This window comes from Capricornis sumatraensis, chromosome 21 (assembly GCF_032405125.1).
Source record: "Capricornis sumatraensis isolate serow.1 chromosome 21, serow.2, whole genome shotgun sequence".
NCBI lineage: Eukaryota > Metazoa > Chordata > Mammalia > Artiodactyla > Bovidae > Capricornis > Capricornis sumatraensis.
Window position 1 is genome coordinate 28,260,880 of NC_091089.1, and position 256,486 is coordinate 28,517,365.

Below are 256,486 nucleotides of genomic sequence, written 5' to 3' on the forward strand. Positions count from 1 at the left end.
GACAGCCAACTAATACAGTACACTGTTATACTAGTTTTGAGCTTTAGCCCTTCAGCTTTTTGTGTGGAAGAAGTCACAGCTTCCGTAGCGTTTTTAAGGATAAGAAGAAAGGACTTAAATAGCTTTTCTTCCTACCAGGATTACCTTTTTTTCCCCCTTGCTTGCAATCTCATCAGATTTTGCTAAATCACAACCGTATTATTTATGCATATTGCATGAGTCTTACTGAGAAAATCTTAAAAGTTGTGATGTGACATGATATAAAGGACCTCTTTGTTAAACGTCTCTCATGTACCTCTGGTGTGTGTGTCAGGGATTTTGTGCCTCAAAAAATGTTCCCAAGGTTGCGTGTGGTTGTGCACTGTATTTTTTTAATTCACAGTGAATAGCACTTTTATTATTTCCAGTTCAGAAGAGCCAAAAAAAATTTTCATTTAAGAAAAAAGCAAAACAATTTTTTAAAAGATTGAGTTATGGAAAACCCAGTAGTACTTAAAACATACAAATGAATTATACTATTAGATAAAACATTAAATGTTCTATTTTTATGAAGATAAATGCTTAGTAGATAAAAGCAGATTTTAAGTTTAATTATCAGACTCATCAAACTTCAAGTTTGGAAGGGACCCTTTTTAATGTTGGCTGGTTTCATTCAAACTGCGTGTATTTTTTTCACTTTTAAGTTATTACATCTCTGGTGTTAAAATTTCCTCACTAAAACATAAATTAATAGAATTATATTAAAATACATTACCAATTATTTAAATGCATTGGCTTTATTAAGACACTTCTCTAAAAACAGGTCTCTCTACCTGACATCAAGTGTATTACTTATTCTTGAATTTGGATGGCATTTTCATAACAAAACCAAACAGCATCCTACTTTGAAAATTATCAATTATGATTGACCAAAGATTCTTTAAAATGTCTTAAGATATTTTCACAAACTTAAAACAAAAAATTATGTATCTATAAAATGAACCTTCAATATCGAGGAACAAAATGGGTCACTCACCTGACACAGATATAGTTAGTTATGTCTCAGGTTGTAAGTTTAATTTTAAAATTTTCATTTTCTGTGGCAGATATTGATAACACAAATGACTGCAAACAAAACCATAAAATAATTGAAATTCTTACACTTTGAGAAAAACTGATAGCTCTCTGTTATGACAAACAAAATTTTCTACATTTATTTCTTAGAAATATTTCCAAAATATTTGTTTTTCGCTTTTTGATGAAAAGTCAAACCTTCTGGAAAGCAAGATATTTGTTCTTAAATTGTGTATCTGTCTCTCAAAGCCAATGTAGTTTTTTAATTTGATGAAATGAAATAAAGTAGATTGAAAAAGTTAACATTTGTTGATGACTAACAAGATAGTAGGGGCATAGGAGCATAATTAACCCAATAATACTTAAATATTTTAGTCATGGGGGAATTTGGGGCTGTTTCTGAGTCTTATTAGGAAAACATATTTTTCTCTTTAATATGGAGCTGCCCACATTTTGGAATCTTCTAATTTTTGTACACATTTTTATAGTTTCAAGAGAATTCCCTTCAACTAGGTTTGCCTTATTTTCTTGGATTAAGTCTATTAGTCATTTTGGTTTAAGTGAGGGCCATAACTATTTTGCTTTTTTCAGTTTTGGATACAGTGTGGCATCCTGTGAAAGCCATCTCATTAGTTTGCTTTTTGTCCTTTGTTTTGCTTTTTAAGTGCAGACCTCAAATTGATTTTTGCATATAAATAGTAACTTTTATGTTTGCATATATGTGATAGAGCTTTGCCAATTACCTGTATGAAAAGAACTCTATCCCATGGTGGTGGTGGTGGTTTAGTACTTAAGTTGTGTCCGACTCTTTGCAACCCCATGGACTGTAGCCCTCCAGGCTCCTCTGTCCATGGGATTTCCAGGCAGGAATACTGGAATAGGTTGCCATTTTCTTCCCCAGGGGATCTTCCCAGCCCAGGGACTGAACCCTGGTCTCTTGGGTCTCCTGCTTTGCAGACGGTGTCTTTACCGACCGAGCCACCAGTTACAGCCACCAGTCTGTAACTCTGTCCCATAAAAATTAACAAATACATTACAAATGCAGACTATCTTTATAGTTCAGTGGATTTATTAGCGTGCATGTATTGATTACCTGCTCGATTAGGTGCAGTGCTAGGTATGTCTACAGGAAACATCTTATTTCAGTTCTAAACAAATCAAGTCAAGGAAGTGAAAACCTTTCTAAAATTATTTAAACGTCTTCTGTTAACTTATGCATTGTATTTTTTAGTCTCAAAGGCAAGAAATGTATATAGACAGACATAATTCTGAGCTCCCTATAGCACTGCTGGGAAAGTTATACAGTGCCTTTCAACTAGAGAAAGTAGTAATGATTAATGGGCCTGTTTGTAGAAAAGAAAAGGAAAAAGTGTACACATTCGCTTAACATGTCTCATTCACAGTGGAGATTGTCATTTAAGTCTTTGCCAAAACTGGGGTTTAATGAATATTTTTTTAGTCTAAATATAAATTTCTGTTTGTAGTTTGTGAAAAGGTGTTCCATAAAAATAAACCCTTATTTGCCATATTATATAAATACAAAATTATGTGTTAAAACTTGCTTATTCTCCTTTCCTAGCCAACGTATTGATAATCCATTTTAAAATGGAAAAATATCCGGTTCAATATTCTCCTTCATTTTGGAGGTTCTGTACAAGTCAAAGCAGATTGTGTGTCATTTTATTTGGCCTTGTTTGTCTCTGTTATATTTCTTTGTGTACTTTTCAGACAAATGCTGGTACTCTAGATGTATTATCTTGTATTTGCAAATATGCCAGTGAGAGAACTGAAATGGTCATAGTGTTTATCAGAAAAAGGAAGTGTACTTAAGATTATTTTATTTATTAAGATCTAAAAGGCTTCTATATAAATGCACTGAAATAAATGCTAGTAATTTCTTGTACTCTCATTTTTTTTTTTTTTTGCTTCTCATGGAAATGTTTGTACTTTTTTATCATTGTCTTTTATGAAATATAATGTTCTAAAGACCTTGTGTGATGATGTAATTATTTTCTCAGGACCTGTTTTTGGGGTTGTCTGGGGTTTTGTTGTGTTTGTGTCCCTGATTTTCAGGTGGATTATTGCTGAATACTGTGGTTGTACTATGATTTACACTGTAAGCATGAGGTAATCACATTTACCTTTGCAGCAGTGTCAGTTAAATACATTTAGATATGACCTCATAGCTTGGACCTCAGAGGACACACAGTGACGTTTAAATACTGTTCATCAATACAATTAGTAATTTACTGTATCAAAATGAATAGTTAAGAAGTCATTTTTGGCATAACTTTCTTCTCCCTGCACAACTTCAGTAAGCTGGTGTGTTGTAGGCAGGAATCTGAAGATCTTTCAGTTCAGTTCAGTCGCTCAGTCGTGTCCGACTCTTAGCAACCCCATGAATTGCACCACGCCAGGCCTCCCTGTTCATCACCATCTCCCGGAGTTCACTCAGACTCACATCCATCCAGTCAGTGATGCCATCCAGCCATCTCATCCTCTGTTGTCCCCTTCTTCTCCTGCCCCCAATCCCTCCCAGCATCAGAGTCTTTTCCAATGAGTCAGCTCTTCTCATGAGGTGGCCAAAGTACTGGAGTTTCAGCTTTAGCATCATTCCTTCCAAAGAAATCCCAGGGTTGATCTCCTTCAGAATGGACTGGTTGGATCTCCTTGCAGTCCAAGGGACTCTCAAGAGTCTTCTCCAACACCACAGTTCAAAAGCATCAAGGAAGTCAAATCTCAGAAATACCTTGAGACTGGATTTGCATTTGGGACCAGAACATGAGATCATGACTTCTGTCAATTTGAATTATTTGTGTAATGAATTCTCAGTGTTATTAATTTTTATGGATAGTGTGACTTACTGGGATATTGTCATTATACATCACAAATAAAGCCAGTTATTAAATCTTAATCATTTAGGTATTCAAATCCTGCTAAGCCAGAAAATGGAGTTTTCTTAGTCTGCCCCAGGTTCCTAGCTATAGTATTAGTGTGTCCTCTGATGAATAATCCAGCATCATGTAATGGTTTTATATTTTTTGTTGTCTTTATTATTTTTTCCAATTTTATTGAGATATAATTGACATATAGCACTGTCTGAATAATGGTGTACAGCATAATGAAATAATGACCACAGTAAGTTTAGTTGAACACCCATCATCTCATATAGATGCAAAAGAAGGCTTTTCCTTGTATGGATTTAAGGTTGTGGAGATATTCTGGACCAAAGTTATTTTTTTAGAAAAGGTGCTTCTTAAGGTGCACTTGATTTAAGTGACTTCAGAAAAGATAGTCCTGTATCACCCACAAATTAATACAAGAAAAATATATGGGTTGAAAAGTAAAATTTGTGTCTTTCTCAACGCATTCCTAAGATACATTTTGGTGGACCTGAATTCCATAGCTAATTTAATCTTCTCAACCCCGTCAGCTGAAGTCTGTGCTCTGGAAGATCTCCAAGAAGCATCAGACATTAACTACTTTCAGGGAGTTTACTGTCCTCTGTGTAAAACTGACAGAATGGGACACTTGAAAACCCATGTATCACTGAGTCATGTCTGACTCTTTGCAACCCCATGGACTGTAGCCCGCCAGACTCCTCTGTCCATGGGATTCTCCAGGCAAGAATACTGGAGTGGGTTGCCATGCCCTTCTCCAGGGGATCTTCCTGTCAAGTGAGGTGCTCGATTGTGCCTTCTGCAGACATCAGTTGTATAGTTCACTCATGCATTATTAGAGAGCCAAGGGAGTGTCTTGAAGGAGCAACTTTTTTCCAGGTGCAGAATATTTCTCAGCCAATAAATAACCAACACAGACTTAATATAGAGCACAGGGAACTCTGCTCAGTGTTATGTGGCAGCCTGCTTTGGGGTTTGGGGGAGAATGGATACATGTTATACATGTGGCTGAGGCTCTCTACCTTGCACCTGAAACTGTCACAACGTTTTCAAAAAAGCCAGAAATAGACTTATTTCTCTGCTGGAAACACTACATGTCAGAAGGATAGTTGAAATAATTGCTTTTCTGCAACTGTGGGCCTTGATTTGTGGTTACCTCTTAGTAGAACTTTGTTGAAAGGTGGTAGTGATAAGTGAAGACTCTGGAATCAGACTGAATTGAGTTTGAATTCACAGATTCACTTATTAGCTGTGTGCTCAGTCGCTAAGTCGTGTCTTGACTCTTGTGACCCCATGGACTGTACCCCGCCAGGCACCTCTGTCCATGGGATTTCCCAGGCAAGAATACTGGAGGGGGTTGTCATTTCCTCCTCCAGGGGATCTTTCCAGCTCAGGGATCCAACTCCTGTCTCCCATGTGTCCTGCATTAGCAGTCAGACTCTTTACCACTGAGGCACCTGGGATATTTTAGCAAAATTTTAAACTACTGTGGCCCTCCATTTCTTGGTCTCTCTATGGAGGATGAGAGAACTACCCAAGGGTCACTCAAATGATTAAAGTAACTAATTCTCATAGAGCACTTTGCACAGTGCTGGACTCTGAGCACAAACTTGGCTTATATTAAGTCAATATCCAGTTTAAGAGTGAAATTCTGTTCATACAAATTGTCTTGGATCATATTTTAAGAATGGTACTACGCTCCTTAATTCTGCTAGGAAATGAAGTCAGTGATTACCCTATGCATGAGAATGTATGTAAACAATTAGTAAACTGATGAAAGTACACAATTATAACTTGGCGATAATAGTCATGAGAAGAAATGTATGGCAAATGAAAATCTGGCTTTGTTGTTGATCTTAAGCAGATGATGTGGCAAGCACCTGTTATAATACTGAACTCATGGAAAGGATTCCGTAGTTTTCTCTTAGAGCTGAACTCCTTCAGCGTCCACCTGGGCCTGAACTCCTATTTCTCTCCTACCTTTTGGGTGTGGCTTCTTCACTTATTCTCTTCTCAGTTTCTTGGAAGATCCTTCTTTTTCTGCCTTCCTTTCTTCCTCCCCTCTCTTTGCTCTGAGCAGTAATTCACCCTCTAGGACACTTTCCAGCACTGCCCAGTAGAATATCCTCTGATGATGTACGTGTTCTGTGATATTACTGTATGAGAGTCACTAGCCACGCATGGTGGTTCAGCACTTGAGACGTGGCAGGAATGAGTAAGGAACTGGATTTTTAATTTTGTTCAGTTGTAAATAAATAGCCACATACACCAGATGATCTCTTGTATTTGCAAAACTGAGCACATGGTCCGCCAGGTGTGTGCGGAGACTTCCAGGTATGTGTCAGTTCATCTCTGTGCTCAGTGAATGAATGCTTCTCTCAGGGGAGACTGTTTACCATCTAACAGAGCAGAACCCACCGCAGCGGTACCAGTGACTGCTTCATTAATGCACACCCGTCATACCCTCTTACTGAACTGTGTTAAGTAGGATCGGTGCCTTATTATTAAAGGTCATTGTCAGAATGTGTTATGTTCCACCTACAGATTTACCAAGTTTTAAAAAATTAAACTGGATTAGTTTATAAAACTAAAAAACCAGAATAACAAAGAATTCACCGCTGAGATAATTTTTGCTTGCTAAATTAAAAAATCTAACAAGGAACGTGACATCCCTACTGTAAAATAAAAGCAGAAATACGGTGATGAAAGAGTTTGAGGGCAGATGCTGAAAACACCTGCTTGATTTATCAAAGAGGTGTTAACATGTCTGGAATGTTATTTCCAGTTTACTTAGTTCATTTCCAAGGATTTGCTTCATTAACAGTCTTCCCTCCCCTTCTTCCCTTCCTTTACCTGCTCTTCTCTCTCCTTCCACCATCACCATCGTTAGAATCAGGAAACATCGTGGCGGATGGCGGCTGTTAGTTTCCCTGAAGTCTTAATGAAATCCCCGGAGTACTTTTGTTCAGGCAGAACAGGGTTGCTGTGGTAACCAGACCTCCCCTTTATTCCTGTATCCCTTGTCCTTGTATAAATGTCATTTGGCATGGGGTAACTGCAGTCTTTCTGTCTGTGTAGCAGCTTCTGGCAGCCTAGTCTCAAGTCTCTGATTCCAATATTTTAGGCCATTTATTAAGCACCTGCTCTGTCCCAGGCACTGGGCTGTGCTGGTGGCGTGAGAGTGAATAAGACCAGGTTCCTTCCCCCGAGGGGACTACAGCCAAGTAAGGGAGATGCTTGCCAAGGGCTTCTCATAGGGGCCAACCCTTTATCCCTTCATTTTTTATATAATTTTATTTATTTCTGGCTGTGCTGGGTCTTTGTCGCTGTGCGGGCTTTTCCTCTAGTTGCGGCGAGTGGAGGCTGCTCTCTCGTGCATGGGCTTCTCATTGCGATGGCTTCTGTTTCTGCAGAGCATGGGTTCTAGGGTGCGTGGACTTCAGTAGCTTCCATGCAAGGGCGTTCGTCGTGGCTCCGAGGCTCTGGAGCACAGGCTCAATAGTTGTGGGCACACAGGCATAGTTGTTCTTCACATGTGGCATCTTCCTTGGACCAGGGATTGAACCCATGTCTCCTGCACTGGCAGGCAGATTCCTTACCACTGAGCCACCAGGGAAGCCCTGTGTATTTTATAACCTACCTGGAAACCCAGTAGAAAAGGGGGCAGAAGTTTGAGGCTGCATACAGGAGGGGAGTCCCCAGAGTTCCTTCGCACAGGCTCCTCACCACCGAGGGCATGGGGGTGGGTGCTGGTGGGGAACAGGTTTGGCCACCACTGCTCCCCAGTGGGGGCGGGGAGTGCCCTGGCTGTTCTTGGGGTGCTCTTCTGAAGAACAGACAGTATGGCTGAATGGGGCCTGCTGCTCTGCACCCTTCTAGGTTCTCAGGCTGAGGACAGCAGGCTTTTCTTGTGGGGCTTTTTCTACTTGGGTCAGTTATGTTGCTGACCTTTTTAGCACCCAGCCTGGGATATCTAATGAAGAGGCAAGTGAACTCCAGGATTCATGGCTGAGTTGTTACTTGAGTCTCTGGGTCTCCAGGGAGTTGGTCTTCCTTACCCCACCTTTCAGAATCTCCCGATAGGCTTTCATGGTTGTCGTTTGGTTATTGGTGGGAGAAGTGAATGGGATGCATTTACCCCAATTTGTCCAACTCACAAAAAAAAGGCTCGTAAAAAGGAAGATTGGGAACTCTGCTGGACTTGATGGTGTGAATGTCAGTTTGGTGGCTGTGACATTGCGCTCTAATTTTGCACCATGTGAGCACAGGGAGGAGAGCTGGGTAATGGGTCCAGGGATCTCTCTGTATTATTTCTTACAACTTCATGAGAGTCTACAGTGACTTCAGAATTTTAAAATTATCATGTTTTTTGGCAGAAACCAACAAAATATTGTAAAGCAATTATCCTTCAATTAAAAATTTAATTTTTTTTTAATGGCAACCCACTCCAGTATTCTTGCCTGGAGAATTCCATGGACAGAGGAGCCTGGCGGGCTACAGTCCATGGTGTCGCATAGAGCTGAACATGACTGAGCAACTAACACTACCTATATGAAAGATAATCAACTCCACTCGCAATAAGAGAGATGCAGATTCAGGTCACATCAAAGTATCAATTCCAACCTGTCAGATTGGCAAAAATCCAGAAGTTTCACCAACACTATCAGTGAGACTGTAGAGAATCAAGGACTCATACATAATATACAAAATGTCACAACCTCTGGAGGGGAATTCAGCCATAACCAGCAAAATGATGAATTTGCCCTTTGTTCCAGAAATACTTCTTTAGGCATCTTCGCTAAAGACACACCTCTCCAGGTACGAAACAACAGACGTACACGCTTATTCATGGAGGCATAAGAGTAGCAGAGGTTTGGGAGCACCCGAATGTCTTCAGGGGACAGCTGGTTGAATGGCACCGGTCACCTACTCCGTGGGCCCGTCTCCAGCCACATGAGAGAGGAGGCGCAAATTCTTCATTCTGATATGTACTGATTTCCAGACTAGTAGTGTCCTCTGGGAAAAAATAAAGCTCACACACTATCTAAAATGCTACTTTTTGTGTCTAAAAGAAGGGGAAATAAAAATATATGCATTCTTGTTTGTGGTGTTTTTTTCCCTACAAAACCTAGCAGAAAAAACCAGAAACTAATAAAAATGGCCTGTGGGGAGAGAGTGGCAGGGGGTGGAGGGCACAGGACTGGCAGTGAGACTGAGCCTTTAATACATTTTTAAATAGTTAGGAACTGGAACTGTGTCAGTGTTGTTTATATGATCAAAAAATCCAATTTAAAAAGCAAACCCTAAAATAGATCTTAAACAGAAACAAATTTTAAAAATTATTAGAACAAAGCAGAACAAATGTTTAATGAGTTTGTCTTTCGTTAGCTGGTGATCAGCCTTAACAAGTAGAAAGATGATGATTCCTATTCGATCACTGTTCTTGCTGCATTATATAAATGTCCCTAATGCATTTTGCAGGGTCTTATTTTCTTCCTACTTTTTACTGAGCATTTTTCTTTTTTTGTACAATTTACTTTGCATTGTTAAGGTCGTATAAAAACCTTTCTAGAAATGAATGCCTGACTCCAGACTTTAACTTCAAAGTCTAATAATTTATTAAAGTTAAAAGCTGAACAGCAAGCATTGCTTGTTCTAAGTCTGCAGTCTGAGGAGTTTTGCTGCTTCTAGGTTACAAAAAAATATGGCATTGGTTTTATAGTCTGCTTTTGTAAGGGAAAACACTAGGCTTATTAGTATATGTTGGAGGAAATAGGAGTAATAAAAATTTTAGTGGCTATTTATCTAAATACTTCTTTTATGAGTCATTTACTGTAAGTAAGTGTTAGTTGCTCAGTCACGTCCGAGTCTTTGTGATCCCATGGACTCTAGCCCGCCTGGCTCCTCTGCCCATGAAATTCTCCAGGCAAGAATACTGGAGTAGGTTGCCATTTCCTTCTCCGGGACCCCTGTAGGGGAAATTAGAATTTAATCATTTACTGGGAGTACAGAAAATACGATTTTTTATTCTAGGCCTAGTAGCTAAAGTATAATTCCCAATCCCATTGGGAGAACAAATGGAGTCATGAAACCACAGAACTTTAGATCAGGAAGGTAACTTTGAAATCAACTAGTTTATTTCTTTCATTTCCATTTCTTTTACTACATATCAATTTAAAATATGTATAAATGGAATTTAGTACCCTCCCCTGGACAGTTGTGACAGCCTTCAGGCATCCCTCAGTCAGTCCACCCTAGACTCAAGACTGGGATCTCGAAAACCTGGGTCAAATCAGCTCATTTTTTTACCTTCACTAACTTCCCCATTTCCCACAGGACTCCTGATGAGAGTGAAAGAGGAAAGTGAAAAAGTTAGCTTGAAGTTCAACATTCAGAAAACAAAGATCATGGCATCTGGTCCCAACACTTCATGGGAAATAGATGGGGAAACAGTGGAAACAGTGTCAGACTTTATTTTGGGGGGCTCCAAAATCACTGCAGATGGTGATTGCAGCCATGAAATTAAAAGATGCTTACTCCTTGGAAGGAAAGTTATGACCAACCTAGATAGCATATTCAAAAGCGGAGACATTGCCAACAAAGGTCCATCTAGTCAAGGCTATGGTTTTTCCAGTGGTCATGTATGGATGTGAGAGTTGGACTGTGTGAAGAAAGCTGAGCACCGAAGAATTGATGCTTTTGAACTGTGGTGTTGGAGAAGACTCTACAGAGCCCCTTGGACTGCAAGGAGATCCAACCAGTCCATCCTAAAGGAGATCAGTCCTGGGTGCTCACTGGAAGGACTGATGCTAAAGCTGAAACTCCAGTATTTTGGCCACCTCATGTGAAGAGTTGACCCATTGGAAAAGACTCTGATGCTGAGAAGGGGATGACAGAGAATGAGATGTTTGGATGGCATCACCGACTCAATGGGCATGAGTTTGAATGAACTCCAGGAGTTGGTGATGGGCAGGGAGGCTTGGCATGCTGCAGTTCATGGGGTCACAAAGAGTCGGACACGACTGAGCGACTGAACTGAATTGAACTGAACTTCCCTGTTTCCCACAGGACTTCAACCTGGTAGGACAGCCCTTCAGTCTTCTTGCTACTTCTGTCTGTAATCTCCTAGCCTCTAACTAACTAAACCAAATTGCTTGCCTTTCTGTGCATATTTAATGTACTCTCAAATCTTTGTACCTCTGCAATTCAGTCTCCTCTCCAGAAGTGGTTTTTTCCTACTTACGTGCCTGCCTCCTGCTTAGCTTGGGAGGACAAGTTTAGCTGTCCTTTCCTCTGTTGAGGCCTCCAGGATCCCAGGAATGAAAACAAGTGTTTCTGTTCTGTTACTGTAGCATTTTACTCTTTTTGTGGCAATACTGACTTCCATTCCTCATTTCCTTTCCTGCCTTTTCTCTTCCCTCCCTCCCTCTCTCTTTCCCTTTCATGTCTGTCTCCATTGCTTAAGAACAGACATGAATTCCTTGCAGGTAAACCCTCTGTCTTAATGCATCCTTACAGCTCTAGCCCCGGGTCTCAATCAGTGTGTGTTGGATAAATCAATACCTGTACGATGTCATAGATGGAATAATGGCCACCTGCATGCTAATTCCCAGAACCTGTGCCAGGAACTTTGCAGGTGCGATGCTTTATTTATTTATTTGGCTGCACAGGTCGTAGTTGCAACATGCAGGATCGTCCATCTTCATTGTGGCATGCAGGATCTTTAGTTAGAGCATGTGGGATCTAGTTCCCCCCACCAGGGATTGAACCTGGGCTCTCTGCATTGGGAGCTCGGAGTCTTAGCCACTGGACCACCAGGGAAGTCCCTTGCAGGTGTGATTAAATTAGGCTCTTGAGGTGGATAAATTTTCCTGGATTATTTGAGAGATCCAATGTAATTGCAAGTGTCCTTATAAGGAGGGGTGATGAGTCAAGGAGGCAAGTGGCCTCCGGAAATTTAAAAAGGCCAGGAGAACTACTTTGTGAGGCCAAGTATCCAGAGGGAACACACCTCTGCCAACACCTTGATTTTGGACTTCTGGCCTCTAGAAGTGTAAGAGAATAAGTTGGGGTTGTTTTAACCCACTGAATTTGTGGTATTTGTTGCATCATCAAGAGGAAACTGATGTACATGCCCTGTGAATTAATAAGTCACAAACATTTTAGACTGTTAGACATACTTGAAAAACATTTTAGTAAAGGGAATAAACAATACAGGAAACATAAATACAGGAGAAATGTTTAGTAATCAAGTAAAAAGTGAAGCAATTGTGAGATATAATGATGTATCTATTAAAGTGGCAAAAAAACTTTAATAAGAACTTGTAAGTCTTCAGTGTCATAGAATTTATGACAGTAATGTGCTCATATTCCAATATTATTCCAAATAATTATACTTGTAGTTACAGGCCCTGATAATGTATATGGTGCATGTTTTGGGCTTTCCAGGTGGTGCTAGTGGTAAAGAACCTGCCTACCAACGCAGAAGATGTAAAGAGACTCGGGTTTGATCCCTGGGTCAGGAAGATCCCCTGGAGGAGGGCACGGCAACCCACTCCAGTATTCTTGCCTGGAGAATCCCATGGACAGAGGAACCTGGCGGGCTACAGTCCATGGGGTCTCAAAGAGTCGGACGATTGAATCGACTTGGCACACACATCCATTGCTTTAAACCCCTTTATGTGTCTTATGACAATTGGTCTTAAATAACTCTTGAGGTGGTACTATGATTATTCATTTTACAAATGAAACCAAGGCAAAGTAAGTTTATGTAATCTGTCCAAAATCAAAGAGCTTGTAATGGTGGAGACAAGACTTATTTCCAGGCAGCTTGATGTCCAAGGCATCAGCCTGAGTTATAAACTTCTAGAAATGTTAGGTCATTCACTTAATTCAACAGAAACAAAAATCTGTATGCTTCCTAAAAATGTTCATTACAGCACTCGCTGCAAGTGCAAAAAGTTGAGACTAAGTATATCACATTATGAGCAGGGTGTAATTAAACTGTAATATATAAGATAAATTTTTCAAGAAAGTTGTAAAGATCACAGAAATATTAGAAATTGTTCATGGGAAATTACAGCATGAAAATTTACATTATGGTTTCAACTTTCAATATGTTTATCATATTCTATTAATCTATGGTGCTACATTTTATGGTGGTCTATTCTATTAATATTCTATGGTGGTATAACTAGGGTTTACTATAATTTTAGTTTATTGACATTATTATAGTATCTTTGGGAAAACTGCCAATTTTATTCTTAACAGAATAAATTCTTTCAATTTAATAATATACATGCAAAAGCCTATTTTCAAACCCTTCCTGATTTTTTTGTACTTTTTAAAATCAAGGTGAACATCAACTGAGATGTTTTGGTCACAAGTGACAAAATAACTAAATTAGTAAATGCACAGCTGTTCTAAATTACCTTAAAAACTTTTAAAAGCATAAAACATTTTAAAAAGTCATGGTTTTGAATAAATAAAAAGTCATGGTTTTGAAAAGTTGATTTACAGAAACTGAATCAAATGCTCTTGAAAAATAAGGATATTATTGGTTAATGCCACTGAAAATTTGAGAAATATTCAATGCTTCAGCTGCTCTGCCTTGTCATCAAGACTGACTTGCCACCTTTTTGGAACTGGCTCTCTCCTGAGGATTGCTCACTTTGTGGTCATAAGATGGCTGCCAGTACCTCCCAGAGCTGTGTTCTTCCAGGAAACATCTCGTTTGATCTCATCAGGAAAGAGAAGCCCTGAGTTTCCTTCTGATGGGGCCGTTTCAGACCTCAAGTTGCCCCTAAGCTAAACACCAGGGCAAAGATGGTGAGATTTCACTGGTTGACTTAGATGGAGAAGCTTCCATTCCCCTTCTCTGGGAGCTAAGAGCATTTTCATTGTTACTCAGTGGAAAAGAGATGGATGGAACGGATGCTGGTGATAGAGCTGTAATGTTCATTGTAGAATTGATGCTTTCAAACTGTGGTGCTGGAGAAGACTCTTCAGAGTCCCTTGAACTACAAGGAGATCAAACCAGTCAATTCTAAAGGAAATCAACCCTGAATATTCGTTGGAAGGACTTAACATTGAAGCTGAAGCTCCAATACTTTGGCCACCTGATGGAAAGAGCCGACTTATTAGAAAAGACCCTGTTGCTGGGAAAGATTGAAGGCAGGAAGCGAAGGGGACGACAGGATGAGATGGTTGGATGGCATCATCAACTCAATGGACATAAGTTTGAGCAAACTCCAGGAAATGGTGAAGAACAAGGAAGCCTGGCATGCTGCAGTCCATGGGATTGCAAAGAGTCAGACATGACAGAGCGACTGAACAACAACAAATTCATTATAGAGCGTTTGCGAAATTTGCTGGGTATTTGCCTCTACACAGAGGATACCCAGACAAGCAGGGTCTTGCCTCTGGCCAAGCCTCATCTTCCCTGCAGGGCTCAGACCCTCTGCAGTGCCCCAGGCAGGCCCCCCATCCCATCCTGCTTCTCTATGGGGAGACCGGGAATGGCAAAGGGTCTCTGCCTTTCAAGACAATGAGGCAAAACCAACCCAGTGGGCTTTAGTTGTGGTTTTGAATGAAGGTCCTTTTTCTCTTGGTCCTGGGCCTAGGCAGTGGAACATTTTAAGAGTCTCACGCTCTATTGACTGAGCTAGCCAGGCACCCAATGGGACATTTTAAGTCAACTGATTTTACAGTAGACATTCTCAGTGACTTACGTTCTTGAAGTCATTCCAAGGATGCGGAACTTGGCTCTGAATATTTGAGATTACTCCCAGGAGCTGATAGCCTTTTAGTGTTTCCCAACAAACTGGTCCATTTCATGGCGCCGTTTCTCACATGTCTATGTGAGAGGGGAACATGCCCTGGTAAAACCCAAGGGACTTGTAAAGGCTCAGAGGAGAACTAGTTGCCTACCTGGAGCCAAATTTCTGTTCACTCCTTCAGCAAATAATTACGGAGCCCTGATTATATACTAGGGACTGTCTTCCGTGTGCTTGGAAATACATTACCGTGTATTTTCCAAATACACTTTCCTGAGGAAGGCATTTGAGTCCTGTGCTTTCAGCTCAGTGCAAGTCTTCATCTGGGCAGCTGCCAGGACTTACACAACAGTCCCAGTGCCCTCTCCCAAGCCCACCACTGCATTCCCACCTTATACCCAGTCTCCCAACCTTCAACCTCCCCAGGAGCAACATTAGTGGCAGCAGCAGAAAGTGGGTGACTGCCGAGCCCCGGAAGAAGCTCCACATCTCAGGGCTTATTTAAGCAGCTACATGTAACCCCGCTCTCCCTGCTGATGACAGTGGTTCCGGAACAGACCTCAGCGTTTGCCTTGATTGCCAGAGATGAATTACCATCTGCCTCGGCTTTAAATTAACTGGGGCAGTTCTAACCCACAGAGAATGGGGCACAAGGAAAATGGAATTGATTCTGAGCTCATTTCCATTTTGAAAGGCAGGAAGTAGTCATGGGGTTAAGGGGGGTGGGGTGCTCTGTGAACTGGAGACGTAAAAGAAAGGAATGGTTATAATACTGAGGGTTTGGGTGAGAAATAAAAGTTCTTAGAAGGGTCACCTTTGTGAACAAAATACAGGTTATAAAGCATATGTATCCTAAATTTCCTTTCAGGAGGTATTTTAATATTAGTTTTGTTTTCTGGCTGTGTGTGGATACCCAGTGCTGATTTCCAAGGTGTGAGATTGAAAACTGGCTTGATCACTTCAAGCTTGGTGTGACTAAAATTGAGCTCGCTGTTGCTGACTACAAATCTGCCCTTTGCGCATGTTCCCAAGCTCACTTCCTGGCTGGTCCATTCAATCCACTGGCCAGCACTGATGCCTAAGCTTTCATGTGTGCATGCAGGCTCAGTCACTTGGGTCGTGACCAACTCTTTACAGCCTCATTGACTGTAGGCCACCAGGCTCCTCTATCCAGGGGATTCTCCAGGCAAGAAACTAGAGCGGGTTGCCATGCCCTCCTCTAGGGGATCTTCCCAACCCAGGGGTCGAACCCGCGTTTCTTAGGCCTTCTGCATTGGCAGGTGGGTTCTTTACCACTAGCACCAAGACTTCGTGGATTTCTCTACTTCTCTCCCCCTTTCACAACAAAGCTATCTCAGCTATTTGCTGATATTTTGCAGATCAGCAGCTCTATAGACATTGAGGAAGAAGGTGGGGAGGCAGCTCCTGACCTCTGGGAACTGGCCTCAAGGTTATTACAAGCTGGTTGGGGTCACTGTTGCTCTGTTGGGTGTGACAGTCTCATGGAACATCAAACAGTGTCGGTCTAAGACCATGATAAAGCCAAAAAAAAAATCACTGTGGAACTCACAAGATCGCAAACCTCCCTTCTCACTAAAAGGAGTAACTATGTCTGCTTTTCCAAGTACAGCTTTGTGTCTGCACTGGTCTGTCTGCCCTGCAGATAAACAGAGACTGTCATGGAATTGCCCCCACTTTCTAATGACATCCAATCTAGAGTGAAGTTCCACTTTCTTAGACTCCCCCAAGTCACCCGGCCAAAGCATAAAATCCTTCTGTAGGATCTAATACTTAGTGAGAGTATTGTATGTTCTGTCTTGCTGAGATGAGTAGTAAGTCCAGCGGGTTCAACCACACAGATCTGTTCCTCTTTGTGGATTTAGGCTGGAAAGAATTGACACACTGTCTTCTCTCCATTTGTTGAATCTTGTTATCATCCTGCATGTGTGCTAAGTCGCTTGAGTTGTGTCCAACTCTTTGCGACGCTGTGGACTATAGCCTGCCAAACTCCTCTGTCCATGGGATTCTCCAGGCAAGAATACTGGAGTAGGGCTGCCATTTCCTTCTCCATGGCAATCTTTCCGACCCAAGGATTGAACACACATTTGGTCCACTGGCAGGTGGATTCTTTACCACTGAGCCATCGGGGAAGCCTGCCTTGGATCATACCATAGCCCTTGTCAAATCATGTTGACACAGTTATCTTCTTAAAAGGCTGTGAGCTCTTCATTTGCAGGCACTCTATCTATCCTTAGGTTCACAGCATCTAAAGTAATGCTTGGCATACAGCAGTCTCTCAGTACCTGAAGTTTGGGTTAGTCTAGGTGAATTAGGGGTGCGAGGGTCCACTGATTACATCTCCTAGTCTGAGTCGGATCACAGGGCTTGAGTCACTCTAAGCCTGTCCCAGTGGAGCTGGGCTACTCTTGAGATCAGTAAAGCACTTTAAGGAAATGCACAGAATAAAGAAGAGGACTTTAGGATTTGCCTTTCGCCATTCACCGAAGGTGAGAGGCAAAGATAGCTTTCTCATTTTCAGAATGTGTGTTTTTAATAGCCGCCGACCAGAACAAATATGTGCTTAGCTTGGAAAACATTGGAAATTTGGAGTTCCCCAGAATGCATCCAGAGATATTTCTTTTAGTTCCTCTGCATCTCTGTCAAATTTAGATTCTTTTTTTTTTTTTTTTTGAGAAAGGATGACAAGGGAATCAAAAAAAGCAAGGACAAATGAAATGGGAAGTGCTTTAATAGGCATGTTTTATTGTTTCTGCCTGTTTTCTAACATAGCTTATAAAGTGAAAACACTGCTTTAATAAAAATGGAATACTCTTGATTACACAAAATCCTGTCCTTCATCCTTTGAGTCCACCGAGGCAGGCGCCCTCACTCCTTGGGACTGCTGACAAGGGCGGTGGTAGAGTACGAGTAGGGGCTGAGCAGGGCGGCGATGGTGTAGCGGCGGAGGCCAGAGTCGTTGGCTGTGAACACCACCTGCAGGGAACACAGACAGGATCGCTTTCCAACCGTGAATCAGAGCCCCCAACCATGAATCATTCAGAGACCGTGGGAAGTCCAGTGCCAAAGAAATTATTTTCATTTTCTTGTTTTCTGAAACAGTGGGTGCAAAAGGCAAAATTCCAAATACACTGGCCAACTAAGCTGTCGGAACCTTGCACAGCCCTTTCAATAAGATTCTTCACTCCCCACCCCCACCCATATAATTAGATCTCTCTTTGGGGGGGCAAACTTGCACTGATAATCAAGGTGGCTCTAACCTGACCGAGGGAAATCACAGATCTCCTTAGTGCTTGTGTCTCGTGTTCTCGGTTTTAGAAAAAGGAAGAGAGAATGTAGAAACTGCCATTAGTGACCCAAAAGCCTAAGAATGATGGTTGCAAGCCTACTGCAGACTTAGAGACCCTAGAATTTTGAAGCCGGAAGGGAGCATTCTTCCCATTTCACAGATGAGTGAACCAGACCTCTGAATTAGGGTGTTTGGCCCACGTTCATGAAACGGCAGAGCCAGGCTAGGAATTAAGCCACCTGTCTCCAAACTTGAGACATTTTTTTCCCCCTACTATTCCTTTGTATCTCCTAACATGCAGAAGAATAAGTGTATTTTGTGTATATAACATGCAATGAAATATGGAGTCAAAGCATCGGAGGGTTCTATTTACAGTGCAAGCAGAGTATGGAAGATCATGTTGGAATTCTGCAATGCACACATGTTGGGGCTCTTTTAAGCTTTGGAACTGGGCAAATTGTCTATGAGAGCATGGTTCCCATTAGTTATATACTTCAGGCAAATTTCGTAGAGGTGAGACTCCAAGTGCTGGGATAGTCTAGGTGCCCAGAGTGAGGCAAGTTGAGATAACAGTTCAGAAGGGAGATGGAGGGCGGCAAGCAGGTATTTAGTTTTACTTATTTTATACAGAGGTCCTGGATTGAACTTTGAATACACACTATATAAGCACCTTTTATTTTAAATAGGGACAAAGGAAACCTTGATGACTTGGGGATGGGAGAAAAAAAGATCCAATTAAACTGTACTTAAAAATATCATCAGAACAGGAAGAGGTGAGAATTGCTTAAGAGTCTCTACAAGAAGAAGAAATATCGTATGACATCCCTTAAATGTGGAATCTAAAAAGAAACGATACAAGTGAACTAAGGTACAAAACAGACCCACAGAATTAGAAAACAAACTTGGGGGGAGGGATAGTCAGGGAGTTTGGGAAGGTCATGTACACACTGTTGTATTGAAAATGGGCAACCAACAAGGACCTACTGTATAGCACATGGAACTCTATTCAATGTCATGTGCCAGCCTGGGTGGAAAGGGGTTGGGGGAGAGTGGATACAAGTATATGTGTGGCTGAGTCCCTTCGCTGTTACCCGAAACTATCATGACATTGTTAATTGGCTATACCCCAATACAAAATAGAAAGTTTAAAGTCTGAAACCAAACAAAGAATCTCTCTGCAGGAGAAAGGGCATTCCTTAAAGGCCAAGTTTCTGGAAGCAGGTCAGGAGAATTTCTGATCTCTTGTAATGACACTGGCCCTGCAGACTCATTTGATTCTTCCTAAAAATTGTAAATGGCATGATCTGCATTCAGAAATCCATGAGGTCGAGAGGACTGATAGTTCCAAAGGGAATTTCTTATCTTGTTTAGTCTAATATGGCCCCCTGGGTCGTTGGCCAAGGCAGAGGTGACTAATGCTGAAGGATGGCAGTGTTTTGGAAGAAGCTGACAGAAAAGGAACTTATAGTTGAACCCACCACAAACCCACCAGTCACCAAGTGAGGCACTGGGACTTAGGTATGACTCCTCACGCTCTCTCCTCCCCTGTATCCATTCAGGCTCCAAGTTGGGCTCATGGTCCTGCCTGCAGTGTCTTACATCAGTCACTTTCCCTCCATCCCAAGGGCAGGGATATGTTTTCACTTCTGAATCTCTAGCTTCTAGCAGCCTTCTCAGCAATAGCAGGTTTTCATTTTTCAAATGTTTGTTTAATGAATACTGAAAGAGTGAGGAGCAGGCTAGGAAGCTAACATCTGATGGGCAAGAATAGCAGATCATGGGCAGGACAGTGCTGAGTCTCAGATGGTCTCAGGCTGAGACCAGGCGGGATAAGGATTACAGGGGGTTGGTCTGGTGCTCCAGGGTGGGGCCTAAGACTCTAGGGGCAAAAGTCTTGTGCTGGGCAACATCTAAAGCCTGAAACCACCCAAGACAGGAGCTCCGCATCTTGTTGCCTGGCCGAGAAGTAGCCAGAGACATGCGTCTGGGTAGATAGGGCTCCCTTGGTGACCTGTGGGCCCCAGAACTCAAACAGGCCTAAGGTTTCCCTGGCAACGCTGTCTACTAAAAGAACCGTTTTATGTCAATGAAAAGTCTCATCCATGACTAAGCCAGAGAGAATGGTTCCCTTTCATGCTGAGCTATTTTTGATGCAATTAGTTGATCTTTAACTCTGACCAGCATGTCTGGATTCTATTTCCGTGGCAGCTCATCTGTTTTACATGACTTGAGGAATTACAGGCAAGGAAGACATAAGGATAACTTTGAGGTTCCTACTGCCTCATCAGCAGAGGAACAGAGTGTGAACCAGGGGTTACGACTGTGTCTTTATTATTATTATTAGCTCTTCTTACAGGAAGAAAGCTGAAGCACACCTGAGGCTAAACCCAGCCTTGGCCCTGGTGGCAAATACTACTGTTCCTCCTGTTACTGGCCCCATTACCTCGACAAGTTACTTCACTTCCCTGTGCCTCACTTTCTTCACCTGTAAAATGGGGATAATAATAGGAATGACTGCAGGCATTGTTTACAAAGATCAAATAGGTTAAATATAGAAAACGGTAGTAGTTTATGCTTGATAAGTTTCACCTGTTGTGTGGCTATTATTATTTTGAATTTACTGTTTCTGTATGTACTGTCTGAATTCAATTATCCAAACCTCTGGAAGCAAGATGAGTTCTAGAATAAAAAAGTTGTCAGATTTTAGAGAAGTAAAATGATGCATCTAATTTTTGTTGTGGAACACCCTAAGTTGGGGTGTGGAGCATTGCCTAATAATCCAGTCTATTAGTATTTTTTCAGCAGACAAATAGTCACATTCAGGGGAAGGAATGAAATCTCTCAGGAGCATCTCTTAAGTTCAGGTCCTGTTGCTGAATCAATTATCATCAGAGAAAAAGCTTGCTTTTCAGAGTTTTGTGGATTTCTGATTGGAGAAATGAGAAAGGCGCTGTACTAGTCTGACATTTTCTTTGACTTTTCTGTGGTGTGCAAAGTGCAAGTGGCGCATTTCCTGGGATTGCAAACAAACAGATAAAAAATAAAACACAATGCTCGCATCCTTACACTCACCTCTGCATATTCATGGAACGGGGAAATGCCAAGTGACTTCCAGTAGGATTTGGTGTCTAATTCTACTTTGTATAGTCCTTCTACAAATTTGTCCTCTGTGGTGAGCCCGTGGAGCTCTCCAGAGTCACTGGTTTTCCTAAAAGGTGCAAAAGCCCAGGTTAAGTTAGGCATTGAGGGAATAAATGCCATGGCAAGGTGACACCACACACAGACACACAAACACAGACAAACATGCACACACATGGGAGTGTGTGTGTTAGTCACTTAGTCGTGTCTGAGTCTTTGTGACCCCATGGATTGTAGCCCACTAGGCTCCTCTGTTCATGGAATTCTCCAGCCCAGAATGCTGGAGTGTGTAACCATTTCCTTCTCCAGGGGATCTTCCTGATCCAGGGATTGATCCTGAGTCTCCTGCATTGCAGGCAGATTCTTGACCACCTGCGCCACCAGGGAAGCCCAAGAATACTGCAGAGGGTAACCATTCCCTTCTCCAGGGGATCTTACCAACCCATGTGAAGATATATATATATATATATATATTTTTTTTTTTTTCCTCAATTAGGTCAGGATAGGGAAAATTCTAGTGACTGTCTAAAATTAACTAACAGAAAACTTGTCAGGAATGTTTCCAAAAGCTCATTGTAGATTTTTTTTCTCATGAGGTTTCACTTCAAAAGAGACTTTGCAGCTAACCGTTGGTGTCTGGGTGAAGTTTCATAACTACCCTGGAAGTGGCCATGAGCTGCTCTGACTGTGGTTCCTTCGACCCCAGGGCCTCGCTCCTCTCCCCTGTGGTGTGAGTGTCTTCCAGAGGTGGTATCATCTGTGCACATGGTGGGGACCCCAGAGTGCAAGGAGAAACCTGTATCTGACTCTTCCATTGTTTACATAATTAAGTTCCTTGGCAGCTCTGTGCCATCAACAAATACTAGGCAATTCATTTTTCTTTTTAAACTAAGCAACTTCTATTTCCATGTAAGAACCCATTTGGTAGGCTTCCCAGGTGGCTCAGTGGTGAAGAATCCACCTGCCAATGCAGGAGGCATGGGTTCTACCGCTGGGTTGGAAAGATCCCCTGGAGAAGAAAATACTCCAGTATTCTTGCCTCGGAAATCCCATGGACAGAAGAGCCTGGTGGGCTACAGAGTCCAGGGGGTTGCAAAGAGTCAGACCTGACTTAGCAACTAAAATGACAATCTGTCTGATGGCTGGTGTTATAAATCATTCTCAATTAGACAGCAAAAACTCAGACAGACTAAAACAGAATGGCTCTGTTCATTACTCTCCCACCTTTCTTCTTTGCTAGGAAGAACACATTGATTTTTCCTTTTTTTGTCATCAGAAAAAAAAATTCCCACAAACATCTGAATGCTTATAGCATCCATTTTATCTCATGCTTAGAATATTCTCTTAACTACTTTCCATGGTGTGCTTGGCATTTTATAGAAACATAAATGAATTAACAAATAGAAACTCAGTTGAAACCACACCAAAGAAAATGGTCTTTCCAGTGATGGATGAAGAGTCATCATGTGATGACTTGGGGTTCAATTAAAACCCACAGAAAATCTCTTTCTGGGAAACATAAACACTTAGAAGTATTGCTTGGTACTGAGGATTTCTTGGTTGTTCATTCTTTTAGTTAGTTTGTGGAAAAGAATCAGCCTGCCAATACAGAAAACATAAGAGACATGGGTTCGATCGCAGGGTTGGGAAGGCCCCCTGGAGGAGGGCATGGCAACCCACTCCAGTATTCTTGCCTGGAGAATCCCATGGACTGAGAAGCCTGGTGGGCTATGGTCCACAGGGTCATGAAGAGTCAGACATGACTGAAGTGACTTAGCATGCAATGATGGATGAAGCGTCATTGCGTGATTCTTGGGATTCAGTTAGAACCCACAGATACTCTCTTGCTGGGAGATATAAACACTTAGCAGTATTGCTTGGTACTGAGGGTTTCTTAATTGTTCATTCTTTTAGTGAGTTAGTTTAGATTTACTAATATGTATTTTCTTTGAAACGGTTACTAGTAGAGGTGGAGAAACTCAATGAAAGTTCTAAAGCAGCCAGTGAAGGGGAGAAATCATTTGGGCTCCTGGTGCAGGGGAATGCAAGGCTGGTCTGGGTCTGTGCTTGATGTCACGTATCTTTCTCTTCTGTGTCCTTTCTTATGGAGCTTGACAATCCCAGCCTCACAGAGCAGATGCTCCACTAGGCTTTGCTGGACAACAGCCCTGGACTTGGGATGATCCAGATAAACTATGGACAGCTGCCTAGTCCGTGCTATCCCTCAATTCCTTTTCCTTCATTAATATATTAACATAAATTCTACATCTTTCCTAATAGCACAAATCAAGGACTCTCAGCTAGAGTGATATGTGAAGCCATCTAGGAACCTGGAGCTCCTGAAATTAAATACACATTTTTGTAGGCGCGTGTATATGTGCATTTTTCTTGGCATGGAATTCACAGTTTTCATCACCTTTTTTGAGTGGTTTGTGACCTCAGAAGGTGGTGAACTGGAGTGGGGTGATGGGAAGCTGTTCGAGGTTCTGGTCACTCCCAGCTGGGCCAGGCAAGAGGGCGTCCTTCTCAGGGCCCGCGTTCCCTCTGCCCACATTTTCAGTCTACTTGCTGGTTCCCTTAGTGAATGATGTTATGAGGGACACTTTGGCTGAACCCACCTGCATTGGCCAGGGCACAACAATAACTTCTTGCCTGAGCCATCTCACAGTAGGAGGTCCTGAGAAGTAACCTGGTGTTGCTGCCAAAAACTAACCAGGAGAATTCAGGAGGGGTCAAACGGAGGGAGGAGATGCCAGACCATGTGTCCTGCCAACCTCCCAGAAACCCTTGGGCTGGAATCCATCTTGGCTGAGAGGTGTGCTTGCCACCAGCTGGGACCTTGAGTCAGACCAAATATGGACACAAGCAAAATGATTGGCCAGAGACAACCGAGAAAGCCAAACCCACCTCCATAAACCCTGAGACTGAGAGCCGGGAGTAAGAGCGGACCTCCTGCCGCTCTCCACTTGGGTGTCCCTTCCCAATAAAGTCTTTTGCTTTGTCAGCACATGTGTCTCCTCTGACAATTCATTTCCAAGTGTTAGACAAGAGCCCACTCTCGGGCCCTAGACGGGGTCCCCCTTTAGGTAACAGTGTGATCCAGATAAACTACGGCTATCTGCCTAGTCCATGCTGTCCCTCAATTCCTTTCCTTCCATTAATACATTAACACAAACTCTACATGTTTCCTAACATCACAAGACAAGGTTTCTCAGCTTGAGTGGTTATATGAAGCCATAACAATGAGTGATGGGGGAACGGAAAGATATAACCAAGCCCCACGTCTGGGAGCCCCAGGCAGCTCACCCCGAGGCAAATGGCTCCCAGGTCTCGTCAGCAGCCTTCTTGAACACCTTCACACCCACATTCGCAGCAGGACTACCCCGGACGGCGTCCAGGACCTTGACCATCAGAGGACACTTGGATTCACCAGCGCCCTGGGTGGAGAGAAGACAAGTGACAAGTCAACAAAGTTGATCAGAGCCACAGGCTGCATCCTTTGTGGTGTGAGACCAGGAACAAGGCAGCAAAGATGCGAGAATCCCATTTTCAGTGACAGACGGGTTGACGGTTAATGAACTTCCTTACTCAGTGTACACAGACACAATTGTCTCCAAAGAAAGAATAGTTTCTGCCTCCGGACATGCTGTGCTCTCCTGGGGTTGTGTATTATGAACTTGAAGGGAGATAATGGTCCCTCTGAAAAGAGTGGCTTTGTTAAGCCTCCTCATCTGAGTGGAGTTACTGCAAAGATATAATATGCCACAGGACCAAATACGGGCTTCCCTGGTAGCTCAACTGGTAAAGAAGCCACCTGCAGCGCAGGAGACCTGGGTTCGATCCCTGAGTCGGGAAGATCCCCTGGAGGAGGGCATGGCAACCCACTCCAATATTCTTATCAGGAGAATCCCAGGGACAGAGGAGTCTGGTGGGCTATGGTCCATGGGGTCCCAAAGAGTCAGACACAGCTGAGTGACCAGATAGCTTAGGACCAGATAGCTTTTCCTGAGAACGTTTTACTCAGCTGCTGCTGTAGCAGTCCCTTCTTACTAGTTGCTGTAAAATAAAGTCAGATGATTTCATGACCCTTTTCATAGTTTTATTCTTCTAAGCCAAGCATCCCCAACTTCCGGGATCTAATGCCTGAGGATCTGAGGTCGAGCTGATGTCATAATGATAGAAGAAAAGTGCATGATAAATATAATACTCTTAAATCATCCCCCAACCATCCCCCAACCCCCACCTTCCAGTCTGTGGAAAAATTGTCTTCCATGAAACCAGTTCCTGATGCCAAAAAGGTTGGGGTCCGCTGTCCTAGGGGATTCAAGAATTAGATATTGGACTAGAAGGCTGTGCACCAAGCCTTTGAAGAATTAATCGGTACATACTTTTTGATTAGCTAAAGGGAAATCAGCTTTATCGAAGGTCAAGCTTCTGAAACTTCAGTAGTCACAGCTTCCAGAATATCGGATCTTTATTTCTACCATTCACCTGAGGGAAACGAGGCACCACTGCAAAGTCATAGAGGAGGGTGCCCAGGATCCGAGCCCCAGTTTAGTAAGCTCTGGAGAACTTCATTCTTTCTGAAGTTTGGATCAATGACATTTAAAAATAGATGCCGGCTGCCCTGGCCCCAGTAACAAAAGCTGGTTGGCAAAGCAGGAAGAAGTCACTTGTGCTTCATCCGCAGGAGACAGATGAAAGAGAGTCAGACACTCACCGCAGGGCTGGCCTCAGACACAAACACCAGTCCAGCGAGGCAAAGGAGGAGCAGACGGAAGGAAGCCATCCTGCCAAGAACTGCTGGGTCCCTGAGCAGACTGCCTCCAGCTCCAGGCTTTTATACTCACTTCACCCCAGCCAAGCTGCTGATCCCTGCCAACCGGACTCCAAACCTGCTGATTCTGATTATTGACTTAGTCAACAAAGGGAGAATAAGTAACCCACACAAATATGAACCTTGCCTAGAGAGATTAGAGCATCAAAACATTAGCTCTATGAAATATTCCTTTTTAAAAAAAAAAAAAAAGCCTTTATGGACATATTCTTAACAGGTCATTTGACCAGCTAAATCACCAAAACAAAACCATCAAAACAAAACAAAAATATTCTTCTCTGTGCTCGGCTGGATACAGTAATATTCTTGGAATGTTTTTTTCTCCCATAATATTTCTATGCATGGTTTTCCACTTTCTACACATTTTATCATTTATTTTAAATGATCGATGCAAGTTGTGATAATTTCTTTCACATGGAATGACATTTGGCTGTGCTCAGTCGTGTCTGACTTCTTGCGACCCCATGGACTGTAGCCCACCAGCCTCCTCTGTCCATGGAATTTTCCAGGCAAGAATACTGGAGGAGGTTGCCATTTCCTCCTCCAGGGGATCTTCCCCATCTAGGGATCGAACCCGGACCTCCTGCACTGGCGGGTGGATTCTTAACCACTGAGCCACCTGGGAAGCCCAATGACATTTGGCTGCACAGACTTAAATACAGTGCACCGGAAAACATCGCTACACTTGATCTATGTCTATGAGTCAACAAGGAAAAACCTTTGGCAGTGTTTACAGTTTAAAAACCCACGTTTCAGCCAAACTGAAAGTCATTTGGAAGTTTGGCTTAGTCAGCAATTTCTCCACAATTTTTGTATTCTTTTGAGAAAAGATTCTCGACCCAAGGAATAATGACACATTTAAAACTGTCATCCATGAGCCTGAAATATAGAGAGCCAGAGTTTTTTTTATGGCCTCTCCTGCACTGTATGTGCAGAAACAAGTTTCCCCAGCTGACTTTTGTCAGAATCCAAATTTCTGGATGGAAATAGAAATGACCGTGAGAGCTAGAAGCCTTCGTTGACAACAGATTCTCTTTGTCTTGACCGACTTCCATTTCTAGCTATGCTCTCAACTGGATTTGCTTGTTGGTGGTTTCCTGAGGTCAACCAACTCCCCTGCACATTCCCATATTCCTAGAATGCCTTCCTGTCCCTGTAATATAAGTCCAGGATTTATATTCATTTGATGGTTCATTGATTAAGTACCAGCTCTCGTGTGCATGTGTGTGCACCTGTATGGATGTGGTTTTGTTCATGGATTAAGACAGGTTTTGTCCTGATAGAGACATACATGGAGAATATGCAGAGAAGATGGACAGTCATTTTGGACAACCACATGTCAAGGGCTAGTTCAGTTTCAAGCTTGAGAGCTGGGGGAGGATTCCCCTAGTTGACAGCTTGGAAGACACTACACAAAAGATCATGAAGAGCTTTTTAGAAAGTGGTAGAAGGGACAGGAAGGCATTCTAGGAATATGGAAATGTGCAGGAGTTGGTTGACCTCAGGAAACCACCAACAAGCAAATCCAGTTGAGAGCATAGCTAGAAATGGAATCTCACAGGCTTAGAGTCTGACTCTGAAGTAGCAAAGGAAAGAGTTTTGAATTTGAAGTTCGATGACCTGAGTCCCAAACCTCGGTCCAGTTCCCAGGATTACCTTCTTTGAATTATTTAATATCTCAGATACTAAACTTACACATTTGTAAAACAGAAATACCTACTTTTTTTTTTTTGGCCGCTCCTCACAGCTTGTGGAATCTTAGTTCCCTGACCAGGGACTGAACCCAGGTCTTGGCAGTGAAAGTGCTAAGCCCTAACCACTGGGAAGCCAGGGAATTCCTTGGAATACCCACTTTTCTACTTCAAAGAACTATTCTAGTAACTTTTTACATGTGATAATACAAAAACTCCTAGTAAACTGTTGCCCTCATTCTGTTATAAAGTATAGTTATTGTTTACAGAAAAGAGTTCAACATCTCTGCTAAGGAGAAAATCCTTTCTCTTATATCTTTCACATATTGTCAACTAATATTCTCTGGACTATTTCTCAATGCTCATAACTTGGATGGGGAGTCTGTTTTTTGACTATGGATCTTAAACATTTGAATAGGCTCTCATACCCCAAGTCAATCTTCCTTCAAAGCATCTTAGTGCTGCTTCTGTTAAAGCCTAGAAATGTCTCCTAGAAATGTCTAAGTTAAAACCTAGACATTGTGAACTGGCGACCCTGGGCTGCCTCCAGCCCATTGACACAGTATGTTTGGCCTGAGGAATGTGCCTTTAAAAATTTTTTGAAACAGTTGTTAAAATTAAAATTGAGACATTGCATAAAAATGTGGATTTCTGGCTTCTCTTGGGAAATCAGAAAAGAATGTAGCATTAGGCCTGTTTGCACACATGATGATAATCACCAGGCTCTCATTCTATAATGCCCAGGCCTCTCCCTCCACCCCAAGCCTAGGTAACATCGCTAGTGGCACTCTCACGCTTGAGCATTTTTCTCTCCTTACACATGTTCTGTTTCTCTCATCTATGTTCCCGCCCAGCCTCTTGAAAATTTGAGTTTGAAACTGCTGGTCTTCTAACAGCCACTTGAGAGGTGAGTGACAGCTTGTTTTCTATTTGCCAAATAGTCCCGCTTCTCTGAACAATTCCTTTTCAGACATACTTCCCAGAATCCTCACCACCCAGAACTTCCTCCTCTGATACATCCCAATTGGTGGCCAGGGCTTCTTTTCAAATGGGACTCTCTGAACTGGACACATGCTTCAGCTGAAATCAGGCCACTGTGCAGAACTTTGAGACTGTAACCTTCTTTTGGTCAGAGCTATGGTTTTTCCAGTAGTCATGTACAGATGTGAGAGTTGGACCATAAAGAAGGCTGAGCACCAAAGAATTGATGCTTTTGAATTATGGTACTGAAGAAGACTCCTGAGAGTCCCTTGGACTGCAAGGAGATCAAATCAGTCAACCCTAAAGAAAATCAACTCTGAATATTCATTGGAAGGGCTGATGCTGAAGCTGAAGCTCCAATACTTTGGACACCTGATGCAAAGAGCCAACTCATTGGAAAAGACCCTGATGCTGGGAAAGATTAAAGGCAGGAGGAGAAGTGGGTAACAGAGGATGAGATGGTTAGATGGCATCACTGACTCAATGGACATGAGTTTGAGCAAACTCCAGGAGATACTGAGGGACAAGGAAGCCTGGTATGCTGCAGTCCATGGGGCTGCAAAGAGTCAGATACGACTTCCACAATGACAGTTCAGTTCAGTCGCTCAGTTGTGTCCGACTCTTTGCGATCCCATGAATCGCAGCACGCCAGGCCTCCCTGTCCATCACCATCTCCCGGAGTTCACTCAGACTCACGTCCATCGAGTCCATGATGCCATCCAGCCATCTCATCCTCGGTCATCCCCTTCTTCTCCTGCCCTCAATCCCTCCCAGTATCAAAGTCTTTTCCAATAAGTCAACTCTTCGCATGAGGTGGCCAAAGTACTGGAGCTTCAGCTCTAGCATCACTCCTTCCAAAGAAATCTCAGGGTTGATCTCCTTCAGAATGGACTGGTTGGATCTCCTTGCAGTCCAAGGGACCCTCAAGAGTCTTCTCCAACACCACATCAATTCTTAGGCACTCAGCCTTCTTCACAGTCCAACTCTCACATCCATACACGACCACAGGAAAAACCATAGCCTCGACTAGACGGAGCACATCCTTAACTCTAGTAGCTGTGACCACATCTCCCCATGCTAACACTACCCATTTTGACTGCTTGGTCACAATGGTCTAAAATCACCATGTATCATCCATCATCTGTGCTTTTGTCATTTATGAATCTTATTTGGTTTTTACCTTTATTGAGGTGTAATGGACAAATGAAGTTGTAAGATATTTCAAGTGTATATTGTGGTGGTTTAGTATATGTATACCTTGTGAAAGGATTCCCACCATCTAATTAATGAACATCCATCTCCTTGTGTATTTGTGTATTTTTTCTTTTTAGTGAGCGCATTTATGTTCTACTCTCTTAGCAAATTTTAATTATATAATACAATGTTACCAACTTGGCCCTGTGTGCTGGTACTCAGTCCTGTCTGACTTTGTGACCCCATGGACTGTAGCCAGCCAGGCTCCTCTGCCTATGGAATTTTCCAGGCAAGAATCCTGGAGCGGTTTGCCATTTCCTACTCCAGGGGATCTTCCCAGCCCAGGGATCGCACCCAGGTCTGCTGCATCTCTTGAACTGGTGGGCAGATTCTTTACCACTAGTGCCACCTGGGAAGCTCATTATAAACTTTAGTCACCATGTTTTACATTAGGTCTTCAGACTTTATTTATCTTATAGCTGGAAGCTTGTACCCTTTCACCAAACCCTTTCTATTTCTTCCAGCTCCTGGCAACCACTTTTCTACTCTCTGTTTCTGAGTTCAACTTTTTTATACTCTACACATGGGTGAGATCATACCACGTTTGTATTTCTCTGGCTTATCTTACTTAACATAATGTCCTCAAGGTTTATCCATGTTGTTGTAAATGGCATTTTTTCCCCTTCTTTCTCATGGCTGGATTATATTTCATTGTATGTATACATAGCACACCTTATTTATCCATTCATTCGTAGACAGATATTGAGTTGTTTCCATATCTCGGCTGTTGTGAATAATGCCGCAGTGAACACGGAAGTATACATATCTCTTCAAGATCCTTTTTTCATGTTCTTTGGATATATACCAAGAAGTGAGGTTGCTGGATTTTATGCTAGTTCTATTTTTAATTGTTTGGGGAACCTCCATACTGTTTTCAATAGTTGCTGTACCAATTTACATTCCATCAGCAGCACACAAATTTTTCCTTTTCTTTACATCCTGGCCAGCACTAATAATCTCTTGTCTTCTTTATGGGCCTTCTCGGGTGGCTCAGTGGTAAAGAATCCTCCTGCCAATGCAAGAGACGCAGGAGACATGGGTTTGATCCCTGGGAAGATCCCCTGGAGGAGGAAATGATGACACAGTCCAGTATTCTCACCTAAAAATTCCATGGACAGAAGAGCCTGACAGGCTACAGTCCATGGGGTCTCAAAGAGTCAAACATCATTGAATGAGCATGCACCCACATCTTCTTTATGATAGCCATTTTATCAGGTATGAGGCAATATCTTACTGTGGTTACCATCTATGAATTTTAACCTAAACACAGGAACCTATATTCATGTCTGATCTATCTCCTGGTGTTAGTTCCACCCCCAACGCCACCCATTTACATCACCTACTAGTTGACTCTAGCGTTTGTTGTAGCAGCGCACCCTCCAAGTCTCACGCTCTTGGCTGCTTTGATTTGCTTGCCTTCTAAACTACCACTGACCTGGAAATCATTAATAAATTTTGAGTCTGAACAACACAAGGAGGTCGAGGGAAACTGAAACTACAGGGAGCATCTTGAATCTTATTGTGGAATCACCCATAAACTTACAGAGATGGAGATGATTTTTAACATAAAAAGAGGAGAAAATTCTGGCAGAGACCTAAAAGAGCAAATGTAAATAATGTGAATTAAAAGTAAGAGAGTCCCAGGAGAAGATGCTAACAGCATTTTTGGTGAGAGAAGAGCAAGGCCGAGTATAAAGGAGGAAATGAAGCTAGTGGAAGTGCATTCTTCCTTGAGTTTGTACGGAGCAAATGGCAATGCCAAATAAAAGAGAACTCCAGTGTTTCTTGCCTAAGAGGCAATTTGTGATGAAAGAGTGTTATAAGGATAAACAGAAACTCCCAAAGATAAGAGGGCCTGCCTTTCCATAGAAAGGTGGTTACATGGGGTCCATCAGGAGAGAAGAATTAAGGTCAAGGGTCACCATGTTCCTGGAGTCTTAAGTGGTTGCTGTAGCAACTGTGCTTTCTAGAGGGAATATTAGCAGCCGAAGAAGCCAGTGCCAGAAAACAAAGCCGTATTAGTGAAACATTTCCACCATAAATGTATGTCTTGTCTTAGCCATGTACTGTTTTTCTTCACATTCTGAGCATGGGGCTGAGGCCTAGATGTTTGCTGTTCACTCACTAAATCATGTCCGATCCTTCACGACCCCATGGACTGCAGCACACCAGGCTTCCTTGTCCTTCCCTATCTCCTGGAGTTTGCTCAAACTCATGTCCATTGAGTCAGTGTTGCCATCCAACCATCTCATCTTCTGTCGCTTCCTTCTCCTCTTGTCCCCAACTTTCCCAGCATCAGGCTCTTTTCCAATGAGTCAGCTCTCCACCTAGATGTTTAGTTGAGGTAGAAAAGACCAATTTGATGACCCAATTCCTCCTTTTACTACAGACATATGTGATAGTTAATGAACAACTCGGGACTGCTCAATATTTACGATTCTTCTACATTCGCCCTTTTAATGGACAAGCTTATTTATTAATTTTTAAAAAATCACAAATTCTTTCTTTTTCGTTTGTTTTCCGAGGGTGCCTGGCAACTGCATTTCAGGGACCTGTTGACCTGAAATGCCCACTAATGTTCTTGTGAGTAATCCGATTAGCTAGAGTAGTGAGTTGGTTGGCCAGGTATTTGGACTGAATCTCATGGGGGAAGGGAGCTGGAAGGGAATGACACGGGGCCCTGGATCGCTGCAGGCTAAAGAATGCAATTTTGTCAGCTCCCCTTGAGGTGACTAAACCCTGAGGATTTCCTTAATGGTAAGAAAATCATAAAAGACTCATTTTAAAACCATAATACCAATTTAATTAATAGTCAGATGGTTACTGAGTAAACAAGGAATTAGAGCAAAGGGACTTGACTAATTTTTTTGAGCCTGTTTCATCCAGCCAGTGGGAGAGCCTAGAACATTTCCTTACTTCATTTAGGACAGAGCACACTTTTCTTGTGCTCGGAATGCTTCTGTCTTGTCTACTGTGTCTTTCCTCTGGAAATTTCTGAATAAACACAGAAAAAGTCTTGGCCTTTGCCTTTCCTTTTTTTCATTGCCCATAAAGGCAACCATATAAATGGGATCATACAGAATGTAGCCTTTTGATTCTGGCTTATTTCTATTAGTAAAATTCTTTGGATATTCACCCATGTTGTTGCATGTTTCATTAATTTTCCTATTAATTTATAAGTAGTAGTCATTTGAATGGATATACCACAATGTGTTTGTCCACTCAGCACTTGTTGGATGCTTCAGTTTCCAGTTTTTGATGATGATCTTGTGCTTTTTACATGTAAAAAGCAATGTTCTTAAACAGATGGGGAACATATCTGAGAACTGTGGGTAGTATGTATAGACTGAAATGAATCACCTGAAAAACTCAGAACTTATGATATGAGAAATGCATTATAAAATCAGCTTGTAATGGAAGAAAGCAGAGCCATTCCAAGTCATCTTAATAGAGATTCTTAAGCTGGGGTCTGCAAACTGTTAGTGTCTGTGGGTAAAATTCAGAAGACTTGTAATGTGTCCGTGCAATGTCACTTCAGTCCTGTCCAACTCTTTGCAATGCTATGGACTGTAGCCTGCTAGGCTCCTCTGTCCATGGAGCAAAAATACTGGAGTGGGTTGCCATTTCCTTCTCCAGGGAATCTTCCCAACCCAGGGATTGAACCCAGGTTTCTTGCATCACAGGCGGATTCTTTACCATCTGAGCCACTTTATAAATGTAGACAACAAAACAAAATAGTTATTAGCAGTATCTGTGACTTTGCCACAAATAGAAACCACAGATATTTTCATAATCATCTAGTTGGTGGATATATTTTGAAATGGTTTTTATGCTCATTACTTTGCCAACAAAGGTCCATCTAGTCAAGGCTATGGTTTTTCCAGTAGTCATGTATGGTTGTGAGAGTTGGACCATAAAGAAAGCTGAGTGCTGAAGAACTGATGCTTTTGAACTGTGGTGTTGGAGAAGACTCTTGAGAGTCCCTTGGACTGCGAGGAGATCCAACCAGTCCATACTAAAAGAAATCAGTCTGGAATATTCATTGGAAGGACTGACATTACAGCTGAAACTCCAATACTTTGGCCACTTGATGCGAAGAACTGACTCATTTGAAAAGAGCCTGATCCTGGGAAAGATTGAACGCGGGAGGAGAAGGGGACAACAGAGGATGAGATGGTGGGATGGCATCACCAACTCAATGGACATGAGTTTGGGTAAACTCTGGGAGATGGTGATGGACAGGGAGGCCTGGTGTGCTGCAGTTCATGGGGTCGCAAAGAGTCAGACACGACTGAGTGACAGAACTGACTGATGCTCATCACTGCTTTGAAGTTATGGTAGTTATTAGATCTAATGCTAGATTTTGTAGTTAATAACAATACACATATATCACAATTTGAAAAATATTTTAAAGTGTCATTTCAATGTCATTGATTTCCTTTGTAATCCTCCATATTTAATTTTATGAACAATGAGATTAAAAATCTGGGGAAAGAGAGAGGATGGACCCGAGGCCAGCGTGGCATGGCTGTACTCTAGTGGAATCTACTAGCATATGTCAAGTAAGAAAATGGGAGTTATCCTTAAGATTGGTTAGCAGTGGAAGGAAATAAAGAGGAAATTGGACGTTGGTCGTTGGACTGAAGATTTACAGTTTTATGAACAGGATTTCCCCTGGATTAGGAAAGGATGTCATAAAGAATTCCCTGAAATGTAGAGAAATTATCTGTCGTTCTGGCCTGCGGGGTGCTAAGTTTTTCATGGGATGTCACTACATCAAATTCTTATTGATACTTCAGTATTTGTGAGCTTGGTTGTAAGAGTCCATCTCTGAGATTTCAGATGAGACAGTGGTTCTGAGACTGCACAGTTGACTTTGAACGTTGATCAGCCATGTGATTTGGCAAATTCACCCAGCAAATGGCCACTAGGGAAAGGCCAGCTGGGCTCCATCAGGAGACACTCACTGACCTCAGCAAAAGCCCTTCTTACAAGGTCAATAACAGTAGGTGAGCTGGTGCGGTTTCACTGGTTTTGAAGGAAGGAGCGGATGCAACAGGAGTGACAGATGATTCTCCACTATTTAGAACCCGAGCAGAGGAAAGAGGGGCTCTCTAACAGAAAGACAGAAGGCAGTGAATCAGAACAACAGCCAAGTAAGCTGACGTTCTCATTTATGGAAAGGGCAGTCATCTTAAAGGCAGAGGCCAGGGAGACCACGCAAGTTTAATGTCCCCCAAACAACCATGCTTTCCCAAAACATGGTCCTTAGACTTTCTTGGAGATCCAGTGGTTAAGACTCCACCCTTCCACTGCAGGGGGCACGGGGTCAATCTCTGGTCCAGGAACTAAGATCTTGCATGCATTGGGGGGCTGTGGCCAAAAAAACTCCACCAAACACAAGGTTCTTAGTGTCCTAGAGGAGAACATTCTGGACCACTGGACCAAGAGAATGTAACAGGGTAGGGATTCTTAGGTCGGTCTACATCATCACTTAAAGATGCAAAAGTATGATTGATTTTTCCAGTTGACATGACCTTGAGACCTGCTGGGGGAAAAAAATGGGAGGGGGGGTTAACACACAAACCAGCTTGCTCTTGTCTGTCCCCATGGGCGCAGACTCGCTCTTCTCTCCCTTTTCAGCTTTTCTGTTCACTTGTGCTCTGTTCACTGCCCCTTGCATCACTCCCCTGCCCATTCCTTCCACTGAGTTCCGGAAGACTTCGGTCCTCCTGTGCCCAGATGGCCCATTTCCTTAGCTGGTGTCCCCAGCGCTCTACCTCTTCATTGTAACTGAAATCTGGTTTATCCCCCAAACAGCATTTCTTTTGAGCTTTCTTTCATGGTACCAACTTCCCCATCTGACCAAAACCCCTAGAGTCCTCATTACTCCTATTAGGGATTTGCCTGCCTGTGTCCCACAGTCAGACTTCAGTTTTTCTCACCAGGCACCTTTTATACCTCTCATCCTCAATCTTCTGCCATTTCCCCATCCAGGTGTCCCCCCACCATCTGACTGGAGGAAGATGGCAATGTGCTAAGCTTGCTTAAGGAAAAGTGACAGAATTACCTTGATCATGCCCTCAAAAAATTCATTTTATTCTTGTGTAACCCTCATTTCAGCTTGCCTATTCTTACATCCATACCCATGCCTCATTGATTCCTTGTTGCCCTTCCTATATATTCTTAGATTTGGGTTAAACACTTAACCTTCATTTCTTTTGTGAACTATTCTGTGACCCTTCTGCTTCCACTCCCCCATTCAGAAGACAGACCATTATTCTTTTTTTAATTACCCTCCTAGTTTTCACCTTTCTAGACTGATGTTCCCACTTCGACCTTGATCTTGATTTGTCTTCTTTTAAGATCATCCATGACCTACTTTTCATTGTATTTCACCCATTCTCCCCACCTCTTTCCTTCTTTTGTGCCTGAAAACTAACTCATGTCAGCCAAGGTGACACCTCCCTCCCATCCTTCCATTCCCACCACCACTAAAAGAGTAGTCACTTTTCCCTTCTTATCATGCACGGTGGTGGTGACAGCTTCCCTGCCACTTCGCTCTTCCAAGAGCGCCTTTTACTGCAAGGGTTCTTGTCATCACAAAACCCAGCGGTACCCTATCAGCTGTGTCTGTCTTGATCCTTTACTCCACAGCTGCTCTATCACCTCTGTAGAAACATCCAACTTGGTTCTTTCTGGCCTGACTCATTGGTCCTGTAATTGCTCTTCTATCTGAGTATCCCAATCATGTCTCCAACAACATGCCTAAATGTGAACTTTGCAATCCCCATTGCCTCCCACCTTCTTCCTGCCCCCATCACTCTTTCTCCAAGTGACATTACTATGCTCTCTGTTGGTCAGGATTAAACCTCTGGAGTTACATTTGAATTCTCCCCCTCTTTAGCACCAAAATTTAAAAGTAAAAGCACTTCTGTGTCCAAAATATTTCCTCCACTTCTCACTTTCTGTTTCCACAGCTGCCAACTGAATTTCAACCTTCATTGCTAATCACATAGCCTTTTCTAAGTATGTCTAATTGGTCTCCTTCCTCCTAATCTATTTTCCATATAATCTTTTCTATAAGCTACTGCCAAGTTAATCTTCTTAATGCATACCTCTGATTACATCACATCTCTCTTCAAAAGCTTGCTCTCACTCCCCATGGTCAGCTAAGTAAAGTCAAATGTCCTTTGCCTGACATTCAAGAATGGCCAAGATTTGGTTCTATTCCATTGACTCCATTGACTGTGATGGTCCTCCAGCACTAGCTGGACCTTGAACAGATCCCATGACATGCTGCCCCTGGGTCCTCACCCCTTCTTTATCCTGCTGCCTGCCCAAAGGAGCAAACAGAGCTGACCAGAGGCTCCTAGCGTTTGAAAGGCAACCCATTAGGGAGGGGTGAGACTTGAGGCTGAGGTTTCAGAGAGAAAGTGGTTTCAGAAACCCAGAGAAGTGATGATGAAGGCAACGATAACAGAGAGAAAAGTCCAGGTGAGATGCGGTGTGTGTGTTACTGTGTGTGTGTGTGTGTGTGTGTATGTGTGCGCGCACACATGAGCTCAGTCATGTCCTCCTCTTTGCAACCCCATGGACTGTAGCCTGCCCAGCTCCTCTGTCCATGGAATTTTCCAGAAGTGGGTTGCCATTTCCTTCCCCAGGACATCTTCCTGACCCACAGATCTAACCCCTGTCTCCTGCTTGTCAGACCAATTCTTTACCACTCTGCCACCTGCGAAGCCTTGAGACACAATGGTGGAGGTAGAAATAAGAGATCCTGGTGACTTCAGGAACAGAAAATGAGTGAGAGGGAAGAACCAAGTTCCACTTGAGTATTTTAGCTTGGAAGGTTGTTTAGATGATAAAATCATTGGCTTATACAACTAGAAATGTGAAAGAAAGTGAACCTAGCTTCGGACATGAAGTGTTGATATCCAGGCACCCAAGCTCAGATAACAGTTGGAAATGATAGCCTGGGAGATGCAGCCTGGGGGAAATCATGCTGGAGGTGGAGATTCAGGGTCATGAGCCTGTAGGATGGACCCAGCATTTGGAAGTCACCAATAGACATGAGCAGTAAGAAGTGTGAAGACAGAACCCTGGGGTAAAGTAACATTTAGTCAATGATAAGACCAAGGGAAGCCTGAAACCTAGGTTTTTCCTAGGCAGAAGTTACCTCTTTCCTTTAATATGGCTTATACATCCCTTAAGGGCTTCACAGATGGTGTTAGTGGTAAAGAACCCACCTGCCAATGTAGAAAACATAAAAGACATGGATTCTATCCCTGGGTTGGGAAGATCCCCTGGAGGAGGGCATGGCAACCCACTCCAGTATTCTTGCCTGGAGAATCCCCATGGATAGAGACGCCTGGCAGACTATAGTCCATGGGATCACAAAGAGTCTGACACTACTTGAAGCAACTTAACCTATAGCCATACATCCCTTAAACATTTATGCTGTTCATCAGAGCTGTGTGTACTCACAGTTTCTTTTTCCTTGAGTGTTCATGCCTTAAGAACAGAGGCAACGCCTTCTGATGTTTTGAGTCCTAGTCTCTAGTTAGTGTAGGGCCTGGCACACAGGAAACACCCCCAAAATGCTGACCAAATAATTTAATAAATGAAAGAAGAGTCGCCTCCAGTTGCAGCTAGGTTCTGCTTACTCTCTCAATGAACCAACACTTGCATTGCCCTCCACACCTAACTTTTGGCATTTCTGATGGCAGATCAACAATCTAACTGCCATTTTCCTATGTTCTCATTTTAAAAAGTGTTTGTATTGAAATACACTTGCTTTACAATATAGGTATATAGTATAGTGGTTCACAACTCTTAAAGGCTAGACTATGTTTATAGTTGTTGTGAAATACTGGCTCTATCCCCCATATTGTATAATATATCCTTATAGCTTATTTTATACCTGATAGTTTGTACCTCTTAACCCCATTCCCCTGTATTGCCCCTCCCCCTTCCCTCTCCCCACTGGTAACCACTAGTCTGTTCTCTACATCTGTGAGTCTGCTTCTTTTTTGTTATATCCTCTAGTTTGTTGTTTTTTTTTTAATCCAAATATAAGTGATAGAAAGAAAGAAAAGAAAGTGAAGTCATTCAGTTGTGTCCGACTCTTTGCGACCCCTTGGACGGTGGAGCCCGCCAGGCTCCTCCGTCCATGGAATTTTCCAGGCAAGAGTATTGGAGTGGGTTGCCATTTCTTTCTCCAGGGGATCTTCCCGACCTAGGGATTGAACCCGGGTTACCCACATTGCAGGCAGACCCTTTACCATCTGAGCCACCAGGGAACATGACAGCATACAGTAATTGTCTTTCTCTGTCGGACTTATTTTACTTTTTAGCATAATATCCTCCAAGTCCACCCATGTTGCTACAGAGAGTAAAGTGTCATGCTTTTCTAAGGCTGAGTAGTACTCCACTGTATATGTCTATCACATCTTCTTTATCTGTTCATCTGTGGATGGATGCTTAGATTGCTCCCATATCTTTGCAACTGTAAACAATGCTGCTGTGAACATTGGGGAGCATGTTTCGTGTTGAGTGTTATTTTTTTGATAAGTACCTAGGAGGGTAATTGCAGAAATTGGTGATGGACAGGGAAGCCTGGCATGCTGTGGTTCATGGGGTCGCAAAGAGTCGGACACAACTGAGTGACTGAACTGAACTGAATGCTAGTTCTTTTTTCAATTTTTTGAGAAACCTCCATACTGTTTTCCACAGTGGCTGAGTCAACATTGTTCTATGTTCTTGACTGCACATGCCAGACAGAGCCAGACAGAGCCACACCGAGCGTGAGCGCCAAAGTTCCTCGTTTCAGCCCTCGACCAGTACCTTTGTTTTCCTGCTACTCACCTGCTCCTCACCTGCTATCTTCACCCTGGTTAATCTTCTATGCGCCTCTATCTGTCTTCTGCATTTGTCTGAGGTTTGGTTTCTTCATTCATTGATTTCAGACTCAGTTTCAAAACTCCTTTTCTGTGATTCAGCAGAAGGGTAGAAGACTTTTCCTCTGACACTTCATTGCCTCCAAAATGTGCCTTCTAGATGACAATTTCACCTAACTTACTTAGCCCAGAACAGATTTAGAAACTGGAGCAAACTTCTTTATTCTGAGCTTGGGGATAAATCTATTGCATTTTTGGATCCAAGGAGCAATTTCTCCTTCCTTATCGTACATCTTAGAACAGTGGTTCTTCAAGTGTTGGCTCCTGATGAACAGTATCAGCATTCCCCGGGAACTTACTAAGAAGTGTAAATTCTAGGGTCCCACTCTGGAAATGTGGAATCTGAAACTCTGGGAGTGGGGCCCCACAGTCTGCACTTTAACAAGGCCTCCAGGGGATTCTAATATGCTGCTGCTGGTGCTGCTGCTAAGTCGTTTCAGTCGTTTCCGACTGCGTGACCCCACAGATGGCAGTCCACCAGGCTTTCCTCTCCAGGGATTCTCCAGGCAAGAACACTGGAGTAGGTTGCCATTTCCTATGCTAGAAAGTCTGAAAACTGTTGTCTTAGATGCAACACACATTCAGGAGTGAGGTTGGGCAGTGGAGTCCAGAGTCAGGTTTCTTTAACAGATCTCCCACCTCCGAGCTAGGTTACCTTAGACAAGTTACTTACTTACCTTGTTACTTATCAAGCTTCTTACCAAGTTACTTATCTTACCTCTGGATCTTAGTTTTCTTTTTAATAAGATTCACATTTCTGAGTCAGCGATTACAAATTTGAGTCATAGAATTCTTGGGCTCTGTGAACACCTATGAAGACAATATAAATCTCCATGGGTTCAAGTAATCAGAGCTTCAGGGCTGGCCAGACACATTAAAAGGGCTAGGCTGGTTGTGGCCAGGTATATGGCTGTCTTTAGAGGCCCTCAGTCTTACTCAGGAACAAATCCATTTGGCCAGGTGTCTATGAGGCAAATTAGAACCTCCTGACCTCTGTGTCAAAGTCCTGTTTTGAGAGCAGCTAAGTAGATGATCTATGTCAAGTGGTTGTTATTGAATCAGTGTCTTTAACCTGTAAAGAAAGAACTATTTGCAGATATTAGTAGCTTAGGAGGGCTGATGCATGAACAATGATCAACCCCAGATTTCAACAGGCAAAGAGTTGCCTATTGAAAAGCCCAGAAATTGGCTTAGGATTGCTGGGTGTGTGTTACTTATGAATTCAGTGGAAGAGCTTGTTCATTGTATTCTCCACTTCAAGAGTTTAAACTACAAGGTCACTCTGAAAATGAGCACTGATTCTTCTCGAGAAGTAAACCATGTCATTAGCTGCCTGTAGAGTCAATACAACTCTCTTGGAACACACTCAGCTTCTGTTCTTTTAATGCGTATTCATGCCAACACGGTAATTCTTCAGTTGGGACAAATGTTCGCATAAAAGACAAAATCAATTTATCCATAGATTTATTTGAGTCATGTTTAACCCCACTTGGCCTTCTCCCCACTGCTTAGTTCTGAGAACTGCTCCACAGTCATCATGAAGACAAGGGCTATTGCTGACTGATTTGGACAGAGCCATGTTCCTAGCGGCATAGTGGCAGTCAGCTCACAGTATTCACAATCTCTTATCTCCATTCTTGAGGGTGCTAGGGGGTTCAAGACAGCTCCTGAAGCAGGTAAGCTGCCCCATCTTGCACCATGCCCATCCTCTGGGTCCTCAGACTTGGTCTCCATCTAGAGACCTCTAGGGCTATTGAAATGATACTCACACTTAGAACCCAAATCGGTGACTCAGTGTCCATTTTTAAAAGAAGGTCACAAATATGAATAAGTGGGACATGTCTGCTCATATTTGGTTGTTGTTGTTCAGTTGCTAAGTGTGTCCAACTCTTGGCAACCCCATGGACTGCAGCATGCCAGGCTTCCCTGTCCTTCACTATCTCCCGGAGTTTGCTCATGTTTGGTTATTTATTTATTTATTTGGCTGCATCAGGTCTTAGCTGTGGCACATGGGATCTTTTGTTGTGACACACAGACTCTCCAGTGGTGGTGCCTGGGCTCAGTAGTTGCAGTACTTGGGCTTAGTTGCTCGATGACATGTGGGATCTTAGTTCCCTGACCAGGGATTGAACCCATGTACCCAGCATTGGAAGGTGGATTCTTAACCACTGGACCACTAGGGAAGTCGCTCATATATGGTTTTTGAAATCTCTGTTAGCAGGGCTAGTTCCTGGGCATATTGATTAAAAACCTCGGCTGGGGCTTATGTGTGAAGGAGGCAGTTTGAATTTTTGATGCCATCATTTTTAAGAAGCCTTCCAAGCATCTCCCCGCTTTATTATACTGAGACCATCTCCAAATCTGTCCATGTTCACCCTTGCTGTGAGAACTGATTGGCAAAGAAATACTATTTTCTTTGACAGGCGATGTAGTACAGTAGAAAATGCATGCACTTTGGAGTCAGAAAGTGTTGGTTTGAGTTTTACTTTCTTGCATCCTAGGTACTTTATCTGGGTTTTCTTATACAACCCATGAGGATTAATGTACTTGACTAAACAGGGTTAAGAATAGCATCCTCTACCTGTTGGGGAGGCTTGAACACAATAATGAATAAGAAGCATGGCAGGGTGATTGGGCACATAGTAATTCATAAATGGGCTTCCCAGGTGGCTCAGTGGTAAAGAATCCATTCGCCAATGCAGGAGACACGGGTTCAATTCCTGGGTCAGGAAGATCCCCTGGAGGAGCAAATGGCAACCCACTCCAGCATTCTTGCCTGGAAACTCCCACGGAAGAGGAGCTGGGAGGGCTGCCTTCGTGGGGTAGCAAGGAGTTGGACACAACTGAGTGACTGAACATACAGGTGGGGGGGGGGATGGGGGTTGGCTGGCCCTCCTGGACTTTTTAAAGCTATTTATTTATTTATTTTTAATTTTTATTGGAATATAATTGCTTTACAGTTTTATGTTAGTGTCTACAAACACTAACAAACTGAAATCAGTGGAGGTAGAGCAAATTGAAATCAGTGATTTGTACACACGTATCCCCTCTCTTTTGAATTTCCTTCCCATTTAAGTCACCACGGAGAACTGAGTTGTTTAAGCAATTTAAACTTTGGCTCGGTTTGTTGTGGACACCCTATAGAGAAACTTGCAAGCCTCTGTCTGCTCAATTCTAGGTCCCAGCTTTTGGGATAGGAATCACTATCTCATATCTCAGTCGAAGACTCATTGCATTTTTGCCCAAATGCAAAGGTTGATATCATAAACTATGGGAGCCCTGTCAGAATTAGGGTGTCTGTTGGTTAACTTGGCAGTTGCCCCTTGGATTATGAAGCATGTAGAAATGAAGTGGAAGTAATAATCATAGCATTCGAGTGATGTCTGTTTATTTCAGTGAAATTCACTGTATCCAGGGGTCCCCAACCTCCGGGATCTAATGCCTGATAATCAGAGGTGGAGCTGAGGTAAAGCTGATGTTATAATAATATTAGAAATAAAGTGCACAATAAATGTGATGTCCTTGAATCATCCCCAAACCACCCCCTCCACGCCCCTGGTCCGTCAAAAATTGTCAGCCATGAAACCAGTCCCTGCTGCCTAAAAGGCTGGGGACCGCTGCTCTATTTGGTATGACTATCACACCAGTTTGTGAAAATAAGGGTAGTACATTAGGTCAAGGAGCGGGAGGAACTCTGCTGTCTCCATCACTGCTGGGAAATACGATGAAGTGTTGCGGTCTCTTCCTCCTGGCCATTCAAGGATGAGACTCTGAATAATCTGCCCTGGGTAGGGGGAAAGGTTGCAACTGGACCTTGTTGATTGTCGGCTGAAGTAGAACTGCTCCAATCATACTTATAGATTGGGTCTGACTGCAGAGGTCAAGGGTGACGATTGCATCAGTAGTATTTACACTTTGCCCTGGGCTTTGAGCTTCTGCGCATTCAGAAGGGCATCTTTGGCAGGTTCCAAAAAAAATATTCACTCAGAGGCACTAACTCTGCAGCAGGTTGAGGTCATAAATGGGGACTCAAGGCCCTGTGCTCCGATGAGCAGCATGTTGCCTGCTTTCGGTATGTGGCTCAGGCATTCCAACCTCTTCTAATATGATGTAGAAATTCTTTTTCCAAGGTGAAAAAATGTCTTGGACCCAAACTTCTAATATCTACCTGAAAACACCCTATGACAAAAAATTAATAGGAGGTCATCAGTGCCTTGAAATGACTCTGTGTTTTATTAATCGAGTGTACGCGTGTGTTTGAAGAACAGTCATCGATTTCTGGATGAAATACCGACTTCAATCACCTTCCGTGGTTGGGCTGGCAGGCCCCATCTTATTGCCTTCATCTACGAGGCCCCTGAACCTGCAGTTGGTCCTGTAGGGGGAGCTCTCGAGTGTTCTTCTGCCAATGCCTGGCGAAAGGAAGTGCAATTAGAGAGTCAACACATGCGTTGCGCTGAAGGTCTTAACTGCTGTACTAGGCCTTAGCTGCTGTACTAGGTCTTAGCTGCAAGGGACGTTTCAAGCATAATCTTGTCCTCAATAACTGAGACCTCTTGCTAGACGACGGACCAGGTTCATACACTTGAAACCAGAGGCATGTCATCAAGCACTTGACTGGCAGTTCAGACTGAAATTGTGCAACAAGCTTGGGGGAAAGAGAGGTTACCAGAGTCAGGTGACAGTGAAGAAGACTCAATGGAGGGGAGTTTTGAAGAGGGGGGCAGGGCTAGAGCAAAATATGATTCAAAGATCCAGAAAAGAAGGGGGAGAGGGAAGGGAGGTGGGTTTTGCATCCTGACATGTCCACGACTCTGCCAATCTAGACCCCATCTTCATTTCCCCAACTGTCCTGCCTCCCACCCTCCTCACAGTCCCCTAGTCTCTCCTACCCTCCTTTTACCCATCCTGCTAGCGTGGTGTCTTTGTTTTGTGGCCGGCTAGCACCTCTAGCAGCTTCCCTTGTGGCTTAGCTGGTAAAGAATCCGCCTGTAATGCGGGAGACCTGGGTTCAATCCCTGGGTTGGAAAGATCCCCTTTAGAAGGAAAAGGCTACCCACTCCAGTATTCTGGTTTATGGGCTTCCCTGATAGCTCAGTTGGTAAAGAATCTGCCTGCAGTGCAGGAGACCCCAGTTTGATTCCTGGGCGAGGTAGATCCGCTGGAGAAGGGATAGGCTACCCACTTGAGTATTCTTGGGCTTCCCTTGTGGCTCAGCTGGTAAAGAATCCGCCTGCAATTCAGGAGACCTGGGTTTGATTCCTGGGTTGGGAAGATCCCCTGGAGAAGGGAGTTGCAACCCACTCGAGTATTCTTGCCTGTCTTGCCTGTATAGTCCATGGGGTCACAAAGAGTCAGACACAACTGAGCAACTTTCATTCATCATAGCACCTCTAGAGGAGAGTCAGGAGAAGCACAAGGCAGGTAACTCTCCCACGGAAGGCTGTACTGATCAGTGGTGAGGTACCTTCGGCTTTACCTGGGCAACCAGGTAAAGATAGCATCCTGGGGAGAGGGCGGCAGTGGACCATCCTGGGACCAAGGTCCCCAGGCTGTCTGCTCAGTGTTAAGGACCCTTGGGCACAATTGCTCTGGAAACCACTCTGGCTGTTTCTTGTTATTTCCTGGTTTTGCCCACTGGAGGCTTTTAGAGCCAAATCAGAGTTTAAGATCCCAATCTCAGAGGCAGCCAGCCTGTGCTCCGACCTGGGCTGATGGCAATGGGCTGCTCTGCACCTGCTTCCTCCAGCCTAGAAGTGGCCTCCTTGCTTCTTCTGAGGCTGTAAGTGCAGGTCCGGGACTTTCTGAGAGGAATGCGCTTGAGAGTTGGAAGCTTCTTGGGGCCCTGATGCCATGTTTGGTTGGAGTCTTGGATTAGACTTGACATTCAAAGCCATCAACCCTTCTTTGCTTGTTCTTTCCATTTAGAGCTTGGGCTTTCTGGGAAAGCAGTATTTAAAAAAAAAAAACCCAGCACAAATGAGGTTGGGGGATTATCTGGGGATTTCAACAATGGTTGATTCCCTTTAAGAAGGATAATCTGGACTTGAATGTGTAAGGGCTGCAATTTCAAGTCTCACACAGCCTGCAGGGGGCCAAACTGGGTGAATGAAAGTCAGTGAATAAGAGGGAAATGATGTCTCCACAAAGGACACATGTCTCACCATTAGAACACAGGAAGCTTGGTCATCTCATCACTGTTTCCTCTTTGCTCTAGGGCTGGAGCCGCTGGATCAGCAGGAAATCAGGGCTGAGAGGCACTCAGAAAACACTCCTGTTCTTAAAAAAGACAGGACAGACTCTCATTCAGTGCCGTCTTGCTGGGGTATCACTGTGACTGTGAATCTTCTGAGATATTCATCTCTCTGTTTCTCCCTGGGGTTTCTCTCATTTGTTAGCAGGATTCAGTATGTTCTGTTCTTGCAGAGAAAAATCTCCCTAGGCCATTGCATTGCATTGCTTTTAAAGTTAGTATATTTTTTGTTTATTTTTGGTTGCCCTGGGTCTTCGCTGCTGCACGTGGCTTTTCTCTAGCTGTGGTACATGGGCTTCTCATCCCAGTGGCTTCTCGTGTGTGGAACACAGGCTTCAGAGCTCGGGCTCAGTAGTTGTTTTATTTTATTTATTTATTTATTTTTGGCTGCGCCTTGCAGCAGGTGGGATCTTAGTTCGCTGACCAGGGATTGAACCCACGCCCCCTGGCAGTAGAGGGCTGGAGTCTTAACCACTGGACCACCAGAGAAAACCTTACTTTAAAAAAAAATCTACACTTTTTAAAGGCAAATACATCATGACCAATTGGGATTTATCTTTTAAAAAATACTTTCATTTATTTTTGACTGGGCTGGGTCTTCGTTGCTGCATGGGCTTTCCTCTAGTGGTGAGGGGGGGGCTACTGTCTAGTTGCCGTGTGCGGGCTTCTTCATTGCGCTGGCTTTTCTTATGGAACACAGGCTCTAGGGCTCCAGGGCTTCAGTAGGTGAGGCTCCCGGGCTCTAGAGCAATAGCTGTGGTACTTGGGCTTAGTTGCTCCACAGCATGTGGGGTCTGTCTGGATCAGGGATCGAACCTGTGTCTCCTGCGCCGGCAGGCAGATTATCTATGTTTGAGCCACTAGGGAAGCCCTAAACCTACATTTTATAGATGAGAAATTGAGAAATATTTGGGCAAGGTTGACCCGTACCAGACCACTCAAGGCCATACACCTCTTCAGTGAGGAAACTAGAGCTGATACTAAAATAGATTCCACCTTTTTCCTGCATGAGAATACCTTTCCAAGGCCCTGAATGGGACATTCTGCCTCAAAGTTACTATGTGTTCTTTGAAGTAAAGAAAGGTCTTTAACAACATCTAAGAGAGCTTACTCCTTGGAAGAAAGGTTATGACCAACCTAGATAGTATATTCAAAAGCAGAGACATTACTTTGCTGACTAAGGTCCATCTAGTCAAGGCTATGGTTTTTCCAGTGGTCATGTGTGGATGGAGAGTTGGACTGTGAAGAAGGCTGAGTGCCGAAGAATTGATGCTTTTGAACTGTGGTGTTGGAGAAGACTCTTGAGAGTCCCTTGGACTGCAAGGAGATCCAACCAGTCCATTCTGAAGGAGATCAGCCCTGGGATTTCTTTGGAGGGAATGATGCTGAAGCTGAAACTCCAGTACTTTGGCCCACCTCATGTGAAGAGTTGACTCACTGGAAAAGACTTTGTTGCTGGGAAGGATTGGGGGCAGGAGAAGAAGGGGACGACAGAGGATGAGATGGCTGGATGGCATCACTGACTCGATGGATGCGAGTCTGAGTGAACTCCGGGAGTTGGTGATGAACAGGGAGGCCTGGCGTGCTGCGATTCATGGGGTCGCAAAGAGTCAGACACGACTGAGCGACTGAACTGAACTGAACTGAACTGAAGAGAGCATTATATAAAGGGAAACACCTAGAAATGTTTTTTTAAATATAGAGTATTCTTAGAGCAGTTTTAGGTTTACCAAAAATGAGTACAGAGTACAGAGGGTCCCACACACCCCCTCAAACACCCCCCCACCCCACTACAATTTCACTTATTAGCAACATCTTGCATTAACCTGGCATATTTGTTGCAATTGATGGGGAAAATTCAATACATTATTATTAACTGAACTTGGTAGTTTGATTAGGACTGACTCTTTGTGTTATACATTCTATGGTTTTAACAAATGCAGTGACATGTATTCACCACTGTCCTATTACACAGACTAGTTACATTGCCCTAAAAATCCTCTCTGCTTCTCCTGTTCATCCCTTTTCCCCTTGTCTTGCATAACCACGGATCCTTTTACTCTCCATAGTGTTTGTTTTTTCTGTAATGGCATCTAGTGGGAGCCACACAATATATCACTTCCCTGGTGGCTCAGATGGTAAAGAATCTGCCTGCCTCTGCAGGAGACCCTGGTTCGATCCCTGGGTCAGGAAGATCCGCTGGAGAAGGAAATGGTAACGCCCTCAGTATCATGCCTGGAGAATCCCATGGGCAGAGGAGCCTGGCAGGCTCCAGTCTATGGGGTCACAAAGAGTCAGACGCAACCGAGCAACTAAGCGTACATACAATAGATAGCCTTCCTAATTGGCTTCTTTCACTTAGTAACATGTGTTTAACGTTTCTCCATGTCTTATCATGGCTTCATAGTTTATTTTACTTTGTGGCTGAATGACGTTTCATTGTGTGGATGTACCACTGTTTCTTTATCCATTCACCACCTGGGGGACATCTTGGTTGCGTTCACATTTTGACAGTTATGGGCAAAGCCACTATACACGTCTGTATGCAGGCTGTTGTATAGTAGAAATGGTTTTTGATTGGCAGCTAGAATGACTGGCCGAGCTTTAAGAATAGTCTCAACTCTCCACCCTTATTTTAGTCTCGTTTAGTTCATCTAATATACACGGGTATTCCTTGGTTCCCCAAGCCCATGCTCTCTTCTTTAAAGAGGAACAGTCTATACCATGTAACAGAACTCTGAAGCTTTGGAAACTCTCAGACTCTAAGTTCACAAAATGTCCCCTTGGCCCCCAGATTTAATTAGATTTAAGGGAACTTATCATTCTCAGAAATAATCAACAACCGAGGAGTCTTGCTTAACCCAGGCCAATTTCACATAAAGGATTCTAGAACATTGCAGGCAGTTTTTGACACCTTGGTCACAGGCAAGATTCTTCATGAATTTCAATCTCATTGTTCCTTCTTCTAAAGTTCCCTCAGGAAAGAATGATTTCTCAACAGCTAATGTTCTCCAGAGCACCACTCAGGTTTAGCAGAGCTGATGGGACAGCCATTAGACCACACGTAGCCCAAGGGGGAAAGACCGGATTTTAATATTGTCCTGTTACTATTTAGGCAAAGCGGTTGTCTCCACAATCACACATTTCCCAATCACCCTGCTGACTCAGCCCCGTGCTTCCTTTTGCTGGTGGGCTGAGACTTGCAAAATTCTCGTGTTCTGTTTGCTTCTATTAACATTTTTACACACACATTTCTTTTCCTCTCGCCTTTATTTGCCTCCAAAGAACCCTGCTAGAGAGAACTCCTCTAGTGGTAATGGTGTCATGTTTTATTTCAAACCATTAGGATTTTCATTTGATTATTACTTCCTGTTCTTTTTGGTAACCTTGGTCAAAACTTGAAATGAAAATAAAAATATGTTCTTGCGGTCATTTGGGAATGATTTGTTGGGGTGATGGAATTTAAACATCCCCTTTTTAGTTGCTAATGTTGAAAAAAGGAAGAAACTGAGGTGAGAGAAGGCAAAAATAAAATGAGACAGACACCCTTTTTTTTCATGTCAGAGATGTCTTTATATTTTTCAAAAATTTTTGTTGGAGTATAGTTGAACTACAGTGTTGGGATAGTTTCAGATGTACTGCAAAGTGAATCAGTTATATAAATATCTGATTACATATATATAATACATATTCTTTTTCAGGTTCTTTTTGCACATAGAATATTGAGTTCCCTCTGCTATACAGTAGGTCCTTATTATAATAGTTATCTATTTTATATGCAGTAGTGTGCATATGTTAATCCTAATCTCCTAATTTGTCACTCCCCCCCCCCCCCCGCCACGTTTTGCCTTTGGTAGCCATAAGTTTGATTTTGAGATCTGTGAGTCTGTTTCTTTTTTTGCAAATAAATTCATTTGTATCATTTTTTTAAGATTCCACATAGAAGTGATATCATATGATATTTGTCTTTGTCTGGCTTAATTCGCTTAGTTTGATAATCTCTAGGTCCATCCATGTTGCTGCAAATGGCATTATTTTGTTCTTTTTATGGCTGAGTAATATTCCATTGTATATATGTACCACAGCTCCTTTATCCATGCCTCTGCTGATGGACATTTAGGTTGCTTCCATGTCTTGGCTATTGTAAACAGTACAGAGCTGACTCGTTCTAGTGTTATTAATGAAAGAGCCCTGGGGACACATATTCCAATAAGCCACTTGTGAAAGCGCACTCATTACATTTATAAACCAGGTGTCCAGGTGGTTTGACACTTAGAAAAAAATACACAAAGGACCCCAATTGATGGTGGAGTAGAGGGAAGGGATAGAGTTGCGGGGGGGTGGCAGGTGGGCCTGGGCAAACAGGCAACACTTCGAACAGTTTGATATCGATTCGTGGGGCCAAGAGGCAGCATTTAACCTGTGGTAGACCTAGCTGCTGAAGTTGCTGTGCTATATCAGGAACAGGCTCAGCACATGCGATGGGAAAATGTTTGATGGCCTGGCCCTGTTCTCTGTCTAGATAAGGATGTCAGAATAATGTGTGTCCAAATGTATTTAATGTCAGAGATGAGCCAAAGCTGAAGTCTTCGACCAAGAAGGGTGATTAACAAAATTCATGCCCAAGATCCTGCTTACTTTTTATGATGACGTATATGTGCTTTTATTATGAAGTAAGTCACTTCAGTGTGTCTGACTGTTTGCGACCCCATGGACTGTAGCCCACCAGGCTCCTCTCTCCATGGGATTCTCCAGGCAAGAATACTGGAGTGGGTTGCCATGCCCTCCTCCAGGGGATCTTCTTGGTGCTGGGATCAAAGCCGGGACTCCTGCATCTCCTTCATTGGCAGGAGAGTTCTTTACCACTAGTGCCACCTGGGAAGCCCATTATGAAGTATGCACAAACTCAAGGCCGATTGGATGCCTTAATTATAACATAAATAATTATTGAAATTAGTGTTTAACTCTGAAATAATGGCAGTACAATTCTCAACCTGTGCCTACAGTGAAAATTTGATTACATTCTTTATGTTAATAAAGACAGCCTCTTCCATGAAGTATGATAAGAATTGTTTGTTGAATGAATTATCCATCAACAGTACCAGTATTGCTGCCATTATTATTGCAGAAGACTGCCAAGCAAAGAAATACTTGATTAGGGTTGATACACAAGAATGTCTTAAGTCTCTGGTGAATTTGATATTATTCCTCCTCTAGGCATTGAGTTCTTCTTGGAATTATATCTGATTTTCACAGTTCCTTCTTTTGTGGTGGACATACATTCAACTCTAGGAATCACATAAAGGAGCATATATTGTAAATCTAGAAAAATCCCATGAGGCTTTCCTGCAGTCTTCTGGGCCAGACGTCATGGTCTCCATTTATCCTTCTGGGGCCTGTAGGGGGAGCAGTGGGACAGGTCCGGTGGGTGTGGGGTGGTCCTGGCTGACAGTATCAGGTTGGAGCATGAGGTTACCAGGGATACAAAGATGCTCTGGGCAAGAACTGGAAGTCATATTCAGAAGGAGAGCAAAGGTCAACGTGTGTTAATACCTCCAAAGCTTACAATGAATGAAAAAGACTACTTGGCTCGCAAATCTTTGACAAGAAAAAGTAGCAAAGCCAAGAGTCAGCAGAATCTGACCAGGAGAATGAAAGGAAAGCCTGGAGGTCCAGGGCAGACCGCTGGGCACTTCAGTGGACTGAATGTCCTAGGGCAGTGGATTCCTTGCAAAATTGGAAATACTGAGCTCGGAGGTGAGTCTGTGTGGAGCAGAACACTGGAGGAAGAGTGCCTGGAACACGTGCGTCTCTGCTCAGCTGTGAGTGGCCGAGACATAGATGGGTCGGGAATCTCAGCTTACAGTGTCACTGCTCTGGGCCCAGCTTCTCTGTGACTCGCTTGACTCTCCCGAGGGCTGTTGCCCACCCGCCATGGTTGCCCCATGTCTTCATTATTATTTTTTTCCCCCGCACCACATGTTATGTGGGATATTAGTTCCCTGACGAGGGATGGAACCACGTTCCCTGAGGTGGAAGCACTGAGTCCTAACCACTGGACCACCAGGGATGTCCCCCGCATTGTGTCTTCAAACAACAGAAAAAGGGCATTTCTGTTTATTAGAAAGAAAAGCCTTCCCACGTCTTTCCCTCTGAGTCTGTTAGCCAGGATGAGGCCAGAAACCCAGGACCTGGCACCAGGGTAAGCTGTAAAGCTGGTGTCTGGCATTTTCAACTTGAATCAGCCAGAAAAGAAGCCAGTCCAAGGAATGGCAATTGTGACTCTGCAGACAGTGCCGGCTGCAGGTGTCCATACTTTGGGGATCTTTTAAGTCTTGTTCAGAAAATATAAAGTTCAACCACATTACTCTTTCACAACTCAGCCAGCTCATTTGACTGTGCTCCATTGTGGTTGAAAGAAGGGTTATAGACGTGCCAAGTGTTCTTCAGAAGCTAAGTCTGAGCCAAACAGGAAGTGGTATTTCCTACCCTCTTGTTTCATGTATCCTGCTGTTGTTTGTGGAGTCACTGGAGATGGCAGGACCTGGTCAAGAGCTCTCTGCTGAGGGAGAGTGGGCGTTTGGGCGGAAGTGCAAGTACCAGGGATGGAACATGTGCGGGTCATGCCGGTTGCTCATCAGAGAATCTGTCCCATGCCAACTACCACGAGACAGATACTTCATCTGTAACAAGAATTTTAGATCTGCTCTCAGAGTCAGCTTTTGTCCTGGCTTTCTCTGAATTTAGCCGACTCTGACACTGCCCTGTGTCCATGTGTCTAATAAGCTTCGAGCTGTTCTCAGCAGGGTGGAAATGTAGACATTACGTGCTGTGTTGGTTTTTGTTTTTAATTTTTGGCTGTGCTGGGTTTTCATTGCGGTGCGGGCTTCCTCTATTTGTGGCGAGTAGGCGCTCCTCTCTAGCTGTGGCCGAGGGCTTCTCATTGTGGCGGCTTCTTTCGCCATGAAGCACAGGCTCTAGGCCCACGGGCTCAGCAGTTGCGATGCATGGACTTAGTTGCCCCATGGCACGTGGGATCTTCCCGGACCAGGGATCGAGCCCCATGCCCCCTGCATTGGCAGACAGATTTTTAACCACTGGACCACCAGGGAAGTCCCTGGATTGTTCTGTAGCCACTTTTAAGGAACAGAAGGGTCAATGATCCAGGAATTCAGGAAACCAGGAGGGTCCACGCTGGGGACATGGAGATGCTGAGAGGACAGGTGAGCCTGGGGAGACCTGGGGTCAGGAGATGAGGGCAGAGAGGATGGTCCCCTCAGCAGCCCAAGCAAACGTCAAGGCCTTTCGGGGATTTCCTTAGTGGTCTAGTGGTCGACTCCACGCTTCCAACGCAGGGGACACAGGTTCGATCCCTGGTTGGGGAGCTAGGATCCCACATGCCACGCAGCACAGCCAAAATAAAAAAAGTGAGATCTTGGTTCTATTGTGTTGCAGGGTCCCCTTCCCTCTGTGTCTGAGTGAGAGTTGGCTATCAGAGACACCTGCATGAGATCTCAGAGGCAGAAGGGAAGTAGCGACCTGTAGGCTTAAATCTCTTTGCAGGCTGGTAGGTGGCAGCTGAAAGGGGGCGTCCAGTGGCTACAGCCTATCCTCGCTGCATCCCTCTGGTGTCCGGCTCTTTTTCCTGGTCGTTGGCCCATCTGAACAACAATCTAGCACCAGCCCTGTGGCTGTGGGTCTCTAGTGCACCCCCCGCCCCCCTCCACCCCATACAAGCAATTACTGTTCTCCTAGTGACTAGCCAGGGCTTGGCCAGCTCTGAGCAGCCCACCCAGCCACCACTTCAGGGGGTCTGGACAGGGAGTTTTCTCTGATTGTCTCACTTCTCTCTCCGGATTTTTGCTTCCCGAGCTCCTCCGAGTGGGGCCAGGTCCACTTCCTAGACTAAATCTTACCCCATAACATACAGGGCAGCTTCCCTTTCCTGAGCTGGCTGAGGAGAGCATGGAGCCTGCCTGAGACGCACGCTACTCCAATGTGCATACAGCTAGCCTCCACTCATGTTCTCTACACCATGTTTGCAGCCCCCATCTCTGCTAAGGGTGGGGGGTGTGGGGTGCTACTTAAACTTGCCAAATTAAGGAAATTCTGTCTCTTAGAGTTTAAAACACTGATTTCTGGGTTAACTTAAACTGCTTTGCATCCGCCTCCATCATCTGTTCGCTGGGTGCCCTGTCCCTGGGCGATAGGAGAAACACCCATATTCCTGGCGGGACAGCCCTCTCTCGGCATGTGTATCTCCGCTTGGTCCAGTCAAGCCAGCCCCTGGAGGCCCTGGACTGCTCTCCCTTGAGACGGAGCTAATTCCATATGGTCTTCCGGTCAAGGTGCTGGACACTTCTACTGCATTCCAAGATCTCTGACTTTTTAAAAATTATTATTATTTTGGCTGTGCTGCGTGGCATGTGGGATCCTAGTTCCCCAACCAGGGATCGAACCTGTGTCCCCTGCATTGGAAGCGTGGAGTCGACCACTAGACCACCAGGGAAGTCCCCCAGAGGCCTTGACGTTTGCTTGGGCTGCTGAGGGGACCGCCCTCTCTGCCCTCATCTCCTGACCCCAGGTCTCCCCAGGCTCACCTGTCCTCTCAGCATCTCCATGTCCCCAGTGTGGACCCTCCTGGTTTCCTGAATTCCTGGATGCCCAGGCTGGGTGGGAACCAGGGTATGGTCAGAACCATTTAGGGAATGTCTAGAACCCATGAGGAGGGGAGAGGGTTTCCAGAAGTCTCCAGAAGATTGAAGAGTAGGTGCAGTGGGAATGGAGACCTGCCTGAGAAAGCGGGACTTGAGATTGAGGTGTCTGAAGTGGAGGAGTTTCCTGGAGCTGACAGACCCAAGGATATTCCTCAGAAGTGGGGATGGAGTGAAATGGACCAGAAATGGAGCACATGGCAGGGTTACCTTCCTGAGTGGAAACTCACCTGTGAACGTGCTGGGGAGAGGCTTCAAGGAGAGCAGCAGAAAGCCTAAGAAGGAAGCTTAGGAGACTGGAATGATGGTGGACTTTGTAAGCCAACTTCCTGAGTTTAAATCCTGGGTCTAAGGTTGAGGTAAATCCTTTTGTAACCAAAGGTGGGATCCAGCTGCTCAAAAGCCAATAAAGAGGCCAGGTTGGTGGAAATCAAAGTTTGCTTTAATTTGGATGCTGGCGAGGGGGAGGGGAGAGAGGGTGGGCTCCTGTCCAAAAGTCAACTCCCCCGACCCCGATAAGCAGTGGGCAAGAGCTTTTATAGACAGAGGGAGGGGGCTACATCCAGAAACAGCACAGTTGCTCATCTTGAAAGAGCTCAGATGCTCATCTTGAAACTGGTCGGCGGCGGCCTGACTAACGTCATCTTGATGGTTTTAAGCACAGTTAATCTTCAGTTCTGGGGCTGGTTTGTTCCCATTTTCTAGAGGCCAGTTCTCAGAATTGTGGCAGCTTATGTCGTGGCTACAGTCTTCATGTCTTGGCTACAGTCATCGTGTAGTTACCTTCTTCCATCCAGTGGGCATTTCAGTATCTGTAAGACAGCTCACAAGGTATGGTTTAGAGTATTATCTATAGATTTTGAGAAGGAACCGAAGGTCCTTGACTTTGCCTACTCACTAAACTAGTCTTGTTTTGTCCTGTTTGACTGCTTTTATTTGCTTCTGCATTTTCTCATTTCTCTGATTAAACTTATTCTTTGGCTGAAGTTTTTCCACAAGCAGAAGGCAGGCAGAGAACATGACGGGGAAGGCCCCTAGGGTCCTCCTCTGTTTCGCTATCTTTGAGCCTCGCTTTGCCCAGTGTTAAACAGGGGTGGTGATGTTCCTTCTGCAGGATGACCGAAATAGTCGGAGGGTACTTGTCGCTCTGCAATCTATCATTAGTTGCATTTATCACTCATCATTAGCCAGCAACAGCCAGAAAAGGAAATAATAAAAATGCACCACCATATTTCCATGGACTGGCCCCTTGCACTTCCCTTGGATTTCTAGAATCCAGAGGGCATGGGCGTTTGTTGTACTCACTCCCACTTCCGTTCTCTTAGTAAAGCTGTGGGCCCATCTCATAATTATGGACAAGTCCAGGAAAGATATGAATTTACTGCCACTCCGTGTAGTACCTGGGGACAGGACACGATTTGATGTTCATCTCATTTCGCAACTAGAGGGCGTCAATCAGTTCAGTCGCTCAGTCGATCCTCTGCGGCCCCGTGGACTGCAGCACACCAGGCCTCCCTGTCCATCACCAACTCCAGAGCTTGCTCAAACTCATGTCCACTGAATCGGTGATGCCATCCAGCCATCTTATCCTCTGTCATCCCCTTCTCCTCCTGCCTTCAGTCTTTGCCAGCATCAGCGTCCTTTCCAAGCAGTCAGTTCTGTGCATCAGTTGAGGGCGTGCCCACCTGCTCTTTCTGCCCCAACTCTTCCTGGCTCTGAGCCTCTCTCTCCCAGAGGAAATTAAGAAATGATTGGGGTTTAGTGTAAAGACAGAGTTGAAACTTCAAAATGGAAAAATTAAAGTAGTCTTGATTGGTAGCTCCAACACAATGCAAAATTTCAAAAAAGAGCACTCCTGGGACTTCCCTGGTGGTCTACCAGTTAAAACCCCGTATTTCCACTTCCAGGGGGTGCAGGTTCAGTCCCTGGTCTGGAAACTGGAGTCCCACATGCCACATGGCGAGGCCAAAAGGATTAAAAAATTTTTTAAAAAAAGAAAGAAAAGAGCACTCCTGAAACTCACACAGCTCATCTGCTCCCATTATTTCATTAAATATCTGTGTCACCACAGGAGACCACAAGCTCCTTGCCAGCAAGGACCATGTCTTAAGAATTTTTGTATGTCCAGGACTTAGCCTAGAGCCAGGCCTAGTAAATGTCTCTCTAATGAGTGATTGAAAATTTGAACCTGGAGAAGAGAAAGATCCATGTGAATTCATGATGCCTGTCACCTTAATAAGAGACTAAGGAAAATCTTAAGAAAAATAGATTTCTCTGTTACGAATAATAAAGGAAGAGATTGGCTTAAAATAGCAGCATGAGGGATTCCAGTGAGACCTAGGGAAGAACTTCCTGACATAGAAGCTGTGAATGGGAGTGGATAACAAAGAACAATGGTGCCCACCCACACCCCACTTTCCTTTCATTGGTCAGGAGGTGCCTCTGAAAGGGAGGCTGCTTCCTGCTATCTTCCAAGCTCCTTTTTAGCTCTGAGACTCTATGTTTTCTTCGCTTACTGCAAATCGTTGCTGCTTTCTCCACTGCCTTGACAAATTTTTTGGCTGCTTCAGAGCATTTGACTGCTTAACTGTCATGGGCTGGAGTGGATTTCTGTGGATGTAGAAAGTTTGAGAAGCTTCAGAGGCTGAGTAATGAGTTTAAAGCCCACCTGGGTGGGGGAAGAAAGACTGAGTGAGCTGGAGACCCTCCCCACAGCCCAGAATCTGGTCTCTTTATAGGCCCAACAAGTGATGAAGGCTTGTTTTGCACTGAAGGAAAAAAAAAAAAACGAAAAACAAACCAAACTGAAAACAACTTTGCCTGACCTTTTAAAACCCCTGTAAGCCTCAGGGCTGTTGGCTGTATTTTGCAATAACTCTGATCTTTTGACTAAAAAAGAATGCTGATCAGTCCGGGGACGCCAACTTCCATTTGTTACCCGGTTGCTAAGTGATAGCTAAAGAGGATTAGCCATCATAGATCACAGGTGCATGGAAATTTCTGCCCCCTGCTTTTGTTTGTAGTGATGAAAAATAGTTTAGAGCATTTGAGGAAAAAAATCGTTTCCTGTGTCTTTGGCACTTGAATTGTTTTTAAAGAGCCGCTCTCTGCCCCAACAAATCCAAAGATGAGAAGATGGAATTCAGATTTCTGCAGTCCTGCAGTGCCTCTTAAACTTAGTTTTTTCTTTTTCCATCATCATTTCTTTAGCTCGGGCTAAATGTCTGATGATGCAGAGGGTATGAGACAGATCCTCTAGATTTACATATTGTTTAATTGCACTAACCCTCAGCTTACTCATCCATAAAATGGGGGGAAATGATAGGAGGTATTTCTAGGATTGTTGAGAGGATAAAAATAGATTAGTATGAGAAATTTTAATTAGCATTGTATCTGCCCATAGAAAGTATCCAGTAAATACTGAATGCTGTTATTAGTATCATTGCTATTGTCATGAATAAGTATTTCTCTGGCCTTAGAGTATTATTATTTCAAAGTGAAATGTGCATTTATTTTCCTGTCTTAAAGACTGACTGCAGTGACAACAAGTTTTGACCAGGGTGAGGACCACCCAGGGACAAGGGTCACCGAGTGCAACAGCTTTGCCCAGCAGCGTGTACACGGGGCCACATACTTTGGTTTGCTCATCTGAAAAGTGAGTTTTTAAGCCCACTGTAACTGACACACGCTGTCATGAAGGTCGGATGGAGCAGTAGGAATATGGATTCCATGTCCCCTTTTATCCTTGGAGTTGTATGTGTGTGTGTGTGCTAAGTCACTTCAGTTGTGTCCAACTCTTTGCAACCCTATGGACTATAGCCTGCCAGGCTCTTCTGTCCATGGGATTCTCCAGGCAAGAGTACTGGAGTGAGCTGCCTTTTCCTTCTCCAGGGGATCTTCCCAACCCAGGGATGGAACCGAAGGCTCTTATGTCTCCTACATTGGCAGGAGGGTTCTTTACCACTGACCCACCTCAGAAGCCCCATCCTTGGAGTTTCTGAAAGTAATTTAAGAAATATCACTAGCATACTTGGGGATTCCCTGCTGGCTCACACAGTAAAGCAGGAGCCCCTGGCTCAATCCCTGGGTTGGGGAGATCCCCTGGAGAAGGAAATGGCAACCCGCTCCAGTATTCTTGCCTGGAGAATCCCATGGACAGAGGAGCCTTGTGGGCTACAGTCCACGGTGTTGCAAAGAGTCAGACACTACTGAATGACTAACGCTAGCTAACTAACTAGCAGTATCACAGGAAGCCCCCCACCTGGTAGCAGAGGTTCCTCAGTTTTGTCGTTAGAGCTGTGTCAGAGCTGGGGGCAGGGGGTAGTGGGGGAGACCTGGAGAATTTCTTTCTCTCTGCATTCCTTCTCCTTCTTTGCATGTTTCTCTGCTCGTTTTTTCAAACCTCCTGATTTGTACTTATGACGAAATATCTGGAGACAGACAGACAGAAAGACAGAAAGGAGAGAGAGAAAATATTCCTCTTGATTGTTGCCTTTATTTCTATTTCAACCAAGCGGTTGTTTGTGGATATAGGTCCCTAAACCAATGTTTTTCCTAATTTTTAAGAATTGAAATCTTGCATGAACAACAATAAGGTAGATTATACCACCATTTCTGAGAATGCTCAGAAATCCAGGGAAGCTCCTGGATGAAAAAGCTCATTCCTTAGAAAAGCAAGAATCCCTATTTGTCTCTTTAACTACCAGCTTTAGCTGTTCTCAAAGAAATCAGAAGAGTGATTAGTTTCTTTTTTCTTCTGTGTCCACTTTTAACTAAATGCTTCCTTCCAGTGTCTCCATTTCAAATCCTCAGAGAAAGGAATTAACTGGGCCAGTTACTCACCATCAGTGCGCCGTGAGCAGATCTTTGAATCAGTCTATCTTTTTGGCTTCTAGACATCCTGCGGATGACCACTCTTGGGTTAAACATTCCTCTCTCATCTAATCAGCTTTCAGTTCAGTGTGTGTGTGTGTGTGTGTGTGTGTGTGTGTGTATTGCCACTCTGAGCTGCTATAATTGACTGGGAAGCTAATAAACAAATTATAAGAACAAATTAACTTCTCACAGTTCTGGAGGCTCAGAAATCCAAGAACAAGAACATACTCAGTGTCTGGTGAGAATCCACTTCCTGGTTCACAGACCAGGAGGTGTCTTCCCAGGGTGGAAGGGGTGAAGGAGTTAGTTCTCTGGGGTCTCAAGGGCACTAATCCCATTCATGAGGGCTTCATCCTCACAACCTAATCACCTCCCAAAGGCCCCACCTCCTAATGCCATCACATTGGGAGTTAGTTTGAATTGCGGGGGACACAAGTATTTGGTCTATAGTGGGTGTGTATCACTCGGAGTGGGAAGATTCTTCTGAAGTTCTGGAGTTCTGAGTGAGGTGTATAGCATTCAGTGGACCTGTGTGGATGCTCACACTCCAGGTTTCTCTTAGATTGTCAAGCCAAGGGAGATAAAGTAGATTGAGAATTACCAAACATTTTATAAAAAGGAACTCCTGAAAATATCTAACCATTTACACTGGGCCCAGCAATCGCAGTCCTAGTTATTTGCCCAGGAGAAATGAAAATATATGGCTGCAAATGCCTGAACAAGAATGTTCATAGTATCTTTATTCTTGATAACACAAAATTGGAAAAACCCCCAGGTGTCCATCAAAATGAGAATGGGTAATTAACTTTGACACAATTAAAAATAGAATACTGCTGCTAACAAAAAGAAATATATTACTGATACACACAACACAAGGGAATCTCAAAAAACATTATTCTGAATGAAAAAAAGACTTATACCCAAACACACATGCTATATGACTCCATTATGAAGTCATAAAGAGGCAAAACTAAAACATTTTTAAATGATTAAAAAAGGTGATAAAATGAAAAAAGTGATTTTAAAAAATGTCTCTGGGTTTTTGGGAGTGGGGCTTTGGCAGGAAGAGACATTAGTATTTTCTGTTGTGATGATAATTTCTACATCTTGAAAGGGGTTTGAGTTGCACAGGTATAAGCATTTGTCAAAACTTAGCAAATGTACACTTAAAATTGATACATTATCTGTAATTTTACATCTGAGGGGAAAAAAATATAAGCAAATCTTGAACTCTAGTTAAAGATATGCACACTGACATATATACCCGGAAATTTACTTATGGCTATATTGTAATTTGAAATTGACTAAAAATAAGATGGACTGATGGATGGAAAGAGAAATGGGTGGGTAGACCTATGTGATAAAGAAAGAATAATGAAATATTAGTGGTGGAGTTTGGTGATGGGATTTTGGGTATTCTCTGAAAATGCTTTCAAATTCACTGCATGTATGAAATTTCTCAATAAAATACTAGGGAAATATCTGACAAGTAATGCCTTTCAAATAATTTAATTAGTCCTCAGTTTAAGATGAATTTAATAACAACAAAGAATAATTGAGCACCTGTCATCTATAAAGCAGTGTTATGTATTATACTAAGAATATAAGAATAAAGAAAAAGCACTTGGCTCAGAAAGCTTGCAATTTCATTTTTGTTGTTGTTCAGTTGCTAAGTCATGCCCAACTCTTTTTGACCCCATGGATGCCACCAGGCTTCCCTATCCCTCACCGTCTCCTGGAGTTGGTTCAAACTCATGTCCATTGATTCAGGGATGCCATCCAACCATCTCATCCTCCGTCTCCCTCTTCTCCTCCTGCCCTCGGTCTTTCCCAGCATCAGGGTCTTTTTCATTGAGTCAGTTTTTCCCTTCAGGTGGCCAAAGTATTGGAGCTTCAGCTTCAGCATCAGTCCTTCCAGCAAAATTTCATAAGGCAGACCAAACCCAACCAAAACTGTCATGGGGACAAACATAGGTCAGTGACGTTCTGGAATAGTCTAATTGCAAGTATTTTCATTATTTTTTTTAAATATAAGGGATTCATTAATAAATAACTCAGTGTTCTTTTGATTGCTTAACTTTGGAAGACTTTGTATATAAACAAATTCAGAAGTCAGGAAAAAATCTTTTGTCACGTGCTGTCTGCTGATTTTGTTTAGGAAAAAGGTTTTTGCTATAATTGTATCTGGCCTCTCTGTTGGTTCAGACACATTGTTGACATGACATTTAAAATTTACTTTACACCAAGGAAACAGGCACCAGAATACATGGAAAAATCAATGAACGTCAGAGAAAAATGAGGTTACTATTTAAGGTTCACTCGGGTTGTAGTTATTTTCAACTTTCCCCCACTCTCTTGCTTTAGGATTTCCCACCTGCAGCCCAGCCCCAACAACAACCTAGGGCTCATTCTAAACCCTGATCATAAGATTGTCCTGCTCAGAAATTTCTTGTGGCTTTCAATTACATAGAGTCTGGTCCCATGGGCTTCTCCTGTGCTCTATGTGGATCCCTTCATTCATACCTTCTGCCGAGCTCTGCATGTTGTTTAGTTGCTGAGTTGTGTTCAACTCTTTGTGACTCCATGGACTGTAGCCCCCCAGGCTCCTCTGTCCACGGGATTCTACAGACAAGAATACTGGAGTGGGCTGCCATTTCCTCCTGCAGGGTATCTTCCCGACCCAGGGATTGAACCTGCATCTCCTGCATTGGCAAGTGAATTCTTTAACACTGAGCCACCAGGGAAGCCCAGTGCATTCTCTGTTACGGCATTTCCCAAACACTAACCACCTACAGCTCTGTGAGATGAGCCTCTGGTCCAGCTGATCCCTCTTACTCAATCCTTACTTTTCATGAAAAGCCCTCCTCTCTCAGAAGGCTCTTTAAATGTTCCCACCCCCAACCTCACAGAAGAATTAATCTTGCCCAGCAGCTTTGGGGCTTTCTATCTTTGAAGTCTTGTTTGTTACAGACCATCTTGGTTTTCAGAATAAGGTGTTAGTAACCAGCACCTCCACTACTGTGTGGGCCCTTGAAGGGCAAAGTCTGGGTCTCACTCACCTTTCAATAAACTTTAAGTCACTAAACAATGTTGTGCACATCATGAGAAGATGACAAATGTTGGTTTAATTGAATCTTGTTTTGCAGAAAAAGTCAACATCTCTTCTTCAAATCAGCCCGCCAGGCTGAGTGTATTATTTGTAAATCCATTGGCCAATATGTCCTCCAAAGTGCAGCATTTTTAAAAGAACCAAAATCCCATGACTGACCTTCCAAAAGGAATTTTGTATTTTGACACCAAAGGAGCCTACAAGTTTTGTCAGACTTCCATAAGCTGGGCTTCATTTCCCAGGCATTTCTTTTTTTTTTTTTTAACTTTACAATATTGTATTGGTTTTGCCATACATCAACATGAATCTGCCATGGGTGTACATGTGTTCCCAATCCTGAACCCCGCCTCCCACCTCCCTCCCCAACCATCTCTCTGGGTCATCCCAGTGCGCCAGTCCCAAGCATCCTGTATCCTGCATTGAACCTAGACTGGTGATTTGTTTCTTATATGATAGTATACATGTTTCAATGCCATTCTCCCAAATCATCCCACCCTCTCCCTCTCCCACGGAGTCCAAAAGACTGTTCTATACATCTGTGTCTCTTTTGCTGTCTCGCATACAGAGTTATCGTTACCATCTTTCTAAATTCCATATATATGTGTTAGTATACTGTATTGGTGTTTTTCTTTCTGGCTTACTTCACTCTGTATAATAGGCTCCAGTTTCATCCACCTCATTAGAACCCAGGCACTTCTGAAGGAGATCACACTTTACCTGGGAGGAGCACAGTTAGCAAGCAAAGGCAGGTATGGGCATTTGTGAGTTTGCATTGCTAATGAACTTATTCAGTTCAGTTCAGTTGCTCAGTCATGTCCAACTCTTTGTGACCCCATGGACTGCAGCATGCCAGGCTTCCCTGTCCATCACCAACTCCTGGAGCCTACTCAAACCCATGTCCATCAAGTCGGTGATGTCATCCAGCAGTCTCATCCTCTGTCGTCTCCTTCTTCTCCCACCTTCAACCTTTCCCAGCATCAGAGTCTTTTCAAATGAGTCAGTTCTTCCCATCAAGTGGCCAAAGTATTGGAGATTCAGCTTCAGCATCAGTCCTTCCAATGAATATTCAGGACTAATTTCCTTTAGGATGGACTGGTTTGATCTCCTTGCAGTCCAAGTGACTCTCAAGAGTCTTCTCCAACACCACAGTCCAAAAGCATCAATTCTTTGGCACTCAGCTTTCTTTATAGTCTAACTCTCACATCCATACATGAGTACTGGAAAAACCATAGCTTTGACTAGATGGACCTTTGTTGGCAAAGTAATGTCTCTGCTTTTGAATACGCTGTCTAGGTTGGTCATAGCTTTTCTTCCAAGGAGCAAGTGTCTTTTAATTTTGTGGCTGCAGACACCATCTGCAAGTGATTTTGAAGCCTAAAAAATAAAGTCTGTCACTGTTTCCATTGTTTCCTCATCTATTTGCCAAGAAGCAATGGGACCAGATGCCGTGCCCTTCATTTTCTGAATGCTGAGTTTTAAGCCAACTTTTTCACTCTCCTCTTTCATTTTCATCAAGAGGCTCTTTAGTTCTTCTCTTTCTGCCATAAGGGTGGTGTCATCTGCATATCTGAGGTTACTGGCAATCTTGATTCCAGCTTGTGCTTCATCCAGCCCAGCATTTAGCATGATGTACCCTGAATATCTTTGGAAGGAATGATGCTAAAGCTGAAACTCCAGTACTTTGGCCACCTCATGTGAAGAGTTGACTCGTTGGAAAAGACTCTGATGCTGGGAGGGATTGGGGGCAGGAGGAGAAGGGGATGACAGAGGATGAGATGGCTGGATGGCATCACTGACTCAATGGACATGAGTTTGAGTGAACTCCAGGAGTTGGTGATGGACAGGCGTGCTGCAATTCATGGGGTCACAAAGAGTCGGACATGACTGAGTGACTGAACTGAACTGAACTGAACTGAACCCTGACTATAAGTTAAATAAGCAGGGTGATAATATACAGCCTTGACATACTCCTTTCCAGATTTGGAACCAGTCTGTTCCATGTCCAGTTCTAACTGTTGCTTCTTGACCTGCATACGGATTTCTCAGGAGGCAAGCCAGGTGGTCTGGTATTCCCATCTCTTTAAGAATTTTCCGTAGTTTGTTGTGATCCACACAGTCAAAGGCTTTGGCATAGTCAAGAAAGCAGAAATAGATATTTTTCTTGAACTCTCTTGCTTTTTCTATGATCCAAAGGGTGTTGGCAATTTGATCTCTGGTTTCTCTGCCTTTTCTAAATCCAGCTTGAATATCTGGAAGTTCACGGTTCACATACTGTTGAAGCCTGGCTTGGAGAATTTTGAGCATTACTTTGCTAGCATGTGAGATGAGTGCAATTGTGCAGTAGTTTGAACATTCTTTAGCATTGCCTTTCTTTGGGATTGGAATGAAAAGTGACCTTTTCCAGTCCTGTGGGCACTGCTGAGTTTTCCAAATGTGCTGGCATATTGAGTGCAGCACTTTCACAGCATTATCTTTTAGGATTTGAAATAACTTAACTAGAATTCCATCACCTCCACTAGCTTTGTTCATAGTGATGCCTCCTAAGGCCCTCTTGATTTCAAATTCCAGAATGTCTGGCTCTAGGTGAGTGATCACACCATCATGGTTATCTGGGTCATGAAGATCTTTTTTTGTATAGTTCTTCTGTGTATTCTTGCCACTTCTTCTTAATGTCTTCTGTTAGGACTGTACCATTTCTGTCCTTAATTGTGTCCATCTTTGCATGACATGTTCCCTTGGTGTCTCTGATTTTCTTGAAGAGATCTCTAGTCTTCCCCATTCTATTGTTTCTCTCTATTTCTTTGCATTGATCATTGAAGAAGGCTTTCTTATCCCTTCTTGCTATTCTTTGGAACTCTGTATTCAAGTGAGTATATCTTTCCTTTTTTCCTTTGCTTTTTGCGTCTTTTCTCAGCTATTTGTAAGGCCCCCTCAGATAACCATTTTGCCTCTTTGCATTTCTTTTTCTTGGGGATGGTCTTGATCACTGCCTTTTATACAATGTCATGAACTTCCATCCATAGTTCTTCAGGCACTCTTTCTATTGTATCTATTCCCTTAAATCTATTTCTCACTTCCATTGTATAATCGAAAGGGATTTGATTTAGGTCATACCTGAATGCAGTTTTCCCTACTTTCTTCAATTTCAAGCTTAATTTGGCAACAAGGAGTTCATGATCTGAGCCACAGTCGGCTCCCAGTCTTGTTTTTGTTGACTGTATAGAGGTTCTCCAATTTTGGCTGCAAAGAATGTAACCAATCTGATTTCGGTATTGACCATCTGGTGATGTCCATATGTAGAGTATTCTCTTGTGTTGTTGGAAGAGGGTGTTTGCTATGACCAGTGCGTTCTCTTGGCAAAACTCTGTTAGCCTTTGACCTGCTTCGTTTTGTATTCCAAGGCCAAATTTACCTGTTATTCCAGGTATCTTTTGACTTCTTACTTTTGCATTCCAGTCCCCTGTAATAGAAAGGATATCTTTTTTCGGTGTTAGTTCTAGAAGGTATTGTAAGTCTTCATAGAACCATTCAACTTCAGCTTCTTCAGCATTACTAGTTGGGGCATAGACTTGGATTACTGTAATATTGAATGGTTTGCCTTGGAAACGAACAGAGATCTTTCTGTCGTTTTTGACATTGCATCCATACATTGCTTAATTTTTTCCCCAGCCTGATTTTGGGACTGATTGACTTTGCCTCCGTTGCTGCATGCATAGTGCCATCCTGTGGCCAAGATGCATATAACACCAGTATTTATTTATTCCAATAAATACTGTGGTAAGCTGACTCATTTGAAAAGACCCTGATGTTGGGAAAGATTGAAGGCAGGAGGAAAAGGGGATGACAGAGGATGAGATGGTTAGATGGCATCATCGACTCAATGAACATGAGTTTGGGTAAACTCTGGGAGTTGGTGATGGACAGGGAGGCCTGGTGGCTGCGATTCATGGGGTCGCAAAGAGTCGGACATAATTGAGCGACTGAACTGAACTGAACTGAACTGAACTGAACTGAATGGTTTTTGAGCATTAGGTCATTTTGCTTCTGCTATTCCATCTCTTTCTGTGGTCCAGAGGATCTCCAAACGGAGAAACATGTGATCTACCACTAGGTGAATGTACACATAATTGGGTGCTAAGCCAACTCAGCTTGGGCTTCATCTATTAAGAGTAATTTAAGCAGGGTTTATGGTGTTGGTCCTTTGTGTGTTTTTTCGCCTTCTCATAGCAGTACTCCAAGGCATGTTTTTCGCTTCTCACCCCAGTAGTTTTCCTCTGAGAAAGAGTCCTGTAAAACTGGGGCGATGGTAGGTGTGGTCCTTGGAGAGGTTGGGAATAACAAAACGGGAGAGTACTCTAACTGGGTCCAACTCAAAGCGTTGTGAAACCACTTCCTGCTAGAAGAAGCTGAACGCAGTAGATGAAGGGAAGCAGGACATCTGGGTTCCATCCCAGTGTCAGCCGTGGGTAAAAGGACAGAATAATGAAACGGGTCTTTAATACAGTGAGTAAAATGTCTTGACCATCTAAGTAACCAGATTATAGAAAGAAACTCTGAAATAAACAGACTTGCTGAGTCATTGCAAACAGTTTCCACTCTGCACTAAAGCCTTCATAGTGTCTTTAAAAAGATTTTTTGATATGGACCGTTTTAAAAGTCTTTATTCATTGTAATATTGCTTCTGTTTTATGTTTTGGTTTTTTGGCCCCAAGGTGTGTGAGATCGTAGCTCCCCGACCAGCACCAGCATTTCTACTCTCTGCCCTAACCTAGACCTGCCCCTGCTGCATTGGAAGGCAAAGTCTTAACTACTGAACCTCCAGAGAAGTCCCCATAGTTCTCTTTATATCAGAACCCCCTGGTCCCTTCTCAGAATTTACTGATAAGACTCTACGGTGAGAACAAACTTGGGTTTGGGATGCAGCAAGTTAGAGGTTGCAAGTCAAATGAAGGACGGACAGATGAGACAGTGACATCATAGAACACAAAGGTTTAGGAAATCCACTTTCAAAATTTTGTTGGATTTTCAAAATTCACAGTTGTTTGAGTGTATCATGAGAAGACACATCCAAAAGGCCCATTCCTGCCTTCAGTGATCTCAATTCCTAGGGCGGATAGGGATAAGAAACAAGATTAATATAAACAAAATAGTTTGTCTTTTGCTTCTTTAATCTGTATTTTGCCTTTTATTCCCCAACAGAGTACATATAGTACAATAAAAACATTTTGGTAAAATAATACTTTAAAAGTGAGAAAATTGGAGTGATAGAGAAAAGAGATTGAACCTAGGCAGTAGTACATCTGCAAAGAAAAATAACTGGATTAAATGAAAATTCTGTTTAGCAAATGACAACTTTTTAAGATTTTAAATATTGATATTTCTGCTAGTTGGAGGTAATTAGGGGGCCATACCAAGGGTTTATTACAAAGCAAGTAAATATTAAACCAAGTCGACAAAATGTACAAATATTTATTAGCAGACATGCACAGAAAGTCAAACAACCTGATTTTGTAACTCAGGGCATTTCTACTCTTTGCCCTAACCCTTCTGACTAGCAGTTGATTAAAGGTGGACGGAATTGTGTTCAGATGACGGGACGAGCCAGCATTGTGTTTGGCCAGATGGTGGGAATCTCCCAGAAGGAGAAGGACACATGGCTGGTGAAACTCCAGTGCTTCAGTGGACCCATCAGAGTCTTGGAGCCTCCGTATTCTCATGCTTCCTTTATGGATCTGCATGCTGGGGGGTGATGTACCCAATGTCTCAGCAATCGCCAGTCTCAAAACCACTTGTTGTGATTGTTCAAACGCCCAGTGACATCCAACTCTGCAACCCCATGGACTGCAGCAGGCCGGGCCTCCCTGTCCCTCACCGTCTCCTGGAGTTTCCCCAAGTTCATGTTCATTGCATCGGTGATGCCATCTAGCCATCTCATCCTCTGATGCCCTCTTCTCCTCCTGCTTTCAATCTTTCCCAGCATCAGGGACTTTTCCAATGAATCATCTGTTCACAGTCAGATAACCAAAATACTGGAGCTTCAGCTTCAGCATCAGTCCTTCCAGTGAATATTCAGGGTTGATCTCTCTTAAGATTGACTTACTACTTACTTCACCAATTAACAAACTTCTATCCCTTGTGCTAATTAGCTAATCTTCCAATGTGGATTTTTTTAAAATATATTTTTAATTGAAATATAATTGGTTTACAAGGTGTTGGTTACTGCTGTGCAGCGAAGTGATTCTGTTACACATACACACACATATATACACACATTCTTTTTAGATATTCTTTTCCATTATGATTTATCACAGCATAGTGACTATAGTGGGATTCCCGGTTGGCGCAGTGGTGTAGAATCCATATACCAAGCAGGAGACCCGGGGTTTGATCCCTGGGTTGGGAAGGTCCCCTGGAGAAGGAAATGGTAACCCACTCCAGTATTCTTGCCTGGAGAATCCCATGGGCAGAGGAGACTGTTGGGCTACAGTCCAGGGGGCTGCAAAGAGTTGGACATGATTGAGTGACTGAATGCCCATCATTTTGTAAAACTAGAAGGCAAGATAGAGGGAGAGTATTTGTACTGATCTAAATTTAGATTACAAGAGAAAAAGGCCCCATGAGCTATGTATGGGCCTTAGAAGCAAGTGAAAAAAAAAATTAATCCTTAGAATGGGTTCCCTGGGAGAGGATCATTGTGCTTCCCCTCGATTAGCTGAAGAGTCATTTGTGGTGCTGCGAAAACCTCTGAGGAGGCAGAAATTTTCTACATAAAGCCTGTGTTTGATGCCACTGGACTGGGGTGTCCACAATCATAGGTCTTGGACTCTGGAACCTGTACATATTACAAGCGTACTTTTGCTTTGATTGACTTTGAAGTTTTCTCTAAAGATTCAATAGATACTCTGTAGTCTCTTCATTCAGGCTACTTTCAAGCCAGCTTTAAATTTTATTACTGTTTCAAGCAATCTGTGTTAATTATTAACTAAATAGTTGGATGAAGAAACTCCTGGATTACATGGGGAAAAAAAACAGTGCAGCTTTTCAGGCTAAGTCTGTTTACTGCTTCCCCGATGGCTCAGCAAATAAAGATTCTGCCTCCAACTCAGCAGTCACAGGAGACATGGGCTTGATCCCTGGGTCGGTAAGATCCCCTGGAGGAGGACGTGGCAACCCACTTCAGTATTCCTGCCTGGAAAATCCCATGGATGGAGAAGTCTGGCGGGCTCCAGTCCATGGGGTCACAAAGACCCAGACATGACTGAAGGGACAGAGCATGCATGCATGCTGTTTGTTTACTGGATGTTACCAGCGGAGTTCTGTTCCCGCAAAGTTCATCTGTTGAAATCCTAGTTCTTAGAACCACGGAATGTGACTGCATGTGGAGCTAAGTTAAAATAGGGTAGTTAAGTTACAATGAAGTCATCAGGATGGGCCTAATTCAGTATAACCAGGGTCCTTATAAGAAAAATTTGGACATCGACACATACTGAGTAAAGATATAGGGGAAGACAGCTGTCTACAAGCTAAGAAAAGAGGCCTCAGAAGTAACCAACCCTGCTGACATCTTGATATTAGACTTCTGGCCTCTAGATGTGTGAGATGGTAAATGTCTATGGTTTAAGCCCCCCAGTCTGAGGTGCTTTGTATTGGCAGTGCAAGACGACTGATATAATAGTATTAAAACAAGAATTCTTATGATCTTTTGTTAATTAGTTTGGCTACACTGGGTCTTTGTGTCTTGTGGGATCTCCCCATTTTGGCACACGCAGATTCTCCAGTTTTGGCCACAGGCTCAATAGCTCTGCGGCAAGTAGGATCTTAGCTCCCTGCCCAGGTCAAACCCAAGAGTCCTCTGCATCGCAAGGCTGATTCTTAACCACTGGACCACCAGGGAAGTCCCTCTTATGACTTTACAAATGAATCATCATTTAGTTGCTGAATCCTGAGTCAGTGAGTGTCCCCTTGGGGGGCAGACAGACGTGAGGGGGGTTTAGTGCATCAAATACTAAAGGTGGGGCAGGTGGGGGAATCCTCATGGGATGGTCCAGTACTTCAAGTCTGGTGACATTTGAGGAGGAGACAGTCACACCAGCAGACCTCCAGATGCAGAAGGCAAGTCAGACAGGGAGTTGCTGTGGTAGAGAGACGCCTGGCTGGTGCAGGAAGTAGGAGATGGGGAAGAAATGCCCGGATCCTATTTTTCTTCCTCTCCAATCTCCAGCCAATGTCTTGCACTGGCGGAACCCATCTACAAGCCAGGGGGCAAGGATGCCTGGTGAAGCATCTGTTGTTAAAACAGGCGAGGAAGGGCAGAGAACAACACGAAGGGACATCTGGAGAATCGACAACTCCAGGTGTGTGTGGATTTATAAGGGGTATATTCCTCATTTTCTCCACTTGATTCCTGGGTGTGTGGTGCTTCTGTAATCTGTGAACTTTTGAGTCCATTTCCACTCATAAATGGGCTTGATGGAGTTTCAGAATCTTCACACCAATAATGCATAACAGTCACTGAGGTGTATAAAGGAAGGGGTGGGGGATGAAAGAGACCACGTTTGAGGGTCTCTGAATGACAGTATGGGTGTGAAGCTCAGAGACTAGTGACTTTCAAAATCCACGAAGTGAAAGTTCAAAGCTTATGTACATCGTGAAGTAGAATATTTGAAGGCAGACGACAGTAAAGATGCAGACTGTAATTCTAGAGCTATGGTGCCAGAAACCTTTCCACAATGATAAAAATGGTCTGTACTTGCGTTGTTGTTAGTCATTTGCCACTTACAGTGCAGCCCTAGAATTTAAGAGCAAGCAATCTTAAAAATGAAAAAATGGAATTTTCCTGATGCAAAAAGGAAATATACCTTCCCTGAATCCTCTTTAGAAAACTTATCGTCGTTAATTCTTTCTCTGCCCCATTCGGATAGTATATTGATCTTTTAAAAACTAAGTGAGCCTCTTGCCAGCTTTGCAGGGCTATCTTTCTCAAGGACTTGGGAACATCAAGGAAGTAAGGACCCTTTTCTCTCCTCCTCTATGGGTGTGTGCTTTCACTTCAGTTGTGTCCAACTCTTTGCGGCCCCATAGACTGCAGCCCTCCAGGCTTCTCTGTCAGTGGGATTCTCCAGGCAAGAATACTGGAGTGGTTGCCATGCCCCCCTCCAGGGCATCTTCTGGACCCAAGGATCAAACCCTTGTCTCCGCCATCTACCTGTACTCACAGACGGGTTCTTTTTATCATTAGTGCCACCTGATGCCTGGCTCCAAATCGTCAACTAATATTAGAAGTTTTCTTTCTTTGGATAAAGGTCATCAACACACACAATGGCCACTTCAGTTATCAGTTGAATGTAAGATGAGCTGTGTATGAAAACGGTGCCGGAGCCTTGCTTGAGGACAACCTACCATTTATTTTGTGAACAAGTATGTAATCAGTTGTGTCTGCCTGGTGGAGAGATTTCTTTCTGGCTTTGCAGTTTCCTTATGTGTTGCCTGTGACGCTCATCGCATTCTGACTTGGTGCTTATTCCGTAATAAAACTGTTTTCTATTTTTGTGACAGTTTTTCTAGGTTGGCAGGAGATTTTGGTTTTAGTTAGATTTCCACAAGAGCAACGAGTTATTAAATAAACGCAAAGAAGTGTAGTTGAAAGGTGAGTAGAAGAACCATGAGTGGAATTCTAGAACACACAGCACACAAAAGGCGGCAGAAAAGGGGCAAAGAAATGTTAAGGACAGACGGGACCAAGAGAAAACAAAGAGTCATCAATGTGAATAACTGCTGTTAAGTAGATTAACATTTTCCATAAGCAAGCAAGATCTACCTGTATGATGTTTACAAGAATCACACATAGAAATATGAAGTAGAAGGGTCAAAAAAATGTACCATGCTAACAGTAGGCTTCAGGAAGCTGGTGTGGTGACATTAATGTTAGGAAAAGTAGATTCAAGACAAAAAATATAACCAGAGAAAAGACCTTCTGAGTTAATTCTTCAGAGACAATAATTCTAAATGTATTTGTATCTAATAACACAGGTGTAACAAGTTTCAAAGTATTGTTAAGAAATAAACAGAAAGAAATAAAGAGGAAACAGGGAAAACCACAATCAACTGGTGAGTGTAACCTTCCTCTCTCAACAATTAATGGAAAAAGTAGACAAAAAATCAATAAGCATACAGAGGATTTTAGATACACCAATATAGTGAAACCGAGAAATTTGTGTTAAGGAATATTTAACTGATAGTTGTTCTGTGAAAACCCCTCATTTCTAGATGACACTTGATAAGCAGTGTTTACTGTATAAATTTTGATGTCATGGTGAATGGCATATGTCTGTAGAGTTTCATGAAATCAATGAAGAATTGCTCCCATGTGCCACTCGGAATAGGAGTCCAGGGGTTACAGCAGAGCAGGCTTCACACTTTAGGATGTGTTGACACACCTGTGTTATGAAATACTTACTGATATGACACTTCAGTATAGGCAGAAACTCATCTTTTCTCTTGTAAGCTATAAGCAATTAAAACAGCCTGTCTACATCGGTTGAATGATTTCATCTCTTGGGGTCAACTGTTACTTTCTGGGCAGAGAGTAAACCTCAGCCCCTTAGAACAAGGTTCCCACACTTGGCAAATAGAAATACAGAGCTCCCTGTTAAATTTGAATTTCAGAAAAAAGGTAATTTTTTACCTATGGGACATAATTTACACTAAAAATACTATTCATTATTGATCTGAGACTCAAGTTTCAGACAGGCCTTCTGTGTTCTACCCTACTTAGGAAGGGAAATATATTCTTCCAGGGAGTCTGGCTGAGCAGGATGTAAGCAGTTCTGTTAATAATTAAAATACCAAGGTCCACAAACACCTGCCTCCTCCCTAACGACGGGCTGTATTTCTTATAAATTATGATGGGGCCAATAAAAAGATACAGGCAGAGGGTTGCACAAAGATCATCTTTTTATTTAAATATTTTGTTGATATACATACAAATATAATGTTTCTTCTGTAGGACAAATGTAAAAACTAATACAAATTATCACCCTTTCAGAAACAAAGAAAATCATCTAGAAAATATGATGACTTTACAGGAAGCTTAAGACCAGGTTTTGCTTGGTATATGCAGGTCACATTCACAAGTTCACACAGTAGTGATGGTCTTGTGGCAGACTTGGCACACAATAATTACTAAGTCTATAACACAAAGACAAAAGCAACAATAATTACAAGTAGAGAGTACAAAATTTAGAGTATCAAAGAGAGACCTTCATTTTGGCCACAGGTTTAAGGTGTATAAAAATATTTGCTTTTTCTTTGTACATATTAGTGGGAGTAGAAAAGTATAAATCTTTTGCATAACACAGGTCATCAATATTTTTTTTAATGTGCTACAAAATGAGTTTTTCAAGATTTCACTTTCCTAGTAAAATATACTCAAAATTCATGAAATTATAGTCTTTAAATTTTATGGAAATTATTTTGTTGTGGAGAATATTTATATAATTGATGACTGATAGGCACTTACACTTTGAAACTTGAAATAGATCATTTCTTCAAGGAGGAATAAAAATACAATCTATTTATTTGGCCAAAACATCCAGATCACTTTTCAGAAAGAAAGGTAAGATGCTGTAGAAATTCAGGTCAGCTCTACAATATTCAATAGTCCACGTAGTCAGCCATGGCCAATTAGCCAATGACTTTGAGACATGGAATAAATCATAATTTCAAACTCAAAATTACAGCAATTATAAGGACTTCCAATATTTTTTTGCAATCGTAGATAAAAAGAGAGTGGATTCTAAAAGCTGCCTAATTGTATACATGTTGACTTGGCACCCACGGTTGGCACTTGAGGATATACAGCAGTGCAAAGGGCTCTTACCACAGTGCACATGGATTATTGTGTTTTACTAAATTAGAAGATAATGTATCCTGAGTTTTTTTAATAGTCTATTATTGCTATAAAAATAAAGTGATTTTATATTTATGAATTTCACCCTGGATTATTCTACTGAACTTGAAGTATTTAATATTTTCATGATTACTGAGAGACAAAGAAACGGAATGATGCTATTTTTTAGGTCATATAACACACACACACACACACACACACACACACACACATTTACATGCACAGAACACACAATGTTTTACCATATCATGTTCCAAAATTCAATTAACCTTACATGGATGGAAGGGCACCTAGTTTTAAAGAATCCAAACAAGCAAAACAGGTCATTCCGACTATACAAGTATCTTTGGATAAAAAAGCTGTTGGTAATCTGCTAGGTGCAAGAAGTATGGAACACAGAACAGCAAAGTTAAATGTTAACACGGCAGGCCAAGAACCCACTCAGTTTCATGGACAGCTCTACCAGAAGGCTCACTGTGACACTGTGAATCTGATAAGTCAGAAGCCAGATTTACTCTCTAATTAACTTTTTTGGTGAGTATTATTTGGCCATAAGTCACTCAAAGGCACCTAAGACCAGCTTCATCATTCTGTCCCTTCAGGAAGTCCTGGGGTATCTCTGAAGTGCAATCCTAGAAGCTAAGACAGTGAGGCTCTTTGTGTAATAGTGACTGAGAAAAATGTGAGGCCCATAGGATGTATGCCCCTTACATCTACAAGGCTCCTGAAAAGCCAGGTCCTTTGAGAACATGACATGAGTCACTGATGGCTAAACTCTGGAGTGGCTGACGGCTGCTTAGGAGAAGGACTGCTGGACGGTGCTCTGCTTGGAGACCCTGGTGGAAGACGTGGTTACCGTGTAATTAGAATGACTAGACTCCTCTAAGCCTGAGTCTGGCAGGGAACCTGGGACTCCAGCTGCAGAAGCCACAGTCTTTCTGGCCATTACCGAGGTTTCGGCAGGGATCTGGTAATTAGATTGCAGAGCGGAGGCTGGCGTCAGCACTGTTTCCGTCACTGTCACGTTCTGACCTAAGGCTACACTGGGCGCGGCCAGCAGGGGCTGCAGGCTGGAGCTGGGGGTGAGGAAGCGCTCTCTTTCCTGCACCATGACATAGTGAGCGTCAGGCAGAGGCGGGGTGTCTTCCAGGGGGACAGACATGCCCCCGTGGGGTTGGATGACCCTCTCGGTGACCACCACGTGCCCCTCGCTAGCGTACTGCTGGTTCCCTAGGGTGGATGCTGGGGCGTAGACTCGCTCTGTCACGATCAGGCCCTGGGACTGTTGGGGGCCCAGGACCACTGTACTCGGGGGCCCCGTGGCGCCCGTGGCATAGGACGTTTCGGTCACTATCACGCTACCGGAAGCCAGTGTATCAGGAAGTGGTGCAGTGACCTTTCGAGCCTGCCTAGCGGATATAACAGACTTTTCATTGACTATTTCCTGAGTTACCTTCTCTGTGTCTGCCTCATGCAAAGGCTTGGGACCCTGAAAGCTGCCACCTGAGGCATAAGCATTCTCGGAGTTAAGCCTGCTTTGCTCATAAAGGGACCGTGAAACCGCCTTCCCGTCTGCTTCTCTTGCGGGTTTTGCCCTCTTCTGAGTTTCCACATCCATCTCTATTTTTCGACCCAAGCAAACTTCAGCAAGGGTCTTGAATTTCAATCCTAAGTCATCTAAGAAGTGGTCATCTAGCTCTCCTTCAATGAAACTGCAGCAGCCGATGGAACCCCGGAGAGACTCCGTTTCTTCCTGAGAATAAACCAGAAGGCAATCTTTGGCTGTGTGGATGTCATCTTCCTCGATGTAAGAGGCTGCTTTCTGAAACAGAAAGAGAAACAGGCATATAACCAGTGACACACTTCGTTTAAGGACAGTGCTCTCGATTCCTGCTCAAAATGTGAAACCTCTAATTAGAAGGAAACATCAGAGAAACACAAATTGAAGGACATCCTACCACACGACTGGCCTGTATTCTTAAAATAGTATTAATAGATGAGAAAGGCAGAGGGAACGGTTTCGGATTAAGAGGAGAAACAAGGGCCATGACAAGTGAATGCAAAGCAGCACCCTGGAGTGGGTCTGAGATGGGAAAACAACGGGTATAAAAGACATTAATGGGATGATTGGCTAAACCGAGACATGGAATCTGTCATTAAGTCTCTGTACCATGGTGATGTAAGAGGATGTGTGTGCATGCGTGCGTGTGAGAGAGAAAGCAAGCAAATGTGGCAAAATGCTAACATTTGGGTAATCTGGGATGTGTGTGGGCATGCTAAGTCGCTTCAGTTGTGTCTGACTGTTTGCAACGCCACAGACTGTAGCCCACCAGGCTCCTCTGACCATGGGATTCTCGGGCAAGAAAACTGGAGTGGGTTGCCATGCCTTCCTCCAGGGGATCCTCCCAACCCAGGGATCATACTTGCATCTCTATGTCTCTTGCATTGGCAGACAGGTTCTTTACCACTAGCACCACCCGAGAGGCCTTGAGTAAAGCATACATAGGAGTTCAAACTTTATATTATTCTTGCAAATTTCCAGATGAGTTTGAAATTATTTCCCCATTGAAAGCTGTGCACACATACATAATTAAGACTGACTCATGCAGGATTAGAGCAGAGTGGGAAAAAAGATACTAAAATAAAACAAACAGGGTACCAGAATGGAGCCTGGCCATGAGACAGAAAATGGATGAGAAGCGCTTTTCCTTGACACTGACCAAACCACCATCTCCCTGGGGGTCTAGCTGATACTTGGGGGTGGGCAGCTGGGATGAAAGCAGAAAGCAGGGAAGCACTCAAGTACTTTGTGGCCATGTAGAAAGGAGATGGCAGGAATAAAGTGGCCTCTATGGAAGCCCATCGGGTCCCTAGCAATCTGACTGCCCATCCCATGCCCAGGCATGATCCTGTTCTCCAGAAAGGCTTCTAATTCCTAATTCTAGTCATCAACTTCCTGACTGCATTGCATCATCTTTTCTGCAACTTGCTCCTAATTTTATGTAAACTGCCGCAACGGTGAACCAAGTACTTGCTTTCAAAAGAAAACACTTAAACAGGCGTAGTAGATTGTGTTTTTTACGTTACGTAGTCTCTCCCCTCCCACCCTATCGGCTCTGCAGAGGACCGCAGTTTCGGACCCACCTATATCAGCCTGGTCATGTGACCTGCTCTGGCCAATGACACACGAGTGGGCGTGGCCTTAGGGGGCGCAATTACCCGGTTCTCATTGATCTGTTCTCCTTGTCCCAAGGACGGGAGCTTCCTGTGCACAATCTGAGCAGAGCTCCACGGAATGGCAAAAGCATGACTGTGGGAAAGACGCCCTGGTGAGAAGTAAACCTGTGAGGCCACTTGTCACCACCACATAATGGACTAACTTGGTCCCATCTCTCCTTCCTCACTGCCTGTAAGCACCCTCTTCAAAGGAACACAGTCCCATTTAGACCCAAGAAAACGATTCCCCTCATAACATCACGTTCACATATAGATGCAACTTCTCCCACACAGAGAAACCAACGCTTACCTCAGTGAAGTAACTTCTCAGGAACTCCTCGTTCACCGCCACCGCGCCTGCCCGAGCTCCGGCCACTTCTCTGGCTGCCTCCGTGGCTCTCGTGGCCCTGAAGGTGTCCGAGGTCACCATGGCCCCGGTCGTCCCAGTGACCTGGGTGGCCCCGCCTGAGACGAGGCTTCTGTATTCTTCCCAGCGGCCTTCCGCCTCAGACATCTCCTGCTGCCCTTTGGTAAAGGAGGCAGAGCTGCTTCCTTTCACGATAGCTTCCTTGGCCGTCACACCTCCGCCTACCCCAGCGCCTACCGCAGCGCCTACCGCGGCACCATCTCTGAGATCCGCCCCCAGAAGAGGCAGCACCACCTGTGAGAGCACATACCATCGAGTCATGGACGGCCAGTACGCTGACCGTCTGAGCTAAGTGAGGTTCTGAGCTAAGTGAGCCGGTGAGACTGTTAGTCACTCACTGCAACCTCAGTCCTGTCTGACTCTGCGACCCCATAGACTGTAGCCTGCCAGGCTCCCCTGTCCATGGAATTCTCCAGGCCAGAACACTGGAGTGGGTTGTCATTCCCTTTTCCAGGGGATCTTCCCCACCAGAGAGCAAACCTGGGTCTCCTGCATCGCAGGCGGATTCTTTACCATCTGAGCCACCAGGGAAGCCCAAGCATATGAAGGGAGTAAGATATTTGCCCAAGGCAAATTAGTAAAAACTTTGTCTGAATGACTTCTCTGAGTCTTCTGAAGATCTCTGCTCTATCTTCTCATTCTCTTGTGTGCTAAGTCACTTCAGTCATGTTTGACTCTTTGAAACCCCAAGCACGGTAGCCTGCCAGGCTCCTCTGTCCATGGGACTCTCCAGGCCAGAATACTGGAGTGGGTTGCCATTTCTTTCTCCAGGGGATCTTCCCCATCCTAGGATCGAACCTGCATCTCTTACGTCTCCTGCATTGGCAGGCAGGTTCTTTACCACTCGTGCCACCTGGGACGCCCAGTAAGTGGGTAAGGAAGGGGATTTTGCAACATTTTACAACTGTCATGGGGGCTGTGGGTGCACCTCTGCGGACCTTATGTATTGTTGGACTGGAAATGGAGAAGCACCTGGTTATGAAGGATTGCCCATTTAAATATTGGGACAAATCTTCCTATCTAAACCCCTACACACTCTTGCTCACTTTAGCATTTGTTCTACATTCCTGGCATCACTACCTGACCCTCCGTCCACATTCTCTGTAACTCAGGACCTGCGGCAGTAGAGCAAAAGCAACTCAACACTGCCCTGGCAACAGATACAAAGTAGGCTGTATTTAACGAAGGCACGTGAATGAAATCTGTAGGAACTAGCTTACTCTCATGACCTGTGATGTCAGAGACACTTCCTAAGACTCCTTTAAAGCAGAAAAGAAGACACATTCCACTGACACTGGATTATCTGACCTTGTCTTCAGGTGGTGCCCCCTCGTTGTTCCACGGATGCAGCATCTCTATGGTACCTGGGATGGGGGTAAAGCCTTTGGCGCCCTTTCCACAATGGCACACCAGCAGCAGAAGTGGTATAACTGCAGAGAAACAAAATCCAGCACAGAGAAGGTTAGTCTTGACAGATTTTTGAATTTATCTTGCATAGTTTTGGAATTTGCATATCACTTTCTAGAGTTCAGTCTTCACTTACTTATAGCCCTATTTTTCTGTTTTTCTTTTCTTCCCCTTATCCAAACTCACCAAGTCTGTTTTGGGTGAGTCATACCAAAGCTGAAAAGCAGAATGAGGGAGTCTTACAGATTCAGAGTTCCTGTCCATCACAAAGACTGTGGTCACTGTCTGTGGTCACTCAGTGGAACATCAAGACTGGATTTGACACTATCCAAATCATCAAAATCAATTTAATAGCTTAATTTTTAAAAAACCACTTTAATTTTTAACATATGCTTCCACAATGGCTCAAAAGGTAAAGAATCTGCCTGCATTGCAGGGGACCCGAGTTTGATTCCTGGGTGGGGAAGATCCCCTGGAGAAGGGAATGGCTACCCACTCTAGTATTCTTGCCTGGAGAATTCTATGGACAGAGGAGCCTGGTGGGCTACAGTCCATGGGGTTGCAAACAGACACAACTGAGTGACTAATACTTTCACCGACTATGGTTACTGTGTGTCATAAAAAGACTGAAGATAGCAAATGTTTATCAAGTGTCTGCCATGTGCTAAGCACCCCCATTAAACCCTGGGAAATCTGAGGTGAGACGGTCGTGCAAGGAATCCCAGGTTGGTCAGCTGAGACAAGTCATTATCATCAGGTCAGTATTTTAACCCATTAAATGCAGACGATGATATAAAAGTGCACTGTCAACTGTTGAGTGCTGTGTATTCAACTGCACATCTACTGATGGCCTGGATGTACCCCTCTTCTAACAGAGAAATAGTGGAGGCTGCCTTGGAGGTGGCTGTCTGCCCATGAGCGGTGGGCAAGTGGAGTGGTTCCATGTGACCCCAGGCTGCAGTCTTCTGTTCTTCCATGAAGGGAAATCCAAAGTCACTGGAGGGCACTGGAGGGCAGGCAGGAAGGGACGGGACGGTTGTCACTGCTGGGAAACATGAAAGTGCTCAGAGGGTCTGGCTCCTGTTGGTGCAGGGGAAGCGGTAAGCCAAGCAGAGCTTGTGCAGAGGTGGAGCTCTGACGAGTCAAGTGTGCAAAAAGCAAGAACTGATGGGAATCAGATGGGTTTGTAAAATAACCTTGAACCACGCAACAAGTCTTTTCTGAGAGTTTTCCACGCACAAGGCACTGTGTGTGAAAGAACAGATAACCCACCTCCCTCACAGAGCTTAACAAAGTGGGGACACCCACAAGGTTGAAACGTATGTCTAATAATCTTGGTTACTGAAATCAGGAAATGATACATTTTTATAAAACAAAATTCTGAAGAGAGCTCTGGTAACTTTTGGTGAATTGATCAATGATCAATTCTTGCTTCTCTTCTCACCCTCAATAGCATTCTAGTGTGATTACAGAAAAACTAAAGAAATCAATGAGTACTATAGTAACAAAGTAGTAAAAACACCCTAAAAAGACACTAGAAATTACTAAAAGAGGAAGTGCTCAGTTATGTCCGGCTCTTCGTGGCCCCATGGACCGTAGCCGACCAGGCTCCTCTGTCCATGGGATTTTCCAGGCAAGGATACTGGAGTGGGTTGTCATTCTTCCTCCAGGGGATCCTTCTGACTCAGGAATCAAATGCGACTCTCCTGCTTGGCAGGCAGATTCTTGACCACTGAGCCACCTGGGAAGGCCCCCAAAAGGTAACGTTCAGCTTTTAAAATACTTACGTAGCAAGAGCAGAAGGGCAAGAATTATGAGTGCAATTGCTGCAGGTCCCAAGCCAACGTAGGAGTCAGCCCACATGTTTACACAGCCACTGCCTTCCACACAATTGCAAACTGTGAGTTTAAGGATCTGCTCTTCAGGACAGCTGAAGCCTTGACTATCTGCGATCCGGAAGCGAATTTCACTCGTCCCATGCTGTCTTTTGGTTTGTTGCAGTAGCACACTGGTATCTGTAAGGGACAAGAAAATAAAGTGAGTGGTTACTAAGAAAGGGGCAAGATTAAATTACAGAAACAGTCTCTCTTTTTTTCTTCAATTTATTGAGGTATATTTAATTTACAATATTATATAAGTTTCAGGTATATAACACTGCAATTCACACTTTTTAAAGGTTATACTCCATTTACAGTTATTGTAAAATATTGGCTATAACCCCTGTGATATATAATATATCCTTGCAGCTTATTTAACATAGTAGATGTTACCTCTTAATCCCCTACCCCTGTCTGGTTCCTCCTCACTAGCCTCCCCCAGTGGTAACCATCAGTTTGTTTATTGTATCCCTGAGTCTACAAAACATTCTTTAATTGCTAACCATATTTAGTTCCAGTTAGTTTTATTATTCCATAATTTCTGTGTTGAATTCACAGTGTGCTCGATGAGATTAGTCCAAATATGCAGGTGAAGATCACAGCATCATTTCTGAACACACCTTCCTTTTATGATGACTAATGTTAACAAATGTGTGTAATCTATCTGATGCTAGGAACTCTTTCCATTACTGGGATACAGTGACAAATAAGTGGTGGGTTAAACAATATTTCCATCGAATGACCATTTTTTTAAAATTTAGTTTTTCCTGTTTGAAATAATTACTTATTTGGCTGCACTAGGTCTTAGTTGCAGGATCTCTGAACTTCATTGTGGAATTTGGGATCTTTAGTTGTGTTTCATGTGAACTCTTAGTTGCGACCTGTGTGGCCTAGTTCCCTCGAGCAGGGATCGAACCTGGTCTCCCTGGATCAGGAGCTCAGAGTGTTAGCCACTGGACCAGCAGGGACGTTCCTATCCTACCATTTCTTAAAAGAACGTTATCAAGGCAAATTTCAAACAGAGAGTGATCAAGGAAAGAACATAATTAACCCTCATGGTACCCATCTCCAGCTTTAATCATTTTCAAGAATGGGCCAATCTTGTTCCATCCTTTTTGTTCCCAATGTGGTATGTCTGAAATTTTGAAACATTTCAAATCTACAGAAAACTTGAAAGACTATTACTGATACAATGAATTTTGATATACTCTTCATGAATTGTTTACATTTTATAACAATACTATCTCTCTACAAGCACACTTTTTTTTTAATTGAAGGATAATTGCTTTACAGAATTTTGTTGTTTTCTGTCAAACCTCAACATGAATCAGCCACAGGTATACATATATCCCTTCCCTTTTAAACCTCCCTCCCATCTCCCTCCCCATCCCACTCCTCTATTTTAAGGTAAGCTGCAGATCTCAAGACCTCCTTCAGCATATATCTTCTAAGACCAAAGGATATTAAGCTCTTCTAAGAATTAATTATTGATATAATATCTAACATATAACCCATATTCAAACTTTTCAACTGTTGTAAAAACATCCTTTATAATTCTCTCTCTCTGTGGCTTTATGCTCATTACTTTGCCAACAAAGGTCCATTTAGTCAAGGCTATGGTTTTTCCAGTGGTCATGTATAGATGTGAGAGTTGGACTGTGAAGAAAGCTGAGGGCCAAAGAATTGATGCTTTTGAACTATGGTGCTGGAGAAGACTCTTGCGAGTCCCGTGGACTGCAAGGAGATCCAACCAGTCCATCCTAAAGGAGACCAGTCCTGGGTGTTCTTTGGAAGGACTGATGCTGAGGCTGAAACTCCAATACTTTGGCAACCTGACGCAGAGTTGACTGATGGAAAAGACCCTGATGCTGGGAGGGATTGGGGGCAGGAGGAGAAGGGGACGACAGAGGATGAGATGGCTGGATAGCATCACTGACTCGATGGACATGAGTTTGAGTGAACTCGGGGAGTTGGTGATGGACAGGGAGGCCTGGCGTGCTGTGATTCATGGGGTCGCAGAGAGTCGGACACGACTGAGCAACTGAACTGAACTGAAAAAACCAGTAAACTTGTAAGTTAAGAAAAATTGAGGTATTATGTTAAAAACTCTTCTGAAATGAATCAGTTCAGTTCAGTACCAACTGTTTAAAACAAGAGAGTCTTCTGGAGATTATTTTTCAGCATTCGAAACCCAAAAGAACATGTCAACAAAGGAATATGTCCCAAGATTTGGATATATGCTCATGTCCTTCTGGCACGGGGGTAGAAGGACAGGCAGCTTCCTTTTCATGTTATGTCCATCACTCACCAGCTCTGTGACTTCAGACAAGCTACCTAATTCTACTTAAGTCAAAATTCTCTCAGCTGTGATCAGGGAATGATGGTACGGGGTAAGGAATAAATGTGATAAAGAAGGGTTAGCAGAGTGTCTGGCACATGGTATATACTCCACAAGTGTTATTTTTAATGGAATCATCATTACCATACCTCAAGATTTTTAGACGGCATCTACTAGGATTACTGTACTTAGAAAGGCAAAGTACTCCTCAAGCTTATAAGACAACTACTTCAAGAGTGATTTGGGGAATACCCAGCTACTTTTAAGATATTAGAGGGGACTTCCCTGGTGGTCCAGTGGTTAAGAATCCACAATGCAATGCAGGGGATGTGGGTTTGACTCCTGGTCTGGGAACTAGGATCCAGCCCACTACAACTACTGCGTGCGTGTGTGCACCTGATGTCGCTTCAGTCTTGTCCAACTCTTTGTGACCCCATGGACTGTAGCCCACCAGGTTCCTCTGTCCATGAGATTCTCCAGGCAAGAATACTGGAGTGGGTTGCCATGCCCTCCTCCAGGCGATCTTCCCAACCCAGGGATCAAACCCATGTCTCTTATGTCTCCTGCATTGGCAGGTGGGTTCTTTACCACTAGCACCACCTGGGAAGCCTGATAACTACTACTGAGCCTGGCACCATAACTTGAGAGTCGACATACCACAAGGAAGATCCAGCATGCCGTAGCTAAGATATAAATAAATAAATAATTTTTAAAAAAGGTATTAGACATCCATTTTTCTTCTTTCCCTCCAGGTAGATTATTTATCATTAGGCAGATCAAAGACACTATGCCTGAGGTTCAGAACTTCATTTTATAAACTCAACTGTATTGGAAATACAATTTATGCAAAGCAAATAAATAACTGTTATTATGAAGATTTTGCTTTGCAAATAGATTTCTATCAGGTTTAACATTTAAATATATAGTCTAGTGATTTTTGCTTACCTTCTCGGCGTACTATTTTCCATCTTTCTGCCATTCCAGCTGGTTTATCAATGACAGAGAAACTGAAAGGCCAGCTGTTTTGGGGTCCGTCCAGGTCCTGAGCAGTCACGTTCACGAACGGCACGTAGTCGCAGACAGTCTGCACAGGGTCAACCAGTGTGGGACAATTGTCATTGATGTCTTCAACATTGATAACAATAGTGCCAGTGATGGTTTTTCTAGGATATTCTTAAAGATAGGAAAAAAAAAAAGTACACTTTGGTCATACTGCTCAAAATGGACATAGTTTGAATTCTCTAGTCAATTTCATAAGGAGAACTAGTATTCAAATTAGGACACTTCTTATCTTGGATGTGCTTTCATATTCAGATCAAGTAATGTCTTTTAATCCACTAAATACATAGAAATGTGAAGGTTTACCCATGTGACCTTTCTATAAGGCCAAAACAAAGGTCTCCATGGTTAGAAAATAAAATCTAAATACATATAACCAAGAAAAGATGTTTCTTTAATAACTTACCTTCTGTTATAGCCAAAATCTTTGCAGTGTATGTACCATTTTGGACATATCTGGATTCATAATCAGGAATCTTCACGAGTTTAATTTCAGATGTGGCAGAATTCACAGAGATCCAATTGTCTATATCTTCAAATTTGGCATATCTGTTAGAAAAGAGGAAATTAATTCTGAACTCTGGATAAACTGAGACTATCTACAAACTAATATCTATAACTCTTTTAAGCTTAATTTCTGCTTTATTATATATGTTCTTATTACAGGCATGTTTGGAGTGTTTTTAAATTTCTTGAGACTATCCTAAAAGACCCTCTGTTTATCACACCTACTTTGGAATCCTCCTTATTTCTGTAACATACCCCAGACATGTGTGCAAGGGCAACTACCCCCTGCCTACTCACCTGGGAGGTTTGAGTTGCTCTTAGCCTGTCTTACAGCTTTCAGTCTAGTGTCCCTTAAATTTGGAGTTCACCTTTTGAGGATAACTTAAGTCACCCAACAAGAACTCATGGAGAAAAGCCACCTTACATCCTATTGTTTCTTTGCATATTATCAATATTTAAAAAATAACAGTTTTTTAAAAAAATCAATGCCTTAAATGGAAGTGCTTTAAATTTGCTGGACATATGTACACCTATGGCTGATTCATGTTGATGTCTGACAAAAAACAATAAAATTCTGTAAAGCAATTATCCTTCAACTGAAAAATAAATAAATTTGCAGGATATTGTTGGTTGTTAGGAACAACAGTATTCTTTTGTTTATAAACAGCTAAAAGTGAAAACAAAGCTGATAAGGTGACTTCTGGTTTTCTTCTCTCAAGGCAAAGGAAAATTAGAGTGGAAAGACAGCTTCAGGAAGGCAAGTAGAACTTTCATAGTATGTTTTCAAAAACGTATGTTAATTTAATCCCATTGAGTTTAAAATGTATCCAAATACAAACATAAACTAAATAAACATAGAGTATTTGGTTCAAGCAGTCAGATTATTATTTTGTATTAAGTGGCAGTTTAGGCATACAAAAATGAGTGGCTAACATACAGCAATATTTATTTATAGTTACCATTAAAAAATTCCAATTATACACTTGAACTTAATTTTCCTGCCTTTTAATAATTTTACCAGTAAATGATGATACCTTTGGATAGTCACAGATATTTTTGAATTTCATGGCTGGAATTTTAAAGCTTGAACTGAGCTCAATGTTTTTCCACATTATACTTATAACCAAGACAGAGCTACAGTGCTAAGAATCACATTTCACAATGGAATGCTTTGTGTGATCTCATTTAAGGAATTTTCTGTTTCCTATTGTTAAAATTAGACACTTCAACGTAGGATGGTGGCTCACATGTCATGTCAAATATCCGTACAACTGATGTACATGGATAATCACTTAAAGTAAATCATGACAAGGTTGAGAGTGTTTCTTCTACTGTTCTCATCGACATTTCAATTAGGTGAATACTGGAAAATTATTTCACTTAGCTGTGCCTCTCATTCCTTATCTGTAAAATAAGGTTTGACTTAATCTTTAAGATCACTCTCTTTCTAAAGTTGTATGCTAAAGAATAAGGTATTTTTGAGAAGAAACATGGTTCATTATTTTTCAAGGTAGCGCACATCATCTTTTGATATGGTCATAACTCTTACTGAAAACACCAACCAAAATTAAATAGGTAGATGGAAATAGAAGTTCCAGTAGACAGCCACAGTATTATTGGAGAGTAATTAATCAGAACACTTAAGCCTCTCAGCAGACAGTCTGAGAAGTCATAAGGAATGTGCATCCTCAGGTTTAGAGCCACAGAAATAAAAATTAGGCTACAAAACTCAAGAGAAGCTGGACTGGTGCCTGAAGGTAAGCTGCACAAAAAAGGATCACCAAAGACATTGCAGAAAACACAATGGAAACTGCTTGTTAATATTATTTTGGAAAAAGGTCATTTGCTACTATTGGCTGATGAATTCTATGAGGAGATTCTCCAAAATGAAAGAGATTATTGAAAAGGTTCCTCCATATCCCCATTCTTGCTATGGTTGGCAGTGTTTCATGAAGTGCTGGCACCCAGGGACACGGGCCCAAGCAGAGTGAAGCAACCGAATAACTCTGGTACTGACGGCAGGAAAACAGGAGCCACGTGATGGACATCCAGGATTCCACAGAGGCTGTAGACATCAGGAGCACGTGCTGAAGCACACGGCTGCCCCTGGTCAGCCACTGCAAGACCTTCAACGACACCAAGCGGGATACTTGCAGTGCCCCCTGACGGTCATCTTGGGTGGCAGGTGAGGATTCTTGTACTGTGCTGTGCTTAGAGACTCAGTTGTGTCTGACTCTTTGTGACCCCATGGACTGAAACCCACCAGGCTTCTCTGTCTATGGGGATTCTCCAGGCAAGAATATTGGAGTGGGTTGCCATGCCCTCCTCCAGGGGATCTTACCAATCCAGGGATCAAACCCAGGTCTCCTACATTGCAGGCGGATTCTTTATTGTCTTGAGCCACCAGGGAAGCTCAAGAATACTGGAGTGGGTAGCCTATCCCTTCTCCACGGACTCTTCCCAACCCGAACCAGGGTCTCCTTCACTGCAGGAGATTCTTTACCAGTTGAGCTACCAGGGAAGCTTAACTTCAACTAAATAACTACAGGTAAGCAGAGCTTCATAAATTACAGCTCTGTAGAGTTATCTCTTGATGGCAAGGCTCTGAGAGCTAAGATGTAAACTCACTTTGCAAATGTGAATGGATCATGCAAACCTAAGGCGCTGCTACGGAATGGGTACAATACAGGGTTGGCATATGATAGGTTCTTTAAAAAAAAATTTTTTTTTAAATTTTGTATTGGAAGATAGCCAACTAACAATGTTGCCATAGTTTCAGGTGGACAGCAAAGGGATTCAGCCGTACATGGATATGTATACATTCTCCTCCAAACTCCTCTCCCTTCCAGGCTGCTCTATAACATTGAACAGAGTTCCCTGTGCTACAGAGTAGGTCCTTGTTGGTTATCCATTTTAAATATAGCAGTGTGTACATGTTGAAGCCAAACTCTATCCTGTCCCCCCTCTTCACCTTGGCAACCATAAGTTGGTTATCGAAGTCTGTGAGTCTCTTTCTGTTTTGTAAAGAAGTTCGTTTGTATCATTTCTTTTCAGGCATCTAGTAGGTTCCTAATAATATATTCTGAATACAGGTCACCAGGATCAAGACAAACATTACAAGTTTCATCAATCCCTGGACCAAAGAGCCTGGTTTGAATGAAGACCAATTTTCAAGGCTGATGATCAATTAAAACTGGTTTCCCCATTATTAAAATTTTAATGCATTATGCAGCTTTTTTTCCCCCCTCTTAATCAAAATTAAAGTGAATTTGCAGTAAATTTTACTTGCTACTTTCTTACCTCTAAAGACAGATTTTAGAAAGTTTCTTTCTGAACTTTTTCTTTGTTGCTATTTAGCCTTCTCAACCCAGAACTTTTTAATTAAAAAAAAATTTACAATGTTGCATTGGTTTCTGTCATACAACAATGCAAATCAGCCATAACTATACATACACTCCCTCCCTCCCTAGTCTCCCTCCCCTCCCCCGAGCCCATCTCTCCAGGTCATCACGGAGCACCAAAGGGGGCTCCCTGTGCCACGTGCAACTCCTCACTAGCTCTCCATCCTACACCCGATGGTCTATGCATGTTGACGCCACTTTCTCCACTCTTCTCACTCTCTCCCTCCCCCAGTGTCCACAAGCCCCTTCTCTATATCTGTGTCTCCTTTCCTCCCCTGCAAATAGGTTCATCAGCATCATTTTTCTGAACCCAGCCAGCCTTTGCCTCCCACTCGGGTCATGGAGGGAAGGGGGTTCCTGGGGAAACACCTGGCCTCTCAGTGACAACACAACTCCAGAAACTTCATTTACAGGCCTTTTGGGGTTTGTAGGCCCCCAATGGCACGGTTCAAAGGACTGAAGTGTCCAAATTCCATTACGATTTTTGAAAAGAAGCATTCAAAGTAACTTAGAATGAGGAAATAATATTCAAAACCATCTCTTACTTTACATTGGTTACTTTTCCAGTGTCTTCATCAAAAGCTTGAAATTTTCCCAGTATTTGGCCCTGGCTTAATTTCTCCATGCTCTCGCTAGTGTGAAATCGGATTGTGCTGCTTTTGAAATAAATGCCTTCTTTCACATTTTTCACTTTGACTTTGATGGGAATGGATGTCGGCTTGTATTTATCCTTAATTGATTTGTGAAAAGCTGCTTTGTTAGTGACGATAATGCTCAAGTCAAGATCCTTCATTGTTTCATAGTCTACTTCCTAGAAAGGCAAAATCAGAGGGAATTCTTTTAAAAGGGAAAACAACAGAACACATGCGTGTGGTTTCGGTGTCAGATATTATATAGTCATTTAAAACATGAAAAATACAGCAGTACTGACTACAGTAAATCCCCAATATATACATGAATTCCATTCTGAGAGCACGTTCGTAGTCCAACTTTGTTCATTAAGTCCAACAAAGCTAGCCTAGGTATCCAACTAACACAACTGGCTATACAGTACTGTAATAATACTGTCAAACAAATAATACATAAAAAACAAACATAAAAAATAAAGAAAACATTTTTAATCTTACAGTACAGCACCTTGAGAAGTACAGTAGTACCGTACAACAGATGGCATACTGGGGCTGGCATCCAGTGAACTGCCGAGAAGAGTTATGGAGTGGAGGTGGGAGAGGAGGAGGGAGGAGGTAGAGTTGAAGGATCGTCAGCAACAGGAGATGGAGGGCGAGTCGCAGTTTCACTCATACTTTAACGTGATTGGACACACAAACGCACATTCTCATTTTTGCAAGTTCACTACTTGAAGGCCTGTATATAGGGGACTTACTGTACTCCAACTCTTAAATTGATACCATGTCATTAAAAATCTACAGCCCCATGGACTACAGCCCACTAGGCTCCTCTGTCCATGGGATTTCCCAGGCAAGAATACTGGAGCAGGTTGGTTGCCATTTCCTTCTCTAAGGGATAGTCCCGACCCAGGAATCAAACCCGAGTCTTACATCTCCTGCATTTGCAGGTGGATTCTTTATCACTAGCACCACCTGGGAAGCCTAAGGATGTTTAGGAAGCATCCCCAATTTTATTTTATTTAAGATCAAAATCATTTCAAATATATATATTATCTTTAGCAATCTGAAGTGATTCTTCGCTTAATTAAAAAAAGTTAAGGGACATTCAATATAGGTTAATATTCCTTAAAAACTGTTCCATGGGTTTGTTCTGGCAAAAAGGGCTATAGAAGTAGCAGCAGACTGCCAGCTCTGTCCCATAGCGTATCATAAAGCTGAGACCTCACTGCATCTTACTAGGTAACACATAATATTAATTTGTCTCATTAATGATGTTCATTTTGATCCTTTGATCAAGGTGCTGTCTCTGAGGCTTCCCCACTGTAAAGTTACTTTTTGGCCTTTGTGATTCACGTGTATTTTGTGTGGCAGTACTTTGAAACTATTTAAGTTCCCCATTTCTCTGCAAATTTTCTATTTATGTTTGTTTCTGTTAGTATAAAAAAATAAAAGGAGGCCTCCTGGAGAGAAAAAAAATATATTTGACTATATTAATATAAACCCAGGAAGGGATTTTCAAATTTGTTTAAAAATCTGCAGCCCCATGGACTGCAGCCCACTGTCTCCTCTGTCCATGGGATTTCCCAGGCAAGAATACTGGAGCAGGTTGCCATTTCCTTCTCCAAGGGATAGTCCTGACCCAGGAATTGAACCCGTGAGTCTTGCATCTCCTGTATTTGCAGGATTCTTTATCACTAGCGCCACCAGGGAAGCCTAATGTTTAAGAAGAGAATCTAACCCCTTTCTTTATAACATGATGTCTATTAATAACTGGTTTGCTATTAATGCCATAAAAGATTAACCCTTTTCCAAATACTCTGTTCTTTGCAAATTGTGGTATGACATTTGATTCGATCAGTTTATCACTCTCTATATATTTTCCAATTTGTCCATTTTCTTTTTATAAACATTTCTATAGTGTTGTACTATTTAAATACACTTAATTTACTTAGCTATTCTGTTATTAGGCATTTGGACTATTTGCAATTAACATTGCTCTGAACATCTGCATGCAAGTTTTTTTGGAGATAACGTATATGTTTTTATTTTTCTTGGGTGAACACCTAGGACTAAATTGTTGGGTCACTGAATTAGTACTCTATTTAATTTTTATGAAACTGCCAAACTGGCTCTCCCATTTAATGTTTCCACTGGCAATATACAGGAGCTCTGGTTTGTCTATATTCTCACTGATACTTGGTGGTGTTGGTCTTTTCTGATTGTAGCTTCTTTCTAGCCAGGCGTGCAGTGATAGCCCACACAGGCTTAATCTGCACCTTCCCTAATGGCTACTGATGCCGGGTATCCTTTATGGGCACACTTACTATTTGCATATCTTCTCTAACTTTCTGTGAATGGAATCTGATGGTTGCCCTTATACTTTGGAAGTGATTCTTTATACAATTGAGAAAGTAAATTCATAATTTTCTTAATCTGGTGCTGTCATTTTACTACTAAATTTACAGTAACTCTGTCCCTTTTTGTGCTACCATGGTGCATTGAGGGTATTTTTATTATTCATCACTATGTGACTGCTTCTCCTTCTGTATATTACTGGCTTTTAATCTCAGTCACTGAGCAGGGTTGCACCTATAATCTATGACTAAAAAAGGATGCTTAGTTCAATACAAGAAGGTAAATTGATTTTGTCTCTAATGCCATTATCTATTTATTCAGTAATCATAAAATTTATCTTCCCTTTAATTCAAAATCACTGCAGATGGTGCTTGCAGCCATGAAATTAAAAGACGCTTACTCTTTGGAAGGAAAGTTATGACCAACCTAGATAGTATACTCAAAAGCGGAGACATTACTTTGCAAACAAAGGTCCGTCTAGTCAAGGCTATGGTTTTCCCAGTAGTCATGTATGGATGTGAGAGTTAGACTGTGAAGAAAGCTGAACACTGAAGAATTGATGCTTTTGAACTGTGGTGTTGGAGAAGACTCTTGAGAGTCCCTTGGACTGCAAGGAGATCCAATCAGTCCATTCTAAAGGAGATCAGTCCTGGGTGTTCTTTGGAAGGACTGATGCTAAAGCTGAAACTCCAGTACTCTGGCCACCTCATGTGAAAAGTTGACTCATTGTAAAAGACTCTGATGCTGGGAGGGATTGGGGGCAGGAGGAAAATGGGACAACTGAGGATGAGATGGCTAGATGGCATCACTGACTCGATGGACATGAGTTTGAGTGAACTCCGGGAGTTGGTGATGGACAGGGAGGTCTGGCATGCTGTAATTCATGGGGTCGCAAAGAGTCAGACACAACTGAGTGACTGAACTGAACTGAACTGAATTTTATTCTGTTTACCTCTGCTTTACAAAATGTGGTCTATATACATATGGTAGCCTATTGATAAATGGTATCCATAATTATTACAATGAAACTTCAAGTTAATTTTCCTCTATTCTGTTATACATTATATTATCATCATTCCTTTATTAGGATTTACTTACTTTACTGTATAATAAAGTTGTAAAAATGTGGATGCTTCTGGAATCAATTTTTTGTCTGTGACTTAATGAAATGTTTTGAAAGCTTTAGCTTTGCATTTTATTTTAAAATTTGATATTCTATCATTAACCATTTAACATATAGTGGTATTCTTCCTTTTTAATTTTGTTTAAAAAAAAATCCATCCTCTAAATTTGTTTAAAAAATTCTGTAGGAGTCAGGGTTTTTAATGTTTAAGACCCATATACTTATAACATGATTTAATTTTTATTGATTCAATTAAGCAGAATTATACACTGTGTTTCAAAATGTGACCCTCACACTACTGACATTAGAAATACAAAGAGTGTGACCACTTACAACCATAGAACTTGGGCAAATAGGGATGGCACCTATCTCTAACGTTGTGGCACCAGTACTAATAAATAAATATTTGAAGCTCAAAATACATCAGAGTCCTCCTCTTGACCAACTTCTCTCATTCCAGGTTTGAACCCTAAGTCCTTACCTTAATCAGGGTCACGATTCCTTCATTAGTTTGAGTATCAGTTTCTATGCGGAAATAACCCCCTTCGTTTCCTGATGCAAAAGTAAAATTTGCTAACCAATTATCCGAGCCTACTTCATCTGCATCGGACACTTTTATGCGTAAAACCTCTACGTTGGCTTGGTTTTCTTCAACTGATCCTTCATACTGCAAAACACAAACAGGAGGTTTTTATTCTGATGGAACACAAGCATAAGTGATATATTTTTAGTTATGACTGACATGTAAGTAGGCACATTTGTTCTAAAAATAATAGTTACCACGTTTCTGTCAACTACAGGTATATTGTCATTGACATCCAAAATACGAATCTGAACTTGAGCTTGTTTTACTGGTTTATCTGTTATTTGTCCATTGCCATCTCTTGCTTCTACCGTCAAAGTGTAGCTGCTGTATTCCTGCAAGGCAATGAAAAAGATCCAGCTGGGGTGAAGATGAATTGCTCCCAAATCTGTCTTTCTGGTTTGAGTTCACTTTATCATCAGGGGAATGAACCTCAGTACATTTTATTCATAAGTAAGTTTCATGGGGGCTTCCCTGGTGGCTCAGTGGTAAAGAATCTGCCTGCCAATGCAGGACACACAGGTTCGATCCCTGATCTGGGATGATCCCACATACCTCGGAGCAAGTAAGCCTGTACGCCGCAACTACTGAGCCTGTGCTCTAGACCCCAGGAGCTGCAACTACTGAAGCCTGAGGGCCCTACAGTTTGTGCTAAACAACAAGAGAAGCCACCGCAATGAGCAGTCTGTGCACCATAACTAGAGAGTAGCTCCCGCTCGCTGCCACTAGAGAAAAGCCAGTACAGCAACAAAGACCTAGAGCAGCCAAAAATAAATAAGTAAATATTAAAAGACATCTCATGACCTGCTGTTAATTCTATGAAGATGCTGTCTGTTTGCCATCAGAGCTTTTTTTAAAAGGGCAGAAAAGCCGAGAGCAGTTGTTGACATCAAAATTCTTAATTACATCATTGGTGATATTTATCAGGAGATGAGTCTCTCCTTAAAATAGTCTGAGCACAAAAGTGCTTTCAAAGGTAGCCAGCATTACACTGGAAGTGATGAGACTCTAGAAATTAGTTTTTTTCTAGCCCACACTTCATTTTAGGTTACAAGTTAAGTCATAAAGACTTAACCCCCCAAGAACACTGGGTCAGTAAAGGCAAAACTTGGTGCACGGGAAAGAAGATTCTTGGAGAACACGACCTAGAGAACAACATCTCAGATGTTACTCCAAAGGGGATCCGTCTCTTCCATGTGTTCCCTTCTAATGGCTCCATCAGTGTGGTTGAAGTTTAAGAAGGAGCCAGGCAGCGAGTGCCCATGCCCGGGACCCTGTGCAGAGCAAAACTGCTCAGTGAAAGGCAGGATGGCAGAGACTCTGGGACCAGCTGTCTGAGTTCCAATTCTGACATGCTAGCTATGTCGGACACACATTATCCCTTTGACTCTTGGTTGCCTTCTACATAAAATGAGGATAATAACTGGATCTGCTTCACAGGGTTTACAGGTTCATTAACTGAGTCAATCCACGTAAAAGGCTTGGAATAGCACTGGGCACATGGCTTGCCCAGCAAGTGACAGCCAGTATTTTCTTTTGCTAAACGTTTCAGAGACAGAATCACACTACTACTTCAAAATAGTACTTTTCCATTCTCATTTTATGTGAAAAGGTAGAGTAGAACTCTAGGAGTAATAATATTCTTTAGGGATTCCCTGGTGGTTCAGATGGTAAAGAATGTGCCTGCAATGCAGGAGACCCAGGTTCAATCCCTGGGTCAGGAAGATCCCTTGGAGAAGGGAATGGCAACCCACTCCAGTACTCTTGTCTGGAGAATCACACGGACAGAGAAGTCTGGTGGGCTACAGTCCATGGGGTTGTAAAGAGTCAGATACAACTGAGTGACTAACACTTTAACTATCCTTTAGAAAGATATCAAAGGAATGTTGACCCAAATCCTCTTCCTCTCTGGCCAGAGTTAAATCATTTTTTTAAGCATTACAAAATACACTGATTGTTTCTGATGATGATTTATATTTGATGACAATACAGCACTCTAAGGATCATCAACATTTTACCATGCATGCTGTTAACATCTTTATATGTATAGCATTTACGAAATCTTATCTTCTCTTTTCAACTAAAATGTTCCCTTTGACTTAGAAATTAAAAAATGAAATGTTTGAGAAAGTATCCTTTAGGAAACAACTCAAATTTTCCTCCAATTTGGGATTTACAATAACTCTTTCCTTTACAAATACTTCTGTTACTCTAAACAGGAGTAATAGAATCTCTTTTCCTCCCTCTGAAAATGTATTAGCAGTAGGAAAGATTCCTGAAGTTTCATTACAGAACCACAAAGTAAGGAACATTGCTTTAGAACTCTCTAGCAAACAGATCCTGATTGGAGAGGCCCTAGGTCAATGCTTATGTAATTTAAAAATTTCCAGGAGCCACATGAAAAAGAAATAAAGAGGGAATTCCTTGGTGGTCCAAGGACTTGGTTAGGACTTGGCACTTCACTGCTGGGGCCTGGGTTCAATCCTTGGTCGGGGAACTAAGATCCCACAACCACATGGTGTGGCCAAATAAATAAATAATTTTTAAAAAAAAAGTAAAAAGAGACAGTTGATACTAATTTTATTTTTCCTTTGGGAGAGTAGAAGTATATTGGTTTGCTTTTTCATTTATAAAAACATTTGGGGGGTTTTCTGGTTGATTATCTTCCTCTTCCTTTACCATGATGCCTACTTACAGTAATGACAGGGGATTGTTTAAACACCAGGTGATACTAGTTTTAAACAAAGAAATTTCATTTAACCCATGTTATCCAAAATGTTATCAATTCAACAAGTGATCAACCAAAAATTATTAAGGTGATATTTTAACATTCTTCTTCTTTTTTTTTCTTCATATTATATCTTCCCAATCTGGTGTATATTTTCCACTTACAGCACATCTCAATTGGGACTAGTCACATTCCGAGTGGCCAATGGCCACATATGACTGATGGCTATGATACTAGACAGCACATACCTAGAGGAGGATCATTCTGAGTTATCCTATGAGTTAGTAACACAAAACAAAGTCAGAAAATTAGACTAGAGAGAGAATAAACTGGAAGGAGAGGAGAGCAGAAAAGATGAATAACATGAAATATTAATTTACCTCTCTGTCCAAGGTAATACTGGTTGTATAGATCTCTCCTGTATCTTTATTTAGGTAAAACACTGGAGAACTAGCAGGCTCCTGAGACACGATCCTATAGGAAATTTTAGAATTCAGAGTGTTGGGCTCATCTGCATCGGTTGCGGTGATTTTCATCACAAGTGTATCTGATAGCAGAAAACGAAGGGGTCCAAGATGAAACACAACTTTTAGCACACTTATGTTATTATTTTATATATCACATCAGCTTGTTCCAAAAAGGATTTTAGGTATGTATCAAATTCAGTTTACTAAGATCAAAGAATTTAATTGTTTGAGGGAGCAAGTGTGAATGGAGGTAGAAATAGGAAAAATAAGATAAAAGTGAGGCTGAGGTTAGTATATATAATTTTTAAGATGAAGTCCTGGACACGCTATAGGAGGGCCACAGATTTGCTTATCACATTTCTAATAACCAATACAAAAAAAGAAAAATGAACAGATACACATACATGCTTATTAAAATACAAGCAATTCAGGAAAAGCATAGCTATTCTTTACATTCAGATCAAAGAGAAATTTCTCCTGCAAGCCCCCATATAGAAAGCTGCATTTAACATTTGCATTGAAGCCTGGAGGTAGAAATAATATGTCTAAGGTTAGCAAACTACAGACAGTGGGCCCAAGACAGCCAGCCACCTGATTCTGTGAATAAAACTTTACTGGAACACAACCATACCTATTTGTTTACATAGCATCTTATGGCCGCTTTCCTGACACAGGGTGAAACTGACAAGTTGCAACACATACCTAACCTAGCACATCAATCTACCGTATCTGTTTTGAGGGTAAAAAAACTTAAAACAGAAAATCAGTTCCAAACCTAGACCAATCAGTTTATTATTATTTTTCCTGTGGGTAATAGTCAGCCTCCACTAAGACAGAGGCTTCAGTGTTCAGTGACATGCTGGGCACAGAATGATCTTGGGTACTCATTCATAAAAACAATAAACTCTTACTTGCTGCACTCAGCTCTTCAACAGACCCAACAAAGACGTCCTGTGTGAACACTGGCTCGTTGTCATTGATGTCAAGAACTTTAACTTTGAGTTCTATTGGTTTCTCTAAGTTTTTCCCTCTTTCATCCAAAGCGTAACCAGTTAGCTGGAATCATGACATACATAATAGAAGGCATTTAGGCTGAGGTCATTCAAGTAGAACAATTTCAAAAACATAATAAAACATAACTATTACCCAAGAAAAGCTACAAATGCATAAATCGTTCTTACCAGAAAAAATGGCGTTTCTTCTCGATCTAGAATGGTGGTAACGTTCAGTTCTCCGGTGTCTTTATTAAAGACAAACACACCAAAAGGTGGCTCCGTGATCCCCTTTCCAGTGTATTTGTATGTAATTTTTAGGTTTTTTTCTTCTGCAAGATCAGAGTGTATCTAACATAAAAATAAGAAGGAATGCTTCAAGTTAAACGCTAACTTACAGGTAATGGTTTTAATTGAAAATTTCGCTCTAAAGCTGTTGGATGTTGAAAGGAGGGAGGTGGGAGACACAGGTGATCCAGAGCAGAGGTGCTGGGGTCAGAGCACCTGGGTCTAGGCATGTCACAGCTACACTAGGTGGGATGCTGATGGTTACCGACCCTCCCACGCGTCAGTGTTCTTACCTGCAATGTGAAGAGACACTTCTGCTTACCTCTTAGGGTTGTTATGAAATTAAGATATCATTAGGGGGGTACATCTTGGGAAGAGTGGATTTTAAATTTAGGTAAGGTAACATTTGCAGACTCAAAACCACCTTAATAACTCTGATCATCAGGAAGGTATGAGTAAGGCATCCTTTCACAGGAAGGTTAAAATAGTCAAGCGCTTCGCCTACTTGGAATGTTCCTGTAGATTAGAGTTTCTAACCTGGGGGACTTCTGTAGTTAACACCTTCCTCCCCTAGAAACAGCTCTAGTTGTATCTCTAACTTTTTTGTTTGCCATTTCTGTTATCTCTAATTCTTCATCGCTAAGTGTATTTCTGTCGCCCCCTACTGGATCCTCAATTTCTCTTTTCAGACATCACTGAAGCCATTACCCACCTCTGCCCATCCAGTTCTTCATCCTGAAATCTCAGAATTAGCTACACATGCTTCCCACAGGATTCCCAACATGCTCTGGGGCTGAGGGTGCTGCTGAGAATGAGATGCGGCTCCAACCTCCTGCCACGCCTGCTCTGCTCCTGGAGGAATGGGGACCCTGGGGCGGTCCGGTGATCACTTTTCACTGTTTTTCCCTGTGTTTCATCTTTCTCTCTCTCTTTTTTTTTTTTGCCAAGTACATGCATACACACACACAACCCATGTGTGTGTGTATACACATACATCAGTATTTATAGAGAATATCCTAGATCTTTATGTGCTGACTATATATATAATTTCACTTATATTAAAAATAAAATCAAACTGTGTGTGAATCTAGCAGTTGGTTTGCATATACATATGTATGCACATAAGAGTATGTAAGTATATACATACTTATGTATTTCAAAAGATATGGAAGATACTAAGCTGTTGACAGTATTACTTTTAGATAAAGAATCTATAAAGTTGGGGAAATACAACAGAATGTTTTGCTTTTTATGTAAATTTTACTCTTAAAAACTTTTATAATTAAAATTAGTAAGAAGAATAGCTAATGCTTACTGAATCCCACGTATTTTAGGGAAACCTATTGAAAGAATGAGTGAATAACTCAGATATCTCATCAAACCAGCATTAACCAAACCAGAAAGCTTAACTGCTTATATACAAACTGTTATGTAAAGTCATGGGCTTCACTGGAGGCTCAGACTGTAAAGAATCTGCTTGCAATGCAAGAGACCCAGGTTTGATCCCTGGAGAAGGGAATGGCTATCCACTCCAGTATGCTTGCCTGGGAAATCCTATGGACAGAGGAGACTGGCAGACTACTGTCCGTGGGGTTGCATAGAGTCGGACATGACTAAGCAACTTTCACTCATTTCATGTAAAGCCATAATCAAACATTTAGATTTAAGAGGGCTTTTATCAAAATAATATATTGCTGGAAAAAGGAAAAGTGTCTTCTGTTCCTGGCTGCTCTTTTTTTAAAGGAGCTTGTTGTGTGTGCTGTTTATAAGGTTGGAAAGATGAAGGTACCACTTGCCTATGAACATTTATTCATTCACACAAATGTTTACAGGATGTTGGCTTCGCTCGGGGCACAGGGTGTGCACGAGCTGTGAGTCCTGAGGACCAAGCCCTGCCCTCAGGGAGCTTACACTGTACTGAGGGAACCAGACAACAAGCAAGCAACTTATGACATAATGTCCTGGAGGTGCTGCTGCTGCTGCTGCTAAGTTGCTTCAGTCATGTCCGACTCTGTGTGACCCCATAGATAGCAGCCCACCAGGATCCCCCGTCCCTGGGATTTTCCAGGCAAGAACACTGGAGTGGGTTGCCATTTCCTTCTCCAATGCATGAAAGTGAAAAGTCAAAGTGAAGTCGCTCAGTCGTGTCCGACTCTCCATGACCCCATGGACTTGCAGCCTACCAGGCTCCTACGTCCATGGGATTTTCCAGGCAAGAGTACTGGAGTGGGTTGCCATTGCCTTTTCCGCCTGGAGGTGAATGAGCTATAAACTGAGCTGATCAAAGTGGATGGGGTGAGGCCGGGAAAGGAATTCTTGGCCAGAGGCTTTATGCTGTGATACACTGCAAATACCTATGGGGAGGGGTTCCAAGCAGAGGGAACAGTAAGTGCTAAGGACTGATGCTAAAGCTGAAGCTCTAATACTTTGGCCACCTGATGAGAAGAGCTGACTCATTGGAAAAGACCCTGATGCTGGGCAAGATTGAGGGCAGGAGAAGGGAAGATAGAGAATGAGATGGTTGGATGGCATCACCGACTCAATGGACATGAGTTTGAGCATACTCTGCGAGATAGTGAAGGACAGGGAAGCCTGGAGTGCTGCAGTCCATGGGGTCGAAAAGAATCAGACACGACTAAGCGACTGAACAACGAAAGGGTGGGAGGCTGGCATGGGCTTTGGGCTTGCGTCAGCTTAGGGAGGTGGCAGAGTGTGGGATACAGGCTGAGAGGAGCTGGGGTCAGAGAGGAGGTCAAAGTCAACAAATCCTAAGAGAGCTCTTGTTGGCAGAAGTGAGGAGTGTATTTCTTCCACTGCAGTGTATAGCTGTTGAAAGGGCCTCATGAAGGGGATGAAAATTTCAGTTCAGAAGACCACTTTGGCTGCTTTCTGGAGATGGACTGTGTTGGGGGAGGGGCAGGCAAGAGTGAAGGCAGCGAGACCAGGTCAGGGTGCTTTTGGCAACACAGGTCAGAGCTGACATTGATGGGTATGAGAAGCGTGGCAGTGGAGAGAAGTGGGCAGGTTCAGAATACACTTTTGGCATAGAACTGACAGTATCTGCTACAGTTTTAATACTGAAAAAAATTATAGTACCATTTACTGAAATGGATAGAACTTAGGGAGAACAGCTTTCAGAAAAAGCAAGGGTTCAGACTTTGCACGTGTTAAATCTAAGATACAAATGAATGGAACTACCATGTTATTTATCAAAACAATAGGGCATTTTGAAAGTTGAAAGGGGAGTTATTAATAATTAGGTCAGGACAATGGCCGTAAACCCAGACTGTTTCAGGCAAGATGAGTTAGATAGCAGTTTCTTTTCATTTTGAAAACTACTTTCATGGATAGGGCGGCAGAATGCATGACTCTGATATAATAGTTTTAAGCTGAAAGCGATTGAGAAGAAGCAGATACAAGAAAAACTCTCTGTCCTCCTCCTATTTGCCTAAGACTGTTGTGGTTTAGTCATTAAGTCGTGTCTGACACTTGCAACCCCACAGATTGCACCCCGCCTGGCTCCTTTTTCCTGGAATTTCTCAGGTGAGAATAGTGGGGTGGGTTGCCATGCCCGTCTCCAGGGGATCTTCCCAACTCATGAACTGAACTAGTGTCTCTTACATCTCTTGCACTGGCAGATGGGTTCCTTACCACAGAGCCACCTGGGAAGCCTTACTTGCCCAAGAGCAGGATGTAAGTTTGTAAAGGTGCCCTTTCTACTCCTCTCGACAGCAAGGACAAAAAAGTTAATCACTGGAGGGGAGTTTACATCCCTATCAGCCTGGAGACAGAACCAGGAGAATCTACAAAACAAACCCGACTAACTAGCTTTTTCTAGTATTAGTTGCCCATCTATTTGCCTTTCCAGGTTGCTGCCCCTGGGGATTCGAGGTCTTTCTTGTCTGTCTTGTCACTTTTCTAAAAATTTATTGTCCTTCTACTATGTAGCTTATATAAACCCAAATCCTAACCAAACCTTTGATTTACTCATCTCAGGGTACTCCCACATGTTTCATGCGGGATAGACAAGTTTCTAGGGGGTTCCCAGGTGGCTCAACGGGTAAAGAATCTGCCTGTAATGTAGGAGACACAGGTGATGCGGTTCAATCTCTGGGTCTGGAAAAATCCCCTGGAGGAGGGCATGGCAACCCACTCCAGTATTCTTGCCTGGAGAATCCTATGAACTGAGGAGCCTGGCAGGCTATAGTCCATGGGGCAGCAGAGTCAGACAGGACTGAAGTGACTGAGCACAGAGCACATACAGACACGTTACTAAGCTTGTTTCTCTCTTGTTAATTATTTTTCGTCAGTCCAATTCACAGGGCTCCTGCCAGAGAACCTAGGTAGGTTCTAGAGAAAACAGATGATGAGATCTCCTTTTAAGCATTGTTAACACTCTGTTAAACAAGGATTCAGCTGGTGCCTGAGTCCACTCTTAGTTGAATCAAACACTGAAAGTCACTCAATCATGTCCAACTCTTTGAGATCCCCTGGACTTCTCCAGGCCAGAATACTGGAGTGGGTAGCTGTTCCCTTCTCCAGGGGATCTTCCCAACCCAGGGATCGAACCCAGGTCTCCCTCATTGCAGGCAGATTCTTCACAAGCTGAGCTACCAGGGAAGCCCAAGAATACTGGAGTAGTAGCCTCTCCCTTCTGTAGCAGATCTTCCCACCCCAGGAATCGAACCAGGGTCTCCTGCATTGCAGGCACATTCTTTACCAGCTGAATCAAAGCCCTCCATAAAATACATGTTCACCACTAATGCTGCATCTTCTAGAACAGGAAAGTGGATCTTCAGGGTGACATCAAGAATATTAAAAAGTTCAGTGAGTACCTCATGTAACAGTCCTAAAATTTTACAGTGAACATGGACGATCTCAGACCACATTTCATACATGTACTTCCTTTCCCTCTTTAGACAGTACCTTGGCAATCGGATTCTTCCTGGACAGGTCCTCTCCCTCCCGGAGGGCCACAGGGGCGGTGATCCACGCACGCTTCTGTCTCACTGGGTGAATGTGTTTAGGAAGCAACTTGCTTTCATTTCTTGAGTGTAAGGCCTAAAGCAATAAAATGTTGCCAAAAAATTAGTAAAACATTAGTAAGGAATCATAAAATGTACTAGAAGTTGAGAGAAAGCTGTGCAAATTCTAAGGTATAAATTATTTCATACTTTTTGATATGGCTTTAATATAGGCTTTGGACTTCCCAGGTGGTGCTAGTGGTAAAGAACCCACCTGCCAACGTAGGAGACATAAGACAAAAACAGGTTCAATCTCTGGGTGAGGAACATCCCCTGGAGGAGGGCACGGCAACCCACTCCAGTATTCTTACTTGGAGAATCCCATGGACAGGGGAGTCTGGAGGGCTACAGTCGATATGGTTACAAAGAGTTGGACATGACTAAAGCGATTTGGCACACATGCACAGGTTTCATTTTCAAAGAGAAAACATATACTCTGGAACAAACACTATCTACCTGAAGAGCTTGTTTCCAAACCAGTAAAGCAGTTTTGTTTTGTTGTTTTTTTATCTGCAAGGAAAGATCTCCCAGAGGGAGGACTTAAAAAGGCTAGAGTAGTTTAGTGAACTTACAAATGGGCAAATTACAATTAACACGGCAAGTCAAGAAACGTTTCTAACTGAAAATGAAGTCTTATTTTTCTGTGGTGGCTTATAATTTAAAAATGAATTACTAATGCTTTAAGACAAAATTATCAGTAACCTGTTGATATCAACTTAACTAAAACTAGTGAAAGTGTCAGTTAATGAATTTATTGTTTTAAGAATGAAGTTAAAGGATTAAATGGCCCATCTCTGGTTTATCAAAAACTAGGCAGAAAACTAATCTATAAGTTTTCAGTTGGGCTTTAATAGATGAATATATATTTTATCCAAGGAAAATTTTAATGCAGTATTAAAATTAAATGACCTAGTATTTTAAGATCAGAGATGATTTTTATACTATTTACCATTTTATTCATTTTATTGCTTTATATAATAACTTGCATTTTACTTCAAAATATTTACACTGGTTATCACTAGATCACTGATTTTTTTCCTTTGTTTTCAGTGGAAAAATTCTTCTATAATTAAAAAATTAATTATGTATCAAAACATTAAAATAATATAAAGTTTATAATGTAAAAATGTAAAACAGCCTTCCAGTTTTTCACTCATGTTTTAGAAAATGCATTGTTAACAGCTTGATAAATATCTTTTGATATTTTCTTATGATCATACAGCTGCACATGTAAAAAAGGTCTCTTTTTTTTTCCCCATAAAAATGGAATTATATTAGGATGGCCAAAAAGTTCATTCAGGTTTTTTTCTGCAACAGCTTATGGAAAACCCCAAACTCCATGGCCAACCCAATACTATACATCACATTCTGTCCCTTGATTTTTCATTCAGTACCTCATCATGGACATTCCTTCATGTACCATGAGTTGTTTTACTTTTACCATTCTCTCACTGACGGATATTTAGATTGTCAAAAATGCTGCATAATCTTCCCTGGGTAGAGGTTCCTGTGAATGTGGTTCAGTGGGAATGGCTGAGTCTGAGGTGACAGGATAGAGTTGTTGTTTAGTTGCTAAGTCACGTCTGACTCTTTGCAACCCCATAGACTGTAGCCCACCGCATAGACTGTTGAGTTGGTGATGGACAGGGAAGCCTAGTGTGCTGCAGTCCATGGGGTCGCAAAGAGTCAGACACGACTGAGCAGCTGAACTGAGACTGTAGCCCACCAGGCTCCTCTGTCCATGGGATTTCCCAGGCAAGAATACTGGAGTGGGTAGTCATTTCTTTCTCCAAGGGATCTTCCTGACCCAGGGATTAAACCCACATTTCCTGTCTGGTAGGCGGGAAATGATCCACCTGGGAATTTACCTGAAATTTACCTGAATCCACCTGAAATTTACAACTGATTCACCTGGGAAGCCCCAGGGATAGAGTAGGATAACCAAAAGCTAGCTCAGAAATCCCATTAGGAGACTGTTAATAGAGAGGGAACTTTAGTGGGCTTTGGGAGACCACAGTAAGTAAATAATCACTCAAGCAAGTAATGGAAAAATCCCAAAACAATGTGGGCTTACTTAATTCATAAAGCTGAACAAGTCGCTTAGCATCGAAGCTAAATGGGTTTGCTTAACAAGAAAACCAAGTTAACTTGCTTAACAACAAAACCATGTAACAGAAGCAAAAGACATGTCCCAAAATAAACAAAAAAAAAAAGTGGAAAATAAGGCCCCAAACCTGCCCAGTGACATCAAGTTAATGACCCTTAAGACATACTCTCTACAAATACAAAAAACAATAATTTACGGGAAGGTGACATTTCAACGTGAAAGACCCTCACTGTACTGAGACCTAATATAATTTTTCCAAAGTGCCATGAAGGATGCACCATATAGGGTCAATAACTCCCCCACCCAACACACAGGAGTTAATGACCTAAGACTCAAAGAATGAAAAACAAGGTGATCTTCTTTCCATTCCCTTTCTTCCTTTTATTTATAAAAATGTAACCCACTAATATTCCGGGCAGCACAACACTGACCACCTAACTGCCTGGAAGCCTCACAATCATCCTATTCTAGTAAATCTCTGACCTATCACTATGCCTGCCTCTCGCTGAACTCTTTCCTGTGCGGAAACATAAAAGACCACAGCTCCGAGGCACCTCCCTCAAAACGCCACCTAGCGGTTTCAGTGGGAGTGTGTGCTTTCAATCTGGTAAAGGCACAACTGTCTTCTATAAAGTTCAAGGTAGGAATAATCCCCTTTGTTTCTTACCTCAAAATGGAGTCCATTTCCAAAGTCAAAGCAGATCTAGAAAATAAAAATTATTTGTTGTTTAATACAACGTATCAGTCAATTCAGCTTAAATATTTCACTAATGAGTAACCTACCACCTAGCATATTATAGACACTAAAAAAGGATGTGTGTGTTTAACCACCACTCTCCTCCTTTGTCAAAAGGAAACACATTTTAATTCTATTTGTTCCCCACCAAGACCAGAGCCGGAGAGCAGAACCCAAATCCAGCTTCTTTTAGATGCACACTGCCTCCCCCAGCAACTCAGAACACAGCTACCATCTGAAAAACAAAGGCAAAGACTCTCATCTTGAATCTGAGCCACTCCCTGATCCTTCTCTCCTTAGCCGGTGGTTTTCACCTCGTGTTCTCGGGGCCCCACGTAGCTTTCCTCAAGGTCTTTAGGGCGAGATGAGCCCCCAGCCCTGCCCCCTACTAACTCCCATCATGCCCTGCGGGTCACACATGACTGCCCATATTCAGACTTCATTCCTCAACAACCACCCGCCCCCACCCCCCACTCCCACTAGCTGTTTTCTTTGGTTCTTATCAAGCACTGTCACACTTGGGATTTCATCGCTATTCACAACTAAGTACATCATTATTCACAACCATGTAAATGTAAATATAGTTACATATACGCTCAATCTGCACAACAAACTCCCATTTTGCCTTCCGACACCTGCTGCATTCTTTATAGTCCACTAATCTCTTGGCTTAATATGAACCAGCACTTCTAGTAGGGTAGCTTCACGTGACTAGTTGCTGTTGTTTAGATACTAAGTCATGTCTGACTTTTTCAACCCCATGGACTGTAGCCCATCAGGCTCCTCTGTCCATGGGATTTGCCAGGCAAGAATACTGGAGTGTGTTGCCACCTCCTTCTCCAAGGGATATTCCCCATTCAGGGACTGAACCCACATCTCCTGCATTGGCAGGCCGATTCTTTACCGCTGAGTCATCAGGGAAGCTAATTATTTTCAATAATTCATTTGCCCGGTTGCCACATGAGGTAAGAGGCTTAAGAACACTTCCATCATTGCAGACAATTCTGTTGGACAATGCTAGCACATGGCTGCACCCATTCCAAAGTTGTTGTCTATGACTCAGGGATTCTCAGTCTCTTGCTGTTCTAATATTCTGGCCTCACTTTTTCCCCAACTCTGGAAGCCTAACTATGATTCTCTTGGACCTTGTATTGGCAACATTGCTGGGAAGGGCCATAGAGGCTGAAGGGACCCGCCACACATCCATGCTTCCTTCACAGCAGTGATGTTTCCAGGGTATGTTTATGTTTGTTCAGAAGAGTTCTGTTGTGCAGACATCCTGTCTGTGAGCATCTCCTTCATTCTCAACAGTGTGCTCACTCAGACCATAAATTATACAATCGCCTTATCTTTGCTTCTTGTATTGCATTCCTCATACTGACCACATTCCTGAGCCCACTGACTCTTAGGAAATGACCCCACATTTTATTTGATGGATTGTATCTCCGATTTCCCTCTCCTTCCCTTCTTTCCCTAAGGAAGAGCCGTCCTAATGCCTTTTCAAGGTTAGCCATCATCTGTGTGCTTTATTTGCAACTTTTCCACCTACTCTCCCACATTTACCTTCTCAAGAACCATATTCCTTCCACTTATCTTTTACCTGGATTTGCTACTTCATTTGCTAATCAAATGTTTATTTCCTTCACCAATAATGGCCAAACATATTTAGATCTTCACCATCTTAAAAATAATCAGAACTTTTCCTTGTTTCTGCCAACATTTAATCTACTGTTCCATATCCTGATTCCACTATAATTCCAAACTGAAATCTGTGTTTATTGCCTTTACGTCCTCACCTGCTGTTTATGTATTCTTTGTAATGCCTTAAATTTGGATTTTTCTCAGGCTTTCCTGCTTTTTTTAATGTGGCATCTCAGGTCACATGAATCCATGAAGCCTTGATGGGCACATCATGGAAAGCAGGGCTTTCCCTAAAATTCCTAAGTCTCTTTCGCTTACATCCTCTTGAATCGTCTCGCAGGGTCTGTTCTACACATTGATCTTTCATTTTCCTTTCTTTCCTCTACCTTGTAGTACGTGTTCTTGTTTCCACTTGGCAAAGAGGTACTTAAGGATAGTGTTCAGCCTGTAGTATGAGTTTCTCTTGCGCAGATGAACAACTGTGGCTAATTTTCTATTTTATCATCAGAATATTATCTCTTCCTCATCTTGTTACTAGTTTACCAGCTAGCAATGGCTAGAGATATCTCTAACCAAAGTCATGCTCCCCAAATTATGTACTTTCAAAGGTGGTGTGATGTAACAAAAAAGGGAAAGCAATGCTGAATGGATTACTCCTCTCTGCATGTTCCTCTGGTGGGTATTTTCGAAGGGAAAGAATAGGGATGTGATTCAGGATTCCTCATTGTCACATTATCAGGGGACATTCTTAAAATGTGATACATTTCTTGCCCAGTCTCCTAACCACTGTTTTCTCTGAACAAACTCTCCTGAGTTGCCCAGGTAATATATTCACCACTTTTATTCTTCCCTAGAATCTTATTGGGGCTAGCAAAGGTGTGATATTATATGTAACTTTACGTAAATGTTATTCTGACCAAATATATATTCCAGGATATAAGTAAAGGAGGGCAGTTCATAGTTTTCAACTCACATGTAAACTCCTTATAAAAGTATTTTCACTTTTTATTGGAGTGTACCTTTTCAAATGTTACTTGTTAAGAAATGTAGAAAACCACATGACTATAAGCGGTGCTTAAGTTTTAATCTGTATTTTGTTCACTGGGGTTCTTGTTAAAATGAAGACTTCATTTCAATATGCCTGAATTTAAGCTTTACCCTTGGCATTTCTAACCGGCTCTCAGATGACGCCTATGTTGCAGGTTCTTGAACCGCACTTTGAGTAGCAAAAGTTGTAGAGCTGCAATATACAACATCATTCATTCATTGAGGGATACAGACAACAAAGCTCACCTATTCATTATCTCAGTAGTTGACCCAAGAAGCTTTGTCACTCTTGATTGCTAATTATCTTGAAAGCAGAGAATCTTTTATTTCATGAATTTACTTATTTTTAACTGCTTAAAATGTTTACATTGCAATTTACTCATTACTCTGTGAATGGAGAACTTCGGATACAGAACTTACAGATATGGAGTAAGATGCGCTATGACTATATATACAAAAGCAGAGTTAACAGGACAATGAACATACGCATAACCAGTTTCAACAGCTGTCTAGCATACACTTTGTTTTTTTCACTGCCCATTGCTTCTCAAGGGGTTTTATCCCATTTACTTTTTACTGTTGTTACATGCTTCTGCCATTGCAGCATTTGATTTTTGAGAATTTCCCTAAATTCTTTAATTGAAGTATTATCTGACATACAATATTGGTTTCCTCACACATTTCTTTTTAACTGAATTTTTAATTCAGGGGTATTTGTAGATTTACACAAATATTGTAGACAGAGTGCCGAGTGCCTTTATTCATTTTCCCCTAAAGTTAACATTTTAAATAACTGTGGTACATTTGTCAAAACTAAGAGCTCAACATTGGTACAGTTAACTAAACTCCATACTTCAGTCCTAAGAGCTCAACATTGGTACGGCTAACTAAACTCCACACTTCAGATTTCAGCATTTCCTCCATTAATGCCCCATGTTGCAGGAAGTTGTCATGCTTCCTTAATCCACTCTAGTCTGTGACCATTTATTAGGCTTTCCTTGTTTATGACCTTGACCGCTTTGAGGCCTTGACTCTGGCCAATTATCCTGCAGAGTATCTTGTTACTTGGATGTATCTGTTATTTTTCTTACATTTAGAACTGGGCGGTGTGTTTTTGTAAAGAATACCACAGAGTGGTGGTGAAGTGCCCTTTTCATCACAGCATATCGGGGTGCGTGATACCCATGCGACAGTCTTTGTTAAAGCAGCCTTTGTAGGTTTCTCCTCTGTAAAGCTGTGACTCTCCCTTCACGTGCTGTATTCTTTGAAGTGAGTCATTAAGTCAAGCTCACCTCAGAGTGGAGATGCTGAATGGCCATATGCCGGAGGAGAGAGGTTAAGCTCTGCTTCACAGGCGCTGGGAATCTATGCTTGTTGTTTGGAATTCTTTTGTGAGAAAGATTTGTCTCTTTTTCTCTCACTCATTTACTAATTCAATCATTTTTATCAGCTTGGACTCATGCATATTGATGTTACTCTGTGGGTTATAATCCAACACTATTTTATTTATTTTGTTGTTCCAATAGTTCCAGCTGTGGCCACTGGAAGGTCTTGACGGTTAAATTCTATGTCCCTCTGACACGTCCCCAAGCTTTGGTATTTGAACTCTTTCTTACTGTCTAGTATTACTAGATATTCCAGATCCATCTGGTATTTTCTCTGTCCCAGCTTTAGAATGAACCATTTCATCAGGAAGCCTTGATTTCTAATACTGAATGGTATTCAGAAGCCAAGATCTGGGTGTGTAGGTGTAGTACCTTACAATCTTGTTTCCAGTCTCCGCGCCACTTTTTAGGAGAGGGCATAAAGATAGGGCTTTTCTTCTGAACTTTGTTATTACTAGAGGCTGTTTTAATTATTTAGAGTAGCAAAAGTTTCATCTAAACCTAATTACCTCCCAAAGGCCCCAGCCTCAAATGCTATCACATTGGAAGTTAGGGCTTCCGCATATGAATTTGGGTTAGGACACAAACATTACATTTATAACAGCGTGTAAGAGAATTCAGCCAATGAGATATCAAGGAGCTTCCAAAAGAAGATTCTTCCCTCTGATAAGAAAAAAACAAATGCACAGCCTCTCTTTGTACCTGCTTCTGGAGACTGCTGATCAAGGATGTGATATTTGGAATGGCGAGGGCCACCTGTGACCATGAGCAGAAAGCTTATAAGATGGCAGAGAAGCCAAACTGAAACCATAACATCTTTGAGTTACAGGACTGCTCAAATATGGAACCAGCCCCTATCTCTGGACCATTTCTTATGAGATAATAAGTATTCTTTTTATTTAATCTTTTAGCTGGCTTTTGGTACTTATATCTGAAAGCAGCCTAATAACATCCATTTTGCAGAGTTATTATAAAAGTAAAAGAAATAATACATACATGTACTTATTGCAATGACTGGCACATAGCAGGCACTCAATGAATAGAATTATGATGCTATTTCCTCATTTCTAAGACTTGAATGAATTTTTCTCACCTTAAAATTTCAGAAATTTGGATTTAACCATGCCTTTAATTTTCCAAGCTCCCACCATATGCTAAATTAGAGTGTTTCTGTCCTCTTGGATTCTTACATGTTGGGAAGATGGACACAAATAGGGTGTGATAATAAGAGCTGTAAGGAAAATTCAAGCAAGTTCAGGGTGGTAGAGAGGATTTAGGACTTCAGGGAGGCTCTCAGAGGTTATATCTTTAGAGAGACTGGAATGGGATGAGACAGCAAGTCAGGCAGAGCCCTGCAAAAGGAATAGCCAGGCCAGGAGTGTGAGAGAGCACCATAGTGGTGCTGCTAGGGGGAGGGAGTCGGTGGAAATGGTGTCGCGGTGCTGGTTATATTTCTTATCTGGCTGCTGTTTACGTGGTAGGCTCAATTTGTGAAAATCCAGTAATTCAGTATGCTTCCTTAAAAACTTACCAAAATAGATTTTGAAGCCCCTGGGGGCTCTGGTAAAGAATCAGCCTGCAAAACAGGAGACCTGGGGTTTGATCCCTGGGTGGGGAAGATTCCCTGGAGAAGGAAATTGCAATCCATTCCAGTATTCTTGCCTGAAGAACTCCATGGATAGAGGAGGCTGGTGGGCTACAGTCCATGGGGTCACAAAGTCAGGCACGACCGACAACCGAGCGACTAACACTTAAAACTGAGGGTTTCTTGGAATCAACCTAATAGTTCTGCTATTTGCGTTTTAGAACCATCGACTGCAGTAGCCTATTTTCACAGACACTTAATAAAGAGGTGACAGACTGAGATATTTGCTCCACAGTTATGGTACAAAAACCCCAAGAGACCTGTACCAACGTTTTGTCAACTGTGGGACTCTGTGTGACTAAGGAGATGGCTGAAATCTTAACTGCTGCTGCTGCTAAGTCGCTTCAGTTGTGTCCGACTCTGTGCGACCCCATAGACGGCAGCCCTACTACTCCTTCCTAAAGGAGATGGTTTGGACGTTTCCTTAGGGCTTGCACCTCACAGCACACACTCTTAAGTTCGAACAGTAGTTCTCAGTTGGGGGAGATTTGGTGCACACACACCCCAAACCCGCCCCCACCTCCCTGTGGACACCTGGGATATTTGGTAAAGTCTGGAGACGTTTTTGCTCATCGAAGCAGAGTTCTGTGTTGGGGGGGGGGTTGGGGTGGGGGAGAAGAGGAAGTGAGTGCTACTGACAACTATTGGGAAGAAGAGACCAGAGAAGCTGCTCAACCTCCTGCGATGCACAGGACAGCCCCTCCGCCAACATGGCTCTCTCTGGCTCTAAATGGCAAAGTGCCAAGCTTCAGAAACCCTAACTTAGACCACGTGTTTCTAATTCGAAGTTACCCCAATAACTAGGGTCAAGAAGGTCATACAAGTTCTGGAGGACCATGAATTGATGGAAATTTCCAAACTGGTGCAGACAATATAAATGGAATAACTGATACACGCTGTCTTCTGTCCCGCATTTCTACTCCTTCCCACTTCTCTTTGAATAGTTTCAGCTCTGTAAGTTTGAGTGATGCCCTGTGGGGATGGTATGAAAGGATTGCAAGCATTAGAAGGATGTCTGGACAAAAGTGGACACTATGGTTTCTCTCAACTATGAAATCTGTAGCTTTTTTTTTCTCACGAGGAACTTGGTGATTGAAAAATGTCACATATATGACATGCCTTCAGCATTTAAGACTGAAGAAGAAAAGTAAGCTTCTAGTTTCTGTAGCCAAACAAGTAGTGTTTTTAGATGAACCAGACACATCCTTCAAAAGAGTCCCAATTTACTGATTTAGGAAAAAAAAAAATTCTATCGTTAGAAGAACCTATGCATCTTGTAAAAACGGGCCTTCTTGGTAACTGGAAAGAAAATAATTGTTTTTTGTGTGTGTGTGCAAAGGAATGGGGGAAGGTCAGTTTTAAAATCAATGCCTCTTTGTTCCCGAGGTCGGCACCTTTAGAAAAGACTTCCTTTTCTGAAGTCACCTTGATGAGCTTAACAAACAGAACCCTGGAGGACAAGTTTAACAAACAGAACCCAGGATGACTTACAAGTCACTGGATGACAGCTGCTCCTGGCTAATAGACTATCGGCCTTAAGCAGATGATTTTTAAGCTTTCTGTTGTGATTCTTTGAGTCCATGGTTAGTTCAGTTCAGTTCAGTGGCTCAGTCGTGTCCGACTCTTTGCGACCCCATGAATCGCAGCACGCCAGGCCTCCCTGTCCATCACCAACTCCCAGAGTTCACTCAGACTCACGTCCATTGAGTCAGTGATGCCATCCAGCCATCTCATCCTCTGTCGCACCCTTCTCCTCCTGCCCACAATCCCTCCCAGCATCAGTCTTTTCCAATGAGTCAACTCTTCACATGAGGTGACCAAAGTATTGGAGTTTCAGCTTCAGCATCAGTCCTTCCAAAGAACACCCAGGACTGATCTCCTTTAGAATGGACCAGTTGGATCTCCTTGCAGTCCAAGGGACTCTCAAGAGTCTTCTCCAACAACACAGTTCAAAAGCCTCAAAACTTCAGTGCTCAGCTTTCTTCACAGTCCAACTCTCACATCCATACATGACCACTGGAAAAACCATAGCCTTGACTAGACAGACCTTTGTTGGCAAAGTAATGTCTCTGCTTTTGAATATGCTATCTGGGTTGGTCATAACTTTCCTTCCAAGAGTAAGTGTCTTTTAATTTCATGGCTGCAATCACCATCTGCAGTGATTTTGGAGCCCAAAAAAATAAAGTCTGACACTGTCTCCACTGTTTCCCCATCTATTTCCCATGAAGTGATGGGACCAGAAGCCATAATCTTTGTTTTCTGAATGTTGAGCTTTAAGCCAACTTTTTCACTCTCCTCTTTCACTTTAATCAAGAAGCCTTTTAGTTCCTCTTCACTTTCTGCCATAAGGGTGGTGTCATCTGCATATCTGAGGTTATTATTTCTCCAGGCAATCTTGATTCCAGCTTGTGCTTCTTCCAGCTCAGCGTTTCTCATGATGTACTCTGCATATAAGTTAAATAAGCAGGGTGACAATATACAGCCTTGACGTACTCCTTTTCCTGTTTGGAACCAGTCTGTTATTCCATGTCCAGTTCTAACTGTTGCTTCCTGAGTCTGGTTAAGTGACCACTTAAACTTTAATATCTCAGACTAATCAGTAACTTATTGCAGATGAGATGTAGAGGAGTACAAAGAAGTTTAAAATATTGTTTTAACTTTGAGGCATTATAATGGCTTATTATTTCCATTCAGCCAGAAAGAACTGTAGCCTGCTTTAGAATGGTGGTCAATGGATGATGTCTGGGGACCCAAATAGAGGTGACCTAACATGCCTGCTGCTGCTCTTCCATCTCATGCCCACCACCCGACAGTCACAGAAACGCCTGTTACTTCCCTTTCTTATCCACCCTTCCAACCAGGCCGAGTGTTTTACAAATTCTGTTTCCTTTCTTTGAAGGAAAGAATCAGAAACTGCCTTTAGGGTCCCTGGCTTACACCCAACCCATTCTTAAAGAGTTTTCAGCTTTGGCTAAAATAATTTAAGGGAAATAAAATGAGATAAATAAAGGCCATGGATGCCATTTGTTTGTTTCCTCTGATCAGTTCAGTTCAGTCGCTCAGTTGTGTCTGACTTTGCGACCCCATGGACTGCAGCACGCCAGGCTTCTCTGTCCATCACCAACTCCCAGAACTTGCTCAAACTCATGTTCCTCAAGTTGGTGATGCCATCCAACCATCTCATCCTCTGTCATCCCCTTCTCTTCCCGCCTTCAATCTTTCCCAGCATCAGGGTCTTTTCAAATGAATCAGTTCTTTGCATCAGGTGGCCAAAGTATTGGAGCTTTAGCTTCTGCATCAGTCCTTCCCATGAATATTCAGGACTGCGTTCCTTTAGGATTGACTGGTTTGATCTCCTTGAGAGTCCAAGGGGAAACACAAATGTTTCTTATGACACCAAGAATTTTAAAACAGAGAGTTAACAATGCTGTGCTACACTTGAGTTGTTAAATCATGTTGCAAACTGTCATTTCAAGGCAAGTTGTATAATCTTGGACAGCTCCTATTTTTAACTTGGCATAGACAAATTGAAGATCCCAAAAAGCCAACATTATTTTATTTAGTGTCAACTTCCTTGGCCTCTAAAACATCTTAAAAAAATTAGAGTTACTAACAAATATCTAAATATGCTTTTTAATATTTAACTTTCTTTTCCATTCCCAATTATTTTCCAAGAGGGATTTCCAAGCAGTGATTCTCAAGTATGAGTGGCATGTGAATCATCTTGTTAAAACCGAAGACTCCTGGGCCGCATAAAAGCAGTTTCTGATTCAGTAGGTCTGGGATGAGGCTTCCCAAGTGGCGCGGTGGTAAAGAACCCGCCTGCCAATGCAGGAGACACAGGAGACTCGGGTTCCATCCCTGGGTTGGGAAGATCCTGCGGAGGAGGGCACTGCAACCCCACTCCAATATTCTTGCCTAGAGAATCCCATGGACAGAGAAGGCTGGCAGACTATGGACCATATGATCGCAAAGAGTTGGACAGGAATGAAGCAACTTAGCATGCACACACCCAGGTCTGGAGTGGGGTATAAAAATCTGCATTTCCTACACAAGTTTCCAGGTAATGCTGATGCTGCTGGTCTAGGGACCACACTTGTGAAATCAACTGTGTAAAATCACAGAGTAGCAGGGGAATGAGAAGGAGAGCCTGCATAATTCACAGCCTGGATAAGGAGCCCTTAATTACAGAGATACATGCAATAGTCTATTCCAAATTAGGACATTCAGCAACTGAATTATTCCCATCACAAGATTTTCCACTTCACAAGCAGTAATCAAATAGACTACAAGATTGCCTTCAACGGTGTTCACACCTTTCTCCTGATTCATCTCTCTTCTTCTGGCTTATGTTTTACTGATCCTGAGAATTTATCATTTTTGAAATATTTTATCTACCATTGTATTGGTGTTTTCTATAGTTGCTACAAATGCTTTGAGAATCAGCACAATGTAAGGAAACCTGTATAATGCATCTTTTCAGATATATCTATATAATACATAATTGCTCAGACATAAGTGACAGGCTATTTCGACCTTTAGGCTGCAATGTACTCCTGAAAATGACACTAAAAATAGAATGGAGAAAACCAGATTCCCCCGACCCCTCCTGCCCAGAAGCTTAAGAAAACCAAGAGCTTCAAGTTTTCCTTTTACATCACTAGATGGCACTGCTCTGTCAGTGAGTCAAACTGCAGGAATTGCCAAAATATGCCCAACAGCACAACCCACTCCAGTGTTCTTGCCTGGAGAACCCCAGCGAAGGTGGAGCCTGGTGGGCTGCTGTCTATGGGGTGGCACAGAGTCGGACACGACTGAAGCGACTTAGCAGCAGCCCAACAACTGTCTCCAAGGTCCAAAGTGGAAAACAGGCTTTTCAATTGACTTCAAATAAGCAAACTGGCAAAATCCAACAGTGAAAAGCAATGGTTTTAGAAAGCTGTGAGAATACTTCTGCAGGACAGTGAAATTAGGCAAATTTCAATGTATGTTTCTCCTTTTTTTTCCCCTTTCTTGAATGATTCTATCTTGTAATGAAACTAAACCTATTATGTAATTCCATAAATTCAGGTCTTTCATATGACTAACTACAGGAAACTGCTTATTTTGGAGGTGGTGGTCTAACTATAGGAAGCTGCTACAGTGGAGGTGGTGATCTCACCTTTGGCTTGACAGAGAGGCATTTGGTGTCAGGGGTACCTGGGCTCTCCCCAGCTTCATGCATTAACAACAATCACCAAATCCCGCTACTGGCACATGGTGGTGGTGGTGTTCAGTCGCTAAGTCATGTCCGACTCTGTGTCCCCATGGACTGCAGCACGCCAGGCTCCCCTTCACCATCTCTCAGAGCTTGCTCAAACTCATATGCATTCAGTCGGTGATGCCATCCAACCATCTCATCCGAAAAGAATCTGACATTTTTGAAGCACCCCGTGTTCAGTATCAAAAGGCACACAGTGGCTGCTCCAGAAACGTCAAATTGTTTTCCCTACACCTGCCTTTCCCCTACTGTAGGCTCCACAATCGTGGGGCTGCTCACATGCATCTAGAAGGCGGGTTGGCACACAGTGTAAGCACAGCTAGTAACTGCTCAATGTGTTCAAGTCGAACAAAAGTTTACCCCTCACTCCATCCAGACATTAAAGATTTCTTCTAAACAAACGAAAGTCAGATTATTATTCCAACTTTTTTCAAACATAGAAAAATACATTAACTCTTAGGTTTTTAAAGGATTCTTCTGTGTCCAAGGCATTGAGCTAGTTTATAGATAAATGGTACACTAATTCTATTTCAAAGGGGTTCAGTTTGTCAGGAGAGATAAAGTAGACATAGGGTTTCCCTAGTGGCTCAGACAGTAAAGAATCTGCCTGCAATGGAGGAGACTGGGGTTGGATCCCTGAGTCAGGCCGATCCCCTGGAGAAGGGAATGGTTACCCACTCCAGTATTCTTGCCTAGAGAATATCACAGACAGAGGAGCCCGGTGGGCTACAGTCCACAGGGCTGCAAAGAGGTGGACATGACTGAGCGACTAACACACACTTTACTACAAGAGGAGGTTGTTGTTTATTTGCTTTGTGACCCCATGGACTGTAGCCCGCCAGGCTCCTCTGTCCCTGGGATGTCCCAGGCAAGAATACTGGAATGGGTTGCCATTTCCTTCTCCAACATTACTATAAGAGGTAGAACAACTTCATTGTGTGAATAGCAGCTGCAAAAACAGTTCTGGGGAGCTCAGAAAAGGCAGAAAGGATCTCCTCTAGAGACTCTGGGAGAGGGTGAGGGGAGGGAGCAGATAGGAGGTGGAAGGAAACAATCTGCTTTAAGGACTGTAGGTGTCAGAACAAGGAGAGGGCAAAGAACAAGAAAGGGTGGATTTTGACAGCCAGACCATATGAGCAGAAAATAAGGACAAAGCCTTGTGCTAAGATCTTCACAGATCCTATAAGAATGAACTTCCAAAGAGGGATTCTATGCATTCAGAGCTTTGAGATTTTTTGGCAGTACTGCAGGGCGGGAGCCAGGAGACGGTTTGAGGGTTAGGGTAGTAAGCCAAGGGAGATGCAGTGAGGACCGGGAATGGGGTCATGGCGCCCAGATGGATGGGTGGGGTGAGTCTTTATGGGGACCACATGAACCCCTGGCAATGCCCTGCGTGTCGAGGATAGGAGAAGGCGGCAGATGGTGTCAACATTTTAAGTGTGAGTAGCTAGAAGGATGCAGTTCTCAGAGCCCAGGTTGCAGAGATGCTAAGGCAGCATCCTGAGCATCCTCCTTTGAGTAGGGAGGTGACAGCAGACACTGGGCAGTGCAGCGCTGCAGCTCACAGCGAGGCAGGGGTCACGCGCAGGGTCCCCAGGGGGCACCCTGCCAGCCACTGCTGCCACTGCCCACCTGTGGGTCGTAGGTCCAGCATGTCCTTCTGTGCTGGGTTGGAAAACCACGACAACCTCCCTGAGGTGAAGAGACCCCCGGCAGAGTACTATGCAAACAAAGGAAGGAGGAAATTGAAAGAAGAGCTGATTGGTTGGGAGCCTGTTATACAGAGAGAAGTCAGAAAGAGAGAACCAAATATCGTATATTACTGTATATATGTGGAATCTAGAAAAATGGGACTGACGAAAAAAAAAAAAAGAAAAATGGGACTGATGAACCTATTTGCGGGGCAGGAATAGAGGAAAGAGAATGGGTTTGCAGACATCATGAGGGAATGAGAGTGGGAACTGACAGAGTAGCAACGAAACACACATTACCATATGCAAAAGAGCTAACGGGAGGTTGCTGTATAACACGGGGGACTCAACCCAGTGCCCTGTGACAACCTAGAGGGGGTGGGAGGAGGTTCAGGAGGGAGGGGACGGATGTATCCTTATGGCTGATATACGCTGTTGTATGGCAGAAACCAACACAACACTGTGAAGCAATTATCCTCCAATTAAAAATAAATTTTAAAAAATAAGGAAAAAAAAAACGATGACTGGGCTGGGCCACTGGTGCCATTTCTTGGGGTCTAAGGAGACTGGATCTCTAACACGAGGCACTTTATGGGCCATCTATTTCAGTTGATGTAGTTTGTATCGTAGGGAACTTGGAAGAATAGTGGGATGGAGGTATTTTAGAATAGGGAAAATCAGACCTCTCACTTCTCGTCTCCACCCAAATCTCCCTTCTCATTTTCCCATCAGCCAGGCAGTACCTGCTGGACTGATGAAAGGCATTCCCATGAAGGTGTGATTTTGAGACAAGACCTAGGGAAGTGTTTGGCACAGAGCAGGTAGGTGCTCAGCAATACCTGATGAGTAAATGAATGTATCAAGGCTTTAATTTAATCAGCCTAGAGGATATTTGCATTTTAAAAAGAGGTAAGATGAATCCCTACTGAGAATCTCTCACAATCTATCACCATTTCTCACTGGGGGACCTATTGGCATTTCTGATAGGCAAAGTCTTTTTGAGTGGCTAACTTTTTTCTTGAAGGTTCTGTGGATTGCTGGAAGTTTAGCATCCTGCCTTTGGAGCAGTAAATACCAGCAGCATTCTGTGCCCATCAGGCTCCTCTGTCTGTGGGATATCCCAGGCAAGAATACTGGAGTGGGTTGCCATTTCCTTCTCCAGGGGATCTTCCTGACCCGGGTATCAAACCTGTGTCTCCTGTGTTTGCTGCATCAGCAGGCAGATTCTTTGCCACTGCGCCTCCTGGAAGTCCCTTGTTCCCAAACCAAGCCTCCTGCCACGCTGCACACTCCCTCCACTGTACTGCTTGGGCTTTTCTGCCAGCCTTAGATCACAGCTTCCCAAATTCTGAAAGATCTCTCTCTTTTTTTTTAATAATGAGGCAAAATTATTTTTGCCTCATTATTAAATGAGTCGACTACAATCTCTTCTTTCTCCACCCTTTCATGACCAACTCAACCAACATTCATCTCTCCATTTTCTTAATGATTTGAACACCTCCCTAAAAACACTCACTTGTCAATAGATCTTTTGAGGCTTCCTTGGTACCAAGAAGGCTGCAGGCTCATCTTTCTGCATGTCCTTCTGTCCTGCATGCTGTGTTCCAGCTACATGGACTCTGTTCAAGAAACCATGCACCCTTGTCTTCAGGCCTTTGCATAAGCTCTTCTCTCTACCTGGAAGCTTCTTCCCCCTTTTTCTCTTTGTATCATCTTAATGATTTATAATTACCCTCAGGTCTTTGCTGGACACTCAGTGCCAGGGCCCCTTCTGGAGGCTCCATGGCACCATGTGTTCTGTTATCATTACTGTTTTTAGCATCACCACCTGGGGTTTTCCCATTTACTTTTTTACCAGACTGTAAGCATCATGAGGGCACAACACTTCTGGAGTTTTCTTCGTCTCCCAACATCTGATACTTTGTCTAGACTGAGCAGGGAGCTGCTAACTGTGGTCACCTGTGGTTAGTTCTTAGCTAGTTTACTTTCTTGAGGGCATCGTTCATCTTATCATTAGACTATGGTATAAATCTTGATGTTCCAGCTTCTGTAACTCCAATCACCAAGCTTTACATATGATAAAAAATTTCAAAAAATTTAAAAAATAATTTGAAATCAACAAAACAGTGCAATGTAATATGTGGTATACATCTGAAACTTAAAGATAAACTTAACTAAGAAAATAATCTTCCGTCATATTTGGGCTATATGTTTGAAAAGTGTTATCAGCTGCTAAAATCTTTGGCACACTGAAAGATAGAAACAGCTGTATTTTTTGTTGTTGCTGCTGTTTATTAAGAAATATTAAAATTGATCTAAAGTACATTTATAATTTTAATTAAAGTCTCTGATTTTTACTGCAATTTGGCAGTTTTAAAAATACAAACCCTTATTCAATGTGTAATTTCTTTATCATATAAATGTTTGTATGCATTACTGATCAATAAACTATTTTGCAAAATTTAGACTGGTAATTCTCACTCTTATACCTGTCTGATAATTAAATTAACTGGAAAATATCTAAGGGCTTCCCCGATGGCTTAGACAGTAAAGAACCTGCCTGCAATGCAGGAGACCTGGGTTTGAACCCTGGGTCAGGAAGGTCCCCTGGAGGAGGAAATGGCAACCCACTCTAGTATTCTTGCCTGAAAAATCCCATGAACAGAGGAGCCTGGCAGGCTACAGTCCATGAGGTCACAAAGACTCAGATACAACTAACTGAAATTTTCTAGCAATATATAGTTTTGGACTTTAGCCTTGGGGATTTTAATTTATCTCATCAGATATTTCCAATGATCAGGGAGAATTTAAACTCAATTATCATGCCTTTTTGCAAAGTAATTTCCCCTAATTTTATAACTAAAGAAATTTCTGTTAAACAGTTGCCATTTCCCATTAACTTTTAGGACCAAAAACAGATGTGAAATCATACATTTCTAAAAGTCCCTGGATATGATAATTTACTCTTATAAGCTTCTCACATAGATTTTAATTTCTTCTAAAATCTGTCATCCACTTGCATATTAGAATCTGAAGCACAACTCCAGTGTTACTGATAATTTATAAGTAGTCACACCTACTTGTTACAAGTTAAATTATGTCTCTTAAAAGAAGATATATTGAAGTCTTAACCCCAGTATATCAGAATACGACTTTATTTGGAAACAAGGTCTTTGCAGATTTAACCAAGTTGAGGTCACTAGTGTGAGTCCTGATATAATTGTTGCTGTTGTTTAGTTGCTAAATTATTTCTGACTCTTGCAACCCCATGGACTATAGGTCACCAGGCTCCTCTGTCCATGGGATTTCCCAGGCAAGAATAGTGGAGTGGGTTGCCATTTCCTTCTTCAGGGGATCTTCCCAGCCCAGGGTTCAAACCTGCCTTTCCTGCATTGGCAGGCACATTCTTTACCACTGAGCCACCAGGAAAGCCCTAAAGCTATGCTGTGGCTATGCTACTGTAGTGTCTTTCCCACATCCATAATTCAAAGGAATACTAAATTTCAGTTAGATAACGAGACTGGACATGGAATTTATTCCCAGCCATGTCTAAGGACCTTCTGAATTCTCTCCATGGACCATTTGGAAGTCAGTAGATCCCATGTAAAGAACTCATGGAAAGCAAAGGTTCTCTGACTTTATTTACAAAATTGCTTCTGTTTCCCATCTGACAGCAGAGTTGGGCTCTATTTGTGTGCTAGGTCTGTGAGTGCCACTCGGCACCTTGCTTCTGGTTTGTCTCTCGGAACTTCAGAAGAAAGTTAGAGACCACACATCACAGACTCAGAAGCTAAGGTTCAGCGTATGATCTAGCATGAACAATCAGCATTTACATGAGATTTGAAAGAAGTGAAGCAGAAGTCGTGTATCTGCTCTTCTTGCTGGCAAGCACAGATGTGGATGGAGCTGGGTCTTTGCAGTCATCTTTCTCTAGCTCTAGGGTCCAGCTAGTAAAATCCATATTAGATTCCTGAGTGCCAAGATGTAGGGTCCTGGGACATATCGGTGTTATACATCCTAGCAAACATGGCATGGTTCTGGAGCTGGCAACAGAAGTAACACCCCGATTTGTCTGTTTTCACATTGTGGGGTGGCAGTGTGGGTTCCTGATCATGGGAGAGGCAGCAGTTCCCTAAGTGCATGGGCTTGGCTGGATGGCTCTGAAGCCATTACTGATAGCTCAGAATGGAGTGCTTCCTCAGTCTTTGTCACACGGACGCAATGGACACAATGCCCTTCCTGCTTTAACTAGCCAGAGTGAATTCTGTGATCTGCAACTCAACTCTGACTCACAGACACTACAATTTATATTCCTTTCCATAAAAGACCCGTGTCCTGGAGAACTCCTTCTGTTGGAATAGATGCTTCTCAAATATTCTTCCCTGAAATCTATAATTCTAACTTCAAACACATCAGGGGCAAAATGCTGAACTGCCCACTGATCTTTGATCAAATATAAACACACTCAAATTCGTATCATTTAAAGTACTACAGAAAATACAAAGAACTGTCCAAGAGTTTTGCTTATTCAATTAGTTATAATCACTTTTTAAAGAGGCGGTCAGTTCATGTCCAGTAAACAAAAAATACTGAATTGCTAGAGTAAAAAATATGCCGAAGTTATGTACCTATTTTTCTGTAAATGTACTTTAATTGGTCTGCTTGTTATACCACTTGAGGATAAAGGCAATTTCTTTTCTAGGATTTAATATTTAAACTTCAAACTGAGCCAGGTGCTATGCTAGCGTGATAATTTCCTTTAGCTAGGAAATACAATGAGGCGGGAACTAGTTGCTCTGTTATTCTGAAGGCCAGAAAGGAAACTGCAAATTATCTTTGAAAAGTTTTACTAACAAAATAAACTTGAATTGAACATCACCTCAATGACCTCAATGACTTGGGCAAAATGAAATAAAAAGCAGGAAAATTAAACGGTGTGACAAAGATCTGCAGGTCCTAAACAGCTCACAAGTGAGAATTCACTGAAATTCCTAGATTGTATTAGCCATGTTTCTTCTTATGTGATAAATATGTGTGCTGTTGTTCAGTCTGTAAGTTGTGTCCGACTTTTACATGAATACATACATATAAAACCCACAAGGGGAAAATGTCCTTCCTTCATTGTAATTCTGGGATAGAGAGAAGGCAATCTTTTGGAAGTTAGAACTTTAACTACAGAGAATGTACTTGTATTTTTTTATTTTTACCATTATATAAGAAAACAGAATATGATTTTGTACCTAATCTCTCTGAACACACATTTAAGTCTCTGTAAGGTGAAGGCAAACCTATATTAGCAGGATAACTGTCACTTTATCAAAACCCATTTGGCAAGCCTCTTCCAGAGTCAAGTACGTCTCAGTCCTGTCCAACTCTTTGCGACCCCATGGACTGCAGTCCTCCAGGCTCTGCTATCCATGGGATTCTCTAGGCAAGAATGCTGGAGTGGATTGCCATGCTGTCCTCCAGGGGATCTTTCTGACCAGGGTCTCCTAAATTGCAGGCGGATTCTTTACCTTTTAAGCCACCAGAGAAGCCAAACCCTTTAATTATGCTCAATTCCCTCAACAAACAGAAAAATGTATTTAAAAACCAATCCGAGTATAGAAGTAAAGCATAAGAAATGCAGATCTAGAGAGCGAACACTGTTTGCCAGTTTAATAACCTCCGAAAACCCCATTTGACTGTTGCGCTGCACGTCGACTTTCTGTAATCTTTTAAAGTGAAAAAAAAGCCTTAAAACGATTACATATGTTCATTACCTTCAATACTAGGCGATGTTTCATAACATCAACTTTGTGAACTTTAAGTTCTAGCTATAGGTGGGTGATTTGAAGCGTAACGTGGCTTTAAGAAAAAAACTAAACTTTGTAGAATACATTAGAGAAACTCTCTGGGGCCCCTTTCTGCAGTCTCAGAATACAGGTGTGTTCCCCAGGTCACTGCCGCGCTCGAGCGGCGGGAGCCCGGGGAGGTAGGCGCGGCCGCCGCCTCCATGTTGCGGTCGGAGGAGACTCGGGACAAAGCCCGGGTCTCCAGGAAAGGTGTTCCCGCCTCAGGGCTCCCTGCACCCGCAGATCGCAGATCCAGAAACGTGCTGGGGCCTGTGTGCGACCGCAAGCGAAACGGAACGGCAGCCCGGTTCCCACCGGCCGCCCGGCCCCAGCGGAGCCGCAGGGTCCCCGCTCGCGGCCGCCTGCCCGGCCCTCTCCCACCTCGGGGCACAAAGAGGGATCGCCGGGCGCGCCAGCCCTCCCCCGGCGGAAGCGGGCAGGTCGAGGCGCGGGCCCTGTGCCCGGCGCCGCCCCGGCCCGCCCGGGGCTCCGTGCCGCAGGCTCCCCGCACTTACCAGGAAAAGCAGCAGCGCGCCCTCCGCGCCCCGCGCCATCGCGCCTCCGCCGCCAGCTCCCCGCGTCCCCGCGCGCGCGCGCCGGCTCCTCCCCGGCGCCCCCGCCCCAAGGGTCCCCTCCCCGGCGGCGGCCGCTCGGCCCTGCCCAGAGGGGCGGCTCCAGGTGTGGCCTCCGCTAGAAAATGGAGCCCTGAGCCGGACCGAGCGGCTCGGGCCGAGGTGGGAACGGCGCGGAGGAGGGAGGCGCCCGGGGGACGCCCGCCCCGCGCCGCACGCGCACCTGGAGCCGTGACGCCCCGGGCTGGGAACTCCGAGCGACCGGCCCCGCCCCGCCGCCTCCCCTCCCCGAGCCCCTCTCCGCCGAGGGCGGCCGGCTCCCTGCGCCCGGTGCCGCCGTGATGAGGTGCGCTGGGTGGCCGCGCGCGGGGCCCAGGTGGCGCCGAGGAGAAGGACGAGCGACGCGCGGACCCGTGTCCTCCCCGCGTCCTCCGCGCGGCCTGCTGTCCGGGGCCAGCTCTCCGGGAGCGAAGGTTCTGGAGCCGGATTCCCGTGGTGGTCTCTGTGAAGGCTTCTCACTTCCTTCCCACGGCCCCTTCCCACAGGTTTGCTGCTTGTCTGACTCAGGGAAAAACAGTTATTAGAAGAATCACAAAGGATCCCAAGGAACGGTTGTTGTTGTTGTTGTTTTTTTTGGTCCCCTTGTTAACTAACCTCGACTGGGAGAAAAGTCTAGAAAGGTTAAGGGAAAGTCACACTCTTCGCTGTATTTACAAAATCACATAGCGTCACTAGGAGTCAGAATCCTCTAACCCATAGTTATTGAGCTGTGTGACCTGGACGACCTTTCTGTGCCTCAGTTTCCCGATCTGTCAAATGGAATAGATACCACACACCCCACAGAGGGGGCTTCCCTCATAGCTTAGTCGGTAAAGAATCTGCCTGCAATGCAGGAGCGCCGGGTTTGATCCCTGGGTCGAGAAGAGAAGGAAATGGCAACCCACTCCAGTGTTCTTACTTGGAAAATCCCATGGACAGAGGATCCTGACGGGCTACAGCCCATGGGGTCGCAAGAGTTGGACACGGCTTGGCTACTCAGCCACCAGCAAACAGGGCTGCTGTGATTAAATCAGAAATATCTTTATGATGCATTCTATAGTGTCTAGCTCCTAGCGCACCGGAATCAACTAACAGTGATAGTGTGATTGTTTTTGCAAGCGTAAATATTAAGTTGAAGTCTTCTTGAAAAACAGAATCTCTAGAATAAGCACCAGATTAGGAGACTTTCTGCTGCTGCTGCTGCTGCTGCTGCTAAGTCGCTTCAGTAGTGTCCGACTCTGTGCGACCCCATAGACGGCAGCCCATCAGGCTCCCCAGTCCCTGGGATTCTCCAGGCAAGAACACTGGAGCCGGTTGCCATTTCCTTCTCCAATGCATGAAAGTGAAAGGAGACTTCTAAGAAAGTCTAATTATTGACACTGACCTATTGGAAGAGCCTGTAATCAAATAGGGTTGATTTGCTACTATAAAGAGATGTTTGGCATCAAAGTTGATCGACAAAGCAGAGTTCCTTTTGTGATTAGATGTACCTCGCTCTCTCTTCCCCAGTGTCTCCTACCCTTTCTCCATTTCTAATCTTGCCACTTTTCAGGATCCAGTGCAATGGCCTTAATCCCTTTCTTCCTCAACTGCCAAGGACCAGAACCACCTTTTACTCTGTTTGTTCAGGGATTAACTGGCCAGTGACTTTTCTCATAGTGTTACTTAAGGTCAGCAGCTAAATAGAGGACTGAATGTCTAGGAGGAGTGTCTGCTTAGTTTTTCGCTGTTTGCAGTGCCTGGAACAGTGCTGAGTACCATGATAGACTTTCAGTAAATACTGGTCAGGTAGCTGAGTCAGGAGGGAAGAATGTCTTCTAGTTTCCACACCTTTTTCTTGAATTACGTGTGGATGGTAGTACACCTTGGAGATAATTCTCATTCCCCATCACTGCCAGGAGGATTCCTAATTAAACAAGGCAGACTTGACCAAAACACTCTCACATCATCCCTGGAAACTATACATACATAAAAAAGGAAAAAAAAAAGTGAAGTCGCTCAGTCGTGTCCAACTCTTTGCGATCCCATGGACACCAGGCTCCTCTGTCCATGGGATTTTCCAGGCAAGAGTACTGGAGTGGGTTGCCGTTTCCTTCTCCAGGGAATTTCCCGACCCAGGGATCAAACCCAGGTCTCCCATATTGTAGACAGACGCTTTCCGTCTGAGCCACCACTTCATCTTAGCCAAAAGGCCAAGAAGTTTAAGTCCTACCCAAAATGAGTGCTCTTGCAACTGAGTCCTATAGGCAAGTATTTATGCCTCTTTATCTAGAATTTGATCTCTGTTTAGTAATGAAGATAATTGAAGCTTCCAGAATGAGAAAAGCTAATGCAAACTGTATTTCTGTTGGATTATTTACTCTCCCCTGGAGGCTGTCAAAGGCAATTTAAGGATGCTGTTTCTCTGTAAGACATGTATTGCAAGGCTTTGAGAGAAGATGTACAATCCAGTGCCATTGGATGACATTCTTGAATTAGCTCCTCTTTAAAAACCTATGACTGAAACCTATGACTCAGTGAGCTGAAGGCACTTGGAAATTAGATCATACACAGCTCACTCTCTCACTCCTGACTTCTTTCTGCTGGCATGAGAGTCAATCTGTTTCATAAATCTCTTTGTACAACATCAAATGCCATTACCAATGACATGCTGATTGCTTTAAAATGAATTAACAAGATATGAAAGATTACTTATAGGTTTTTCTCCCTCTAAATTAGTTGGACATTATGGTAAATGCACTTTTCTTAAGACTTAATTTTCTTAAGACATACTTGCAATACATCAGTTAAAAAATGTACTTTGTGCAAATAATTGGCTTTAACATTTATATATATTCAAAATATCTGTGTTGTTTTTCCCAGCATATTTTGTTTCACATGTACACAAAAGTGATTATTAGCTTATTAGAATCATCTTAGTATTATCTAAAACAAAAATGTTAAAAAAAAGCTTTCATAAAGATCAACAAAAATTAATGTGTCCCCTTTCTACCATCACTTCTTCCTTACTCCCCACCCACTCCAGCATTTAAAAATCACTTTATAAATCATCATGGTATAAATGGCTAATGGTTTGATAGATCACTGACCATTTAATTCCATTGAAAATCCCAATGAGGGTATGTGTAAGAAATAACTCTAAGAGGTACATGCTGAATCTGCTGCTCTCCTACGACATGCCTTAGAAGCAAAGAACAGAAATGTGTGGCTGTTCCAACATGAGAAATGGTTATCATGGCTGGGAGGCTTACTCATACGACATTGATTAATAAAGGGTATGTGTAACAGGGAATATAGCCAGTATTTTATAATAGCTATAAATGGAGCATAACTTTTAAAAATTATGAATCACTGTAGAGTATACCTGTAACTTATATAACACATCAACTATACTTCAGTTGAAAAAAAAAGGTTACTTGGATAAAGGGAAAATTTATGACATACATCGAGGTCAATAAAGTAAGAAGGGTGAAAAAAGGAGGAAATTGTTTTCTGGTTTGGTTATATTCATTTGTTTCTTCATTTATTCAAACTGAGTTTGTTCGCCAAGCATTTAATTTGCATTTTATTGGCAATACAGATAAGCAATCCAAGAAACAAAAATAGATGCCTATGAAATAGTATAGCTATAACTAACATAAACTTATCGATGCAATGGTAGAACTCTGCACGGTATGAAGCAAACAGAGGGAAGAGAGTAGTGAACTCACGCTTTGGACGGTGAGGTTGGGGTGGAGTGGTATGGTGAGCTGACTCTTAAAGGATGAATAATTGTGAAGGAGGCATGACACCAGTCAGGATAGAGTCACTCAAAGCATAAATGCTGCTGGTGAAGAGTTGGGGATTCATGAAGAGTCAAGAGTTTCAGATTTATCTGAAAAAAAAATTTTTTTTAATCATATTGACAAAATTGAATTTGAGATATAAGAGCAGTATCCAATGAGAAAAGTCTTGCAAGTAGTTTGAAATGAGAATACAATTACAGGACGATTTAGGAGGCAGAAAAAGTTACCTAATTTTCTTTATCTTTGGCTGTTGTTTCTCAATACATTTCTTATTCTTTGCCTACCTGCTAAATGCTTATGCCTCTTGAGTTCTCTCCTTTCCATCTTTTCTCACTTGGTACCCAGCATGACTCTGTAGCCACTTGCGTTGTGCAAATCCTTCACAGCTTTCTCTCCTGAGCTTCAAACATGGGACATTACCATTTGGATCTCTCATAAGGATCTCAAACTATCATCATAACTTTGTGAAAGTCACTCATTCATGTCTAACTCTTTGTGACCCCATGGACTATACAGTCCATGGAATTCTCCAGGCAAGAATATCAGAGTGGGTTGCCACGCCCTTCTCCAGGGGATCTTCCCAACCCAGGGATCGAACCCACGTCTCCCCCATTGCAAGTGGATTCTTTACCAGCAGAGCCACCAGGGAAGTGCTAACAGAATACTGATAAACAGCATACTGATAAAAAAGAAATACACCTCTCCAGCTCAAGCTTGCTACTTCCTCCTGTGCTTGGTCACCTTGACCACTCAAGCCAGGAACCCGAGAATCATTCTCAGTTCTTCTTGTATTCTCTGCAATTATTGTACTTTCATTCTCTGTGGCTCTGTTCAAGATGATTCACAGAATGCATTGCAGCATCACTGTGATGTATGGTTAATTCATTCACGTCTGCAGCTGTGATGCCTCTTCTTTCCCAAGATGGTTACTTCTTTAAGAGCAGAGGCTATATCATATTCATAGTCGGCCCAGACTTCCTTATCCAGCACATATAAGATGATCAATAAAGAGTTGTTGAACCAAGCCCACATAGAAGGGACTAATTACAAGTAAAAAAAGAGTATTGTAGGGGAAGGTATTTGAATATATCCACTCCGGATGTATTAATAGTGGATCTGGCCAGAAAATGGTCTGGGATTGTGTGTGGGGGAGTTACGCACATGCATACAGGCATGCAAACATATGTACAGGTGTGTTGGTGGATGTTTGTGTGTTTCCTCCAAGGATGCTACAGTCCAGGAGCAGGAGAGAAATGGCAAATGGTGGGTGTGAGTCAGAGTTTCAGAGTGGCCTGACAGAGGTGTGTCGGGATGTGGTGTCTCCAGGGTTGAGTGTGGCAGGAGGGGTGTGGACAGAGCAAAGCTGAAGGAGTTCAGGGACAGGTTAAGAAGAGTGTGTTAGCTGCGGGTGGAGAAATGGCAAGGGATTGTCCACCCCCTTAATCCTAGAAAAGAAGTATGGTCCTTTTCCACAGAAGCCAAAGTAGGAGTGACATCACAGACATTAGGTGTCTGGGTGTTGAAATTTTCATGGCTTAGCTGGACCAAGAACCTTAGGCAGTGAGAGGGGAGAACTGGGTGACTTGCAGGTGGGGGACGATCTCTTAATAACAGGGTGGGAAAAAGCTTTGCTGCCTTTCTGAGCTGGGACTTGCAGAGTAATAATCAAAGCCCAGCAGACTGCAAGCCCCATGGTCTACTGTAGAGAAACCAGCACGTCCTTAGTGAACAGTCACCGCTCTGTGCTGCAGCAACAGTCAGCCCTGGGAGCACAGCCACGGAAGCCAACACCCTGCCCGAGAGATAGAGAGCCGCATGTGGTGATTCACGGACTGGAGCTGAGCTGTTCCCCGCAGGCTCCTCCTGAGTCAGTAGATGAGGACTGACTCCTTGCATGCAAAGTCCCTAACCAGATGACTTCAGGAAATTGTCAGCAGTGTTTGTGGACCAGAGAATCAGAGGGAGACACAACAGGGGCAAAATGAAGACTTGACTCAGCAGAGAAAACAAAGTTGTCTGTTTTGGGGTCTAAGCAGAGTGCTGAACCGACATCATAAGAGATTTTTTTCGAAATACATCATGCACTAGTTTTACAAGGTGATGAGACTATAATAGTCCTAAATTGAGGTGTGTTCAAAACAGGGATTGCCTAGAAAACCTCGGCAAGGTCTTGATGGCCCATTAGAATGCCTCACCCTCCCACTAAGATCTGAAATCCCTTAGCTGAAGGCTCCCTTGACGTGCATATTCCTGGGAGGGTGGCGTGCCAATCCTTATCAATCATTTACATCATAGCCTGACACCACAAATATACCAGGCAAGCCCCACCTGAGAGCCCTTGTCCTCTCTGTTCCTTTTCTCGAGAAGGTTCTGTTCCAGCCACATACAAGGGTTACTCCCTCGCTCTTCAGTTTCCTCAGATATTAGTTTCTCAGTGACATCTTCGGCTACCCGTATAAAAATTATAATAACTCCCACCCCCAAATCTCCCCACTCACCTTTCTTACTTCATTTTCCTTCTTGGCACATTGCAACTTAAAAGGCGGTGCATTTGCTTATTTATTATCTGTCACCATTCATTAGCATGTAAACTTCCTGAAGGCTGAGGTCTTTACTTGTGAACTGCCATGGATTCTGATGGGGACTTCCCTGGTGGTCTAGTGGCTGAGACTCATTACTCCCAATGCAGGAGGCCTGGGTTCGATCCCTGGTCTGGAAACAGAGCCGACATGCTGCAACTAACACCCAGCACAGGCAAATAGATGAGATGGTTGGATGGCACCACTGACTCAGTGGACAGGAGTCCCGGAGTAGACTCCGGGAGTTGGTGATGGACAGGGAGGCCTGGCATGCTGCAGTCCATGGTGTTGCAAAGAGTCGGACACGACTGAGCGACTGAACTGAACTGAACTGAACTGAACTGATGGATTCTGGTGGCTCAGATGGTAAAGAATCTGCCTGCAATGCAAGAGACCTGATTTTGATTCCTGGGTGGGGAAGATGCCCTGGAGAAGGGAATGGCCACCCACTCCAGTATTCTTGCCTGGAGAATTCCATAGACCTAGGAGCCTGGTGGGCTATAGTCCATGAGGTCGAAGGTCAGACGTGACTGAGTGACTAACACAAAACGCAGATCACCTAAACAGTGCTTGATCAATTATAAGTCTTCAGTTTGGCACCCCACTCCAGAACTCTTGCTTGGAAAATCCCATGGACGGAGGAGCCTGATAGGCTACAGTTCATGGGGTCGTGAAGAGTTGGACATGAGTGACTTCACTTTCACTTTTCACTTTCATGCAGTGGAGAAGGAAATGGCAACCCACTTCAGTGTTCTTGCCTGGAGAATCCCAGGGACGGCGGAGCCTGGTGGGCTGCTGTCTATGGGGTCACACAGAGTCGGACACGACTGAAGCGACTTAGCAGCAGCAGCAGCAGTTTATACTAGTTGAATGTGTGAACAAAAGAATAGCAAATATATTTTCAAGGTTATTTTGGAGGAAAGGGTGTGTGTGTAAGAGAGAGTGTGTACATGTAAATTAAAAAGAGAAGAGACTAATATTCCTGGAAGGATGTAAATCTCACCAAACTGGGGTGGGGGTGTACTGGAAGGTCTCCAATACCGTGGACAACCTCCCCCCACCACACAAATTTATCCCAGACAAGCCTGCTAGGGCTTCTTGAACCATGTCAAGTTGGAGGAGTTCAGAGGCCAGTGGAGAGTGTTTCTGTGTTCTTCCCCTTCTTCGAGACTCCCTTCCTTACAGGAGGGACAAAGTGCAAAACCATAAACCACATGGAAAATCCCTTTTCCCTCTGGAGATGAACAAAGGTAGCATTCATTCCCAGAGCTTGGCACTTGGGAATGTTGGTTTTATCTCCCCACCTACGTTTTCTGAAAAACATCTCAGAATAAATCTCTAGCTTTGATTTCACCTTAGGGTTTGTTTATAAGAATTCTTGGAAAGATAAGGGAAGTGGCTGGGGAATAAGGGTGGAGAGTTTGGTTGCTAATAGTAGCACTGAAGTGGTGCCCATCGCCTGTGAGATGCGAACTGTAGGGCTTATGGGCAGTACAGGAGTGTTTACTGAGAGTGTCAGACATGTTGACCCAAATGTGACTAATGAGCCTCCGGAGGAAGACCCACCAAAAAAAAACCCCTCAGAAGACAGAAAAGAATACTGGTTTCTCAGCAGTTACCTCAGTCATTTGAACATGAACAAGTAACATTCTTGCATATCAAGAAAAAGTGAGAAAGAAGTGATATAATGGCTTTGGAAAAGGTGGATGTAAAATACTGGCTTTGAAGTTCTTTTCAAAGCAGTCCAATGGATGATTATAAATACTTTAGCAAAGAGAAGCAGAATTTCAAAAATGAACAACAATTTCCATGTTAAAGAGAAAGCAAGGATTCAAAGAAATTAACTCATTTTGATTTACTTTCCGAACTAACCTTGTTGGTGCTTTTAAAAATTATTGTACCATGCAGTGACTTGTTAAGTATCAAGTTCCAAAATCTGTGATTGATTTACTTGTTATAAAATGATTAGAGAACATTTAAAGTTATTTAGTAATGATGTTATTATTATTATTATTTTTAATGATGTTATTTACTTGCATTTTTGACATCCCCTTGGGTGGAAAAGGAGGCTTGATTCCAGTGGGGGAGGCAAACGGTGCCCGAGGGTGAACTTGTCCAAGGGAAGGTATAACCTTGTGAAGGTCATTTGCACAAATTACACAGAAGAAATATTGAGAATCACTGCTCTGCTGAGCAAAAGTTGCTGCTGCTGCTGCTAAGTCGCTTCAGTTGTGTCCGACTCTGTGCGACCCCATGGACGGCAGCCCACAAGGCTCCCCCGTCCCTGGGATTCTCCAGGCAAGAACACTGGAGTGGATTGCCATTTCCTTCTCCAATGCATGAAAGTGAAAAGTGAAAGTGAAGTTGCTCAGTCGTGTCCGACTCTCAGCGACCCCATGGACTGCAGCCCTCCAGGCTCCTCCATCCATGTGATTTTCCAGGCAAGAGTACTGGAGTGGGGTGCCATTGGATATTGTTATTCTTGAATCCCAGATTTGATATTATGAATGCAAATTGTTTTTATGGAGTAACTTTATAACAAAAATAATCAAAAGTCTCTTAATATAAATAACAACTTAGTTAACTCACTCACATCTATATGTGCCCAGGGAATTGGAAAGTTGAAACAGTCATTCAGCTATCATGTCCCTGGTGCCTGAGCATTTTAGAAAAGTGTTCTTAAAGCTGTTTTGCCTGAACTGTAACTTTTTTTTTTTTTTTTGGTTTGTTTTTGCAGTGGACCTAGTTTGAGTTTCAGACTTCCTTGGTGGCTCAGACAGTAAAGAATCTGCCTGCAATGCAGGAGATCCAGGTTCGAATCCTGGGTTGAGCAGATCCCCTGGAGAAGGGAATGGCTATCCTCTCCAGTATTCTTGCCTGGAGAATTCCATGGACCGAGGACCCTGGTGGGCTACGGTCCATGGGGTTGCAGGGAGTTAGATGTGACTCAGTGACTAACACTTTCACTTAGTTTGAGTTTTATCACCTTCTCTAGCTCCCATTTAGAGATTTTATTAGATAGAAATGTGTTCAAACATTACCAAACCAGGTAAGCAAAACTTAGTTACAAAAAATACAATAGGAAAGAATCTGCTCCTGATATTTTAAATGACCACAGTAACCCTTACCAGCTTGTCTGAAAACATTTGTGGTTAAAGATTTTTTTGTTAAAACGTAATATTTATTATGAATATTACTGTATGCCCTTGGACCTCTTGTTTTATAAGACAATTGTCTGCTAATTTATGGTAACATATTATTTTAGGTGAACTTCTCTTAATTTCTACTGAAACAGTATCTGAATGAGTCATACCTTTGGAGAGAGAGTCACGCCCATTTTATGCAGAATCAGCTACAATAAAGGTAAGTCAGGCAATAAAGACTTCTTGTGACTAATTCTTCTGTGAGTACAAAAGAAGAGAGTGTATCCTTGTTCTTCTTTCTTAACTTTAGGATTAGAACATTGAAGTAATCAGTAAATTTATGACAAGTCAGGCAGAACAGTACTACAAGAAAACTTAAGAGTTGAACAAAGTAAAATAGTGTGAGAGCTCACATAGTGAGAGAGCTCAAGAGTTGTTTTATGATTCATAAAGTGCCATTGTGAGTTTCTATTGTTTGGACCTTGAAATTTCAGTAATTAGAATCTCAAGTCCATAGAGTTTGATTGACTGTTCTTTATACCTGCGATTTTCCCTTTAGAAGTGTGAATAAGCCACCTAAAACCACACACACACACATAAAAAAAAGAGGAAGATTTTTATTCTAAGATTTTCAGGACTAAAAAGATGATGGGATTTCTAAGGAACGTTTTGCTTACTTTTATTTCTAGAGAGGATGTGTTAGGTCAGTTGGTCAGAATATGAAACCTGAGTCTTGGATTTGCCCTGGGTGGTCCTAATGTACAGGTAGAGGCCCACATATGTGATTTTGCAGGTAAATATCCCTGCAGGAAACACTCCACCTCCTGACCTATGACCTTATGATAATGAAATTTTATTTTGTTTTCTAAGTCAGCAGATATTTAAGTATTTAAGATACATATTTCAAGGAGGAGAACAAAGCATTTTCTGTGATTTATACTTTGCCGTGAATTAATTTATCAAACAATTAAAAACTTGATTAACTAGTTATGATCACATTTTAAAGGAAATAGGAAGTAATTATGAAAACCTTTATTGTTGTATCCGACTCTTTGAACTGCAGCATGCCAGGCTTCCCTGTCCCTCACTATCTCCCATATTATATTCTGGAAATAAGGTAATACAATATGCAAAGGTAAAGACAGTTTAACTTCCTTCTATTTTATGTTGAGTCAACTGGCTTTTGTAAATAAAATTCCTTTTCAACTGGCACCATAAATCCTGTAAAATTGTAAAGTGAGATAATTTTCTTCATACAGTAATTACTATTCTAACATGTCTCCTACTGGAGGTTGGGTCAGTAGCAGCATTCTTTTTATGCTGATTTTCAAGTATAACTGCTTTTTTTTCCACCTAAAGCTACCTGGCTGCCCTGTTCTATTTGGTGAAAATGACATAGTTAGAACTCTTAACAGGAAAAAAAGGCCTCTGTTCTGTCCTTTTAAGGAAGCCCAGCTGAAAAATTCCAGTGATCTGGTGATTCTCATCACTTTGGCTACAAGATCACAATTTGATATGAATGAATTCATCTCTATTTGCTTGTGTATTCAGAGGAATTTCTAGTGCCATGTAGGGTAGACAGGACAGGCTCTGTGGTTAAGGCGAAAGATTAGGGAAAAAGAAATATTGCACTCACAATTTGGAGTCACAAGAAGAGAATTGGCTTAGTTAGTTCCTAACTCTACCTTTGATCAACAGATTACTTTTCAGCCTGTTTGAGCATCTGTAAAACAGGATTTTGGGTCAGATAATCTAGAAGTTTTGAGTTTGTATGGTTTCAGTGGCTTTGGATGTCACCCTCATAACTTTCTGAGTTTATTTTGAAGATTGAAAAAAAATTCTTTTATGTCAGATCTTCATGAGTACTTCTATTAATATGTCCTAAGGGTATTCTGTTGTGTGTGTGTGTGTGTGTGTGTGTGTGTGTGGTACAGGGGATCTATTTCCCTGACTAGTGATCGAACCCAGGCCCCCTGCATTGGGAATGTGGAGTCTTAGCCACTGGACCTAAGTACATTCTTACTACTTCTTGACAGAAACTTCATGAAGTAGGGACTGTTACTGTCTCCATAAGAATAGTCCAGAGATGTGTGAAAAGTTGAAGTAACTTGCCAAAGACACACAACTAGTAAGTGATGAAGCTGGGATTTAAACTCAAGTAGTTTATCTCCAAAACCTGAACTCTTAACCATTAACTTAAACACACAATTGAAAACAAAGCAAAAACGTTTTAAGTTTATCTTTTGTTAGTTATAACAAAGCTTATAATAAGTTTTAACTTATAACTTCCTAATAAGTTTTGATTTTTCAGCACTAGCAGATTTTCTTTGCTTGACAACTCATAGTTTCCTACCAAAATATTCAACATCTCCCGACTTGTTCTTTCAGTGAACACATCCTTCCCTAACCAAGGTTGGCAAAGTGGTAATAGCGTGCATTGGCTTGTTCTGGAAGCCCTGGGAGAGTCTTTGATCCCTAGAATAGAAGGCCTATGTCATCCCAACAGCATATGCCTTTGTTGTTAGTTTGCAATTTGGAAGAATATTCAAAGACCAACACAAAGAGGGCCCACAAAAGTGTGTACAGAAAGAGTGGCTAGTTAGAAAATCAGCTTAGATTTCAGCCACTAGCAGCCATAAATATCTTCTGAGGAAGAATCCATAGCAGTTTATAACAACTGAGAGGAAAGGGAAGATACGGAAAAATATGGTCAAAAGATGTTGGACTAAGGGTTTATTATATATTAAAATTTTTTTACATACAAAAAGTTGTACATAATTAATATATACCACTTGATGAGTTTGAGATAAGTATAAACCCATGAAACCATTATCATAATCTATACCATAAACATGTGTCACCTTCAAAAGTTTCCTCCTACACTCTTTATTACCGTTACTTTGTGCATGTGACAAGAACACTTAACGTAAGACTTACCCTCTTAATAAAATTTAAAGGATACAGTACAGAGTTGTTAAGTATGAGCTTTATGCTACACATTAGTCTGTAGAACTTATTCATCTGGTACAACCGAAACTTTGTACCCATTGACTAATATCTTCATTTCCTATTACACACGTTTTTACTAATCAAAAGTTGTGGGTGTCCACCCTGGATAAGTATAATTAAGATTAGTTTAAAAAAGATAAAAGTGTGGTCAAACAAGGCCTCTTCATTGTGTCTTACTGAAAGAAATTTAAGTGGAAAATCTAGGTGATTATTTCTTTTTAATTATGCATCTAGAGAGCAGATTCCTTGTATGGAGAAACTTTGTGTCTGCAGCACCACTGAGCATTAGTATTTGGTCCATGGGTCTAAGAATGAAAAGACACCGCTTCAGCTCTACCAAGCTACATGGTTACTGGTGGCAAATACATGTGCTGTGGTGCATGTGTATATGTGTGTGTGTGTGTGTGTGTGTGTGTGTGTATGTTTCTCCCAGTAGTTAGGACCATAACAGTCAGTACTAGTGAGCAGGACATGAAAGGCATGACTAAGTTAATCTCAACATTTTGTGTTTAAATACCCAATTTTGGTTTAGTAACAATGCCTCCTTGCAGGAGCAGAAACCATATCATTATGCCATTTACATAAATCCAGGATTACCTGATTCTGTACTGCTTTATAATTAAGAAAGTTCTTTGCAATCCTCTTTTGATTATGAAAGAATATAAATATTTCCTCTACCTTCTACAGAAATGAGGACATACTTATTCAGTATCAATATTTTGCTTTTATCACAATTTGATGCTCTGTTTTTATATAAAATTTATTGTTTGCTAACTTAATAGTGACAAATTCAGCCCATAGAAAACATCAGGGATATTCTGAGGCATAAAATTAAAAATAAGGTGGTCCCATATCCTTCATGGGAATAAAGGTATAAGTAGAATTGGCTTTAAGTAGTAAATATTTGCTGTAGTTGTTTAAAATGTGTTGTTTCCCACAAATCATGGAAACACTGAGGTGGAAGGACTCATTTAAAGTTATTATTTTAAAAAAACAAAAACCAAGTTCACAGATACAGAGCAAGACTGGTGATTGCCAGAAGTGAAGTGGCTGGGAGATGGGCAAAATGGGTGGAAGCAAAAGGTACAAACTTCTAGCTATAAAATAAATAACTTCTGGGGATGTAAGGTACAGCAGGGTCATATAGTTAGCAGTATTGAACTGCATATTTAAAAGTTGCTAAGAGTAAACCTTAAAAGTCCTTATCACAGAAAAAAGATTTTTTTGTATGGTGAAGGATATTAACTAGACTTATTATAATAATTTTGCAATATACATAAATATCAAGTAAAAAGTTTAACATATAAAAGTATTTTTATATCGAGATGCATGTCAAATTACCTCTTCTGTTAAAATGTGTTATCAAAGTAATTTTTAAGGAGTTTATTGGGAAAGAGGTTCCATGACCTCCAGGTAGCTTGTTTCTGTTATTAAATGTGGAGGAAAGCTGCTTACTGTGACCTGAAAAATAAACTCACATAGCTGTCAAAATAGTGGCAAATCAAGTACGTGCATTCTTTCATCTGTGCCTACCTTTTTATTTCTCTACCTGTATCTTTCAGTCATAGTATATATGTGCCAACATTGTACTGCTTCTTTAATCTTTAGAATCATATTTGGATTTATGATCTTTTTATTTTATAATTTTTATTGTTTTCTTTCCAATTTTTCATGTTCTACTTAAAGTCTTAGATCTTAAAATAAACAGGTTATTCTGACAAACTAATAAGTATTAATATTGCTGAATGATACAGGTCAACTTTTACATTTGTGTCACTTATTCTATGATCTTAAGGAAGTTACTTTGATTTTCTGAGTTTCTGTTTTTGTGGCTGTAATCTCAAAGTTACCATAAGAGATAAACTAGAATATAACGCTCTTGGCTGTCTGGTAGACCTCAAAAGTGTCACTCTTCCTTTTTTGGTAACTGTATCCTTTTACACTTTAGACCATCATTATGTTGAGTTTTAACTATACCTGCATTGTGCTTAGATTTTTTTGTTTGTTTTGCATTTGTTTAAAAAAATAAAAAAAGGCAATGTATAAAAGAAAAAGAAAGCAAAGACACCAACCTGTGGAATGGCCTGTGTCTTGTCTTGGAGGGGATCATGGTGAACTCTGGAGCAGGCAAAGCAGAAGGAATCTCAGTATTCTTTGTGGAAGATGTGTTGTTTCTGGCACCTGGAATTTAAATGATTACCTTTTTTTCTCATCAAATATCCCCCTTATGTAAAAAAAAGATCTCAAGACTATGTTGTTGAGCAAGCGCTAAATCATGTGATCTCTGATTCACAATTACTCTTATAGACTCAGTAAAGGAGTTGAGAAAATACTGGATTGCCAATAACAGGAAGGAAAGATCCTTAACTTTTAATTGCTAGTTGTTTCTTAATCACCAGTTACATTGAAGCTAGTCAGTTGAATGTATTCATTTACACCTTACTTGACTTTTGAAAATTAGATAGGAGAAACTGATCTTGCTGTTTTTACTCCTTCACCTTCCTATGGATAAGAGAAACTGGTGATGTTTTTGGAATTTACCTGCAGGGTTTTGTTTTCCTGGGGTTGATCTAGGACATCTGAGTTAAGCCATCCACTTTTCTTCACTCCACATTCACTCGAATCCAGTTTCTGCTCACCTCACCCCAGGTCCAAGTTGAATTGTCTGTATTTTAAAATGAGGAGGGTCAGCGAAACCAAGATGTGAGGCTCTGAAGGGACTTGTTTTGTGGTATCCCTTTAAAGGAAGACATAAAAATTACAGACATTTGTTGTTGTTGTTCAGTTACTAAGTTGTTTCTGACTCTTTTGTGACCCCGTGGACTGTAGCCCGCCAGGCTCCTCTGTCCATGGGATTTTCCAGGTGAGAATACTGGAGTGGGTTGCCATTTCCTTTTCCAGGGGATCTTCCTAACCTGGGGATCAAACCTGTGTCTCCTACTTGGCAGGCAGATTCTTTACCACTGAGCCACCTCAGACATTTACTGGCAGACGGACTCACTGCAGGGGCTAATGGCTGTCACCAATGTCATGGTACGTTTTTGTCATCATGTTAGGCTAGAAACCTTACCTTCTCCTTCTCCACCTTTTCTCTCTTGAGTCTTCATAGGGTGTCAACATTTTTGCCTGAGAGACCATTCCAAATTACCCAATAGATCATAAATGAGTTAAATCATCCAGTTAATAAAAATCTGCCCTGACCTCATCCAACATCTATTTCCACCTGAAGAAGAGATCCCAAGTCCACGTGTACTTCCTGTTGGGGAGGATTCAGAAAAAGTGTCAGCTTTAAAAAAAAAAAAGGAAAAATACTGATAAAAATACACATGCAATCACTTTCTTACATCATATTTCTTAATAGTTATTAACTGCAGAGAATAGTTCAATTTTTGCTAAATGGTTAAGGAAGTACTCATAAATTTGTTGCCAAACAGTTTTATTATAACAATGTTACCACTCTATAAGTTTTAATATATACTGTTTACAATTTATAATACATCAAGTAAAAAGATAGTTTTTAAAGAGTTTTTCTGCTTAAAACATTTTTTATTTTTAGTGAAAAAATACAGATACATTTTTGCTTTGAATTTAATTTTACATGGCAGATTAAAATTATAGGTCCTCTTAGATAAGAGTGATCTACTTTTGTTTCAAAACTCCCCTGATTTCACTTTCCCCCTTACTTGACTTTACTACTGTGGCATAGTTTTCTCTGTAGTTTGGCAGTGCAGCAAAATCCCCATTTCATGATTCGGATTTTAAGAGGAAATATTAGAATACCTTGAGGATCCTGAAAACACTTCTGAACTTGGAACAAGGGTTGTTCTGATTATTAGTTTAATTCTCACGCATAAACAGAGTCACAGGTCAGCTCTGTGGGTTCTAGACCCCAGAGCAAGCTTCTGTTGAGAATAGGTCCCGGAGGTAACAGCAAGGCGACTTCCTCAGGACCTGCAAGGCTGCTCCAAAGGGTCTAGTTCCTCTCACCTCAAGGTGGCACCCTGCAGACCTTGTTGCTACAGCAACCTTGTCTTGGAAGAAGTGATTGCCTGTGCTTCTTGGGCTTTCTGGTAGTCATGACACCAGGGAGAGGGAAGAATGCTAGATGTAAGGATATTTTAGGGGGTCTCCTCCCCACCGGGAATCCTCAGGACTGCACCCTTCTGGGTTAAAACACAAACACTTTATACTTTGCCTTTCATCCGAAAACAAATATAGATTTGAATATGGCAAAAACCAGAAAAGAATATTTTATATACAATTAGAGAAAATAGAGCCAAATAATGACCTTGTAAAGACTCAGCTAAGACAATAATGTTAATTAATAAGAGGTAGGATGCTCTCTATGGGCTAAAGGATGAGGACCTTGAATGATCAGAAATGACTTGAAGAACTACATTGTCATCAGGGTAACACATGTGAAATGACATATTCTAAGCCGTCACTAACCTAACATGGTTATACGCAAGGATTAAATTGTGGTAGCAGCTCCATTTAAAAGGACTGAGGCTTAATAAAATTAAGTTACTCATAATCTCTTTCTATATCCCTTTTTGACCTGAAACACGGCATATAATACTCATTCACAAATTTCATTATGTGTTACTGTAGTCAGAGGCCTCTTTTGTTTGTGAGAAAAGCCATATTTTGTATTCCTAGGAAGTCTGTAGACATTGTTAACATGATAAATATCACTACATGTCATATGTAAGTTACATCTACCTACTAACATTTAAAAAATAAAGAGTAATTTTCGAAGACTATTAACACAGGATTGCTATTATTGAGAAGTGTAGGGAGGGGCTTAATGTAAAATATTTTCTTTAGGTAGATCCTTTCAAGGTGATTTAAAAAAACACAAAAATATTTACACCGTACTGAGCTTTCCTAAATTTCCTATGATACTTCTATTTCAAAACTGTCTTACTGTGAGAGTATGAGGAATATAGATGCAGCAAGTTTAATGTGTAAACCAATACCCTTAGCATGAGCAAAAGATGTCCCTAGGGTCTCCCAACACCAAGAAGATGGAAGAAGTTCAAATGCAATTATTTTCTTTTCCCCAAGCAGCTCAAAATGCTTTAGCGAAGACTTTATGATTCTTACATCATTACTAATGATGTAAGCAAAGGTGAAAAATTCAAGAACTGGGGGTCTTGACTCCAAGTCCTTAATCCATTAAAACACACTGCATTTTTTCCTAAAAATTATTAGGAAAATTTCCCACTGAATATGATCTTAAGATATTTCAGAAAACATTTAAGATCTGCTAGGACTTGAATTTGAGAAGTAAGAGTGACCACACATCCAGTGTGGGGATATAAACTAGACAATTTAGACTGTAATCATGACCAGTTTATGAAAGAGTAGCAAATAAGTGCCAAATCAGACCAATACTGTGAGATTTGCTGTGCTATTTTGAATAATTTGGTTCAAGTATCCGTATTTGGCCAGTATGTAATTCCAGTTCACTCTGCTTATATCAGACGGGAAGAAGGATCTTCTGTAAAGATCTTACTGCCTGATCCTCGTAGCTCTGTAGGACCATGTAGGTTGCTAGTAATACTAGGAATCGGACAAATCACTCTTTCTGTCACTATCACATTTTGCGTGAGAAGTGGATCAAAAACGGCAGCGGGAGGTTGCACAAGGGAACCAGAAGAAGCCGAGTAAGTCTCCGTTACCAGATAGCTACCATGCTGCAAAGGGTCAGCGATGGAAACGGCGGGCTGGAGGACAGAGCTGGAAGCAGACAGTGCAGATGCCCCCTGGCTGCCTGACAAAGTCTGGTGCCTAACAGACTCTGACTGCTGGACTTGTACATGTTGGTCACTGGCGTCAACCCTAGAACTGCTGTCTTTGGTAGGCGACTGAGAGTTTTTGGTTTCTTCATCCATCCCGAGGCTTATCTCGGCCAGCTTTTTAAATTTGGGGCCGAGGGAGTCCAAGAAGCTCTCGTCAAAATCGTCGGCAATAAAACTGCAACAACCCAGGGAGCCGATGGGAGAACTGGGGGCCTCGATTCCTTCATTATCATAGATCAGCAAGCAGTCATTTGCTTCCTGGCCGTCGTCTTCATCTGCACAGGCAAATGCTTTCTAAAGGTGGAGACAAGAGGAGAAAATGAACTGTAAGAGACACTCAGGGGAAGGATGTAATACCTTTCGTAGAACTCAACGTTTGATCGTGACTGTGTGATTGAGGTAATCCATCGAAGTCATGTATGGATGTGAGAGTTGGACCATGAGGAAGTCTGAATGCCAAAGAATTGATGCTTTTGAATTGCAGTGCTGGAGAAGACTCTTGAGAGTCCCTTGCACAGCAAGAAGATCAAACCAGTCAATTCTAAAGGAAATCAACCCTGGATTATTCACTGGAAGGGCTGATTCTGAAGCTGAAGCTCTTTGGCCACATGATGCAAAGAACCAACTCACTGGAAAAAACCCTGATCCTGGGAAAGATTGAGGGCAGGAGAAGGGGGCGACAGACGATGAGATGGTTGGATGGCATCACTGACTCAATGGACATGAGTTTGAGCAAAATCAGGGAGAGAGTGATGGACAGGGAAGCCTGGCGTGCTGCAATTCGTGGGGTCCCAAAGAGTAGGATACGACTCATCGATTGAACAGCAACAACGATAGAAGTAAGGTCATACTCCATATCAGCAATCTTGTTACAGAAGTTATCTGTGTTTGGAGAATGATGAAATTGATATTTCTTCAAACTTGAGTCTGTTGTAGGCTCATATTTGAACTCTTGAGTTTTAAGATTTGCACTGACATGGACTTAGCCAAACAGAGCAAGTGTGCGGAGCCTGGAGGTTATTTGCTGGGCCATCTGTGAAGATCCCTGTGTGTGCTTGGGTTACTGCAGGTCATTGTGTGGGGCAGGGTGCAGGCTTCCTCACCATCTGAGGCAGCTCTCACCAGCCTGGGGCCTTGGCCAAGACACTGTAACCCTTGTGAGAGTTTGACCCCTAACTGGGAGTCTGATCCTTTCTGTCAGTCTGTCCTCAAACACTGTGTCAGCCTTCATCTGCTTGGCCACCAGGCCAAATGCCATCACTTACAGCTCTGATAGCAAAGGTGTAGGTGAGATCCATTCTAGTGATGCACCAACCAGGAGGCAAGCTACCCGCTTCCCAGCGTCCTCTCTGTCCTTACACCCCTGTCCCTTTGTAGAGTCTCTGCTTCCTGACACTTTGCCTCCTCTTGGACCGCATCCCTTGTTTCCCTTTTTATGTTTGGGTCATTAATGTTTCTTCAGCACTTTTGGACATGGACTCTTTGACAATGTGAAGAATACTATAACCCTCTCGAAAAAATGTATGCCGATGTATTCTGACATACTTTATGGTACAGGAAATGAGAAATAACTGCTTTGTATGTCTAAAGAGGATGCTGCTGATCTGAAAAGCAAAGGGTTTTGTTTTTTGCTGTTATCTCAGTGGGAGGAATGAGGTGCCATGTTCTCTCATTTTGTGTCTACCCATCCCTTCTTTCTTTTGAACAGTAGCCGGATTTTGGCAGCCACCTTATGTTATCCTTGTTATTTTTAACAAGGAGCCTTTACCTCTTTTTTCTTGTCTTAAAAAGCTGCAAAAGAACCGAAGTGCAAAACCGAAGTTCAGTCAAGTAGAAAGCTCTCTAATGTAAACAAGACAACAAAGCCACAGAGTTTTCCATCAGATTACCTGAGAAAAGTAGGAGTCCAGGAATTTCATGTTTATCGCCCCTTCCCCAAAGTCCTTGTTGGTTCCTCCCGTGGAATGCCTTGTTCTCATCGTCCCAGACTGCCCCATGGAAAAGTTGCTCAGACCAGCGGTTGCTCCAAACCCTGCAGCACCCCCAGATCCTGCAGCTGCTCCAAGCCTGGTGGTCAGTTCCATTCCTGAAGCTCCTTCTACCACTGTCCCTCCAGCATATGTATTTGTACAGACTTCTAAAAACAGGGGAGAAAGTGCTGTAACATCTCATGCTGTGATTTGTTTTGTTTTGTTTTTTACTGATCTTTGATATCCAAGAGCACCTGCCAAGTAAAGCCAGCATGTGAGAGAAAATAAATTTTATGACTCAAGGTGAGAAGAACACCCCACAGTCTGTAATGTGAGAGTAACAGAGGAGGTGAGGGAGTAACAGAGGGTATTGTTTTCAGAGAGGTATTGTTTCTGAAAACATCTCAATTAAAAAAATAAAAAAGATTTTCAGTGACAACAGCCAGAAATGGAAAAATATAAATGAAATATTCAGCGCACAGCCATGGAAGGCTTCTAATGTGATGCTTGTTTTCAGGGAAAAAGAAGTTGTAATTTAGCTGTCATATTGGCTCAATATGGAAACCAAAGAGCAAACATACATAATGTAATCATGCAAATTAGCCAATGCTAATTAGGTGTCTTAGTGCCTGATGAAAATTTAATGAGCTGTGCCTATTCTGCCTGTTACCTTTACACTGCATTTTCATGGATAGCTGTTTTTCCTAGAGAATTCAAAATATTGTTTTTGTGATGTAATGGGAGAAGCAAATAAGGATTAAGGTAGCTGATAAAGACAGATAGTTACATTTTGGGGGCCATCTTATGTAGATTTTTCAGGCTGGACATTTAAAAACAATCTATTGCTAAGCATGGAATTAAGAACAATTTGAATATTAGGCATTAGATCTTATTGTTCTATAGGCTTCCCAGGTAGTGCTAGTGATAAAGAATGTGCCTGCCAATGGAGGAGACATAGGGGATTTGGGTTCGACTGAAGCAACTACCGCACAATTGCACTCATCTCACATACTAGTAAAGTAATGCTCAAAATTCTCCAAGCCAGGCTGCAACAATATGTGAACCGTGAACTCCCTGATGTTCAAGCTGGTTTTAGAAAAGGCAGAGGAACCAGAGATCAAATTGCCAACATCCGCTGGGTCATGGAAAAAGCAAGAGTTCCAGAAAAACATCTATTTCTGCTTTCTTGACTATGCCAAAGCCTTTGACTGTGTGGATCACAATAAACTGTGGAAAATTCTGAGAGAGGTGGGAATACCAGACCACCTGACTTGCCTCTTGAGAAATCTGTATGCAGGTCAGGAAGCAACAGTTAGAACTGGACATGGAACAACAGACTGGTTCCAAACAGGAAAAGGGGTGCATCAAGGCTGTATATTGTCACCCTGCTCATTTAACTTATATGCAGAGTACATCATGAGAAATGCTGGACTGGAAGAAACACAAGCTGGAATCAAGATTGCCGGGAGAAATATCAATAACCTCAGATATGCAGATGACACCAGCCTTATGGCAGAAAGTGAAGAGAAGCTAAAAAGCCTCTTGATGAAAGTGAAAGAGGAGAGTGAAAAAGTTGGCTTAAAGCTCAACATTCAGAAAACAAAGATCATGGCATCTGGTCCTGTCTCTTCATGGGAAATAGATGGGGAAACAGTGGAAACAATGTTGGACTTTATTTTTTTGGGCTCCAAAATCACTGCAGATGGTGACTGCAGCCATGAAATTAAAAGACGCTTACTCCTTGGAAGGAAAGTTATGACCAACCTAGATAGTATATTCAAAAGCAGAGACATTACTTTGCCGACTAAGGTCCATCTAGTCAAGGCTATGGTTTTTCCTGTGGTCATGTATGGATGTGAGAGTTGGACTGTGAAGAAGGCTGAGTACCGAAGAATTGATGCTTTTGAACTGTGGTGTTGGAGAAGACTCTTGAGAGTCCCTTGGACTGCAAGGAGATCCAACCAGTCCATTCTGAAGGAGATCAGCCCTGGGATTTCTTTGGAAGGAATGATGCTAAAGCTGAAGCTCCAGTACTTTGGCCACCTCATGAGAAGAGTTGACTCATTGGAAAAGATTCTGATGCTGGGAGGGATTGGGGGCGGGAGGAGAAGGGAACGACCCAGGATGAGATGGCTGGATGGCATCACTGACTCGATGGACGTGAGTCTGAGTGAACTCCGGGAGTTGGTGATGGGCAGGGAGGCCTGGCATGCTGTAATTCATGGGGTCGCAAAGTGTCGGACACGACTGAGCCACTGAACTGAACTGAACTGAACTGAAGCAACTTAGCATGCTTCTTGTTCTAGTTTACACCTTATTGTGATACTGAGATAAGATGAATGAAATAGTCGTTTGGTAAACTAAAGAAATAAATAATTTCACCTATATGACAACACGAGTGATCCTTGTCCCATTACGATTAAATATTGTTGTTGTTTAGTTGCTCAGTCGTGTCCAATTCGTGATCCCATGGACTGTAGCCCACCAGGCTCCTCTGTCCATAGGATTTTCCAGGTAAGAATACTGAGTGGGTTGCCATTTCCTGCTCCAAGGGATCTTCCTGACCCAGGGATCGAACTCCCATCTCCTGCATTGGCAAGCAGATTCTTTACCACTGAGCCACCAGGGAAACCCATGATTAAATACAAGAAGTGGTTATTGAATTGAAATCAGGTTCCTGTTCTGGGGAAGAGAGAAGGGCAACAAGATCTGGGATGGGCACACACAGCACTTTAACTGCAAATATCACCAGTGTTAACAGGCAGAGTTGGATGGTGGGTACATAGTGTGTTTTATATTCTCCTTTACATTTTTCTGTATATGTAAAATCCTTAACTTTTTAAAAAATTAGTAATCAACTATCAGAGAGCTATACTTCAGTTTACTGAAGTTTGGAGAAATATAACAAATCTGCTAGTAAAAATGGTGATATCAGTAGACAAATGAACTTATTGAAGTCAGAACTAGGTCACAAAATAGACTGCTATACTAAGAGTAAACCGATTCATTGAAACCCTGTTTCAGTGGTAATATCTCAGTATGTGCACAAATTATTAAGGAGAGAATTTAGAACATTTCTTAGTTTTTAATATTTCTTATTTAACCCATTGTTCCTTTCAGAAATAAATTTGATGTTGACTTACCAGAATTTTCCATGAAATCAACTCCATTGGCAGTTATAGGTGGCACACAGATATTTGTGATTTCCTACAAACAATATGCAAAAAATATATTTAAAAATTAACCAGATTTCACCAATATAAGTGAAATACACTCCCTTTTAAATGGAGACATTACAAGAATTCCAAATTCTTGCAGGAGTAACCATTTTTATGATGTGACATCTGAAGAGCTAAGGTCCTAAAAGGCTCCGTTCATTTCAGCACTTGATGGTCCTTGATGGTCAGGAGTCTTATTTTTTATACCCCATTACCCCCTTTTCTATGTAGCATGTAAATTGAATTTTGCTCTGTATGAGTGAAGTAAATGTTTTATAAAGTGGATCTTCACCTTGTCTTCAGGTTGGGCTCCTTCGATTCCCCACGGGTGAATTGTTCCTTCTGAACCATCCGGCACTGGGACAAATCCACCGGTCACTCCCCCAATAGGACCTGCCCCACAGTCACAGGTCAGCAGCAGGAGGAGAGCCACTAGTATGAAGGAAAACAAAATATCAGAACATTTGAGTCACTTGGAAATGACTTGACAGGGCGATTGTTGGAAACATTACAGAGAAATACAGTATCTTTAATGCTTATGGAAAATCCAATAGAAAGCGAGATTAATTTCCACAAGGTAAAATTTTATAAACTAAGCATACTAAAATTTCACAAAATTATGAAACTGAAGGAGACAGATCATTCTTGTGACCTATATATTTTCTTAAAAGAGGCACTGTTTGATGAATGATAAAAGTGGTCATTCATTTCCTCAATTATTTTCTATATTTTTATCGCTTTTATTTGTACATATTGAAGCTCAGTATACGATGTGGGGTGAATACACACCTGAATAGTCAAGATTTTAGGTGGGCATTATAATGATATGGTAATCTGGTCTCTAAACATCTCTTTATAGAACAGCCATTAACCTACAAACTCCCCCTGCAACTGATAATCTAATATCATTACACTCTTAATGGTGACTTAGGAATCCTTAGCTTGGAGGGGCCTTCCTGCCTGGGTAGTTATCATTCTCTCTGTGCAGATAGGTCACATCTTGGCAATAAAGATTAGCATCATTCTCAGGCTAATAGGCCAAGAAAGAAATGAAACACTTCCCAGGCTGGGAGGTTGATGACCCCACTTCCACCTCTGCCCTGCTTGCTGGATGTTTGTGTCCGACTGAGTTTGTGTCTGATTCTTGTGATCCCATGGACTGTAGCCTGCTAGGCTCCTCTGTCCATGGGATTCTCCAGGCGAGTATACTGGAGTGGTTTGCCATTTCCTTCTCTAGAGGATCTTCCCGACCCAAGAATCTAACCTGGGTCTCCTGCATTGCAGGCAGATTCTTTAGTGACTGAGCTATGAGGGAAGTCCTGCCCTGCAGAAGGAAGACACTAAATCCTAGTCTGAATTCTTTCACTTACTGGCAGCTTAGTGAGGGGTTTAAGAGTATATAGTCTCTGGAGTCAGTCTTCTAGGGTTTGAATTTTGGCTTCACCATTCACCAGCTGGACAAATTACATCATCTTTTCTTGCCTTCATTAACTATCCCAAGAATGGGAGGATATATAGTGTCATAGATTGTTGTGAGGATTATGAGTTAATGAAGATAAAGGATGGTATTGAGTGCCATGAGGACTCCCCAGTATTGTTTGAATGAGATACATCAGTTATACAAATTAGGTCAGTTACATATATATATATGTATATATGTGTATATATATATATGTATATATGTATATATGTAAATATATGATGAAAAAATTAGCCCAAGTATATAAAATAAAATAAGTTGACAAAGCACATTTTCTCAGAATTTAACATAATGTTCATATAAATGATACCTTTAAAGGCTTTCTTTATTGCCATCCTCAATTCTATGACTTAATTAAATGTATGGGAAGGGTTGAATATTTTAAGTGGGCAAATTCGTTTTGAAAAGTGATGAATATATATATGTATGGTCAGTATTTTTAGATGAGTATAACAGTCTTTTAGAAGTCTTGTTGATCATTGTATGTACAATATGTATTCCATTTTTATATACACATCCAGAGAAAGTTTTTCAAAGTGTTGACTGTGTTTCCACAGAAACATGTGTATGTTCTATCCAGAAAATTCAAGATATGATCTTTTGCAAATGGTAGGATCACATGAAGCAAATATGACTGTGAGAATATCACAGTATATTTCCTCTGACTGCCATCCTGAGCTACAATCTCAAATGCATAGTAGCCTAGAGGATATATCTGTACCTCAAAACTCAACATTTCAAAATCAGATTTATGGTTGCCACCCTACTTATCTGCACTTCGTCTGATATTTTCAATTTCATTTAATGGTTTCAGTAGCAACTGAATTCAGTGGTTCATCTGGACTTCTCATCCATTCACTCTATCCATTAGTCTCCAGATCTTCTCCATTTACTCCAACTGTGCCTCGCATACATATTCATTCCTTTCCAGTCTCATGCCATGGCTCAAAACCTGGCCTCCATCATCCCATGTGAGCTATAATATTACAATAACCCCCTAACTGTTCTTCCCTTTTTAATTTGCAGTACACACTGCTGTCAGTGTTATCTTTCTAAAATACAAATAAAATCATGTTGGTCTTTTATTCAGATATTCTCAGCAACTCTCCCTCTCGGAATGGAACTTGTCTTATATCCCTGGGTATGGTCCAGTGTCTCCTAGTTTATAGCCTATGGGAACTTGAATAGAATTTGTTGTATCCTACTATTGTGTGAAAATTGTATGAATCTTAATTATGTTGAATTGGTTCCTAGTGCTTTTCAGGTCTACTCTATCCTATATTTCTGTACATTTTGTTAGTTTTTGAGAGTTTGATATTGCAACTCTAAAAATCATTTACCTACTTAAAAAATAATTGTCATATGTAGTGGAACTATAACAGAAACATATGTATCTAAATACAAATAACTTTGTCTTCTCCAACTCTCTCCTGTAAATGTGTTATCATACTTTCATAATTTAAAAACATAAAAAAGAAAGAGAAAAATTACATGTATGTAAATTCCCTTAATGTGTTCAGTAAACTTCATCATATTAAGTTTGAGCCTTAAAGGAGTGTATTTTCAGGTGAAAAGCTGTTTTGAGGAAATTCTGGATTAAGCAACAACTTCTCAAAGTGCGATATATTTATATGCATTGTTAAGCTCAAAGCTTATGCTATCTTAGAATTTTTCCTAAACTTTTTTGGTCAGGACTCTATTGTATTTTAGAATTTCATGAGACTTGTAGAGGGAAAACACATTTTAGAAAGTGCTGCGATCTTGGATAAAGTCATTATTTTGACCCTGAACACTACAGGCAGTGTGTAGACTGTCTGTGCTTTCTTTGATTCTCTGGTGCTGGTTTCTATATGTCCAACATACACGACTTGCTCTGCTGTATTATAAATATACATTGTTGGCAAGTCACGTGTTAACTTTAAGCATTTCCGGTTCTTCCTGAAAATGTCCGCGCACCCCCCGCCCCCACCTCACCCTGTGAGCTCTGCCTCTAAAACAACTGCAGAGATGCTTTATCCATGCACATGCTACCATCCCCGTGGCATACTCACACAGCAGCAGCAAAAGGCCGAGGAATAGCAGGCCGATGGCAGCAGCCCCCATCCCAGACCCCTCTCTAATAGTATCAGGGCTGCTGGTCGGAGACGCACTTCGACAGATGTCCCTGTAGTCACACTGGCAGACTTCCAGGGTCAAGCTCTCTGGTGTCTCGCACCGCCTCCCCTCACCGTCTGTGACCACGACGGAGATTCTGTACACTCCGGGAGAGACTGGCTGTGGGGCTGTGAGGAGTGCGGACGTAGCTGTAGGGGAACCGTCAAACACATCAGCGGTAGGACAAGGTGACTCTGGCTCTTAAAACTACTTCTTGTTTTGGATGAATAGGGCCACAATTGACACATCACTGTTACAAATAGTAGGGTGAGACTGGAGCAGTTATGAGGGCTGTTGGGGTTCAGTTGGGTATACATTATTTCAGAAAAGAGCAAGCGATTCATTTACAAAGGACTTGAAGTGGCCCGATGGTCACTTTTGTTGTTTTTCAGTCGCTAAGTCATGTCCAGCTCCTTTGCAACAGAGAAGCCTGGCGGCCTACAGTTCATAGCATTTCCCAAGCAAGAGTACTGGAGTAGGTTACCATTTACTTCTCCAGGGGATCTTCCCGACCCAGGGATTGAACCTGTGTCTTCTGCTTGGCAGGCAGGTTCTTTACCACTGAGCCATCTGGGAAGCCCTGCTGGTCACTATGAAATCTAAAAAGAGAGAAGATTCTTATTATGTCTAATGGCTTTTTCTATGAGATTCCTGGAAAACATAGGAAATGTGAAATTAGCATGATAAAAGTTAGGAGGAAAGTAAGGATGGATTAACTCTTGCCCATTGGCTTATGAGTCTGAGAATTTCAGCCTACCATGCTTTCAAGATTCCTGACTAGTTACAGACTAGGGGCAACCTTGAGCAGGCTGACCCCTCCAGTATTTCATGTCTGCTGACAGCCTGCCCAGTTAGGAAAAGTTAATGTATTTAGAAATCTAAACAGCTCAGCAGTAAAATAGGTGCCTGACTGTAATCTTTTCATTATTTATTTATTTTGGTCTACTGAGGAGATACAGATAAAAAATTGAAAATATAAAAATAAGCAATAATTAGAGTCCACATGAGAAAAACAGAAAATTTTAAATAGTGCTAATATCTTATACTGTTCCTTTTCTGAAGACAGAGGAAATTCATGAGGATAGGACATCATCTTCATTGCAAAGAATTTTTAAAATTACTCTTGGAAAGGACCTGCTCCCAAATGGACTCCCTCTTAACCTTCTGGAAATATAAAGAAGCAGCAGTTCTCATTTGTGGAAGCAGCTTTACAATTACTCACCATCTGTTCCTGAGATACTCCATGCAACTGGAAGTTTTACGCTTTGCCCTTCCACCGAAAATTCATAGGGGCCAGCATATTTATCCCTTTGCAGTGGTGAAGCTCTGACAACCACGGAAGGTGATGAACTACAGACTACTTCCTTTTCCAGGGCAATTGTTGGACAATTTTCATTAAAATCAGGTACATAGACAATTATGGTGCCTGTAGAAGTTTTACCAGTGTTTTCTATAAGAATAACATTTTAGAGTTAGAGAACTATCCAGAGCAAGTTGTGCAAAATAAAGAAACAAATAAGCCCATAAAATTTCTCTCACATGCATGGGCTTCTCTGGTGGCACAAGTGGATAAGAATCCACCTGGCAGCGCAGGGGACATGGGTTTGATCACTGGTCGAGGAAGACACCACATGCTGTGGAGTAACTAAGCCCGTGCACCTCAACTACTAAGCTTGTGCTCTAGTGCCTGTGAGTTGCAACTACTGAGCCCTCATGCTACAACTACTGAAGCTGAGAGCCTGTGCTCCGCAACAAGGGAAGCCACCACAATGAAAATCCCGTGCACCACAGCTAGAGAGTAGCCCCTGGTTGCTGCAACTAGAGAAAGCCTGAGTACAGCAAAGAAGACCCAGTGCAACCAGAAGTAAATAAATAAATGTTAGAAAAAAATTATCTCATGTGCACCAGATTAGTGTGTGTACTCATGAAATTGTGTCTGTTATTCCTGCAAATAAAAAGATGTCACCCAATTTCTGTACCTTGTTAAAAGGAAATCTAATTATCAGCTTGGCTGCTGTCTTTAATTAGTAGCCTGTTGTTGTTGTTCAGTCACTAAGTCATGTCTGACTCTTTGTGACCCCTTGGACTGTAGCCCACCAGGCTCCTCTCTCCATGGGATTCTCCAGGCAAGAATACTGGAGTGGGTTGCCATTTCCTTCTCCCGGGGATCTTCCCGACCCACAGGTGGAATCCTGCATTAGCAGGTGGATTTTTTACCTCTGAGCCACCTTAATTAGTAGCATTAGCTATTAATTCAAAGTTATTGGAGCCAAGACCTTTAAGGTGATAAATTCCACTGATTATAAATGAAATCAACATAAAAATAATAGGTTTATTAAATATATTCTAGTGCACAAGCCCAGATTATGTGGAAGATTTCTGCTTTTAAAGCTTGAGCCAAAATATTTGGAATAAACTATGATTTATTTTTATTACCCAAGATATAAGATCTCTCAGTGATGGGATTAAGAATTACTTCTGTTGTTTCCCTTAGTGCTTTTTTCTGTTTTTCCAGATAATATGATTTTTTATTTTATTTTTATGTTTGCTGAAATTGCCTTGAGTATAAATTAATTTTACACTTAGGGAAGCACATAGTCAATGTGCTTTGACCAGGTGCTTCATTTAGAAGATTTTTCAGACGATTTTTCCTGTTCTGTGATATAAGCATATAAGTCTCTGTAAGTAACTCACTCTGTGTGTAAGTAAGTCACTCTGTGTGTAAGTAACTCACAAAGGCACCTCACATTTGAGCTGAGCTTCCCTGATAGGCTTTCTGTATCAGTCTTTGTCCACATTCTCAAATCAAGAAATCCTTGCGCCAACCACAGCAAACAGTAGGACTAAACCCAGAATTCACTGGTCCAGCAAACTCCATTGAGAACCTAGGATGCTCAGTCGTTGCCTAGATTTAGCCACCTCAGACTTAAGACCCAAGGCCCCTAAGGTAATCAACTTTATCTAGTGATAAAGGTTCTTCCCTGGTGTCTCAGTGGTAAAGAATCTGCCTGCGACTCAGGAGACGCAGTTTTGATCCCTGGGTCAGGAAGATCCCTTGGAGAAGGAAATGGCAACCCACTCCAGGATTCTTGCCTGGGAAATTTCATGGACAGAGGAGCCTGGTGGGCTACAGTTCATGGGGTTGCAAAGAGTTGGACACGACTGAAGTGACTTAGCATATATGCATGCAGTGATAAAGGTAATGTGTTAGTAATCAAAAGCATCTATTCATAAAGAAATGCCAATTGGAATAATATTTTTTTCTTACCATCTATGGCCAGAACCTCAGCTGTGATTGTCTTGTTAACTATGAAAGTAACGTCTCGATCAATGTTTTTGACAAATTTGATTTCAGCAGTGTTTGAATCAATCGTTAGCAAACCACCATCATTACGTCCCAAGACATATCTGTTTTGTAACAGAAAACAGTAAGTTTTTTTTCAAACATGGAATGTTACCTATTTAATGAAAATGACATATTTAATGTATTTTCATAAGACTCTGAAATATGCTTTTTAAAAAGCAGCAGATAATTAACATATTAGCATAGACAAGGAGTATTTCATAAGCCTTGAGAATATGTTAGCCTGGGTTTTAAATTTTCTGCTCTGCTCAGTAAAATAACTGTCCTTGTTCTTTATACTATAGCAGCAACTTTTCATGGTGTTTTATTATTTTAGGCACCATGCTTTGTAGGTACTGTTCTATGTCTGACTACACCATGGTCTTCTGGTGAAATTCTACTTTTTAAAGGCTCAACTGAAAGTTTGCATGACACTTTTTCTAGATCTCACTAGACAGGCTGTCATTCTTCACTTCCACTTTCACTTATGTTTTTGCTACCTTAGCTCATAGCACATCTCTTCTTGAGTTATATAGGTCCTTGAGTTGGTTACCATTGTATCTCTTTACATTCTTGGCATAGAGTAGTTTGGATATTATTTTGCAGTAGTTTATAAATTAAAACTAGTCAAGGTAAACAGCAGGATCCTACTGTCCAGCCCAGGGAATTATATTCAATATCCTGTGATAAACTGAAATGGAGAATATGAAAAAGATTATATCTGTATAACTTAGTCACTTTACTGTACATAAGAAATGAACACAACATTGCAAACCAACTATACTTCAATAAAATTAAGAGAAACTTCATCAAGGAATAACGAGATATTAAGTTATTCTCACCTGACAAATGAGGCAACTTCGCCAGTGTCTTCATCAATGGCTTGATAGGTTCCCAGGACATAATTGATCAACTGTCTACTACTTACGCCTTTTTGGACAGTAAATATCTTGGAAGAAGGACGGAATGTAATTCCTTCCCTCACATTTATTACTTCAACTATGAGTGGGGTTGACTGGACTTGATATTGAGAGATTATGGATTGGTGAAATTCAGCTTTGTTTTTGACAGCGATACCAAGTTGCATGCTCTGTACTTGTTCATAATCTAGAGACTAGAGTAAAAATAAAAATAGAAGGAAAGAGGTGTCACAAAAATATGATCAGGTAAGAGGACCAGAGAACTCTATGTTTTGTGCTATGAATGAATCCTTTATTTCTATACAGCAAAATAATGCTCTGATGAAGGTCCTTCAGAATTCTTCGCTTATGAAACCTCAGTTTGGTGACTGATACTTATGAAGCACCGTTACTTCTTTTAAGACTAACAAATCACCTCTACAGTTTCTTTAGGCTGTGTGATGCATTGGAAAGAATTCCAAATTTGTTGTTGTTGCTTGGTTTGAATCCTGGTTCTGCTTCTTAATAGCTGTGTGACTCAGGGCACAATATTTAATATCTCTGATCCTCAACTATTTACTTCTGAAAAAGAAAAAAAAACCTCTTACCTCATCAGATTGTTGTAAGGATTGAACAAATTACAGCCTACAATACATTCCTGCAAATGGTACCTACATCCACTCCCAGAATAGTGAATTCTGTGCAGTAATATCTTTCCTGACTTTAAAAAATTCAGAGACGACAAATTATCTTACTAAACTTGGTTGGCACATAGGCTTCTGTAAAGCAGTGAGAGTGTGGCCCACCAACTCTCCATAGAACCATTTTCATATGGTCTTATGTGTTCACTATTTGTTTGACTCTTATATTGAAGTGGCACACGTCAAGGCCAGAGATATCCCAGGATAGCTCTTTTCATTCACTAGTAAATTTTGTAAGGGTGATGGGATAAGGAAATGTTCATTTTGGTTACATTGGAGTATAACTGAAAATAAGGTATGAGATCTAGATTTGAGTTTTAATTTGGCAGTGACTGGTTTGGTGGACTCAAGTGTTTCCTAGTGGAGAGGAAGAGAAAGATGCTCAAACTGGTCATTATAATGTAAGGGCTAAGTGACAAAAGAGATGGTAGAGTCTCTCTGTGAAGGCGAGTGAAGACTTGTACTTGAGAAAAATCAGGAAAGGCTTCCTAGAGGTTTTTGTGCAAGCGTTTCAGGGTGAGGAAGAGTCATTCAGGCAGAGTAAATGCCAGATTTAGCAGAAGGTGATAGGGAGCTGGTGATAGTGAGAGGCCTGGGGTACAACTCTGAGGGGGTTGAAGGTCATCTCCAAGGCCAGCAGGTGGTCATCAACCCTGGCTCCATATTAGAGCCCCCTGAGGAGCTGCTCGGCCTTCCCTGAAGACAAACTGGCAACCGCTCCTGTGTTCCCACGGGTTAGGAGAAGCGGCAGCGGATTCAAAGGGACAGTCTAACTGGGGGCCATTTTCACAGCCAGTGAGAACAAGGAAAGTTTTTAAGGGGGAGTAATTGGTCCAAACTGTTTTCAGAAGAATGTGGTAGACAGAGAATGACGAGGGGTAGACACAGGAGGTGGGGGTGAGGAAGTCTACCAGAAGGGATTGCCAGCATCTCGAAGAGAGGGAGGCAAGGCCGGCGCAGCACAGGCCATAGGAAGGACGGTCAGGGCCAGACTATAACAAAACCTTGCAACTGAGGAGGGCTGTAGCTCCCTCTCTGAAAAGCAGAGTAATAGGAAGTCTTACAGGGCTTCCAGCAATCTGGAATTGCAGCAGTCACCCTGTTAAGGGAATATTATGGGTCTGTCATTCTGCTGGACTCACAGAATTAAAGAGAGAACCTCATATAGTCCAATGTCCTATGCCAAGGAATGTCCTAAAACTGGTAATATTTTTCTAGTCTATACAATCAGTTCAGTTCAGTTCAGTCGCTCAGTCGTGTCCAACTCTTTGCGAACCCATGAATCCCAGCACGCCAGGCCTCCCTGTCCATCACCATCTCCCGGGGTTCACTCAGACTCACAACCATCGAGTCCGTGATGCCATCCAGCCATCTCTCCTGGGTCGTCCCCTTCTCCTCCTGCCCCCAACCCCTCCCAGCATCAGTCTTTTCCAATGAGTCAACTCTTCGCATGAGGTGGCCAAAGTACTGGAGCTTCAGCTTTAGCATCATTCCTTCCAAAGAAATCCCGGGGTTGATCTCCTTCAGAATGGACTGGTTGGATCTCCTTGCAGTCCAAGGGACCCTCAGGAGTCTTCTCCAACACCACAGTTCAAACGCATCAATTCTTCAGCGCTCAGCCTTCTTCACAGTCCAACTCTCACATCCATACATGACCACAGGAAAAACCATAGCCTTGACTAGATGGACCTTAGTCGGCAAAGTAATGTCTCTGCTTTTGAATATGCTATCTAGGTTGGTCATAACTTTTCTTCCAAGGAGTAAGCGTCTTTCAATTTCATGGCTGCAGTCACCATCTGCAGTAATTTGGGAGCCCGAAAAAATAAAGTCTGACACTGTCTCTACTGTTTCCCCATCTATTTCCCATGAAGTGATGGGACCAGATGCCATGATCTTCGTTTTCTGAATGTTGAGCTTTAAGCCAACTTTTTCACTCTCCTCTTTCACTTTCATCAGACATAAATAGGTTTATGTTATTTCAGATGAAGGGTCTGTTGTAACCAAGTCTGTTAAATGGAAGTTTTACTCAATTGTTTATTTTGCAAACTTAGTTTATATATTCCCATTTTCTAGAAAAAGTTGCCGTTTTTCCCTTCCAAGGACTGTAGCAAATCCATTTAAAGTAAGTTGACAAATTCACGAGCCACTATTCCATGTATTCTTGTCTGTTCCTGAGTTTAAGTCAGGCAATGTTTTACTTTCTTGTGCTTCAAACAGGCACACTGATAAATATATGTCTACTAGTGTGTTTGTGTTTCTGTAGAAAGGATGATAGTTTGGAAGGAAATAAATCAACATGTTAAGAAAAGTCTCCTTAGGAAATGGGGCTGTGTTTTCAAAATTCTCTCTACTTTTGTGTATTTTTTATATTTTCTGTAGAGAAGTGGTATTATTATTTGTAAGTGAATAAAGTTTATTTATGACAGTTTCGGCTAATATAAAGTAACAGTTTTGGTTAATACAGAATGTTTTTCCCCCTGAAAGGAAATCAGACCTTACCTTAACTACTTGCAGGATACCTTCGTTAGTTTGGGGATCAGTTTGTATTTCAAACCAATTCCCTTCATTTCCAGAGGTAAAGAAGAACTCTGCAAGCCAATTATCAGTGAACTCTTCGTCCAAATCTATTACTTGAAATCGAAGCAACTCAGAACTTAAAGTGTTTTCTTTAATACGTGCTAAATACTAGAAAAAAGCAGAATTTAAGTTTCGATGTCAGGTTTTTATCTAAAAGAATTATATTCATTCTTATGGATAAGGAAGCTTTGGTACATATACACGATGGAGTATTACTCAGCCGTTAAAAAGAATTCATTTGAATCAGTTCTGATGAGATGGATGAAACTGGAGCCGATTATACAGAGTGAAGTAAGCCAGAAAGAAAAACACCAATACAGTATACTAACACATATATATGGAATTTAGAAAGATGGCAATGACGACCCTGTATGCAAGACAGGAAAAAAGACACAGCTGTGTATAACGGACTTTTGGACTCAGAGAGAGAGGGAGAGGGCGGGATGATTTGGGAGAATGGCATTCTATCATGTATACTATCATGTAAGAATTGAATCGCCAGTCTATGTCTGACGCAGGATACAGCATGCTTGGGGCTGGTGCATGGGGATCACCCACAGAGATGTTATGGGGAGGGAGGTGGGAGGGGGTTTCATGTTTGGGAACACATGTAAGAATTAAAGATTTTAAAATTTAATAAAAAAAAAAAAATAAATAAATAAATATCAGCATTAGAACTCGGAAAAAAAAAAAAAAAAAAGAATTATATTCATTCTGAATGGCATTAGTCATTAATTCCCAAATTATGTATTGCCTCTTTGCTGGTCCCTAAATTCTTATCTTTTACAATAGCTTATTTTAAAAGAAAAATGCAGAGAATGTAACTAAAAGCCAGCAAGCCAGCAAATCCTGAATTATGGTGGTAAGGTATAACATAATAAATATATATATATATATACATATAATTATTTTATAATTATGTTTTAAATTATTTTTCAAGGAATGAAAGGCATACCTGTGATTCTCTGAATGTTGGGAAATTATCATTGACATCTTTCACTTTAATGCTACATTCACACTGAGTTGATAGTCCTTCTCCATCTCTGTCTGCACCACTCACAACCAGGCGATAGCTGCTAACTTGCTAAATTTGGAGAAAAAAAATAAAGAAAAATGATTAATCTCTAGTGTCAGGGATACGAATGACAACTACTTGTTTCCTATGGGAAGGAAGTGAAAATATTTAAATTCATGGTTCATTCTCTAGAAGGACCACATACACTTTCATTGTTCACCGTAGACGAAGCCTGTGGGCCACATGCCCCACGTGGGAGGAAGTCTTTATGGGGCTGATACAAGTTTTCTCTTTTGTGAGCTTCTCAGGGCAGGAAAGTGCACTAAGAGCAAAAATGGACAATGAGGATGGTACTCTGTTTATCTGAGGGAACCTCATTTATAGAGCTTCCTTGCTGGTCTGTTCAGAAAATCATTTGTGTAAAAGTAATACAGAGTCTGATGGGGTCTTGTGTGTTGTTGGAGATGTGTTGGTAGAACAATGGAGAAGAGAGAGTAAGGGGATTCTTTTTTCTTTTTCCCTTGTGGCCGCTCCATGTGGCTTGTGGGACCTTAGTTTCCTAACCAAGGATTGAATCCGGGTTGCTCAGCAGAGAGAGCATGAAGCCCTACCATTGGACCATCAGGTAATTCCTGGGGATTCTCTAGTGTTCTAGAAACAGGAGTAAAATGGAAAGAAGTCAGGAGAAAAAGCACGGCATCAGAGAAGGCTTTATTCCAGATACAAATTTCTCCTTAGGAAATTTCCTTTTCCTCCATCACATGAGGGATTAGCCCCAGTTCAGTCTCTGTCCGTGCATACAATACCTTCTCTTATTCCCTCAGTTTAACTTCCATGGATATGGGATACTCATTTGTTGAGGTACAATCGATTGTGCAGGTCTCAGACACACAACCCACCCCAGCAAAATCACAGTAGGATGCGATGAGCTTCCCTCAGTTGGGTCAGTTGAATCCAGAGAACCCCTCTTCCTTCCCTCTTTCATTCTTAGATAGAAGGGAGTCACCTCTCTTGGGTTTCTTACAACTGAATCCTGAGTTATTGAATGCTCCCAAGTGCCTTGCTTTACCTCTCGATCAAGTGAACTGGTCAAAGTGCGGACTTCCCCCGTGTGTCTGCTTAGGAGGAACATGGGTGTGCCTGCAGGTTCCTGAGAGATGATTTTGAAGGCAATTTTAGAGTTCAAGTGGTTCGGTTCATCTGCATCTGTGGCATTTAGGATCATCACCAGTGAGTCTAGGAGTACAGAAATTCATTAAAGACTATGTAAAGATTGACATTATGTTCACGTTAAATATCCAACACAATTTCAAATTGATCTTTGTCTTTTAAGATCTTAAAACTATCTGTGTGCCAAAAATCTACATGTCACGTGCAATATCTCTTAGTCAGGTGACTGAGTCAGTTGACCCGTGCTGCCTTCCATAAAAATCCTCCACTTCTCACTAAGCCTTGGTTGGTTGGTTGTGTTGAGGTTGAGACTGTTTTGTCTTCATCTTTTTACCCTTGCTGAATGGCTTTATGGTTCTCCCTTTCCCCCCAATTATCCATGTAAGGAGTGTGTCTCTGTCTCTTATAATCTAAGAAGGCCCAGCTGATGCATCTGGGTTGTCTAAAGCCACCTCTTCAGCTTTGTGACTAGAATAAGCTTTGACTTGATAACACAACCACAACCTAGAAGTACAATGGCAGTGGATAAGTAGCTCAATCATAAATATTAGCAAGGAAGACTCAGACTGTCTTCATGAATTTTTCTACAAAACTACTGATGAAACTAAGAGAATAAAATGATGTACTATAATGATGCTTGTATCTGAAGTTAAACAAAAATAATTAAAAGTGGTAGTTACTGCAGAAGACTTACTCGAAGCACTATTTTCTTCAATTTCACCCTGGAATATGCTTTGTGAAAATACTGGAGCATTGTCGTTTATATCTAAAATTTTGACCGTTAGTATAAGTGGTTTTTCTACCTCTTGTCCTAGGGTGTTAAGAGCACGACATGTAATCTAGAAAAGGAGAGGACATGTTAATGAATATTCTACAACATCAGTTTTCTTATTATTAAAACTTGTTGAGATAAGGCCTCTCCTAGCATATACAGTACTTTTGTGCAAAGAGGAAAAATATTTTTCCCAAAGAGGAGACAAAGTAGGAAAGTGTCTTCTCTGGGTAGACTAGTTGTCCAAGTTGCCCCTTCTTGTGGGCTGGTACTGTGTCTCCTGTTAGCTTGAAAGTCTTGGCCAGAAGCATGCTGGAGTTCAGTGTTCATTCACCCTCCTGGGTTGTTCCTTCAGGGGCACAACCTTCGGAGGCTCTTTGTTTTATTTGTTTTTTTACTTTTACACTGCACATTGCAGCCTGTGGGATTTTAGTTTCCCAACCAGGGATTGAACCTGTGGCCCCTGCAGTGGAAGCCCAGAGTCCTGACCACTGGATCACCAGGGACATCCAAGGAAGGCTCTTTGTTATTTGACCTTGGATGGATTCATGCACTGATATCCTTCTAGATTAACCTTCTAAAGTCACTGCCACAAGGGAAAGGGTGGCTGATATCAAGGACACACACTTACCTGGAAACTTGGGGTTACTTCTCTATCAACTATGGCCGTTATGTTAATTTCTCCAGTGTTTTTGTCAATGACAAAGATTCCAAAAGGGGGCTGATCAATTCCTATTCCAGAGATGTGGTAGGTAATTTTCTGGGTTGCTTCGAAGTCTGATGTAATCTGCAGCCCAAAATACCCAAAATGTTAAGGTGATCATCACTCAGGCCTCTTCCTTCCCACTGTGCTCCACACTCTCAAGTCATCTGTTCATTTTATTCATGCTTTCTGACACTGTTGTTTATTTTTCTGCCTTGATAGCTACTAGGAATATGAAATAAATTCAAATTGTTTCCTCTGTTGGCCAGTATGGACCAATGTGCCTTAACCTTTCCAGCCTTAGAATATTTGCCCAGATTGTGGTCACCATGGTGATGTTAAAAGGTTGAGAGAAAGTCAAGGACACCTAATATTGACAAGCCTACTACTGAATGCCTCCTTGCTTAGCAGATAACACTTAAAAAAAAAACACAAAAAGGCATTTAGTTTTAAATAGGAGAAGCTGGAGAAAAAAGTGGAAAGTGATAATATACTAAGTGTTAAAAATATTAGAATGAATTGCTTTTATTATTATTAATCTTTAAATTTTTAATAGGGAAAATTTCAAGTATATTATAAAGTTAAAATGTATAATGAACCTGATATATCTCATCACCCAGCTTCAACAGTTCTGAATACATGGCCAATCCAATGCTGATTGTCAACCATCTTTAATTATCTTATTGCTGTTTGCTATGATTTCAAATCTACTTTTTTGTTTTTATCTAGGAATAGAGTTGCTTTGTTTTAAGAGTGTGGTTGTTTGCATTGAGGAAGCTGTCAGGATGTTGCTATGGACGTCTGTGACTGTCAATATACATTCAGCTCAGCTCTCGCTGAGCAACACTGGGGCTTATTGATTCAAGTGCGTGGAGAAGTCACTATGGCTGGGAGACATTTAAGCTTTAAATAGAAAGTTTATGAGGACTTCTTGAGAGTGTTCAGTTTGGGCAAGGCAACTCTTAGCTGATCTAAATGCCTCTCTGAAGAGCTTGAGGCATTAGCTCCTGCCTGGGCAAGGCATCTTTTGCCTGGCAGTGGTGAAAACTGTAATCTTGCTTGCCACGACCTCTGTTCCCTAGCAGCATGCTCTAGTGATAAGGGACTTTTGCTTTGGCACTGGCAGCCAGACATCAGCTTGTGATTGACTAAACTGACTCTCGTGAGAACCAACTGGTAGAAAGGTCCACCTCAGCTTAATCTGGACTCTATGCCTTTAACCTCTCTTGCCTGGGACAATAGTGTGATCAATCTACACTTGACTAGGAGTATGGTATTTTTTGGTTTATTGAGAGACATTATCCTATATGTTTTTAGCTTGTGAAATTGTCATAACTCCTGCAGTGAACCCGTGTTAAATACATTATTGGTAAAGACAGTCACATTCTCTGGGGATAATTTGCTGTCCCGAACAAAGCACTTGGCCATATACATTTTTCTCTTCATTTGCTAGAATCTGAATCCCAAAAGGCATATCCATTGAAATATATTGAAATGGCTGTTAATTATTTTTAATTACTCTGGAAGCTGTAATTCCTTCATCTTTCTCTTTTAAGTTGATATTATTAATACTATTGTATTTTTTGTGTTATTGAAAATACCAAGTTATTTGTTCTATGGACTCCTCAATCTATATTTTGCTAACTGGAATTTCTGCATTATTCTAATTTACATCTAGTACATTTATTCTCAAAAATCACATTGCTTCTGCTCATAAGACTTACTTTGGCAATTGGATTTCTGTTCGAGTTGTCTTCTCCTTCTCTGCAGGGTCTTGCGAATTTCACCCACTCACGTTTGTATCTCCTTTTGCCTTGTTGTATTGCTGTCTCATATTCTTCGTATTGTCCTTTTGTCTTATTCAAAAAGGGATTACATTTTATTATGCACATTATTGGAAATTTTTGCTTTGAGTGTTAATTACAGACATCTAGGTTGAAGAGTCTTCTATGTTTCAAGATATTTAAGATGGTTAAATACCCAATTTTCTCTCCCTGACACTATCATGCAAAGAAGAGACAGTAAATAACTAAAACAACTACAGAGCTATATGATTTTTAATCTTAGCATTTAATCGTATTTTATATTTCCTATATATATTCCACAACATCTAACTGTTCTGAGCACAAATACCGGTTTATCTGTTGATATTTTTAAGATAAGACAAAAGAATGCATGAGGTAAGTTACAATAATGACATTGATTTATGCTAGTATTTAAGTATTATTAGGTTAGTTGTTAGAATTGTATTTTCACAATTAAATTATTTAGTATTTTACAATATTAAATAAATATTTATTTTTCCAGTACAATTTTTAAACTAAACTATTTTAATTGCAAAAATCTTTTCCATACTTTACCTGTATTCTCAATTCTCCATGAACCAAAAGAACCACCTGTAGACATTTAAAGAAAGTCAAATTAAACATGAATTCTTCAAATAAGTAATTACATAAGATAATAATTCTGATTTTTACATTCTGCTGTTCATATTGTAGTTGTTTCTGTTTCAAGAGGGAGGGAACACAGGTATGCCTATGGCTGACTCATATTGATGTATGGCAGAAACCAGCACAACATTGTAAAGCAATTATCCTCCAATTAAAAGTAATAAAAATAGGAAAGAAGTAGATTTGGAGAAGCAGTATTCAAACAGCAAAAAAGAAAATAGTCTTCATGTAAATAGTTCCTTCAGTTGTGTAATCTATAATCTGTAATCTATAATCTATAATCTGTAATCTATAAATTATAGAATGTTAATGATGTTCAGGAGAATCTATTGGACTTTTCAAAATTCTAACAATTGGTGCAACAACCAGACATTTCTTACCTGGCTGCTCTATAAACACTTCCCAGGAGCTATGAAAGCTATTGCTTTGGGAAACAATGGTGAGCATCATTCTAATAAGCTTCAAAAAGTACCACAGGAGATTATTAAAAGCTGTGAACTACTCTACTGACTTGGCAAAGCTGTTTTCGTTAGTTGCGATTCCAGACTAAGGCATTTTCTTGGTCATATAAAAGTTGAGAGAATGGAAAGGAGCTAGTCTAATTTAGGGAGAAGGCAATGGCACCCCACTCCACTACTCTCGCCCGGAAAATCCCATGGATGGAGGAGCCTGGTAGGCTACAGTCCATGGGGTTGCTAAGAGTCAGACACGACTGAATGACTTCACCTTCACTTTTCACTTTCCTGCATTGGAGAAGGAAATGGCAACCCACTCCAGTGTTCTTGCCTGGAGAATCCCAGGGACGGGGGAGCCTGGTGGGCTGCCGCCTGTGGGGTCGCACAGAGTCGGACGACTGAAGCGACTTAGCAGCAGCAGCAGCAGCAGTCTAATTTAGAGAATGAAATGTAAAAGATGGGGATGTGCTATTCCAATCACAAGTACTGTTTGCTGTGGAATGCGGATTTGTGCATCTCTGCTCTGCTAGTTCAATTTAAATTTGAGCTGAATTTTCCTACTGATCTAAAAGAAATAAAGATAAGATGAAGCCAGGCCAGGCTAGGTCTTCACCTTCTCAAGAGTATACAGGAGCTTCATCTGTGTCATTTTCAGTGTTGTTTTCTACCTGGAATGCATTCTTCTTACCTTCACACACTTGAATACTGTATTACTCATCATTTTAAGTTCCAACAGTCTCCATGAAACTGTCCTTACTGATGTCTCTTTTTGTAAGTTTGCAGAACACATATTCTGTACTGTGCAATTTAGCCCATAATGGTTTACCGTGATTTATTATTTCTTATGGTTTTGTGTGCATTATATGGTGTCGAGCCAAGAGAATTGCAAACTTTCCAAATCGGTGCTTCTATATTATTATTATTGTTTTTTGCAATCCTTACAATACGGATCCCTTAGCAGATGTTTAAAAACTGTTTTCTGACTCACTGATTAACTAATTTGAAGACAATTTGGAAGGGAAAAGATTATGAAAAATCAGGACAAAAGAATTATGTTTTATGTGTCAGATGCTATTCATAGAGCTTTATGTTTACCATTTCACTTAACACAGCAGCCATCTGAAGGAGACTGTAATCTGTCTTTTAGGGATGAAGAAAAGGAGAAAACTCATGAGAAAATGAGTACTTTGCCCCAACTAACAGCCCTCGGATTTGAATCTTTGCAGCCTGACTCTAAAGTGTGCACATCACCACTACACTAGATTCTTAAGTCAGCGTAGATAAATAGAAAATAAAAGCAAGTCATAAAAATAAGTTATGTGATAGTCAATTTAAATTTCTTCCTGGCAAAGGCTGCAGTTAATTCTGAAACAATGTAGATTTATTACGTCACTTATTTTGGAAGGCTATAATAAAGAGGCAAGTCCCAGTCTGAACCAAAGGAAAAATGATATCAGACGTAGGATCTGAGGACCCTTCCATTCTAAAAATTTCAGTGAAATCTTGATTTCAAAGGATGTTTGCTAAAATTGTCATGGAAAAGAACCATGACTTGTGGTTATAACAGATCTCAAAATGATTTTACAGCATTGCTGCTCTTTCTTAAACAGTATCATGAGTTACTTGGGGGCTTCCCAGTGAGTACTAGTGGTAAAGAATCCACCTGCCAATGCAGGAGACATAAGAGAGGCAGGTTCGAACCCTGGGTTGGGAAGATCCCCTGAAGAAGGAAATGGCGACCCTCTTCAGTATCCTTGCCTAGAAAGTTCCATGGACAGAGGAGCCCAGTGGACTGCAGTCCATGGAGTTGCAGAGAGTCAGACACGACTGAGTACATATGCACACATGCATTACGTGGGAGAAAAGATCAGGGCAGTGAAGTCATTGCACACCTTTCTCAGTTCCCAAGAACAACTCAGCCCCACGTGCAGGGAGGGATGGACCAGGCATGATCCCTTTTACAGGAAAACTGGAGTCATCCTGAAAATATGAATCATGTTTGTACTAGCCCTGTGGAGAATGATTCTTCTAATAGACACTAAGACAAGATTTCTGTTTTTCTGGGAAGTGAAGGAAGGACAAACCCTAAACTGTGGAAATCGAGCATTGCAGACAGGTGTTTCTTACTTGTTAAGTCATTTCTTTGACTCAGAGCCCTTAAAGAAGCTACTCAGCCAAACCTTTACTCTTTCCCATTCTCTCTTTCAAAGTCAGACCACCAGGAATGTTTTCCAATTTTGGGGAATATTGTGAAAATATAATCTTTGTTGTGTTTTTAGGAATATGGGGACAGTTACTAAGAACACTTTTGAATAATGCAGTGCTTTTTAAATATGGATTTAGACATATAGTCATAGCTTTACATTATTCCCAAGTATTTTTTTAAAAAACTTTACTATTTGAGTTAATTAGTACTTACCATGCAGCTACTTAGTTATTTTAGTTACATTGTTCGTATAATTATTTTGAATACCTAATAAATATTTCAATAGCTTCTTGACAATATAAATCAATTAAGTTGTCCTTTTTGTGGCCTAGAGTCTAGAAAATAGCAGTGTGGAGAAAACACTCTGTATCTTGTGAATTTATTTTTCTTTCTTCCCTGTGTTCCCTGGTTATGGTTTTATAATTTTGACTGTATGATTTATAAAGCAGTGATATGGTCTAAATGCCTTGGTATACATAAGAATTAGAAATGTTTTATTAAAAGCAAATAAGATGTTTAAGTTAATAAAAAGCATGCGACATAAAGTGACCTGATGTCCACGTGCCCTATTTGCTAGCTAAAATGTATGTAGTTATATCATTAAGATTCCTATTGAGTATGGTAGGTGCTGCCGAGTGGCTTCAGTCGTATCCGACTCTGTGCGACCCCGTAGATGGCAGCCCACCAGGCTCCCCCGTCCCTGGGATTCTCCAGGCAAGAACACTGGAGTGGGTTGCCATTTCCTTCTCCAATATGGTAGGTTTGTAATAAACATATTTTGAGGATGTGGGTGACTGGATTTTTAAAAATCTTATATAATAACAATTGCTTTTTACTGAGTTTGGCTAAGGTTTTGTTTAGAGTACTCTGAAACTTCAGCATGGGGAAGGAAGGTCAGACTGTTTGAGTATGCATTGGATTCAGGAAGCTAGTCCTAGCCAGCATAAGGCATGGCCATTTTTCTCTGCATGGCTTAAGATCACACCCACTCCTCTCTGGGAAATTTGCAGAATGAGCTGGGTAATTCAAAGGAATCATTACAAATTTTAAACTTGATTTTTAAAATTAATAATTATTTTTGAAAAGTTCATGAAATATATGTATGTATATAGGTTGGTGATACTATTTTTATAATTGGTTAGATGCAAGATTTTGTGTCAGATTAAAGAGATCAATAGATATGTATCAACTTTTTGAAATTAAGATTTTAAAAAATCCAGAAATATTTTAATAAGCTTCATGTTTATCAAGGAAAATTCCTTAATTGAGTGAAAATGATTTATGTTTAATTACTTAGGAAGTATTTAATTTAGGAGAGTTCAACCTTTAATAACTGATGTTTAGAGTAAATTCAATTTAGAAAATTAAGCCCTTTTTCAGAAGCTCATTTTAAGTACTGGGTAAGAGACAGTTTCTTCCCAGGTGGCTCAGTGGTAAAGAATCCACCAGCCAATGCAGGAGACGTAAGAGATGTGGGTTCAATCCCTGGGTTGGGAAGATCCTCTGGAGAAGGAAATGGCAATCCACTCCAATATTCTTGCCTGGGAAATCCCATGGACAGAGGGGCCTTGTGGGCTATAGTCCATGGGGTCACAAAGAGTCAGACACAACCTAGTCACTAAACAACAAGAACAAAGGTGCAGTTAAGTGTAGAAATACAAAACTGGACATTGGATGTTGAATCCCTCAATTAAAATCCTAGTCTCATGATGTACTAGCTGAAAAACTTGAGAACATTATTTGATTTTTCAGTTTCCTTATCCATAAAATAGGTATAATAATTCTACTCACTTTATAGGTATGTTGTGAGGATTAAATGAAAACAGGTCTAAAACACATAGATGAACCCTAGCCTGCAGTAACTGCTTAATAAGTGTTAATTACCTCTGTTTGGACTTAAAAAAGATGTAAAGAGCCACTGTGATATGATCTTTTATTATTATCACTTATGTCAAGGCACATAGAACTCTTTCTTGAGCCTCAGAAAGAGATAAGAACCAGTGTTCCACTGTCCAGTGGTGTGATTTGCCCCCTGTGCAACTCCAGGGGACATTGTTCACATTGTAGTTTATGTGAATATACCTCCTGGCATTGTGCAGTGTACAGCCTGGTCAACTGTGCAGTGGTCATACAAGGAACATGTGCACATTACACAGATTCAATTATTCATAGTATAATTATGGATAGTAAACAGTTGCCTGTGTAATTCTTGTAATGAACTTCACAAAGCAAGCCGTCTCCTTGGTGGTTTAGTTGCCAAGTTGTGTCCAACTCTTGCCCTAATTCTTGTAATGAACCTCACAAAGCAAACCCTCTCCTTAGGCTATCAGATTGACTCCTAACTGGAAAGGAAGAGCCAAAGGCTAAGAGGTTTATGAGAAGCATCATGGACACCAAGTCTTCTAGTTCTAAATGAAAACCGGTTTCGAGTATTAAGCAACTGGGAGTGGTAATTGATGGAAGTAAATAATTACATCTTTCCCAAGGTTTGCACGTCAGTAAGGGCTGGCTGGAATCGCTTGGCAAGGTTATTCTGATTTTAGAATTTTAACTGTTGGAGAGGTTCAGGAGGAAATTAATTTTCATATATTCACCAGAATTGGAAATTGGATTGCTTCATCAATGAAGAGAAGGAAGGATGTGTCGAAGATTTTCCTTCTGTTAAAAATCTGGGCCACTTAGCTTACAATTCTTTTCTTAACAATTTGCTTTCTGGATGTTCTGTAGCGAAAGTGGTTGAAGGGTGTTCTGCTGTATTTGGGGCTTCCCTCATAGCTCAGTCCGTAAAGAATCTGCCTGCAATATCGGAAACCCTGGTTCGATCCCTGGGTCGGGAAGATCCTCTGGAGAAAGAAATGGCAACTCACTCCAGTCTTCTCGCCTGGAGAATCCCATGTACAGAGGAGCCTGGCAGGCTACAGTCCATGGGATCCCAAGAGTCGGACACGACTTAGTGACTAAATCACCACCACTGCTGTATTTAGAACACATTCTAACTCAGAGCTTGGCATTTAAACTACTTTTCTTTTTTTTTCCAGCATGAACACTATTAATTTGTTTAAAACATCATGCTTTAAACATCTTTGGATTTCAAACGCTTGTATTAGTTTTGTAATGAGTAAATCTTTACATAATAATATTGTAACATGAAATTAAATGGCTTATTGTTTAGATGCTATAGGAGTGTTATTTGACAGACCATGTTTCAGATCTAATGGACTTTTGAAATACTGACCAGTAGTCTCCTTTGAAGACAAACATTGTTTTGAAAAGTTTAAATCTTTGAAGACAAGTATTTTTCAATCACAGACCCTTTCCCCAAAATATTTACTTGGTGTTGCGCAAAACAGATCAAGCAAACATGGGAAACAGATAAATGTTAAATTTTACAACATGCTGGTGTTCCTCACACAGTCCCCTCTCAATGAATCTAGAAGACTAAAGCAGTTAAAATTTGGGGTAATGCTCCCAAGTTTAAAATTTTGTTATTTCCCTATACCCACTATCATTTAAAATTCAGGTTTAATTTCTTTCTGTCAGTTTTCAAAAAATTAATCTCATAACTGTTTTTGATACACCCTTTCACTCAAGAAAAATGTAGGTTCTTGACATTAAAACTAATGTCGGTCGTTGTTTAAAATAGGAAGGCAGAATATTAAGGCGTTATCAAGTTTCATCTTTATTACTAAACCATTACAAATAATAGGAAGTAGAGTCCTACAAAGCACTTTATGTTTTCCGGAACACTTTTTTGCATTCATTGCTGTTTCATTTTTACTATGGTCATTCTCATTAGTCAGGGGGATATGATTATTCTTATTTGACAGCTGAGGAAGCAAAACCTGGAGTGAGTCAGTGGTACAGGCATAGACTGAAGTCTGTGATTTAGCTTTTATGTATTACCTCTCTAGGCAACCTTTGTATGGTCATAGGTTGGGGGAATTAACTCAAAACCTCCGAACAGGTCTTCCAACTTTCACACCCCACCCTTCAATAACAAAAGATGTACATTTCCACTCCACAATGCTTTTAGGAACATTGTTCTTTTCCCATCACCACACAATTTCGAAACTCTGGGTGGCTCCCCACTTCTAAAAGGATTTCACTACCCTTGACAGAATGCACTTTTCTGTTCGACCCTTATCTGCCATTCTAACGCACATCCGGATTCTCCAATGCAGCCAAACTAGCGTGTCCCTTACCCCTAGGCAAGCGCTGTAGTTGCACTTGCCTTTGCTCATGCTGGGCTGACGACAAAATATATGTCCCTGTGGCCCGTCTATATTTATCAGAGAGCAGCCCGAATCTCTCCTGGTCCATGAAGCCTGGTTTGCCTACCTCACTTAAAAAATTTTTTTTTTGATGTGGACTGTCTTTATTGAATTTGTTACAATACTATTTCTGTACTTTTTATGTTTTGGTCCCAAGGCATGCAGGATCTTAGCTTCCCAACTAGTGACTGAACCCACACCCTTTGGAAGGCAAAGTCTTAACGACTGGACCACCAGGGAAGTCCCTGCCTACCTCACTTCTGACTGACACTGCTTTCCATTAATGGGATTAAGAGTAGACCAGCACTGTCCAGTTGAAATAAAGTAATGAATCTGAATCGCAGTAACGAATCTGAATCGCATTATCGAATTTTAAATTTTTTAATATTCATATTAAAAACGGCTAAAAAGGTGAAATTAATATTTTCAACATATTTTTAATGAATGTACCCCAAATACTGTCATTTCAAATTATAGTCGACATAAAAATTATTGATGACATATTTTATGTTCTTTTTTGGGCTTCCCCTGTGGCTCAGTGGTAAGGAATCTGCCTGCAGTTCAGGAGACGCAGGTTCAATCCCTGGGTCGAGAAGATCCCCTGGAGGAAGGCATGGCGACCCACTCCAGTATTTTTGCATGGAGAATCCCATGAACTGAGGAGCATGGCAGGCTGCAGTCCATAGGGTTGCAAAGAGTTGGATGCAACTGAGCACATATGCATGCTTGTTATTTTTTTTTCATACAGAGTCTTCAAAATATAATGTATACTTTATGCTTAACAGCACATCTCAATACAGATCAACCACGTTTCATGTGGTTAATAGCCACATGTGGCTCGTGGCTACCATATTGGACAGAGCAGTTCTAGACCGCTTAGTTTAATAATTATATATGACATTATATTGTTGTGTAAATAACTTGTACGTTTTTGTATGTGAGCCTGTGCAATTTTCCTGAGGGAGCTTCCCCCATGACTAGGATTATAGAGGCACTGTGGTGGGGGTTATAGTTTAGAGAGGCCTCATTCAATCATTCATTTACCCATTCTTTGAATAATTGTGTGTCCACTGTAAGGGAGATATGATGGTAGGTGTTGGGGATGCAAAGAGGAATAGAACAGCCCTCGGTGTAAGGATCTTACAGCCACTCCAGAACCAGAAGGGTAACTGAAAGGGTACACATCAGAGAAGGGAAAGAAACCCCCCTAAGTATGTGGCAGTCTTAATTCTGCGGCAACACTATTCCGGCACACCCTGCCACACATCCCCTAGCTTCACAGGCTGGTCATTGGCTGGGACAGATGGCTTATCAGGCTACCTGCAGTTCATTTAGTTCAGAAATGACCATCTGGAAAGGCGGGGAAGTCATACAACTGCCAGATTTCTCTTTACAACATTCTTGGGTCAATTAAATTCATTAGATTGCCGAAACAATTAGTTACACTCTTATAATAGAAACAGACTCGAACAGAAGGGTGTGATACCAGTTTTCTGCTTGACCATTGCCATGACAGAGAAGGCTAAGAAATGCTGGCTAACAGGCAGTCTATTCGAATTTTAAGCATATTTAATTTTTAGAAAGTTCTTTCTTGAGCTCTATTTCCCTATAACTTCTTGAAGTTCAATTATCGCAATTTTTTAGATGAGGACATGAGGGAAACTAATGCTTAGGCCAACCCAACTTATTGTTGATAAAATGAAGAATTATTATTAGGGATTTAAAAAACATTCATTATGGTATATTTCACTATTTTGATATCTATGTGGAACTGATAATATTGTGACCAGTTTCTTCACTAAAACAACACAGTTAAGGAACACACTAGTTTGTAACATCTAGTCTAGTTCTTTGCTCTCCAGATTCCACTACTCTTTTATCCAGTACTATATAAAACTTTCCCAGTCAGTAAAAGTTTTACTTTTCTGGAAAACTGGCTTATAAAAGATTAGATATATTTTGCACATAATGGCTAAACATAAACATTCTTTTCTTAATAACCCTCCCAACTTCTCCAGAATCAAACATTGCTTTGATTTTAATTCAGTGGTCTTAGACTACTTAAAAACATGCAGGTATCAAGACCAGGCATGTACAATTCTTAGCCATGTGCTTGAGAGATATATATAACTTTGGGAAATAGACCTCGTTCTCTTTTATGTGTTTTACTTTGTGTAATAGAATAAAAGCCTGAACAAAAGGGTGAATAAAAGCATGACTTTAAAGAAAGTGAAGATACTGTGGAAAATAGACCTGCAATCAGGATTAATTAGTTCGCCAACTAAATATGCTAAATGGCGACTTTCAAATTCGTTTCTATCTGGCTTGGTTTTCCATGTGAAAATACAGCATTAAAAAAAACAAAAACAAAAACCAACAACAACAAAAGGGGGAAATTGGTAATCTTTGCAGTTTCATTTGCAGTTTGCAGTTTCTTTCCACTGAACTCTTTTTAGAATTTTTAATAGGGATTCAGCAATCAAATTAACATTCTCTAACAAGGAGGGAAACAGGGAAAGTTTGCAGTTATTAGGGGGGAAAAAAAGGACTTACCGTTAAAATGGCCAGAGCCCCTGTGGTTCTGAAAGGGAGCCAAGCCATGGTTTCTGATTTCCTTGGTAAACGAAGGGAGCTGCTGCTTTAGTCCTTCCAACCGTCGGCATACAATGTCTCAGGAAAGCCTTTTCTCAGCGCCTCTCCTGTGTTCAGGAGTCTGCAGATGGCCTGTTATGCAGATCCTCCCCACCCTAAACCGAGGATTGGTCTCACCAGAAACGCTTGCATCACTTTTGCTCCCAGGTAAAAACTTAGACACACCTCAATTCCTGAAGCAATGAAATCCTTTGTTGGAAGCTGAAAGAGAAGTTCACAGGCTAAAAACCAGTTCTAATAGGAAGGTACCAGATGAATAATAAATTAATCACAGTGTGGAAGGGCAAAAGCTAGCCTTGACTACACTGTAAAAGGATCTAGTTGGCTGGTTCTCATGGTGCCAATTAAAACTGAAAAGTAAAACAAAACATCCAAAATTCCCCCAAATCTAACTTGTGGAAGAGCACTTATTTTTAGCTTGAGTATATGTGAGTAGATTTAAAGTTGAGCAAAATATATTTTGGGGGCTTCCCAGGTGGCACAGTGGTAAAGAATCTGTCTGCCAGTGCAGGAGACATTGGTTTGATCCCTGAGTTGGGAAGATCCCCTGGAGAAGGAAATGGCAACCAACTCCAGTAATCTTGCCTGAAAAATCCCATGAACAGAGGAGCTTGGTGGGCTACAGTCCATGAAGATCTCAAAGTGTTAGACACGACTGGGTGATTGAGCACACACACACGAAATATATTTTAGGTGTTAAGCAATATATATTTTTTGAAAAAAACTGCAGATCTGAAGAAGAAAATCATCACATCAAGCAGTTGTTAATAATAGGTTTTGAGTGAAAACAATTAGAAATAAAATTAGACTAAACACAAATGGTGCCTTGGATATTTGAAATCTATAAACCAAGTGTTGCAAAATCAGGTATCTGATAATACTCAGTTGACATCTTTCTGTTGTATTTCTTTTCATTTATAAATTAAAAAAAAAGTAGTTTGCAGGGATTTCCTTGGTGGCCCAGTGGTTAAGAATCCACCTCGCAGCGCAGGGGACGTGGGTTCGATCCTAGGTTGGAGAACTAAGATCCCACATGCTGTGGTGCAACTAAGCCTGTGTGCCACAACTACTGAAGCCTTTGTGCTTTCAGCATTCCAGATTGTTTTTAAAGGTTTGGTAGAAGAACAATATTATCCTTATAAGTATTTATGCATCAGGTTTTGGAAGATTTTTAGTTTCAGAAAAACCATTTAATGAGAGTATTTCAGACAGAAAGGATTTCATAGTCAAGGAGTTGGGGAAAAACACCTTATAGGCAAAATGTTGTGCATTTGGGGGTTTTGTGTGTGTATTTTTAAAAATTTTGGTAAAGTATACATAATAAAATTTACTATTTTAACTATTTTCAGGTTATAGCTGAGTGACATTAAATGTATTCACATTGTTGTACAGCCATCGTTACCACCCATTTCCAGAAAAAAAATCTTGATTTTGTGATAAAGTTTTTGTAAATAAAGTTTTATTGGAACGCAGCCACTCCCGTTTGTTTATGTGTTGTAAATGGCTGACTTTGTGGTGAAAGGGAGGGGAGTTGAGAATGAACAGAGACTGTATGGCTGCAAAGCCAAAACTATTCAATACTAACTTATAGGAAATGGCTTCTCTGGTGGCTCAGATAGTAAAGAATCTGCCTACAAGGCAGGAAACTCAGGTTTGATCCTGGGTTGGGAAGATCCCCTGGAGAAAGTAATGGCAATCCATTCCAGTGTTCTTGCCTGGAAAATCCCATGGACAGAGAATCCTGGTGGGCTATAGTCATGGGCTTGCAAAGAGTCGGACACAACTTAGTGACTGAAGTTCCACCACCACCACCAATTTATAAGAAATGTTGGCTTTATTTATTTACTTTCAGAAAACACTTGATGACTGCTGACTAACATTGTATACCTTAAATAGCATTTGTGGCAAATCTGTTGGGTGTTGGTGCTAATGGAGGAACAATTAGTGAATCGTTTAAACTTAAAAAATTGGAAATTTTCCAAAGATCAGGTTTGATATCCTTTGTAGAATTCCTTATAAGTTTAATAATGTGTATTTTATTCACTTTTTGATTAGAATCATAAAGTGAGCAAATACTGAATCCTTACTAACATGGAAAGACTGAAGCACATGGCAAGTCTTTCTTGAATTAGGAAGTGGTTTCTCCATGACAGGACTAGCTAACAAGTTTAGGAGGATAGAAGCTGAGATGAGCTTTATTGAACTTACTACTGATTTGTGGAATGCAGAATTCAACAATTGAAATGTTAGTTACTTGTGAATTTAGCATCTGAATTTGTTTAACATTGGTGAGAGTTTTGGGTTTAGATGTATGTGTACTCGGGCCATTTTCTTATAAGATAATGAAAAGAAATACATATAAACTAGAAACTAGAATGGACTACCATAATATACTAGAACTTATTTTTGAATGAAGTGATTATGAATGTATTTAACTTTTTTCATTATGATTGTATACATTAAAAAAATTTTTTTAAGAGAGCATATTAGCTTTACAATTAGAAAAGAAAGTTCTTTAAAAATAATATGAGTACAGAAAGTCTTTATGTATAACATTCTAAACTTTGGGGCAGGGAAAAAGAGAAGAAATGAACTTCAGTTGCTTCCTTTTCTATAATATCTTGCAGTTTCTTCAAAGCAGAGTTAGTGGAGGATGAAGGAGCCTGTTACACTTCAATTCATGGGGTTGCAAAGAGTCAGACACTACTTAGAAAACAATTATTGTGCTAGAGACAAAAGAGATTTTTAAAATGATAGCAGTGAATTATGATATTCCTAGGAATACCCATAAATTGCATTGTGGACTAAATTCTAGATATGGCTCATTTTTTCCCCTCCTGATTTGCCTTTCCTAAAATTCTAGTTCTTTGACAATTTTAATTAATTAGGCTTAAAAATATTAATTATCACTTTGCTCTTTCCTCACCTAAACACAGGTTAAGGATTTAACTGGTACTTCATTTTTGTATTTTGAAATACCAGTATGTAAATTCTTGGTTGGGTGGTGAAAATAGAGTTATGGGCACCCTTGTAGGAGAGTTATATACCATACATAGCCTGATGCAGGCTAAGTTAAGGAAGGTTGTAGACAGGAAGGACAGATCCCGTTGTCCACTGGTAGGCAGACAGGCGGAGAAGGCAATGGCAACCCACTCCAGTACTTCTGCCTGGAAAATCCCAGGGACGGGGGAGCCTGGTGGGCTGCTGTCTATGGGGTCGCACAGAGTCGGACACGACTGAAGCGACTTAGCAGCAGCAGCAGCAGCAGCAGGCAGACAGGACTCCCCTAATCTTCTAGGTGCTCTAGATAATGCTTTAAGCTAGCACTTCTTTTTCTTTGCAGGATTGGGGAGCTCAGTAAGGTAATAAAACATCCTTGTATTGGGGCCACATTTACAAGGCGAGAGGAAGGTAGACTGAGGTTACCCCTGCTGGGTAGTGCCTTTGCCTTCTGGACTCAGCGTGTTTTCACTTGCTAATTTGTTTGTTTTTGTTTGTGAAAAGGAACGAAGGGAGGATTTTCCAGTGGTTTCTGTTGAGAGATTATGTTATTACTCTCCAGATAATGGCTTTGGAAGCAAGCCCCAACTTGAAGCTAGCTTTTACTCAAGAAGCTGAGATGAAAATGAGGGTCATAACAATAATAATCATAATCATTGAAAAGAAGCTTCATTGTACTTGTGTATTGTGCTTCATTTGATGCATTGTATTAAAAATATAAGAATGGAACAATAGATACAATGCATCATAGGTTAAAGAAGAAACTGTTCTTCAATCTGCTGAAGGCTGAACATGAAATAAGAAATGAAACAATAAGTATGAGTGTTTATTTAAGTGGCAGTGGCTTCAGAGGTTCCCATGATGTCCCCAGTGTTCCTAATTTCCTACAGTAGTTCTGTTATTCATCAAGTAGAGAACCTTAATAAGACGGCCTTCACTGGCAAGCCTTTACTGGTTTTTGCTTGTTTTGACTGGAAATGTATATAATGTATCTTACATGTCAGACATCACTACTTTTTGATATTTAATGGTTCTTGAATGTCCACCAATTCATGAATTAAAATATGAGTTCCACAAATTATGCATTAACAAATGTTACACACATCCCGAAATGGCCCGTCACTGTAGTGATCCATCACTTTTTGTTATTCAAGATAATGGGAATCATGCACTTCCATTAAGATCATCACTTGAAGACATCCAGAAATGTCAAAGAACGTCATAATTGTGCATTTGGAGAGAACAGCCTACAACTGTAAAAATCAGTGAAAATAGAGCTTTGATCTAATTAAATGGTACTCAACATGGTCACCATGGTTCTGTGATTCCTGGAATTCTTTCTTTCAAAAGATTTGTGTAATTTTTATTATATACTGATTTAAACTCAAACTTCAGAAGGGTAAATACAGGTGAACGTACATTTAAAAATTTTCACTTATGTCGTGAACCAGGGTCCACTTCTTTTGGGTTCGTTTAGTCTGATTAGGCAATTGCTTATTCATGGAAATATTTTTGTTAGGTAATAAAGAGTGAGAAGGGAGGAATTTTCCAAATGAACCTCATGTTCACTTCAACAGTGTGTTTCTTTAGAAAAAGCTTTTCTTTGGTTCTTGTGGTTGAGTGAGTGAAAGTCACTCAGTCATGTCCGACTCTTTGTGACCCCATGGACTATATAGTCTATGAAATTCTCTAGGCCAAAATACTGGAGTGGGTAGCCTTTCCCTTCTCCAGGGGATCTTCCCAACCAGGAACTGAACCCAGGTCTCACACATTGCAGGGGAATTCACTACCAGCTGAGCCACAAGGGAAGCCCAAGAATACTGGCGTGGGCAGCCTGTCCCCTTCTCCAGGGGATCTCCCTGATCCAGGAATTGAACCGGGGTCTCTTGCATTGCAGGCAGATTCTTTACCAACTGAGCTATCAGGGAAGCCATAAGGTGAAATCTACTTATAAGACCTGTTTTGAATCCATCTAGTTCCCTCCTTCTCTGGGCTTCCACACTTGCCAGATTCCTGGAATCTCTCAAGGTAGCTTAGGCAAGGGGCTTAGGACTCAGTTCCTGTTTCTTTCTCGCCTCTCACCCAATCTGCCTCTCAGTCAGCAACCTGCCTGCTATTTTTAAAAGGATTGCAGCTTGCAGTGTACTTGGAACAGGATCAAAACTGCCTGTCGTGGCTTCCAGGGAACTGCCTGGTCCTTTCCTTGTGTTCCTCTCCAGCCATATCGCATACTCCCTTCTTCTCACACGCACCTTCTTTTGTTCTTCGAAAATCGTCAACTCTTCCTGTCCTAGGTCATCACTCATTCATCAGGTGGTGGCTTCTGAGGCCTTCTCAGAGGGGTCCTTTCTTCCTCTTTCGTAGCATGGGCCTGCTCATCCCCATTATTTTATCCATCATCCCAATTTGCTGCGTAATGGGGCGTAATGGGGCTTCCCAGGTGGCTCAGTGGTAAAGAATCTGCCTGCCAATATAGAAGACACAAGAGATGCCAGTTTGATCCCTGGGTGGGGAAGATTACCTGGAGTAGAAAATGGCAACTTACTCCAGTATTCTCGCCTTGAAAACTTCATGACAGAGGAGCCTGGCAGGCTATAGGCCATGGGGTCACAAAGAGTCAAACATGACTGTGTGACTTAGTGCACGCATGCCCACACACACAGGGCTTAGTGTCATGTGTGCATTGTTATTTCTTATTTGGAATACTTATATGACCTTTCTCCACTTGACTGTGTGCTCTATAAGGAGGGATCATGTCTGTTTCATTTAATAGCATATTCCTAGCACTTTGCAGGGTGAATAAATGAACATATCTTTAAAAATTTTGTGCAAGTATGTCTGCTGGATCAAAAGGCATGTGTACTCCAGATTTTTAATAGCTCATCATCCCAGAAGGCTCTATCAATTTATGTTTCTACTGATAGTGTAAGAAATTATCTCTCCTTTTCCCCCTCCCCCTGAGGCATAACATTTATTATAGGTAATCCTTTTCTACTTCTTTTATGAGAAAATAGTACTCATATAAAATATATATTTTAGTTCTACTAGATTTTAGCTTTAAATCTCCTAGTAGAGTGAAACTCTCTCTTAGTAGAGCTAAAATATATATTTTTATATGAGTACTATTTTCTCATAAAAGAAGTAGAAAAGAATTACCTATAGTAAGAGATTTAAAGGGGGCTTCCCTGATGGCTCAGTGGTAAAGAATCTGCCTGCTGTACAGAAGACCCCAGTTGCATCCCTGGGTGGGGAAGGTCCTCTGGAGAAGGGAATGGCTACCCACTCCAGTATTCTCGTCTGGAGAATTCCATGGACAGAGGAGACTAAAGGGTCTCCATAGAGTCACAATGAGTCAGGCACAACTGAGTGGCTATACTCTTACTTCTACTTTCAAGAGATTTAAATGTGGTTCTTATAAATGCAAATAATAATTTATTGGATTATAATAAATTAAATGAAGTTAAGATTCTGAGTATAGCAATCTAAGAAACTGGAGCCAAAACTAAGTAAGTTCTGGATCTTGGTTTGATCCAAAAAACCTGATACCCCTCCTCAATCTAACCTCATCTGACCTTTTCAGGGGAGGTGACAAAATGATATGATTTTTCACCATCTCAGGTAATAAAATGATACAATTTGAAGAGATAGGACAATGAAATATGCAAAGTCACGTATTAATTTCCTATACTCCCTAGTTATTGTTAGACCCCTGTATTTGTATATTTTTAATATTCCTTTTGATAAAGAGCACATTTCACAGAAGTTTTCAAATATTTTTAAGTATTGTGAGGGCCATGACTTATGTATTTCTAGGAGTCAAATTGTACCAGTATCATTACTGGTAATTTCTAAGGAAGGAGAAATAATTTTTAGAATTTAAAGCTCAACCCAGGGACTTCCCTGGTGGTCCAGTGGCTAAGGCTCCATGCTCCCAATGCAGGGGGCCTGGGGTTCGATCCCTGGTCAGGGAACTAGATCCTGCATGCTGCACCTAAGACCTGGCACAGTCAAATAAATAAATAAATAAAGCTCAACCCACCACTCCACCCGTGGGAAGCAATATCATGTGGAATGTTCCACCAGCTTCTCAAACCACACGTCACAAGGCGTGGCTGCTGGTGGAACGGACACACTGCATCGTTTGCTGCAGCAGCTCCCTGCTCCCTGCTGTGCCTCAGATGGGCTCTGAAAACAGCATGGAACATTTGAGAAAATGATCTCCAAGGATTTTAGCAACGACTGTAGTTAAGAACTACTAGCTCTAATGAAGGAAGGATATTTACGAAAAATGAGCAGTCCATCACACTTCATTCTTCTGGGTCAAAGACAGATGTGTTTAATCTCTACAAAGACTCATGGGTTGCTGATATTTTACCTAGTGAGGCATCATCCACTGATACTTTTATGATTAGTAAGTTGCAAGGAAGTTTGGCAAACCTGTAAAACTTGCACAACGGATCATCCCGTGTATTTTAAGCATTGGGGTCCTGACTAGGAGCGACAAAACCTCCTGAAAAGATTAATGAGAGGAAAAAAATTGCAAGTGTATTTTGCTGCTTGTGTTTTTCAGGGGCCCGATAATTCTCGTATTGTGCAGATCAGTTTTACAGTCACATAAGACTTAGGAAGGCACCGAACTTCCTGTTCAAACACATGAGCATGTTTCTTCTGCAGTTTGGGACATGTCTAATTGGCCTTCTTTTGAATAAACACCATTATGCTATTTGCTGACATTAAGAAGAGGATCAGAATCCATTATGTACCTGAATAGGTAATAAATCTATGTCTTGTAGGAAAATGTTGCTTAGCCTATGGAATTTTGTTCTCTATTATTTCATGTTAACTTTTTTGAACATCATTTCAGTTTACTTTCCTTTATTGAAACTTCTGAAGATTCCTGTGGATTCACTTTAGCTGAGCATTTCTCAAAGCACAATCTTTACAGTATAGTTTTATGGTTTTTGACCCAGTATTGGCGCAGGTGGAGCCTATTTGGTTTTCTGGAAGGCTACACCTCAAGAGAGATTAACGTCGAGAAAACTCCACCTCTAGTCTCCCTTGTTCTTACAGCACGCTCATGAGTCAGTTTGGGCTTCATTTTTGAAGCCTTAGACACACGGCCAATTTTATGGATGTTTGTACATGTTGATTAACTTGTGCAACATGGTGACAATATTAATCTTTAGTTCTCTGCATGAAGTCATGTTTGACAAATTTTCGGAACACCTTTTTATTCCTTTAGACTTTGAAGTGATGTAGTGTGTACTAATTTGGATTGGTCAGCCTGCATCGTAAGGAAGAATTTAGAGCTTAAGAAATTTTATCTCCAGTTACTCCAGGTTTCACTATGGTCAGTTGGTCTGTAGAAGTTTCCTGTTTTGGGGGCCACCTTTCAATGATTTATATTTTTCAAGGAAATTATCCATATCTTCTAGCATTTCATCCATATCTTTTATCTGTATCTTCTAGCGTCTTCAAATTTATTAGCACACATTTGCATGTAGTGCTTATCTTAGAAATTTTAATATGGATTTTTATATAATAAGTTAGTAACTTTTTTTTTACCCTAGTAGTAAAAAAGGACCTAGAAAGTGAAATAAGAATCTATTCAGACTCTGAGAAACTGTAAAATATTTGCAAGTAACTTTCTTAAGAATGATTAGAAGACTGTTAGTGAAGGGTATAAAATAAGACCTAAGTAAATAGAAAGATATTAATGTGTTCCAGGATGAAATTAATTACTGTGTCAATTCTTTAGAGATAAATTCTCAATGCAGTTCTCAGACTTGATCCATAGTCTGTGTGAAAGATGGAGGTGGAGAAAGATGAAAAAAAATGTAAAGTCTGCATGGAAGAAAAATATATATCCCCACCAGCCAATTAAGAATGATTAACAAGAATATTGTGGGAAAACTGGACAGCGATAATGTAAAAGAATGAAATTAGAACATTTTCTCACCCCATATATAAAACTAAATTCAAAATGGATCAAAGACCTAAGTGAAAGACCAGAAACTATAAATATCCTGGAAGAAAACATGGACAGAACACCCTGGGACACAAATCATAGCCATATTTTTTGGGGTCTATCTCCTAATCCAAAGGAAATGAAATAAAAATAAACAAATGAGACCTCATTAGACTTAAAAAGTTTTGCACAGCCAAGGAAACCCTCAACAAAACAAAAAGACAACCCACTGAATGGGAGAAAATACTTGCTAAGGGGTTAATATCCAAAATATATAACAGTTCATACCAACTGAACATCACAGGAAACAACTCAATTAAAAAATGGACAGAAGACGTAAATAGACATTTTTCCAAAGAGGACATACGGGTGGCCAACAGGTATGTGAAAAGATATTCAATTTCACTAGTCATCAGGGAAATGCTAATCGAAACTACAATGAACTATCACCTCACACCTGTCAGAATGTCTGCGTTCATAAAGAACACAACAAATGTTGGAAAGGATGTGGAGGAAAGGGAACCCTCATATACTGTTTATGGGAACATAATTTGGTACAGTCACTGTGAAAACCAGTATGGGAGTTTCTCAAACAACTAAAAATAGAGCTACTGTATGACCCAGCAATTCCACTGCTGGGTATTTAGCTGAAAACAAAAACAAAAACACTGACTCAAAAAGCTACATGGCAGCGTTATTTACAGTTGCCAACATATGGAAGCAAACTAAGTGTCCATTAAAGATGAATGACTCGGGACCTGCCTGGTGGTCCAGTGGCTGAGACTCTGCTCTCAGTGCAGGGGCCTAGGCTCCATCTGTGGTCAGGGAACTAGACTCCACACGCTGCAACGAAGACCAGGCATGGCCAGATGAATAAATTAAAATAAATATTAAAAAAAGGCGCATGGACAAAGAAGAGTAGTATGTATAATATATAATATATATATTATATATATATATTATGCAATATATAATATATTAATAGTTGAGGATTCATATTCTCCAGACACCATCTCCTATCTCCCAAACTAGCCTGTGCTCTGGGTCTGCATTCCCACACATGGGTTGTTGTTGTTTAGTTGCTCAGTTGTGTCTGACTCTTTGGGGCCCTCATGGACTATAGCCTGACAGGCTCTTCTCTTCATGGGATTCTCCAGGCAGGAATACTGGATTGGGTTGCCATTTCCTTCTCCAGGGGATCTCTCCTCTCTCCCTGACCTAGGAATCAAACCCACATCTCCTTCATTGGTGAGTGAGTTCTTTACCCCTGAGCCAATGGGAAAGCACATGGGTAGGAATTTCTTAAAGATTATCCTGAAATGTTTGCTTACATGTTGATCCCTCTTACTAGTCTGTAGCATTCCCAAGGGTTGGAGCTGTGTCTGGTACCTCTTTGTAGCCCCCATGCCTCACCTGTCCATGCCAGATATTAAGTGCTTGTTGAATTGAAAGTGTGAGCAAAACGTGCATTAGGAATCCTGCCTCTGAGTGTTACACTGAAAGAACAGATATGGGAATCCTGGGAGAAAGTCTGAGATCAGGGTCAGAGAGTCCAGGTCAGACTGTGGGCACCTTTCAGTGTCTGAAAAAGTTCTTGTTATGCTCACAGTCAGGTCTAAGGGAGATGAAGTCATAATAAAAAGTCAAGGGGTTTGCATTTTTGACTAATATGAGAAAAACAACAAAAATGGAAATGGAGTACAAATTAGGAACAAGAGCAGGCAACTAGTCAGTTTAACAAGCTCCAAACCAGGAAATGACTGTCTATCCTAGAACAAGGATTATGTCTTCTCTGTCTTGTGTCGGCTTCCTGGCGAGGAGGTCATATCATAGATCTCACTGTGGCTGGACCAAGGGTGAAGGGGTGGAGAAGTCAGGGTGGAGGAGTCGGGGTGGAGGAGTGGGAGGCGTGTGTGTGTGTGAGTGTGTGTGTGTGTGTGAGTGTGTGTGTGTGTGTGTGTGTGTGTGTGTGTGTGTGTGTCTGAGCTTCCAGAGTATGACAGGCTCCTTGGGGCTAGGGAACCCAGCATCCGCTCCTGATTGCCTTTCAAGGCACATCCCCTTTCCAGTTTGCCTGTCTGGATGTAGCTTGCTCTTTCCATTCCTAATTATTATTCCCTTTCCCTCTCTCTCATCCTTTTACTTCCTGCTCCTTCAGCAGTGCCCCACCCCCACCCCATTCTTTCTTTTCTTTTTATTACTTTTCCCTTTCCATACTACCTCTGGGCAAAGTGTAGATCTGAAGTTTGTGTTCCTCTGTTTATCAGAGGAAATTTTATGTTCTGTATTTTCGCTCTAAAAGGTAAATGCCCTCTCTTCCAATTTTTTTCCCACTCTTAAAAAAAGAAGATCCAACTAATAAAATTGCTCAGTATTTATTGGGACTTGATTAAAACCCATTCTGCTAGAACTTGAGGAAAAGCAAGCTTCTGTGTGTGTGGAGGGGGGAGTGAGCTTGTGGGAGCGTATGCACTGAGTCTGACCACCCCACTTCAGCCCACCAAGAAGGGGAGTACGCAGAAAGGGGAGGGGTGACACATAATCTCAAGGAATTCTGAAGCTTTTTCAGAAAATTTATCCCTCGGGGAACAACAGTTCATTGCTCTCCAAGAGCCTTCATTCCTAATTTTCTCAGCTGACCATAAAACACCCTGGAAATTGCGTACCTGGGGCTTTACTCACAAAGGGGATTCTCTGTAATTGGTTTCTTCTTGAACAAGTGCCTGGAGTGCCTCAGGTCACTCTCCTTTTACGGAAGGATTTAGTATCTATAGGGATTATCTTGTTAAGTGAGACCAGATGCTATCTGGGCAATTTCATACCCAGAAATATGTGTTGTCCAGGAAACTCACATTTTGAAGGTGAAGCCTGTGAAGCCCAGAGAGGTAAGGGACTCGCCTTTCACTGCATGGTTCCTGAGTGGTGAAGACCGAGCAGCAATCCCATATCCAGGTTAGGTTGACAGGATCCCACTGGGCAGGAATTATAGGTACCTGTTTCATCATCTACAAATGGCAAGCTATATCATGCTCCAAAAGCGGAAGATAGTCAGAGTAGGGTTTGCTAGGTTCAATGTAAATGAATGAAGACAGGATATACCTAAAACCTACATGGAGCCTTTCTTTCTTCCATGTGGATGAACTGTCTTTCCCTTGTTGCTAATTCAGTAAGTTGTGTCTGATTCTTGTGACCCCATGGACTGCAACACACCAGTTCCTCTGTCCTCTACTCTCTCCTGGAGTTTGCTCAAACTCATTTCCATTGAGTTGGTGATGCTATCTAACCATCTCATTGTCTATTACCCCCTTCTCTTGCCTTCAATCTTTCCCAGCATCAGGGTCTTTTCCAGTGAGTCAGCTCTTCACATCAGGTGGCCAAAATATTGGAACTTCAGCTTCATCAACAGTCCTTCCAGTGAATATTCAGGACTGATTTTCTTTAGGAAAAACTGGTTTGAGCTCCTTGCAGTTCAAGGAACTCTCAAGAGCCTTCTCCAGCGCCATAATTCAAAAGCATCAATTATTCTGTGCTCAACCTTCTTTATGGACCAACTCTTACATTCGTACCTGACTACTGGAAAAATAATAGCTTTGAATATACATGATCTTTCCTCTGGCTTCCCAGGTGGCTCAATGGTAAAGAATCCGCCTGCCAATGCAGGAGATGCAGGAGGCTCACGGGCTACAGTCCACGGGGTCACAGAGTCAGAGATGACCAAGTGACAGCACGCACACCCCTTTCCTTAGTAACCACTATAATAGGCTTTTGGTCACTGAGGATTGCTGAGTCCTCATTTTACAAACTCTAGTCCTCCAGGGATTTGATGACTTGACTTTCCCAGTACTCTCTAGGAAGAGGTATTCTGTAAAAAGATTTACCTACTGCTTATCTTCAGATGATGTGAATAATATTAAAGGGACTGAAGCATCTCTCACCGGCACAACTTTTGCTCTGCTCCAAGAGGCACTGTCCTCTATCTGTCACTCTTACTCCCCCATTCCTACCTCTTAATCCCTTCCTGTTTCTCCTTAAATCTATTCCTAAAATTCAAACATTTGAGACTAAAGAAGCTTAAGATGATCTAGTCTAGTGGTATTCAAACTTCTTTTAACCATGGTCAAAAATAAGAGTTATGTCAACAACCAATAAATGTGTACTCTGCCTCTGTGTGATATACTCTCCTATTTCCTTTTCTTTTATGTTCTATCTAATTCCGTAAAAATATTTGTCTAGATAGGCATGCTGAATTGACATCGTGACTCCTTATTGGGGGAGTGTGACCCACAGTATTAAAAACACTGTGTGTGTCAGTGCTCAGTCGTGTCTGACTCTTTGCGATCCCATGGATCGTAGCCCACCAGGCTCTTTTGTGCATGGAATTTTCCAGGCAGGAATACTGGAGTGAGTGCCATTTCATCCTCCCGGGGATCTTCTCAATCCAGGGATTGAACTTGAGTCTCTTGCGTCTCCTGCACTGGCAGGCGGATCCTTTACCATTAGTGCCACCTGGGAAGCCTGATAAAAAAAACACTGGTTTAATCCAATTCTCTAATTTTACAAATAAGCAAAGTAAGTTGAAAAATTTAAATGACTTGTCCAAGAACTGAATCCAAATATGAATAGAATTCTGAGACCTGTTGTGAGAGCTGCAAATCTTGGAACGTACAAGTTTAATAATATCTCTTCATGATTTTTCTTGTAGAAACATAGATCCTCCCATAACCTACAGCTACTAGAAGAGACAGTTTTGATAACAATGTTAACTGAATAAGGATAATTCAGTCAATGAGTATACATTCCACATATATGGAATATATTTATATTTAATGTAATACACATTACATTACATATACCAGGCACAATGTACCAGGCACAATTTAAACTAAGCCTTAAGATACAAAGATTAATGAGATAATGGTGGAGTCTTGGATCAAAGTGTATCCATAGGCATGGAAAGCATTGAGCTAATTCAGTCCATGCTGTGAAAGTTTTTACATGACTAATTGGTCATGTGAAATTGACAGATATTTAATGAATGCCTACAAGAGTGACTGTATTTTCTAAAACTCAGTTTAGTCTAACAAGAATGAGTATATAAGGGGGCAACAGATATATGATTTTAAGTTAAGACTAAAAGAACTGGTGATAAATATGAATCCATCTTAGAAATCCAGAAGGCATGGTTACTGTTATTATTGTACTCAACCCTAAGAATCACCAGTTATTCCAGATTTCAAAACTCAATATAAAGCAATGTTCATTTTGCCCAGATTTTCCAGCTGACAACGTGATGGATGTTTTCTAAGTTATCCCTGCTAATCAGTCTGTCATGGAGCTTAGTGGCTTCAATTTCAGGTACCATTTCTCAGCCCTTCTTTTCCTGTTAAGCTACATACTTTTCTGTCTTGTCAAGTACTTTGCCAAAACATGCAGTGAGCTGAACACACCCTTATCTTCAGAGAAAGGACATCCCTTTCGATTCCTGAGAAACCACAGTTGCTAAGCCAGTGGGATTTTCTGTGGTCTTTGCTTGCCTCCCTTCTTCTCTCTCTAGAGGAGGGAGAAGCATGGAGGCAGGAATTCAGGAGGAGTCTGATGCCCTCCTGACCTGGATCCTCCTGTCTGAGGAAGCCTGTGGTGCAGGCAGAAAGGAACTGTTGACTTGGAGAGAGAGACTGGGAGAGGCCGGAGTCAGTGGAGGGTATGTGTCCTGTTCCCTCTAGTTCTTGCTGTCTCTCTCTGATTCTCATGCTTTTTTCCTCTTAGCAGTAAACATGACTCCTCAGAGCCTCCCGTCAGAAAATCTGAAGACAGAGAGGAAGGCATTAACGCCCTAAACTAGTTGATTACCAGAATATGGTAAAGGATTTAACTTTCTTTCTTTTTTTTTTTTTTCATTTCTATAGATAATCAGTTTTTCACTGATAAATTTTATGAAACTGCAAGGGGTGGGAAAGTGTTAAGCTTCTAGTTAACTGTTTTAGTGCTTCTGTGTGGTTTGGTCCAAAAGTACTGCTGGATTTTAGTAGTTGATTGGAAGCATCTTGATTCTGCTCTGTATGAATATGAAGATTATGCCCTGTGTGAATAGGTAACAGCCATCAGAAACAGCTAATGAATCTTGTTAGCTTGTGACACTTGTCTGGGGTTTGCACTTCAGCCTGTAACTGTTGGGAAAGCAATGACTGTAGAGGCCAGGTTTGCTCATGGGTCCAGGTCTTCCATTCTCTCTCTTCAAGAGTTGAACCTTTTGTCTTCATTTTTCAATGTTACTTATCACAGTATCTTCTCTCAGTATCTCAGTGCAGGTGAAGCAGAAGATATAAATGCTCCAAGTTGAGGGAGGCAGGATGAGAGGGGAAAACATTGGTTTGAAACAGTGGAAATGAAAAGTAACAGGGAATAGGCTAGAACTTGATTGAAATCTACCAATTGTGAAAGATTAGTCAGGGTTTAATGCATTTTGGGTGGGGTAAAAAATCTCAAATTTCTTGAAATTAAGAACAAAGATAAGTAATAAGTGCCATCCTGGGATGGGATTTACTATCATCATGTCAGGTCATGTCTGTCCTGTTTTTATTGGGAATATTTTTTTTCTCTGTAAAGCACATACTTAATCTGAGGATCCTTTCTGATGGATGGCTAACCTAGTTCTGTCAGTCCGCCCACAGGTGGTACCTGGGCGTGCCGGTGTGCATTGTGGTTCAGACTTTCTTATGACTTTTTTGGGGGAAGAGACGTTTTTCCGGGTTTAAATTCTTAAATGATAATTTGGTACTTTCTTAGAAAATTGTAACCCATTATTTTGGTTGTAGGGTTATATGTACATCAGTTCAGTTCAGTTCAGTCGCTCAGTCGTGTCTGACTCTTTGTGACCCCATGAATCACACTTAGCACGCCAAGCCTCCCTGTCCATCACCAACTCCCGGAGTTCACTCAGACTCACGTCCATCAGGTCAGTGATGCCATCCAGCCATCTCATCCTCGGTCGTCCCCTTCTTCTCCTGCCCCCAATCTCTCCCAGCATCAAAGTCTTTTCCAATGAGTCAACTCTTTGCATGAGGTGGCCAAAGTACTGGAGTTTCAGCCTTAGCATCATTCCTTCCAAAGAAATCCCAGGGTTGATCTCCTTCAGAATGGACTGGTTGGATCTCCTTGCAGTCCAAGGGACTCTCAAGAGTCTTCTGCAACACCACAGTTCAAAAGCATCAATTCTTCGGTACTCAGCCTTCTTCACAGTCCAACTCTCACATCCATACACGACCACAGGAAAAACCATAGCCTTGACTAGACGGACCTTAGTCGGCAAAGTAATGTCTCTGCTTTTGAATATGCTATCTAGGTTGGTCATAACTTTTCTTCCAAGGAGTAAGCGTCTTTTAATTTCATGGCTGCAGTCACCATCTGCAGTGATTTTGGAGCCCGAAAAAATAAAGTCTGACACTGTTTCCACTGTTTCTCCATCTATTTCCCATGGAGTGATGGTACATAGATCAGGGCTAACATATTATTTATAGACAGCAGGAGAAGGGGGCAACAGAGGATGAGATGGTTGGATGGTATTAACGACTCAATGCACATGAGTCTGAGCAAACTCCAGGAAACAGTGAAGGACAGGGAAGCCTGAGGTGCTGCAGTCCATGGGATTGCAAAGAGATGGACACGACTTACTGAACAACAATAACAAGAGTAAGGAAAATAATCAATGGTGCACTAATAGCAAAAAAAAAAAAAAAAAAAGGCTTAAACTCCTAACACTGACTTTGGTTTGATTTCATTTCTATTCCTTGTAAATGTAGAAAACATGTTATTCTCAAGGTGAAAGGCTTAATCTTGTGTCCATGTTCTGCTCCTTCTGCCGATGGTCCTCCAGGGAGAGCTGCCTCATTTCCAGGGCCTTGACAGGCTTGATGTCTTTAGCTTATGGTGCCATCTTTGGGAGAGAGCTGGCATAACTGCTTGCCACCACTGGCTGATGATGTGAAATGCACAAATTCAAATAGGATTTTGAATTATTCAGTTAGCCCCAGGATCAGGATGTGTAGAGGAAGCTCAAGGCAGGCCCTCACTGCCTTGCTTCGTTGAAAGAACTTCCTCTATCCCCTCACCAACTGCCTCCTCCTCCTCCTACACCAGTGCAAACTTCCCAAATGATTCCACAGTCACTGTTCTTTAAATATTTTAGTGGTTCTTTGAAACTTTCTTTAGAGAAAGTTTCTCTTTAACTTTCTTTAGAGAATGGTTTTCTTTAACTTGAAAAAGCCCTGGGTGGCTCAGAGGTTAGAGTCTGCCTGCAATGCAGGAGACATGGGTTCGATCTCTGGGAGGGGAAGATTCCCTGGAGAAGGAAATGGCATCCCACTCCAGTCTTCTTGCCCGAAGACTCCCATGGAGAGAGGAGCCTGGCGGGCTACAGTCCATGCGTTGCAAAGAGTCAGACTCAACTGAGGGTCTTTCACTTCACTCTGACTTTTGGATTAAAATTAAAATACCTTAGGCTGTCATGCATATTTAGGCCTCTGACTTCTCATTTATACAAGCATCTTCCTTCATTCCCAGCCTTAATAAGCTAGTTTCATTTCTCGGAAAGAGCACATCTCTTTCTTCATGTTCCCTACCCCCACCCCACCCTGTGTCTCTCCCCCAGTCTGTTCTATTAACCTGGAATGCCATTCCTATTTCTTTACTTGGCTATTTCCTGTAGTCCTGCCAGACTCAGCTCAAAGGTCATTTCTTAGGAGAAGCCATTCTCGACTCTATTCAGCTGGGCGACCCTTCTCTTTCCCCTTAATCCTCACATTCATACCCCTTATGAAACACTTGTCATACTGTTTTTTTTTTTTTTTTCTTAAAAATTTTTTTTTTGGATGTGGACCATTTTTAAAGTCTTTATTGAATTTTTTACTATATGGCTTCTGTTTTATGTTGTGGTTGCCTCCCGTGAGGCATGTGGGATCTTTAGTTCCTCAATAAAGAATTGAAACTGCACCCCTTGCATTGGAAGTCTAAGTCTTAATCACTGGATGGCCAAGGAAGTCCCATGTCATCCTGTATTTTAACTCTTACTACTTCCTGCATCTGACTGTGAGGGCCTTAATGGCAAAGACCCTAATTCAGCCTCTTTATTCCTAGCACTCAGCCCATAGGCCCTGGTGGCTCAGCTGGTAAAGAATCTGCCTGCAATGTAGAAGACCTGGGTTATAGTTAGAATTAAAGGGATAAATACAAATGTAACACAGCACTAATTTCCTCTAAAGGACTGAGTAGAGCTTCCCTGGTGGCTCAGATGGTAAAGAATCTGCCTGCAATGCAGGAGACCTGGGTTCAGTCCCTGGATCAGGAAGATCCCTTGGAGAAAGAAATGGCAATCCACTTCAGAATTCTTGCCTGGGAAATCCCATGGATAGAGGAGCCTGGTGGACTACAGTCCATGGGGTCACAAAGAGTCGAACAGGACTGAGCAACTAACAAAAGGACATTTTTAATTAAAGAATGAATGAGCATTGGAAATAGATCACAGTGACTCCCATATCATTTTTCTTTTTCTCACTTTTCCTCATCTTGGAAAGGAAGATCATAGAGTAGATTAAATGAGAAAATTTTTGAAAAGTAATTACCATGATGCTTGGTGCATAATAATAATAAATACTTGTTCTTTCATTCTTCTTTCTTCGAGTTGTAAAGGTTTCGGATTTCCCACACCTGGTGGTTATGCCTCACTGGTACCAGTCCAGAGTACTGGTTCCACCCTATCAGTACCTCCTTGTTAAATACATAAGGAAGACTTCCCAGTCAACCAATATTTATGCTGATCACATGTAAACACTGTGACTTTTGTACTAACACCTCATCATCACTCACCGCACACACTCACTACCTCTATTAAACACACATTCAGCATCTCTCGTACCTTTAACTCAGTCATCTTACTAATCACAGGGAAACTCAGCTCTAGGATTTCTAACCAGAGTGTGGTCTTCTTTTTAAGAGAAACATTTTCAATACTTAAGGTTGATTCTTTATATCAACAACAGTAAATACAGGTAGTCCTTGGCTTTCATTTTTTCCCACCCAGTTCAACTCACTTTTTCTACATTGTGTACTGGTATCTTTGTGTTACCGTCCTTGTGCGCAGTTCAGCCTGCCCGTGAGCTAATGGAAAAGCAGCCTGTGTTAGCAGCACCTGGTATCCCCATGCCGACAGTTCAGTACCAATCACCACCTTTATCTGGAAAGAAGAATTTATTTGCATCATTATTGGACTGGTTTTTATTGCCTTTTCCTTCATTTTTTCTGCACTTGAGTTTATTATTTTTTTGAAAATGCTAAGATGAAATCTCTTGCCTATTCACTTTCTCAACAATCCATAAAAGTACTGGCAGATCTCCACCAATAATTCTTTCTTCATATAAATTCTGTTTTCTTGCTCTTAATTTTATTTCAAATAAGCTGAAATAGAATTTAAATAGCAAATTAATTTTCATTATCTGTATTTAATATTTAGTCCATGTTTAAAATCTTGCAACAATCATTTATACATGGACACATGGTAACATCTGGGAATTTCCATGTAATATGTTTAGTAGTATATTGTTTAGGGTCTGTTTGTTTGGTTTTCATAGTTGTTTTGTGAAATATATTATGATGACAAGAACTTTTATCTTACTATTGGGAACTTTATTTTACCCTGCACTGTATGATTTTCTTTTCTTTTCTTTTTTTGGTTACTGAACTTACACATAAGAAGTAGAAGAAATGATTTTGAAAGAAAATAAAACTATCAATCAATCAATGGCTATAATGAAAAGTAATCTTATTATTAACAGTCTCAAATTTCTGGAAGTTTTACATTTTTTCTGAAATATTCATCCTATGTAAAATATCACACCAGAAAAGGCAAAGCATTAGATTAATGCTAATTTTGAAAGCCTCAAAGTTATTCATCTATAAATTTAATTTAATTTATTTTCAATCAAAATTCCATTGTTTATTGTTTTTTTTTCAAAACTGAGTGCATCAGAAGTGTCAAGATAATTTAAAAAAATTAAGTAATGGATTCAGACTACACCTACCAGATATTATAAAGTGAAAGTGAAGTCGCTCAGTCATGTCCAACTCTTTGCGACCCCATAGATTGTAGCCTACCAGGCTCCTCCCTCCATTGGATTCTCCAGGCAAGAGTACTGGAGTGGGTTGCCATTTCCTTCCCCAGGGGATCTTCCCGACCCAGGGATCGAACCCAGGTCTCCTGAATTCCAGGCAGATGCTTTAACCTCTGAGCCAGCAGGGAAGCCAGATATTATAAGCACACTAAAAACAATGTCATACACCTGTAACAATAGTCAGGATTATCAGCATACTTAACTAATACATCAGTGTAATAAAGGAGAGACTAGAAATATATCTAAGCATATATGGTAATTTATAATAATTTAATGGCTCATTCTATGATTCAATCAACTCATATTTATTGATTGTTAGCATGTATGCAGATAATGGGTATACATCAGGTAATCATAATTCTTCAGTCCAGTTCAGTTCAGTTCAGTCGCTCAGTCGTGTCTGACTCTTTGCGACCCCATGAATCGTAGCATGCCAGGCCTCCCTGTCCATCACCATCTCCCAGAGTTCACTCAAACTCACGTTCATTGAGTCAGTGATGCCATCCAGCCATCTCATCCTCTGTCGTCCCCTTTTCCTCCTGCCCCCAATCCCTCCCAGCATCAGAGTCTTTTCCAATGAGTCAATTCTTTGCATGAGGTGGCCAAAGTACTGGAGTTTCAGCTTTAGCATCATTTATTTCAAAGAACACCTAGGGCTGATTTCCTTCAGAATGGACTGGTTGGATCTCCCTGCAGTCCAAGGGACTCTAAAGAATCTTCTCCAACACCACAGTTCTAAAGCATCAATTCTTCAGCGCTCAGCCTTCTTCACAATCCATCCATACATGACCACTGGAAAAACCATAGCCTTGACTAGGCGGACCTTTGTTGGCAGATTATTAAAATTTTAAAAACTGATTAAATCAGCTGATTAACGATTATTAAGTTTGTGGTTAAGAAGTCCTATTAAGAACTGTTGGTGGGAATGTAAATTGATACACTTTGTTGAGAGGGAAATTTAGGAAAACTAAAAAATTATTTGCATGTATCTTTGATATGGCAACCTCCTTTTTAAGAGTCTATCCTATAAAAATATATCAACATATGTATGTGCTCCTGTGATTATGTACATGTGTATGTATGTGTATATATGAATGTCCACTGAAGCTTTGTTAACAGCAAACATTGGAATCAGCCTAGTTCTTTGGGATTAAGGGAATGGTTCGAAGTGTGTGTGCAAATTTATGAATATTTTGCAGAATTTTGAAAGAATGATGTTCATGATAATGTGGGAAAATCAAATTATAGAAGAGTACTATAATAGAAAAATTCAGAATCCAATCACAGAATCATGATGCTAGACTAGAATACCTTTATACTCTAGAAAAACAAATCTGTCGTCATTGCTTTAAAACCAGTTGTTTTGGATACCTGATGGCCAGCTTTCAGGTTTGCTTCACCATCACTCACTTTTAAGGTCTTCAAGGAACTACATTCCCCAGATACATCTTCTCTGTAATGTTTTAGAATTTATTAATATGTTATTCATCTGTCTCATAACTTCTTTCAAAAAGCACACAAGATTGCTTTCAATGACTTTATTACTCTTCCTGTAAAATGGTGAATTTCTCCCAAGCTGTAATTGTCTTCATGAGTTTATATTTGTGTCTTCCTGCTAAGGATGGCATTTACACAAACCTTTCAAAGGTCATTCAAAGGGCTGTTGTCTAGAGGTAACACTGCTGAACAAGAAGTATTGGCTTTCTGGGAATGGAATTTTTTTCATGTAACCTGTTTAGTCAGTATAATGTTTAGGGTTCATTGATTTGGTTTTCATGGTTGTTTTGAGAAATATGGGCTTCCCTGATAGCTCAGTTGGTAAAGAATCCGTCTGCAATGCAGAAGACCAAGGTTTGATTCCTGGGTTGGAAAGATCCACTGGAGAAGGGATAGGCTACCCAGTCCAGTATTTTTGGACTTCCCTTGTGGCTCAGCTGGTAAAGAATCTGCCCTCAATGCAGGAGACCTGGGTTCGATCCCTGGATTGGGAAGATCCCCTGGAGAAGGGAAATGCTGCCCACTCCAGTATTCTGGCCTGGAGAATTCCATGGACTGTATAGTCCGCAGGGTCACAAAGAGTCGGACACGACTGAGCAACTTTCACTTTTGAGAAATATATTATGATTAAATACAGGCACTTCCTTTTAGGTGCTTGAGAGAACTTGACTGTATTCTTTGCTTCCAAAAGTAATGTGTCCATGTGCTAGACTAGACATTCTGCTGATGCTGGAGATACAGAAATGATGTGTGTGCTAGTCACTCAGTTGTGTCCAACTCTTTGTGATCCCATGGACCCTAACCCTCCAGGCTCTTCTGTTCCATGGGATTCTCCAGGCAAGAATACTGCAGTGGGTTGCCTGTTCCTTCTCCAACAGAAATGATAAAATTGCCCTTATTTTCAGGGGGCTCACAGACTGGCAGGCATAGGAAAAATATAGTATCTTTGTTGCTGAAGGGAGTAGAGAAGTAGCTGAGCAAGTAGGTTGGGTCAATAGGAATAGGTATCAAGAAATTCTCCTAGAAAGTGACAATGCTCGAAGTGGGTGTTGAGAGACAAGAATGAAGAAGCTGTGCAGATGAAGGAAGGGAAGAGGGTTTCAGGTTAAGGAGCCAGGGTGGGGCAGAGTGATAGCTATGAGAAAGCATGCCCTACTCTAGAAACTGAAATTGTCCATCTGCCTCACCTGAAGTAATGAAATAGGTCAGGGCCATGCAATGTATACAGCCTTCAATTACCATAGAGAATGATCAACTGGAGTTGTTTTAGACAGTGCACCATGAGCTTGCCCACCTCAGTAGTGTACTGGCCATCTCCAGGCTTTGGGGCCAGCAAGCTCAGCTTGGAATGCTGGCTTTTCGGAAGATCCTGACACCATACTGGGCTCTCTGCCTTAGTGATCTGGCCACAGGGATATCTCTGTATCATATAATCAACAGCACAGCACATATCATGAGATTTCTGAGGCCTGTCCCAGTGTCATCTCATGAAATAGGACCTAGTCACTCATTAACACAAAAATTTTCACTGGGACCCTCATTTTCTATGAAAAGTGAAAATGTTAGTTGCTCAGTCGTGTCCAACTCTTTGTGGCCCATGGACTGTAGCCTGCCAGATTCCTTGGTCCATGGAATTCTCCAGGCAGGAATACTAAAGTGGGTTGCCATTTCCTTCTCCAGGGGCTCTTCCTGAGCCAGGTATTGAACCCAGGTCCTTTGCATTGCAGACAGATTCTTAATTATCTGAGCCACTTTCTACAAAGTTAAATCCAAAACCCTAATGGGATTCAAGATCTTCTGTCATCTGTCTCCCATATGTCCTTCTAGAATTAAGTTGGAAGAATTTGATGAGTAATAATAATAAGGTCTTTGAGGTTAGGCTGTTCTGCAGTTGAATTTTAACTCTGCTGTTTACCTAAGCTCACATAACATGTTTACCCGTGGCTGATTCATGTAAATGTATGGCAAAAACCACCACAATATTGTAAAGTAATTAGCCTCCAATTAAAATACATTAATTAATTTAAAAAAAGAAAAAAAGAGAATTCAATAAAATATAATTTCGAGTAATTCGTATGGCAAGCATTATATAAAATGGCTGACTGTGTGATAATTCATATTTTGCTTCAGACATTTTAAATTATTTTTTACTGTTAGTGCTTCTGAATATATCCTGTATTTCTGATGTTGATACTTTCAGAACCACTGTCAGATAGAATTCTACTTGGCCTACCTCAGGGGTCACCATCTTCAAGGAGCCTTTAAAAAATAATTGAAATTAATTATCTTCTTCTTATTTCAACAGAAATTGATACCTCTGGTACATAAATAATACTAATAACTTTAAAAATAATTTTAGAGGTTGAATCTTTACTTATTTATTTGTTGTGCTGAGTCTTTGTTGGTGTGCACGGGCTTCCTCTAGTTGTGGTGAGCGGGGTTACTCCTCATGGCAGTGAGAGGGCTTCTCATTGTGGTGGCTTCTCTTGTTGCAGAGCACACACTCTAGGTGCAAGCTTCAGTAATTGCAGCACACGGGTCTAGTTGTGGCCCATGGGCTTTAGTTGCTCCGCATCTTGGGAATCTTCCTGGACCAGAGGTGGAACCCATGTACCCAGCACTGGCTACTGTACCACCAGGGAAGCCAGCCCTATTTTGCTAAATTTAAATACAGTGGGAAGAGATGGTATTTTATAATTTATACAATGTCTAGAACAATTCTGAAGCTTATTCAATTGATTTGTTAGTTTATAATGAGCCATTTACTTGTAAAATAATGATGCTATTGAGAAATTCTACCACTGATAAATACATTATTCTGAATTTTGGTTTATAAGTGGATTCATGTTCCTATATTGTGCACATAATGATAAAGATGATAATCACCTAGTAACAAAATGGGAAACAGTTTTCCAAATGTGTATTTGTGTATGGAATACTGCATGCACCAAAGAGAAAATAAAAGATATATTTTCTTATCACATATTTTTTATTGAAGACATTTATAAAACATTATTATATTCAGTAATATATTGCAATCAGAAGAATCTAATCCAAAAGAGGGAACATTTTAAAAGAATGCTTTTCTGAAAGAAGTTTATAAATTCTGTCTTGTCAATGTCTTCTTTTCCCTTCACCTGATAAGACTTTTCTAAAAGAACCCATTTATTCACTCTATGGGGCAGTAGATACAATTCAAACTACTTCTATTGTATTTGTTTATTAAATCTCATTTCCTGGACTCCTGGGTTCATTTTCAAATGTTAATACAAATGCTATGTCATCTTTATCAGTACCCTCTTAAGCAGGAGAAATCTTGCTTTTTGCCTTTTATTTTGTTTGAGATGATGTTTTTAACATATGCCAATTTCAGAGGCTTGATTCCTAGAATGATGGAGAATTTCCTCTCCACTGATAATGTTGAGAGAAAAAATGAAATGGTTCTGATCTCATTTCCATGGATAGTATGGAGGAATGCATCCACCAGAAGTAGGATTTCTCTTTTTGAAGCACCATTAAATCTTTGCATATTGATAGTGGGACAGATCACAGAAAATTTTTCTATAAAATGAAAGAACTGGACAGGAGATTGTGAAAGGCCCCAAATTCTTCAACACTTTTACTTATAAAAATATTAAGCAAGAAGCACTACAGTTATTTCCTTCCAGAAGAAAATAAGCCCTGAAAATAAATTTATTCCATTTATATTATTTTGCTAGTCACATCATTATACTTACTACTATATAGTTTACATATTCTACAGAATTAAATAAAACTATCTCTCTAGAATTTCTTTTTCTCAGGACAGCTTGATGCCTAGTAAAAATAAGCAATCTGTGCATGGGTTTCCATTTTATTTATTCAACATTACTAGTAGCATTAAAAAGAGAAACAACTTGGTAATGGAATTAAATATTTTGTTAATTATTTTTGGTAGGAACTCAAAGCCATATCCTCAGAGTTTTAAGTCTAGAAATGAATTAGAAGCTTTTTGAAGACAGGAATCTTGCCAGTTGTCTTCAACTAACATTCAGACAAGACCAGCACTCAACACAGAGAAGCTTCCAAGTAAATATTGTTGAATGTATGCAAAATTAGAGAGGTGCTTTTAGAGGCTATCTGGTTGCCAAAGGAATAGTCTATGACTTAGGTCAGTTAAACTGATTAAACCACATTTCATATGGTTTTCTGACATAATTAACAAAAGCAGGGAAAAAAACGTTCTCTAAGGAGTAAAATCTCCAATACTTCTCCTGGAAACTGTTTCTGTTGTCATGTTGTTATAATTATATTTCTGCTAGTCTAAATTTACAGTTGATTATATAAATCAATAAAGTGCAATAAGAATTCATCCATATTGATATGAATATATGCATATCTATATATGTATATAATTCCTTTTGATGGACCATTTTCAGTGACACATTCAGCTAAGAACTCTTTCCCTGTATTATATTAGGCATGCCCTAATCATTGCATATCTTGAGAAACCATTTGATGAGACAAGTGACTTTAGATCTCTATTAACAGATTCTCCATCTTCTTTTTCAATTTCACTTCAAAAGTGTACATTTAATTCATTTTTTCCACTTAAAAGTTTTAAATAGAAATATGTATTTATGTATGTATTCATAACATATGTATTCATGGCTATTGAATGCAGACAAGGCTTGTCTATGCAACCTTCAACAACAAGAGCATCTTGGTTTATGTGACCAGTTTTACAGGCCTGAAGTCCTTAATATTCACTGTATGAATTATGTGCTATTTATTAAACAGTATCAAAGGATGTAACACATTTTCTTTAAGTTTTTTTGGCACATAATAAATCAGAAAAAAATTTTTTTAAGGCTTATCTAAAGTGCTTAGCCATATTTACCCCCCAAAAGATATAATCAAAGAATCTCACTGAATTTAGAATTTTTGAACATTTGTTGACTTAAAATGTTAAATATGGTGCACTGTGCATCTTTGATGGATATGTTGGTGATTACAAGGTGCATGGTCTCCATAGAGAGTATTGACCATATAACACTTACTGTTGGGAGTAATGTATGTTACTGTACCGTGTTACTCTGTGTCGAGAGGTCACTGGGGATGTGGAACCAATAGTTTGGCTTATACGAATGTCTGGACTCACCATTTGTGTCACTTGAATTTCTGGTCCTACCAAAATACCACCGCTCATCACAGGTCCCCTACAACCATCACTCACGCTACTACTGCTCACTTCAGGCCTACCAGGACTAGACACCACTCTCTCAGCATAGATTACATTGTGTGTGTTGGCTAACTCAGCAGGGACACAGATGTTCCCCTGAACCTCATAGACAGGTGCCATTACTGTTTCCGTTACTACAACATTGGGTGCAAGCGGAGGATCAAAGACAATCGTAGTGGGTTGCACGCACGGATCAGCAGTAGTGTAAGTCTCGGTCACTACAATATCCCCGTGCATCACGGGTTCAGGTATTGCCATTTCTTCTTTGAACTCAGCCTCTGAGAGAGTCATTCCTGAAGATTCATTAACAAAGTAGTTTGGTCCAAGTAAAGGGAGGTCAGTGCTGATGGGGATACAGGACTGCTGTGAAGGAAATGGGTCAATTTCCGTGTCTAAGCAGATTTCAGCAAGAGTCTTAAATTTTGGATCTAAAGTTTCCATGTAGCTTTCATCTAAATCATCCACAATCCAACTGCAACAGCCAATGGAGCCCACAGGAGACCCTACTCCTTCGTGGTCATAAATGAGCAAACAGTCGTTTGCAGGGCGGCCTTCATCTTCACCTGCATAAGCATATGCTTTCTAAAATTGGAAGAAAAACAGACAATTAGAAGTTTCTTTTCTCTATGAAATAATTAAAGAAGAACAACAATGCCTTAGAGACATCTGATCTAAGATGATTTAATGGAATGAACTGAGAGATACCCTGATTGATTGCTGTATTTCTAAATAATTGGAACTCTGAAAGGAGATCAGTGTGCATAGTCTTTTGTTTCTGGGTGGTCTAAAATAATAACATATTTAGTTATATGCAAAACATTATTTATTTAAGGAGAGATATTTGATCAACTTGGAATAAAAACATCTATAGAGGTGTACATAGCTCTATGTCTCAGAGGCTTATTTTATGTAGCCTAGGTGAAGAGAGCTGGGGTGTTTTTGGAGTTATGTTATCAGGAGGGACTTATCTACTGTGATTTTTAAAATTTTTTAAAATGACAGACCCTTTAAATGAAATCCTAGGCGTGATCTCAACATATAGAAGTGATGAAATGAGAACTTCTTTGTTTGAAGGTGTTGGGAGGGAGCAGAGACCTGGTGTTTCCCTTCTCTATTTGCCTCAACTGCTATAGCCCTTGGTGGTTTCCATGAAATCCCACAGGGCCTGCCCAATACCATCCAAAATCCCCTGATACAATCTGACCCTTTTTTTCTTTTATAAATAAGGTAACCACAGGCCCCGAGAAGGTGAATGTCACGCCCAAGACTTAAGTAGTTGTCCAGTACAACGTCAAATCCACCTATCTTTTCTCCATTGCATCATGCTGCTTTCCCTATGGTCTGTACCAGCGTCTAAATCCTTACTTTCTCTTAAAAAAAAAATTCTATTTATTTATTTGGCTGTGCCAGTTGTTAGTTGCGGCACACAGGATCTTTAGTTGTGGTATGTTGGATATAGTTCCCTGCTTCTGCTGCTGCTAAGTCACTTCAGTCGTGTCCGACTCTGTGCGACCCCAAAGACGGCAGCCCACCGGCAGCCTGGTGGCTCCCCCATCCCTGGGATTCTCCAGGCAAGAAAACTGGAGTGGGTTACCATTTCCTTCTCAGTTCCCTGACCAGGGAGCAAACCCAGGGCCTCCCACATTGGGAGTGTGGAGTCTTAGCCAGTGGACCATCAGAAAGTGAAAGTGAAGTCTCAACCCCTGGACTGTAGCCTACCAGGCTCCTTCATCCATGGGATTTTCCAGGCAAGAATACTGGAGTGGGGTGCCATTCCCTTCCCCAGGAGATCTTCCTGACCCAGGGATGGAACCTGGGTCTCCTGCATTGCAGGCAGACGCTTTACCGTCTGAGCCACCAGGGAAGTCCATCTGGACCACCAGGGAAGGCCCTAAATCCTACCTTTAGAAGTAAATGATTGTAGGTCTTGAAATCAATTACTCATGAGTTTGGTATCACCTTAAAACTTTGCTGTTGAATATTTTACATGACTAGTAAAATGGGCTAGGAAGAGGACAGCCCTCTCTTGCCTGCAGCACAAGTTAGCTGCTGGGCTGGGTGGTGGTAGTGCAAAAAAAGTGACTGGAAAGAAGCATGGATACCACTCTGCAGAGGCTTTACCTTGCAGAGGGCAAGGCCGGTTCTCACCACTTGAAATTCAGTGCCATGTTTTAATGTAAGAAAAATGCTAACATGTTTGGCATGACCTCACTGCCCATAGAGAAAGAAGAATGCACTTTGATTTTCTTGGTCCCATAAAACACCAGTTGAAACCAAATGGAAAAAAGAAAAAGCCCAGTGCAATTTTGACAGGAATGGCAAAGTTCCTTAAATATTAGTGTGACTTTTATGAATGATTCTTTGAATATAATTTCTAGGACACTTCTATGACATGTATATAATTTGTGCCCATTTGCCAAATGTACTTGAGTGATGTGGATGACTCATTTAAATTACTGATACTATTCATGCTCTCTCTATAGTGGTATTGGTAACCACCAATTTTAAGATACAACTTACAACAACATCTTTAGCATCTTTTGTTAAGAGCAGTGGTGAAACTCATGTGTTGCCACCATAAGGAGTAAAATGGGCTAATTAGAATATGAGATAAAATGGACTGCTAAATAAGAGAAATAAAGGTACTAAATAGGAATTCACAAGATAATTTAAATAAATCCTCTGTTTATCCTTTGTGCTACCATGTCAGGCCATCCCAGTACCTTGCGTCTTTCCTCCTGACATGCTCATAGACCCACGATCCTCTCCCCTAGTGAGGGACACAGTGCCTGGGGCCCTGAGTAGAGATGAGGAGACCTGGGTTCCGGGCCCTAATCTGTCATCAAATCTTGGTGATGCCCTGTTCCTCAGTTTCTGCTGTCTTTCTTCCCTAATTCTGGCTTTTGATTTATTTTTTCTCCTTTCTGTTGGAGGTATCTGCAGGCCTGAAAGGACACCGTGAAGAACAGACATGAACACACAGTTTTTCTTGATCGGGATTCTCTTGCTTTGCTCTTTGCTGTGGGAAACACTGGGAACACCAGAAAGAAACAGAATACAGGAAAATAGCAGAAGGGAAATGGAAACTGATGAGATACTAGCCTTTTTCACAGTCGTCAGAGGTTGGATATGACATGTTTCAGTAAGTTGGCTTTTTGTATTTTAAGGAAGAGTGAAATATTTTCAATTCAAGATTGGGATAGAGTTAAAAGTAACTGAATATATCTCAGAAAAGAATCTTCTGCCATTGTTATTATTATGCAGTCTCAAGAGTGAGTGATAATATTGTTCAACTGTGTGCAGGGGAATTACCTCAGAGAAATATTTTTTAATTCAGGATTAGGGTAGAGTTAAGAGTCCCCGAATAGATTTCAGAAAACTCTACCACCATCGTTATTATTATTATTCAGTCCCAAGACTATTTTGTGGAGCTGTGTGCAGGGAAGTTACCTCAGAGAAATAGCTGTCCAGGAAAGCCAGGTTCAGGCCGGTGTCCCCATAGTCCCGCTGGATGCCCACCGCCGAGCTCCTCCTCCCCGCAGTGCCCGCTGCTCCTCCTGCTGCCAGGCCAGCAGCCGCCCCCAGACTGGTATTGAGTTCCACTCCCGAGACACCCCCTTCAACTGTTCCTCCTCCTGCATAGGTGTTAGTGTAGATTTCTGAAAGGAGACGGGGTTCAACGGTGCTGGAGTCATCTGCATTGTTTACCCGCGTAGACACTGTTAGCAACACCACCACCCCTTCCCCCCAGCAAAGGGAAGGCTCTGGAACACTAGTATATATAGGAGCAATTCCAACTATATCTATAATCTTCAGGCTTGCTGATAAAAATAAAACTAAATAAACAGTTCAAAGGGAGCCGGGTATCAGGCGTGGCTTTGTCACCTTTTGGGAACCTCCATCCCAAAGACTTGAAGGTGCAGAAGAGGCCAAAAGGACCAGAGCCTCCGTTTTGCCCGTACCAGTTCCTTCTCTGGCTGCCTCTGGCAAGCTCCCCAGGCCTGGCTGAGAAGACTTGCACTCACTCATGAGCCCTCCAGAGCAAGGCCAGCCACACATTTGCAGAAACTGAAACTCACGGTCCTCATTCACCCTGGTGCTGGATGGGGAATGGGCTTCCATAGGAGTGTTCAGTCACCTTAGGCTCTTTGCAGTCAGAGTCTGGCTTGGGACACTCAAACCATCGCTGAGAAATCACAAGCCTGCTCTAGAACTGGGCAGCCTCTCGACTTTGTTCAGTTATTGCCCAATGCTGGGTATTTTTCCAGTATTTTAGGGTGTTTCTGGGACTTGGTAAATTAGGAGAGGATAAGAGTGGTGAGGCAAATGCATGTATGAATTTAAGAAAAGTTCCTTATTTCAGCTCAGTCACTCAGTCGTGTCCAACTCTTTGCGACCCCATGGACTGCAGCACGCCAGGCTTCCCTGTCCATCACCAACGCCCAGAGCTTGTGCAAACTCATGTCCATCAAGTCCATGATGCCATCCAACCGCTCATCCTCTGTTGTCCCCTTCAGTGTATTCTTGCTGCTGCTACTGCTAAGTCGCTTCAGTCGTGTCCGACTCTGTGCCACCCCATAGACAGCAACCCGTGAGGCTCCCGCATCCCTGGGATTCTCCAGGCAAGAACACTGGAGTGGGTTGCCATTTCCTTCTCCATCAGTGTATTCTTAGGAGAACGTATTTGCTGCTTCGTTTTTTCTTTCTTTCTTTTTTTTGAACTGCTTGTTTTATAAATAATGGTAGCACTTACTGTGCAAGGTACTATTCTAATGTATATTTTGTGATATACGTATATACATACAGCATATATATCATCCACACATTTGTATACAATATATGTAACATATATGATCCATATTATATATCACATACATATAATATGTAATATACATACTATACATATAATATATAATATGCATACTATACCTATAATAGATAATATGTAGACTATACATATAATATATAATATGTATATATATGTATGATCATTTACTCCTCATAGCAACACTTTGAAGTAGGTACTGTCATAAATTCAGTTTCAAAGAAGGAAATTGAGGCCCAGAGAGGTGAGGTGTCTTACTCAAGGACTTAATTACTAGTAAGTGGCAGATCTGGGAATCAGACTTAAGCATTCTGGTTCCAGACTTTGCCCTTTGAATTGCTACATCGTTCTTCACTGACAGTAGTTTAAGACAGAAAAATAAAGTCACCACTTCAAATATGTAACTTTCTCTCCACTTACACTGTCCTCCAAGGAAAATGACAGATGTGCTGATTTTTGGTAAGGTACTTATACATGAGATTTGTCTGGCTGAACAATTTGCAAATTTTAAAAAGGAAAACAGATTTTGACATCCACTGACCAGAGGAATCCATACGATCCTGGGTATTAGAGGCTGTCATTGGTACACATATGTTGGACACATCCTGAAAAGAAAAAAAAAAGATTTTAAATAAATGTTTTATGTTAAACATTTTGAAATATATATTTAATCACTTATTTTGTCTGCATTGGTCTTGGTTGTAGCACATGAGACCTTTAGTTGTGGCATGCGGGATCTAGATCTCTGACCAGGGATCGAACGTGGACCCCCTGCATTGGGAGCACAGGGTTTTAGCCACTGGACCAGGGAAGTGCCTGTGTTAAACATTTCAAAAGTGATGTATGTTCAGCTTTGTGCAGTTTATAATTATCAGGACATGTTGAATCCCACTGAAACACCGAGCTTCTGTGGAACCTGACGAATCCACTCACCCTGTCCTCAGGATGGGCCCCTTCTATTCTCCAGGACTGCACCACTCCTTCTCCCCCCTCAGGCACAGGAGCAAAACTCGTCCCCAGCCCTTCTGGCTGTTTTCGTTTGCAGCAGCAGCAGAGGAGCAGCAAGAGCGGTGCCACTGCCCAAGAAAGTGGAAAGGAAGAGTTAACACATATTGCTCAATTTAGGAAGTCACCAAATGCATCGCTTTTGGGAAAATGTGGCACGATATTCAGAACTAGAGGGAAAAATACCGATGTAAGGCATTAATTTCCCCTGAAGGACTGAGTGGGGCTTCCCTGGTGGCTCAGATGGTAAAGAATATGCCTGCAGTATAGGAGACCCAAGTTTGATCCCTGGGTCGGGAAGATCCCCAGGAGAAGGAAATGGCAACTCACGCCAGTATTCTTGCCTGGGAAATCCCATGGACAGAGGAGCCGGGTAGGCTACAGTCCATGGGGTTGCAAAGAGTCGGACATGACTGATTGAGTAACATTAAGGATTGAGGATACGTATCCGTGTTTATCAATACAAATCCACTAATCACTTAAGATCAGGTAAACTTTAATGACAGATTAGGCAAATAAGGTTCTTTCTTCCTGCTAATCTAAGACTCCAAACTGGTTATTGGCAGATCCAGGGTTCAAATCCAGTTTTATATTTCCTAGTCCCCTATGTACATGTGTGCACATTTATACATGTGTGTTTATGTCTGTGCTTTTCCTATGTCCTAGACTGCTTTTCTGGATTTCCCCACACACCATGTTCCTTCTAAGAAGATCTTCAGCTTAAAGTCATTTTCTCCATCAGGACTTCCCCAACTTTCCTATTTAGACTTAATTACTTCTGCCTTTCTGCTCTTAAAGGACTCTGCTGAAATTGTCATGACGGGATTACTTTATGCTCTGCTGTGTTACTGGACACGACTGAGCGACTGAACAACAGCAAAATCCTATACTTAGGGACTTGCATGTTTCCCATCTTTTTGACCCTCACTAACCCTGGACTTTATTTTGTTGTTGTTGTTGTTGTTGTTCAGTCGCTCAGTCATGTCCAACTCTTTGGGACCCCATGGACTGCAGCACACGAGGCTTCCCTGTCCTTCACCAATTCCCAGAGTTTGCTCAAACTCATGTCCATGGAGTTGGTGATGCCATCCAACCATCTCATCCTCTGTCATCCCCTTCTCCTCCTACCCTCAGTCTTTCCCAGTATCAGGGTCTCTTCCAATGAGTTGGCTCTTCACGTCAGGTGGCCAGAGTATTGGAGTTTCAGCTTCAGCATTTGTCCTTCCAGTGAATATTCTTACTTTACCATTATTGAACAAGTAACATGCCCATATCAGTCCCATTGGTTATTTCCAGATTTCCACAAACATTGCCATAGGTACCAAAAAGAAATGGCCATTCCAGTGAACCTGATTACATTCTTATTTTGAAGAACTGCTGAAAAGAGGGATTTAATCCAGTACTTACGAAGCAGCAGTAAGACGCCCATAGTGATCATGCCAATCCCTGTTGATCCCATACCAACATTTGAAGCCTCAGTTTGGTCGTCAGTGACAGACACACTGGTAACAGAGCTACCATCCCCGGTGCTGACGTCTGTGGTGCCCGAGGACAAGCACATGTGGTTGATGTCACAGTCACAGGCCCTTAACTCTATGATCTGCGGCAATTCGCATGCTCTGTTAAAACTGTCCTTTACTAGGACTGGGATTTCGTAGTATCCAGAATATAAAGTCTGCTCAGCTTTCAGGATTGCAGAGGTAGCTGAAAAGCAAGAGAGAAAATAAATTAAAGATGGGGTACATCTATACAATGGAATATTACACAGTCATAAAAAAGAATGAAGTCATATTGCAACAACATGAACAGACCTAGAGATTATAATACTAAGTGAAGTCAGACAGAGAAAGAAAAATATCATATGATATAGCTTATATGTGAAATCTAAAAAGATGACACAGATGAATTTATTCACAAAACAGAAATAGACTCACAAACAGAAAACAAACTTTTGATTACCAAAGGGGAAATGGGGGAGGGATAAATTAGGAATTGGGGATTAACAGATAGATACCACAATATATAAAATAGATAAAAAATAAGGTTCTACTGTATAGTAGAGGGAACTCTACTCAATACTCTGTAAAAATCCATATGGAAAAAGAATTTGGAAAAGAATGGGTCTATTTGTATGTATAACTGAATCACTTTGTTGTATACCTGAAAGCAACACAGAAATTGTCAAATGACTATACTTGAATATACAGGAAAAATTAAAAAAATTTTTTGGGAGTAACTCTTCCTAATACCCATGATTAACTTAGGATCTGACTTTTTTTCATGCTCCTTTAGTCACAGAATTCATTGTCAGTTTTTAAAAATGAACACTTATGATGCTTGTTTCCAGAAACAATACTTGGCATATAATATACACTCAGTGGATATTTGTCCAATGAATGAAGAATATTGAGCTGAAAGGAAATATTAGAAGTTTTCTATTTGGGATGACAGCTTCCAAATACCCTCATGAAGACTGTTGTTCATCTCTTATTCAAAATCACTGTCTTAACATTTAAAATTATTCTAAAAACTATTATTTTACTAATTCTTTGTGCTGTGATTATCTATTGATTTTTATAGAAACCATTGCTTAAAACGTAGGTTGAAATTTATCAACCTGAGGAGGCCTTAGGAATGATTTACTCCTAAATCATGAATAGTAATTGATGAATCCTTAACAATTATTATTATTGTTAATTATTATTATTATGGGTTTATTGCTTTCAGTTAGCTATGTAATAACCTGGCTATGTCTACCAAAATGTAACCTGAGCTCAAAATAAGAGTCAAATAAGGCACGGCCCCAACCTGTTAAGTGGGATTTTTTCTTTTCTTCAAGACCAGCATGTAAATAGGACCCTAAGAATATTCTTTCCAATAAGACTATATTTTTTACTGGCAAATCTGTGATAGAAATATCTCACGTTGAATATTTTTTCTTGTTTTTCCTCATAAAATCTAGGATATGAATGAGGAAAAAGTAGTTAGCAATTATTTAAGAATAACACATTGAATTTTGTAGGGAAGAATGAACTCAGAGTTATCTTGATTTTAATGCAATTGCTTAGCTTTTAAAAATATTAAGGTGGTTTTGTGTGAAAGGGCTAAAAGGTTTTATGGTGAAAACAGGTTACCTAATTTCCTCCAAGTCCTTAATGGTGGCATTTTTTTTTTTCTGGCATCATTTTAGGATGAATGGAAAAGTTTGGTGGCCTCAGAAAGGTGGATTTTTCCTCTTACCTTGAACTCTGATTGCCATCTTACCACCCTACCCACAACATCTCTCCTGTTTCTCCAAATGAATGTCTGATGAGGGAGCTATTGTGGCCAGAATGGGGGCTTCCCAAGTGGCAATTTACCAGCTGGTAAAGAACCCCCTGGCCAATGCAGGAGATTTAAAAGATGCAGGTTTGATCCCTGGGTTGGGAAGATCCCCTGGAGGAGGAAATGGCAACCCTCTCTAGTATTCTTGCCTGGAGAATCCCATGGAAAATATAGTCCATAGGGTCGCAAAGAGTTGGACACGACTGAAGAGACTTAGTATGCACATGTCCAGAATGAAATTCTCTCAAAACATTTCATTTTCTATTATACATCTAACATCTCAGGAAAAAGAACCCAAGGTACATAAATTGTTAAGATGCCTGAAATGATATCTCAATTTTTATCAATGTGAGGCCTTTATTTTAAAGTAGCAAGAGTTACCATAAACACGCATACTATTATGGACTCTTTACACTTTCGGTGGACATAGAGTTGGAAGGTATTATTATGTGACTTGACAAATTATTTAGTAATTGTTTTTGCTTTTGTCCTTAGAGTGTAAGCAAATTTGCATTCTACTTACCATTTACTGATCTGATATCCCAAATGTCCGCTGTCCCTGGGGGTTCATTAACAACACAGAACGTAAAGGGAAACCCATAAGAGTGACTGTTAACGCCTGCAGCAGAGATCAGGATGGAGGGAGAGGCAATGCAGATGGTTTCTCTCTCAGCAACAATGACTGGGCAGTAATCGTTGACGTCAGGAACTTCGATACATATGGTTCCCGTGGCCGTTTTTACAGAACCATCTGAAACAGCAAGACATATAGGGTGTTGGGGTAAATGGTGTTGGGGAGAAAATTCTTTCTCACCTCCCATGATGATGCCACAGCATAGAGGAATAGCATGACTTGACTCCTGAGCTGGGTTTCCCTGGTGGCTCAGAGGTTAAAGCGTCTGCCTCTAATGCGGGAGACCCGGGTTCGATTCTTCGGTCGGGGAAGATCCCCTGGAGAAGGAAATGGGCAATAGGGGAGAAGGAAATGGGCAATCCCCTCCAGTATTCTTGCTTGGAGAATCCCATGGACGAGGAAATGGGCAATCCCCTCCAGTATTCTTGCTTGGAGAATCCCATGGACGGAGAATCCTAGGAGGTTACAGTCCAGCTGGTGCGTGGTAGAATCCTGCCTGCTTAAATCTTCTGAAGCCACTCTTGCCTTTGCTCAGCACCTTCCTGGCACAGTGGCTTCTTTTTAGTTCTTTGAACTTGTTGTTTCCTAAACCAAACACTTGAGCCTTCTAACCACTCTTCCTAAAATGTTTTTCATCGCTGTTTCATTAAGCTACATATCTCAGAATGCAAAATTCAGTGTCCTTTCTCAGAGGTTTACTGCTTTTTAGTCCACCATATCTCCCCAAATGAGACCCCTGTAGTCCAGTTTAGAGCCTTTCATTCTGGGTACTTTTTGAGTCCGGTGTTTGTGGAAATGACTGCAATTGAAGTTAAATAATTGTTTGGGTATTTTTTTTTTTCTGTTTCATTGTTTAAATCCATCCATTATATAGATACTGTTTCTCTCTGAAATGGTACTTCTGAAAACAAATATAAATATATTTGCTTTTTTCCTAACCCATTTGAAACAAATTTTGGGTTAGTATATTATTAGAAGGTACAGAGGATCAGGAAATAGGAGTCTGGGCTTTTAGTCTACTTTTTTATACTTTATATTGAATAAAGAATTGTTTTGTTTTTTACTTGCAGAGAATCTTACTATTTTCATTTGTAAGTCAGAACATTATCATCTCTAGGTATTTTGCTAGGTCACTCTTTGTGAAGTTAATAAATGTCTTTTAAAGATGTCTTCTGTATGCCTAAATGGTAGAGTCATTTAGTTACTCGAATGATAACAAACCAGGAGCCTATTCATACTGTATATGGTTTTGTACAGGGTGTTCTTATACTCGATTTGGGAGTTGACTTTCTATTCTAGACTTAGGTTCATTAGAGAGACACTAGATTGTCCTGCAGATTAGATTATGTGCTGTGTTGCTCTCTCATCCTCTTGAACTTTCTTATGGCCTTGGGCTGTGGGCTTCCCTGGTGGCTCAGCTGGTAAAGACTCCGCCTGCAATGCTGGATATCTGGGTTCGATCCCTGGGTTAGGAAGATCCCCTGGAGAAGGGAAGGTCTACCCACTCCAGCATTCTGACCAGGAGAATTCCATGGACTGTATAGTCCATGGGGTCGTAAAGAGTCAGACACGGCTGAGCGACTTTCACTTTATGTGGCAAACCACAGCTAAAGCCACTGTCGACAGCATCTGTTCCTTGTTGTGTCTGCTATAGGCAGAGCTCTGCTTCTTTACCTAGTGGCCGAGCATCCTTGAGCAAACTTATTCCAACTCTCTGGAAGGCTTGGGCTTGTGCCAGTGCAGATACCCGGCTTAGGGGAATAAACAATGGCCCTCATTTTTAGGTTTCTGTGGGTACATTTTCATATAGCTTTCTTTTTATTTACTTGACTAATTTTTTATGCTAGGTTTTGAACTAGAATTGGATTTTCTCGTATGACCCATTGGCTGTGATCAACCTGGCTAGAATTCATTTTCAGAATAATAATAATAATAAGACTGATAATAAATATTTATATAACTCGTGTAGATGCTGAAAGTGACGCTCATAGGATGAAGGCTAGAATGTATGGACTGTAATTGTTTGGGTATTACCATGGTTTCTCTTTCAATCCTATACTGACTGTTTATCTTTCTCTTTGTTTGGCTACTGTAAATCTCAGGAATAAACTTAATGCAGTGCTGCAATATCTATCTTCTATTAGGTATGTACTTGAGACATCTATCTTCTCCCTTCTTTCCTGGTTACTGACCTTTTTCTGCTGTTTCGTTTCATAGTGGCTGGTTTCCTAGTTACTGCTAGGAAATAGCAGTAGTTGCCTTTGCTATAGAGAATCATTAACTGTTGCTAAACAAATTCCTGTTGCTACTCACCAAGAGGAACACTTAATAGATTTTCCCACGTGAGGAACTGCTCAATTACAAGTTACTTCAGTGCATCTGCACTTACGAATGCAATTTGAATCTTATATTTGTAATAACCTTGTGCTTTCTTGGTCTTCCAACATTTTTCTTTGGACAACAACACTCACACAGGCCTCTTATTGTAGCTCAGTTTCAGTGGTTCTTTAATAACTATACACTTCGGGATGCTGCCTTACCTGCGGGTGAATTTTGAGCACACTTTGTAGCACTTACTTAAGTAAACATTTCTAACATACTCTACAAGCTGATCAATTCTCTCAAGAGATGAGGTCGAAAGCAGAAACTGAATTTTATTTATATATTTTAACTTTTATGCTTCACACTGTAAATCACCTACAATTCTTTTTTGTAAATAGGTGAAATAAATTATGACTTAAATGTAAATTGTGATTATAAGGATACTGAACTCAGTCCTTGATCTAAGGTATTTAGAACTGTCTATAAGTCTTACAGACACCAATAAACTGTATGTTGGATTTGAGTCAGTCTAGTATTAACATTAGAATGTTAGTTGCATTGAATGTAATAATAATAATTTTATTAAGAATTGACAATAAATTTTCTTACCGTCTATAGCCAGGATCTCTGCTGTGTATATCCCATTGGTAATATATTTTGACTTCATATCAAATTCCCTAGAAAATTGTATCTCGCCAGTCCTTGAATCTATTTTTAACCAGTTGCCTGCGTCATGTCCTATGATATACCTGTTTTTAGATAAATACATTCATAATTTGCTTATATAAAAGATAATCATTTTAAGCCACACAATGTGTTAATCTTATATATGGTATTTACATGCTTTATAGTGACAATTGAGTCAGTTTATAAAATGTATAGAGAATAATATTCCAGTATTGAACATATTTATGTACAGATTTACAACAGAATTTTATAATCTCATAATTCTTACTCTTCTAGCTCTTAATATAATTGTTAATAGAATGTATGAAATTATTTCAGGGCTATTTATAAAATCATAATAGTGTTTATTGAAAGAATGTGAGAACGTGCTTTATTCATTTTCACATGTGATATATTTTTTTCTTAGATTTTAATACATGTTGGTTTCAGAGCCCCTCATTGTTGGCCTGTTAGGGGCTGTGGTATCATCTAGTCTGCTTGTGTATGTGGATTTTTTTTTTTTTTAACATATAATGGAGTCAAAGCTTTTGACCTTATTGGTAGAACATCTGTTCTCTGTACCAGGCATAAATTCAAACGTCCAAGACACTTACCTGGCACACTCTTTCCTCTGATAGACTTCACAGTTTTTGTTGTCTACCTATTTATTAGCTGATTAAGTAATCAAAAATTTTTATGTCAAAAGTAATTTATAGGTCAGTAGACTTTGTTCATTCCAAAAATATTGGAAGGAAAAGATAAAGAGAATACTTGTATATTTTGCTATAGTTATTTTCCAGGATATCTTACATAATCTAACTCATATAATCTATGTATCTAATGACCCTAATACCTACCTTTCTATTTTTTTCAGCTCTGATTCTCTTAAGATTCATCAAATTTCTGAAACATCTATTTTTCAGCCTCTTCTTTTTTTATTTACTTTTTCATTTTAGGTCAAGTAGGAGATTGAAATTAGCCCCAAAGTCATTAGATAACACAGATTTTAAGGAAAAAAAGTGACTCATCTTTTATGATGTCTGATTGTTTATAATATAGCTTAATCATCCTGGGGCCAGGGTAGTACAGCCAGGCACAAAAGGTCAGAGAGACTCATAGAGTATCTGTAGGTGGCTCTTTGATCTTACAATTGCTTACTGGACGCAATTACTCCTTTAACTTGTTGGAGCCCTTACTGCCTCTAAAGCACTATTAAAATTCTGAAATAAAGTTAATACCGCAATCATCTTCTAAAACGAAGACAAAAAGCAAAGCAAAACTTCAAAAATAGCACCTTCTAGTGAATTAATATAGGAAGAGCTGAGTTTTATCTCTTTAACACAAGCAAAATATCTGCAGTACCTGACGTTTGTTGCAGGATTTCCTGTATCCAAATCTATAGCTGTGTATGTGCCAAGCACAAAATTCAATAAGGAATTTCCTTTTAGTCCTTCTCGCACACTGAATGTCATAGAATTTGGATGAAATGCGGGTCCTTCTCTCACATTAACAACCTGAATTCTCACAGGGGTTGAGTGCATTCGGAATTGAGAGGCAACTGAGTGGTGAAACTCAGCTTGGTTTTTAACTCCAATGCTAAGATGAATATTAGGCACTTGTTCATAATCCAGCATCTGAAATGATAGAAAGTTAAAAAAAAAAAAAACAACAGAACTCTGAAACAGAAAAAAGACTTTCTTGGTAGAATTAGAAGTCAAAATTTAAAAAGCAGTACACTAAAATAAAGGCCAGGAGCTATGCAATTCTGCTCCTGAACCGATTGAACTTTGTTCCCGCATTAAGTATATCATGGGCTTCCCTGGTGTCTCAGATGGTAAAGAATGTGCCTGCAGTGCAGGAGACCCTGGTTTGATCCCTGGGTGGGGAAGATCCCCTGGAGAAGGGCATGGCAACCCATTCCAGTATTCTTGCCTGGAGAATTCCATCGACAGAGGACCTGGTGGGCTGCAGTTCATGGGGTCACAAAGATTGATTGACTAACACTTTCACTTTCACTTACATATATCAGACATGTTATTTCCTTTATCTTCTGGCATAATCAGGTACATGGTACATGGATCATTCAGGCCTGTGACTTTAAGTTGGACTCTAGTTTCAGAGTTTTGAACTTCCTACATAAAACCCTAAAATGAAAGATGACCCTTCTTTCCAAATGCAGTGCTTATGAAAAATAAAAAGTAAAACTTACTAGAATGAGATAAAAAAATTCACAGTTATTAAATGAATAAATAGTAGCCAGGTCTCTTTTGTAGAATGCCTTTCTGAGAATATCTTGGAAGTATAATCAGAGAACCTCGAAGCCAATATATATGATGTAGTTGAACCTGTAATTTTGAAAAATGATGCAAACAACTTCTAAAGGAGAATTTGTGACTGTTATAGTCTATAGCTATTATAGACTATTAGAGCCCTCAACTATAATTTAATTGTGCTGAGTCTGGTGAACAAGAAGACTCCTTCATAGGGCACATTCAAATGAGAAAAGTCACCTTTGAGATGGGTTCTTTGGATAAAAGATGAATAGAATCTTTTGATCCAGAATGACTGATGTGGTGACATGAAAAGTCACCAACAATGATTCAGCACAAAGCTGAAATGAATTGTGGGCTCAAAAATGAATTTTCAATTGGAAGAGATCCATTTTCTCCATTTGTAAAGAAACAGTGGTAGAAAAGGGAGTACTGGGTGCTGTTAGTAGTGCCCTGGGAGCTAAGATAAACATCAATTGCAACACATTTACCCATAACAGAAGTTAAGACATGAGTAACATCAGCAAGAATCTTAGACAAATCTGTGCTTCTCAGGGAAATTCCATAACCTCATGAATGTTCTTCTAGATTTTGGTTAAATTCTTCACAGGAGGTAATAAGATAGAAATATTCACAGGAATTTACTGGGGTTCTTGTTTGGGGCTGGTTCAACATGCCTCACTTAAAATTCAGCTAAAACCCTTGAGATTTGGGATTTCAGTTGCTGAAATTCCCAGAATTGACATTTTTCTGGTACAGATGTGTCTGGAAGAGACCAGCAGGGCACACACAGTCAGGAAAGATCTTACAGAAATCAACAGAGGGAAAAATCTTCAGATGCTAGTTCTTTCCTAAAACTTGGTTTACTGGCCCTGGATTACACTGTAGAGCACAGAGGTGGCAGTTAAGTATGAGTCTGGAATCAGAGACATCTGGTTGGAACTTGTCTTTGTCATATGCTGCCTAGGTGCACTTAGACAAGTTAGTTTTCCTCTTTGGTTTTGTTTCACTTTCTATAAAAAAAGGAATCATAATATTTTCTTCCCTTAGTTGTGATGACTGAGATAATATGCATAGAGTCTTTATACATATAATACAACCCAATAACTGGTGTCCAGAGAGTGTGTGCGTGCATGCTCAGTCGTGTCTGACTCTTTGGGACCCCATGGGCTATATAGCTCAGCAGGCTCCTCTGTTCATGGAATTTTCCAGACAAGAGTACTGAAGCAGGTGGCCATTTTTTCTTCCAGGGAATCTTCCCGACCCAGGGATCAAACCCACATCTCTTGCCTCTTTCATATTGGCAGGTGGATTCTTTACCAGTGTGCCATGTAGGAACAGGATCAGCAAGTGTATAATAAATCTTGATTAGAGTTTTTATAAAAATACACAACCAGTATTTCTTTGTTAGAATTCCAATTGGATAGTATTTTGCTTTTCTTCCTGATGTTGAAGAGAATGTGTGCTTACTCCCCCATCTATTTATATTGTTATCCATACATATGTATTCATAAATACCAAACAAATTTATTTTTGACAAAGAGATTTTTCACTTTCTTAGAGGTCTTTCTCTTGTTTAGCTACACCACAGGGGCCAATCCTAAGGAGGGTAGGCCTGCCAGGATTCCATACCCAAGAAATGGGGTTAATTAATTATGGGCAATATTGAGAGCTGATGGGGAAAAGGAGAAAAAGGTTTGCTAAATTAAGGATACCACAGCCCTGAAAGGAGCAAGGTTTCTAGAACAAAGGGAAAACCATGAGGATGAATCTGCTAGGATTTTCTGCTCAGAAAATCCTTACAAGTGATGTGTAAGTGGGATGGCTATAAAGTGGGATAGTTCCTGGAGAACTGGGACTATGTCTGATTTATATTCCTGGTACCCTTCATTTATATTTCTCAAATTTGGGTTGAACTGAATTATTTATAATGTCCTCAGACTAAGAAAAGGGTTCTAGAAATCTTAGTCAAAAGCTTGTGACTTAGAGGTCACTTCCTACGAGGTTAAGTGATAGCTTGAGTGACTGTGGAGAGAGTCCCAGAGGACATTAGTGACCTTGTTCCAAATGCCAGATCTTGGAAAATTACACATATATCCTCTACATACATAGCTCTTTTGGTTGTGTGCTAGCATACATATTCAGTTCAGTTCAGTTGCTCAGTTGTGTCCGACTCTTTGTGACCCCATGGACTGCAGCACACCAGGCTTCCCTGTCCATCACCAACTCCTGGAGCTTACTCAAACTCATGCCTATTGAGTTGGTGATGCCATTCAACCATCTCATCCTCTGTCATCCCCTTCTCCTCCTGTCTTCAATCTTTCCCCAGCATCAGGGCACACATATTAAGATTTTAAATTTCATTAGCCCTTCTACATTATTTTTATGTTTTAAAGCATATTGTTTTCTGCTGTTTGTAAGAAATTTGGGAAGTTATCATTCTGAAAAAATATACATACTTTGTTTACACCATGTCTAATACTACCTTAACCAATTTTTCATGAAATTGAAATTTCCAGTAGTTTTTTTTTCTTTTTTGCAATAATGTAAGTAGATCTTTGAAAAAGTTTTAGCTCTCACAGAAGACATTGTGTATGTCATAGATAGTGCACTGCCTGAGTGATGAACGTGTTTTCTTTTTCATTTTTCTAATTTTGTAGAAATGATGAATTCTGCATTCAAGCTCAGTGACTCCTGTTTTGGTGAGAGCAGCAGTTTCAGTAAGTGGCATCATCATTACTCTCAAAGTTTGGTGAGCGGCTGCTATCTTCTGGACATGGGACCAGGTGCATGGGATAGAAAGATGTTTAGGTCAGGTTGTTTATGCTCAAAGATTTTTTGTTTTGCTCTTATTTTAGTAGTTTAGGAGGCAGATTAAAAGCAAAAAAAAGTTATATATTGCAAGATAATATATGAAGACAGTGATAAAGGTAATAAGAATTTCATGACCTGTCTAGATCTTGATTTTTAACTAAGATGCAAGGTAGAACAAATTCTGATCCCTGGAAAGAAATGTGACTAAATATTCAGAGTTTGATGAGGTGACAGGCAACCTCCTGTCTCTCTCTTTCTATCTGTGTCACATTTGGCAATTGCTCCTATTTGTTCCTTAATTTGTATTTTGACCGCATTCGCTTTAGATCAGGTTCCTAACTTCGAGACTTGTTCAATATAATAGTTATTTTCTTTCATCTTTCTGGAGTTGAGCTCATAATGTTACAGCTATTTAAAAACATACCTCAAAGCTTTTCTTGGTGTATAAATAGAGCTGGTGAATTTTTTTGGTTAAGGGCAGATAGTAAATATTTTAGGCTTTGAAGGTCAGATACAGCTTCCATCTTGAGCATTCAGTTCAGCCAATGGAGTGTGGAAACAGCCATAGGAAATATATGAATGAATGTGTGTGGCTGTGTTCCAGTAAAACTTTATTTGCAAAAAAGTGGGAGGTCAGATTTGGCCTGAGAGTCATAGTTTGCTGATCTTTGACCCAAAGCCATGTTTCTCAAACAGGACATCACATATTCTTGGAGTCCTTGTGTTCTCTTAAGGAATTTTGAAATGTCGTATATTGATTCGAATGGCAATTTAAAAAGCACATACAGATGTTTTCCATGTTTTTGATGACTGCCTTATAAATTAATACACTGCATGACTTCTGTGCTAGTGGTTGTATTTTGTGGTAAAGTGGTAATACTTTAATTTCTCCAAACAGTGGCAAAAAGGACAGAAAAAATTCAATATATAAACAATGTGTTTGCATCAGATGAGGGCTAAATGGCTTCCTAATTTACTGTCTGGAAAAAAGTATCACAGTAACTGGAATAGAGAAAAGTAGTAACAACTGAATAATCACAGTTCACACTGCGTGCTCAAATAAATATGTACATAGGTCTGCTAGCGTATGTTTTCATGGCTATAAGTTCTGTTTATGTTGTTAGTAGTAATTTCGTTTGTGAAAAATTAATTTTCCTTATTGCATTAATGCTAATTTGAATCTTATTGTTTGTAGTTTTATTTGTATTTTTAGATTTTATTGTTGTCTATAAAGCATAAAGTAGTTCAAGAAAAATTAATCTATAAGAAAAAAGTCGAATCCTGCAGTCCAGTACTCAGGGTTCTTAACATGTGTTCTTGCATCTCATCACTTTTCTCCATGGATACTCTCCAACAGCCCCACAGAACTGCTCATCCTGCTTGAACATGCTTTATGCTTTCTCACCTGTGTGTTTGTGGATTTTGTTACTCACATTAACAATCTCGGTTATAAAGTCCTAAACCTGATTTCATGACTGAAACCCTTTCAGCCACCTCTTGCTCAGAAAGATCTTATCTGTTAGAACTTATTTCATATTTCACCCATCTGGCTATTAACTGGGGCTTCCCAGGTGGTGCTAATGGTAAAGAACCTGCCTGCCAATGCAGGTGATGTAAGAGACATGGGTTCTATCCCTGGGTTGGAAAGATCCTCTGGAGGAGGGCATGGCAGCCCACTCCAGTTTACGCCTAATACCATAAGATCTACTATGTGTTTTGTTTTTAACTCATATTATTACCTAGTTTGGAAGTACCTGCCTTATTTTCTCAACTAGGTGTTGGGCATTGTGAGAACAAAACAGACTTCTTATTTCTCTTGGTAATAAACACTGAGTTGCTGAACAGACCACTAACCCAGGTCACTTGTCCACACAAGTAGTATGCAAGGTTATGGTGCACTTGCTGCAGACAGATTCTCTCTCTGAGTATTCTAACCCTTCTTGGAAAGCGAATATTGTAGATCCCATACCGTACCTTGACGACTTTCAAAATGCCTTCGTTGGTTTGTGGATCTGTTTGAATATCAAACCAATTCCCATCATTTCCAGAGAGAATTAAATATTCTGCCAACCAGTTGTCAGTGCCTTCTTCGTCGAGATCAATTGCTTGAAATCGGATCAGTTCCGAACTTAAACAGTTCTCTTCGATACTCGCTGAGTACTGAAATGGCACAGATCAATTTTATAATCAATTAATTTTCAAAAGGAAAGAGATTGACATCATTATTATTATTTGAAATACTAACAACAGGTTATGCCAATGATTTCTGCATCAGCCATCTGTCCTATCAGAAATATAAGAATAAAATGATTACAAGATAATGAAACTGGTTTTCTTGTGCTGCAGGTGCAATCAAGGTCAAATGGGCACTTCGTTTTATTTTTCTTGCTTACTTTAAATTGTCCTTAAGTTAGTTCTTCCTTTTATGTAAAGGGCAGGATGGTCATTATATTAGACTTTGTGGACCAGAGAGTTTGTGTCGGTTACTCATCTCTCCTGTTGTTAAGATCAAAGCAGCCACAGACAACACAGGACAGTGGTGGCCCAATAAAACTTTTAAATTTTAACCAAAACAGGCAGTGAGCCAGGTTTTGCCCTACTGTTTTCAACTGTGTGGCTCTTTATGAATATGGAAGTTGGAATGTTTGGGACTTTTCTGGAATTGATTCAGCAAATCATCAGGCAGAGAAAAATACCTGAATGTTGTTACATGATTCCCAGAGTTACGATCATAAATTTCTACATTTCTGAGAGTAGAGAGTATGGAGGAGATAGTCCATTGCTGCCAAAGAAGAGATTTACCCAGAATAGTGAAACAAAGGCAAACATACTATTCAGTGAAAGTGAAAGTCGCTCAGTTGTGTCTAACTCTTTGCGATCCCATGGACTATATAGTCCATGGAATTCTCCAGGCCAGAATACTGGAGTGAGTAGCCATTGCCTTCTCCAGGGGATCTTTCCAACCCAAGGATCAAACCCAGGTCTGTCGCATTGCAGGTGGATTCTTTACCAGCTGAGTCACCAGGGAAGCCCCCAAGAATACTGGAGTGAGTAGCCTATTCCTTCTCCAGTGGATTATGTATATGATTATATGTAAGAAGTTCCAAAGTTTATATAGCGAGAAAGTTGAGTATCTATACATGTCATAACCCCATGGACAGAGGAGCCTGGTGGGCTGCAGTTCATGGGGTTGCCAAGAGTTGGACATGACTTAGCACAGCACAGCAGCATACATGTCATAGAACCAGGTTAACAAACCAGCAGGAAAGTAGATCTATTATCAACACTGATGGGGAAAAAAGAGTAGAAGAGTAACTTACGGAAGTTTTCTCCAAAGTAGGGAAATTATCATTGACATCTAAAACCTTGATTCTGCAGTCACACTCTGAAGACAGTCCATCCGTAGCTCCATCCCGATCTGAGCCCCTCACGAGGAGGTTATACATGCTGTGTTGCTTAAGATGAAAGAGAATTTTAAGACTTTGACCTTGTTTGGAATACAATCCAACACATTCTGATTATTCCATTTTTCTTTTATAATTTTCTGTCATCTTTTTAACACAGTATTTTTTTCTTTTCATCATTTTCATTGAAAAGTAATGGCTGGACTACTTTTACTCTTCTCCTTTACACGAAAAAGGCATGGGCACACATGAATCATTTCATCTTTGTCTCTTCAGAACTGAACTCCTTGTTTTTAAAAATTCATTCACAGCAGGCTTTACCTCTCTGTCGAGGAGATTGGACGTCGTGCGCACTTCTCCAGTGTACCTGTTCATGATGAACATCGGTGAGCCCGCCGGCTCCTGAGACACGATCTTATAGGCAATTTTAGAATTCAGATGATTGTCTTCATCTGCGTCTGTGGCACTTAACTTTACCACCAGGGTGTCTAGAAATGAAGACGGGGGCGAAGAAGGTTTGGGAATCTGTTAGAATCAACTCTGCAAATCATCAGGCATAGGAAGAAAGAGTAGTCTGCCTTCTGAATTCTCTTGTTCTAATTTTCCATGAGAATATAGTACCATGACTTTCCGCTTCACTGCTGATTACAAAAATAATGGTGGTTTGCGTCTATAAAATCCTTTACCACTTATGAAGTTCTTATACTCTTTAAATGATTATATGGCAAATTAGCACAATATAGGAGTCTTTTTAAAAAATCGATACTCTTTGTTTTTAAATGTACTTATTAATTTATTTAAAGTGATAACAATAAACTCATTCTGTTTACATAAGTCACATCTTTTTTATAAAAAATGAACTATATCACAATGGAATTTAGTGACATGGTTGACATTGTCTCATGTTTCTGCAAATGTATTTTTAAAAATCTTAGAAAATTAATACAATTTAAAAAAATTACTTTCCATTTTCAAATACAAATTTGGCTTTTTCTGATATTGAAATTGCCTGTATTGCAATCTACTAAAGCTTTTGACCAAGACAAATAGATGATGTAATGCAGTGAAGGCGTGTCACTCTACTTACTTGCATCGCTGTTTTCTTCAATGCTGGCTGTATACACATTTTGTGTAAAGACGGGGGGGTTATCATTTATGTCCATAACTTTGACTCGAAGCTCAAGAGGACTTTCTAAGTCTTCACCCCGTGAATTCAGAGCCCGGCAATAAATCTGTGGAAAGTTGGGGGAAAAAACCACTTTTTTCTTTCTTTTTTTTTTTTTTATTAAATTTTAAAATCTTTAATTCTTACATGTGTTCCCAAACATGAAACCCCCTCCCACCTCCCTCCCCATAACATCTCTGTGGGTGATCCCCATGCACCAGCCCCAAGCATGCTGTATCCTGCGTCAGACATAGACTGGCGATTCAATTCTTACATGATAGTATACATTATAGAATGCCATTCTCCCAAATCATCCCGCCCTCTCCCTCTCTCTCTGAGTCCAAAAGTCCGTTATACACAGCTGTGTCTTTTTTCCTGTCTTGCATACAGGGTCGTCATTGCCATCTTTCTAAATTCCATATATATGTGTTAGTATACTGTATTGGTGTTTGAAGTTAAGCAAGAATCTGAAAATATAATAGGTAGTGTGCAAAGCAACAATTTTCCCAGTAAATTCAGACTGTATTACTATCTAGTACTTTAAATATTATCAAGATAGTTGATTACATACATAATGTAACACATGAGAGAATCCTGAACTATAACTTTATATTTTCATGCTCTTTTCATGTATTTAAGTCATTTATTTGATTTTGGTCTACTGTGTTTTATCAAAAGTAAGCAAACCCCATGGACAGTAGCCTGGACCAAGCTCCTCCGTCCATGGGATTTTCAAGGCAAGAGTACTGGAGTGGGTTGCCATTTCCTTCTTCAGGGAATCTTCCCAACCCAGGGATCGAACCCAGTCTTTTGCATTGTAGGCAGACGCTTTACCTTCTGAGCCACCAGGGAAGTCCATTTTCATACTCTTTTCATCTATTCAAGTCATTTATTTGATTTTGGTCTACTGTGTTTTATCAAAAGTAAGCATTAGTCCTGAGATGATATTTTTTAAAGAAAAAAAAATATGCATAACTCAGAGCACACTGCTGTGACTTACCAAGAAAAGTGGTGTTATCTCTCTGTCCACCACTGAAGTGATGTTAATTTCCCCCGTCCGAGGGTTAATGGTGAACACTCCATAGGGCGGTCGATCGATTCCTGCCCCAGAGATGCGGTATGTAATCTTCTGATTCACTTCACAGTCTGATCGAATCTATGAAGAAAATGGCCAGAATTGTGGTTTAATTTAGAGCAGGTCATAATCTGCCGAGTGTAGTGAACTGAGAAGGGAATGGGCTTTGTAGTCAGGTGGGCTTTGAACCAAAACCTGGAACCATGACTTATGCCTGTGTAACTCTGGAAAATTCACTTAGCTTTGCCACGCACCAGCCGATAATGAGATATTAATAATACCGCCTATTACCCTAGGTTCGCTAATACCACCTATACCCTAGGTTTGCTAATACCACCTATACCCTAGGTTTGCTGTGGTGATTGTATGAGGCGGCATATACACCTCACCTCACTTCACCCCAATTCCTGGCATATGGCACATATGTGCTTGATGCTACACTTGTTATTATGAAAATATTCTTCAATTCTCTGGTTCTCTTTGCTCCTGGAGAAAGAATTTGAGAGAAGAAAACACCATCTTTACTATTTTTTTCAAAAGGTGTTTCACTGTCTAGACTTTAGTTAGAGATTAAATCAAAATTACCAATAAATTAGGAAAGCCAGAAGAGAAATACAGTGCTTAGAGATATTGGCAATAATTTTATCAATTGAAACCTACTGTATCATTCATTTGCCAAACAGATTTTGTGACAAATATTTTTGCCATATAGGTTTTGAGTAGTTTTGTATATGCTGTTCATAAATTTAAACGAAGCTATTTCAATTTTGAAATCCCACCTGTATGTTGAAGATGAGAACACCCGGTAAGATACTAAGATTTGTTGCCCAAATATCCACACTTAAACAATGACAGCTGGAAATACAACTTGGATTAGTTCCCCTTAATCTAAAGATCTTATTTATATAAATGAAAATCCAGGAAATCCCCCAAATGTGAATAAGAAGAGAAGAAAAGGAAATGGCAACCCATTCCAGTATTCTTGCCTGGGAAATCTCATGGACAGAGGAGCCTGGGTGACTACAGTCCATGGGGTTACAAAGAGTCGGACACGACTGAGCGACTGGCACACAAGATCACATACAAGTGGGATAACAAAAAGCTATAACTGTGAGTTGAATGGAAATGGTAACAATTTAAAGCTTTCCAAAAATTTCCAAGAGTTTGAAAACTTCTGAGAGAAAATAATCTCTTTTCTTGAGGTGAGGTTACAGCTTTAATATCAGTGGGATTCTTATTATATATGTACAGCTTTATATATACATTTAAGCTATGCATATATGTAGTACTTTAAGGAGAGAATTCTGGTAGATCACTGTAATGTTGATTTCATCATGAGGGCAGGGCCAAGATGTCCAGAAAGAGCTAGTGAGGCTGTTAATGTGGGTCCCTTCCTTCATGAATCAATTTATTATGTATTCTTTTCTTCACTCTCCTCCCTTACTGATTGCCAGTATTTAGAGTACTTTTTAAGACTCTTCTAAATTCTGGATGTAGGAATCTAGTGGAAATGTTTAACCCTGTCCTGACTCTCTTGGAAGGGATTAGTCAATAACTGTAAACTTTCCAGGTGGTGCTAGCAGTAAAGAACCCGCCTGCCAGTGCAGGAGACTCAAGAGATATGGGTTCAATCCCTGGGTCAGGAAGATCCTCTGAAGAAGGAAATAGCAACCCACTCCAGTATTCTTGCCTGGGAAATCCCATGGACAGAGGAGCCTGGCAGGCTACAGCACATAGAGTCGCAGAGTCAGACACGACGGAAGTGACTTCACACAGGAACCTAATGGAAACTTTTGACACTATCCTGACTCTCTTCGAGGGAATTAATCAATACTGTAAACCTTTGATTTTGTAGTATAAGACTATTGCATACATCATGCATACCCTTCCTATAATGTAGGCATGTGAGTACACAGAATGCAAACCAACAGATAAAGCTCAGTTGTGCAGGAGATCCAGATCTCCCTGGATCACTCAAGGACCCTCTGCTCTGTATTATCAGCTCCCAGAATGTGATATTCAAAACAGTATCTCAACAATGCAAACAAATAACTCCACATCACCCATCTTCGTAAGTCACTATGGTGTCCTGGAGGCTGCAAGTCCTCAGTGTGTCTGGGGCCTTTCCTGCCCTGCAGGGGCCTTTCCTGCCCTGCAGAGGCCTTTGTTATCAGCACAGCCTCCTGTTTGTTTCATCACTTACTCTGGCAATCGGATTCCTCTTGGAGTTATCCTCTCCTTCCCGACAGGCCGCAGCAAACTTCACCCACTCCCGCTTCTGTCTTCTGACCGTTTGCCATTTTGCGGTGCCATTTTCCGCATCCAATTCCTTCACCTTAAGCAAAAAACGTTCCCATTTTGCAGTGTTAGAGCAGTTTTACTCAGTAAGGACATTTATTCAACACTGTAAGGAGCACCCAGAGGAAGCAACAGTATCGAATTTGAGAAACAAAGAACGTGTTTACTGTGTCACAACTCTGGATGGGCATAGCCTGGTCACCTTGACTTAGCAACTTCCCTTGGAATGTCTCTTTCTAACTATAGGAGCTCATAGTATGTTCTAATGGGTAACAGGTGTGGCTTTTCTTTCCTCAATCTGTCCTCGCCATGAGGAGTCCTGCCCGCCTCGCCCTTCACTCTGCTGTGACCAGGTTTCCTGGTCTCCAGAGTGTAAAAACTGCAGTGTTCCATGTGAGTATATCCCCTGTGAAAAGAGCTTTGTGCTGGTGAGTGTGCTCAGCTAAGAGTGGGAAGGGATTCTTTTCTTCTGTCTTGATAAGGACACTGGCCTGAGTAAGCATCCAAATAGATTAGTGCAGGATTAGAAGGGATATTTTAGCTGAGTTGATGGTACCTGCAGTAATCCCATTGACGTCTAGATGGCTTCTCAGAGTTGTCTGTCTGTATCTCTGCTTGCTATATGTTTTTCTCTTTGTAGTCTTATGTTGCTATTGTTGGAGGATATTTAAGAATTTTATAGTTAAAGAATTTATATGGGAGGTGAGAGGCAGGCTCAAAAGGGAGGGGACATATATATAGAACCTGTGGCTGATTCATGTGACGTATGGCAGAAACCAACACAATATCATAACAATTATCCTTCAATTAAAAATAAATAAAGAAGAAAATAATTTAGAAATATTACTACCTGCATGTTTGTATACATGTGTACTTATGTGTAGAGATTTTTAGCAGTAACGCCTAATATATTTATAAAGATGTGGATAAGTGTGTTTGCTTTAATCAAGACTTTATCTAATTACCACTTTGGGGAAAGAAATCAGTGAATGGAATTTATCCTTTTAAGAATCAAGGAATTTTTCATTTTTCCCCCATTTTGATGGAACTTCCATTTGATACAAATGTTCCCCTGTTTGCAACAGAGATTTGAAAACTAATTTTATTTTTTCAAAGGTTTGAGATAATCATAATAGAAATTTAACTACTGAAATAAGGTCCTGCTGGAGATAGAGGACAGTAGCTTTATATGCTGAGTCCTGCTCTAACAATCTGCACCAGATTCTCTGTTGTTTTATTTAGTTGCGATTACGTATTTTTTCCTTTTGTATCTTTTACTCATCGATTTACTGTCAGTTGTCTTCTTGCTGATGTAACTGTCGAAAAAAATCCTCTTCCTACTCTAATTTGTAGTTTTGCTTCTTTTTCTTTGATTGAGGTTGGAAAATGTATAGATAAGCTGATGGCATAGTTTGATAAGTAGGAGTTACTACACTGAGCTGTCACAAACCATGGCTAAATGCATGGCTATTGAGGAATATAGGTTTTACCATTGCTATTTCAATTTGGAAGAAGTTCTTTCTCTTATCTTTTATCTCAACTATTATGGTTTCTGATTTTTGATATATGATGCATTAGAAAATTCAGTTTTCTTTTGTTTTTAAATTGAAAAATAGTTTTATTATACATTACCTCAACAACAAATTCACTGTTTATTTCCAGCACCACCTGTTACGGAAGGTAAAATATAAGCATGAATTTTCATAATTTAAAGGAAGCAGTACCAGAAAAGCATTGACAGTGTTTTTATTAATTCATTTGTTAAATACTATTTTGTTAATAATATGGAATAAACATGGGTGATGCAAAATACAGGCTTTTTGCCCTCTAAAGGCTTAACTTTTAGGGGAGACATAATTTTAACTTAAAGCAAGGCAGGTTAGGATACATGCTTCAACATAGATACTGATGGGCTCAGTGAAAGGACAGAGTGGACCACTCAAGTTATCGAGGTGAATCCTGGGAAAGACTCATAGGAGAGGAGGCCATTGAAAGGGTCTGTAGTATGAACCTGCTTTGATAAGAGGAATTGATGGGGAAGAAAATTTTTGCAAGAGGAAAACACAAGTACAGTTGTAAAGGCACTGTTTTAGAGGATGTTCTGGAAATGGTAAATAATTTTCAGTCAGTTCAGTTCAGTAGCTCAGTCATGTCCGACCCTTTGTGACCCCATGAAGCGCAGCATGCCAGGCCTCCCTGTCCATCACCAACTGCTGGAGTCTACCCAAACGCATGTCCACTGAGTTGGTGATGTCATCCAACCATCTCATCCTCTATCGTCCCCTTCTCCTCCTGCCCTCAATCTTTCCCACCATCAGAGTCTTTGCCAGTGAGTCAGCTCTTTGCATCAGGTGGCCAAAGCACTGGAGTTTCAGCTTCAACATCAGTCCTTCCAGTGAATACCCAGGACTGATCTCCCTTAGGATGGACCGGTTGGATCTCCTTGCAGTCCAAGGGACTCGAGGAATTAGAGGAAATGATGAGGAGGGATGGGCAACAAGGCTTAGATGTGAGCTTGGAGCTGGATCATGAAGTTTTATATGCCAGACTCAAGAATCACCAGTCTATGTCCGATGCAGGATACAGCATGCTTGGGGCTGGTGCACGGGGATGACCCAGAGGGATTGTTGTGGGGAGGGAGATGGGAAGGGGGTTCATGTTTGGGATTGTATGTACACCCGTGGTGGATTCATGTCAATGTATGGCAAAAACAATACAGTATTGTAAAGTAAAATAAAGTAAAAAAAAAAAAAGAGTCTAGACTTTATTGGGTAAGAGATTGGGAGTGATGAGAACATGATTTTTAAAACATGTCATTGATACAAAGAGGAGATTACAAGGAGAAAGCACTTGAAGTTGACACCCTTAGATAGCAGTTGCTTAGGTAAGACATAGAACATGAACATCAGTGCTAAGGTGGCACTGGGAAGGAGAGAGGATGGATGCTTGTGGGCTGTGGGGCAAGAGAGAGAGGAAGAGTCACGTGATTCTGGTGACGTGAGTGAGGCTTTCTTGGAGAATTGAGGTTCTATTATAGAAACAGAAAATTCAGCAGGAGATTATCACTGCAGGAAAATGGTGACCTAAGTTTGTTTTAGGTCCCTGGTTGTTCAGATGGTAAAGCATCTGCCTAAAATGCGGGAGACCTGGGTTCGATCCCTGGGTTGGGAAGATCCTCTGGGGAAGGAAATGGCAACCCACTCCAGTACTCTTGCCTGGAAAATCCCATGGATGGAAGAGTTTGGTAGGCTACAGTCCATGGGGTTGCAAAGAGTCGGACACGACTGAGCAACTTCACCTTACCTTACCTAAGTTTGTTTTATTTGTTTGCAATGGGTTTCTGAAATTTGGAATAGATATAAAAGCTATATGTGTGTGTGTACCCAGTCGCGTCTAACTCTTTGCAACCCCATGGACTGTAGCCCACCAAATTCCTTTGTCTGTGGGATTCTCCAGGCAAGAGTGCTGGAATGGGTAGCTGTTCTCTTCTCCAGGAAATCTTCCCAACCCAGGGATCAAACCCACATCTCTTGAATCTCCTGAATTGGCAGGCAGATTCTTTACCAAGTATGCCACCTGTACAAGTAGAATTTATCCAACAGGAGTACTGTTTAAAGTTGAAGGAAATGAGGCTATGACTTGAAACAGTTTAAGATAAAAGAAGTAGGCGGGGGTTGGAATCTAACGGGAACTGCTTGTGCAGAGGTCAGGAGGAAGAAGTCTGAAAACAGAGGGCACCCAGAGACTAACAGAAAAGAGAGGTCAAGGGAGCAGGGCTGTGAGAGTACAGCAGATTCTGTTAGTGTGAGAATGCTAAGAAGGGATAGGGGTTATGGTCCTTGCGGTGGAGGGTTGGAGAGGATGTGTAGTTCAGAAAGGAAAAGAAGTTGGGTAAGTAGGTTAAGGAGAAGTAGCCAAAGAGCAGGCGGAGTGAGCGGACTGGAGTGACAAGCTAGACAAAGAGGGGATCTTTAGTGGTTTACGTGCCACAACAAGGACAAGGAGAATGGGGATGAGGACGTCAGGGGATCTAACGTGGTCAGTCTTGGCTAACTTTTCCCAAGGGCATAAATCAAATTACAGGAGTCAAGAAATAAGTTATTGAGAAAAATGGAAATAGCAATGATAGATTACGTTTTCAAGTTCCGAGATTTTTAAAGTGTGAGGTGCAGTGAGGATTTAACTAGATCCAGGCATATGTTGGGACACAGTCTACAGGGAGAGGAAATGGGATTGTGGAGAAAGAGTCATAGGAAGAGAAAGGAAATGGAGGGGGAGAAGGGCGAAGAAATCAGAGTAGTTACAACTGTGACTGAGAAAATTGTGTTGTTCTTATTCACTCAGTTGTGTCCAGCTGTTTGAGACATCACAGACTGTAGCCCTCCAGGCTCCTCTGTTCATGGGATTTCCGAGGCAAGAATACTGGAGTGAGTTGCCACTCCCTTCTCCATGGGATCTTTCCAGCCCAGGGATAGAACTCACGTCTCCTGCTTTGGCAGTTGGACTGTTTACCAGTGAGCCACCAGGGAAGCCCTGGTTGAGAGAATGGGAATGGCTGAACGAGGACTGTGGGTGAAAGAGACCCAGATACTAGGAAGACTGTTTCTTCTTTTGAAACAGAAGATCAAAAGAACACAATGAAGAGAGAAAATCATTTGGAGATGTAATTGGGGGAAAATTACACACATACCTATTCCATAGTTCAGAACAATTGGAGTGAGCAGGCGTGGGGAGGGCTACATGAGACCGTCAAAGACCTCTGGAGTCTGCCAGAGGGGAGGTGACAGGAAGCCAGCCCAACAGCCCAAGTCAGAGAGGAGCGGTAGGCCCACCTAGCATTCTTGAAATGATCATTCCCTCATTGTGCATTTGTTCTGTGCCTTTTCTAGCAGTGCTTGACAATCTTGGGGAGGGTGGACAAAGAATACAAGGGCTGTCCTGGCTTTGGGGATTGTTGTCAAGAACAGAGCAGAGACGCAGGGAGGGGATCAGACACGACTGTGAACTCCAGAGAGTCAGTGAACTGAGACCAGAGAGCCTGGGACTGGTGGAGGGGGGCAGAGTAGATTTTGCAGGTGTGAAATGGGGGTGTAAGAGGGAGTGTAGGGTGGGGATTTGGAATGACAGCTGAGTCCAGAGAGGGTAAAACACGGATGAGAAATTTGGCAGTAGGGCCCAGTATTTCCTTTTAACTTACTTTCTCACTCATGTGTACTTTTATTAGACATAGTAAAATATCTAGACCTGGGAAGAAAGTTTATTATTGAACAGAAGATGGTTTTACTTGGTTGCATAAGATCTCTTATTTCATAGTTAATATTGCCTTTTGGGGACTTCCCTGGTGGTCCAGTGATTAAGAATCCACCTTCCATTGCAAAGGATGCAGGTTTGATCCCTGGTCGGGGAACTAAGATCCCACATGCTGAGGGGCAACTAAGCCACTGAGCCACAACAAAGATCCAAAGTATCACAACTCAGACCCAACATAGCCAAATAAATAAATAAATAGTTTTTTTTCAATATTGCCTTTTGGGAGTTAGGTATTCTTTTTGTTAGAAAGATAAATGATTCTGGAAGGTCTAAGAAAGTAAAAAATCACACAGTATACCACTACTTGGAAATCACCATGGTTGATATTTGGAGAAATTCTTCCAGGACTTTTTTTTTTTAACACATATACAAGTTGTAATTTTTTTAACCAAAAAGAAATCATATTATAACATGCCATTTGATAATTTGTTTTTTGCACTGATTATTGGGGTAAAATTCCATGTCAGTGAATACATAAAGACATTGTATATTTTGAAGGTTGCCTTATGTATCACTTTAATAGATGTCTTCCATTCAGGGCATCAGGATACTAGGATAACAGAGGACTGACAGGTTCTGTGATTTAGATTCCCCCTTGTCTCTCTTCTCTCTCTGCTCTGCTTCTCCTCCTTTTTTCTCTCTCCTTTGATATTCTCTTCCACCTATTCCTCTCATCCTACCTGATGTTGTCTTAGGTTTGACTGAGAATTAGGCTAGCCTCAGTATCCTGCTTCCTCTCTGAGCTATAATCAACCCAGTAACCTAATTTTAACTGGAAGATAGTGAGAGTGAGTCCTAGTGGAGTTCTGCTCATAACTCAGTCAGTGATGTGGCAGTAATTTTCCACTGTATCCACCCTAGTTTCTGCCTACTTAAAAGTCTGCCAGGTTAATATTGGATGTGTGTGGTATGAAAACACCCTCTGGAGGATGGACCCAAATTACTGACTCTTTTTGTTAATTAATTAAGCAGGAGGCTATTAAACTGGGGTGGCTCTGATGCTCTGGTGTTGAGGCAAGCAAACTGACATCTAAGCCTGTTAATGCCTCAAGGATAGCTGTGCACAGAGAGTCCAGTAGGCTTTAGGCTGTGCTTGTGTGTGTGCTCAGTTGCTTTAGTTGAGCCCAACTCTTTGCAACTCCATGGAGTGTAGCCCCCCAGGCTCCTTTGTCCATGGGATTCTCCAGGCAAGACTATTGGAGTGGGTTGCCATGCCCTCCACCAGGGGATCTTCCCAGGGATCGAACCTGTGCCCCTTGCATCTCCTGCAGTGCAGGTCTTTACTCACTGAGCCACCTGGAAAATCTCAGGCTTTAGACGGCAGCACCAATAATTTCCTAACTTCGCTTTTGCTTTTTCTCTGTAAAAGCTTTCCCCCAGCCTCTGTGGGCAGAGTGTTTCTAACTGCTTACAGTTTGGTGATACCTGATTCGAATCAGTTTTTGTTCAAATAAATTCTAAAATTTTAATATGTTTTAGTTTATCTTTTAACAATTCATTTACTCAATGCCTAAAACTTCTCTTGAATCACCTGATATTATTTTGCCAAATTGCCCTGGTTTTGCTTAAACCTTGCTGTCACATAATTATTCTTCTGACTGTGAGAATATTGATGTTTGTGTTGAACTATTCCTAATACTGTCTTAAAGAAATCTTCAGAAATTTTTGCTTATGTGGCCCTAATGTTTTTTTAAAAATCATGTGCTTCTTCAAAATTTTCTAAAAAATTTAACTTAATTTTTTGTTTTAATTTATTAAATAAATAATTTAATTTAATTAGACAATTAATTAATTAACTTAATTAATTTAACAAAAAGAATCAGTGCTTTGGGTCCATCCTCCAGCAGGTATTTTCATACCACACACATCCAATATTAACTTTGCAGACTTTTAAGTAGGCAGAAACTAGGGTGGATACAGTCGAAAACAACCTAAGACATCTAAAAAATTTCATCATGAGTTTAAATAGCTGTAAAGGATGGAATTTAAGAATATTGTAAAAGTTGATATTTTGAAATAAAACTGTTACACTACTTTTTAAATATAGCCAGTAGAATCCAAAAGTTGCAGTCATTTGATGCCAAAGAACCCATCAGCAAAATGAAAAGACAAGTACTTAATGGGAGAAAACATTTGTAAATGATATGACCAATGAGTCAATATCCAAAATATGTAAATAGCTCATACAAGGCAACATCAAAACCGAAACCCAATTGAAAAATGCAGAAGACCTGAATAGTCACTTTTCCAAAGGACATTCATATGGCCAACAGGTACTTGAAAAGATGTGCAGTATCATTAATCACGATGAAATGAGAAATGCAAATTAAAAACCGTAATGAAATATCAAGTAACACCTGTCAGAAGGACTATCATCAAAAAGACCACAAATAACAAATGTTGGCGACAATATGGAGGAAAGGGGACCTTAGTACACTGTTGATAGAAGTGTAAATTGGTTCAGCCACAGTGGAACAAAATGTGGAAGGTTTTCAGAAAACCAAAAATAAAACTATCATATGACCCAGAAATGCCACTCCCAGTCTCTGTGCCCTAGTTGATGAGTTTCCTGTCTTCCTTTTTTTTCTCTGGAGGTCCTTACAATAAATGGTGTTAACTTTAGTAACCTGAATAGGACCTTTTCTAGCAATGTAAAAGTGCCAAGGAAATTAAAATGTATGTGCCTATGCTAATCTCCAAGAGTATGATGAAGACTCAGATGGGGTAAAGAGCTCACAGGTTAAAAGAGGGAGGAAAACAAACGAGAAAAGATACCGGAATATCATATACGTTGTAAAAGAAGGTTACAACATTGGCTCATTTCGGGAAAGGGGTCCGTTTTGGAACTGTAGATTGAGTTTGGGACATGTGATATTGGGTTCAATCCCACTGTACCCCTTATGGTACATTTATGAATCATTTATGCCCCCAGTTTTATTTATAAAATGAGGATATCTCTATTTATCTTTCAGGGTTTTTGTTATGTGTGTGAATTAACTCTGTTACCTGTAAGATGTTTTGCTAGTGGAAGGTGGTGAAATGGGATGGCAGTGACAGAGCAAATACCAGAGACCAACCTCTTGGTTGTCTCAATTTTTAACCCTCAAACTCACTTTGAAACTCACAGCCCCATTGAAGTTGCGTGTTGCATATAAGTGGGAAATACGGTAAAGTGACTTGGTAAGAAAGACAAATTAGAAACTAAACCCATGCATTCATTCACAAAGTTTTATAGACAAAATATTATGTGACACGCATTATCTTTTGTGTACAAGTTCCAACCTTTTATGATGTGTATATTTCAGGGAGAATAATAGGATATGTAATATTTTCTAGCCAACTAATTTTTGGCAAATTGCTGGAGTTTTTTCTGGGTCTAGTTTTCTTTTAAAATACTTTCTAGTAGAGGGAAAATGATGATTTTATATACGATATGGAGAATCTAAGTCATTAACATGTGCTGATTGCAGTGTTGAAGTACATATTACTGTTTCATACTGAGTGTATTTCAAGCAGTAGCCACAGAATAAGGCTATTTTTCACCTATATAACTTATCTTTTTGAAGTCAGTTTTCGAAGTCATTTGCACACCTAGGACCAATTTATTAATAAGCAGTTCTCCCCTGAATAAGACTTGTAAAAATAATTGAGGAAAGCAATTGCTGTTCTGAGGGAGATGCCAAGTTCAAGCCTAATTATACCACTTTTGTTTGTAATTGAAGGTATATTAAGTAGTGGCATTTTCGTTTGGAAGCCATATAATTTTCTGTGTAGAAAGGCAGGCCAAACATTTCTCAGGCAGGTAATATCTGAAGGTTTCACTCCAGTCCCTCCTCTGACAACTTTGTCATCAGAGTTGCTCTCTGTGAGTGGAGAATTCCAACCTCGATCCCAAGTGGGAAAGAAAAGGAAACATCACTGCAGCTCAAACAACAGGTTCATTCCTTTACAAGGATTCTTCTCTGGATGCTTAAGTATAGACAAGAGTCATCCAGAAGTTCTCTAAAAAAGAGAAATGTCTTTGAAAGAGGGAGAGCATCATAGAGTCTCAAGAGCCATGAAATATTTTGAGAGCAGGACTTTTATGCTAGAACTGGACAGGGAGATATTATTTAGAAGGCTATTAAAATTGTAGGTCATGCTAGGGTAATAGAGATATATCTTGTTGTTGTTTAGTCAGTTAGTCATGTCCGACTCTTTGCGACCCTGTGGACTGTAGTCTGCTAGGCTCCTCTGTTCGTGGGATTTCTCAGGCAAGAATGCTAGAGTGGGTTACCATTCCCTTCTATAGGGAATCTTCCCAACCCAGGGGTAGAACCCGTGTCTCCTGCCTTGCAGGCGGATTCTTTACCACTGAACCACTAGGGAAACTCTGATATATCATAGAATGGAACATTTATTTTTTTAGTTCATCATGAAGTCTGCAGGTATTTGAAGGCAAAAATACATTTTTTCCCACTGAGGGGGTTAAAATGTATAATTTCTTAGCCATTTATATTAACAAAAAATAATAAAGATGAGGTTTGCTTCTATGTAACCTTTGGTGTGATGAGGACATTTTTTAATGCTCTATAAAAAGCAGTACTTATACCAGTCATTTAAGGCTGTCTAGGGAAAAGACTCTGATGCTGGGAGGGATTGGGGGCAGGAGAAGAAGGGGACGACCGAGGATGAGATGGCTGGATGGCATTACAGACTCGATGGACATGAGTCTGAGTGAACTCTGGGAGTTGGTGATGGACAGGGAGGCCTGGCGTGCTGCAATTCATGGGGTCGCAAAGAGTTGGACACGACTGAGTGACTGAACTGAACTGAACTGAGGGTATTCTGTTTAATACAAGTAAAACAAATCAGATAATGGTTTTTTTTTTTTCTTCCCTTCTAGCTTATACTTCTAGAAATTTTCCTGTCAATTATATAAATAAAAACAAAATTCTGTTCCACATATCAGAATAGCATTGTTTTAAGTGAGAGATTGATAAGTTAGTTCTAAATATGTTTCAAAATCTTGATGGTTGTTTTCAGCTTACAGTGAGATAGTATCTATATGCTTTGCCACCAACCTTTCTGGTACTTTCCAAGAACCAGAATATTTTATTGTAATGTTTACATTTTATATATAGCACAAATGATCACCATAGGTGTATGAAAATTCTTATCTGATAAAAGCTATGTGGCTGTTTTTAATGATTTTATCAACTTGGTAAAATATATCCTCTCACAGCTAATAACTGCCCTGCCTTAAGGTGATTCCTTCCTAATAAAACCTATAGTAGCAGTGTTACTTGCTCAGTCGTGTCTGACTCTTTGTGACCCCAGGGACTGTAACTCACCAGGCTCCTCTGTCCATGGGATTCTCCAGGCAAGAATACTGGAGTGGGTTGCCATTTCCTTCTCCAGAGGATCTTCCTGATCCAGGGATTGAACCCAGGCCTCCTGCATTGCAGGCAGATTCTTTACCATCTGAGCTATAGAGAAGTCCAATAAAACATATAATTCAAAAAAAAAAAAAACAACTTATGTAATTCATAGCATGACTTCTAGCTTTAGATTCTACAACCAAAGTTATGAAAATAATATTCAGGAGCCAGTTATGATTTGCAGAGTTTCTGCACTGGAAGAAACTTGGTGACATCATGTCTAACTGTGTGTCCACATGTGGGGCACAGTGAGGCCTTGTGAGGCTGGGTGCCTTGGCCAAAGGCACGCAGCCCCTTTGAGGGGAAGCTGTGACTCAACCTTGGGGCTTCTGAGTCTCAGTTCAATGTTGACTGCACCTTCCCACCCTGGTTTGTTTTATAGAAGTACATGATGAGCAGCATCCTTAGAAAGAAGATGCCAAAGGACTCCTGTGGTATAATGAAACACCCTCTTGTATTGTAGAGTTTGGGGGTACCTTTTATAGGTTAAGTCAGTCAAAATCTTGCTTAAAGTACTTTTTGTGGTAGATGACACAGAGGACCGTCTCTGAGAGGCTGCCACACCCTCGTTAGTGTAAGCTGCAGTGATGCTCCAGAGAGCCTTTGATTTAGTTCATGAAAAAAGGTCAGAGTTCAGGTTCAGGAAATGAAAGATAACTTGTTGTTTAGTCACTAAGTCGTGTCCGACTCTTTGTGACCCCATAGACTGTAACCCTCCAGGCTCCTCTGTCCATGGGATATCCCAGGCAAGAATACTGGAATGAGGTACCATTTCCTCCTCCAAAGAATCTTCCTGACCCAGCGATCAAACCCAAGTCTCTTGCATCGCAAGTGTATTCTTTACCATTGGGGCTTCCCTGGTGGTTCAGATGGCAAAGAGTCTGAATACATTTCATGGGGTTGCAAAGAGTCGGAAATGAATGAGTGACTAACACTTTCATTTTGCTTGCTCAGTGGCCACTGGGAAGCCCGAAAGACAAGTAGGCATGCCTGTTTTCCACAGCATCTATAATATTGTATTGATTGTCCTTAAACATTTTTTGAATTTATTCCAATGTTGAAACATGCTAGAAGTTTCTACTTCCCAATTCCAAAAGTTATTAATTGATACGTTAAGGGATCTATTAGAAATGCAAGTCTTTAAGTCTATCACCATTATTAAGAAATGTAAAACACAATACTTTAGTGGGGAGTAGGGAGAAATTTGGGTGTCCCTCGTGGCTCAACAGTAAAGAATTCACCTGTAGTGCAGGAGCCACAGAAGATGCGAGTTTGATCCCTGGGTCAGAAAGATCCCTTGGAGGAGGGCATGGAAACCCACTTCAGTATTCTTGCCTGCAGAATCCCATGGACAGAGGAGCATGGTGGGCTACTGTCCATAGGGTCGTAAAGAGTCGGACATAAGTGAAGTGACTTAGCACGCAGGGATGCTGGGAGAAATTTAGTATCAAAAACTCCAAAATTACTAAGGATAATAAATCAATACTACCAAAAAGAGATCCTGAGAATCTGGAATATAATACTCTTTCAAGATCAAGAGAAGAAAGATGAACTCTTCAGTTAACAATATTGTCATAAAACATGCTGTGCATAGAGGAATAGGAGGCAAAATTTAGTGCTCAAAAGTCACCTTTAAACTCTTGATACATGCGATCAGTTTTTCTTACAGAAAGAAAAAGTTTTTCTGAGTCAAAATATGCAGATAACCCACAGAAGTGTAACAAGAGGTCATACTGATGATTCTTGATTTCCGTTAAAGATAAAGTCAGAATGTTCCCTCTTCCTTTAGTGGAATAAATGAACAGTGATCATTACAGCAGGGCATTGCAGTTCTATTTGGAGTTTTTCAGTTTACACATATTTTTCAAAAATTGTCATTTTGTACTCTGTCTTCCAAGCTCAGAGAATGGAATGTTCTACCGGTGTTCCCTTCCAAGCTTGGACTGTGTGCCCTTTGGCAGCGTCGGGCTCCTGCACCACTTTTGAAGTTCATAGAAACGTGAACTGCGGAAGGACAGTGCCTGCCAGACCAACTGTACAATGATTCCTTATCTTCCCCGCTTGGCTGTTTTCTGCCCTTTAGAGCTGACATTCACATGAGTCTCATATAACACCACTGCCTGAGAATAGGGTGGAAATCATTTACCAAGCTTACGTTGCATCACCACTGCTGACATTCCTGGGAGACTGAGGTGCAGCCAACTATAGGTATTTGGCTTTATTTGCTTGGGAAAAAAACCCCCTACAATTTCCAACAATTCTCTTCTATCTTTCCACTTATTTTTTAACTGTTTTGACCGAATTGTTCTGTCACTTAACCAATAATAGATTTAAGTCTAGTCTAATCTAACTTATTTTATTCTCAAATAGACTTTTCTAGTTGAATTGACAGTTGTTTGGTGAATTAACTAACCTGATCTTTGTTCCTCTAAGGATCTGGTATTAGGAGCTGCCTAATCTCTTTCTAATGGGCCTCCTTAGTGGTTCAGTGATAAGGAATACACCTGCCAATGCAGGAGATGCGGGTTCCATCCCTGAGTTGGGAAGATCCCCTGGAGAAGGAAATGGCAACACACTCCAATATGCTTGCCTAGGAAATCCCATGGACAGAGGAGCCTGGCGGGCTACGATCCATAGGGTTGCAGAAGAGTCAGGCACGACTTAGCGACTACACAACAACAGCAATAATCTCTTTGAAGGCTGGAATACTCACTATGCGTTATGAGGGTTGGAGGAAAGTAATATAATATCCAAAATGCCATGTTTACACTGAAAAAATAGATCATGTAATTGTTCCCTTCTTGGACTGTAGGAATGCCTTAATAATTCCAGAAAGGGTTTCTCTTCATGGCATTCATTTTTCTTTAGTCATTTCTGAGGAAAAAATTCCTATGACTTAAATATTTTTTAAGTAATTGCAGGCATAGTTAACATTCTTCCACATTGAAACAAACTCTCAGGGAAATAACTGTTTAAAAGAAATGGGGTTGATCGACTTTACTTCCCTAGAACCCATTTGCATTGAGAATTTTGACAGCAATCAGTCTGATTTAAGTCTAAGTAAAAGAAAATAGAAAAATAATTGCATTTCTGATTATAAATTATAAAAACATTCCAGAAGTTTATCTGAATTAGAGTCTGTCTCTGATGTCATTTAGGTCTAATTCAACCAGATTCTCACCCTGCTTCTCTATGGCATTTATCCAGCATGGAGAGTCCTTTGAAGTCCTAGAGGCTAGACTCATAGAACTCCCTTGGCAGGAAAAGGTTTAAAAATGGAGCAAATCCCAGGTAGAAAGTCCAAGGGCTGACCCAGGAGGCAAGGCCTCGGGTCTGTACTTCTTTCCCAGGCCTTTAGATTCTACTTACCATTAAAATGATCAGAAGGCAAATGTTCCTGAAAAGGAGCCAGTCCATTCCTCTGGGTCTCTCTTGCACGGGCAGTGAGATTTGATTTGAGCCTGGTCCTCGTCCTGAATTTGGCTCTGGAAAATGTGCTTTGAAATGCCCTTTGAGGAGGGCCTGGGTGATGACTCTGCTGCTCTCTGGGCCAAGGGATGAAGATGTTCTATAATGACTCTGTTTCCCCACCCCGAACTCCTGGGCTGGCCTGAAGGACGGGCATTGCCTGGGTTCTGGGTAACAGCATAGACACACCTTGATTCTTATTGCAATGAAACCCTTTGTTGGGCACCAAAGAAAAACCCTACAGAGTGCGGACAAGATTTACAGGGAAGATACCCAATGAATAATAAATTACTCACAACATGAAAAATAATTAAAATGCTAGGGCCTGTCATCATGCTGAATGAAATTAGTAGGCTTCTTCTTACTGCCAACATTGTAAAAGCAAAATTACATACACTCACACACGTACATATACACACGCACATGTTCACTACAGAGTCAACTTCAAGGACTGACACTTTGAGCACAGGACATTGTGAAAAGGTACCAGGCCTAAGTAGGGAAACAGACAGAATAATGGAATTCTCATGTCTTAATTCTAGTGATTCTTCCCTCGCTCCTAAAGAAGTCCTGTTGTTGAGGTGCATTCTTCAGTTTTAAAGATCTTCTAAAAATAAAGTTAAGACAAAGAAATGCTTGAGTTCACTAGAATATTTGTTTACACGTTTTAGCATCTTCTTAGTATACAGTCAAACCAGTGTGGTATAACATTAATTAAATTGTTCTAAGGTAACCACAGTACAGAGTGTGTTTATCCCTCATGGCATTTCTGCTGATAAAAAAGTATATAACATGGCTGAGGAACACCTGTTAAGTCCTCATAAAGATGTATCGAGAAGCCGAAATTGGAAATCTAAGAATTGAAGGGGAAAAGAGCAGAGCAACATCTGGTTATTTCTGAAAATCATTTTCCCTTTTTCATTTCTTTCTTCTTCTTTGTTTGTTTGGGTTTAGAATAGGTATAGTTTTCTCATGAAAAAAACTGCTAGCTGGCATCAACTTTCACAAACATAAAAAGAAAATGTTAAACGTTCTCTAATTGCTAGTAGGTGTTGTTGGAGAATTTCAAAGGGAGACTGTGTCCTGTCTTCAGAAACAATGCAGAAGCAATCCCTACTCATGGAATGTATTCCAAATAACACTTAGTCTTTTGAGAACCTTAGTTTAGCATTTTTGGAAGCACAGGATAGAATCTAGGCAGTTGGAGGGCTGACATAGTATTCTAAAGTGAAGAGAAATGAGTGATATGTTAAAGGTATTGGTGGGACAGAGAGCAGGAAATTATACTTAAGCAACGTTAAAAAATGAATTGTTATAAAGAGACAGTATTTGGATGTATCTGCCTAGGCTAACCTATGTATCTGGGTGTGTTAGTTGCTTGGTCATACCTGACTCTTTGCAACCCCGTGGACTGCAGCCCACCAGGCTCCTCTGTCCACGGGATTCTCCAGGCAAAAATACCGGAGTGGGTTGCCATGCCCTTCTCCAGGGGATCTTCCTGACCCAGGGATCAAACTCAGGTCTGCTGCATTGCGGGCAGATTCTTTACTATCTGAGCCACCAGGAAAGCCCCTAAACAGGGGACACTGTGGCTGCCTAGGCCGGAAAATGAACCCAGACCTCCTGTGTGACAGGTGAGAGTTCTATCACTGAACAACCTATATCTGCCTAATTCAAGTATATATAAGATGACCTGATAAAGCAGGCGTGTGGATTGTGTTTTAAAATACATCTTTGAGTGGCTCTTCAGAATGTATAAGACTAATGCACATACCTTCATGGGGTGGATATTAACCAACTATTTAATTGTATGCTAGATTAGTCTTTAAACCAAGAATTATGGAAACCTGGGGACAGGAGGAGAAGGGGACGACAGAGGATGAGATGGCTGGATGGCATCACCGACTCGATGGACATGAGTTTGAGTGAACTCCGAGAGCTGGTGATGGACAGGGAGGCCTGGAGTGTTGTGATTCATGGGGTCACAAAGTGTTGGACACGACTGAGCGACTGAACTGAACTGAACTGATGCTTGAGTAAATAAGCATTCAAAGCATTCTCTTGTAACATTTTTATATCCAACTGAGCTTTCATCCTTCTTCATTTGCATAAATTTTTGTCCAGAGGTTTGAAATGTGACAATTGTATCTACCATAGAAAAGTTTTCTTTTATAGCTACGTCAGAACAGCATTAAATTATTTTTTACTCTTTGAGATATATCCTCTCTCAATGGTGCCAGTGAGCTTGGGGCTTTTGGAATGCACAGCATTTTCCCCTTTGTTTTTCTGAATATCAAAGGTGCAAATGATGCTGTTGCTTGAGATTATTTCTAAGAGAAAGGGTGGTAAGAGATGGTTCTCTCCAATCCGGCTTCCCAGAGACCTTTTCATTGGCTATAATTACACTATGACCTTGTTTTTATTTTTGTATGAAGGATTTGACTTAGCTTGGAATAAAGAAGGACAGTGAGAATTTGCACTGTGTCAGTGAGTGGAGTTATTCCTCAGCTAACTGTGGCATTATTTCCACCCCTAGAAACATACCACCAACAGCTCTGGAGATGGTTTGTGTCTTGTGGAAATGTAATGTGCAATATTGCTTGAATTTGAATTCTGAAAACACAGGAGAAGAAAATAAAGTGTCTCAAATAAATGGAATTTCAGGCTTAAAAAATATATGACTGACACCTTCTTTCTATGTTCTACCAGTTTATCATGGCCCATATACCAGTTCTTTTTTGGTGTCCACATCAAAAGGAGAATATGAGAGGATGGTAGAGAGTTATGGGAGCTTCACTGCTTCCAGTACCATGCTCTGGACCAAGAGGCAGGAATAAATGTGGGCGATCTTGGATTGCAGTGAGAGTCACTACAGAACAGTAGCGAATGGGAGAGGCCAGCAGGGATTTATGGTTCTGAATGCTGGGTCAGTCCGAGTTTAAGAAGGAACTGAAGGATCAGGGAGAAGTCAGTGGCTATCACGATGGTTTTATTTCTATAACAACTTCCAAGCCGGCTCTGAGGTAACCTCTAATGGTGTATTATACTAAGATCATCATACGAAAACTGACCATTGTTTAGCCAGTTAAAGGAATTTATTTTGTTTTATTTTAGTTAATATTGAATCATAATAATTTAATTTGCCTAAGCAAAGTAATGAAACAAGTTTAGATCCCTATGAGTTATTGTTTTTCACAAGGAGAAAATTATACTTTTCCCTTGGAGAAAAGTATGGAGATGTTTTACAAGGATTCCCTTCTTTGGTTTATACCATTGTTGATTGATTTCTTCTGAAATACAGAATTTTCTATCTGAATTGCTATTCATAGGGTGAATTTCAAAGAAAAGAAACAATAAGCAATAGAAATAAGGACTACGTTGTGGCTCAGACAGTAACTAATCTGTCTGTAATGCAGGAGACACGGGTGCCATCCCTGGGTTGGGAAGATCCCCTGGAGAAGAGAAAGCTACACACTCCAGTACTTTTCCTGGGAAACCCCATGGACAGAGGAGCTGGTGGGCTACAGTCCATGGAATTGCAGAGTTGGACGACTGAGTGACCAACACTTTTAAGCCACTTTTCAGTAATGGTAGATATATGAAGGCAAAATAGAAAAGAGTTGACGGCTGAATGTTACCTTTCTTTTTAAATGAGAGGTTTATTGAGGTATAATTCACATACTGAAAAATTTAGTCATTTAATGTGTATAAGTAAATACATTTTTGGGTATATTTACCAATGTGTGCAACTTTGACCATAGTCATTTTTTTTAAATTTAAATTTACTTTTAATTGGAGGTTAATTTATTAAAATATTGTGTTGGTTTCTGCCATATATCAACATGAATCAGCCTTTCTATGTTGTAGAGTTGACCAAAAACTATTGAGTTTACCACCTAACTCTGTAAATGGAAATTTTCAGGTTAAGCGTGCCCTACTATTTATGTTTGAAATCAAACCAGTAGTGTTTCATTTCCTCACATGAAAGTGCACATTGAATTTCAGGGGTGCTTTTGATATTTAATTACTGTTCTTGTGCTTCTATAATATTGACTCTTCCTGCTTCCAAAGTCATAGTATATTTTCATCCCAAACGTCATACCCTCCTAACACATAGAGAGCACTTTAATACGATTTTTAAAAAGAATGCCACAGAGGACAGCTAATTCAGTACATTCCAGTACAAATTCTTTTTAGAAAAAAAAAGAAAGACATCTCTACAGGCAAAGATACTATGAAAATGATGTTAGGGCAAAGTATTACATGAAATTATAGTTTAGGATTACTGGTGGATGTGATTTAAGTATCTAAGGGCAGCTTAATTTCTTGAAAACCGGTTTTAAAGGAAAGAAAATTTTAAAAGTATTTATGGTCCCAAACTATGTCAAATGCTGGAGACAAGTAGGTTCTAGAGTTGACTTAAGCAAAAGGGTTTTCATTAGCATGGGCCTAGGGGGATGGGCAAAAGGTAAACAAAGCTGTTTTGGTTTTGACCTAGAGCAGTTACTATGAATACATGTCTGTTCACTTTGAGATAATGGCATTGAAGACAAAAACCTGTCTCCTCATTAAAACCAGTTTATGTATGACAACCAGGGTGCTGGCAAACCAGGTTATTTAGTGGGTGTTCAAAATCACGGAGTTAAACATCAGCTTCCTAAAGAGTTACGTTAGTACCATAAGGATGATGTTAGTTTACACCCTAAAATCATACTTACCCACAGACAGAAGTGCCTTGTTGGTTCTCTGTGACTTCATGTCCTTGGTGTGGGATGTATTCGAAACAAAGGCAGAAAGAATAGCGTGGCTTCTAGCTCTGTGTTAATTATTACTTACATGCTTGTTGCATGGGCTTCCCAGGTGGCAGTGGTGGTAAAGAACCCACCTGCCAATGCAGGAGACATATACTTACTGCATACTTCTCCCCACAGATGTCATTGTACTTCACCCCCCGACTCCTGGTCATTAGAGCAGTGGCAGCTGTTCCACAATGTGGTCAGTACTTATATGTCACTCTGGCTACTTTGATGGCACTCGCAGTGCCCCTCTTTGGCAAAGTTGTAATGTGTATGTAGTTTACCTTTGATGCTGTTAGTTAAGCACCAAGCAGACTCTGAATGTGATCTGGGTTCAGGTTGTTTTGGAAGAAATCCAGATACAGGAAAGTCAAAAGCTAGGCAGTGCTTTTATAAATATATTTCTTGGACTACTTGCACCAAAATCATTTGGTCCATATACAAAACAAATGCAGGTTTCTGGACCCCAGATTTACTGAATCAGAATCTCTGGAGGTGAAACCTAGAATTATTTATTCTTAACAAACTTTCTAGGTAATTCTGGGGTTGCAGGCTGAAATTAAGAGTCACTGAACCAGGGTAATTAACCAGGACCCATGGATAATCCAAAATGGCAGCAGAAAAACATGGACATTTTTCTAATATGGTAAGATGAGCACGTCTTCATGGGAGGGAAGTGCTACTGGCTTTTAGTGTTTCTTTCTCTGTGAAAAGTTTGCTTCCTTTTTCCTGTTTGAGGTCTTAATTATGGATTTATAAACACTCTTCACATGTAAGGGAAATTAACCTCTGTCATATGTGTTGTAATTATTTTCAGCTATTTTTTTCTCTTTTGAGTTTCTCTTGGGTGTGTTTTAATTTTGAAATTGAAAATGATTATATTTTTACACTGAATAGGCAGTTATAAAGAACCCTGCTGTCTCTTAGTTCCCTATTGCTGCTGTTAAGAAGTTTTCTCGTGAAGTTTAGCTGGAGAAGTCTCTGGGTTACCTTGAATGTGCTGTAGTGTTCTCTTGCTGCCTTCCTCATTTCTATGGAGTCAGAAAGTACAGAGGACATCTTTAAGGAGTCTGCCTTTCAGCTTTGACTCATCTACCAACCAGTGATATGGAATGGGTTTCCTAAAAATGCTCTCTGATGATTCTTTAGCCTGCCTACATCACTAAATCTTGAAAGGCTGTGTCATTTGTTTTTAGAGAAATCTTCACAAGAGATCTAGAGGAATATCTGCTGCCTCAAAACTAGAACTTCCTAGTTTTGGCCCACGTTTCAGTGTACTTAGTGGATGTTGCATGTGTGTATGTAGGCTTTTGAAGGTAGATTGTTATTTTCAGCTATTACTTCATTTCATCGAGTTGAGTAGCATAAGAATATCTTGACTCAACTATCATTAATTGGAAATCTTCATTGTGTTCACTTTTATCACATTTGTTAGTTTTTACTGTTAGAAGTTAAAATATATTTTTATTTATTTCACATACTTTATCTCTAATTATAGCATCTTATTTGTCATGCTCACAGAATTACCTATTTACAGTTAAGGTCAATGTGCTATGCCAGTGTGGCATATTGAAATGGGTAAAAATTTACATATGGTTCAAATTCCAGAAAATTTTTTTTTTCAATTCCAGAAATTTTATAAACTGGGTTTGTTTCCATGAGTGAGTTAATTTATCTCTGTAAATAGCAGATTCCTTACCTATTTCTTTCCCTTGTAGATTTTAGGACATCAAATTAGATATATTTTTATAGAAAAACTAGCACTCAGTGCATTCTCTTTGAGTGCATTTCTTTCATGATTTATAGAGTGTATATATCTTTAATAGATTTGACATTTATTAAAACTTTTGGCATTAGGTGTAGATATACACTGTTTTCTCTATAAGCTAGTATTCAGTTTTTAGTGTTACATATTAAATGTGATTTTATTATTGTTTTCTACTCTAGGTTGTAACACATTAATTTCTAACAATTTTGTATGTGTTTAAAATTTCGTTCTATATAGTTAATTTTTAATCCTCATCTTGGTTTTAATAATTTTAGAAATTCATTATATGTCTTAAAAATATGGCTTATTATTCTTACTTTGTGAATAATAATGTTTTAGACGGAGAGCTTTTAGGTTGTTAATAATGAGTATTGCAAAGAGAAGTCCAGCCAGATAGTTACTCAAATAGGACCTATAAATTACCTAACTTGGCCTGAGTTCTCCATTGCAGTTTACATCTGTGTTTTCTAGGGTCACGTTTATTTTTGTCTTTATATTGAAAACAGATCAGTTTTCCTGGTGATAGATGTTCAATAATCATGTTTATAGAAGACAATCTATAAAGTAGAATATTAACTTATGAGTTTGTAGTGGGGGATTTTTGCCTTGGTAGGAAAACTGTAAAGTTAATTTTCTCTCTCCAGGTGCCCTCTACTTGTCCTAGCATTTAAGTTACCAACCACAAAATTGTTTATTGATCATTAATAGAGAGCAACGGAGAAGGCAATGGCACCCCACTCCAGTACTCTTGCCTAGAAAATCCCATGGATGGAGGAGCCTTGTAGGCTGCAGTCCATGGGGTTGCTAAGAGTCGGATACGACTGAGCGACTTCACTTTCACTTTTCACTTTCATGCATTGGAGAAGGAAATGGCAACCCACTCCAGTGTTCTTGCCTGGAGAATCCCAGGGATGGGGGAGCCTGGTGGGCTGCCGTCTATGGGGTCGCACAGAGTCGGACACGACTGAAGTGACTTAGTAGAGAGCAAAGATGGATAGATATTTTTACATGCTCTTCACCTAAGCAGCAGGGGTATCTAGTAAAATATTCTTCCCATGTGAAAGAAATACCTTTATTTTTTCTCCCAGAGAACAGCATATGAAAAGGTATGAACGTCTACATATATTTGATTTCACCTGTCAGATGATCACTGATACAGGATTCTCAGAGCACTTCTCTATTACTATCATGATCTTTGTCATATGAAGAAAGCAACATTCTCATTGTAGTTTTTTGGACTCATTTTTCAGATATTTGAAAAATAGTTACATTTGGAAATGAACTATTTTTCTTTCATTAACCACTTAATTTTAACCACCTGCTAGTAAGGTCTAAATTTTTATATATCTAATTTTTCCCCAAATGTATTTAAGACATTTTAAGGAAAGATACATTTTATAATCTAATGAATTATATTGTTCCTCACAAGACATCATCATGCCAAAGAATAATTTCAAAAGAGAATTTCTGTTGAGAACAGTGGAATTTGATATGCTCTGTGATGTAATCTAGGGGCTCAGTTCTCATACAGACTGTCAAGGTGAGAATGGATTTTAGAAAAACTGAAGTGTGAATGAATTGCATTTATTCATGTATCCAGAAAATAATGATTGAGTTTCTGCTTGTCACTATGCTGACCTCTCTGCATCACACATTAATTCAAGGCTCATCATTTAACTGCTTGCATATTCAAATAATGACAATAGAAATTTCAGTATACATTTTTCAATAAGCTAAGTGCAAGAATATATCTTCAAAACAGAGTAAATGATCATGTTGTCTTTAGAAATAAGTTGTTTGAGTGTTGGGACTACATACACAGAAAATGATGAATTTAAATGACTCATAGCCCTTGTTTTTGACAGTGAGTAGACATCAAAACCGATTATCTATCAAGGTCACTCCTAAATGGGTAACAGTAAAGCTAAGTCATGTATTATAAGAGAATGATTATATGTCTATACACTTTACAGGGACAAGCATCTAATTAATATAAATGATATAATATCATAAAGGTACAAGTTAATGACAAGGGGGACCTGAAGACTTTCCTATTTTACTTCATTGGATTTTATTATCCAGTCTGTTGCTATATTAACTCATGATCATTCTTATTTACAGTGGAATGTTCAAGAAAGGCCTGTCAAATCAGAAGATTCTGAGGTTTCGTGTCACATATTTTATCAGAGAGTGCTCTGTAGAGGGTACCAGTGTTTGTGACAGATCCTTTCAGTACCCTCTGCATAAATTGCCCTCATTCCTAGGATAGTTTATCTTTATGGTGCAAGTACCACACCAGCTCCCAGGGTTTTCCCCAGAAGGGATTTTCCCTTCCCAGACATGCTGAGCTTCAGTTGTCCATGATGATTCCTAGCTTTTATTGCCTGCTTTCCCTCCTCTCTTTCATCTCACCATTTACTACCTGTGGTTCCTTCCTCTCCATCCTTTCCCTACAGATTACCCTCACATCCTATCTTAAGGTCTACTTCTGGGTGAAACCAGTTGAAAATGTGATTAAAATAAACCAAGAAGCCTGGAGGAGTAATTTATCAAGAGGAAAACAGGCATACATTTGGAGAGAGATATCTATTAATTTGAATGCAGCAAAGTATTTTCCTTTGAAAAATGTGACCAATTCCATTCTGGGTCCCACCGGATAGGAACTTTTATTTATTTATGTGTTTATGACTGTTCTGGATCTTCGTTGCCATGGGCTTTCTCTAGTTGCGGTGTTCGGGCCTCTCGTGGCAGTGCCTTCTCTTGCTGTGGAGTGTGAGCTCTAGGTGTGTGGGCTTCAGTAGTTGTGGCTCTCTGGCTTAGTTGCACCATGGCATGTGGGATCTTCTTGGACCAGGGATTGAACCCATATCCCCTGCATTAGTAGGCAGATTCTTAACCACTGGACCACAGGAAAGTCCCAGATAGGAACTTTGATAAGAATTATAGCCTGAGCTTTTGAGCAGTTGCAGGAAAGCTCTAGAGGCAGGGGATTTCGTCCCTAGGCTTTACATAAGGATGGCTAGGACACAGCCACAGAGCAGACTGGGATATCCCAAGTCTGGCATAATTAAGCTTGGTTTGTAAAACTAGAAAAAGTAAGCCTCCCAGAGTCAGCTGGAGTTTGTATTAGTTGAACTCAGTCACCAAGTCCATGCTGAGAAACTGGCATCTGTTCAAAATTTTTGGCCAGTATTCTCCTTTTATATTTATTATACTTGAGTTCTTTCAAGATACTTTATAGTGGGATTTTAATTTACTGCTCAGTGCTTTCCAGTTTGTTTTTGCATGTTGCTGTTAAACTGTTTAGGGCTTTTGGTTTATTTTTGTCACTTGTTTTGCTACCAAATTGTATGGTCAAACCAGGTACTAGGACTCCATGGCGTCACAAAGAGTGGGCAAAACTGAAGCAACTTAGCACACATGTACACATGGAAGAGCTGGCAACAGGTGATCTTTTAAAAATACAAGCCTGATCAGAGTACTCCTCTGTCCAGGCTTTCCAGTGGCTCTCCATGTCACCGAGGAAGTCAGAATTCTTACAATGACCTGTGAGGTCAAACTCCATCCCACCCCTGGTACCTCTCAGATTTCATTTCTCATTGCTTTCCTTCTTTCACTCCACATGTAGGTCTCTTCTTCTTCCTTGAATCCCCCAAGCCACATGCCTACCTCAGAATGCTTGCAACTTTGTTGTCCCCTCGGCCTGTGCCTGTTGTCCCCTGTGCCTAGATAGACGAGGAGGGAAGTGAAGCTGACAGATGCGGAGAAAGTGGTGGGAGTCCAAAGAGTAATGAAGTGGAGGAATTGCAACAATCGGAATTTGTCAGCAAGTGAACTGGGAGGATAAGGAGAAACTGAAAGAGAGGCATCTGAGGTCCTGCCATGCTGGGTTATGATGAGGAAGCAAGTGACTGAGGAAGCTGGGGGAGTTGGAGGTGTAGGAGCTGAGAATGTGGGGTACCGAATGCTTCATCCATGGAGTTGGAGAAGCTACAGAAGACAGAGGGCCAGAGTACAAGAGTCTTTAGTAAAAGTGGGAATGTTATAAAGAGGTCAGTAAAATAGCACAAGAAGAGAGGGAGGGAGAGATAAGCAGATTCCGTATGTCTGAAAAGGGGAAGATGATGATGATGAAGATGATAATGTTTTGAAAGTGGCATTGGAAAGCAAAAAGGAGATGTACCTCAGTAAAGATGATGATATGATAATAAAGGCATGATTTTAAAAGTAAATAAGAAAATCTACTTAAAAGATATAAAATGCTGTAACAAAAAAATCAGAGTATGAAAGAAAAAGGTGAAAACATAAAGATGCTTCAAGTATCAAATAAAAGCTTAAAATGCGTTATTGATCATTGACTTAGTTACATGATGCTGCTTAAGGCTGTGTTCTGATATAACTGAGTAGCATTCTAGAGCGAGGGTTCCTCAGTAAACATGAGAAGAAATGAATTAGGAAATCAAAAGTAAAAAATTTTAACAGCATGAAAATAAAATGATTTCTTCCCTTGTATGGACTGCAAATTATAACTAGATTTGATAACTCCTAATTATTCTTTATATGTTGAAACCCATCCCCACCTTGCAATTCAGAAAAGATGATGAAGGCATATGAATTATTTTATTGCTGTAAACATAACTCTTTAGAAATTACAAACCAACTTAAAATAGCCAACAGATGACCATGCAAGGAATTAGGACCCAAACAATCCCAAAATATTTGTACTGAAAATGGAAGAAAAGCACCTTGTTATAAACATCACCCAAGATGAATATTAGAGTTTAAAACTAGTTGTAAAATAGCGAAAGAAAAATAAGTTAGACTAAGTACAGTTTGATGATAAAGTGTTTAGTAATTCAAATATAACAAAATGGAGGAATGTAGACAACTAAACAATAGCTTATTCATTGTTTTAAAATTATTTGATGGAGAATAGATTGATCCACTTATGCTTTCATCCTAACATGATTTGAATAACTTAGAACTGGAAGACAAATTCTCTTTCATGGACCCGTGTATTCTAATACAATGTGAAATAAGTCTTACAAACACCAGGAGTCCCTCAAAAGTTAGAATTGATTAAATAGGCATGAGGAAATGTGGCAATTCCTTCAAAAGTTCGTTCTGGGTTTCATATGTTTTTCTGAAAAAGTGAGGGCCGTTTTAGCCAAGATTAAAACACCTTTAAACTCCTGCTAAAGACAAAGGCTGTCATATATGTTATACCCTGACTAACATTCAAATATTGGTATAAACTTAGAAATGAATTGTATATGTAGCAACTTAAAACATCCAGAATGGATATGTTAATTTTTGAAGCTATATAATTAAAATTGTGTCAGAATAGTACATTGAATAAAGATTATGAGGCTAAAAACTTTATACAAAAATGTAGAGCAGATGTCCAGATGAAGGCCTATAAATGACCCCTAATAGATACTTTTTCTATAAATTTTTCAGTGCAAATATGGTTATATCAGGCAAGCTAATACTACCTAGCAGATGTATTTGAAATTCAGTGTTAAAATTAGCTCAAAATGGAGAATAGGATGTTTTGTAAATATTAAACACCTTATTTTCAAACTATATATACATAACATATAAATAACTCTTTCTTCCTTCTCTTTTGTTAGGAGCGAGGTGATCTGAGACTCAGCTTGCAATATGGGTTTGAAATATAACTATTCATTTATAAAGATATTTTCATATCTTTACATCTATGGAATGATATAAGGTATATGAATTAGAGTAAAGCATCTAAAGAGAAGGATTAAATTCTTCCTAAAGGCTGATCATTTAAAAAATATTACATGCCTTTAAATGACTTAGAATGGTTGCTGTCTTAAAAAGATTCTTTTAAAATTTAGGGATAAAGAATTAGAACATCAATGTGTAATCCTGAAAAAAAATTTTATTTTGAAATTATCTTCCTAGGAAGATTGATGACTAACACTGCCATTTTTCTCTTTTATCTCCCATGATTTTATGTAACTAATGGATCTTAATAACAATAGTTATTAAAGACAGTTACTCTGGCATTTGTTAGATTATCTAAAAAACGCCTCTGGAAGATATCAGGAGTCTTAAGAAAATACTTCTGTATGATATGTCATATCAAAGTGACAAATACTAGCAATTAATAATTATTTTTATTTCTTCAAACTCCTGGATCTAGGCATACTCAAGTATGCTTTATTTCTGGAAAGATTACCCATTATTTATGGAAACTCTAAATGAGAGAAATAAAAGAAAGACTCCCTGTGAATGATTTTATTTATATCTCTGCATTTTGGCATGCTAAAGACTATCAAAATTTTACATAGTCTACAGAGTCAATATAAGATGTATATTGTGGATTTGAAAATATTGATATCATTTGCTGTAACATAGAGCAAAATAGCTCTGGGTAAAATAATTCACTCACCATCCCCCTTTGACAAGTGTTGGAAGTCCAATAACTATTCTTTGATCTTATAACACTCTGGAAAATTAAGTAATTGGGGAAGACTAATCCTTAAAAGATTTTTGTCATATCTAGTTTCACATTAGTGAGCACATATTAACACTGAATTTAGAAAAGAGAAAAAAATGCCTCTACCATACAATAGTAAATTTACCTCTAAGAATGCTTTGATTCTATTCAGAGATTTTTTTTAACCAGGTAACATTATATAGCAAATTCACGGAAATGACTTACCATAAATAGCATGTTACTAAAATTTTGAAGTTATAAAAATATATCATAATATATAATTTGGAAACTATTTATAAATTGGAGCATAGATAATCCAAGAGCTTACGACAAATCAAGAATGTAAAATTTAGGCTAGTGAGAAAATTCAGTTTGAGGGTGGAATAGAATAAGAAAATGGTTTATCTAGTACAACTTCACTCATGTTAACACAATATCATCAACTCTGTTAAAAGTTCCTAGTTGACATCTTCAAAATAGCAGCAGAAGGTTGTTTTAAAAAGTACGAAACTTAGTTAAAACCAATAGTATGGTATTAATTTACTGAAACATTCTAGCTCCCCCCATTAAACATTTTACATTTTCTAAAAACAATTTTTTTAGATCCCCTTCAAATAATCTCCCCAAAGCATAACTATACTGCAGGCTTTTTCTCACAGATCCTCCCAAATCCTTTAACTTAGAAAATGTGTAATAAAGAGCTGGAAATATAAAGGAATAACACTAAAAACACAATCTGAAAATGCAATCCTCTGGTTCTTTGGAAGATAATTTACCACTAGTGATGACAACCGTGTCAGGTGTTACTTGCTTCAGTCAGAGAAGTACACCTGGTAGGTTCTCCTTTATTAGGTCAGAGTCACAGTGGTAAAGGGAGAAATGAGTGTGATACCCTGCAACCTCACCAGTATACAATATTCATCACTATTGCATCTACCACTAAACACAAACTAGAATCAGAGAAGTCCTTGACTCCATAGGAACTGTAGCTGAAGCTCCAGTGCAGGATCCAGGCTCACACAGCACCAGTTCACCCCTAGTCAGTCTCACTCTGTTGTCACTCTTTCAGGGAATTTCCCTCCCAGGAAACATTTCCTAATTTGAGGTTTGTTTC

The 256,486-nt window shown here is 41.0% G+C and overlaps 4 protein-coding genes across 4 annotated transcripts; all 4 read right to left on the bottom strand.

Annotated features, from left to right (window-relative positions):
* Positions 1–17,476: 17,476 nt before the first annotated feature.
* On the bottom strand, positions 17,477–26,008 carry TTR (transthyretin). Its single transcript, XM_068993873.1, has 4 exons — positions 25,894–26,008; positions 24,480–24,610; positions 21,108–21,243; positions 17,477–17,722 (listed from the first exon to the last, which is right to left on the bottom strand). Exons 1-4 carry the CDS (start codon positions 25,960–25,962, stop codon positions 17,615–17,617), a joined length of 444 nt encoding a protein of 147 aa, XP_068849974.1. The 5' UTR covers positions 25,963–26,008; the 3' UTR covers positions 17,477–17,614.
* Positions 26,009–73,894: 47,886 nt separating this feature from the next.
* On the bottom strand, positions 73,895–125,084 carry DSG2 (desmoglein 2). Its single transcript, XM_068993757.1, has 15 exons — positions 125,037–125,084; positions 105,950–105,985; positions 103,078–103,212; positions 98,053–98,214; positions 97,783–97,927; positions 96,785–96,951; positions 93,874–94,011; positions 93,575–93,760; positions 89,532–89,797; positions 85,485–85,627; positions 84,965–85,192; positions 81,592–81,819; positions 79,706–79,827; positions 78,281–78,631; positions 73,895–76,576 (listed from the first exon to the last, which is right to left on the bottom strand). The coding sequence occupies exons 1-15, from the start codon at positions 125,073–125,075 to the stop codon at positions 75,551–75,553; spliced, it is 3,372 nt and encodes a 1,123-aa protein (XP_068849858.1). The 5' UTR covers positions 125,076–125,084; the 3' UTR covers positions 73,895–75,550.
* An 18,041-nt stretch (positions 125,085–143,125) lies between these two features.
* Positions 143,126–175,437, bottom strand: DSG3 (desmoglein 3). The gene is made up of 16 exons (XM_068993652.1): positions 175,390–175,437; positions 165,815–165,850; positions 165,179–165,310; positions 163,383–163,538; positions 162,674–162,818; positions 161,879–162,045; positions 160,750–160,878; positions 159,717–159,902; positions 156,460–156,731; positions 155,543–155,682; positions 153,497–153,724; positions 152,172–152,423; positions 148,933–149,072; positions 148,566–148,629; positions 145,342–145,589; positions 143,126–143,746 (listed from the first exon to the last, which is right to left on the bottom strand). Exons 1-16 carry the CDS (start codon positions 175,435–175,437, stop codon positions 143,126–143,128), a joined length of 2,964 nt encoding a protein of 987 aa, XP_068849753.1.
* Positions 175,438–202,150: 26,713 nt separating this feature from the next.
* On the bottom strand, positions 202,151–247,094 carry DSG4 (desmoglein 4). The gene is made up of 17 exons (XM_068993653.1): positions 247,055–247,094; positions 233,589–233,611; positions 229,771–229,806; positions 228,044–228,175; positions 225,766–225,921; positions 224,688–224,832; positions 223,922–224,088; positions 223,517–223,651; positions 222,171–222,356; positions 216,475–216,746; positions 215,056–215,195; positions 212,014–212,241; positions 209,574–209,870; positions 208,095–208,237; positions 207,703–207,766; positions 205,787–205,995; positions 202,151–202,918 (listed from the first exon to the last, which is right to left on the bottom strand). Exons 1-17 carry the CDS (start codon positions 247,092–247,094, stop codon positions 202,151–202,153), a joined length of 3,141 nt encoding a protein of 1,046 aa, XP_068849754.1.
* Positions 247,095–256,486: the final 9,392 nt, after the last annotated feature.

Excerpts from the sequence above, each read along its gene's own strand:
- TTR (XM_068993873.1), bottom strand. The coding sequence starts at position 25,962 with ATGGCTTCCTTCCGTCTGCTCCTCCTTTGCCTCGCTGGACTGGTGTTT. Across the intron at positions 21,244-24,479 it reads TGGGAGCCATTTGCCTCGGG|GAAAACCAGTGACTCTGGAG; the intron begins GTGAGCTGCCTG and ends TGCACCTTTTAG. Across the intron at positions 17,723-21,107 it reads CGTTCCATGAATATGCAGAG|GTGGTGTTCACAGCCAACGA; the intron begins GTGAGTGTAAGG and ends TGTTCCCTGCAG.
- DSG2 (XM_068993757.1), bottom strand. The coding sequence starts at position 125,075 with ATGGCGCGGGGCGCGGAGGGCGCGCTGCTGCTTTTCCTG. Across the intron at positions 105,986-125,036 it reads GCGCGCTGCTGCTTTTCCTG|ATCTGCTTTGACTTTGGAAA; the intron begins GTAAGTGCGGGG and ends TTTATTTTCTAG. Across the intron at positions 81,820-84,964 it reads GAAAATAGTACGCCGAGAAG|ATACCAGTGTGCTACTGCAA; the intron begins GTAAGCAAAAAT and ends TGTCCCTTACAG.
- DSG3 (XM_068993652.1), bottom strand. The coding sequence starts at position 175,437 with ATGGCTTGGCTCCCTTTCAGAACCACAGGGGCTCTGGCCATTTTAACG. Across the intron at positions 159,903-160,749 it reads CAACATTCAGAGAATCACAG|TATTTAGCACGTATTAAAGA; the intron begins GTATGCCTTTCA and ends GCTTTTTTCTAG. Across the intron at positions 149,073-152,171 it reads CGGCCTTTTGCTGCTGCTGT|TGGCTCTCCTCCTGCTGCTG; the intron begins GTGAGTATGCCA and ends CCTTCATACTAG.
- DSG4 (XM_068993653.1), bottom strand. The coding sequence starts at position 247,094 with ATGAAGTCACAGAGAACCAACAAGGCACTTCTGTCTGTGG. Across the intron at positions 215,196-216,474 it reads AATCCTGCAACAAACGTCAG|GTATATCATAGGACATGACG; the intron begins GTACTGCAGATA and ends ATCTAAAAACAG. Across the intron at positions 207,767-208,094 it reads GGGCCCATCCTGAGGACAGG|GATGTGTCCAACATATGTGT; the intron begins GTGAGTGGATTC and ends TTTTCTTTTCAG.